This window comes from Brachycentrus maculatus, unplaced genomic scaffold (assembly GCF_059751285.1).
Source record: "Brachycentrus maculatus isolate JH-2025_06_01 unplaced genomic scaffold, ASM5975128v1 h1tg000469l, whole genome shotgun sequence".
NCBI lineage: Eukaryota > Metazoa > Arthropoda > Insecta > Trichoptera > Brachycentridae > Brachycentrus > Brachycentrus maculatus.
The window spans coordinates 426,508-714,865 of NW_028281216.1; the positions used below are offsets into that span (position 1 = coordinate 426,508).

Here is a 288,358-nt window from a genome sequence, read left to right on the forward strand (position 1 = left end):
AAGACAATACGTATTTTTTTACTCTTTACTTTAATATAGGGTCCGCCATCTAAAGTTTTTTTTTTTAACTAGTGCTTATTTCGTGAATGGTAACACTTAGCTCATGTCTGATTTGACAGATAATTAGTTTTATCCTTCCGCTGAGCGAATATGGTTGTGTATACGCTTGAACAACGCTGGGAAATATTGCGACATTACTTTGAAAATCATGGTAATGTTGCAGAATGTGTGCGAAAATTGCGTACGGTTTTTGGAAGAAGAGAAGCACCGTCAGCTCCGTATGTTCGTTATCTTGTGAAAAAAGTGAAAGAAACTGGCATCCTCATCGATAAACCAAAGCGTGAAAAGCCAAAAACAGTGCGTACACCCGAGAATATCGATGTTGTGGCAGAAAGTGTGCGTGAAGCGCCATCAACATCAATTCACCGTCGTTCTCAACAATTGAACATTTCGGAGACATCATTGAGACGAATTTTGCATAAAGACCTTGGTATGACGCCATACAAAGTCCAATTGGTTCAGGAGTTGAAGCCAACTGACCATCCAATGCGTTTTCGCTTCGCTGAGTGGGCCTGCGATCGACTTACAGAAGATGCCGATTTTGCCAAAAAAATCATCTTTTCGGATGAAGCTCATTTTGATCTTGGCGGGTATGTAAACAAGCAAAATTGTCGTATTTGGGGCACAGAAAACCCGCACGCATACATTGAAAAGCCGGTACACCCAAAACGAGTCACTGTTTGGTGCGGATTTTGGTCCAGAGGCATAATTGGGCCATTTTTCTTTGAAAATGAGCAAGGAGTGGCCGTTACAGTCAATGGCGATCGTTATCGGGCCATGTTGAACGGATTTTTGTTCACAAAAATTGAAGAGGAAGATATTGGCAACATTTGGTTTCAACAGGACGGCGCTACGTGCCACACAGCCGAAGCTACACTCGATGTTTTGCGCCCTGTTTTTGAAAAAAAAAAGTTATTTGGCGGACCCTTTAGATAAGATTTTTTTAATAATAAACATAATTAAATAACTATCTTACTCAAGTTCCTAATACAATAAAACTGTTGTGTACTTCATTCTTAAATTATTTAAATAATAAATAAAATAAAATATTGTTGTTTTGGAATTCATTTTGTGGTTAAGACACGATGAAATTGTAAATACAAGTGTTATTTTTTTACAATTTCATAAAAAGGTTTTGATCGAATATTCAAGTTACTGATTATTTTTAATTTTTGAGAATGTACGCGGGCACGAAAGAAAATTATGCAATTTGTACAGTATCTAGGTCCGAAGCTAACCAATGGCAGTGGCCTGCTTTGAATAATTACAGTCACAAATGGTAAACAATGAGGTTAACATAGTGAATGTGCATGCGGTGTGATTATATCACAGGTCGACTCTAATTAAACCGAAATTTTCATGACACCAATTATTCGTTATGCTCTGGTATACCCGTATCCTAACGATCCATCCTGGTGTCATTCAATTATCGCGTGCGTGCGAGATTTGTAATGAAATGCTTCAAATTCCAATGGTTTCAACTAATGAAATTTGATATTGAAACGGAATTTGCGAAAAAACGGATTTTACACGGACAAAATTAATCACATCGTTAAATCAATCACTTTTATTTCTGTGAATTCGCTTGGAAACTAAGTAATGATTAAAAATTTCAACGTGACACTTATTCGTGAATTTTGTAATGGGTTTGCAAACGTGAATTTATGGTTATTAGGATGATATAGGTTGATATATGTGCATTTTTAGATGATATTAGGATGATTTACGTGCATTTTTCGGTACAGGAAATCCTATTGTAACATGCTTAATAGGCTCCTAAAAATCATAGAATGTACGAAAAGTATTTAGGATCTGATATGTTATTAAAATCATTGAAAAAAATCTTTTACACAAATTCATTGTTATAAAAACAAGTTTTCAAAAAAAAATACAATATCCAATATAAAGAAAAACATAGAAAGTTTTTTAAAAAAAAAATTATCTTCATAAATAGAATAAAAATGATAAAATAAAACAACTTTGTTTTAACCACTTTTTATTGGTACATTTTTTCCAACCGGCTTCGACAAGAACCTTGTCATAATCAAGAACCTTGTCATAATCAAGGTTTAGGGTTCTTGTCAAAACCGGTTGGAAAAAGTGTACCAATAAAAAGTGGTTAAAACAAAATTGTTTTATTTTAAAAAGTTTATAAAATGTGCCACAAAGTATCTGCGAAAGATATTCAAGATAAAATTAAACTATTCGTTTGCTTAAAATCTTAAAATTCCCAGAGTTATTCACTGATTGATTTGAAATTTTGACACAATTTTGCATCCGAATACGTGCGTATTTTTAAGTGACTGGTGTTTTTACGCATGTCGGGTAATTTTTAATCACCGCAGTGGCATCGTTACCTGTTAAACGCAACAGTAATAAAAGCAATACTAAATATTGGTCATGGCTAACAGCTGTTGTCACTTAAGATTGTCATTTTTTTCGGTTGCATTGTTGTTTTATCATAAATTTAAAAAAATTTCATTGCTTTTTAAGTATTGCGAAATGAAACATATTATTTAGAAATACTTATGTGCTTTTTATCTACATTCTTTTACATTCAATCATACTAGCTATAGCAACGTGGAGACCGCATACAGCTAGTTGATAATAAAAATATAACTGGTTTACCCACACATTTTTTCATTGTTTAGTTTTCATTGGACGATGCAGTTGAGATTATTACAAAACAACGTTGTTTTGTCCTTTTTCTTACTTAAAAAAAAGAAATCCTTAAGGGATTGTGAATGTCTCAGCTTAATGTTAGAGCATCGGGAATCATAGATAAACCGATGGACCCACTATTTGCATCCGCGAGTTCATTTGTACGTCTAAAGGGACATTTTTCGTTCTATTGTATTATATTAAATTCGTTATGATTTTTAAAATTGTTTGAACGGTGGTTTTCACACCCTGTATGAAAGATTTAATTATATCTTGGGAAATGACGCGGCTGAAAATAATTTTCTGTCAAGTTTAATCCTACTTTCTCCAAATAATTAAGACTTCTATGGAACTAATTCCCAAATCACACTTACTCCGAGTACTTACTATGCCCTCAAAAATTAGGTAGGATATCAGTACATAAAATTTTATTTGGGGTGCTAGCATACCAAAATTTTAATGAAATGAAAATAATTGGTGAGTATAAACTGAGTATAAACTGGGAACGCCTGAAAAAGAACTTTTTTTACACTTTAGTAAAGAGAAGAGCTTATAGAACTAAAAGAAAACTGACAAATACAAAAACGATCACCAATTAAGTATTTTAATTTAACAGTTTGATTTTATATTACTTGCATACTGTAAACCTATATCAAGGAAAAACAGCATGGATATAATAATAAGTATAAAAAAAATTATATAAAAAAAAATTATTATTTCGCTAATTTACATTTCGTCTCAAAGGAGCTTTACATTTTACTAATTTACTATATCTTATGCATTGGACTTTAAACGAACTTTATTAAAGTTTAACATTTGATAATGCCAATTTAAAAATGATTAATTAATTACACTCCACAGTAAAAAGGAAAATAATATTGCTGAACGAAGAAAGTTTTGAATTAATAATTATATTCTTATTTTAATTATGTATACATATGTATCACTATGCATTATTTTTTGTGGTTTCTATTAATTTTTCAAGCGAAATAAAGTGTATAATAAATATATAAAAATATGGATTAAAAATGATCTTACCTCAAAACGGTAATACACTTGGTGTAAAAATTATATCACGTTTTTTTTACTGTGTATGATTGATTGTTTATAAAGCTTGTTTCCTGTCAATATTCCTAAACAGAATACATATTTTTTAAATATAGTCTCAAATTATGTTACTACCTCAAAACGATAAAAAATGTGGTTTTTAGATTATTTCTATATATTTTTATTGTGTGGAATTGACAGAGGAAATTTATAAAGAGTTTATAGTTTGTTTCCTGTTGATATTCCTAACAAAATAAAGAGTGATATAAATATTTTTAATATCATGGTCCCAAAATTATCTTAGTACAGTCTGTTCGCAATTATTTTACCTCTAGTTTTTTTTTAATGATTTATTTGGCAGTATAATAATTAAAAAAAAACTAGAGGTAAAATAATTGTGAACAGACTGTACCTCAAAATGATAAAAAAAACGTGGTCTAAATATAACAACACATTTTTCATGGTGTAAAATTGACAGTTTATAGAGATATAACTTTGTCGTGACGTTATGAAATACGCCTCCATGGGATTAACAAGGTAATTAGGTTATATCCCAAATAGGAAAACTGATGCAGAAACTTTTAATTCCCTTATTAACTTAACCAAAATGGTAAATTACTCACGTTATTTCCCGTACTTAGCCCCTTTGATTCATCATACATTAATACGGAATATTTTAATTAGCCACATAATTTAATTTAACAAGCTTCATACTGTCAAGATTCGTTAGAAGATAAAGCCCCTTATTTCTGAGCTACAATTCTGAAAATTTCTGTAGGTACCGTAGAATGGGGCTACTTGAACTTTGATGTGTAACTTGAGCCCAGTACAAAAAAAAAATTGAATCTGTATTTGGTCTACAATAATGAACTTATCGACATGATTCATTGTTTCCCTGACAAGTGACACTTATTGTCACGATACTTCGATCGATACCACGATCTAATTTTTTTTTTACTGGGTTCAAATAACACATCAAAGTTCAAGTAGCCTAGTTCTACGGTACGAAAATTTTACGAGTATTATGAAATGTATAAACTACCTAACCTAGTGATTCTTTAATAAAAACACATTTCTCAACTGAAATTTTAAAATTATTATTTTAAAATAAATTAAAACTATTTAAATAAAATGTTTTTCTTCTTTTTCTTTATTCATGCTTCATGTCCGAGAACATGGTTTTTATTTAACTAAATCGTTTGCTGTTTACTTTTTACAAAGAAGGATGATGAAGGATGGAAGGAAACTCAATGCAGTTGAAATACGATATCTCGATCTTTCAGATGTGCGGTAGAATGATGTATGATAGATGGAAAGGAAAGAATGCAAGACTGAGATAAGCATTAAAGGTAAAAAAAGTGTGTTGAGAATTGTTGCGCGAATGTGAATCGCGTAAGTGAAGAAATAACACTTAAGCAAATTTATGAGGCAAATGTAGTTGGTAACAGAAGCAGAAAAAGACAAAGAAATAATTGACATGATCGAATATTTCAAATACTTGAAGGTGGTCAGGACAGGAGTCGAAATAATCGGTATATATGCATGAATGTGGGAGAGGTGAACATTGTTTGCATAGACTAGCGTGAGGTTCTATTCTCTCTGCCTACCCTTGCGGGAAGCTGCATGGTTAGTTTGTAAGTACTTTTTACAATTTTTTAAACCCCTCATTGAGATGACGCGTGATGATGAGTCCCTCATAACCCACGAGTTTACATCAAAAAATATAAATGTAATTGACAGTAAAATATGAAAAAAGTGACCATAAAATAATATAATAAATAAGTTATTCGTAGTTGTTCGTTTTGTTTAATCTTTCACTGTTTATCATATCATGTATTTACTCAACTATACTAAATATCCCATAGTATAAATCTCAAAATTTTTATCACAGTGGGAAAATAAAAGTATTAATCTTTATGATGAAATAAATTTATTATCAATGTCACATATATAACCAGCAGGGCTGAGGTCCAAAGTAAATGGTCATATTGTAATGTGTATCATGTCTGTAGGCGTTCATATAAGTATATTACTTAGATATCACATTTGTTTTTGTTTAGAAAGGAAAAATAAAACATTGAATAGTTAACGTTACTATTCGGGACACACAGATGTAAAAACAACATTTTGAGTATATACAAATACTTGTACACAAAACTGGATTTCTTCTGTATAAAAATAATATATTTAAATTAAAAGCTGCATAAAAAATTTAAATCACGTTTTCAGGCGTTTACCAGTGTGTACAAAAGTCCGGTGAGGATCTTGCATGCATCCAAATAAAAGGATCTTTATTTTGTATTTCAAAACCATTGTTAACTTTGTGGAATGGCTCTTCTTATCATTCAACGTTCACTTTGTGTAATAACATCAAAAGCCACTAATCTAAATACATTTGACTTGATGGAATAATTATTCCGAAACCGGTACCTAGTCATGAGGTAGTGTTTATTAGTGGTATTTCACAAAGTGAACAATGAATGATAAGAATAGTGTCAAAAGGATCTTTGCTAAATAAAAGCTTTTTCAATCCAATACCGATGGTTCTTGTGGACTCGCATAATGTACAGTGTCATGAAAATAATGATATACCTCGGATTTCAAAAAAATTAAGAAGTGTGGTTGTCAATCACGGGTAGAATGGTGAAAGTCGCATGTCCGTAAAGTGATCGCTTAACCAGCCCATGGTTCTTCTTCTCCATTTTATTCCTTATTCTGAGGGTTGTGACCCTTGTGGAAGCAATGACTCTTCTCCAGTTACTCCAGTCCTTTGACTGCGCTACATGTAGCGCTCCAATCACCGAGATGCCTGCTGCAGCCTAATTTTGCCTAAATTTTGCTGCAGCCTATGATAAGCCCTGTAAATACCCAGACTTCCATATTCTTCTTCATCTATGTCGAGATGCTGAAAATATAGATGTACATAAAAACGGCCTGTAGATTTATTGCAGTTACTTTAAATTTATTAATTTGGCGTTTGATTTGTAGAACTCCATTTAAATTTATGTATGAATTGTCAAACATAGATTTCATGAGTATACTAATTTGTATTTTACCATTCCTTTTTGACATCTCATCAAAGATGAAGAAGAATATGGAAGTCTGGGCATTTACGGGTCTGACGACCGTCATAGGCTGGTTTAAGTGATCACTTTACATACGTGTAACATTCACCAATTCTACCCATTAGTATTTGGACACACTCAAAATGTTGTATTTTATTGTTAAAAAAACACAAAAAATTCTACTGTGACAGTTGTTTCGCCCAGTTATGGCATTTTCAAACGAATGTGAAAATTAAATGGACTGACGGTCCTTAAATAGCTATATAATTTTAGGTAGGCACTTGAGTTACAGTTTTAACATGTGCAGTTATAATTAACGGGAGTCAGTTATTGTTGTCAATATTGACAATATGTTTTTTTTTAAAAATAAAATACAAGTTAGTAGACTCGTAAAATCTGTGTTTGATTTAACAATTATATAAGTTACTTTTAATGTTGGTTTAATATTCCGATTCTGTAATTTTGTCATGAGCAGTTCTGTGAAATCCACCCTCGCGAAACCAATAGTATTGTAATAAAAGGCAGTGCTGGATTTAGGAAAAGCCTACCCTTGAACCGCCATGCTGCGCGTACTATTAAACTTATATTATCGTAATATTCTTAGAAAGCGAAACAGAGTTAACAAGAGACGCGTGGGGATGAAAATATTTAATAGGATAAACATTAAACCTACCCTTGCGAGTTTTCGGGGTGTTAGACTTATTTATTTAATCAAAAACGAATTTAAGAGACTGCAACGATAGAATTGTGAAAAAAATGTTTCAGAAACGTGTTTCGAATAAAAACTCTCGTATGTACCATAAATGTGAATACTGCTTTCAATAAAAATGGATTAATACAGTATATATGTTCACTATATGGAAAGGTAATTTAGATGGTATAGGCACATAGAACGCAGAGATTCTGATCATATTGTGAACCAAGCAATCACCATGGATCTCTTCGAAAGACATTTAGAGGAAGATCGAAGAATTCATAGATGCAGCAGAGGGGAAACGTAATTTGAAGGCGTGAAGAATGACGTTGCCCAAAATAGAAGGATCTACAACCTGAGGACGAGGGGAGCTGACACCAAAAGTCAACAAACACGATAAGAAGAATAAGAAGACAGTATATATGTTCACTTTGTCATAAAAATAATAAATACATACGTCATGAAGTGTATCCGTATTCACAAATTATATTAGTATTTGACCTTGTAATAAAAATAATTAAATATAAACATTAGGTCTGTCTAGACCCTCTGTATTCTACATCCTAATCCAGTTGAGATCATTATATTCAATTGTCAATTACTTCAGAACCATGTGTTAAAAACAATAAAAAAATAGCGAAAGCACATTTAAACAGGATGAAGTAAGGACTGGTATAATAAATTTTTGCACGGAGTTCTTGTTACTAGGGCAAATATAAAAAAAAAGTGAATAGAGATTATAATATATATTTTTGAATATTTATTATTAGTATTGATTTTTTCCTCTTAGGAAGCCCGTATGTTTATTTTTTGGACGGTATTATTTTTAATGGAGACAGCCGAAAAACTCAATAAACAAGAGTCAGAATAGGCCCCGGTGGGGCCCTGAATAACTTCAGCAGTTACTTGCGTCATGTTTTGGATTATGTCATATTATTTATGGTCACTTTATTATCAATAAGGGACTCATGCGGCGATTTAGTTTTTTTCTACTGTCAGTTAGCTTTCCTGAAAATGTAACCAGGGTAGTAGGAAGAACATACAATACATATATAGAATAACATAAATTGTATTTTATAGTTAACTGATCACAAAAAAATAATTTAAAAAAAGTGAAAAATCATTGTATGGATGAATTAAAAACGAAGATATTAGAAAGGAATATAAAGCTGAACGAACTATTAAAAATAATAAATAATTGAATATATTAAGAAGAGTTCTTAAACGTGGTATGGACATATGGAGCGAAAGGATAACAAAAGTACTAAGAAAATATATGTGGCGAATGTGAGTGGTGAAACAGAATAACGACGGCCAAAAAAAACTCGGCATCAGATCAATAAGAACCTAAAATCTGGTGGTGTTAAAAGTATGCCTGATCGGAGGGCATGTATGACTAGATGTATAGATGTGAAGGAGGCAAGGAGAGTGTGGCATTTCATCCTCTCTGCCTACCTCTGCAGTGAAAAGGCGTGAGTAGTACGGTGGTAGTAGTAGTAGTTGACTGAGTTAATAATAATAAAAAAATGTTTTAAATCGTTTTGGAATGAATCACATGTACATTTTATTATTAATATTGATTTGGCATTCACTTTGTGGTAACATCAATCCATTTTTAATTTAAGATTTATTTGGTAAATACCACTATTCCTTAAAATCTATTGTGACACGTGTTTCGGTGCTTTCCGCATCATTTTCACAATGTTGTGGAATGCATCGAAACACGTGTCACAATTAATTTTGAGAAAAAATAGTGTTTACCAAGTAAAACTTTAATTAAAAAAGTTTTAGTTCTAATTGCTATATACAATAATTTGAACAGAAAATAATATAAAATACAAATCGTTACGTTATGTATATTATATTTAAACGTGTAAAAAAATTATGCCATTCAATTTCGAAACACCTTTATATTAAATGGATAATTAAAAAAAGGTTAATAAAACATACTTCATTAAAAACATGCTTCTCCTCTTTTGGTTTTTTATGTTGCAATACAAATTACTAAAGTTTAAGTATCTGTATTGTTTTTTTTCTTCATTTCACACAAGAAACAAACGGAATAGCGAGAGAACAGTACTATATTTATTTCATTAATTGTTTAGCCACAGCAAAAATACGACATTAGTTAGCAAAGCAGTGGTAAGTAATTTAGTTTACAGTTTATTAGTTTTCAGAGTATTTCTTTATTTTCACAAGCGACGCGACGTTTTCATTCCTCACACGATGCTTGTTATTCAAAACACCACATCCGGCATCTATACTTATATTCCAAAGATCAAAAAAAGTTAAATTTTACACGCAAATATTATTTTTTTTAGCTGAAAATAGTTAAAAGCGCATTTTTGCATACTGCATTTTACAAATTTTGCTAAAATTGCAATAAAAGGTAATTATTTTGTTTCCTGGTGTACTTGATACTTTTTCGACTTTCTAAAGAACTCTGTTCTTTTTTATCATAAACTCATTTTAAAAAAAATAATTCATAAGTAATATGATAAAAAAACGTGAAAATGCGTTCCACATCGAGAAAGTTAGTGATCAAGAGACCTCATTTGTTTATCTTATCAAGATGTTTTAGCAATAAAATAGAATGTTTTAAAACTAGTTATTTAAAAACATATATTATTGTATTACAGCTACTACGCCTTTTGCTAGCAAAATTAAAATGGCATAATAATTAGTCAAATCGATTAAAAAAATTAAGGCCAATATGAGTATTAAATCAAATTTAATAAATAAAATAATGTTGATTCTCAAGCAGGTTTCTGATTGAAAAAAATGAGACTTAAGAACGGTGTAATAATGGGTATATGTTACTTTTTCGGATTAGGATGGTATTTGTTACTTTTTCTCGATTTATGTCAACTTTCAGCTCAATTTTATTATGTTGAATTATCAAATATATTTTGACCTAGAAATACGCAACATACAACTATTTTGTATTCCGATTGACGGGGTTTAACCTTAAATCATTGAATCCAAAAACTAGACAATTTAAAGATTATCTTTAGAACAAAAACCAAATTATCTTAACAATTAAATAACGACTTATTTTTAAGGAGGCATTTTTGATTCGATCGCCTATGATTATATATAAATTATTTAGATATATTCATAACAATATCTGAAAAGTGTTTGGATTTACGATTGAAGGCTACAAGAAATAAATAAATAATTATTTATTAACTAAAAAGCTGGTTGCTTCGCTTTGTCTAGAAGTCTCATTGATACAATGCCTCGGAGCATCTAGGAACCCGGACTCTATACTTCATTCTTAAATTCGGAATTATAGAACAACTCTCTCCAGTCTTGTTTTATTTTTTTCTCTATCACTTTGTGTTGAAGTCAATGTTATATTTATTTTATGTTCTAATAAACCTTAAGTTAAGTTTTATAATTTAAAAATTGTTTCCGTTTTGATTACACATTGAATAATTTTGATCTGAACGGGGAATCCTAGAATGTGTAATGTGTAATGAATTTAACAAAAATAAACTAAAATAAATCGGGGATTGAAATTTTTTTATCTTCGTCTTCTCTTTTTGCATTCTAAGTCTTATATATACGGTGTTAAATAAATATATATATATATATATATATATATATATATATATATATATATATATATATATATATATATATATATATATATATATATATATATATATATTTAAATATATATATTTATATATATATTATATATATATATATATATATATATATATATATATATATATATATATATATATATATATATATATATATATATATATATATATATAAAAGTATAGTAAATAATAACAAATAAAAATAATAAATTTAAAAATTTCATCAAAACACGTGTTATGAACGTATTTTGATGCATTCAATTTCTTTTTTCACCATTTCTTGTCTGTTTTTTTTTAAATTTTTTTTCTTGCCTCATTTCAAATCACGTTTCAAGAAATGCTGATATTTTCCAAGCAAAAGTAAAACAAAAAATGTCTTTAATTTGAAAATTTTGTATTTTTCCAGTCAGTTAAACAGTAGTCATTAAAACGAGGAGAGTTCTTTTGATGTAGTGGTTAATTATATTTATAAATTGAATGTCGTTGTCTGAATCGAGGACAAAATTCACAAAGAACGAGATTAGGCAAGAAATATAATCTTAAGATACTTCTCGCCTTGTTCAGAAGCCACTGAAATACTAGAAATTGATGACAAAGGGTGATGAAGTATTCCGGGAGGAGAAAAATGTGAAGTACGAATAATATTCTATCGGAGTAATTTGTATGAAGCTTGAAAAGATTGAAAAATTCCTTCAGGCTGAAAAATATTCGAAGAAGAGCCTTAATGAAGAATTCCCGCGATAATTGTAATAAAAAATCTATTACGTTTTACATACTCGTACAACACACGCTAAAATATTTTTTTTGTGAATCAGAAGCTAGAATTTGCTGAAAAATAGGTTTTCACAATATTTTTTTAAGTTCAAATATTTAAAAATGCATTCAAATGAATTTTTGTGATATATTAACATGTTTGTCAAAATATTATAAGGTATTCAAGTTGTTTTTGCAGTTTTTCTATAATAATAGGTATGGACTATGCACCATTCAATAATAATTTGTTTCTATGATTGCAAAGTGCTTAAAAGGATGCTTTAAACTAAAAAACTGTTTTCATCAGTTTATTTACCGGAGAAAATACATAAATATGTCGAAACATACTTTATCTATTGAATTTATCAGAATTTCAAATTCGATAATAAAAGCCAATTTTTTTTTTCAAAAAGTTACAGAATAACATGTTTTTAAACTTTATTATGTGAATGATTAAGATTTAAACTACCGTTGTTTTTTAATATGAACGATTATAACACAATAGTGTGTATAATTTTCTATAAACGGCAAAATATCAAGGTTAGTCACTCAATTTGACTGTTTTTTAGCAGTTTTTAATAATATTTAAAAACACATTGCTACATAAATTGAAAAATTGTAGCGGGTTATTTTTAAATTTTGCCATAAACATTTAAAAATAACCCACTTTTGAAATACAGATGATTAAATATTCTTATCTAATTTTGAAATAAAAGACACGCTTGTTTTCAAAAACCAAATATGAACAAATCATTTTATTTATTATTTCGGCATTAACTTTGTGGTATGGCATGTTACAATGATTAAAGAAAACACTTCGTTTTTTACCACTTGAGTACTCAAGTGGTAAAAAACGTGGTAAAGTGTTTTCTTTAATCATCATGAACAAATCAGATTATATTTCCAAAACATAATTTATAAAATTTACAAAATTTAAGATTTAAAGATTCTCTTTTTTGTTTTACTTTTTATAAACGTTTACCAACTTTGACATTTGAAAGCGATCAAACTATTCAAATGAATTTGAATACTAAGAAAGCTATTTGATATTTAGCATAGGATATTAACAATATATTAATAAATTAATGTTTTAATAAAAGAAACAAAAAAAACAATTTTTAGGATTTTAATGCAAATAAAATAATACAATATGAATAATAAACATAAAGATTTCCATATTCTTCTTCGTCTATGTTGACATGTCAACATAAAAATAACTCCCAAGTAGACAAACCCAGATTTGTATTGTATTATTTAGATAAATAGTTCGTCCGCCTCCGTATGGTCAGCACGCTCAGCTACCGTACTGGAGGTCCCGGGTTCGATACCTAGGAAGGGTCAAATAAATATAAGTGATTTTTTCACTTACATATTTATTTAATATTACTCTGGACTGGTACCTGAAGCGGAGAGCTGATCAAGGTGATCAACTTTCCTTCATGTGTTAACGATCAAGATAACACTTCGTTTATATGATACAGTGCCCTATGCACCATTGGTTGCGGATAAGGATTTAAAGAAGAAGAGATAAATACAATATATTGTAATGTAATACTTTCTTTTGGGAAAGTGAATCGTTTATTTATGAACTATGTTTATTTATGATCACGTATTTTCCTTCGTGAGTAAAAAATATATCATTGATTGAAGAGTGCGATTTTCAGAGGATACTATAGATTATACTTAGATTAAGAAATCATGGAACAAAACAAGGAAATTACTTGAGATTTCAAGTAATCTAATTTAACTTCACGACCAGAAGTCATTTTATATCTTACATTGGGCAATGGAAGGAAATTTGAACCTAATGACTTTTAGTTGGAAGGTGGATGGAGAAATTATCTTGATGGCCTTCAAACTTTTTAATACTATGATAATAGTCTATAATCCCAATATTTAGGGGAGAGTTTATTGTGGCATATCTTATATTTCTATGAAACATATATAATTCCCACTGAATGATTTATAGCCTCGTAATATATATATTCGAGTGTGTAGTGTGTATGGACACCATTATACATATCGCCCACTTCTTTCAAGAACGTCATAAATCAAAAAACTTGATTTCTCAGGAGAACATTTTTATATTTTAAAAATATAATACAATGTTTTAAAAATAAATATCAAGCCACTTATTTAATTTTTTTTCTGTGCAACAGACATTTGTCGGTAAAACCTAAACGTTTTTTCTCCATTTGAAAGATATTGAGTTTATCTAAAAAAAAATTAAACAATACCTTTTTTTCAAAACGCAAAAACAACACTTTCTGCCCTGTAGCGGGTAAATATTAAGTTTAAAATATGCTTCTTTTGCTGGGATATAGTACATTTTCTCGGCATTCTGAAAACATGCGCAACTAAAAATTGACGATTTTTGATTTATGACGTTCTTGAAAGGAGTGAGCGATATATGAAGCAATGTAAAAACGATATATATCAACAAAGTGAAAATGGATACTAAAAAAACATATTTTGAAATTAAAATGGTTCGAAACCGGTTGATGTTAAATGATACACTAAATATATAAGATGTATGAGGTTTTCCAAAAGTTTAAGTACAGTGAGTCTACAGTTATTTTTCCTCTAGTTTTTATGTTGGCTAACTAAATATAAATCAGAGGTAAAATAAATATGAAAATAAATAAAACAAATATGTATAAATACGTATAATGTAAAATGAATATGAATATAAATAAAATAATAATAGTAGTGTGGTAATCAATCATGGGTAGAATAGTGAATTTTACACATTAGGATAAAGTTGGTATTTACCAAGTAAAGTTTAAATATTATAAAGTGTTTACAGTATGAATTTATGTTTTTAAAAATATGTACATTTTTATGGAATATTTTAACTGATTCTGGGCATAAAAATTTCATTATTTTGTTTCATTATAACATTACTTGCAAAAAAGACTACAAATTAAATGCTTTTAATATTAAAGGTATTAATAATATAATATATTGCAATACAAATGACTTAAATACTTAAGTTTATGTATCTGTATTGTTTTTTTTTTCGTTTCATACAAGTAACAAACGGGATAGCGAGAAAACAGTACTATATTTATTTCTTTAATTGTTTAGCAATAGTAAAAATACGACACTAGTAAGCAAAGCAGTAGTAAAAAAACCATATCCGATCCCTAGGTGGAGCATATGGAGTCCACAAACTGTCTCCAGGCTTTTCTGTCGGCTGCCAGCTCATCCTCCCAAGTCAGATCCGCGTCTCGAAGTTCTGATGACAACTGCCGACGAATTCACGTCAGCAGTGAGTAATTTAGTTACAGTATATTAATTTTCAGAGTATTTCTTTGTTTTCACAAGTGAATAAAAAAATCAATTAAAAAGTAGAAAGTTTCATCGATTTTAAGTTTAAATAAATACATGTATACCCACTTACTATAAATTAAATGTATTTATACGAAATTCAACACAAACCTACCTTTGTGAATAAGATCTAATCAAACCTACCTATATTGTACAATACCTATAAAGAGGCCTTCTGAATATTGAAATCTTACTAATATACATATATATAATGCTTGAATAATTTTATCGAACGTGAAATGTATATTATTATTTTATGATGAAAACCGATACCTTTATTGAATAATTATGTATACCGATTTACTTCATTTGATATCCTAAAATCTATTAGATTTGAGTTCGATGTATTGCGACTTTATCCTGAGATTGAGATAAATTTTACTGTATTTAATCTAAAAAGCTCAGAAAAAGCTCCTTAAGTGCAAAAATCAAGAGGAAGTAAATATTGGTTCCCCTCACAAATACTTTTGTTTATTATAAAACGTATATTTTGCGTAACGTTCAACAGAACTAACGAAAATATTGTAATGTTTAATCAAAGTTATTCTATGTAACGTAGGCATATTAAAGCGTGGTTAAAATTCATTATATCTTTATTAATAAACAATACTATATTTGAGTTCTAACTTCACATAAAAAAGGTTGAAAGCAGAATGAATGCAGTTGAAAAACGATATCTCGACGAATGTGCGGCAAAATGATGTGCGATGATTAAACGGTGTGTAAAAAAATAATGCAAGGCTGAGATAATCCATTTTCGATAAAATAAAGAAAGGTGTATTAAGACAATTTAGACATGTTGAATGAATGAGTAAAGAAATAACGGTAAAAATTTGTAGCAAATGTAGTTGCAATAGAATCAAAGTAAGACCGTGGAAAACTTGGGATGATCAAATATTTCAAGAATAATTAGGGAAACACTAGAATCACACTACTCAAATTTTGACACGTTCTGTTATATGTGAGTTCTCCGCAGCATCTATGGTTGAGTTGAATAAGGTGTTGTATTAAGCAGATCCTCTTATTTTAAAATCAGGCAAGATTCTACCTGAATTATTTAATATACTAGGAGACTCCCGAAAACATATACGTATGTATGAGTTCCAAAAATTTAGTAGTGTGGTTGTCAATAATGGGTAGAATGGTGAATGTTCCATGCATGTAAAGTGGTCAAATAAACCCTATGACACGTCGTAAGTCCTGTAAATATAGGTCATTGGATCACCCTTTGACCTTTTTAGCAAACAACAAAAAAACAACGAAAAATGAATTATTATTAGGTTCCTAAACTATGATACCTTGTAGTTAATTAAGGATAAAGAAATCCCTGTGGATAGAGGTCACCCTCAGCGTAACTGAATTATCCAAAATTTTGCTGGAAGTGTCCTATGGTACCCGAGGGAACAATCCAGGGTTAATATTTTGACCCTTTTCCGGTAGAACATCGTATATGGCAATTTGAAGAGAACCGTTTTGGAACATTGTGAGAGTCGAGTGAAGTTTACTATTTTTTGATGACTTGCTTTGTAATGGAGATAGCAATAACATATGTTTTTAATCATAATAAAATAAACTTACCTCGTTCCGTTTTACACATAGCTTAAATGTTTCAAAACGATTTTCGTTAACCCTTTTCTGGCTTAATTGTGATATATTTTTTTGTGTTTTTTAAATGATTTGATTAATAATAGATTTTTAAAACGATGGGATAAATTGTTAAAGCTTAAAAAAGTATATTCATAAAATTATAGCACGTGAAATTTTGATTAAATTAATTTTTTAAGCATTTTTTGAACAAAAAAACCTAACGAAATGTTTATTATTAGATTAAAACCAATATTTTTAGCTTTTCCACTTTTTTATTTGACCAACGACCGGGTTTCGTCGTTACCGACATCATCAGACTGGTGATGTCGGTAACGACGAAACCCGGTCGCTGGTCAAATAAAAAAGTGGAAAAGCTAAAAATATTAGTTTTAATCTAATAATAAATTAAAAATGCAATTCCATCACGACGTGTCAGTGGATAATATAAATCTACTAACGAAATGTATTTCAATATTTTTATTCGAAAAAGGTAAATGATTGTAATTTATTAAGTAATTTATTAAGTTATTGATATTTACTTGAAAATAAAAATGTCAACAAATTGTTTACAAATAACAAAAATCGTTTAAACACAACAAAATATTCAAATATTGCATAAATAATAACAAGCCGTAATTCAAAATTATATAACAACATGGAAAAAATCTTCTTAACTGATATTTACTGTTTGTTCGGAAACAGATACTGTGTTGTAAAACGAAATGTATTATGTATTATATTCCGTATGGAGGTAGTAGAAAGAAAAGGGTTAAAATGGCAAATACGATGTTGTTCTTGGAAATGTGGATTTAATATAAGGGATCTCTTGGGTAATAGCAAGATTATTTGTGTATCATTATTTTTAACTGTACATGATTATGACCACTTGAATACAAAATGAAGTATGAAAATGATTGTAACATCTCAATAAATTCAACAACCATCAATTAAAAAAAAAAATAAAATAAAAAAAAAAAAAAATGTATTCACATGCAAGTATTTCGGCTCAACACAGGCCATGCCTAAAGAGCCGTAATACATGTAGTAAAAAAAAGTAGTATCTATGAAATAATGACATAAAATTAAAAAAAAAGGTTAGGTGAATTACCATCTATATATGTATATTACCACCTATTTAAAATTAAATTTTATAAAATTCAATCTTAAAAACACTATTTTATTCGTCTTTATGATTAATTGTTCATTTATTTATTGAAAAAGAGAAATATTTGGGTTTTTATTCTTTACACAACTATTTCAATTTTAAACTATTCTGTGAGCGTAGGTGGCTCATTATAAGAAATAGGTATTAAATTGTGGTAGAGTGGACTGGTAGAGAGTCCGCGACACCAACCACGGGACCACAACCCGACACAGAATTAAAAATTTTAATGGTACATGATTATGACCACTTGAATACCATATTAGTTTTTAAAATGATTGTAATACCTTAATCGATTTAATAACCTTCATGGAATGTTTGAATCATTACCACCTGTCGATTGAGTCCAACTCTCTCTCTCAATTGTTGTTTGTATATTAAAATTTTAAATGGTACACGATTATGATCACTGGAATACAATTGATTTAAAAAAAAATTATACCTCAATAGGTTCCACTACATTCAAGAAACGTTTGATATATCGCTCACTCCTTTCAACAACGTCATAAATCAAAAATCAATTTTCCGTTGTGCATGTTTTCGGAATGCCCAGAAAATGTACTATATCCCAGCAAAAGCGGCATATTTTTAATTTAATATTTACCCGCTACAGGGCAGAAGGTGTTGTTTTTGTATTTTGAAGAAAAGGTATTGTTTAATTATTTTTTAAAATAAACTAAATCATTTTCAAATGTAAAAAAAAAACCCTTCAGGTTTTACCTAAAAAGTGTGTTGCATAATAAAAAGTTCAATAAGTGGCTTGATATTTATTTTTAATACAATGTGTTATATTTTTATTTATTGTTTCGGCATTAACTTTGTGGTAAGACATATTATATATATGGTAAGACATGTTACATACTTTGTGGTAAAAGATATGTTCCACAGTAAAAAGTTCAATATGTGGCTTGATGTTTATTTTCAAGTTCACATTTCATTATATTCTTAAATTTTAAAAACGATCTCCTGAAAAAACTAGTTTTTTAATATATGCCGTTGTTAAAAAGAGTGAGCGATATGTATAATTACCTTATGAATATAGAGTATAACCTTCAAACAATGTTTTTTATTCTTCCTGATAAAATTAAATTTAATGAAATTCGGTTAAATAAGCAAAAAAGGATAAAATTTGGTATCAAACATGCAAAAATAAAATTAAGGACAATAATAATGCCTTTAATAGCGAATCGGTCGATTTTCGGTAAATCTCCATTAAAAAATTCAGCCATACAATTTTCTTGAGCTTAAATAACGAAATTTTTGTTGTGTTTTCTTTTTTTTTAAAGGTCAAAATCATACAAAAAACATAAAGTCTCGATCAACTGTCATAAAATTAGTTTGTTTATAAGTTCTGAAACATAATTTCTCTATACGAAAGTCAACAAAAAAAATCTAATATTGCTAGAAAAAAATGTAGCAAAATAGAAATATGAATTAAAAATGAAATAAGAAATGTACAACATTTATGTCACAAGTAAGTCTGTCACATTGAAAAACATATTTTTGAAACACAATTAGACTGCGATGGCAGCGCCATCTGTCAAACAAAATTTCAAAACACTGTGATACTTTACTTTGCTCATTTATCTTTTTCATTATTTTCGATTGTATTGCTTAATATACCTACTATGGTATTTGTACTACCTATTTTCATTGCTTCACAAGCATTTAAAAATGAAACGTATTTATTGAAGATCTGTTTCTATTTTTTCCTCCATTAAACCAGATTGAGCCACAGCAACACGTGGCCGGGTAAAGCTAGTGTTTGAATAATAATAAAACTATTTTATCACTCCTAACTTTTGCCAATGCAATTTAAATACTTATCTAAAAGGTGCATTAAGAAGACTACTAAAGTCCTAAAACGCTTAATTGCAAATCTATTCATAATCCAGCCATGAGCTACAGAATTTCTTTGATAACAAAGTGAGAATCTTAATCAAATCCAAAGGAAGTATTCTCTGTAATAATTAATGGACTTCGAGAGGGTAGGTAGAAGAAAAAGACTGTAGGTAGGAGCGGCTAGAGGTTTGAGGGTAATAGTGGGTAGTTTCTATTCTTTCGTGACCCGCATCGCAATGAGGGGAAAGAAAACTTTTTTAATTGTTTAAGCAATTAGCGAAACTACTGTATGCCGAGAGTACTTTTAAACGCTTTGTTGTTCTTTTTATGAGCTCTTTAATCTGTTACGACCGCACGTTGCGTTATACAATTATTAAAATGCATCTTTAAATTAATTACATTCTTTTTTGACACTTCAACATAGATGAAGAAGAATATGAAAGTCTGGGCATTTACTGGGCTTATGACCGCCATAGATTAGGTTGAGTAACCACTTTACACACGAGTAACATTCACTAATTCTACCCATGATTGACAATCGAACCTCACATACTATCATCTGCCTCCGCAGTGTAAAGGTCAGCACGCTCGGCCACCGTTCTGGAGGTCCCGGGTTCGATTCCCAAAGGGGGGTCAAATAAATATACATATATAAGTGATTTTTTTCACTCGAAATTTTTTTTAATTTACCCTGAAGCGGAGGGCTGATCACCTTTCCCTCGTGTTTTGACGATCAGGACAATACTGCGTTTATATGATGCAGTGCCCTATGCACCATTGTTGTTCAGATAAGGGTTTCAAGAAGAAGAACTATTATCACTACTGTTCACATTTTACTTTCCCGAACTACCTGTTATCATGTGTTATATCGATTATGACTATATATTTTGAGTGAAACTAACTAACAAGGAATAATGGGATGTGATGCAATTATAAAAAGGGTTCCGGGGAAGAATTTCCTGATAAAAGATGTTCTTCCCCTTTAGCCATATTTTTCCAAAGATTTTTCACACACAAACCTTTTAACAGGTTGCCAATAAATTTGATAAAGGTTTTACTCGCGAAATATAAAGAAAAACGATATTGAGAATAATATTTATATTTTAAAAATAAATTCATTGTTTTTTACCTTTTATAGTGGGGGTTGAACCACAGCGATGTTATTTTAATTTGATTTTAAATTATTTAAACTAGCGTATTTCCATTGATTGTTGTTTTTGGCATATAAAAAATAACGTGCATTGATTTAATGCCCTTTTTAAATTTAGACTTTTTGTCTCTTTTTACACTCATAAAAAGTATCTAAAAGGTTAAAATTAAGCACATCTACACACACACATACACGTATATGTATAAAGGTATATATCCATACATATACAAATATATATATATATATATATATATATATATATATATATATATATATATATATATATATATATATATATATATATATATATATATATATATATATATATATATATATATATATATATATAAAAGGAAAGGAAAAAGACTTGGCACGATCAGATCAATCAGAACCTAAAATCTGGCGGTGTCAAAAGTCTGCGTAATCGGAGGGCATGTATGACTAGATGTATGGATGTGAAGGAGGCTAGGAGTGTATGTCAGGACAGAAGAGTGTGGCGTTCCATCCTCTCTGCCTACCCCTGCGGGGAAACGGCGTGATGGTAGTAGTAGTAGTAGTAGTAGTATATATATATTTATATATACATATATATATATATATATATATATATATATATATATATATATATATATATATATATATATATATATATACATATATATATATATATATATATATATATATATATATATATGTATTTATTTGTATATATATGTATATACATATATATATATATATTTATATATATATATACATGTATATATATATATATATATAATATATATATATATATATATATATATATATATATATATATATATATATATATATATATATATATATATATATATATATATATATATGTTAACCTCACCGTGAATATTATTTGATTCTGTTTGAAGAAAGCCTTCCTCTTTGAAGTATTTTATAGAAACCAGTAAACAACTTTTTTGAAAATATTTATACCAACGGGGACATTTAAATATCTAATTAAGTACGAATAACGCCGCAAGACAAATATACTATTTCGATACCCAATGTAGAAGCATTAAAATAAACAAATATAATGTTTCAAATATTGTTTACATTTGTTACATTTACCAAAATAAAAAAAGAGTTCTGCAATAGTGCTGGATTAGATTTCCAATAATTTTAAATGAGAATATGATTTTATATAAAACATGGATTCAATATAAAAGAATTATCGAACATTTTATTATGAAAAAACTTAGTATTTATTTGCTCTGAATACTTTTATTTACTTTACAGGCATATGTAATATGATCGAATGTTTAAAAAAAACACCCTCATTCACATCACATCGTCGGGGGTTGATTTATTTATTTGCTTATTTGTTTTTTTAAACCCCGAGGTGGAGTATGCAAGATTCAAATGGTTTATCCGTTTTATAAAAAAAGAAGAAAAAACATATATTAGATAACATAACATAAATTCATTTTGTAAAAATTATCGAAAGGCACCCATAAAAAATGTTATACCATTGGAATTTAAATAGTAAAAAATAAGTCCGAATATTTGTTAAAGAATTTCGCTAGGTTTAAACTAAATAATATTTGTATACAAGTGACAATGTCAAAAGGTTTTCTCTGTAAACCGCCTTTACAGTATTGCGTGGTGGCTCCGTGTCAAAGCGGAAATGATGTCATACTGTGTGTCGGCAGCGGAAGTAACACGGTTTTGTTCCTTTTGTTGTCCCGTTTTCCCACCTTTTCTACAATCAACGTTCCCCACAAACGTTTCCAACAACAAAAACGACAAAAACTTCGCTGTTCTTTGACGACAACGGACGTGGGATTGATATAGTTGTATAGTGGGATGACGCGTCAGTGAGTTTCAAATGAATAGAGTGATGTCTAAATTGAAATGTTCATAATTAAAATAACAAATTTTAATTTTGAACTTTTCAATTTAAATGCTACTATTCGAAATAACCCATTCGTTTATAATCCTTCACAAAACAACGTTTTTTAAATTTTTTAAATGTGTTTTTTTTATTTTAAAAAAAATCACTTATATTAATATTCTTATATTTAACCATATCCACCCCCTATGTGGAACATTTGGTGTCCACAAACTGTATACAGGCTTTTCTGTATGCTCCCAGCTCCCTTGCATCCTCCGACAAATTGTCAACAGTGGTCGTCCTGGGCGGCGCGAACCTGATCTCGAAGCTAGTTATGTTTAAGTACATTGATGAACTCAAAAAGTGGTATTAAACGAGTGTTTTATTTTAATATTTAAATAATTATGTTACCGCATAAAGCAAATTCCAAAACTATGAATTACATGTACTTTTTCAGTTGTTTTTATTACGAGTATGTTAGAAAAACAAACCTTATATTTGTAAAAAAATATCCCGAACATATCCAAAAAATTACTCTAGTATTTGAAATTATTCAGGAATAGCTAAGGAAATTAAAAGTTAGCTTAACTGGGAACCACAAAATAATTTTACAAAGGGCTTCATCAAAGGGTAGAGAGTCAGACTTCTTGAAACTTTACGCGGAATTACTAATTTATGTTCCTACAAAAGGGACTTATTATTTTGATAAATGAACGGAGAACAAAGAACGATGTCTACGACAAACGCGAATTCACTAAATATAAGCATTCTAAATTATTTGCAATAATTGAATATTTATTTTAAATGAATATGTATGAACACACATATAAACAGTCTTTAGTAGGGTGATACTAAAGAGAATCAAGATTTCCAACGGGGTTTATATTAGTTTAAAAATTAAAAGCATGTTTAAAATCACAACTGGAGCATCAACAAAAAACATCAAAGAAGAACGTTTTAAAATGAAATAGGGTAGTAAAATAAATAATGAAGAATATGGAAGTCTGGGCACATACAGGGCTTACGACCGTCATAGGCTGGTTTAAGTGACTTTCATATTCTTCTTCATCTATGTTGAGATGTCAAAAAATAATAGGATAAATGACTCGTTTAATTGGAGATAATCCAGATTTGTGAACAAGTATTTGGACACACTCAAATGTTGTGAATAAAATTAAATAATAAAAATCACTTTTTTGAAATTTGAAAAAATATGTGGATATAATGCTTCATTTGCAGCAACCAACAAATGAAGCACGAAAGAAAAATCAAGTATATGTTTATTTTTTTGGAATAACCTAACGTCTAATATACCACTCCTTTTTCTAATGAATTTTATCTACGACTTATGCAACATCGCTTGTCATGTTCCCCAACCACAACTTTTAAAGTTTTTTACTCATTATTTTTAGTATGATCAATGTTTTCATGTAATTTTTCAGTGAAAAATTATAGTAACAACATTTTGAGTGTGTCCAAATACTTGTTCACAAAATCTGGATTATCTCCAATTACAGGAGTTATTTCATAATATTTTTTGACATCTCATCAAAGATGAAGAAGAATATGGAAGTCTGGGCATTTACGGGGCTGACGACCGTCATCGGCTGGTTTAAGTGCTCACTTTACACACGTGTAACATTCACCAATTCTACCCATTATTGACAACCACACTACTCAAATTCTTGGAAGTTCTATGTATATGAACCAATTTAAATTTAAGGTTTCTAAATTGGTTCATATATATAGAACTTCCAAGAATTTGAGTAGTGTGGTTGTCAATAATGGGTAGAATTGGTGAATGTTACACGTGTGTAAAGTGATCACTTAAACCAGCCGATGACGGTCGTCAGCCCCGTAAATGCCCAGACTTCCATATTCTTCTTCATCTTTGATGAGATGTCAAAAAATAAAAATTATAGTCATAAACACTTGCTGTATACGTTAATTATTCTATGTCCGTGATATTTACGAGTACAACCTTCTTCAGGGGTGCCAACTGTAGTGTTGCCAGATAAGTAAGGATGTGTTGGCACCGTCTCTACTCATGAAATCTCCTTGAGTTTCAAGATTCTCCTCATGCCATAGGCAGTATGCATTATTAAATCCCTAATCAAATCGACCGACTCGTAGATTTTTTGTGCAATTGAAAAAAATGAAATCATTTTGCTAACATTTTTTTAAAGCTTTTTTTTGGTAATGATTTTTTTACATTTAAGAGATAGTATTATAGTTATTATTTTTTAACGTGAAACATAGACTATAATATAAGCAATCTAGTTATAGGCTTATTTTAAATTTCATGATTTCTTTAAATACTTGTAACATATGATAATGTTCAAACAAAATAAGATTTTAAAACTCTTGAATTTATTGAGAAAAATGGTTTTTTGAAAAAGCATGAGAATACAAAATATGTACGTTTTATCTGTATTATGTAGAAAACAATATTTAAAACTAATGAAATTTTATACTATGAGTAACGGTTCAAAATACATACCAAAATATTATGTTGTGAGGAGTAGTAGGTAGGTACATACATCTCTTATATTGGATGATTTTTATTTTACAATATATTCTGAAATAATACGAGCGGGATAAACAAAGAAGTAAAAGTAACTAAAATAATCTTTCTTCCTAAAACTAAGTAAATTAAGTAAAGTGCTTCAACGTGGAGGTTATATTCTTACATTTAAAAGCAGCAAAATGCAAAATGAATGAATAGAAAAAAAAACAGTTAATATGGTGAATAAAAAACTACTACTTCTTTTATTTACTTATTAAGAGAATGTTAACATGAAAATTACAACGATGTAAAACAAGATGTAATGTCAAACAGCAGTTGTTTTCTATAAAAATTGACTTTTTTGAAAATTTATTAAAAAATGCGGACTTTGCTGCTTTTGAAATGTAAAGACATACGTGATACTAGCATTTGAGTATTACTGAAAACCCTGTAATGTAATGTAGGTGTGCATAATTTACCTGAAATCTGAGATTGTTATGTTCATTTGTATAATATATAGTATGTTTGTACATATGAATGATACATTGTACATATGAATAGAGATATCGAAATAAAGTGTTTGGCTTTAACTTTGTTGAATATAAGTAAGATTTAATTATAAAATTAAAACATCCAGTTATCAATGACCACATTAAAGTTAATTAATAGTTTCGTGAAGAACAGATGTTCTTAACAACATGTGATAATACAAACTTTATTCAATCTAACTTTGCATTTTCATCTGTTGATAAGAACATCTGTTGTTTTCGAAACAAGTCGTGTTTACAAACTTATGCTTAAAAGTGATTTTGTTTATTTAATTTTTATCTATAGTTTGTGTTTGTCAAAATGTGTGGAAATCCACAAAACATAATTTCCTAGTATTTTGCTTTGGGTTGTAAAATTCTTTGTTTTTCATATCCCTTTATTCTTTGGTTCCTCTTGGCGATTCCTCAGAATATTTTTGGCCTCCCAAAAATATAACAAAATGTATTATTTTGATTTCCATTGAGGGATAAACACGATACCCAAAAGCTTTTTGTAACAAAAGTCAACGGATCTTATTCCCACAAAATCACTAAACCTTATCAAAGGAATATAAGAAACCATTATCATAAAATAAATGGTCGTCTCGAAGAGATAAAACAATACCCGTTTGATAATTTTCTAATTAACATCTTTATATATATATATATATATATATATATATATATATATATATATATATATATATATATATATATATATATATATATATATATATATATATATATATATATATATATATATATATATATATATATATATATATATTTATATATATATGTATATATATATATATATATAAATAAATATATATATATATACATGTATTTATATATATATATATATATATATATATATATATATATATATATATATATATATATAATATATATATATATATATATATATATATATATATATATATATATATATATATATATATAAGTATATATATATATATACACACATTTTTTACCGATGAGCGTGATTCGTTTTTAATGCATCAACCACCCATCATTGGTATTATTGGTATTTTCTAACAACCAGATAAAACTTGGCACTCAAAACAGGTAGCTTTTAATAAATTGAGAGCTTTATACAGTAAATAGTTTTCCCGTTTTTTTAAAAACATATATGTAAATCCAAATAAAATTATAAATATTTATTCAAAATAGTATCACAGTTTTTTTAGAGTTATAACGTTAAAACATTTAATTAAATGTAAGAAACTACTATGTTTGTTACAAAGAGAGAAAAAGGAATGTTCTAAAAACGTATATTTATTCAAATACTTGTATGAGAATTTAAAAAATACACGAATTATTTCGCTGAAGCGTGTTTGCTCAGTAGCCTTTTTTCTTTAAAACGATAGCCATTCTAACTAGACAGAATCACTTTAAATTCAGATAATTGGCGAATTCTTCTGTATTTATATTGCATTCTTTGTAAAAAGAAAGTGTGGAAAAGTCTTCTTAAAAAATATTATTGAAAAACCAATTTCAGAGTTAACAAATTTTTCAGGAAATTGAAGAAAGAATTTGCAATCAACGTCACGTTGGATACTAATGAAAACTGGGATTGATGAAAGACTAAGGAGTAATAATTTAAATAAGTGAATTTATCTTTCAAATTACGTTTTTACGGGATCATAAATCTTTTCATAATTATGATTTTCTAACGCCTTAAGGCACTCGTTCACATTAGTGGCTTATCCAACTTACACGCGTATGTACGAGTTGGGGTATGCAATTCCAAGAGCTCTTGTTATTCCTGTTATTCCCTTTTTTCTTTTGAAATAACTGAAAAATTTATGGATGCTTATGTGTTTGAATATCATAAATTCAGTGTTTAGTGTTGTATACATGTTGGTACTACTTTTCTTAAGTTTAATTCATTTTTTTCATGTGAGGCTAAGTCTAAATTTAAGAGTTATATCATTGGGACGTTGAAGAATGAAGAGGGGGTATAAGCTGTCTTCCATTTTAATCCATAAATTTATTTATTATTTCTTATCAGTGAAAACATAGACAATTAGGTGCAGAGTTTAGACATTGTCGTATTGTTAATTTTAAGTTTAAAAATAATAAAACCCTTACCGCACCCCAATGGTGCATAGGGCACTGCTTCATATAAACGCAGTGTTATCTCGATAGATTACACATGAAGGAAAGGTGATCAGCCCTCCACTTCAGGTACCAGTCCAGTGTAATATTGAATAAATATTAGAGTGAAAAAATCACTTATATATTTATTAAACCCTCCTGGGAATCGAACCCGGGACCTCCAGAACGGTAGGTGAGCATGCTGACCATTACACTACGGAGCCGGACAAATTTTGGGTTTATTATCATTTATATTTTTACGAATTTCTATTGTTTTAAAATGTTTCAGTTTATGACTTCGTATTTATATTTTTTTAGAGTTTCTATGTTATTGTTATTTTAAGTATGGTCATTATCTTTTACGGTGTTTAAAAATATACGGTTGAATCGAAATACGTGTCACCATAGATTTTCAATAGATAAGAAAAACTTTAATTAAAAATGGATAGATATGACTACAAAGTGACTGCCGAATCAATGAATAAAGTCTTCAGTATTTTCGTATTTCATCTTCAGTTTTCGAAACTAGTCGTGTTTACATTAATAAACTCAAAAGTTGTCTTATTCGAGTATTTTATTTGCACTACTACAAGGTGTCATATACTGATGATCTGATAAAAACGTGAATGTACGTACATACTTGAAGATAGCATAATGGTTTAGAATAGTGAATACCTTTAGTAAATAGTGTCTGCTGAGTATTAACGAGCTGCAGCGAGAATACCAAAGGAAATATATAATAAGATCCACTTCGCTGTAGGCACTCTGAGAGCACTGCTCCAAACCATTAGAGAAATTAATTATCCATTACCAAGTGTCCTTTTGAGTAACAAGTTTAAAACACGCACCCATGTCTAAAAGAATTTGCGTTGATGAAAAAAATGGTTTAAATCTTAGAATAATCGTTATCAATTAATAAGATTTATTTTACAACATTTTGAATGTGTCCAAATACTTGTTCACAAAATCTGGATTATCTCCAATTACAGGAGTTATATTGATATTATTTTATGACATCTCATCAAAGATGATTTGTGGGGCTGACGGTCGTCAGCCCCGTAAATGCCCAGACTTCCATATTCTTCTTCATCTTTGATGAGATGTCAATAAATAATAAGACATCTTTAAAAAAATATTTCTTAATTAAAATATGTACTTTATATTAAAATTTCTTCTTTATATTAGTTAGACTCTGACGTTGTATTTGTCGACTCACAAAAAAATCTAAAATGTGTTGTATTTGGGGTATTGAAAATATGAATTGTCAATATGGTATTTTTTATCATTAAAAAGATACGGTCAACAAAGAAAAATATCTAGTTTGTAAAAGTAACATAATTTTTCCTAAAAAGAATGTTTTTCATCAGGTCAGTGATGTTACAACAGCAAAAATCATTGAGAAATTGCAATAATAACTTTCAAAAATATTTCATAAAAAAACTATGCGCAAGGATTTATAGCATATTTAGTTTTTATGTCTTAAAAGGATAATGAGTTGTATAGTTCATAATAAATAATAATAAAATGAATAAGGTTGATCTCTCAAAACAGTTGATTTGATGGTTGATGTATAACCATTTATTGTAGATGAGTTGCGAAAAACATATATTGAATTGAATGTCAAAAGTATTTTACAAAAAGTGTAACTTTCAAATGGGGTGAATAGAATTGATTTTAGAAAAAACAACTACTTCTATACTGTTTGATACTATTTCTGTGGGCCTAAGTGGATCATTATAAGAAATAGGTATCAAATTGTAGTAGAATGGGTTCGAACCCAGGCAGGTTCGACCTGGAAACTCTGACTCAAGAGTCCACGACACTACCCACGGGACCACAACCCGACACAAATTTTCGATTAAATAATAGTTTTGAGGCATGATATGATTAAATTATTTAAAAATCATTGAACCATTGTATGAAATTCCTAATTAAATTCCATTGTATTAAGTCCGCCTCCGTAGTATAATGGTCAGCATGCTCGGCAACCGATCCGGAGGTCCCGGGTTCGATTCCTGGGGGGGTCAAATAAATTTAAGTGATTTTTTTCACTCTAATATTTATTCAATATTACCCTGTCACCTATTACCATCCTTCATGTGTTTAAGATCAAGATAACACTGCGTTTATATGACGCAGTGCCCTATGCACCATTGGGGTGCGGATAAGGGTTATCTTGATTGGGTCAATTAAATTCCTAAACAAAATACATCAGTAAGTACTTCAACAAAACCAAAACCTTTCATAACCAAGGGGTTCTCAACCGTATTTGGATTGCATGTCTCTCGGCAGACCATGTAACTAAGTACTTATCCCAGGTTGAGAATCACAGACCTAACCTAACGTAACGTTTGTTTGATATAATTAAACGCATTGTATCTAGCAAAGGTTTATAAAATATGCCTTGTTCTTACTCTTTGTAGCACTTTCAATAGAATTCTCTAAATATTTGCCGAATCTGTTTGCCTCTAAACGGCGAGATTTATGCGCTGAAGCTTTTGTTGAAGAACAATGAAGAACTGCATTTATATTTTACGTCACAACCCCTTTTCAGGAAGTTTTATGCCAAATAAACATTGTTTATTGTGCGCGGAAGAGTTTTTCTGAAAGCATTTCAGTTTAGGATAACAATTTTTGGCAGTTACTTTGATTATTTACATTGCTAACTTGCCGGTTTACACACTTGCTATGCTTATTTACCAAGTTTGTTTACTTACATTTCCACCATAAGAATATTATACAGTGTAACGTACATTATGATGTAAGCGGGAAACTGATATGCTTTTCTACAATAAACTTACATATATTATGATATGCTCTGTCGGAAATGCTGAATCTGAAAGTCTATTAACAAAAATATTACTTATCTTATAAATGATTTATAAGAGAAAAATGATTCCAATTATGTGAAATAATTGATGATTTTGAGATTAAAACATTGTATCTTTGTATTACGCATTGCCTGCTCTATCGATTGATCTAAAAATACTGATTTTTATGTTTTATGTGGTTTTTTTATTATTTGAAATTTTTACATTTTTTTAAATAAAATTTCTATACATTTCTTCTAAATACAATCTTATGACTTTTATTGTGCTGAGCTTCTCCAAAATAGAAACTGAGCTGTTGTGCTTGGAGAGGGATCTTTTATCTTATTCTAGATATTAATAATAAACTATGAATATAATCGGTCACCTTCTGATATGAATCCTTAGCCGTACGCATGGATGGTGGTCGAACTTTTCACTTGTAAATTTTTAAAAGTGGGTATTTTTAGTACTGTTGTTGTATCAGCATACCTATTTTTATTACTATTTAGCTTTGATCAAAAGCGAAATTAATATGTAAAAGAATATTGAATTTTATAAGCACTTACCTTCTTTTTGTCGGTCTGTTTTGAGATATACTTCTCTTTATTTTGTTGAACTCTCAGATATCTCTAAATATATTGTTTTATAGAAATTTCCTTTAATATTTGAATTTTTTTAGGAATGTTAAAGTAATACAAAACATGTTTTGAATATTGAGTTTTGAATATTGAAAGCATTAACTTTGTCTATCATATTGATATATTATTTCGAGAAATAAAAATACTTTGTATTCTGATAATAATATAATACAAAACAGTTTACTGTTAAGATTATAAAAACCATAATGATAATAAATCATCATTTTCTGTTCTGTCATTTTCAATTCTTCAACCCATTTTGTATTGTTCCTTTGTACTATTTTGATTTCAACATGTACAAGATAAAATTAAAAAAAAATGTCATATTGGGATTTGGATAGAAAGCCATTTAAATAATTTGGTTGTTTTTTAAAACGCATAAAATATATTTTTCAAAAACATTTATTTAAAAAGGCATATTTATAACATAACATTATTTGCGGTCAAAAAAAGTAATAATAGTATTATCGTATCATATGTAAAACGTTTTAATTATATTATTACTCAACAATTTTCACTTAATTCCTTCCTGTACGCGTTGTTTAAGAGTTGTTGGTGAAGAGCAGTGGTTCTCAGCTGAAGGTTCCCGCAGTGAGGAACAGGGTAGACAGGATGATGAGGAGAGTTGGAGGACCACTGGTGCTGGATCCCTGTTGTAGCTCGGCTAGGCTCTCTTCTAGAACAAAGGTATGCTTTCAGATAACCGAACATGCCAATTAGAAATTATTCCTATCACAAGAGACTGTTCTAGTAAACATGAATCTTATGAAAAGAATGTCGGGTTGTGGTCCCGTGGTTAGTGTCGCGGACTCTTAAGTCAGAGTTTCTCGTTTCGAACCCGCTCTACCACAATTTGATACCTTTTTGTAATAATGAGCCGTTTAGGCTCACAGAAATAGTGTGAAATTGAAATATTTATGTAAATAATAAAAATACAAATATTTATCTTTTTTATAAAAAAAAGAAAAAGAAAAAAAAGATGAAAAGAAGAAAAATAACCATTTTTAATTAATGTTTTACTTAGTACATACCACTATTTCTTAAAATCCACTGTGACACGTGCTTCGATGCATTCCGCATCATTTTCAAACACCGTATGTGAAAATGATGCGGAATGCATCGAAACACGTGTCACAGTAGATTTTAAGAAATAGTGGTATTTGCTAAATAAAACATTAATTAAAAATGGATAGATTTTACCACAAAGTGACTGCCGAATCAATTAATGAAAAGAAAAATAACGTTAACTTGGAGGAAATGATCACAACATATTCCAATATTCTCAAGCTTATTATAAGATTGAAATATTTGAAATGTGGCGCTTTAGAAGAATTCTTATAATATTTTTTGAGGGAATTACAAACAATTTTTTAAGGACTATTGGATAATATATATAAGTTAAAGACACTATAAAGAAAAAAAAGGTAGAATATTTAGACTTTTTATGATAGGAGACAACTTTTTTGAAAGTGGCGTGGATTTGATTGTTTAGTTACATTTTTGCTAATTGAAACCTAGCGAGGTTTTACACTAATTGCAGACGTAATTAAGAGAACAAATTAGTACACGGCGATAAAATTCTAAGGGCCTACTCAAAGGGCAGACGGGCTTTCATTTATATTATTATAGTATTGGCTTATTTTTCTAAACTGGTAGTACGAAGATTTGGTAAGTTTATTTGTTTTCCAAGTTAATTGTTTTGACCTTTGCGTTGGATGGTCGTATAAAATATTTGTAGCGTCATTTCATAGCCACTGATAATACATTTCACTCTAGCTTGTAAATCTGCGTACAAAATATGTAAAACCAACGTATTGTTGGATACTGTTAATTCCGAAAACTAATCTACGTCAAGTATTTAAAATCCTTGCAAAAATTATTCGCACAAAACAACTTTACATTAGTTTTTATTTATTGCTATTTGATAAGACTCAGACGTTATACTCGAAAGATAAATGACATTTCTAAAATGTGTTAAAACTAACTAACTAACCATCACACCGCTTCCCCGCAAGGGTAGGCAGAGAGAATCGAACGCCACACCACTCTGTCTTTGCAAACATTCTTCGCCTCTTCTACATTCATGCATCTCCTCAACCATACCTGACCCAGACGCTTTCAAGTTTTTTGACATACCTGATCGTGCCAAGTTTTCTTCGGTCTTCCTCTGCTTCTTTTCCCAACTAAATTCGCCTCACAAATTTGTTTAACCGTTCTTTCCTCACTCATACGTTCCACGTGTCCAAACCATCTCAACACACCTTTCTTAATTTTAGTATTATAAAGCCCTGTTTTTACTTTTCCTTTATCAAAAATTCTTCTGAGAAATAATTTCTCCAACAACACCGTATTTGACTCATGTTTCTATTTAATTTAAATATGATTAATCTAAGATTTAAGCTAAATTATTTATTTATATTTAACCTTGAAATTTTCAACCAAAAAAACCCAGAATAACTCTGCACGAACTCGATTTTTCGATAAATTTCAATCTCAATTCAGTTACATTACTTACCGTCAATTCTTAATTTTAGATACCATGGAACGGGGCTACTTGAACTTTGATGTGTTACTTGATCCCAGTACATAAAAATATTTAGATCTTTATTTGGTCTACAATAATAAACGTATCGACATGATTTATTGTTTCCCTGACATGTGACACTTATATTTTATTTATTGTTTCGGCATTAACTTTGTGGTAAGACATGTTACAATGATTAAAGAAAACAATTCGTTTTTTACCACTTGAGTTTTATTATAGACTACATGTTTCAGAAGTTAAACTTCCATCATTCAGGTCTGTATAATAACTAAAATATAAAATATAAAATGAAACATGTAGTCTATAATAAAACTCAAGTGGTAAAAAACGAAGTGTTTTCTTTAATCAATGTGACACTTATTGTCACGATACGTTTATTATTGTAGACCAAATACGTATTTAAATCTCTTTTTTGTACTGGGCTCAAGTAATACATCAAAGTTCAAGTACCGTTCTACGGTACCTAAATTATTAAATTTTCAAATGCAATTTACTTATTATGGTTTATACATCACGTAGCTTTTTTGTTGTTGTTGATATCCGTTATAAATTATCTTAATATAACATTAATTTAATTTAATGTATGAAGGTCGTTCTCACAATGAAGTCGATACATATTTGGCAAAAGTCCAAAACCATTCAGTATTACGATAGGTTAAGAGTTGAACGGCAATTTTATTAGGCCGTTATTTAATACAGACTTCATTAAGTTCACATCATTGTAAATGAAATAAGGGCACTATAAAGATAAGAGACAATAAACTCTTAAGAGATCCTTATTGTGGTTTTACTTTAAGATAATAATATTGTACTTAAGTAACTTTCCTTGTAATAAAGTGAATAATGAGTTGTCGAGATACTAGTTTCGTTAAATAAGAGCTTTTATGGAATACGAATGTTTTTGACTACTAACATTACAAGCATTGCATACTAAGTTGGCAGATTTTTTGGAATTTTATGTGATATCTAGATACCACCTATTTACCACCGTTTATTGCGTTCTTACTTTGGCTCCAATTTTTAAAAGTTTTGGAACCAAGTTTTTAGGGGATGGTTTGATTCTTTATGTTTAAATAAACAGTAATTTCAATTAGATCATAATTAACTAGTATTTTCATTGACTGAATCGACAGTCAAAATATCTATCTATTTTTAATTCAAGCTTCACTTGGTTAATACCATTGCGTCGAATTATGAAAGAGTGGTACTTACTAAGTTAAAATTAAATAACATGATTTGATTAAAAATAGCATTTTATTTGTATCAAATTTAAACAAATAAAAAACACGAATTTTTACTTATTTAGGTTTGTGTGGATGAGTGAATTTGCTCTTAAATCGGCAAAATGTTAGATTAAACAGGGTAATGAAAAATAAAATGAAAACAGACATGGGAAACCAATTATTTTAGAGAATTCAGTCTGTTTTCAGCGAGTTCATTGGAGCTCAAACAATCGCTTACGATTTTCCGCTTTCCCCATATTCCCAATAACCTGTACGAGGGGTGAACATACATTTAACATGTGGTGGGGTGTTGGAACAAGATGCTTTTCATCACTAAGGAAGAGTGTGATTGTGACGTCGACGGCAAAGAAAAAGGAGAAAATCTTAGCCTTCAGTTTGGCCAAAAGTATTGAAGTTTCCATTATATGCCACGATGATTATATTCTTCACTTTCTTAAAGTTCATTGGTCCACAAATATTGTTAGGCTTTGAAAACGAGAATCTGATTAAGTTAAGTTCAAAGTGAAAGTACCAAATCAATGAAATTCAACGCTTTCAGTTCCCTTTATGGTGTTTTAATTTTTTAGTTAGATATAGTTAGTAATATAAATAAAAATGAACTGTTTATAAATATACATATATATATATATATATATATATATATATATATATATATATATATATATATATATATATATATATATATATATATATATATATATATATATGTATATACATAAATATATATAAATATATTTATATTATAAATCTAAATATATATATATATATAAATATATATATATATATATATATATATATATATATATATATATATATATATATATGTATATATATATATATATATATATATATATATATATATATATATATGTATATATATATATATATATATATATATATTTATATTTATATATATATATATATATATATATATATATATATATATATATATATATATATATATATATATATATATATATATATATATATATATATATATATATATATATATATATATATATATATATATATTTATATATATATATATATATATATATATATATATATATATATATATATATGTATATATATATATATATATATACAGTATCTACTCAATGAATTAGGGCCACGCAGAATTTCGCGCAATTTCTCAATTCAAACAGGAATAACTCAGAGAAAACCTTGAATAAAACAACATTGAATTTTATTTACACATGAACACTTTATTACGCTTAAATTATGCATATATATTCATATAAATATAGTTAGTATTTAGTATTTCCACCTTTGGCAGAAATAACTGCCTCAATTCTTTTTGGCATACTTAAAATGCACTGTTTTATCATGTTTTTTATTTCTTCGTCTTCTGACCGAATTTTTTGAATATTTTTTTTTAGACAGTCTACTGTCGGATTTGGAAATGAGTTTACCTTATTTTTTAACATGCTCCATACGTTTTCTATAGGATTAAGGTCCGGAAAATTTCCAGGCCAGGGGAGCAAAGGCAGATTTTTGTTAGACAAAAATTTTATTATTGATTTAGCCCGGTGGCAAGGTCCTGGCCCTGCATGAAGGTGTATGGACCTTCTGTTGGGTCGAGTGTATGGTAGAAGGGCAATAAAATTCGTTCGAAGACCTGCTTATAGGAATTTTGGTTCATTGTTCCTTCCACGAAAAACAACGGCCCAGGTAAATTGTTAATAATACATGACCATATCATTGTTGCAGGGGGGTGTTTGATAACTTTTACCACACAGGCCTCATTGTAACGTTCCATTGGTGTTCTCCTGACGAATCGACGGCTCTCTGTCACGGCTTCTAACCGGCACTCATCACTAAAGATGACCTGAAAAATAATGAAAATTTAAGTTTAATTCAAATATATAAGTTTATTTACTAAAATGATATGTTGAAAATTCAATTAAAATAAATACCTTTTTCCAATCATCTACCGAGTAATTTCGATGTAGCCTGGCCCATTTTAATCGATCCGCTTTCATTCGTGGTGTCAATTTTGGTACTTTTACAGGGCGCTTGCATTTCAGATTTACTTCGTAAAGACGTCGCCTCAGTGTTGATACCGATATATTTATACCCTCTTCTTCCAATTTTATTTTTAATGTTTTTGCTGATGCACTACGGTTTTCTAAGGCACTTTGAACGATTTTTCGATCAGTCCTCGGTGTTGTTTTTCTAATCCTACGACAGTTCTTTCGCCGATTGCTGGTGGCGGGTGACTGATTTTTTATTGATTTTGAAATTCTGTCCACTGTTTGACGAGAAACGTTTTCTTTTTTTGAAATTTCTCTATTAGATAGTATTTCTAATTTCAGTAGCACTATAACACTAGACTTTTTTTCCTCGGAAATGTCTTTACTTTTTCCCATTTTGTCCTTTTCAAAAAAAACACTTGTGTTTACAAAAAATTTTTATACTTTATTAACTGAAATTAAAAATTAAGTTTTTTTCACAAAACACGATAACTATATAACCTCTCTGAACAAAACAACAACCAGAACTCAAGAAACTTCACTAATAAATGAGATAAGACTATTTTTTGAACTTTCAATTATCTGTCTACCTGTGCTAATTAGAGACCTTTCTCAGAAAAAGGGTTTGAAATTTTGTAAAGGCTTTAATGATCCAGGTATATTTTACATATTATTGAAGGTAATATACATGATATTAGATATCAATAGAAAACTTAAAGTATTTATGTAAAATAAATATAATAATCCAAAAGATTTCAGAGTATTCAAAAAAATAATGGGTGGCCCTAATTCATTGAGTAGATACTGTATATATATATATATATATATTGTATATATATATATATATATATATATATATATATATATATATATATATATATATATATATATATATATATATATATATATATATATATAAATATATATATATACATATATACATATATATATATATATATATATATATATGTATATATATATATATATATATATATATATATATATATATATATATATATATATATATATATATATATATATATATATATATATATATATATATATATATATATATATATATATATATAATATATATTTATATATATATATATATATATATATATATATATATATATATATATATAAATATATATATATACATATATATTTATATATATATATATATATATATATATATATATATATATATATATATATATATATATATATAGTTATATATATATATATATATATATATATATATAAATATATATATATATATATATATATATATATATATATATATATATATATATATATATATATATATATAAATACTTAAAACTTAAAATAAAGCATTTCAATAATAAACAATAAAATATTTATTTATTATTAGAAGAAAAAGTTTATTTTTTAACTCACAATATTAATTATTAAGAAAAGGTAAAGGCAGTCTATATATATATATATATATATATATATATATATATATATATATATATATATATATATATATATATATATATATATATATATATATAAATATATATATATATATATATATATATATATATATATATATATATATATATATATATATATATATATATATATATATATAATATATATATATATATATATATATATATATAAATATATATATATATATACATATATATATACATATATATATATATATATATATATATATATATATATATATATATATATATATATATATATATATATATATATATATATATATATATATATATATATATATAAGCAGTACTCTAAATGCCATGCTGTAGGTGACACAGAAAGAAACGGGTCATATTTCTAGAGATCATCCCCATTCACTCATTATTTACTTTACACATACACTATCATTTTTAAGATATATTATAAGAATATGCTATAAATGCTTGTACATAACAGGCAACATATATATATAAATATATATATATATATATATATATATATATATATATATATATATATATATATATATATATATATATATATATATATATATATATATATATATATATATATATATATATATATATATATATATATATATATAAAATACTTAAAACTTAAAATAAAGCATTTCAATAATAAACAATAAAATATTTATTTATTATTAGAAGAAAAAGTTTATTTTTTAACTCACAATATTAATTATTAAGAAAAGGTAAAGGCAGTCTATATATATATATATATATATATATATATATATATATATATATATATATATATATAAATATATATATATATATTTATATATATATATATATATATATATATATATATATATAAATATATATATATATATTTATATATATATATATATATATATATATATAAATATATATATATATATATATATATATATATATATATATATATATATATATATATATATATATATATATATATATATATATATATATATATATATATATATATATATATATATATATATAAATATATATATATATACATATATATAGACATATATATATATATATATATATATATATATATATATATATATATATATATATATATATATATATATATATAAGCAGTACTCTAAATGCCATGCTGTAGGTGACACAGAAAGAAACGGGTCATATTTCTAGAGATCATCCCCATTCACTCATTATTTACTTTACACATACACTATCATTTTTAAGATATATTATAAGAATATGCTATAAATGCTTGTACATAACAGGCAAGGCTAATATTTTCTGTAATTAATAAAAAAAATAATGTCATTGATACATGTATGACAATAGATTTTATGAAATAGCGGTATTTAACTAGTAAAACTTAAATTGAAAATGGATAGATGTTACCACACTCTGACTGCCAAATCAATTTAAAAAAATTTTAAGCCTCCACTGTTTACGCGTGATTTTGATTTACGCATCTTATAAATATATAAAAAAAAAACAAATAATGACGTCAATGGTTTATAAAATTGTTCGAAATTGGATGTAGATAAAGTGAGAATGTTAAATACTACTTAAGACCTTACTCGTAATAAAATAATTTAGTAAGCGTCTGTTTGCACTGAGAACCAGCATAACGTGCTCACGCTAAAAAAAAATAAAAAATGTGAATTGGATATTTTTTGTTTCTAAGAATAAATATGGAAAAATATATTTGTTTCTGTTTACCTTTCAATCACTCTTTTTTTTCAAAACCACACATGTATTTCGAAGAAAAACTAATTTTTACAACACAAAACAGTGTTTCAGGAAAAAATTCAATCACGTCAAATGTTACCTGGGTTTAAAGAAAAAAAGTTGCGATTTATTGAATTCCGGGCCTAATGGCGCGTTCCTCTGTTCTGCTCAGAATGTAACGTAGATACCCCTCATGTGCTTAGCATAACAGCACATATTACACATCTCACGGATTCACAGAATCCGAATGTAACACTTGAGTAATGAGAACGCCGAGAGTAATGTACACTTACACCGTGTCGGATGAAATATATTTACCTCTTTCGTTTACTCCGCCTTAAGTTCTCCACCGCCCTTAGGGCGCTTGTGCACTGCACGGAATTTTACTGTCCGGCAGACGGTAAGCATGAAAAAACGGAAGATTGGCTTGGGCACTTGTCCGTCTTTTTCCGGATCAGTGCGCTTGATCGTTAAAACAACATTAAAAAAATATCAGGTGAATGTTGAAATTCAAATACTAGATAATTTGGTCAGGTTAGAAGTCAGAATAATAGGCGAATAATGTTAGGAGAGACATATTGGTGTGGCGTTCCATTTTTCCTGCCTAAAAGAGTTGTATTTTGATTTTGGTCATATTTTAGAAAAATGAGTATTATAATGTAAAATATGAAAATATAAATTATTTTGAAACCCTGATTTAAATATTTCTATTTAATTTCAGGTCATGATCAGTGGGTATGTATGAGGAGATGTATGAATGTGGAAAAAGAGAAGAATATTAGCAATTGCAGATTGCTGTAGCATTTTATTTTCTCTGTCTACTCCTGCAGAAAGCGGCGTGATAGTTAGTTAATGAGTTAGAAGTGGAGAAACTATGAATAAAAGTTCAGGGAGGTGGCGGTTAAAAGTGAAGTTGGAAACCTCCGTTTAGTTATTTATGGCCAACGATATCCCATACGTTTCACAATTTATTCAATCAATATCCCATCCGTTTCATATTTCACGCTATATTTAATTCAGTGAGTTGTGAATTGTTTATCACCAATCTAGTCCGGAAATGTCAAAATAAATTAGACTTGTTAATTCACATGGATCGATTTAAAAAAAACGTTTGACATGACTCTTAACCAGTGTTTCCCAACCTAATTTGTACCATGCCCCACTTTAACGAATCAGAAATCTACACCCGCCCCGTCATTTTTTTAACAAAGAAAAAAGTTAGTTACTTCAAATAAAAAATGCACATATGCAATAAATACTATTTATATTATTTTTTGACATCTCATCAAAAACCGGCCGATGACGGTCGTCAGCCCCGTAAATGCCCAGACTTCCATATTCTTCTTCATCTTTTGATGAGATGTCAAAAAATAACATGAAAATAACTCCTGTAATTGGAGATAATCCAGATTTTGTGAACAAGTATTTGGGCACACTCAAAATGTTGTAAATACTATTTAATTTTTATAAATAAATAATATGTATATTATGTTGTATTATTTTTTGACATCTCAACATGAAGAAGAATATGGAAGTCTTGGCATTTACAGGACTTACAACCGTCATAGGCTGCATAGGGGACAATGCGCAAATCGTTTATATTTGTAACATTGTTGTCGAAAAAAATGTTTTCGAAAAAAAAATATTGCAACTTTGACTTTTGGAGAACACGATGGCAGCACATTTACATTTTTTTATTTACACTATACCATATTATTTTTAGTGATAGATGTTTATACTAGCCCAAAGTTTAAAAAATGAGATTATAGTCCAGTGCTTCGCATGTGTGTGATTTACATTAGTTTATAAACTTATTTTTATTACTTTTATATATTTTTTTACAAAAATGTTAGTAAATAACCACTCACCGAGATTCTTAGGTCTACCGATTTCAAGACGTACCCGTCTCTTCGTCAGGACAATCACTACCACAGCATGCAAACAGCATGTGGTAGTGATTGTCCTAACGACAAAACGGATACGTGTTGAAACCGGTAGACATAAAAATCACGGTGGTTATGTACTAATATTACTAATTTTTTTGTAATCAAAATATAAATGTAAAGATGAGTTACCACTAAGTTAATTCCTTAATTATTAATAATATTGAGAATATTATTTTAATTATAATTCCTAGCCCCATGCAAAAATTAATAGTAAGAGTTTGAACAAAGTTCGTCAGTATTCAGAAGATTATTCCCATTTCGGTATCTTAAACCAAGCCCAAGGATCGCACTAATTGTCTTTCGAGTTGTAATGTAACGTAACATAAGTATATATTATTTGTTTATAAAAATTAAATAAAAATAGTAAATATTGCATGTGTGCATTTTTTAATATAAAATAAAAAAATAAAACTTTCGTGGAGATTTTTGAATCCTTTATGTGGAGCATGGTACAAATAACGTTGGGAAACACTGCTCTAAACCTTATTGTAACCATTCATACTATGATAACGTAAATAAACTAAAAATTCTGACGTCATTGCTTGAGTTTAATTGATAAATGCCAAATGTTCGAATATTCAATGAGCGTTGATATATATTTTTTTACCATAGAATGAACACAAAATTAAAAATCATGTTTCCAAGCATTTCTCAGTATGTAAAAATAATCCATGGTACGGATCTTGCATACATCCAAATTGAAGGGTCTCTGGTAAGTTAAAGGTTTCGAAATCCAACATAGATGGCTTATTGTGTACTTATGTACACTGTGTCCTGAGATTGATCATATGTCTAGGAGTTCAATCATGTGTAGAATGGTGAATGTTGCACATGTGCAATGTGGTCACTTAACTTGCCTTTGGCATGTCATAATCCCTGTAAAAACCCAGACTTCCATATTCTTCTTCATCTATGTTGAGATATCAACATCTACCGTACATCGTTTTACCACACATTCTATCAGATCGCATTTCGACTGCATTCAGTCTACTACAATCCTTCTTTTGCGACCTTCACTCTTTACTTTTACACATAAGGGTTGTATTGTATGTTACATTCCGGATAGAAAAAAATTGTTATATTAGTTACAATGGGTGAATATTTCGAAATTCCTCGGCAAAAACCTCTCAAATTCCGGAATGTGGCAGCCCTATCGGAACTGTGCCCTCGGGAATTGAAGAGAATCTTGAGTGTGCCTTCTGTGGGTGGTGGGTACCTACGGAGAGTTCTGTACATATTTCAATATTACCGTGTACCAAAGTCCTGCCATTGTTGGGAAACCCAATGCCATATGAAGATAGCTCTCCTATTCAGTAGGCCATCTACCAACTGACCAGTGCTTCCTGAAGAATTGCAAACATGTATAATGTCATTCTGCAGCGTTTGTAATATGATCTCTCCATAAGTAGTCCAATATATTCATTAATTGATTCGGCATTCGCTTTGTGGTAATATATTTCCATTTTTACTAAGGCCCAAAATACGATAAATCACAACTTAAATTTCTTTAAATCCAAGTACTTTTTGACGTAATTGTTTTTTCTTCTTAAAACACTGTTTAAGAAGAGGGAATATTTTTTTTTTAAATAAATATATGAATTCGATAAGATTGGAATTATAGTAGGCAAGGAGTAAAAAAAATTTATTAAATTTTTTCAATACATTAATTATTCTAAAAAAAATTGGGCGGAGTCATGTCTGGCCCCATCGCTCAATGAATTAAATATTTGGGAGTACTTCCTTAATATTTCACTTGGTAAATAACACAATTTCTTGAGGTCGGTTGTGACATGTGTTTCGATAAAATCAGAAATGTAATTTTATAAGGCTTATTTGAGTATTAGGTACATTACATATAAAAAATCTGGTCGAAGTATAAGTTGCACAAAAGTTAAAAATCAGGTTTTCAGGTTTTTCCCAACACGTAAAAAGTCCGGTCAGGGTCTCGCATATATCCCAATGAAGAGTCTCTGATAAATAACAGCTTTTTCAATTCAACATGGATGGCTCTAGTGAACTCACGTGAATAGTGTTATGAGATTAATTGTATACGTAGGAGTTCCACAAATCTGAGTAGTGTGGTTGTCAGTCATTGGTGGAATGGTGAATGTTACATATGTGTAAAGTAATTACTTAACCAGCCTATGATAGGTAATAAGCCTCACTCAACCTTTTATTTTCTTGTTTATAGAACTCATTGTGAACTTATACGTACTGTGTCATGCGATTTATAATATATCTTGGAGTTCTAAAAATTTGAGATGTCAATCATGGGTTGAATTTCTGTAAAGTGATCGCTCAACCAGCCTATGACAGACCATTAGCTCTATAAATACCCACACTTCCATATTCTTCTTTATCTATGTTGAGATGTCAAAAAATATACATACATTACATATTGTTTTAAAAATGTGATAAAAAAGTGGTATATTTGATTTTCAAGCAAATGCCCTAAAACATTTTTAATCGCGTTATATAATATTATATTTGGCATATCGCTCACTCCTTTCAAGAACGTCATAAATCAAAATACTTGATTTTTCAGGAGAACGTTTTTAAAGTTTAAAAATATAATACAATGTATGAGAAAAAAATATCAAGCCACTTATTGAACTTTTTACTGCGCAACAGATCTTTTTAGGTATAACCTGAAAGTTTTTTCTCCATTTGAAAAATATTTAGTATATTTAAAAAAATAATTAAACAATACCTTTTCTTCAAAATGCAAAAACAACACTTTCTGCCCTGTAGCGGGTAAATATTAAGTTAAAAATATGCCACTTTTGCTGGGATATAGTACATTTTTTGGGCATTCCGAAAACATGCACAACTGAAAATCGACGATTTTTGATTTATGACGTTCTTGAAAGGAGTGAGCGATATATGGTACAATGAAAACTTTGAAAACTGGTTGACGTAATACTGCTATCACAACGTACCAAAACACATGCCATGATTTCTATGTTATAAACATAGAGCACTGTATTGACCCTTACAGGACCTATATCACTGAAACCGATATGGACTTGTTTACTATTATTGATCATCTCTGAGTAGTTTAGTCAAATGATCCGAGACCTTTATTGTAATGTCAACACGTTGTCTTTAGGTAATATGCCCGATAATGTAGGGTACAACAGTATATAAGTACATAATGAAGATATTGATATCCACCGAATTGTACTGCCGCAATAAGGCACTATCAGTATAGAAAACCAATGAACGATTTATAATTGTATTTTCGTAACATTCAGAAGACATGAAAATGGTAATTACAGCTAAATTATTTTTAAAGAGTTCAAATTTTACACAAATGGTGGTTTAAAGCCCAGATCTCAAATTTGTCCAAGTATTCAAATAAAAAATCCATTCAGCCACGCTCAGGGCTTGTCGTGTGCTCACGCTTTTAAAACGTTTATTGTTTTTTTTGTATTTAAGAATATATTTGGAAAAAAACTTTAACAATATATTTTTTTAAACTCCTAACTTCCCAGAATCTCTTTTCTTTTCAAAATCGTATAATTATTTTAAAGAAAAATATAATTTTTTCATTACAAATAATGTTTTAAAAATAAACACTTACGTAAAATGTTGCCTGGATTTAGAGAAAATTAAGTTTCGATTTTGTTGATATTTGAGCACAGGTGAAAAAGTATTAAGCTGAGAATATATAAGTCTGGGTTTTTACAGGGTTTACGACTTGTCATTCGTCAAATAAATATTTATCTTTGAGATATGTATAAAAAATCTTAATAACAACCCCTACGTGGAAAAATCCAGTATGTATGAACAAAAAAATACACGTTCAGAATAATGTTAGAGACTGGAATATGGAAGTCTTCGAATGAACAGAACTAATGACCTGTCTTTGGTTACTTTAACTGATCACTTTATACACTGTATAACGTTTGCACAGATAACAAACTAGTTTGAGTACGGGATAAAATCCGATTGCCCTAGTCATTGCTACTTTTCTTTTTTTTTACCTTATTTTCCTCATTTATTTCCTTTCCAATATAACAGTTACGTAACCTATAAAGCAAGTTTGGTCCTATACTCGTATCAATATATCTGATGTGCAGGACTGATCACCCTCTTAGAAATACTGTTTTAACAAGGCTTTGATCTGATGCGGTGTTCTAAACACTAGGTACTTCGTATTGGAGCCAGAATAATATTAACCGTGAACAAGTCGTAAATCCTGTAAATAAATAAGTTTGACTTCTTGGTTTACTAGCGACAACACATAAAATGTTGTAGAAGATGTCCAATTCAAAGATTTTCCCTAACTAACAAACATATGTACACCAACGAAATAACCTAAATGATCACTTCTTTACACATTTATTACATTCTGTAACTAAGGTCACTATTTCTCTACACCCATGCACATACAAAGCAAAAAGCAATTCAAATGAAAAAAAATATTTTAAATAAATACCATCCTTGTATCTTAAAAACATGTTTTTTATCATAAATAAGTTTGCCACTAATTTCAAAACATTTTTAACGTTAGTATGTATTTTTTAATAAAAAATGAGCTTTAGTTATTATAACAACGTAATTAATTAACCGAAAAAATCTTTTGTAATCTCTAGTTTAACTGAATGACATCAACGCGTATAAATTGGATAAAGAAAACTTAGTAAGTCAAAATTGAAAGTCAAACGTGGTCAGGACAAGAGAAGGAATGTAAAAATCACATTGCCGAATCAATTAATGAAACCTTCACTTACACCGCCGATACCACCTTAATGCAGGTGAAAATATGTCACAAAATTGACATTTTGATAAGTCATTAAATCGAGAGCAAAACGAATTAAATTCGGAAAACAGAATTTTTAAAGTTGCATTATTAATGAAGTTTGAATTCGTAAATGCAACAGCATGGTCGATTTGAGATTTTTTATTTTTTGTTATTTCATGGGCTGCGACTGCAATAAAAGCTAATTCGATTTTGCAGTCATGCACTAAATAAAATTAACAAATTACCTTTTTTTACTGACATTTATTCGTGGAACTACAAATTATATAATAAAACAAAAAAATATAAAGCTTTTTCAATTTTTTATTTATTTGGCCAGTGACTGAGTTTTATCGTTACCAATAATAATTATAATAACACCGTCTAATGATATCAGCAACGATGAAAAACGGTCATTGGTCAAATAAAATAAACACGAGAAAAACAAAACTAAGCTTTTGTTTTGTAATAACACAGTTTTGTTAAGTAAATATTTAAGTATATTCAGCGGTTTTGTAATAACACAGTTTTGTTAAGTAAATATTTAAGTATATTCAGCGGAATTTATGTATATTAACCTGCTTAAGTCATATACTTACGTTTATATAGAAAAAACGTAATTATGTATCCGAAGTGTTAAATTTTAGTGGAATGAATATTCTTCCTTCTTCTTCAAACCCTCATTTGCACCCGATGGTACATAGGGCACCACATCATATAAACGCAGTGTTATCTTGATCGTTAATACATGAAGGAAGGTTATCAGCCCTCCACTTTGTGCCGGTCCAGGGTATTATTGAATAAATATTAGAGTTAATAAAATCACATATATTTATTTGACCCCCTCCTGGGAATTGAACCTAGGACCTCCAGTACGGTAGCCAGCGTGCTGATCATTACTCTACGGAGGCGGAGTGAAAAAAATACAAACCATAAATATGTGAATTCTCCGTTATATAATTTTAGAGTTAAACGATTCTTTAAAACTTTAGGAATTGCGCGGTTTTTGACGAATTCAGTATAATAAATCTAAAAAAACAAGATTCATTTAATAAATGGGGAGTTTTCAAAGACGAATGACGTCGAGCAAGTTGAAAGTAAAAGTTTTGTACACCCAGACAGTACCCGCCGACCAAACAAATTAGTGTAACTGAAATAATGGATGGCTCTGGGACTTTCATTTTTGTTGGGAACTTTAGCAAAGCTTGAGAGGTAAAACTTTAAATTGCCGATAATTAAAACGAGTCAACTCCAATCAAGTAGTCTGGAGTAACTGAAGGTTATTAATTAATAAGTGATGACTAAGGGGGGGCATTTATCTTACCTTAAATTAGAATTATAGGATATCTACTTACAGGTATATGGTACATAAGAGTAGATACATTTATAATTAAGGTAGTAGCTCGGATTTCAGGTCAAGCCTCTTCAAAGATAGTTAATATAAATAGCTTGATCGTATAAATCAGTGGTCTGCAACCTTTTCTCACCCACGATCCAGTAAATTTAGACCCTTCTCTTGGCATACTACTATGTACCAAGATGAGAAGGAACACTTCATTTATATAAAAGGTTCTCATCTCGGATCCATCGACTCAATTTTTAAGGTCAACTTACGGAAAACCGACTCATTGACAAATAAATAGTTGCATATTACAAATAACCGATATAAACTTGGAATGATCAGGTATGCCAAATACTTGAAAACGGTCAGGTCAGGAGTCGAAATAATCGGCGGGTATGTATGAGGAGATGCATGCATGTGGAAGAGGCAAAGACAGAGTGGTGTGGTATTCTATTCTCTCTTTCTACCCTTACAGGGAAGAGACGCGATGGTTAGTTAGTAAGTCATAAATTGTAGCATGTATATCTCAGCCTTACAGTTAAAATGCTACATATATTCTCGTACCATCTAATAAACGAATAAAAAAAAACTTGCCTTTTTATGTACCTCCCCAATTTTATGATTTCTGTATTATAAAATTTGAATTTTAGTGTCGCAAATTGTCAGAAAATATATTCAGAATTTAACAATGGCTTTTTGAATTTACTTAAATAATTTGATGACTTATTCATAAAAATGTGGAAGAAGATAAAAATTAAAATGACCCTGTAAAAATCTTTTCACATTTACCTAATAAAAAGTTATGAAGAATGGAATTATTTTTACGACCGTAAATATTTGAATTGAATCTTCAATGTGAATTTTAGTGTTTTTACCTAGCTGGGCTCTTGATTTCGATTGTTATATAATAAATGAGTTGGTTGATGTATTTTAATTTTTCTATTTTAAATTTATTTGGTAGATTCCACTTTTTATTCAAATCTTGAGTGTTTGATAATGTTACTGAATTTTTTTATTAATCAAAACACGTGTCACAATAGATTTTATGAAATAGCAGGATTCACTACGTAAAATTTTGATTAAAAATGTGTTGATCACAATTTGATTGCCAGATGAAGTATTGAAAAGGTTAATTAGTGGAAGATGACCATAAAAGTAGGTACTATGTATGAACATTTATTGTTTGACTGTTGAGTAGTCAATATAAATGTAAAATTCCAACCATATTTATGAAGAAAAAAAATAAACGCGTTTCGGAATTAGGACGTGAAATTTAATTAAAAATATATAATAGATAAAAATCAAAAACTCAAGAACCAAAAATTAAAAATTGAAAATAATCGTTAGAATTAGAAACCGGTGATTCGATCCTTACTCTTTCAAAGTGTGACTTAATTATTAAGTTCAAATGTAATGTTATGATTTCCTAAAAATAGAATATAATATGTATGGGACAGATATATTGTTAACTGTGTATTTTTACAAGCATTTTTTTGTTATTTGTAAACAACAACAAAAATACTAATTGAAAAAAGTTTCATTAAAATTTTACTTTTATAAACTTAGTATTAACGTTTCTAAACTCATTGATTATCTATACGAATAACTTTTAAGTCAAAAATGAAAGTGTATAGTAGATTTGAAAGTACACAATTAATTAACTTACAGACATCTAAAATTTAGTATGTGATATCATAGCCATTATCAACATTATTCCAAAATAAGAAACAAGTTCTTTAAATAAAATAGAAAATAGTAATCTCAACTACATTCGAATCGGTATTTGTTTTTCAAACGTTTAACAGTTTTCTGTGAATATTAAACATTGGCATATTTTGTAAAATATGCGCATAAAAGAAAAATTTGTTAAAGAATGTTAAAGCGATTGGTACAAATGTGCGATTATTTAATACTATATATGTATATAATAGTAAGCGAGGGCGCGCCATTCTAGCATAGAACCGCGACAAGATAGCTAGTGACAATTTCCCTAAATTAATCGTTGTTAATAACCGACGCGTCGCGACGCCAAGTGTGCATACTCGTATTTATTGTGTGCAGATATTCTCCACTTCCAATAAATTACACATCCACCACAAAAAAATTACAAAATTATTACGTATTACGTAAAAAAATTTTATTGCCGAAATGAAACGAGTTTTGTGGAGTTCAAGAATAGAAAATAGTTTTTCGCTTTCAATAAAGAAAAGGTCATACTCGTATAAAAGCGAAACAGAAAGGTCACCCATTCATCAAATCCATACATCCCCATGACTTGTGAATTCACAAAACGGTCTGTGATTGTGGCCAACTAACTACATAATGACATTTTCAACGATAAAATGTCATGTCATGCAAAAATCTCTATTTCCGCTTGTGGAAAGTAAAATTCAAGAACAAATTTGAGCATATTACTGACATTCAACGTCGACCATAGCTATACACAAAATATGGCTTATTCAAGGATTAACGAAGAAGTACAATAAACAATCAACTTAGATGTTTCATAATTCTTCATGTCAGTCAAAAATAAAATAATAAAAAATCTTCTTTGTATTTCAATTTTATTTCTTAAAAATATTGAATTTTTATTTTAAAGAACAAATTAATTTTATGATTATATTATTTCAAAAATGTGGTTTTATTAGAAATTAGCTATGTGGTATATTATCTCCATAATACATAATTTCAGATCAAAAAACAAAATTGATAAATTATAAAATTAAGAAGGTGTGTTGAGACGCTTTGAGCATGTGAATAGAATGAGTGAAGAGAGAATAGTAAAAAAAATATATGAGGTGATTGTAGTTGACAATAGAAGCTGAAGAAAGCCGAGGAAAGTTTGACATTACCAAGTGTTTCAAATACTTGAAAGTGGTTAGGTCAGGAGTCGGAATGATTGGCGGGTATGTATGAGAAGATGCTTGATTTAATTAATGTTTTTTATTGTATTTATACACTTTGTACATGTTTCTTATATTACATAAATAAAAAATGGAATGGGATTTCCTAAAAAATTCAAGCTACGTACTAAGTATATCCGTTATTTATTATTGTTGATAAGTAAGTATTTATTTAAATATTTAACTTAAAGATATATTGCAAAATATGGAAAATGACAAAATTCGTTAAAAAATTATCTAACCACAATCGCATAATTTTATGATCGCTCAACATTATAACATATAAAAAGGGTTCATTCTTTATTGTATTTGTACTATGGATTATGTTTTATGATACTATTCCCACAAAAGTAAAAGAAAAAAAAAGTGCAATATTTTAAATTCTGATGCAAATTTAAATGCTTTCACTTTGACCTCGTTATCTCCTTTGAGTAAAATTATTTGGCGCCATATTTTCTTCTAATATCCATCGGCGCAAACACAGTAAAACCAGGTTCCCGCTTGCAGGTAGCAAAGCGTAATAAGAACGATATCAGTTTTATACATGACTTCTTGCTCCACTATAATACGTGATTATCCTTTTTGCACGGTTAGCAACTATTTGTGGCAACATAATGCTCGTATTGTTTGCCCCTTTGCTAGGAATTTCTTAGCTGGCGAATTGCCAAACTGGTACATTACAAGCGTGTTATCTCTCAGGAATTAACCATCCTGTAACAGTTTTCCTTTTTATAACCGACCAGAGTACACATTTCACGTGGTACGTAAGGGATAGTTACGGGAATAGTAAATGCTGATATATATTTCACTGTATCTTTTCACTTATCTTTTAGGCCCTAGGTCCAGTTTTACAATGCGTCGTAAAATTCTCCCAACGATTATCTCCCCCCACTGAATTCCATAATAAAATGAGTCATTCTTTCAGCAGAACATAAATTAAACAAAATATAAAACCATCGCAAGCTATTCGCATAGCAGTAAAAAGTTAGATTAAAAAGTGAAGTCGAAGAAATAACTAAAACTAACTAACTAACTAACCATCACGCCGTTTCCCCGCAGGGGTAGGCAGAGAGAATAGAATGCCACACCACTCTGTCTTTGCAAACATTACATTACATACATACCCGCCGATTGTTACGACTTAAACCTAACCACTTTCAAGTATTTGGCATACCTGATCGTGCCATGTTTTTCTGGTCTTCCTCTGTTCCTTTTCCCAATTACATTTGCCTCATAAATTTGTTTCACCGTTCTTTCCTCATTTATTCGTCCAAACCATCTCAACACACCTTTCTTAATTTTAAGAAATAACTTTGATAATAAATTATATTCTTATAATTCAAATTCACTACATTTCAACTATTTTCAATTTCATAAGATAGCTAATAATGTCATACTTAAAAAAATAAGGATTTTTTGTTTCGTTTGAAATTTTGTAATTTTTGCCAACTCCATGGTTCACTTCCACACATTGGAGAATCCGGACTCCGTTGTGTACTGCCAGTTTAGCTTTCGGTGATTATTTGGTATATTCGGTTTTTATTTGCTATAACTGATTTCAGTGTATTATTTACTCCGTTCCCAGCATTCACTATCCTTTCTATATCTTTATCAATCTTTCCATTCCTAGAATACATGTAATAAAATACCTAGGTACCTACCTATACATTTTATTAAGTACTTACAAATAGTACCTACATAAAACAGTTCTACCACCAGATGTCGCATGCGTCGCACAGAATTAAACAAAAGAGATCCGATAGAAAAAATATAAGATTATTAACTGTCAGAATAAAATAGATAGATAGATAGATAGAAACATATTATAAAGATAAATTAAGAATAAACTTTAATTATAAACTTTAATTACAAAGCAACACATTGTTTATTTTATTATTATACACCCACTTTACATATTATTTACACCCAATTTATAAAGAAAAATATTACCACGTTATATACATACTTCCCAAATGTACGAAAAAATTAACCTGCTCCATAATTTCCCCATCAACCAATATTTCACACCCAGATCTCCAGATTAATCTGTTTCTAAAACCATAATTTTGGATATAATATAAACATTTGGGAAAATAAATTTGGTCGTACCATTCAAGAAATGTACCAGGACCGTATAAGTGGTACGTATATTACACAAAGTGAACTATAAATGATAAGGAGTGTTCAATTCATCTGCATTTAAAATGAATGGTTTTAAAAATTATTTAAAATTTTTTTGCGAAAAAGCACTTTTCCGTTGGCTGTAATTTATAATTATCTATATGATAAAAAAATTAATATAAAATAAATAAATTAATAAATATATAAATATGGTTAAATCGTGGTGAGTCCCATGGTGTCCCTTTTTTCACATAATTTGTCTTTAACTTGAGCTTTGATCTTTCCCTTTTCCTCTTTTCCTCACTCTCGTCCCTCTTCCAGATATTTTTATTAAATTAAAAATGTGAAATTCTGTAACTGGAATGGTACTTAAACCTGTTTTGTATTACTCGTTAATGTATATGAATTTATGTAACTGTTCTATAAAATTTCCAAAATAAATACCGAATGCAAAACCTCGGCAATGATTTCGCGGACCACACCGATATCTGGAGCATGTCATTTGCTAACTATAAATCAAGAATAATTACAATACTTTAGGCTGATGTATAATTCCTTGTCTAATACGTTTATCCTTATTTAATATAATTAAAAGAGATTATTATTTTTTTTTCAACAAGTATCACATGTATTATATTTATTTTATACAAATTGGTTACGGCCGTGAATAAGGAATTTAAAAAAATGAAACAATGAAATATATATATATGAATGAAAAAATAAATAAATATACAGTAGAACCTCAGTATTTGTCTGCTTTGGAATAAGTCCAACTTGGTTTACGTCATGTTTGGATGCGAAAAATTTTGCTTGGTATACGACCTTCATTTGGAATACGACTTGCGTGTGTACAAGAGCTTGTTAGTTAAAATGAGTTACAACACTGCGCGATACTCTTGTTCCTTTTGATGTGTATCACAATTGCTACCTACAGTGAACGACTCGCGCATTAACGGTGAATTTTACGTGATTTTGAAATTTTCCCTTAAATTTTTATTAAGTTCTTTAACCGTGAGTTCTAAGAAAATTAATATTAGGAGCCAAGTAACGGAGAAAATGGTAAGGATCACAAAATGGTAAGGTAAGAGATTGTTGAAAGTATGAAAGTGGCATACGTATCCGGGACTTGGCTGCAGAATACCATATGCCTAAAACGACGATTTCTACGATTGTGAAAAACAAAGACGTTTTTAAATCGGCTAATGTCACCACGTCAATGTATAATACGCTAAAAAATATGTTTTTTTTTCGTGGTAACGGATTAATCCATTTGCCTTTATTTCTGAAGGGAAAAATACGTTTGGTATATCGCTCACGCCTTTCAAGAACGTCATAAATAAAAGAACTTGATTTTTGAGGAGAACGTTTTTAAATTAAAAAATATAATACAATGTATTAAAAATAAACACCAAGTCACTTATTGAACTTATTAGTTAAAACCTCAAGGTTTTTTCTCCATTTGAAAAATATTTTGTATATTTAAAAAATAATAAAACAACACATTTTCTTCAAAATGCAAAAACAACTCTTTATGCCCTGTAGCGGGTAAATATTGAGTTAAAAATATGCCTCTTTTGCTGGGATAGAGTACATTTTCTGGGCATTCCGAAAACACACACAACTAAAAATTGACGATTTTTGATTTATGCCGTTCTTGAAAGGTGTGAGCGATATGTGAAAAATACATTACAAACACAGACCAATTGAATAAATAAATCTTACTTGAACTCATTTTGCAATTGGCAGGAATCGAACCCACGACGCCAGTTTCGCAGTCTAGCGTCTACCCAACACGCCACGGCATCTATTTCTGTTTTTTGGGTGTACATTGATGACTGTATCCTATTTGGTATAAGTCTGATGAACTGGAACGGATTTAGGACGTATACCGAGGTTCCACTATTTATGTAAATAAATAAATATTTTTTCGTACCATTTAAGACGTGTACCAGGACAGTATAAGCCCGCGCGGGTGGCAGGGCGCACGTATAGTTGCCCGCGTCGGCCGGGCCCAGCCTGCTGACCTTGAGCGTGCTCTCGGCGGAGCCGCGCCGCGCCGCCTCGGTGCGCACGCCCACGCCGCCGCGCGTGGCGTCGCGGTGCAGCGCGCGCGCGCCGTGCAGCCACCACACGCTGGCCAGCGGCGCGACCGCGCTCCCCCCGCCGCGCACCACGCAGCGCAGGTGCAGCGTGGAGCCGGCCTCGTAGTACTGCTCGCGCAGCGGCGCGCCCGCCTCGTCCACTATCGACACTTCCGGAGCTGGAAAAATTCTGATGTTTAACCGTTTGAACGCGTTAAGCAAAAAAAAGTCGATTTGAAAAATTCAAATTTTCCAAAAAAAAATAAATATCAGGAGAAATACAGGAGAAAGTGACCAAGTGCATTTTTTACAAAAACGTGATTATTGACTAATTGATATCTTACTAGCTTAATGTTACCCTGAAAAAATACCAAAACGATTTTAAATTGGAAGTATGATATATTAACTTACTAAAAATTAATAACTGCATTGATGTTTACTTTCTTGCCCAGCAAAAGAGACTTAACTGGCCCTTCTGAACATTTTACGTTTTGTTAGTTGGTCACTTTCTCCTGTACGACTACGATATCTATACACCGATATCTAGAACATGTTACATGCTAACTACAAATCAATAATAATTTCAATACTTTAGGCTGATGTATAATTCCTTGTCTAATATGTTTATCCTTATTTAATATATCGTAGAAAGGGGCTACTTGAACTTTGATGTGTTGCTTGAGCCCAGTACAAAAATAGATTAAATCTGTATTTGCCCAAAAAATGTACTGAGATAGTGCATTTTTTGGGCATTCCGAAAACATGCACAACTGAAAATTCACGATTTTTAATAAATGACGTTGTTGATAGGAGTGAGGGACATGGAAAGCATTGTTTTATTTTATTTGACATAGATTTAAACTAAATGTAGTTAGTATAAAAAGGTTTGTGGTCCATCATAGTGTCGAGTACTTCACCACAAACAAAACAAAAACGCTTCAATTTCCAGTTGTTCATTTAAAAGTTCTCTCAAGTTCCCATTAGGATTTAGAAAACTGACTCCTCGTACGCCTACTTTTGGTTCAAACGGAAAATGTTAAGTACACTCAATAATTTGTACGGTTTTTATCTCTCGATTTCGAGTAAGATCGGTGATTACTCCATGTAGATTATTAAAATTAATTTAAACATTATTTTGCAGAATTAGAAATCTCAATTAAAACAGTTTATTTAAGATATTTACGAAAAACACTTAAAACTCCATCAATACAATAATTTTTAATTCACATCATTTTGAGTATGTCACAACTTTGGGTTTTCTCCGCTTATGAGTTATTTTTATATTTTGACATCTCAGCAAAGATGAAGAAGAATATGGGAGTGTGGGTGTTTACAGGGCTTTTGACCTATCATTAGCTGGTAATGTGATCACTTTACACACGTGCAACATTCAGACCTTTTGGTTGACAACCACACTACTTCTACTAGAACTTCTATATTTATCAATAATAATCTCACGACACAGTACATAGATGGCTGTTGTGAACTTACATGTACCGTATCATATTATTTTCTATCTTATCTACTTGTCCGTATACATGCACGTATGTGTGTGTATGTGTATGTTTGTATTTGCATATGGAATGACTTAAAACATATATTTATTTATGATATATGTATATGATGAGAATTGTAATATACATTAAAATAAATATATGAATAAGAAATTAAATTGACCATAAATATTTTATATTAAAAGTATTACTTAATAAATACTACTATTTACTATGTAAAATTTAAATTAAAAATTGATAGATTTTACCACAAAGTGACTGCCGAATCAATTAACGAAATGATAATTTATACCTGTAAATATCATATCCGTGATAACTTTACTAGCCTTTGACAGATCATAAGCCCTGTAAATACCCAGACTTCCATGTTCTTCTCCATCTATGTTGAGAATTAAAAAAAAAAACATTTCAGAAATTCGGAGGATAATCCCAAAGTTGCTTCTAATACCCTCATATATTTTATGAGAAGTCACGAATTTTGTCGATGATTGATTGGTCGCTCGGATGTTTCTATAGAAATTTAAATTATGCTAAATCAGCGTGACAGACAATAAATAAATCATTGTCGATATCTCCGATAATGATATTCCTCCTCCACTATTACAAAAGGACCCGATGATTTTATTCCCACGATTAACAGAATGCAAATCGCCTACTTTGCTAAGCTTATTTTGTCATGTCTGTAATAATGACATTTCAGGAGATTATTGTTAGTCATACTAATAAAGGCGTCACGCACATACACTCAACCCTCGTTTTGATAATCGCCGGGGGTTGGTTCCCGACTAGAATTTGAGCCTTCTGAAATTTATTTCTACCTCCGGTGTCGGAAAATATTTATGAAAATTGGTAGCGATGCATGATAAATTATAAACGCTCTACAAATTTTACGGCAAGATAATGTAATTTTACGAAAAGCGGTTATTTCAACCCTTTTTTAAATATTGATTTTGTAGTTTAATAAATAAATTTAGATATGTGTTTTTGATGTATGGTGGTTCCTTTTAAGGCGGAGACTGACCGGAGCATTTCGTAGTAACGTAACATGTTACGATGCGGGCATTCAGGCAGTCAGTACACTGAGCCGAGCTGCTCGCCGCTCGATCCGAATGCTCCATCCGAAGTCAGATGCAATTTAAGGTTAGTACAGGATTGTCAATCTGTGGGAAATTCCCCAAACTGCGGGGAATTTTTGGGGATTAGCACTATATTTTTCTTCTTCATTTGGAGTATGCAGTAATTTATTAAAATCACAGAACCAAGAATTACGTCTTCGTCGTCCGTCTTTGCAATGTTGCAAAGATTTATTCAGATTTTGGGTTACTGATTCAGATTTTCAGATTTTTTGGTGTGACATATCGCTCACTCCTTTCAAGAACGTCATAAATCAAAAAACTTGATTTTTCAGGAGAACGTTTTTAAAGTTTAAAAATATAACACAATGTATTAAAAATAAATATGAAGCAACTTACTGAACTTTTTACTATGCAACAGATCTTTTTAGGTAAAACCTGAAGGTTTTTTCTCCATTTGAAAAATATTTATTATATTTTTAAAAAATTATTAAACAATACCTTTTCATCAAAATGCAAAAAGAACATTTTCTGCCCTGTAGCGGGTAAATATTAAGTTTAAAATATGCCTCTTTTGCTGGGATATAATACATTTTCCGGACATTCCGAAAACATGCCCAACTCAAAATTGACGATTTTTGATTTATGACATTCTTGAAAGGAGTGAGCGATATGGCAACACTGAGCACAAGGCCACTAGCGAGCACTGATCGCGTTCAGTCAGCAATGCCGTAACGTCATAACGTAACATTCTCGCCGCGAGCGATGTTACGATGTTTTGTTACGACGAAATGCTCCGGTCAGTCTCAGCCTTAATGTTTCACGACTTGCTAATATCAGAAAGAAGTAGAGGATCGTCTGTAGAGGTCTTCGCCAAGAAGTTAATATATGCCTCACGAATCTCAATTCCATCTGTACCTTCGTTGATTATTATTTTTACGTCTTTGAATTATAATTTAAACAAAGTTAATTAAGTTAATGTAAAAAAAATAATATACGTACGCGTATTTTTAATATATATTCTTACATCTTACTAGCTCCATCCTCACCTCATCCTCAGGCTGTAGGTCATTCTATAACGGATAATGTCACCTAGGCCATGCCTTCTTGGTCTTCACCTAGATGTTTTTCGAGGAAGACAGGTTTTTTGCGTCTTGTGTGCCTATTTATAATATATATATATATATATATATATATATATATATATATATATATATATATATATATATATATATATATATATATATATATATATATATATATATATATATATATATATATATATATATATATATATATATATATATATATATATATATATATATATATATATATATATATATATATATATATATATATATATATTTATATATATATATTTATATATATATATATATATATATATATATATTTATATATATATTTATATATATATATATATATATATATATATATATATATATATATATATATTTATATATTTATTTATATATATATATATATATATATATATATATATATATATATATATATATATATATATATATTTATATATATATATTTATATATATATATATATAAATATATATTATAAATAATTTCTAATTGGAATTAAAAACTTTCTGGATCACAGAGTGTGATGTAATGCGGATTATTAAATTCATTGAAAGTTAATGCAGTGTAAAATGTGGAACAAGTCATGATGTATGGAGTTCCACGAAAACCACCCTTAATTAAATCCGTTTCACTCAATTGGATAACTTCGAGGTGGTTTTAATAATCCTTGTGATAAAAATGGTAATCGGTCGCATGCATTTTGTAAATGAAAGACGGCGATTTCTGTGTAAACGAACAACTTTTTAAATGAAACATTATCAAATGCCATATACTTACTAAATAAATTGTGATCTTAATATTGTCGTTTTTCATCTTTAAAAACCAATTTATATTCAACTATAATGAAATTTACCAGAAAAAATCTTGATTTTCGCTATTTATAACATTGATTTCATTTGATGCATACAACGATATTTTACTTTTAAAAAACATTTGAAAATCATTATTAAAATAACTTACAGGTATATATTTGTAATTTATATAATTTGTTTTATGAAATGTTTTGTGATATATTTCAATAAATTATAAGAAAGCACTTCCCAGAAAAACAACACAGAGATCACCAATAACACGCTATTTTACAACTTACTTAAAACCACGAGATCAAACCACAAAAATTAATCACACACACCATGTTTGGTCCAAGGAACGTTAAATTTTACGCAATGAAGCTGTACAATTTTCTTCCATAACCAATAAAATCATTAATTTACGAAACTGTATATAAGAGAGTTATTAAAAATTGGATAATGGAGGTGGTTAGACATGTCATCTATGATAAGACTTTTTTAAAGTCGAATAATGGAATAATAAAACAAGTATTGTGAAATATGTCCTCGGCACGGGAAAACCTAGTGAAGATACAAAATGTTAATACGATTTGTTAATATATGTATGAAAAATAAATAAATAATAATTAATGAACTTATATGTTCCATTCCATCAAATAACAGTTAAATAAATCCCCCAGTTAAATAAAAAGTTTTTATTTAAATACTTTTGTGAAGAGCTTTTTTTAGATTTTTTTACCGAGTTTTGGGCTCATACATAGTTTGTATAACCCACATGTCTCTTAATTTATTATTTCCTTGAACCCATACACATTTCGTGTTAAAGCGCTTCAACATAATAATTTACATGTCTTTTAGAGTATTTTCCGCTGATGAAAGATTTTTCTAGACTCCAGAGTATAAAGCTTCTAAGAGGTATCGCACACGCGAACTTTTTGTTACGCGACAGTTTTATTCCCGAGAGGGTGGAAATGTAGTACATACACGAGTAGATGTAAGAGGGAATATCCTGTCAGCTCTGAGGTATAATTTATAGCTAGACACGATTTCGGTTCCTTTCATTGTCTAGCGTATTTTTTTTATATTTGAATATCCAAATGTCTCTTTTGCTTGTAGGTGAAAAAGTTTATCATTTTAATTTACTAACAGCTCCAATTATTTAATTGATTGATTTGACAGAAAGATTGTGGTAATATCTAACCATTTTTAGTTGAAATGTCTCTTAAATTATAAATAAAACACTTTTTACCACTTTTATTTTATTGTTATGGCTAGTTATGGAAGGTATAGATGCTTTCATCTACGGGTATGAATATCAACTAAAGCATTAATTAGTTTATATTTAAACCCGTACAAGGAAGCCAGTTGTAACAATATAATACTCAAGTGGTAAAAAAAGTGTTTTATTTATAATTTCATCATGTTTTACAACAAAGGGAATCCGAAACAATAAATAATACAATATTTTACTTGGTATATATATATATATTTATACATATATATATATTTGTCTAAAATACGGTGTTTGTAAATGATGCTGAATGTATCGAATCACGTGTGACAATAGATTTTTTTTATTTTTAAATTGTGCTATTTACCAAGTGAAAATTAAATGAAAAAAATCACTTCATAGAAAGTATAAAATGTTAAATTACAAAGTAAGTTTAAGGATTTTATTAAAAGTTTTAAAAAAAATCTTCTTTTAACCCTTATCCGTACTTCACCGCATTGATGCAGTATTATCTTGATCGTTACTTACAGGAAGACAAAGTAATCATTCAGGGTAACATTTAAAATCTTTCATATAACACAAGCTGTGCCTAGCCACGCGATGCTGTGGGTCTAATTTAATGGAAATATTTATGTTTAATTTAACAATACGTAGGTATACAATATTTTTATAGCCATTAAAAAAATACTAAAAAATTAACAATAATGAATTTTTAGTATCGAGTGTGTTGTTATTACTTTCAAAAGATAGCTCTGCCATTGCGTTTTTTAAAGGTATTTACATGCACATGTAAAACACCTATCGTAGGGGATTTAAGGTTTGGAACAAACGAACAATTTTTATTTGAATAGATAGATAAAAAACACGCGCGTATTAGAACGCAACGTTGTCTCGAAATTTCAAAAAAATCAGAGAATAACTTGAGAAAACTTAGGATTGAAGAATCCATTTTTTTTTCTTCTTTTTATTCATACAGATTATCCTGGAACAAGAGACTGATTAAAACACCTTCAGGTTATTTAATTGAAATTTCATTAATTTCAAAATATATTTTTTTTAAACATCCACAATCTTCGAAAAACTACTAGGTACAACTGTTTCGAGACATGTACGTTTTAAAGGAATACATTTTTTATATCATCTCTAATACATATATCATTATTTGTGTTCATCCTCCCTCGTATTTCATCCAGACAATAAATTATCGCACGAAAAGTTGAACGTGCGCGATAGCTCGAAGGTGACTCGCAAATTGCTTTCACTATGAAAAAGCGTTTAGCAAAATGCTCTGGAAACCCGCTCACTTAAGAATAAAAAATAAGAGAGACCGGATGATAAATATACCGATATTATATTATGGTATAAAGTATGACGAAGGTTGATTCCGGTTGACCAAATTTATTTTTTATGTCGGCTTCATGCACAAAATTACATCATCAGAATTAATTTTTCAAAATTAAAAAGTCATTTGAGACTTGACAGAATCCTGAAAAGAAATTTCCTTCTTCTAAAATTAGTCTCTGTCTTCTGAAATGAGTCATTTTTTTTTCGATAAAACATTTTTTATTCACCTCCATTATAGAGAAGAGAGGCTTATGGCGTCCCGTTATGGAGGTCCCGGGTTCGATTCCCAGGGTCAAAATATACTTAATTTTTCAATGTAATATTTATGTAATATTATGGTGGGCTAGTGTACCTGATGCGAAGGGCTAATCACCTTTCCTTCGTGAATTTTACGACCAAGATAACATTTCTTCTATCGATGCAGTGTTCTATGCACTATGCACTATGTTCTATTGGGTGCGAATATGAGTGAGAAGAAAAAAAATTAAGGTTGAGAACTTTTTCAGATTAGATTTTGATACAACTATTTTTACTCTTGTTAATTAAGTCTATAATTTCAAACTATAATAACATAGAAAAACGATATTTGATTTACATTATTTGTTTTTATATTGATTCATACAAATCTTTTTTAATTAAAGGAATAAAAAATAAAACGAAAAGATTCGATTTCATGATGTTATCAAAGAAATGGCTTCAATTTGGCAAATGTTGACCAAATAACATAAACGAACCATCAATGCATAGAAGATAGGGCAGAGAGGATGATATGTACGCTGTCAGATGACGCACACCACCTACTTTTAATATGAAAAATGTATTCAATATAAAAAAAATCTGATACCGTAAAATATGATTATGGTCTATGTAGATAAGGTTAAAAAATCCACCCAAAGATGGAAGATATGTGCTCTATTATTGAATTCAAAAGCAAGATTTGACAAATAAATAACAGTTAAACCATATTTGTATGTAATAAAATAAGAAATTCCAAATAAAAATTTCGGCACCTTTGGAAAAAAGTTCCAATTTTATACTTATCACAATTTTGTTAACTATTTACATATATTTTAAAGGCTCGTAACTATGAAGTTAAAAATAAATTAAAATTTCCTCCATTAATGCAAAATACGTGTTTTGTCACGATTTTTATTTATATTTTTAAAATAACTATTTGTTGTAATTTTTAAAATAAAAATAAAATGCAACACGTTTTAAATTGATCAAATAAATTATGTAATTTATTTGATAAATTTAAAACGTTTTGCGCAGGCAAGCTTATTGCATATTTTAAACTATAAGTGTGAAACCCGAGTGGTCAAAGTTTGTTTCTTTTAATTGAATAGTATTCGTATTGGATATTAACTACAAAAGGCCTAATTTAATAAGGCTTTCGTGATACAATGCGTTATTTTCTATTCGAGGGCAAACATGATAAAATTGTTCGGAAGCTTTTCTGAAACTTCCGGTCATCCCAACGAATAATCGCTTTAGAATTTAGGGGATTTAGTTTTTGTCGAGATATTACCAGAGGGATCTCTTTGCAACCCTGACAACAGTTAAACCTCCCTGTAAACGTGTATTCATTAATCTTCCCTTACCTTGCCCCACGAAAAACGAGCTTACGAGACCTTGACTAGTGGAAGAAACGTCGAGAGTACGTTGTTGAATGGTGCGATTCTCAAAGCTTTCCCTAAATGTTGTAAACTTAATACATAAAAAATATTTATATCTAACGTTGGCTTAGTTTAAATTAAACGATATCTAACGTTGGCTTAGTTTAAATTAAACGGGATTATTCGTCATTCAGTAAAACTAACGTAATTTTCCAATATTTTTTTTAACAATTTGTGGCGTAGCCGACAAATTATTATAAAACAACGATGATTTTAGTAAGAAACGCCCGACGCTACCCAACAGCAAATTTGTGGCATGTCGCATTCCCTTCTAATATTTTTTTTCGTGGAGCCAACTTTATCCCACTCAATTACGGTAAAAATTATAATGAAATATGCTTGGGCGTCCTATCATATATTTAACGGTTTTAAGCATCCTACATTTAAAAAAATGTGTTTTACTAAAATAAAATCCAGGTTGTTTTTATTGTTATTAATGAATCCTAATTTCTTCTTTTTTAGTCAAAATGATTTCAATATTTGATGGTGTTGGACGTTAAATTGAAATTTTATAGTGAAGAAGTTATGAAATATTCACGACAAAAAGTTTGTTTAAATATAAACAACAACAAAAATTAACAATATTTAAACTGTTTTCAGAGTAATTTAGAAACGGTTTTAAATCTGATTTATTGCTTTGGAGTGTTCATTACGTTTTGGCATTTAATTTTTCGATTGATGCCTTCTTCTTCTTCATCATATTTCTATTGATCCTGGGGATCTGTCTATGCCGCCGCCTGTTCCTGTTTTGAATATATGATTCTAATTATGTTCCCAACACTGTTATTTGTACTTAATTAAAATAAATTCAGTTATTTCATTTTATAACCCTAGATTTTGCTAATAGCGGTCTGTCCTTTAAAATTACCTGTGACCGGAAACAACCAATAATTTGATCTGGATTTGATTCCGGATAGCTCCCTGATAGTCGTATCGACGGCCATAACACAGATTGAAAACTGGGATCGAGTTTTTTGTATTGTAGACATTTGTAGCTTAGGGTCTAGGGCCAAGACATACATAAATGATTGCTCAAACGATTCGAAGCGGTTGTAGTGAAATAATGTACTAGAAAGTATGGTTTTTGGTACTCGTTTTTTTTAATTTTTTATTCGAGCATTAACTCCTTACTGGTAAAATTAAACACCAGTTAAGGGTCAATTATTTATTTAATCCCATTAACCACAAATTATTGTTGAGTTTGACTTATAATACTGACATTAAATTTGTATTTCTTAATTACTTATGATATAATGAACTTGGTTAAAAGTATTACTTCAATATTCTTCATGGTTTATTCTACAAATTTTCTACGCAAAGCAATCAATCTTCCCATCAATAGGAGTTTAAAACTTTTATTAAAATTCAATATAACTTTTTGTTTTTACCCGTAAAACTTAAATTTAAAGCCTTTAAATATAAATACAAAATATTGTAATTCTTTTATCTAACTACATCCTTAGAAGCATTAAACTAAAGGTATATTTCAACCACTTACATTGTAATTTTTATTTTTAAACTTTTTTATTGCAGCACATTTAAAAAAAAGCTTTGGTTCCCAATCAGCTATGGTATCGCCATTTTTTTAACTAAATAGTATTTAGTATAAATAGGTTTTGATTGAGCAAAATGCTGTTTGCTTCGAAATTACCCGACGTTATAATTACTAATAATTAAATGTACAGTGATTTTATAACAAGAGTTTGCATTAATTATGGACATTTTTTTAAAGCAAAACTTACATATTTTAAAAATCTATACTAGTTATAACTATTAAAATAAATATCGAATATATTCTATGCGTTACTGATAACTGTCAAAATAAATATCGATTTACCTATGTACTAGATATTTGAAATTTCAGTGAGATTTTATGAGAGAGCTTCGAAAATGTGATTTATTGAGTGGCATGGCAATGAGTGAGTAATGTTTGTACATATATCCAAAGGCAAAAAAAAACATTTATCATCTCTCAAATTAAATATTACGGGTGAAATTCCAGTGATCTTTCGTTTTCTACCATTAATATTGTTACCACAAATTCGGATGGCGAAAATATTTATTCGGGGGCATGAAGTTTTCATAAAACATTAATTATATACTATTTTGTTTATTGTTTCGGCATTAACTTTGTGGTAAGACATGTTACAATAATTAAAGAAAACACTTCGTTTTTTACCACTTGAGTTTTATTATAGACTACATGTTTCAGAAGTTAAACTTCCACCATTCAGGTCTGTATAATAACTGTAGTTATTATACAGACCTGAATGATGGAAGTTTAACTTCTGAAACATGTAGTCTATAATAAAACTCAAGTGGTAAAAAACGAAGTGTTTTCTTTAATCATTGTAATTATATACTAACTTGCAAAGTGAAAAAACATTCCATAAATAATAAAAAAATAGAGAACTATTCGTGTTTAAACAGGGCTCAATTCCTGGCGTAGTTTGGTTTTCATCATAATACATGTATTGCATTACATCTCCTTATAAATTAAATACTTTTGATGCCGTAACTTGCTGAGAATCGAACCTGTAACTCTCAACTTGGTAGCTAAACATGCTAATCATTACACTACCATGTTAAATAAGGGAGTAACATTCATTTTCATGTATTTGATATTCTTTCGAAATATGTATTTCATATCCATTTTTTTTAAGAGAAATATTTGTGTTTTATTATTTACACAACTATTTCAATTTCATACTATTTTTTTGGCCTAAGCGGCTCATTATTAGAAATAGGTATTAAATTGTGGTAGGAGTGAGTTCGAACCGAGAACTCTGACTTAAGAGTCGGCGCCACAAACCACAGACTACAACCCGACACCTTAGAAAGCCAGAAAAGAAGTTTTATATATTTTTAATTCATGGACTGTGTTTCGAGTTTGATCAATATATCTACAAGTTCCAATAATTTGAATAGTGAGGTTGTCAATCATGGGTAGAATTGGTGAATGTTGCACGTGTAAAGTGATTACTCAAACCAGCTTATGACGGTCGTAAGCCCTGTAAATGCCCAGAGTTACATTTTCTTCTTCATCTTTGTTGAGCTGTCAAAAACTAATCGTTTAACTAAATGGTTTATCTCATTTTATAACTAGGTTTACCATTTTGTGACGATGAAAACTATAATTTTAATACTTTTAAGATAAAATATGATGTAGGTACCTACTTATAGACATTTATTGAAATGGATTGATAAATTTTGTGAAAGATGATCAAATTACAGGTGTTACCTTGAGATTGTGATGTTATTATTTAATATTTGTACACACATTATGTACATGATGGATGAGTTGTTTATTTTAAATAATAAAATAACATTTTTCATCAGCGAAACCTAAACTGGCAGTACACAACGAAGTCCGATATTTTCGAACCAATAATATACTTAAAAAAGAGAAAACATAAATTATTGGTATGAAACCCCAGAAATATTGTTAACATCTAGATTGGTTCAACGGTTGATTCAGTTGTTCATAGAAAATATATAGGTACTACTGACAGTAACAATAATCAATGAATTAAGTTGAATTATTTTCTAGAATAAAATAACAACTTATTATAAAGTTTTTTCCACATGAATTTTATTTGACCAGCAACCGGGTTTTGTCGTAACCGACATCATAGGACTAGTGTGAGGCAAGACAAATTTCTATGTTTTTAAACAAATCATGGTTTTCAAGCCTGGTTGCTGGTCATATTAAATTCACGTGGAAAAAACTATTAAGTTAATATTTTTTCTATAAAATGCAGTTCCACCAAGAAATGTCAGTGCAAAACTTTAAAAAAATAAATTATTTTCTCTAGTTTTAATTATTTCAAAATAATAAAAACTGAGTTTATTCTTTTTTTATTATTTTATCATAAAGTGTAATATATTATAAACAAATTGGCTAGGGCCGTTAATAAACGAAAAATACTTATTTATAGCAAATAAAATGCTTAAGAACTCACCATCCACCCTCAAGTGGACCCTGATGACGCTGGGGGGATGAGTGGACAGCTGGCACTCGTACAGCCCCTCGTCGGACTTGTTGACTGCCGTCAGCTTCAGCCTCCAGTTCCCCGGATACCGGAACTGTACTGAGAACCTCCCATCGCCAGTGTACGTCTGGTCTCCGACTGTCAAGAGGAGAGGCGCTTCTCCAGTCTTGCGTCTCACCCACGATACCTGCGCAAGATTGTCTATAGCAGTGGCGGTCGGTGACTTTTTGTAGAAGGGATGCTAGACATCAAATGTTTATACTCGTACTTACTACGTACTAGATACCAAATATGCACATCTAGACGCCATCTCCATAAATCCATAAATCAATAATTTCAGATACAAAACATGATGGATTGATTTTTATTTATTTAAATAATAAAGTAAATCGCAGCAATATTCAATAACAATTTATTGTTTCGGCATTAACTTTGTGGTAAGACATGTTACAATTATTAAAGAAAACACTTTGTTTTTTACCACTTGAGTTTTTATTAAAGACTACATGTTTCAGAAGTTAAACTTCCATCATTCAGTTCTGTATAATGTCTGTATAATAATGTTATTATACAGACCTGAATGATGGAAGTTTAACTTCTGAAACATGTAGTCTTTAATAAAAACTCAAGTGGTAAAAAACAAAGTGTTTTCTTTAATAATTCAATAACAATTTGACTTCAGTATTCAAGCTCAAAAGCAGCAAACTGTCGAAGCAACGCGCGCACTAAGAACATTCCAATAAAGTATGTGATTCTGTTCGTTAAACATATTGGTATTAAAGACGTTTTTTGTATGTTGGATGCTGTCATTAATATTGTATACAGTTGATATGGATGTTGGCTTGCGGATCTCAGTGCGCATGCACGGAAAGAACTGTGCATGCAGTTTACACATCGCTTCCAGACCAAATATTGCTTGCGTACGTGCGTTTTACGCATTTCACAGTATTTGAGAATGTATGTGTATTTACACTCCCCCGCGATCTTAAAATCTTGTCCTTTGTTGTTTTTATAAGTTATATTACCAACAAACATAAACAATAAATAATAATAAGTCCCTCTACAAGCACAAGAGTTTAGTCTCTTTATTGGAGAGGACTGCGTTATTAATTTTAAAATTGCAAAAGTAGAAATGTCTAGAAAATGAATTAAAATTATTAAAAAAAATAACTTTAACCATATTAAATATGAAAATTTAAAAAAAAAAGTCTCTTCTACTCTGCGTATTTACGTGAACAATCCTTTTGAAGAATGAAATTTATTGAAAACACACTGACAAATTGTCTTATTGATGAGAACCTGAAAACGTGCTCAACATAACGACATGCATACTATTAGTAGAAGGCTTACAAAATACATTAAAGGTGTTTTTTAAACTGTCTGAGATTTGCAATGTTTTTTTTTAAGGAATAACCAGCAAAATTTCTACTTTTTTAGGCTTTTGTGCAGGTAGGATAGTAAGAAAAAGGAAAGTTAATATGAAAAATGCCCATACCAATCGAAAATATTTTTTTCTTGAATTTATTATGTTATTGGCGGAATTCGAACCCGCGACGCCAGTTTCGCAGTCGAGCGTCTACCCATCTACGCCACGGCGCCTGTGAAGCTTCAGTGATGTAATGTTTTTTACGAGTGAATAAAATGAACTATTTCATGAAGGCATTAATAAAACACATACTTGGGACTTTATTCGGATTTAGAAAACATTATTTTCGTGTAAATAACATTTTCATTAGAGAAGACTGAATATACGTTTACATTATTCATGACGGTTTGGGACAAACTGTTAAGCGTCTCAGTTCGTATAATATGCCACTTTCATTCTCACCAGCTCTTTAATATGACGCATACAGATTTCTATGTTTTCACATTGATTAAATTAATTTAAAATTATCTCAAAATGTTTGAATAAAAATAACTGGTTAAATTATAAGCCACATAAAAAATTAAAGAGTCTTTGCTAAATAAAAACTTTCTCAATCCAAATTCGAATCCAATATTGGGCTCTTGTGAAGTCGTTGTCATGAGTTCAATAATATATGTAGGAGTTCCAAAAATTTGACCAGTGTCAATCATGGGTAGAATGGTGAATGTTGTACGTGTGGAATGTGATCATTTATCCAGCCTTTGACAGGTCCTGTGAATATCCACATTTTTCTCTCGTATAACAAATATCAGACCTAATATCGCTGAAATTTATAAAAGCTGACAAGCTCAGGTGTGACATTAAATATTTTTTACTGCAAAAAGTTTCATTGGAGTGTTTATGATTTTTATGTATTTTTTTTAAAATTAATGTTATTTATAACTAGTATATAATAAAATAATAAGTTTTATTTCTAACAAAAGTTATCTTTGTATTTTTAGTTTACTTTTGGTGTACAGCAAATTTTCCTTGTAATCAAAAGTGCTTCTTTACTTCAAAAAGGTTCAGAACCAATGCTCTAGATCTGATATAAGGAAAATTACAACAAGAATATGTTCTCTGTTAAATTCAAATATTTGGAGTAAGTATATTAGCACTTTTAATCTAAATTTAATTCTGATAATATCTATTGTATTCTAGCCAGTGCCCTTTACTACATATAACCTAAAATACAATGTATACCCACACATAGGTCATGCCTTTGTGGGATCTTTTTTGTATTAATGTTTTTTTTGTACTTGTAATTATATTATATTGTGCAATGCAAAATAATTTTAAATGAAGAAGAAGAAAGAATAGACTGTATGGTATAAGGTGTCACACACATACCGTTTTATCTCTAAGCAAACTGACTCTGCAATCGAAGTGGGCCGTATGCCCGGCCTGCACAGTGACTGATGAGTTGTCCGCTGACGCGTCCTCAAAGTGTGGGCCGTGTCTCCTGTCGTGCTCGTGTTGCGGACGCGCGCGCAGCCAGGGCATCTGGTCCAGCTGCGAGTGCACACTTCCTGAATGTCCGCTTAAACTGTGCCCGCTATGACCGGAGCCACCACTATGACCGGAGCTACCACTATGACCGGAGCTACCACTATGAATGTGTCCACTTGAATGACCACTTCCACTATGACTATTCCCTGTATGTCCACTGCGGTTGTCGGAATGTCCGCCGTGCGAGTTTGAGTTTCCACTGTGCCTATGGGCGTTGGTGACCTCGGTTATAAAGTCTTCATCTCTCGTTTTTGATGGTCGTCCTCCGTGAGCAATTTTTTTGGTATTTTCGTCGAAAGTATTTGTGTTTTCATTCGCTTGTGGGACTTTGAATAATTTATTTAAGTCTACCGTCTGATTCCCGAGTTGTAAATATCGGGGTAACATGGTGGTTCCTTCGTACGCGAAAGGGTATTCTTCTGTCATAATGTTGTTTGGATCCTCCACGTCTTCTAAGAGTTCATCTGGATCTGCCTCAAGTGATGATGAGATGGCTTTCTCTGCAAACAAAATAAGAAAGTTATTATTTTTATTTCTTGATATCTCAAGATGAGGATGACTATGAAAGTCTAGGCATTTATAGGGCTTACGACCTATTATTGGGCCTGTCATTCAACCTGTATTTTTGCTTCGATAGAAATGAGACTACCACCACATGTAACTGCGTAGGCGACACCTAGTTTTGAATAATTAATATATTTACTAGTAGAAACGTTCACGAAATGTATTTCAGATTGTTACCGAATTATTTTAGTTACAGACGCCTGAAATATCATTTTAAATATTTGTTAAAATTATTTTTTAACTAAATCATTTTTATTAACTTTTAGTGGGTAATGTTTTCTGGCGACTTCACATATAAGGTTACAATATTTTTCTTCCTTTTTTCGACTCCTATTCAAACTAATAGAAATCTGTATAGTATCTATATAGAAGAATGGAATTTGGAATAGGAATCTATGGAAGAATACAGACTACAGAAGTGAAGGATATTATTGCTTTATGAAGAAGGGAATAGAGGAATGATGGTACATATATAGAAAAATTTAAAAAGTACCAACGGGCAGGAGACTTAAGGTTACATATCCGTACTTGTACAGTGTCTCATTGAGAATTTGAAAACAAGCCCTTTAAAAAAAAACATTAATTACTTAATTGAAAAACTTTTAGTATCTACAACATTTTGAGTGTGTCCAAATACTTGTTCACAAAATTTAAATTCGTTCATATGTATAGAATTTCCATGAATTTGATTAGTGTGGTTGTCAATAATGGGTAAAATTGGTGAATGTTACACGTGTGTAAAGTGATCACTTAAACCAGCCTATGACGGTCGTCAGCCCCGTAAATGCCCAGACTTCCATATTCTTCTTCATCTTCGATGAGATGTTAAAAAATAATACTTATAGTATCGTTTATTCGTTTGGAAGCCACAACAAACTCCATTCTTGAAATATTCCATATAACTAGCGCGCTTTCATAAGAACTTTCTATGAAAATATGAAAATGATTGTAATAAACTTTTAGGGTTTGATAGTGTTATGGAAGAGAAAGGTTTCTCGAGATACAGCATTAGATTATACCGTAGCAACATAATTTGCTCGTAAGTGGTGTTATTCTTTTTAAAACAGTTAGTTCAGCAATAGTTTGCTTGCATTCTCATTAGAACCTGCATATCCGAAGCCGCGAGTAGATGTATAATGGGTTTAATATGCATATGTAATGAATGGAATTCTTGCACGTTTTGCATTCCCTTAATTCATGAGAACTTAACTGCGAACCCGGGAAGGTAGAAAAGACTTCTTTTAGAAACTACGTAAGAAAACGTTAATTACAAAATGTTTAGTGTGTCAAAATACTTATTCACAAACCTGGATTATCTCCGCTTACTGTCCGTTCATATTTATTTTACCTCTCAATTATTTAAATTCATATTTATTTTATTTTATTTTATTTTTGTTCATATTTATTTTACTTTATACATATTTATACTATACATATTTACACTTTTTTATTTTATTAACGTTCATATTTATTTTACCTCTGATTTATATTTACAAAAAAAACATAACAACTAGAGGTATAAAATAACTGCATATTAAATAAATATTAATAAATAAATAAATAAATAAATATTAATAACTCTAATATTTATTTAAGCGCAGGACTAATCACCTTGCCTTCGTCGGTTAACGATTAAGATAACACTGCGTCAACACGATGCAGTGCCCAATGCACCATTGGGTGCGGATAAGGGTTAGAAGAAATATTCAAAAGATAAATCGACAAGTTGATTTTTTTTTTATTTAACAAACCCAAACCCTTTTTACACAGTATTTTCTTATGACTGTCTATAATTTAATACCAAAATAAAATATCTACTTGAATCATAAATTATTATCGGTTATATTGAGAGTCAGAGGTATATCAGTAGTAGTTTATTTTATTGTCTCCAAGTCATAAATAAATTATCTAGAATCTAGAACGGAACACGACTTTATGAGTTATCTAAAAATCGATAACATCCAAGTTTGACCTGCGAGAGTTCTTTAAACTATGCGTTGGGTTGAATATCATTTTATCTTGAATATTTTTTGCAGATACTTTGTGGCACATTTTATAAAACATGTCCATCCCTGAAGATAACAAGGTTCTTGGAGGTTGGAGAAAAGTACCAAAAATAAAAGTGGATAAACATAACTTTTTATACAAACTATAATATAGGTTCACTGTTATTAAATAAAGATAAAGAAGATACATTGAATCATTTTGGTGTTGTTAAATTAAATTGTTGCAATTGTCCAGCCTTTTACATGGGAAAAAGATCGCGTGAATTCAATATCAGAGTGAAAGAACATCTATGGTGTCTTAATGATAATAATTTTTCGGAATTCGCTAATCACCTTATATCTGAAGATCATAATTTTAATAAATTAACGGGTATAGAAATTTTACATGTAAATAAAACTGGTCTTTGTTTGGATAATCTAGAAAAATTAGAAATAAGTAAAGCAATCAATAAAGACTTACCCATTATAAGTAACCGACTAAATTTAACTTCGAGTCCACTTTTGAAATATTCCCAATGTGATTCATTTGTCGTCTTTCTCTCTTTCAAAAAAAAAACAATTTTTATACATATGTCAAATTGTAATAATTTTATTTTAATTTCAATAATGTTAATATAATAATTTTATTTTTATTTAAATAACCTAATGATATATATATCAAACCTCCAATAAAAGTTTTTTATTAGTAAATATGTATTTCATTTCAAAATTAAATATTAATTTTTAAGCTTTCTTATAAGTATATTTAATAAATGTCATACAAAAATATATAAATCAAATTTCATATTAATATCTTAACATAGATGAAAAATATGGAAGTCTGGGCATTTACAGGGCTTATGACCTGGTTTAAGTGATACTTTATACTCGTGTAACATTTACCATTCTACCCCTACTTAAATATTAAATGTTATATTTTTATGCTTCTATTACTTCATTGGTGACATTTTTTGTAGTTGATGAAACCTTCATGAATAACTTTTAAATAACTCTTAATTTAGATACACTAAAAAACTAGTGAATTTTAAACAAAATACTATTGTAGTTATTAACAAAACATTACCGAGAAAACTTTTCTTCATTCTTCGTCTAACCCTTATTTGTATTGAAATTGTCGCAATTTCATCTTGATCGTGATGCATAAAGGCAAAGTGATTCAATAGCAGTCCAGGATAACATTAAATAAATATTCTAGTTAAAAATTACTAATATTTATAATAGTTTGATCCCACTTGGGAATCGAAGCATTGTAGCTTAACGCGCTGACCATTACACCATGGGGGGTTATAAGATCACAAGACAGACCAAAATAATACCATCATGTAATCAAAATAACTCAAAATTGGAAAGGAGAATCGTTCTGGACCACAGAGTGTAACCTAATGCGGATAAACAAATCCATTTGAGGTTAATGCAGTGTGCTAATGTGGAACAAGTCCTTAATATGGAGTTCCACGAAAACCACCCTAATTAAGTTTCCATTCTATTGAGTAGCTTCAAGGAGATTATTAAAGGATCGATCTGTGTATTTCGAGTTGTTCCAAGAAAGTTTACATCTGTCTGCCTGTTACCCAGAATGAAATGTGTTCAACATCGCTGACACGCACGCCGGTTTCCTTACGTAAATTGCTAACTTATCAGTTTGCTTGATGTCAGGTAATATCTACTGATGTTGGCTCTACGATATATTCCGTTTATTTGATATGTAAATCTTGTTCATTTCATACAACACTAATTTGATATTATAACATGTTTATTCACAATAGGTAGCCATGTATTAAGATACATATTATTTTTTTGATATCTCTGCGTAGATGAAGAAGAATATGGAAGTCTTGGTATTTACGGGACTTACGACCGTGATAGGGTGGTTTAAGTGATCACTTTACACACGTGTAACATTAATCAATTCTACCCATGATTGACAACCATACAACTCAAATTCTTGGAAGTTCTATATGTATATTCCAATTTCGAAACATTATACTGGAATCACTTGAATTTTCACCAGACATACATATATTGGTAAGATGAAGAAGTTTTTTTACTGAGCAGAGATAATCCAGATTTGTGAACTAGTATTTGGACACACTCAAAATGTTGTAAATTAGTATACACATTTCCTGGAGAAGGTGTCTCAGAAATCACTTACATAAAGAAAAGGAAAAAGGTAAAATATTTAGCTGCAGTTTTCATAAATATGATAAAATAACAACTTTAAAGTTTTTTACACGCATACATTTTTTTACCAGTAACCGGGTTTCGTCGAAGGCCATGATTTAATTTAAAAATTCTGAAAACGAACTTTAATTGAGTGAATTCAAGTAGTATATCACTTACAATTTATTTATGGTAAGGGTTTCAAGTATGTTTTTATATAATTTAATTAAAGTTATAAATTTAATTATTGTTTTACTTCAGCGAATTTTTCCTGATTCTACCAAATAGGCTAAATTTATTATTTATATATTCTGTGATGTAGTAGCAAACGCGTTTATCCACCGTGTTGAGGGTGCTGGGTTCAATCCTCAGAAAGTAGAAATTATATACGGGAACACTAAAAAAAATAAATTAATATCACCCCAGACTGGTATCCCGAGCGTAAGGATAATTACATTGCCTTCATATAATTAACAGTAAAAAAACACTGCTTTAATACTATGCAGTACCTTTTGCACCATTATGTATGAAAGGTAAGAACAAGGGTAATTAATTAACTTTAAATAATATATGTTTTCTACAACTATGTAGTTGGATTCCATTTCATTATTTTATCATTAGACATAAAACACGAATATCATCAATCAACCTAATAACAGAAATTCAGGGAACAAAGAAAGCCGAATTACGTATTTTTATCGTATTCTTTTTAAATATGCTAGAGTGTGTTATTTTCAATATTTATTAAAATAATTTCTTTTAACAAAATATGAAATGACGTAAAAAAAATCAACAAATAAACCCAATTAGGTCAATTTGTCCGTATCCATAGTGAAGTAATTGTCACGTTTGGCTATCATGCTGGAGATACCGTGTTCGATTCACAAGGGGGTCAAAATAAAAAGGGCAAAATATAGATTCGTGGTTTTTGGATCCAATATTGTTATTCCAAAATTAAGAAATTTGTCAAAAAATTGACAGTATGTCTCTCAGTATGTAAAATAATTCGGTAAGGATTTTATATATATTTAAAAGGATGTACTTAATACAGCTCACTCAAATCCAGCATAGATACTGCCCGTGAACTCGTACATAATGTGACGAAGAAATCGTATCATAGTTTTCCAAAATTTGAGTAGTGTTGATACTTAAACCACTTAAACCAGACTATGACAGGTCACAAACCCAGTAAATACTTCAATTCTCCTTTTCATCTATGTTATAAGATATCAAAATGTAAAATTTACCCAGATTTATGAACAAGGATTTTGACACCCAAAATGTTGCATAAAATATTATCACCCAGCATTTGGCGCTTAAAGTAGCCATTCCTGTTTTCAAGTGTCATTAATTCAATTGTGACATCAAAGACGCCTAAGAATTGAAATTATGTGCGATCTTTACACCGTTCCATCTCCTCTTAAAGTTTATACCCTTATACAGGGTGATGCAGTTACGTCTTTTCTCAAATTTAAGGGTGGACAATGACGTCATACTGAACTTACATACACAGGTATTTTTTTTAATACTAAAACTCGAGTTAAATTTTTAAAATGAGAAAATAGAGAAAAACAACAAATATTATCAAACATCGGATGCGATGCTGATTTTAAATTAAAGACCTATGCCATTGAGACTTTGAAGAATTAAAAAAGAAGTAAGGGCTGTTTCATTCGTTCAATTAGTGGGACAATAGAAAAAATTGTTTTGCTGTAAATTATTTTTAATAAAACGATTAAATGGTACAAAAAAATATGATAAACTAAACATTTTTTTATTCTATTATCTTTTTCTTCTCATTTTTTGATATCTGATAAAGAATAATAAGGATATCTGGGTATTTACAAGGCTTAGAGGCTGTCATAGGCTGGTTGTGTGATCACTTTACGCATGTGCAACATTCACTATTCTCCTCATGATTGACAACCACATAACTCAAATATTTGTAACTCCCACATACTTATATGTAAAAATATCTCCGATAAGTGGAGAAAACCAAGATTTACGAACAAGTTGAGAAACACTCAAATGTTGTTAATATTTTTCTTATTTTCGTAGTAAAAAAATTAAAATTGACATTGACGAAAAGAAACACCAGGTTATTGTTGTAGAAGAAAATAATTACCTAGTTAAAGCAGTTTTTTTTTCTTCATAAATTTATATGTATTGTAGAACAATGTAAGAGTCAAAATCTCTTAAATAAAATTTTTTTTTTTTCATTAATTTATTTGGCAGTTACTTGTAAAGATTTGGCAGCAACAGTTGTGGTAAAATATATCCATTTTTAATTTGAGTTTTACTTGGTATATACCACTATTAAAAATCTCAATAGTAAGCAAAACTTAAATTGAAAATAAAATAAATTTGTTGACATTTACAATACGCAAGGTACTTTTTTCTGTATCTGTATCGGAGCATCGACGCATCTAAAAAATATCTCGTAAAAAAATAGAGATTTAAAATCTTATTGCGTTAAAGCTTTTTAGTTAATTTCTTGGCTTTGTTAAAAATTCGTAAAGAAGGTTTGGAATTCTCTTATTATATGATTGCTCTCAATACTATGAGAATCACTCTGTACACATCATTAGATATGTTAGGTTAGGTTTTATTATACGTACATACATACTTCACTTGTGCTTCAGCACTCAAGTAATCCAAAAACAAAATCAAGTGTTTGTAAGACGGAGCATTGTTTGAAAGTTTGAAGCACTGGCTCTGTACGCATCTTACATTCAATTTATTGTCAAGGGTAGTTCAAACTAACATAGGGTAAGGAACTAAACTTCTCCTATGTTAAAGGCTAAGGATACGCTAGTAGATCATAGCGATTTGATAATAATCCCTTTGTGCAATTGATCCTAATCCTACTATTATATTATACTGATCCTATACCTATATGTCCATTGGAAATAAACGTTTTCCAATTTAAATAAAGCATACTTTTTTTAATAGATATTTAGAGAAGACAAAATATATACTAAAGAATTGTCTTCTTCTTCTTCTTCTTTTTCTAGGACTTAGTCCTGTCATTCTCTGGTCCGCTCCAGGGATATGGAAGACCAGCGATCCTTCCATCGTTAAGGTGATCCGAACTCCAAAAACGTCTTCTTTCTCTTCCCCATCGCACAACATTTTCAACATCGCAGATTTTTCTTATTTTTGAGTTTCTAATTCTGTCGCGAAGTGTGAGGCCTGCAATGGGTCGTAGAGACTTCATTTCGGATGTCCTAAGAAGGATTTTTTGTTCTCAACATTGTAAGACCCCAAAATTTATAGCTGTTTGTGGTATTGTATCACTTGTTGTAATAACTTCCTTCCTTTTTTAACCCTTTATCCGCCTCCAAGGATGCATAGGACACTGCGGGCATCGACGCAGTGTTATGTTTAGTCCGATTTTAGTCCCGTGGTTAGCATTGCAGACTTTGATTCTTGGTTCGACCCCACTCTAGTACAGTTTGATTCCTATTTTGAAAAATGAGCAGCTTAGGACTAAAAATGAAATTTGAATATTTGGTTCTACAACTAAGCAACAGTAATTAATGTTTATTTTTTTTAAAATATGTAGATACAATTATGTGATTATATTTTCCTAAATAATGATAAAAATATAAAAATGAAAAAAAAAAATATGGGGCTCATCAGTGTGTTTCAACTACCACCAGTCCAGGATAATATTAAATAAATATTAAAATAAAATTAATTTGAGTTATTTTAACCCCCTCTAAGAATCGAAACAAAGCCTCCAGTAATGTAGTTAAATGCTTTAGCCGCTACTCTACAGCAGCGGAGTTTTATTTCTTAGTTAAAAATAATGTTTTAAACTTGGACACATACATTACGAAAACTCGTTTATTAAAATCTTGGGCTTTGTAAAACCTTTTAAATGTAATATTACACAAGAGAAAAAGAGACGTCCAAATAGGTAAAAAAAATGTTTGAAGTAAATAATTTCCGTACATATATTTTCAAAGAAGGATGAAAGTAAACTGAATGCAGTCGAAATGCGATCTGTGAGAAGAATGTGCGACAAAACGATGTATGATAGATGTGCGAATAGTGAAATAAGGAAGGAATGCAAAGCTGAGATAAGCATTATCGATAAAATTAAGAAAGGTGTGTTGAGATGGTTTGGACATGTAGAACGAATGAGTGAGGAAAGAACGGTAAAACAAATTTATGAGGCGAATGTAAGTGGAAAAAAGAGCAGAGGAAGACCGAGAAAAACATGGCACGATCAGGTATGCCAAATACTTGAAAGTGGTCAGGTTAGGAGTCGTAACAATCGGCGGGTATGTATGAGGAGATGCATGAACATGGAAGAGGCGAAGAATGTTTGCAAAGACAGAGTGGTGTGGCGTTCTATTCTCTCTGCCTACCCCTGCGGGGAAGCGGCGCGATGGTTAGTTAGTTAGTTAGTTTATATATTTTCAAAATAATATTAATGTACTTTTTTGATGCCTTATTATTTCATGTAAAAATTCCTGTAATAATGTGCTCAAGATTTTTCACCTTGTTTTGCCTCCTGATAAAATATTTCACACTCATGATAGCACTGAAATTTCATTGCCAAACCACCCCCACGTGAATATCCTACCACAACCCTGTTTGACTAAATGCCAATATGTACTTTTGCTTGCTACCATAAAGTGTGGTTAACCGAGCCATTTACAGTAAACGCTTTAGGCATTCACCTAATTATTACAATATCTTAGCTACCGTAATATTATCCACCACACACTCTCAAATTTAAAACCACACACTTTGAGAAGCACGTAGATTGATAAATATTTCCATAGAAATATTCCAAATATTTGTGCGAGATATTTTCTGGGCGCTGAAAATTTGTCACATTCCTTACAAGAAAACTGATTGATTTGATCACAAATTCTTATGGTATGCGCATGTGAGGAGAATAGATTCATCCAGACTACCCCACATTGCACTGTACGGCCAACTCCAAGGTAGACGACTCTCGTGCTGTCCACCAAAGAGATAAATTAACAGCAAGGAATCGACATCGCAGGAGGCTTATCTATCTTAAAAACATACCACAAGGCCTACACCAAGCAGAAGAGGAAGAAGAAGACAAATTAAAAAGAAATTTCTTATTATTGTTAATCTCGTCTTCGTCTGTAAAAAAGATGTACGTTTTTTGGGGAGATTAAGAGAAAAATATGTTTTTTTAGTCCAACGTGACGAACGCTTAATTTATTTAGAAAAGTTTTACAAATTATAAATTGTGAGGCGGAAATAGTAGGAAAGTATTCAAATTATAGGTAAACTTTGTTAAATTTCAACATAAAACGATGGTCGGGTTTATGGTTATACCAACTGCCCGGCACTAAGTAGATAAAATGGAAATTTATTCTCTCTTTAGAGTAGGTATGGAAAGGCCGTCCACGTGCGCCACGCAACCTTTCCCCTTTAAAGTCCAATAAAAAAATTCTTTGTCGTGGTTTTGAATCATGCAGGCAGAAATTTTTACTTTGAAATGAATTAAAATACTCGGGATTCCTCCCTCTAGAAAAATAACAAAAAAGATAACAAATGAAATATTAAAACCTCAATTTAATTTTAAACAACTTTAAATAATTATAGAAAAAACCAGAAAGGTTACATTTAAAAAAAATATGTTTTGAAAAACCGGCGTAAACGCTAGTATGAAATACCTTAAGAGACTCATACACATTAGGTTACGAGTAGGTACGGAATTCAACCCTAAGTGACTATACTGTCATATTCATTTTCCTGCCTACTGATCTCCCTTTATTTTCTTTCGTATGTAGATGTAATTATTTTCACCCTGAGCTTCTTCATTTATAATATCAGCATCTCTTCAATATATTCCACCCCTAGATCAAAAAATGTGGAGCCATTGATATTATTAACAATCAAGTAAGACCGCATAAATCTGGTGCGTAAGAATAATATAATAGGTGATTTATAATGATCATTTTCATGTGTTTTTTTTTTAACATAAAATAACTGAAAAAAGTTGAAAAAAATCGTAAGAAACTCGGTGGTAAAATGTATTTTAAAGAGTATTTTTTAAAAAAATTTCTTCAAAAATATACAATACAACTTATTAAAATAAGTCTTTTCAGTTTGTGCAAAAAAATATTGAAAATTAGCAATGTACACATTACATATATCAATTTTCACTCACCAAAAATATCAAACGAAACTCATATTCTTATTTAAAATGTGAAATTTGACCCAAGATCAAATATGTACTTACAATTTATGTCGAAGAATATATTTATGTATTAATACATATTGAAAATTATCAATGTACACATTACATCTATCAATTTTTACTCACCAAAAATATCAAACGAAACCCATATTCTTATTTGAAATGTGAAATTTGACCCAAGATCAAATATGTACTTAAAATTTATGTCGAAGAATATATTTATGTATTAATTTTAAATCAAACACAGATTTTTTGAGTATACTAAGTTGTATTTTATTGACAAAAAACACATAAAAAATTATATTTTCACAATTGTTTCGCCTTGTTAGGGCATTATCAAACGAATGTGAAGATCAAGTCAATAAATTCTTCCTTTCCCAGAAAATAAATATAAGGGTACATACCTACATCCCCCATTAGCTACTGTTGTCTCCCATAAATTATTGCTGCACGTGTTAAAACTGTCACTTAGAATTGTATAAGGACCGTAGTCCATTTGATCTTCACATTCGTTTGATAATGCCCTAACAAGGCGAAACAATTGTCACAATATAATTTTTTATGTGTTTTTTGTTAATAAAATACAACTTAGTAGACTCAAAAAATCTGTGTTTGATTTAAAATTAATACATAAATTAAAATGGAGTTCTACAAATTAAACGCCAAATCAATAAATATATCGAAGAATATAACTAAAATTATCAACGTATTTATTTCTATCGATTTTAATCACAGTTTATTTAATGAACATTTATTTTTTTCTCTTTTTTTTATTTTTGTGGTTTATATCATAACTTCTTTTAAAGAATATTAATGTATGCGGTTTCAAAATCGGACGTGATAAACGCGAAGATAAGATGCCTTCTTTATATTCCAACTCCAATATGTATGCAATTCTTTAGGTGGACAATTGGATTAGGATTTTCCTATTCGGGTCACACTTCTGAGGCGGAACATGATGTTAGAGTTCCATACGTGCCGTAAATAAAAGTGCATTTTGCTGCGGAGTCTTGTTTTTAAATTAAGTGTCTCCTTTTTCTGATTTTATGATTAAAACAGACACGTCTCGAAGAGCAATAATGAAAATATGTAGGTTTAAAACTGTGGAAATATTTTTGATAGAATTAAGAAATTGCATGCCTCTAGTGAGCTCTCAAATACCGTGTTAGAAATTTGATCAATATATCAAAAGTTTCAACAAACTATTAAAGAAAATACTTGTTTTTTTTACCAATTGAGTTTATTTTATGACGACTAGTTTCGAAAGCTAAGCTTCCATCTTCAGGTCTAAATGTAAACTGACAAATGAATGTCAAATGTCGAATGTCCAAAATAAACTGAAACAGTAAAAAAAAACGTGTTTTCTTTAATAATTTCATCATGTCTCACCACAAAGTAAATGCCGAGGCAATAAATAAAATAGAAGTTTCAATAATTTGAGTAGTGTGGTTGTCAATCATGCGTAGAATTGGCGAATGTTACGCATGTGTAAAGTGATCACTTAAATCAGTCTATGACGATCGTACGCCCTGTAAATGCCTTGACATCCATATTCTTCTTCATATTTGTTGAGATGTCAAAAGATAATGTGAAAATTAATCTTCTCATTGGAGATAATCCAGATTTGTGAACAAGTATTTGGACACACTGAAAATGTTGTGAATGAAGAAATTCTTATTGAAATAGTTCTGGCATATATTAGACATAGGTAAGAGAAGTTTAAAATAGTTTATAATGTAATCATTTCGAATATTCAGATTAATTAAATTTGAAATGTTGAAATGTTTAAAGATTAGGGTCGAAGTCGGTTCGGATTAATTAATGTGGGTGTATAATGGTACTCATACATTGAAAATAAGTAGCTTCAAAATGAATCGGTATTATTTATTGATTTGGCACCAATTTTGTGGAATAAAATGATGATTTTAAAATTAACATTAAATACTAGTGGTTTTGTATTTTCACCCGTTGATGAGAACATGTATAGTTCTCGAAACCAGTCATTTTTACATTAATAGTGGTATTTTACAATGTGTTAATTTTATTTCATTTGAATCATGTTGATAATGAAATGAAATAATATAAACTGTTTTGTAGATACTCTTTAATGCCTTTGAACCAGCCCAAGTTGTAAATAGCATTAGCTCTCTTTCTTGACTCTTATTTTTAATGACTTTTGAAACTAATTGTTAATATCAATTGTCAGGAAGTAAATGGTTCAGAATATTTTTGTGCGAATATTTCTGAAGTGTTTATATTCCTTTGGAATAGTCGGATAGTTTGTGCCCCAAAAATCCTTGTTCAGCTAAAAGATTAGCCTAACTCATCTATATTTGTATTCTGTCAAGATTAGTTTACAATGAAATAAATAAATTACGATTTTTTTCTTAAAAAGAATGCCTGCAGGTGATTAGGTGTGTTTTTTATATTTTAGATTTTATTTATTTTTATTTTATTTCATAAATTAACATTATTTCAAAGAATTACTACTTTTCTTCCCAATTAAAAATAAAATATATTATAATAGTTACGTTTTATTTGAAAGGTGTTTAAACTAAATGAGAGTTTTATTTTGTAAGAGTTTTTTTAAACCCTTGGAATAAATTGTTTAAATTTTATAACCTTCGTCTATCTTGTATTAAAAATTAATTTTATCGTAGGGTTATTCTACAATTATTGATTCAATTTATTTCAAAACAAATTGACGATATCCAATATAAAAAAGGTTCGTTTATGTCAACTTATAAATCCATAATGAATTTATTTTATTATTTTTGTGGTTTAAATATTTTATTCAATTTTAAAATAATGAAATATTTTAAAATGTTATCAATTTCAAAAAATTATACGGAGGAACGTTTATATTAAAATTATGATTAAGTATGTGTATAAAAAATCACATTTATCAAATAATATTTGAAAGGACAAATAAAGTAACGTCGTAATAGTTTTTAAGGAGGTCACATGAAATGTTTTTTATTTTCTCTTATGTCAAATCCATTATGATGGTGAAGTTGTTTTTAATGTGAATGAGCGGCGTTGTTATAAACTAGACGGTAAATTTATTCGAATTATCAAGGGATCTTAAAATGTTGATTTACATTCTGCAATCTGTATCAATTATTACACAAATTTTCTGAAATAACTCACTGCGCGCCGGTTCAGTTTAACAGATTTACGACTGTACTGCTCGGATAAACTAAAATCGTAAAACCAGCCTCGAGAGAATAAATCTGAGCAGTAAATCGAGGTTCTAAAGTTCCTCACATCAAACAAAAAATGTTGTTCCGATGAAAACAGAAGATGTGTGCACAACAATTTTATATTTTCACATAAATTTCACATTCTTTATAAAAAAATATATAATCTAGTTACCGTAAAACTAAATCTTGTTTCGTGCTAAAAAAATTTACGTCAACTTTTTGACGAAAACGTTTTTTTTTTACAATTTTATTTTGGTAAAGAAATAAAAACTAGTACTTTTTTAGATTTATTTTTTAATACGTGTACCATGAATCCTAAAGCATGTTACTGATTTGTCGTATGTTATACTACAGTATTTTATTTTTTTGTCAACCACCGTAGTGTAGTGGTAAACGCGTTTAGTTACCATGTTGGAGGTCCCGGGCTCGATTCCTAAGGGGGTCAAAATAAATATTAATGAGTTTTGCTAGCATGTTCTTTTAATTTTTGGTTGGTTGGAAGATATTGTTTTTAGCAATAAGCCAGCCAATGTGCATATTTCTTTTCTGTACATGAAGTTTTAAAAAAAAATCACCCTCGACTGGTAAAAAAATCGCAGGGCTGATCACCTTGACTTTATGCAATCACGATAAAGATACTACTGCGTCAATACGGTGCTCAACCCTGTGAACCATTATTTAAAACATCGTCATTTCTAGAATTAAGAGAATATTTTGTCTCCATTCAGGCAAGTCACTAATATTTTGAGTGTGTCCAAATCTTTGTTCACAAATCTGGGTTTTTTCCACAAAGGAGTTATTTATATTGACATCTTAACTTAGACAAAAAATAATATAGGTGTCTGGGTATTTACATAGCTTACGACCTGTCATAGGTTAGTCTAAATGACCACTTTATACACGTGTAATATTCACAATTTACAACAATGATGGTTATCAATCATAGGTATAAAAATATAGAAGAATCTCATTTGTGGTAAAAGAGTATGTGAAGAGAACGTACATTTGTGATTAGTTCCATTAAAGATGAGGTAAATATGTTCAAATATCGAAGTATCAAAACAAATATAATTAATCAACTATGGGTAGATTGGTGAATAGTTAGCACGCTCGGCTACCGTACTGGGGGTCCCAGGTTCAATTCTCAGCGGGGGTCAAATAAATATAAGTAATTTTTGTACTCTAAAATTTATTTAATATTACCCTGGACTGGTACCTGAAGCAAGGGGCTTATCACCTTTCCTTCATATGTTAATGATCAAGATAAAACTGCGTTTATATATAATGCAGAGCCCTATGTACCATCGGGTGTGGATAAGGGTTTAAAAAAATTAATCACTTAAACCAGTCAATGATAGGTCGTAAGCCCTTTAAAAGTTTTATTATTCGCAATTTAGATTACGAATCTTTGAATTACATTTTCTTTCCCCCAAAAAAAAACTTTTTCGCAAAATGAGCGATTTAATTTAGGCATTTCCCGAAGACTTTTCTTTCACGCAAAAGTTTTTCATCTTTCGAACGAATGAAATGATAAATTATCTGAGAGTGAATTTATATTGACTACCGAAACGGAGGCATTGATAAAGCAATATACGGTCGACTTCCATACAACATAGAGATGAATGGATGTAAGAAAACTTACTTGGAGAGAGTCTGACCACACATTCAGATTCAATGGCATTTCTGACTTTTTTCCATTAAACCAACCCTCTAGTCAATATGGACTTGAAGCAGATATATGAATTTTGCATAAAAATACAAAAAAAAAATTAACTTAGTAGACTAATACAGCAAATATTACAACAAAAACTTTGGTCATAAAAATAAATTAATCCATTTCAAACATGCTGATCTGCAGACAGATTTTTGATTTACAATATTTTAAATGTGTCCAAATCATTGATCATAAATCTCAATCGGTTGTGTCCAATTCTTTGTCCATAAAAACTTAGTAACCAAGTGGAGAAATTCAGATATGCGAATAAGGATTTGGACACAAAATGTTTTATTTTATGTTGTTTTTATTTTTATTTGTTCGGGAATTGTACAGCTTTACATTAAAAAATATATTTGAAAAAATAGTTACATCAACAATATTAAACATTACATTACATAAACAAAAATAGTTTCATTAATAATTCAACAATTCCACATTTATGTTATAATTACTATCAAAACATTAAAAATAATAAAACCCTTATCCGCACCCCAATGGTGCATAGGGCACTGCGTCATATAAACGCAGTGTTATCTTGATCGTTTACACATGAAGGAAAGGTGATCAGCCCTCCGCTTCAGGTACCAGTCCAGGGTAATATTGAATAAATATGACAGTGAAAAAATCACTGACATTTATTTTGCCCCACTTGGGAATACCCGGGACCTCCAGAACGGTAGCCGAGCGTGCTGACCATTACACTACGGAGGCGGACAAAAACATTAAAAGATAAAAAAAGAAGTGAAGAGTGGACTGTGTGAGAATCAGAATTTAATTGTTAAATTCTCACTCGTAGATAATCGAGTGGCTTGGAGGTTGATCGAAGGTTAAAAATACTTTGAGGTGGATTAAACATGAAATATGTGGGATGAAAGTAACAAAAATCCACAAAAATCCTTTTATTTTATATATTGCATTTTGCCTCAGAAATAACTTGAATAATTTAATCTAACACCAATTTAATGAAGCAAATTGCAATTCAATCATTGTTTACAACATTTTGAGTGTGTCCAAATACTTGTTCATTAATCCGGATTATGTCTTATTAAGAGTTATTTTATTCATTTATGACATCTCAACATATGTAGATAAAGAAAAATATGAAAGTCTGGGCATTTACGGGGCACCATAAGCTTGGTTTGTTATATAGGTAGCTAAGTATCAACCGTTTTGTCCGCCTCCGTAGTGTCACGGTCAGCAAGCTAGGCTACCATGCTGGAGGTCCCGGGTTCGATTCCCAAGAGGGTCAAAATAAATATTAATGATTTTTTAGTCTTATATTTATTTAATATGACCCTGGACTGGTACCTGAAGCGGAAGGCTGATCACCTTTCCTTCTTGTATTTAACGATGAAGATAACACTGCTTCTATATAATGCAGTGCCCTATGCACCATTGGGTGCGGATAAGGGTTAGAAGAAGTCTTTTATGGTCGCTATCCCTGCAAATGCCTAGACTTCCATATTCTTCTTTAAGTATGTTGGTGTGTCAAAAATGCAATTAGTGTATGATAATCTGACACGATGTCCTATAAGTGCGGCAAGGAGTAAAGAAATACATGTTCTCAACATACATCCTTCATATATGTATATTTAGATATGCAGAAAACATGCACTTTTTTACATTTTTTGGACAGCCATCTTATTTTTGGCTTGCTTTGCATCCGGCGGGAACGATTCCGGAACTTTTTGCCTTTTCCATCTCATATCGTTGCACCCGTACTAAATATTTCATTCGCCCGGTTGATCCAACTATGTAGATGGACCGGCTACAGCATGAATAATAAAGCAGTTAATTTTGGCGGTTTTATAAACGGCACGCTTCGACTAACCTCAAATTTTCAAAATTATTATTTCAGAGTTTAATCGCAAAGCATCCCGTGTTTTGAGCTTTCATTATCGGGGAGAATTTTCGGAGATGTTTACAATTAATTATGATTATGCGCGAGTAATGAAAAATACGCCGAGGTAAAAACATGTTTTTATTACGATCCCTTAGTTTGTGCCAAAATTTACATTAAACTACATTGGTCCGCGTTGTAAATTGCTAAATGGAGGAATGATATATTAAAAAAGGCTTTTTTGTTTTGATTTTGTGATGATCTTGTATATCTCTGGTATATTAATTTTGTCCGCCTCCGTAGTGTGATGGTCAGCACGCTCGGCTACCGTTCTGGAGGTCCCGGGTTCGATTCCCAAGGGGGGTAAAATAAAAGTGATTTTTTTCACTGTAATATTTATTCAATATTACCCTGGACTGGTACCTGAAGCGGAGGGCTGATCACCTTTCCTTCATGTGTAAACGATCAAGATAACACTGCGTTTACGTGCCGCAGTGCCCTATGCACCATTGGGTGCGGATAAGGGTTAAAAAATAACAATATAAATCTGGATGTACCCAAAATAGTCTCGGTTAATATTTCTGGTTTATTTAGAAAACTTTATATGTACCCATAAAGAGACTGAGTTCAATTCAATACAATTTATTTATTTATAATTAACATACACATTACAAACTTACAATTTAAAGCGTTTACATTAAAATACATTAAAATCGAAAATACGCAAGAATACTTTTGCTAAAGGTGTAGAAGAATTCCGCTTCGGAAAACTCCTTCAGACACATAGAACAGATCAATATCCAATGAGATATTTTTTAACATAGCGGTAGCTCTTCCTACAGGCATAACCATCGGCAGATTGGTCCTGTGTATAGAAATGTGAAACTATCTATGCCGACGCTGTCTTAGGTAACTATCGGGAACATACAGACCAATATGTTAATATGTCTGGTATATTAATATGAATCTAGATATATATATATATATATATATATATATATATATATATATATATATATATATATATATATATATATATATATATATATATATATATATATATATATATATATATATATATATATATATATATATATATATATATATATATATATATATATATATATATATATATATATATATATATATATATATATATATATAAATACATATATATATATATATATATATATATATATATATATATATATATATATATATATATATATATATATATATATATATATATACAGAGTTTCAGTTTATATGCCTGGTATATTTAGATAAGTCTGGATGTACCCACAGAGTTTCAGTTGATATGACTAGTACATTAAGATAAGTCTGGATGTGCTTCACTTAATATGTCTAGTATATAGTATTTTGATAAATCTGGTTGAACCCACAAAGAGTTGCTGTTAATATGTACATATATTTAGATAAATCTAGAAGTACCCACAAAGATTTTCAGTTAATATGTCTGGTATATTTAGATAAATCTGAACGTGCCCCTAGAGCCTTAGTCATATATCTGGCATACTTAGATAAATCTGAATGTACCCACAAACAGACTCAGTTATGAGATACCTCTTTCTTCTACATACATGTTTATCAACCTTGAATGCTAAAAAACTGTTAGCGACCGTCGGCAGAATCCTACGTTCCAATCGAAGTCCCAAATTCCGCTACCTAGCCTACATATATTCCAAGTCATTAAAAATGCCTCTATTAGGAGATCCGTGGTGTTTTATTACGTTTAATTTTTGTACTAACATTTCTTGGTGGACATATATTGAGAACATGTTAAAACTTGATCAATCCTGTGACAAATTTACAGGATATAGTTACTGGTATATTTCAAGGATTAAAAATTATAATTCTCAATTTTTTAGGGTCTTTAAAGACCCTTACTTAATTCGTAAAACGGGTCAAAACCGATCGATGGAAAATTTTTGGATGAATGTATATATTATGTATTTTCCACTCAACTATCAATTTGTGTGGTCAGCTTCTTCCTGTTTAATTTTGCATCAACGGTTTGGCAAATGAATTTCTTCCGGGATTAAAATTAACCCTGAAATCCGGCCGTCTAAAATACACTCTTTTAAAAAAAAAAGTTTCATACTTAAATTGCAGCATACATGTGATATTGTACATTACGAAAGTTGACTGTTTTAACTCAACTTAAATAAGAAACACTTCACTATTACTTAGAGTGGCAGTTCTTAATTTTTTTTAAGGCGGAACCCTTTTGAAACACGGAGCCCCAAAATTATAAGGAGCCATACATTTTATTTTATATTAATTATTTAATTTTATCATTCCAATAAAATAATACAAAAGTACACTGATAAAAAGTTAAATTTTTTTTAGATTCACCAATAAATTTATGTAACATGTGCATTTATATAATTTCACAAAGAATGTTTTGGAAATTAAATAATTTTGAATTAAACTGTAAAAGAAAAAATATATATTTTTTAACGTTTCTTATCTAAAATGTCATTTGTTGTATCGCCCAGTGACAGAGTAAATAAAAAATACAGTTTTAAAATTTCATTGTATTTTAAATAATCTACCAGTAAATATCACGTGAGCCTTAGAGGCTTGCACTTTTTACCTCAAAATTTGTAATAAATGTAAATAAATAAATAAATAAATAGTCAAGTGACCAATGACAATGCATTTTTTGTTTAATTTTGCACCGCTTTAAATTTGTTTGTATTTTGCAGCTGTCTAGTTTACAAGTGTCAAATATGATTGACGTACGACGCCATTTGCAAAAATTATGACATCATCCGAAAGAGTGATTAATTTTGCGCCACCCTGTATTTGTTTATTTGAAATTTATGAATCCCCGTACTCATGTCGTGTATCGAAAAAATGTGACTTGCTACGTTTTTGAAATACAGAGTTCATATATTATGGAACCGCACCTCCGATGTCTCCGGTTAAAGTGTTGAATTTACTGCGACTGCGACATATTATTTTATTTATTTTATTGTTCGAATATTTACCTGTTGTGATTTGCAGTATGGTGAGTAGCGTCACGGCAGAATATAAATTCAACACCCCCATCATGTCTGGGCCGGGGGTGCGGTGGCTAGAGGGTTGGAAGGGGGGGGCTGATGTCCTAGCTGGGAGACGAGGGCGGAATGAGAGGAATATGCCGCCCGCTGCTTAGCATCCTTAGATCCTGAAAAAAGATAAATAGATATGAAACAAGGATTTACCATGAAAATTCAATTTAAGAACACACACACGCTAGTAGTGTCAGACTGGAATAAAATTTAGCGAAAGCAAATACTCCTACATTATTTTTTGACATCTCATCAAAGATGAAGAAGAATATGTATAGAATACTTATATTTTACATATCAATATTTTTATTTATTTATTCGGGAATTGTACAACTTACATATATATATATATATATATATATATATATATATATATATATATATATATATATATATATATATATATATATATATATATATATATATATATATATATTGGGTTGATGCAAAAGTTTTGACCGTTTTTTACATATATTTTTTTTTAATTTTTTTTTCTTGTGTATTATTTATTTAATAAATTATATAATTTCCATCAGTTCTTATAACCTTCTCCCATCTTTCTATCAACTTATTAATACCAGTAGTATAAAACTCCTTGGATTTTAATGCGAAAAATGAAGTAAGGGATGTTTTTACCTGCTCTATTGAATAATTTTTTTCATCATTTAATTTTTTTTGCAGTGATCGGAATAAATAAAAATCAGAAAGAGCAAGATCTGGAGAATACAGTGGATGCTAGATAACATCCCAATTTAACTCATTTAGCTTGTGTTGGGTCATCATAGCCACATGTGGTCGCGCGTTGTCGTGATGAAACACTGCCACTTTTCTGTTTACCAATTCTGGTCTATCCTTTTGAAGGACCATGTTCAATTTGGATAATTGCTGACAATATCGTTCTACTGTACTTGTCTTATCGTGTTCCAAGAGTTCAAAATACACAATACCCTTATTATTCCACCAAACACAAAGTATAACTTTTTTTATGGATTTCGGCCTTCGAAGTTGTTAATGGGGCTAGTCCAGGTATAGTCCAATGTCTTTTTCTTGTCACGTTGTTGTACACGACCCATTTCTCATCTCCCGTCACCAAACGATGCAAAAAAGGTTCATGTTTTTCTCTCGCACTCAAAGCAACGCGCGTTGAAACACGATCCAATAAATTGGCAGCCGACAATTGATGAGGTATCCAAACGTCGTACCGCGAAACCATTTCCATACGCTTCAAATGTCTTAATGCGATTGTTTGGTTGACTCCCATCATTGACACAATCTCCCTGATGGTTAGACGTGGATTGGTGTCAATTATGACTTTTAATTCGTCGTCATCAGACTTCTATGGCCGCCTGGTACGTGGTTTATCAATGAGTGAAAAATCTCCAGATCGGAATTTTGCAAACCATCTTCGTACCTGTCGAACTTTGATGACATCTGCTCCATACACTTCACAAATGTTTTTGGTTGCCACACTCGCGGTATTGTCTTTACGGAATTCATAAAGTAATTTTGCATAATTCTGCACTTTATCGAACGACATTTTGAAAAAATACAAGGGGTTATTACTGTACTCTGGCCAGGCCAAAACTGAATAGAAAGTAGAGGGAAAGCATCATTTATACAATGGAATCATAAAAAAAGAAGATACTATTCATAATTTATGAAAAAAAAATTTTTTACCTGGGATCATAAAAAACGGTCATTACTTTTGCATCAACCCAATATATATATATATATATATATATATATATATATATATATATATATATATATATATATATATATATATATATATATATATATATATATATATATATGTATATATATATATATATATATATATATATATATATATATATATATATATATATATATATGTATATAAATATATATATAAATATATGTATATATATATATATATATATATATATATATATATATATATATATATATATATATATATACATATATATATATTTATATATATAAATATATAAATATATATATATATATATATATATATGTATATATATAAATATATATATATATATATATATATATATATATATATATATATATATATATATATATATATATATATATATATATATATATATATATATATATATATATATATATATATATATATATATATATATATATATATATATATATATATATATATATATATATATATATATATATATATATATATATATATATATATATATATATATATATATATATATATATATATATATATATATATATATATATATATATATATATATATATATATATATATGTAAATGCCACTTCCATATTCTTCTTCATTTTTGATGATATGTCAAAAAATAATATGAAGATAACTCCTGTAATTGGAGATAATCCAGATTTTGTGAACAAGTATTCGGACATACTCAAAATGATGTAAATACTCCTTTACTTTTAATAATTATGGTTTATTTAATACATTTATTTTACTGTTTTAAAATCATTACAGTAATTTTATCATTGAAAATGTGTCCACGTGTCTAGAAGCTTGATGCGCAACGTAAAAATCATTATTATAAGCAGACATAATAAACTCTACACTAATATGTTTAGAAAACAATATTCGCCTCTTCCACATTCGTGCATCTTTTAATTTATACCCGCCAATTATTCCAACTGTCGACCTTACCACTTAAAAATATTTAAAATACCACTATTTAATATAATAAATGAAATATTATGCCGAGTTTTCCTGAGTCTTACTTTGCTTCTGTCTACTACATTCACCCCAATAAATTCGTTTTACTTTTATTTTACCGGTTATTCGTTCCACGTACCCAAACCATCTCCACACACCTTTCTTAATTTTATCGATAATGCTTATCTCAGCCTTGCATTATTTCCTTATACTCGTAAAATACCATTTGAACATTTACCATACGTAGATATTCGCATTTCGATTGCATTCATTTCATTGGTAATTTGCTAACTCTATCCTTCACTTCCAAATATAAAGAGTTGGAACCACTTCTACGTTGCATACTACCATTTGAATTTTCGCTAATTTCTTCATTTTCTCAGAAAAAATATATAAAATCATGGTTTACAACCCCTGCTTCGTTGTGTTAATAATATAGAATTTTTAATTAAAGTTTTACTTGGTATTTACCACTATTTCTACAAATATATTGTGACACGTGTTTTGATGCATTTCATTTCGCATTATTTTCAAACATCGGATCACGAATTAAAATATAATTTATTAAATAGTGGTATTTACCAAGTAGAACGTCAATTAAAAAAAGATGTATAGATATATTACTACAAATTAACTACCGAATCAATTGATGAGAGCAAAGAATTTTGTTTAGCCTCCCACCGGTTTGACTATGTCGGTAGCGACGAAACCCGGTCGAATAAAATAAAAGTGGAAAAAACTTTTTAGTTGTTTTATTATATTAAATTAATTGTTTTGCCCTTAACCAGTTTAGTTTAAAGCACAAAGGAGGTACAAACAGCGCTTGTATAATATATTACACAATGGCGTTGTTTTTATCAAGCCACGTGTATTCAAATGGCATCTAACAACCACTTTTGTGTTGGGTAGCGAAGACAGCTGGCCATTTTGTAAAACGGTTTTGCAAATGGCGGTTGTGACGTAAGAGAGGATAGTTCATTATACAAATTACAGTGACGAGCTTTGTGAGCGTCTTTTGCTTTTAGTTAATATAGTTTATTATGAAAATAACATGACCAGTACCTAACATATAGCATCAGAATATTCATTTAGGAGTTCTTGGTATTAACTACATAAATAGGTATTAGTGTGGCATAGAGTTAGTGTATTGGTATAAGCTTCTCTGTTTATTCGTAAACATTAAAAGAATCAATTTTATACGTTTATGGTGGGGTAGATAGAGGGTTATTGAAAATAACTCATAATCTTTACACACACACACACACTTACATAAGTATTATTACTTTTTTTATGTTTTTTTATTTAATTATAAAATTTGAAGCACACAAAACATGCCTTTAGTATTCTGTGTTTTATACAAAACCTATTTAAAGACAATTACATAAATTCACATTACACACGCTCAAACCTTCATACATACACATATATGTACAAACACACGCAAAACACGTGTACTGTTAAGACATTTGAACATATTTTATAATGTGTTTTGAAAGATCGGTAAAAGAAAATTGGTTACTTCAATCTTCAAATACGCGTTTGGGATCAATTGTATCATTAGACTTGGGGAATGTTATAACCATTACAAACTACCCTATTTACAATTTATTATAAGTTATTGTAATTTCCTATTTGATATAACAGTATGATTCTTAAGTTCATACCTACATACTAAAGTCTTTCATCTTTTTATATTGTCGATTTTCTTTGTGAAAAGTCTAAGAAAAGTCTTAATAATAATAGGCTCTCTTAGATTAATATTTATATATAAGTAACCAATGCTTTATTTCGGTCTTCAAATGACCATCTTAAGATCTATTCAGATCTATAAACGACCCTCTGAAGGATAACATCTTTCAAGTAGCATCAAAGGAGAATTAGTGACAGTAAAGCCTTCGTTTCATGATCACTTAAATATCAATACAAAGGTTTACATACTATGGTCTATACAAACAAAGAAAAATAATTTCACTATGAAGAGGTATTTTTAGCTTTTTATAGATTCAAACCAAAGAAAGGAATATAAAGTAGTGATTTACGTTTGAAAAATCAGAGCTTCGCTGAACATTTATCAACTGTTTGGTTACATTTTTTTAAACTTACCGCTCTACAGTTTGTATTATGTTTTGTATTTTCACTTTTTTTCGAAATACAACTTGCCAATGTTTTATAGGAAACTTTATAGCTTTTCCAATATGAGATGAAATAATTCGGGTTATATTAGATTATATCTGAGATAAAAAAAAATAATTTAATTTTGATGACAATTTGAGAGGATCTTGTAAGATTACAATACTTGAATTACTATCAATAAATGATGGAATCTGTATTTTTGGTATAATCGCAGTTTTTATGCTACTAAAAAATGTTTAATTTTAAACAAAAATGATTGCAGATTTTTGTTGACAAGGGCGCAATTTGTTAACAAGGAATATAAAAATCTAAATATTTAGGGTTGACAACCTGTCGATGGCTGGTTTAATGTATTATTTTACACACTGCGTAATATTCACTATCTACCCACGGTTTACTCAAAATTCAAAAAGCTTGTATGCTTTAAAAGAAAATATACATCAAATTTCAAATCGGAACTAGGTGACATCTATGCTTGGTTAAAATTTAATAAAAAATATTCATTGATACATACGAGGTTCTTTCCGATATGTGGTATTTCACATTCTAATAAACTATTGATTTTTACAACAAAATTCTTAATACAATTTATTCGCGCAATATTTTCATACTTCATTTTATTCATAAAATGAAAATAAGTATTTGTAGCAACTTTATAACTCGGAATTATTTAAGTACGACTTAGCAAATAGAGATTCGGAGGCTGATTGTTTGTTTAACTTCCATCGCGAAACCAAATTCGGCACTGTCGGCAAATACCCCATAAAAGATATACGATTTCAAACGAATGTTCTTATAGCATAGCACAAAAAGTATTTGTGCGTAGGCATCTTCAATTGCGGTAGATAATGTAAATATCTTATTTAATATACCAGATACTTTGTTGCTCAAAAATTCAAATAATATAATATAACCCTACGTTGCAAAATGTTAGAGCATCCATCAGAAAACTTCATAATAGAGCTTGAATAAATATACCTGTCCATTATTGAACGAGACGGTTTGTATTTTTAGATTCAATTGGGGACTGAATTAAAACAAATCTTCTTTAAATCTTTATCCGCATCCCAATGGTGCATAGGGCACTGCATCGTATAAATGTAGTGTTTTTTAATCGTTAATACATAAATGAAAGGTGATCAGCCTTTTGTTTCAGGTACCAGTCAAGGGAGATGGTGAATAAATATTTGAGTGAAATAATCACGTGCATTTATTTGCCTCCCCTTCCCCCCCGCTGGGAATCGAACCTCTAAAACGGTAGCCGAGCATGCTGACCATTACACTTCGGAGCTGGACTAAAACAAATAGAAGCCAGATTCTTTATTTTTAAACCTATTTAAAAATTGGTATAATATTGTTTAATTTTCTAAATTGGTACGTCGTACTAAACGTAAATAGTGTAGTGAGATAAACATTGAAATCTATTTGTAAGAAGTGTTTCAAGTATCGATTTATGACATGGTATAAATATAGTATAAGAGTACTGTTCTAAGGATGCGAGTTCTGGCACCTTATCAAAGAGTGAAACACTGGAATGATTTGAAAATAGGTTTCTGGGGCGAATACTGGGTGTAAGATGTCAGAAATGAGGACGTGAAAAGTAGAAAGCATCATCCCTTATATCGGGAAGATATGTCTTTAAAAAGAGGAGAAGGACATGGTTGGGACACGTCCTATAAATGGGGCCTGAGAAAATTAACCCCTCAAGCTATTTATTGATTTGCCATTAATTAATATTATCAATGTGGTATTTTTAAACAAATAATTTTATGATTAATTTATGGTATTACTAACGAGCGTTGCTGTAGCTCAGACTGGTTGAATAGTAAAGAAAAAAAATATATTGCACACATTACTTATGTGTTTTGTTTTACAGTGCTTGTGAAGCAATGTAAAATTACGTATGCTCGTATAATCGTAAAATGAGTTTCATATTAAACACAAAATACTAATGGTTTGTTCACGTGGTTAAATAGTTTTCAAATAATAACAATAACGACAGCAAAAAAAAAATAAAAAAAATAAAATAAAAACAGTTTACTAAAAGTAAATTAAATATTATAAAGAGTTTTGGTCTTGCAATGTACCAAAAATAATATTCCGGAGTCTTATTTAAAATGTAATATAAAGATTGTGTATTTTTTTAATTCGCTCAACTGAGACGTGGGTAAGGGGCTTATAACTTAATTTTTCTTTTAAAGATAACTCACATACCGAGGCATTCGTTTGGCCTCTTCTGTGCCTTAATTTTGTCCTATTATGTTTTTTTCTTCGTTCTGCACCTGCTCAGAGGTAGAAGGAATCAAAATCTCTTTGAAATTAGAAACGTCAAAGGAGAATCACGTTAGTCGCCTTAATTTACTTCTCACTCGTGTAATCAAGGGGTGATATTTAAAATAAATATTCGTTAGGGGAGAGGGGATGAATTTTATAAATATACCTTACTCCATACCATACTCCTTTTAGCAGAACTTTAAGACCAAAAGCACAAAAAAATTGTATAAACTAAACGACAAGATTCAAAAGGATGATCACTTGAAACTCTTTTGAAACTTTTTTGACTCGATGCCTATAACTGGTTCTCTTTTTACGATAATAGTTAATATTGAACATATTTCTATGCGAATTAAAAAATATATACATATTTTTACCATTACATTGATGATACCTGTGGATTTTGATACATATATTTAGACGTTGAATGTTGGGAAATAAAATATTTTAAAATTAAATTTATGAAGTTATAAAGTTTCTTAAATGTTTTTTGGCAGATACTTTGTGGAAGTTTTATAAAACTTTATAAAAAAAACTAATACCTTGTTTATAACGACTTTTATTTTTGGTACTTTTATCCAACCGGTTTCGACAAGACCCTTGTTATCTTCAGGGATGGATATGAACTAAAAAGCCGTGGCAAAGGAGTGGGCATCTATCTACTACTTTATCCCCCCTACTCACCTAACTATTAATATTTCACAGTTATAAGCTGAGTACATATCCATCTCAGAAGATGACTAGATTCATGTTGAAACCGGTTGGAGAAAAGGATCAATAATTAAAATGCTTCAAAAGCACTGTAAAACAAAACACTTAAGTAATGTATGCCATATATTTTGTTTCTTTACTTTTTAAACAGTCTGAGCTACAGCAATGCGTGGCCAGCTATAGCTCGTTAGTAATACCATAAATTCATCATAATATTATTTGATTATACAAAAGTGTTTTAAAATACCACATTGATTAAGGAAACACTTGTTTTATACCACGTGAGTTTTATTAAAGACTACTAGTTTCGGAAGCCAAACTTCACAAGCACTGTAAAACAAAACACATAAGTAATGTGTGCAATATATTTTCTTTCTTTACTATTTAACCAGTCTGAGCTACTTTTACTTTATTAAAGACTACTAGTTTTGGAAGCCAAACTTCCATCGTCAGGTGTTAATAATAACTAAAATAATAATTATAAAATTGTTCTATTAATAAGGAGACGGGTAAGTTAGGGGGAGGGGGTTATTCAAGGGGCAGAGTTTGAAAACAAAGGAAAAATGGAAAGCAAAGGTAAAAATACCACATATTCAAAGTTTCAATCCATCATTTAGCGGGGTGCATTTCATTGAGAATATACATGTATGTGACTACAAAAAAAAACAATTCAACAATGTACTCGTTTTTCTACTTTTAACCTATTACAACCCTTTAGATAGGCTTAATATTATAAATATGATTAATTAGATATTTTATAATTGCAGGGCTGTCCTTTGCTCATAAAAGTAAAAGCTTAGGTTATGTCCCACAAACATTTATTTTGTATAACCCTGAAATATTTTCTAAAGCTGAAATTCCTGGGGTTTCAGTCACCTTTATTTCATTCTGTCTCTGTCCACGGAAGGGTTGTATTCATTCACTGGGGATGGTTGTCATTTCCATTTTGACAAATGCCGTAATTGGCGATTGTGTTTGTCGGGTTAGGACTCGAAATAATCGTCGGGTATGTTTGATAAGATGCATGAATGTGGAAGAGGCGAAGAATGTTTGCAAAGACAGAGTGGTGTGGCGTTCTATTCTCTCTGCTTACCCCTGCGGAAAGTGTTGTGATGGTTAGTTATAAAAATATATACAGGCACTGTAGCGTAGATGGAGAGACGCTTGACTGCGGAACTGACATCGCGGTTCGATTCTTGCCAATTGCAAAAATTGTAAGATTAAGTTTCAATTGGTCAGGGTGTTTGTATATTTTTTGCTTTTACTGTCCTATCTTCAGACAAGTCTCTTAAAGTAGAGGCTTCGTGGGCAATTCTTTCATATGTATGTATGGTACAATCTTTATTTATTTTAGTCAAATAAAGACAGTAAATCTTTAAGTAAGTTAAAATTTTCCTCTCAAATTTTTAAGATTCTTTACTTAACCTTGTGGGATAATGCTTTAAGTATTGTTTTTCAATCGAGGAGGAAATACAACAAAAATTGTCGTACCGTAATACGTTCATGCTCTTTATTCCAGTAAAACCAATAAAATTCCAGAAAACATCAAGAGTTTTACCATTAGCAGAAATGTCTCACAATCTGAAACTCTTAATCACACTGAAACTGATAATCTGTACTTGTGCCTACCTCCATTTCACTGAAAAAAAAAGTGTTTCTAAAGTACTATTATTCATTCTCCCTTAAGACCGCTTTTGATAGCACTATTTTTGTATTTTATGTCCTTTTTGCTCATAAAATATAGAAAACTTTTTGGGTAATGAGTTAAGCGATAACAATGATATAGTTTATTGTTATTATTAGTAAGTCAATTTAACATATTAGAAATCAATAGGTGTAATGTAATAAGTAAGTTTTTTTTCAGATTTATTGGAAATTGTTTCTATACAGTGGGACAGAATGTATTATATTTTCTTGGCCAGACATATCATTGATGGATATTTAGATGAACACACATTAAGCCGAATGGACGATGGTCCAAGTAAATTATTTATATTTGTTTATTTTTGCTTGTATTGGGGTTTATCTCAATATTTATACGGTTAGTTTTTGACAGTAACAGTGGGTTGAGATGAGATTAATTAATTTCTTTTGCGAAATCTTCGTTTGGTCAAATATCTGTCGACTTAATGTCTGGGAGCCATGTATTATAGTGTTCTTCATTTTATTTATTTTTTAGACATTTGTGATCATTACGCTTTAAAACTTTGATTTTATCAGTATGTATTTCAAACATTGAATAGACTTATTGAATATATTGAATATATTAGAATATATAATAGAATATATTGTTGATGAAACTAAGGAGGTAATATATTTTTTTTCACAAAAAGTTGTACAGCATTTATCCCAATACATTTTTTTTAAATAATATAATTTAATTAAAAATATTATTTTTTGACATCTTAAAATATATGAAGAAGAAAATGGAAGTCTGGGCATTAACAGGGCTTACGACCGTTATAGGCTTGATTAAGTGATCACTTTACACACAACATTCACTAATTCTACCCATGATTAATAACCACACAAGTCAATTTTTTTAAACTTCTAGATATATTGATCAAACTTGTAGAACAGTATGCGGAAGTTCACAACAGCTATCTATGGTGAGATGAGGAAATTTTTGCTAAGCAGAGACTCTTTCCATTTGTATGTGAGGTCTGAATCCTGTATTTCATTCACATACTTAAAAACATTTGAAAACACAATTTTCAATTTATTTTAGTATTTGGACATACTCAAAATGTTGTAATTTAAAATATGTTTATTTTTTACAATAAGCATTTTAAGTATATACAAATATTTATAGTAGCATACTGATTTACATGTAATACATATTTTAAATACTTTGGAATATCCCATATAAAACCGGTATACAAGCCTCCAATGATTATCAATATGGGGAATTAGTTTCATGTTGGCAACATTGTGTGGAGCGATTTGTTCATACCTACCTGCCGATAATACATAGTTACGTGGTTGCTTTATCCCGTTCGGCACAAATTTCATTGAATATACCCGCATTTAATGGCTCCAGTGTTTATGTTTTCGACTAAAAACATTCCAATGTGTGTGCTTTAACCGCATTGCGGATTTGATATTCGGAAGTAAAAAAAAGAAAATAATTACCAAACCAGATTCAGGCATTCTTCGTTCATACAGCCCTGCTATTTGCATGTCTTTGATCATTTCGTCCGATAAAAAGCTTTATTCTGCGGATAACGTATCCGAGATAATATTTAATAATTAAACATAAATATGAAATACAAATTTTGAAACATTACAATATCAGTGCTTGAATTTTTGTGAGTGAATTCAAAACGAAACTTATATTGTGAGCAAATTATGTATTCATTTACATTTCTCGCTCTAAAACTAGAATTGGAATATTTAGCATTTTTAACCGTTATGAATACAATTGCAGCTTATCAATAACCAATAAAGAATTAAACAAGTAAAGAGGTCGAACGGAATTTTCAAACACATAAAATACAAAACTGGTCTTCAAATGGTTACCTTTAATAATAATAATAATAAAATAATAAAACCCTTATCCGGACCCCAATGGTGCCTAGGGCACTGCTTCATATAAACGCAGTGTTATCTTGATCGTTTACATATGAAGGAAAGATGATCAGCCGTCCGCTTCAGGTACCAGTCCAGGGTAATAATGAATAAATATTACAGTGAAAAAATCACTCATATTTATTTGACCCCCCCTGAGAATCGAACCCGGGACCTCCTGAACGGTAGCCAAGCGTGCTGACCATTACACTACGGAGGCGGACAAAATCGGATCTTTAATAGGGTATATTTAATTTCTACACTTAGTATTAGACTTTATGTATAAAAATAAAATACTTGTAACAGATCATCATATAAATTAAATGCCTTTTATACATGTTTATCGAAAAAAGAACACCAACAAAAAATATTAAAATACAAAAAAATAACAAAAAACTCATATCACTCATAAGCACAAATAATAAGTTGGATAGACGCGCGACTGCGAAACTGGCGTCGCCAATTCGATTCCCGCCAATTGCAAAATAATTTCAAGAGAGGTTAAATATCAATTGGTCTGGGTGTTTGTGATGTATTTTTCACATTTACCTTCCCTATCCTTATTATCCTACCTGCAGACAAGTCTCTAATAGAGGCTTTACGGGTTATCCCTTTTTAAAAAACTGTTTAGTTTCTTGGAAAGAACAGCGTCACTTATGTAAAGATTGTTAAAAGCTGAAATATCTAGTAAATTAATTAAATTATAATAAATAAATAAATATCAAAAAGAATACTTTTGTGCTATCTCAAAGTGTCTTATAAATTTATTTTATTTTTATGTTTAAATTATCGTGTAATTCCACAAAATTAATGCCAAATCCATAAAAAAAATAGGGAACATATTTAGCTCTATCGGTAGATCAGCGGATGCAACTTTAAAAGGGCGAGGGTTCGTGTCCCAGGGAAGGAAATGACTTTTTCCGAAATATAATTATTTCATTTTGTTGTTATATTTGCCTTTATTAAAACAATTGCTGAACGTTAAATCTTTGGAATTATAAACTATTGTTTTTTTTTTAATTATATGTATTCCATAATTTTGATAGAATAGTATTTTTATCAGTACATAAACCACTCCAATGCACCAAAGTACATTGTTGAGAAATTTGTGAACATTTCTGATAATTTTATACCCCTTCGCTCTTCTCTGGAGAAATCACTTCTCATTTTTTCAGTAATTCTTTTTCCGTCCAAAGTGTCAGACTGTAGAATGAATTACCTCTTTACGTGAAAAATGCACCTACTTTGAATACTTTCAGGAAACACTTGAAACATTGTTATCTATCGTAAGAATCCAAAATACCCGTCATATATTTAATGCTTTACTTAATTTTACTCGCTCTCTCTTTCTTCCTATCATTAATTGTTATTTTGATCATACACATCTAAATATTTTCTTATCTTTCTATGTCTCACATCTGTCCACTAATTTCTAACAATTATATAAATTAAAAACGTTAGAAACGTTTAAAAGCTCCTAACAAGGGTCCAGACCAGCAGTGTACTTAGCTTTGAGAATAGGTGTCTGCGAATAATTTTGCGTGCGGTGGTTTGACTTTGTGTGGAATGAAGAGATAAGGCGTAGAACGCAGAAAATCTTGGTCACAACTGTCGCGAAGAAAAGGTGATTCTGGAGGCATTCGGAGTATTTTGTAAAAAAAAAGATGTTAAAAAAAGTAATGTACAATTCATTTATTAATTCAACGGAATTTAATCCACGTTTAAATTCTGTTAAACCTTAACATAAATATTTTTATTTTTGTGGTGATTTTTATCAGCATTAAGGTTAATATTTTCAAAAAACAATGCGTTTATTTTATGTTGAATTACAAAATTGTTTTATTTTTGATTTGTGTATCTGCCAAAAAATCTGTTAGCGAAAATCGTATTTTTAATATTTATCATGTTGAAACAGTGTTGCATGAAATCTATTTGGAAAACTCTGTGCATTAAATTATTCATATCAGTCAGTAAATTTTAATTCCCGACAAAAATACTTAAAGTCAACATTGCATTGATCCACGTATCTCAAACATCAGGACACACACACATATATATATATATGTATATATATATATATATATATATATATATATATATATATATATATATATATATATATATATATATATATATATATATATATATATATATATATATATATATATATATATAAATATATACATATGTATATATATATATATATATATATATATATATATATATATATATATATATATATATATATATATATATATATATATATACACACAGATATATTTATGTTTTTTGTAACTAAATTACTACTTTGTCATTAATTGATCCAGCAGTCAAATTGTGGTAGTATTCATCAATTTTGTATTTTACTTTTACTTGTTGAATACCACTATTTCTCAAAATCCATTAAAAAGTATTTTTATATATTCCGCATCATTTTCAAATATTGGAAATAACTCTTACCGAGTAAAAAATAAACTTAAAAATAGGTAAACATTACCGCAAAGTGACTGTCGAATGAGTTAATGAAATTAAAACATAGTTAATAAATATTGAAAGAAAAAAATAACTTTGATGTTTTCATGTTAATAGAAAATTTAATTGAACTTTGAACATCATTACATGTAATCTTGAAGCGGGTTGTTTTCAGATAAATTTGGTAAATTACTTAGCCCGTATTTTAAGGGCTGTTTACGTCAGGAAAATAATTAATCTAGTGAATTGGTCGGAATTATATTGAGGAAATCTCATTATGCTTTTCTTAAGAAATAAATCGTCGGCGAATAGGTGGGCTGAGATTTAAGGGAAAAATAGAATTTCTCAATCAGTCTTATCTAGACTCATTTTACGCCAATTGGAAGAGAAGAGAAATTCATTTAGATTAATTACACGCCAAAGATACTGTACTTAACAGCATTTAATCCATGAAAACGGTGACTTGATTAACGATAAAAAACTAATACTTTAAACATATTTGTTCTTTGCTATACTATAAATTATTATCTATATACTTGTAAGATATGTTCTAAGAAATAGTGGTATCTACCTATTTTTTAAAAATGTGTTTGGTAAAAGAAGCAGAGGAAGACCGAGGAAAACTTGGAATCATCACGTTTTTCAAATGCTTGTCGAAAGTCGTCAAGTCAGGAGTTATGTCAAGTCAGTATGTATGAGATTCATGAATATGAAACAGGCGAAGATTTTTTGCAAAGATACAAAGGTGTGGCGTTCTATTCTTTCTGCCTACCCCTGCGGGGAAGCGGTAATCTTTTTCTGCTTCTATTTTCAAGTACACCCACCACATATTTGTTTTACTGTTCACTCATTTGATTCACATGCCCAAACCATCTCAAAAAACCTTTATTAATTTTATCTATAAAGCTTATCTCAGTCTTACATTATTTCCTTTTATCACTATTTGAACATATGTTATATATCGTTTTGTCTCACATTCATCTGAGAAATTATATTTTCACTGCATTCAGTCTACTTTGATTCTTTTTTCGGTAACTCCTCGCTTCTCTTCCATATATTAGAGTTGGAACCACAACTCCGTTGCGTACTGCTAGTTTTTTAGCTTTTGCTGGTAGGGTTTTAGTCATACTACAAATATAACTTTAATGTAACTCATGTTTTTGTTAATTTTAAGTAAATCTACAGTTTATTTTTATAAACCTTTACTTTATCTTAATGTACAGGTATAATTTAAAAAAAAATATTACAGAAAAGGGATGAATAAACGGTTCATTGTACAGTAAATTATTAGAGAAGCTATTTCACAAGACGGGATATTATAATTTAGTATTAAAATAGACTAATTAATTAATAGCAAAGCTTAATCCGGATAACGATGCACATTTTTTACTTCATTAATCGTAGTAAGATATTAAACGGTGAGAGATATTGGTTAACAGTTGGAACCATCAACCATTTTGGATATTAATATTCAAAAACATATTATATTTTCGTCTTTTGATTTGACGTAAAGTTTGTGGAAAAACATGATGATTTGACATAAAACATAAAATTGAACACTTGTATAAACCACTTTTAAGATTATTAATGTGGACATGCCTTATTTTTAGACATCTCATCAAATATGAAAAACAATATGGAAGTCTGGGCATTTACGGGGCTGACGACCGTCATAGGCTGGTTTAAGTAATCATTTTACACACGTGTAAAATTCAACAATTCTACCCATTATTGACAACCATACTACTCAAATTCTTAGAAGTTCTATAAATATGAACCAATTTTGAAACATTATTCTTGAATCACTAAAACTGCACTAGAGACATCTATTGGTGAGATGAAAATAACTCCTGTATTTGGAGATAATCCAGATTTTGTGAACAAGTATTTGGACACACTCAAAATGTTGTGAACATGCCTTGTTTGTAGAACTATATATATTTTTTAATTACCAAAAACGTAGCATATTAATAATCGTATTGAGGTTAACAATGTGAGATATTGAGAACAGTTGGGATGATCATCCAAATTAGATAATAAATAAATATTTAAAATTATATTTTACTTTGTTTTATTTTTCAAATATTGATTTGGGGTTAACTTTGTGGAATAACATGATATTTTAAACAAAAAAATAACAATTGTACAAAACCACTTTTAAGTATGTTAATGAACACACCCTTTGTTATGAGAACATCTGCAATTATTTTTTAAAAAGATATAGAAAAACTATGTATATTATTAATCGAAGGAAGATATTAAACAATAAGAGATATTAATTACAGTCGGGATCATCAACCATTTTTGATACCGATATTTCAAAATAAATTTTATTATAACTGGTCAAATTAGAAGTATTGAAAAAAAGGTTATAAAATAAAAATAAAACTTTGTTTTAACCACTTTTTATTGGTATACTTTTTCCAACCGGTTTCAATAAGAAGCTTGTAATCATCAGGATTTATGTACTAATTCTAAAATATTGAAATACTCATAGTTAGGTTATAATAACCCTTTCCTTACGATATCAAAAACTTCCACGCACTCCGTACACCATATGAAAATGTGATTTAAAAACGAGAAATAAGTGGTTAAAACAAAGTTGTTTAATTTTATAAAGTTTATAAAATGTGCCACAATGTATCTGCAAAAAACATTCAAGAAATTGAAAAAAAGTATGAAATCATAGTTTAAGGCTTCTCCCTATATGTAAAATCATCCTTTAAATCTTGCATACATTTAAAAGTAAAAGGATCTCTGCCGAATAAAAAAAATACTCGAATCAACCATAGATACGGCCACGATCTCATACAAAAATGTCATTGCAAAATTGGTTTATGAAACACAAGATGATTTTATATGAGAAATCAGAAAATCCGTGAAGATGCCGCGTACGAATAAGTTCCTACAATGCGCAGACACAACTAAACTTAACAAAATGAGAAAAGCCGGGCAAGCACATGAACTTCGTCTACTTTGATGTGCGCTCAAAAATCAACATGCGACGGAAAAGTTAGGCAATGCTTGATAAAGTTTGTTCGTTGTTATGTTTGTGTTGATGAGAACATCTGAAGTTCTCGAAACAAGTGGTTTTTACATTTATAAACTTAAAAGTGGTATTATACAATTGTTTATGGATATATTTAAATCATCATGTTTTTTCACAAAGTAAACGAAAATCAATAATTGAAAAATATAACATAATAAATAATAAATTTTGACATCTATGCATAGACAAAGAAGAATACGGAACTATGGGTATTTACAGGGCTCACTACCAATCATTTTAAGTGATCACTTTATATACGTGTAACATTCACCATTCTACCCATGATTGACAACCATACAACAAGTTTTTTGGACTAATACATATTTTATAAATATCATGACGCTTTACGAGTATGTTTGAGTTCATGGAAGCCATCTACATTAGAAAGAGAAAGCTTTTATTTAGCAGACATTTTTATTTGGATGTATGCAAATGCTCTGTAACTACCCGGACTTTCATTTTCTTCTTCATCTATGTTGATGCCAAAAAAGTAAAAATTACTCTTAAATCGCTCACTCATTTCAAGAACGTCACATACAAAAAATCGTCAATTGTCAATTGTGCATGTTTTCGGAATGTACAAAAATTCTTAAAAATCTCCTAACAAAAGCGACATATTTTTAACTCAATATTTACCCGCTGCAGGGCAAATACTGTTATTTTTGCGTGTTGAAGAAAATGTATTGTTTAATTATTTCTTTAAATAAACTCAATATTTTTATAATGGAGAAAAAACATTCAGGTTTACCTAAAAAGATCTGTTGTACACTAAAAAGTTCAATAAGTGGCTTGATATTTATTTTTAAAACAATGTAATATATTTTTAAACTTTAAAAACTATCTCCTGAAAAATAAAGTTTTTTGATTTATGACGTTGTTGAAAGGAGTGAGCGAAATGTAAAATTTGTTTGGTTGGGAGATATTGTTTCTAACAATGAGCCCACCAATGTAATTATTTATTTTCTGTACTTGAAGTTTAAATAAATAAATAAATAAATGGAGAAACCCCAGATTCGTAAACTAGTATTTGGACACACACAACAGATGTTGTGAATAACTGCATATTTCATGCCGACATAAAAGTAGTTTAAACTACTTAGGCGATTGTAAGCTTTTTTCCAAACTTTCGAGTTAGTTTTGACAATACAAACGTTTATTCTATTGGGCATTATACTTTTTGAAATGTGTCGTATGTCTGGAGTAAGTAGCAGAAGTTTTAAACCTTTTTATTTGTCTTCTGGGCGTCCACTGCACAAGAGTTTACGTCCTTGTTTTAGTATTGTAGAGTGTAGAGTTCAAGAGTGTCGGTGTTTTGTTCGCGAACTCTAGTGGTATTGTTCACTTGCCTTTTAAGCTTGTTTTAAAAGGAGTGTTATTTAAATTGAGACATTTCTCAAGTCCCGCGTGTCATGCTTGCAACTATTTCAGATATTTTTATTTGCAGAATATTGGGTATGGAAAAATATAAATTTCAAAACACTCCCTATTATTCATCGTTCACTTTGTGTAATATGCAATACTTCTAAAAAAGACTTTTTCATTCCATCATCAGGTCAACCGTAGATTAAAATAAAATAGCTATGGTCTTCTTTTTATATAATGATAATGATGAATGATAATGAGAATGTTATATTACCATACCACAGAGTTAACAATGCGTTTAATAGACAAAATATGTATTTATTCATCTAAATGTAATTTTTTCAAACGAAATCTTGGTCAAAACTATAATGCATGGCAATGAAGCACGGAGTTGGCAAAAGAATACGTAAGTAGGCCGAGTGCAGCTAAAATACGATCTCTCAGACAAACGTGCGCCAAAATGATATATGATACATGTTCGGATAGTGATATTAGGAAACAATGTAAGGCTGGGGATAAGGATATCGATAAAATTTAGAGAGGTGTGTTGAGATATTTTGGACAAGTAAATCGAATGATAGAAGAAAGAACAGTAAAACACATTTTTGAGGGGAATGTATGTAGTTGGAAATAGAAGCAAAGGGAGACCGAGGAAAACTTGGCATAGTTAAGTACGAGGAGAGTCATGTATGAGGAGATGCATTAATGTGAAAGAGGCGAAAATTATTTCTCAGATTGGTGTTGCATTCTTTTTTCACTGCCTACCCCTGTGGGAAAGCTGCATAATGGTTATTTTAGGTTAAGATAAATAAAAAATAATAATAATAATAAAACCCTTATCCGCACCCCGATGGTGCATAGGGCACTGCTTCATATAAACGCAGTGTTATCTTGATCGTTTACACATGAAGGAAAGGTGATCAGCCCTCCGCTTCAGGTACCAGTCCAGGGTAATATTGCATAAATATTACAGTGAAAAAAATCACTTATAAAGATATCAAGATAAATTAACCGTTACTAAAAATATGTTTTACAGCAGTTGATAAGTGAACACGATAAATTCATTTAAACATTCAACACATTTACGGGGGACTGAAAAATATCGTCATAAAGTTTGCTACATTCCTTTTAGAGAGCTTTGTTACATATCCTGTTTATTACATTAGGATTTTTGATGGGTAATCTATCTTGGGACCACATGCACGCGTGTTTTAAAATCATTAAAGGTAAAAAATACGTATAAATAACAAGGCATCACGAAAGTTTTGCGCATCGCGTGTAGAAAAAAAAACCTTAAATATTTGCTCTTTCAACAGTTTTTTAACTAATGTAAAATGTTTTATTTATTGTTTCGGCATTAACTTTGTGGTAAGACATGTTACAATGATTAAAGAAAACACTTGTTTTTTTAAATTTAAAGATTAGAATTAAAGAACATCTTAGCGGTCTTGTTAGTAATTATTTTTCGGAATTTGCAAATCACATAATAGATACTAATCACTCATTTCACTCTCATAAATTAAAATTATTACACCTTGTTCCATATAAAGGCCAAATTATGAATTATCTTGAAAATTTAGAAATTCAAAAAAACCTAAATTCTAATAATAATTTATTAAATAATATATTGTTTCAAAATTCTTCACCTTTGCTTTCCATTTTTCCTTTGTTTTCAAACTCCGCCCCTTGATTAACCCCTTCCCCTTACTTTCCCTTTCCTTATTTATAGAGCAATTTATATTTTATATTTGAGTTATTATACAGACCTGAATGATGGAAGTTTAACTTCTGAAACATGTAGTCTATAATAAAACTCAAGTGGTAAAAAACAAGTGTTTTCTTTAATCAATGTAAAATGTTTTACAAATTACCTATAATATAAAAAATCAACATCAAATCTGTCTAAATTGTCGATTGGCACATTTTGTTTCATCGATATTAAGCAAGTTAACATTTTTTCTCAGCTTATTCGCATTCAGTGGTGCACTGGGCATTAGATTGTATGTAAGCAATGTTAACTAGTTTGTTTTTTTCGCGAATACGCGAAAAAGGTAACCAGCCCTGCGATTAAGGCACTAGTCTATAATAATATTAAATAAATATTTGAGTGAAAAAAAAATATTTTTACTTATCCTGGTAATCGAACTCGGGACCTCCAGCACGTAGGTAAACGTGCGGACCACTACATTGCGGAGTCAGGCAAGAAAAACATAAATATTTAAAAAAAAATACATTGTAAATTTTCAACATTTTGAGTATGTTCAAATACTTGTACACAAATCTGGGTTTCTCCACTTATCAGTTATTTTCGCATTTTTACATCTCAACACAGATGAAGAAGAACATGGAAATCTAGGTATTTGCTGGGCATATGACCTGGCATAGGCTGGTTAAGTGAAGCGACACAACCACACTTTTATGAAATTTGGTTTTTATTTCCTGTAACTGACATATGTACATAAATCACTCCAAAAGTTCCAAAAATGAGTAGTGTGGTGGTCATGGGGAGAAGAATTTTATTTGATGTAACTGATATAAGTACAATATATAAATAACTCCAAAAGTTCCAAAAAAAGAGTAGCGTGGTTGTCAATCATGGGTAGAAGAATTTAACTTGATGTAACTGATATAGTATAGTGTATAAATAACTCCAAAAAATGATTGTGGTTGACTTTCATCTATTTCTTATAATAAAATCATTAAAACTATTATATTTAGTAATTATTATGTACACAATTTTGAGTTTGTCCAAATACTTGTTCACAAAATCTGGATTATCTCCAATTATAGGAGTTATTTTCATATTATTTTTTGACATCTCATCAAAGAATAAAAAGGTTCTTTTCATCTCACCAATAGATGTCTCTAGTGAAGTTATAGTGATTCACGAACAAGGTCCCTAAATTGGTTCATAAATATAGATCTTCTAAGAATTTGAGTAGTGTGGTTGTCAATAATGGGTAGAATTGGTGAATGTGACACGTGTAAAGTGATCATTTAAACCAGCCTATGACGGTCGTCAGTCCGTAAATGCCCAGACTTTCATATTTTTCTTCATATTTGATGAGATGTCAAAAAAATAATATTTTATTTAGTACTTAATATCATATTATTACCTGTGCAGATATCGTTTGCATCTGCCCTCTGATCTGTGACAGTCCACAACTTGATTAGGTATAACATTAAATTTGTGCAAAGTTAGAGTACCTACGAGTACGTGGAGTTTCCAACTCCAGGATAGAGTATGTGTTATATTTTCCCAGGTATCCTACCTACTACAACTTCCTTTGCTCCTAATCCATACATGAACCAAAATCTGTGAAGATGAAAACTAATCACATGGGATTAATGACTCATTCCTATACTGAATTCTCTGGTAGAAACTAAACGTAGATTACTTTGTGTAGATCCTTCTAGAGGTGGTATTAGTTTTGACGTTATCAAAGGAATATAACTTTATATGGACATGATAATATAGTCATATCTGTATACATAGTTGCTTCATGGTTTTTCATTTCATAATTTTCTTTGTAAGATTTTTTTAAACTGAAACACTTGTAATAAACCACTTAATGATTTTTATTTTATTTCACACTACTAGTTTCGAAAACTAACAATATGTTAATTAATAATCTGCTTTCTTAATTAAAATTTTACTTGGTAAATACAGCTATTTGTTAAAATCTACTGTGACAGGTGTTTCGACGCATTCGGCACCATTTTCAAACACCGTTATTTTTTTTTAATGTTTTCCGCAGATACTTTGTGGCACATTTTATAATTTCTTTATAAAATTAATTTACTTACTTTTCACCGCTTTTTTATTAATAAATAAAGTGGTGAAAAGAAAGTTAATTAAACTTATAAAGACACCGTTATTTTGATTTAAATTTAACATTTAATAAACGGTGTTTGAAAATGACGCAGAATGCATCGAAACACGTGTCACAGTTGGTTCATATATTTAGAACTTCCAACAATTTGAGTAGTGTGGTTGTCAATAATGGGTAGAATTGGTGAATGTTACACGTATGTAAAGTGATCACTTAAACCAGCCTATGACGGTCGTCAGCCCCGTAAATGCCCAGACTTCTATATTCTTCTTCATCTTTGATGAGATGTCAAAATATAATATGAAAAATACTCCTATAATTAGAGATAATCCAGATTTGTGAACAAGTATTTGGACACACTCAAAATGTTGTAAATCTATATTAATAATGTAATTATACATTTTGAGGAAGCAAGCATCTATTTACTTCAATATGCCCTTAAGTGTATCGATTTAGCCAATCAATATAAATAATATATTTCAGAATTCACGCTATTCACAAGGAATACCTCTGTTTCCCTTTTTAAGAGGGTGAGATGTATCTAATAGCAAACAGCAGTCGAAGCTTAGCGCTTAAATCCTCGCAGAGGATGAAATATACGACAAACATTCTTCAAATTGAAGGGCTTTCCGCATGAGGCAAACACACACGTGAATGGCACGTGTCGGTGGCAGGTAAAAATGACTCCTGCCTAGCACAGCAAAGCTCCGCATCCATTAGCCTAATCAAAACTTCGCCTCGAGCAAAAAAACACGGCTCACCTGGCTTGTATTTCAGTTATAAATTATTTAAGGTTTAGGGCATGCCTTTATTTATGCTAAATTCTCAAGTAAACCTCTTGAAATCCGCCGAAAGGAGAAGCCTTAAGGTAAACACATTCCGTAAAAATGTATTATTTACTTACCTTGCACTAGATATTTAGCATGTATTAACAGAAGGCATTCCTTTCTAAACCGTATACGTTTTTCTGATGATAATGTAAGTATTTGATGAATATTGATTATCATATGATTAACACTCTTCTTCTAACATATATTCGCGTAGAAGCCTTAGAACAAAAACATGGAAACAACATTCCTTTAAAAATATATTATTTATATATCCTACTATTAACAAAAGGAATTCCTTTCTAAACCATAAACGCTTTTTTTAAAGATAAAGTAAATATTCTATTACTATTTACTAAAATATAAATAATATTCGTCTTTTTATACTAATTTGCGCAGAAGCCTCAAAGAAAAAACTAAAAAAACGGTGACATTCCTTAAAAAACATGTTGTTTCTCCTTATCAACAAAAGGAATTCCTTTTTAAACCGCATACTTTCTTTAAATATAACATTTTGAGTGTGTCCAAATACTTATTCACAAAATCTGGATTATCTCCAATTACAGGAGTTATTTTCATATTATTTTTTGACATCTCATCAAAGATGAAGAAGAATATGGAAGTCTGGGCATTTACGGGGCTGATGTTACACGTGTGTAAAATGATCACTTAAACCAGCCTATGACGGTCGTCAGCCCCGTAAATGCCCAGACTTCCATATTCTTCTTCATCTTTTTTTATATGTTGAAATATACATAGTTAATATTTTTCACTTATTCGCACCCAATGGTGCATAAGAAACTGCACTGTAGAAAATATATACGAATTTTTTTTTTAAATATATACGAAAAAATCATTTCGTAAAAAAAATATTCCCTCCAATTTCCTTTTTTTTTAAAAAAATCAAATATTTATTAAGTGGTATTTATATAGGCAAGTGCTAAAACTGATATTTTACCTTCAATTTGTCAAAAACTATTTACTATTGTGACACGAGTCACAATAGATTTAAAGAAAAAAAGGTATTAACCAAGTAAAACTTAAATTTAAAATTAATTTAATTTATCTGCCTAACTTTTGATTGATAGTGTATTTGAATTTCTTCCTGTTCTTTTATTTTACATGATTTCATTAATTTCCAAAAAAAAGTGATTGTCTCTTTTTTACCTACTTTTCCGGTTTAAAATTATTACAAGTAGCTAAATACCATAGTGTATTTATTTGTTAATTTTTCATCATATAAATTCCCGTGCCGAGGGCACATTTTACATTTTTTTTATAAAATCGGATATTGTATACCCACGCATAAGCTATGCCTATGTGCGATTTTTCATTTATGTTTTGAAGACATATAAATTAATCTACTTACCCGAAATGATAAAAAGCGAAACGTTAACAATTTTTTATAAATAAATAAATAAAATATTTTGTTACTAGCAAAACAGTGAATGTGCTCCAAATGCATTTTATGCAGTTAAAAATGATAAACAAAGTGCACTTTAATTCACTGCGTACTGTATAATATTTCTTCCATTTCCTACATGATAGCACCACGAACAAAGAGAATACAGTGTATTTAACTGAGTGACGCTGCATTATTTGATGAAGTACTGTAAAATTTGGCTGTTCGCTAATGCCACAAAAATAATGCAAATTATCTTTTGATTATTCAAATTTGGGAAATGTTTGACAGTTATAATTTAGTACTAATAACCCGACCGAAGTAACCCTTTAACCGTGGATTAATGTTTTGACATAATAAACGGTACACCTTAAAAATATATGTAAGACTCATTTTTTTAAATATTAATATTATTTATTGTTTCGGACACTGGACTAAATGATAACTACTGAATGACGAGTCCAACCCTACGGATAAGATGGCAATTTTAAATGTATCTCAACTTGATATAAAACATGTATCGTTCCTCCTTTTTTCTATGAAAGAAGATGGAAGTCATAAAAAAATATTCTCAAATATGTACTAACAAATTGATGAATTTATCAATGTGGATAATTAATTAGAGTGCATAATTTTTTACAATTTCAAATTGGTTAATGGGTTAAAATTAAGAAAATACAAAGCACACATTCTTATATGTTACATTTCATAATACTTGCAAAGCCGTGAAAATATTCGAATCCGTGAAACAATAATGCAATCGAAAACATTGAAAATGCTAAAAGTCAGCGTTTGTCAAGAAGCACGCTTATTTAATATTGTGTGCGTATGCTTTGGTAAACAGTTTAAAAGATGGCTTTGCCATAGCGGTTGAAATAGCTGTTAATCAGTTACAGGTACATAAAGACAATTGTCTTGACTTGGATTGACAAAATTTCATAGCAATCGGTGATGAACTTTAGGAGGTTTGAGGTTTTCGGCAAACAAATAATCACATTTTTATTTATATAAGGTATACAATAGCTATACTTTATAGGTATACGGGTATATTAGAGGAATAAAAAATACGGCTCGACTTTAAGTGAATTTCAAAATATCATATTTACAGCATAAAGTAAAATGTAGACATCCTCTTTGTGTCTTAAAAAGAAAGATTGTATGAAACAGTGTATTAAGAAAAAGACTGGGTTTTATAAATTTTTTTATATAGTATTAAACATTTACTTCTATAAAGTATACGTAACAATGATATTATACAACACGCACATACATACTGGAAAAATAAATATAGGGAATAAATCAAATAAAAAAATTCGTTGTTTTTTCATTGTCAGCTACTTTATAGGGGTATAGTTTTTTCAGGTCGAAATGGAGAGCCAATTATCAATCCCAGGAACTTACGAGTGGTAATAGTATAACATTTCGTACGTACCAAAAAGTTTCTAGAAACCGTACAATAAATCAATTTCAGGGCTCTAAATCATAGTGGCAAACACCAAATAATGCTACTTTTTACTTGTTGCTTTCTTGAACTAATGATAACTACTGTGTGACCAATCGAACTTGTGTATTTTCTAATGAGTAGGTTTAACTGGGGATCAAGTTTTGTTTCTAAATAGCTGAAATTATTAAAAATAATCACTTTAAAGTAAAAATAATACCATTTATTAAGTTTTATTTCAGTACACACCACTAGTTCCGAAAACAACGGTTGTTTTCATCGACAAATTATTGTTTCATGAAACTAGTCATGTGTAATGAAATAAAACTCAATGGTATTATCCAAGTGTTTACTTTTTTTGGAAACAACCAACATGTCATTCCACAAAGTTTTTTTTATTTTTTTATTTTATTTAATTTTTTTTACAAAAATACATTTTTGAAATACAAAATAGGTAAATATACAGAACATCTTATATATAACGTTTCTACCTCTCTAATAAAGTAGATACTTGTGTTTAGAGAGGGAGTTCGTTTCACATTTATTTTTATTTTTTTTATAAACTAAGTAAATTAAAACAAAGTAAATTAAAATTAAAAATAAAAAAATTAACAAGGTAAATTAAAAATTAAAAATAAACATTCTTTGGTATGGAGTCTAGGAAGGGGTGAGTCTTAAATATTTTTTAATTCTAGTTTGAAAAGTTTGATAATTTTTTATAGATTTTAAGTTTTCCGGAAGTTTATTAAAGTTTTTTTTACCTATGTACGTATAATGGTTTAACGCTGCTGTTGTTTTACATCTGTGCAAAATTAAATTATTAGAATATCTAGAGTTACTTGAATTTTGCAATTTTTTTGAAAGTTAATGCCGAATATATAAATAATAAAACTAAACATATCTATATACACACACGTACCTATTTAAATAAATAAATAAATATATATATATATATATATATATATATATATATATATATATATATATATATATATATATATATATATATATATATATATATATATATATATATATATATATATATATATATATATATATATATATATATATATATATATATATATATATATATATATATATATATATATATATATATATATATATATATATATATATATATATATATATATATATATATATATGTAATAAAATAACTAGGTACCTACCTATACATTTTATTAAGTACTTACAAATAGTACCTACATAAAACAGTTCTACCACCAGATGTCGCATGCGTCGCACAGAATTAAACAAAAGAGATCCGATAGAAAAAATATAATATTATTAACTGTCAGAATCAGATAGATATAAAAATTATTGTAAAGATTAATTAAGAATAAACCTTTATTGTCGTTTCTTTAATTACAAAGCAACACATTGTTTATTTTATTATTATACACCCACTTTACATATTATTTACACCCAATTTACCACGTTATATATATATATATATATATATATATATATATATATATATATATATATATATATATATATATATATATATATATATATATATATATATATATATATATATATATATATATATATATATATATAAATGTTGTCACTCAATGGAGATGGTTTTGACTGATTTATTAGATTCCACATTAAACATTGTTATATGTATTTGCAATGTATGTACAAAGTACATATCTAGCCATCGTATTTGTAATGTTCATTGTTACGACATGTCGCAAAACGAATGGTTATCCAATAATAAATGTGTCCCGGGTTCAACTTCGACGTTGTGTTTCATAATGTCCGAACCAGTTTTGAAGTCGATTTATGAAGCAAAAACATTAGCTTAGTTTTGAACAACACAGAGGAAGTTCATAAATCCTATAATTCCGTTTGTGCCAATATGCGCATCCATATGTTTTCATTTAAATTTATTGAAGTTCTGCAACGCTTCGATATGACAAAGTTATATTATATGGTAATGCATTCGTTGCTTATCCAATTATCTTGTTTAACCGATTATCTGTTGAACTCAAAATGAATGGAAAATTAATTTTGGGTTTTTCGTTATAAAGTATCGTTTGTAATTTATGTTATGTATATGTTGATTTATTTTTTATGTTTTTTTAATGTTCAAGTACTATCTACCCTATGATTGCAAACAGCTATATATGGTATCAAACGTTTTGATCAATATCACTAGTCTGTTTTTGGTTGGTCGGAAGATATTGCTTTTTGGCAATGAGCCCGCCAGTGTATTTATTTATTTTCTGTACCTATATGAAGTGTAAATTAATATATAGTATGTTTTCGCATGTATATCAATAATATTGTTTAAAAGGCCATGGTTTACTGTAGTCAAATTCATAAGAAAATAACGATGCAACAGTTTATGAATTTAACATAATTCATTAGTTTTGTTGTGGGTTTAATTCTTAGGGTAGAAAAACAATCGTCATTTATCAAAATAAAATTCCAGTAAATATCTTCATATCTTATGAAAATAATAGGAAAGTAGGGAGAGAGAATATAACACAACACCAATATGTCTTTCCAAACAATCTTCGCCTCTTCCATTCGTGCCTTTCCAAGTTTTTGAAACACTTAATCATGGCAAGTTTTTCTCGGTTATTCTCTGCTTCTATTTGACTGAATTAGTCCTGTGAATTTGTCTTCATGTCCATTATTCACTCATTCTATTCACATGCTTAAACCATCTAAACACGCCTTTCTCAAACATTTTCAACAGTGCTTATTTCAGCCGTACATTCTTTCATTATATTACCATTTGAACACCTTTCTTACATCGTTTTGTTCATATATCGCTTACTCCTTTCAACAACGTCATAAATCAAAAAAACTTGATTTTCAGTAGATCGTTTTTAAAGTTTCAAAATAAAATAAAATGTATTAAAAATAAATATCAAGCCACTTATTGAACTTTTTACTATGCAACAGATCTTTTTAAGTAAAATCTGAATGTCTTTTTTCCATTCGAAAAATACAAAGTGTATTTGAAAAAATAATTAAAAAATACCTTTTCTTCAAAATGTAAAAACAACACTTTCTGCCCTGTAGCGGGTAAATATTATGTTTAAAATATGCCGCTTTTGCTGGGATATAGTATATTTTATGGGCATTCCGAAAACATGCACAACTGAAAATTGACGATTTTTTAATATATATTGTTTTAGAAAGGAGCGAGCGATATGCTAAAAAGTATATGTATACGTATTACAAATACATAATTTAATGTAGTGCAGACTGTCCTGATATTTCATTCAAGGATTTCAAGTTTATTTTACACTGCCTACGGTATAATTATTTCTAAATTTGCGTTCTCTTATCTCATTATTTGTCTTACTATTTTGAGATCTTATGTGTCTTAGACCTATTGGAAAAGTTTTAAACTTAAAGTAATGTATTGTATAAAACCACGTCACTAACCAAACAACTTATCGGTAATTGCTTCAGAAAACGTGTATACACCCTGATTTACGAGAAGTAGGTCAAACCTTACAATTTTAATTATTCAGGTCTCAAACTCTAAACTCCATAAACCAAGTAATACCGAGCTATCGAATTTCTTCGATATTTATATTGTTATTCTCCATTCTTCCAATAAAACTATTCCTCTGAGTTCTATGGTTAGTTAATATCTAAAAACCATTTGAATATATTGATTTTATGCTTGGAGATAGATATTAAAGTATTCTCCTTCAAACCCTTATCCGCACCCCAATGGTGCACAGGGCACTGCATCATTTAAACCTTGTGTTATCTTGATAGTTAAGTAATTTATGATCGTTTACATATGAAGGAAAGGTGATCAGTCTTCCACTTCAGGTACCAATTCAGGGTGAAAAAATCAGTTATATTTATTTAACTCCTTCCTGGGAATCGAACCCTTGACCTTCAGAACGGTAGCCAACCGTGCTGACCATTACACTATGGGGGCGGACAAATATATATACATATCGGAAAATCGAGGAAGACTTAACAAGAGATTGTCCCATAGTTTATCCTTCCTGTTCCCAACACAGATAAAAAATTACCATGTTTTTTAGCTAGAAGAAACAAAAATATACTTAATAATTTATAAATCTTTTTCATAATGAGTAAGGTAAATAATAAATCCAACTTTCATCTTACTTTTTTTCTCTTCTCACACCATTCGATCATCTATCATACATCGTTTTATAATTTGACCAGATAATTTATTTACAACATTTTGGAAAAGTTCTGGCGTTTCTCATGTGTAATTATAATCCAGGATTCGGACCTCACATACTAATAAAAGAGTTTCTGCTTAATGCTAGATGATACCTAGTATAAACAAAAATCAATCGTATAAATTATTGCGATAGAAATACATATGGTACATACATAAAAGCTTTACAACAAAAATATAATACCTCACAAAGCTGGTAAAAAGCTGGTAATAAATCAAACATGAACCTAGTTTTATCAAATTATTTTATTGTACAAAGAATTTTATCGTTCTCATAAGGATAAAGTGTTTATAACAAAGTGTGAGGTTTTTAAATTATTATCACACCTATACAATACTGCCACTGGTAGCGTTCAGACGATGATTGATGTACCTGTGATTACAGCGATAAGTGTAATAGTTTGATAAAATTATTATTTTCAAAAAAATATGCCAAAATAACAATATGAAAACAACATCTCATTTAACCTTACACTAAAAAATTTACATAAAACTACATTTCGCTAGTCAAGCCTTCAATTAGCTCAATATAATATAACGTACAGTATAATAATGTTGTTTTTTTGCGACATTCAAGGGAACATGTAGCAGCAGAATTACTCTTTCACGTTCTCATTAAGCTCTACTTAACATTTATGAACTAAACGCTTTACTGAACTTTTATGTTTTCTCCAAAAAAATATTTTTAATAAACGCCTTTCTTGATATTGATATTCTTATACAACACGATTAAAATTATACTTACTATAAATTTGACCAGTTATTTTATGCAGTATATCTTCATAAATTGATTCGGCAGTCAATTTCTGGTAAAAAACATGAATTTTTAATTTAAGTTTTACTTGGTAAATACCACTCTTTTTTCAAATCTATTGTGACACGTGTTTCAATGCATTCCGCATCATTTTCAAACACCGTTTATGTAGCTAAGTATAAATTTTAGAGTTGTCCAAAAAATTCTAGAAAGAACCTTACATACATTTAATGAATGTCTTTGTTAAATTAAAAAATAAATTTACTTTACTCAACCATACATGGTGCCGAGAACTCATATGTGAAAGAAAGCGATATATAGGGGAAGACGGGGTTATATGCAACAAGGGTACATTGCAACGACCGATTTAAATCTTTCGCCGAAACTGTTTTTACTCTATTTTTCGATCTGTATGATAGAGAATGGTACGAAGCATATTTTGGTGTAATTCCGGTTTCTTATGTCAAATATAACAGAAGACATCAGACATCAGATAAAGTGTGTTTTTGACGGTACGGAGTATTTTTTCGTATAAAGGTAAATATTTTCTGTTTTTTATTATATTATTTTAATGGTTTGTGGTATTGATAACTTTACTTGAACATTGTAAAATTTAATGATTAACTGTAAATTCAATCAATCCTAGAGCCTACAATTTTTCAAATTTGAGCTGTATGGTTGTCAATCAGTGGTTGAATAGTGAATGATACACGTTTATAAAATGATCACCTAAATCAGCCTACGACGGGTCGTAAGACCTGTAAATACCCAGATTTCTATGTTTTTCCATGTCTATGTTGAGTTGTCGATATAAATTGATATATAATCATACATATAATATATATATATATATATATATATATTTATATATATACATATATATATATAAATATATAAATATATATATATATATATATATATATATATATATATATATATATATATATATATATATATATATATATATATATATATATATATATATATATATATATATATATATATATATATATATATATATATATATATATATATATATATATATATATATATATATATATATATATATATATATATATATATATATATATATATATATATATATATATATATATATATATATATATATATATATATATATATTTATATATATATATATATATATATATATATATATATATATATTTATATATATATATATATATATATATATATATATATATATATATTTATATATATATATATATATATATATATATATATATATATATATATATATATATGTATATATGTGTGTGTTTGTGTAAATTTATGTATATAATATATCACAAGTCTAGTTCTGTTGAAATAATTAGTTTTAGTTATTGTATGAAAATTAATTTAGTAAGGTCCCATAGCCTTTGGAATGATATGTTAATCAATACATTCGATTAACTTTCAAAAGTTTCACGAACTGTAATTCAAACTATAAAATCATTGAATTCCAATAAAAGGCAAATGCGAAATGAAATTAAATGAAAACCTGTTCAGTTTACCAAAAAATTTAATTAAGTCTGATATTTCGAAATCATTTTTGTATGAAATGTATTTTTCTGACTCTTAAAACATTGGGTTTCAATTAAATTTATTTAAAAATATGACTTTCCTCTTTATTGTTATAATTAATTGAACAAAAGTAGATGATAAAAAAAAATCTGGTAAAAATATCGCTCACTCCTTTCAACAACGTCATATTTCGAAAAACTTGATTTTTTAGGAGATCGTTTTTAATGTTTAAAAATATAATCAAATGTATTAAAAATAAATATCAAGCCACTTATTGAACTTTTTACTGTGCAACAGATCCTTTAAAGTAAAACGAGAATGTTTTTTCTCCATTTGAAAAATATTTAACATATTTAAAAAAATAATTAAACAATACCTTTGCCCTGTAGCGGGTAAATATTACATAAGTTAAAAATATGCAACTTTTGCTGGGATTTAATACATTTTCTGGGCATTCCGAAAACATGCACAACTGAAAATTGACGATTTTTGATGTATGAGGTTGTTGAAAGGAGCGAGCGATATGTGAAACCAATTATTATACGTCTTTTAGGATTCGTACATTTAAATGAATAATGAAAAATTAATCAGTTTGTTTAACAATAATTTTGAATTTACGTAAAATGAACATACAAGAAGATGTAAGCTCTGTTGAACCAGTATTTTAAATTATAATCCAAAAATAACAATTTCTTTGAAAACATGGAAATTACTTGCATTAAAAGCCTAGAAAATTCAATTTCGTTTACCACAAGTATATAAAAACGTTTTAATAATTATGGTCAACGATATTTTTTATTCAGTCGACTCACAAAGATAATGAATACGGTAAATTCATCGGTGGTAGAATATGAATATTAGTTTTAATCATGGATATATGCGTCCATTATTATGTTGATTATTGTAGTATCATGAATTTAATCAGTTTTGAATAAATAAAAGCATTTAAATGGTGTAGGTTTATTAATGACTTGTTGAAAGCATTTGAAACTTATCGATTATAGAGAACACATTCAGGATAATTATGTTGACAAGTGTATTGTTAATACATTCATACATCGCGGGTTCAAATTATAACAATTGCATAATAAATTTAACAATTTATGCATTGATTTTAAATCAAACACAGATTTTTTGAGTCTACTAAGTTGTATTTTATTAACAAAAACACATAAAAAATTATATTGTGACAATTGTTTCGCCTTGTTAGAGCATTATCAAACAAATGTGTTTTTCGAATGTTTTTGTTAATAAAATACAACTTAGTAGACTCAAAAAATCTGTGTTTGATTTAAAATTAATACATAAATTAAAATGGAGTTCTACAAATTAAACGCCAAATCAATAAATAAATTTAACAATATTTATTTATTGATTCGGCACTAACTGTTTGGAATGACATGTTGAATATTTTTAAAAATTAAACTCTTGTAATAAACTACTCAATGAGTTATATTTCTATTACACACGACTAGTTTCGAAAACTTAAAAATGTGAAAATTAAAATTTATGTTTTAATAATTTAATGATAATTCACATCTCAAAAAAATATCCTCATTTTATTATTATTTTATAAAAGATACTTTTCAATCGTGGGATACAAATTATCAATAATTATTTCTATAAAAACATTTATTTATTTCTCTCTTTTCTCTCTTTTCGTTCTCTTATCCGAACTCAGTGGTACATAGTTATTAAGTATTATATATATTTAAAATTAAATTATTTTAAATTTGTTGGGTAGACGACCGACTACGAACTGGCGTCACAGATTCGATTGCCGCCAATTGTAAAAAATATTAAAGAGATATTTATTTTTATTGATTGCCTCGATAGTCACTTTGTGGTAATATCTTTCAAATTTTACTTGGTAAAGAAATAGTGGTGTTCATTAAGTAATATTTATTTTAATTTTCAGGGTGTTTGTAATGTATTGTATAATATACCTTCCTTATCCTTACTTGTCTGCAGGTAGGATACCAGCAAACAAGCTTGTATTAAATAGAGAGTTTGCGGGTTATTCCTGCAAACTTAAAAATATAAAAAATGAATTAAAAATTAAATGAGTGTCAGAAATGAAGACACTAAGAAGCATATCAGGCAAGAGTGTTCGATATATAATAAGAAATGCCATTATCAGGGAAATATGCGAGATCGAAGATGTCGTTAGGTGGGGAAGGCAACGAAGGAGACAATGGTATGCGCATGTGAGGAGAATAGAACCATCCAGACTCCCCCACATCGCACTGTACGGCCAACCCATGGTAGACGACTTCCGGGCAGACCACCAAAGAGATGGGTCGATGGCTGGGAATCGACATCGCAGGAGGCTAGTCCCTCTTAAAAACAGGCCACAAGGCCTACAACAAGATGAAGAAGGAGAAGAAGAAGAAGAAGAAGAAGAAATAAAAAATTGAATATAAGATGTTTATTAATATTTCAACAGTCACAAACGATCGATTTTTATACGAAAATATTTTAGAAGTCTGAGCATCCCAGGATTTATGACTAGGGATTACTTTATGAACTATATCATGATATATCGTTCTAAGGGTGAAAATCCATGTCTGATAAAAAAAGTTAATAAATTCAAGCTTAGATAAGGTTTCTTTACATTTATTTTTGCTTACAAAATCGATACATATGTAGAAAACCCAAATGGAAATATATGTACAATACAAGTTTACAATTTTAATTTTAATTACTGAATATGTTACAAAATAATATGTGTGTATACTCTAAAAAATTCATTCCTTCGCCTCAAATGGATTTAGTTTAGAAAGTATTTGTTATAGTAATAAAAAAATTAACTATTCATATAACATTGATATTGACGTAAAAAAAATAATTCTCCTTCCTCGTTTAGAAATCTGGCTACATGGATAAAGAGATAGATAATTAATTGAAAAGTATACAACCAAACTATTGTACTAACTTTGATTCTTTAAATTTACTTTTTAATATATTAATTTGTAAAAAAAAATCATTCAGACATAATTTCTTTATCATATCTTCCTTTATCAACACTTAATTGTTTGCCATATACATATAAATCATTAATAACATTTTGTAAGGTGTAATTAATATTTTATTTAAAGTACCGTAATTAAATCATACGAGTTTGGAACTGGAAATAAGATTCAATAATGTGCAGTGAAAAAATCGGTAATAATTTTGACAATAACAGGAATCAAAGCTGGAAACTCGTGTACGTTAGTCTAACACAAAACCTACTACACAATGATAATAAATGATGGTTTATTTCAGTGTATGCAGAATAAAAACATTATTTTATCACATAAATTTCAATGATAATAAAATAAAAATCATTTTTTTAATAATAAAAAAAATACATTACTTACATTTGAATTCATCATGAAAAACATTTCAAGATTCACAATCACTCGAAAGTCAATTATTTACACTTAAATAATAAAACATAAAACACTTTTAAACAAAAATCAAACTTTGTTTAGAAAGTACCATAAAAATGTAATTTACGTTATTTCCCACGAAAAGTTTTGCCAAAATTGAATTATCTACCACTAGTCTAGTAATTAAAATCTAATCATGTGCTTATAGATATGAAAACTTGTCTTTAAAACTTTTTAACGGTATAGCGCGTATAATTCGTGTTGGGTAATAAAGCTCTGGGCTACGAAGCGCTGCGCCTCTACGAGGTGCCTACGCGACGGGTTACGAACGACTGCGAGACTGAGTTCTAGTACTGGTACAGTTATACAGATAACGGATCCAGCCTGAAAGGGGTCGAGACTTTTGCTGCCTGAAAATTTAGCCCGGTTTCGGAATAAGACTTGCTTGAAAATGAACTTAATTGACGTTGGATCACGGACGTCATTGATAGCATTCAACCGTAATTTTGTAATAAAAATATCATGCCAAATTAATTGCAGATGAAAGATATTAAATTTATTTTTATTACATTTATTCGTGTAATGAAACTAATTCTAAATAACCATCTGCAGTGGAAAAATAAAATAAATAAGATATACACGAAAAATCTTTTTTTTAAATACATTTGCATCCTTTTACTCTTATATTTCTTTTTTATATTTGCATATTTATTTTTTTTATTTTGGTTTTATGTATTTTTTTTTACTAAGTTATTTTTGAAGCATATTTAATGACATCAAAGATAAGATTTAATTTTTAAAAATGTAGATGTAATTTTTATTTTACTTAGTAGTTACAAATATTTCTTAAAATCTATTTTGTCACGTGTTTCGATCCATTTTGGATGTTTGATAAGTATGTCGATTATTAAACATCCGAAATAATAGATTTTAAGGAACAGTGGTATTTATTAATTGAAATTTTACAAGTATTACCACAAATTGACTACTGAATCAATTTATTAATCACTCTCTTTGTGTTATATCACTCACAAATAAAACTTAATAATTGGTTTCGGAATAACCATTGCATCATCAGGTCAAATGTAGACTGAAGCAGTGTTTTTAAATGGTATTACACAAAATGAACGATGAATGATAAGAAAAGGGTTATATTGCCATACCACAAAGTAAACAATGCTTTAAATAATGCTTTTGATCATGTTATTATTTTTAAGATTGTAAAAAGAAGAAACGTCTAGAGCATGAATTAAAATTATTAAAATAAAAACTTTTACAAATATATTTAAAAAAATTAATTCTTGTTTACAAAATATTTGAATTTGTAATTATTTTGAAGCGTGAGGAATAACAAAATTATTTTATCCAATAAAAATTAACATTTTCCCTTATTGAAATGCCTGTTTTAAAAAATGAGCACTTTATGAATTGAATCATAATGAGATTTTGTTTTGTTTTTCTCTCGGGTCTTATTTTACGAATGCCTTTAACATATTAAAGCAGATTCGGAGAAATTTATTCCTCTCATGATATTTCCTATATCTTAAGAGGTAAACAGTAATTTCTACGAACAATAAAACGTTTCTACCGTTAATGTTAACAAAATTTATTATTAATGTTATCTTTATCCATAGTACAGTGGCAAAAGGCTTGTTTGTTTACCTGCTAAAACTATATAAAAAAGAATGAAGATATAGCCTCCCAAATAAACATAGTGTTTAGTGATATAATAATAGTGAAAAATAAATTCTTTTGAAAATTTTAAAGGTGTAGAGATACCAAATTTTCGATTATCATAGTGTTGTCATAGTCCCGACTTCGATTTCCAGATGGGTCAAAATGAACATAAGCAATTTTCTCTCTCATGTTTATTTAAGGCCCAATTTACAACAAATCCCAACTTAAATTTCTTGAAAACCAGGAAACATTCGATGCAATTGAATTTTTTGCTTAAAACGCCGTCTTTATATTGAAAAAAATAGTTCTTCGAAAAACATATATGGTTTTGAAAATAAAAAAAACTAAAAACTAACTAACTAACCATCACGCCGCTTCCCCGCAGGGGTAGGCAGAGAGAATAGAGCGCCACACCACTCTGTCCTTGCAAACATTCTTCGCCTCTTCCACGTTCTTGAAAATAAAAGCGTTATTGAAAGGTGGGAGTTTTAAAAAATCAATATTTATTCGAAAAACAATCTAACTCCAATATATATTGTACGAAAAAATTGAGCGCGGAAAGACGTCTAGCCCCTAGCGCGGCCAAACGCGTTCTATGTAATTTGAACGTTCGAGATCTCAGCCTGAACTAGTTCAAAAAAACGCAGGAATCTTCACAATACTTGAATGCTTTGATACGAAGCACATTGGGTGCGGACAAAGGTTAGAAAAAGAAGAATACATAAGTTAGGACAAGGTGCAGGTTTTTTTAATTGTTTTATTTTATATTTTTTAGTGTTGTATTTTTTCAAGACATTTTTAGTAAGAAACATAAGTATTTTGGCTCAATACACTATCCAAAAAGTCAAAATATACACAAATACACACATATACTCATACACACATACGCACACACACACACATATTTTGCTCATTTATATTTTTTATAGGAATAACCAGAAAAGCTTCATTATAGAGGCGGCTTATCAGCTGATAGAATGGTGTTTTTAGAGAAAATAGATGCAAAAAAACATCACAAACAATCGGTCTAATTGAAAATAAATGTTTCTTGAATATGTTTTTATCCGCGTCGCCAGTTTAGCAGTCAAGCATTCACCCAATTGCGCCTCTCAATATATATATAGATATATATATATATATATATATATATATATATATATATATATATATATATATATATATATATATATATATATATATATATATATATATATATATATACATATATATATAAATATATATATATATATATATATATATATATATATATATATATATATATATATATATTTGTGTGTGTGTGTGTACAAAATATGTATATTTCTACCATTTTCAGCTGTTACACTGAGTAGGTCATTTAGAAGTTTGAGCATAGCCTATACATAAAGGCATTTGGCGGAATGTGTCCCAATTCAAAAGTCCGGCATTTTATCGTGTACTTTGTTTTCGGATCACGTTTCAAAGAAACCGTATAATAATTTGAATATCATATTTTCCAAACGTATTAATGCCGAGCGGCTAGTTCCTAAGTTGTAGCCCAAGCGATTCATAATTGTGCCAATCACGCGTTTACAGGATATTGATTTTTAATGGTAGAGTTAAAAAAAAAGAAAATACTCATAAATCAATCGTTTCCACTTTTTTATAAAGATGTTAATTTGTTACCACTCACCGAGGTTTTTGTTTCGAGATGACCAGTCTTTTCGTCAGGACAATCACTACACCAGCATGCAAACAGTACTACGTGTATTTGTAAATTAAAAGCATTGATAACTTTTTGGTATGGTAATAAAACACGTATATATGTCCGCCTCCGTAGTGTAATGGTCAGCACGTTCGGCTACCGTTCTGGAGGACCCGGGTTCGATTCCCAGGGGGGGTAAGAATAAATATGAGTGATTTTTTCACTATAATATTTATTCAATATTACCCTGGACTGGTATTTGAAGCGGAGGGCTGATCACCTTTCCTTCATGTGTAAACGATCAAGATAACACTGCGTTTATATGACGCAGTGCCCTATGCACCATTGGGGTGCGGATAAGGGTTTTATTATTATTTATAATAAAACACACCCTTTTAAAAAAAAATATATAAATGTCAAATCGTAATAATTTAATTTTAATTTTAATGATCTGATGATGGAATGATTTTCCGAAACCGATTGTCACAAATAAGTGTATAAAAAAGTGATATTACACAAAGTAAACAATAGAAGGTAAGGAGAGTTTTTGATTCTACTTGTCACTAAAGTAGCACTATTTACACACTTACAGTTATACAAAATGTTAATCACATGCGTTTTCGGTTGATCCGAGGACCAAATGCACTAAGAATTACAGAACAACATGCACTAAAGGTCGAGGTCTGACATGCACTAAGAATGTTGGCCAATTTTCTTTTCGTTTTATTTCCAAATGTGCATTTTCCAAATATACGTATTCACTTCACTTCTTCATTATCACCCGTTTCTCCACTGCTGGATGTAGGTCTCTTCTAACGACTTCCAAACTTCTCTATTTTGAGTTTATTCCCTTTATATGCCGTTAAAGATAAAATTTCTTTCTTTCTATAATAAAATATTTACAGTGATTTTATAACAAAATGATATGTTAATCACATATATTTTTAATTTAAATTTTACTTGGTAAATTCCGCTGTTTTTTAATTCGGAATGCACCGAAACACACATCACAATAGATTTTAAGAAATAGTGGTATTTTAAAAGTAGAATATAAATTACAACACATATTTATTTTGTGGTTTTCTATTGATGAGGTATCCAAACGTCGTACCGCGAAACCATTTCCATGCGCTTCAAATGTCTTAATACGGTTTTTTGGTTAACTCCCATCATTGACACAATCTCCCTGATGGTTAGACGTGGATTGGTGTCAATTATGACTTTTAACTTGTCGTCATCTGGCTTTAATGGCCGCCCGGTACGTGGTTTATCAATGAGTGAAAAATCTCCAGATCGGAATTTTGTAAACCATCTTCGTACCTGTCGAAGTTTGATGACATCTGCTCCATACACTTCACAAATGTTTTTGGTTGCCACACTCGCGGTATTGTCTTAACGGAATTCATAAAGTAAACAATGACGTAAATGCACTTTATCAAGCGACATTTTGAAAAAATACAAGGGGTTATTACTGTACTCTGGCTAGGCCAAAACTGAATAGAAAGTAGAGGGAAAGCATCCTTTATACAATGGAATCATAAAAAAAGAAGATACTATTCATAATTTATGAAAAAAAAAAAATTTACCTGGGATCATAAAAAACGGTCATAACTTTTGCATCAACCCAATATATTATAATTAAAATGTAGCTTTGTTTAAAAATCACCATTAATATTTTATTATAACTTAATTATAATGTCTACTAATGGTTTCGAAGCTAACCGCTTCTTTATCAAGACTGATTAATAGTATTAACCAGTCTTGGTAAAGAAGCGAATGCTTCCATGCATGCCCAGATCTGATACAAAAGCATCTAGGCTTTCTGACAGATATGCTATTGCAAAACATTTTTTTAAGTTTAATTCAGTTTCGAAATTGATAGAAAATGTGAAACAACATAAAGTTGCATCCCGATTTTACTGTGAATTTACATTTAAAAGCTTTCAATATACCTGTCACTGCCAATCTAAATAAATACAAATTTGTAAAACCAAATTTTCTGACTAACTGAACTAAATACTAATCCCTTTCACAATAAAATATTCATAGTGATTTTAAAACAAAGTAACATTTAAATAACACATTTATTTATTTAATTATATCCCTTACAAACTGGATATTTCAGTACATTAAGCCACAATAAAAATCGTGTTTCCTTATACGACGTCACATTTAACATAACATTGCGTTAATTTCGTTACACGTCGTTCAATACATGTATCATGTAAGGAGCTTATTATTCAGGCATCGTTCACTTGCGAATCATGACACGCATGTACGACGCGGGAGTAACATATTCAAGGCGGAAGGTGACAGGGTGACATGCGACACATCGCGGTGTCATTAGTGCGAGCTTTGGCTGTCGTTACTATAGACATTACCCTGACATAACTGCGGCATCACCTAACCCACGTGGAATTAGGAATCATACACGTACCATATGGTGCCGGATAAGAGATTAGACTAAAAACAGTGTCTTGAAAATTTTTGACAATTGCTTAATCCTAGGAGTATTAAGTAATAGGTGATAAATTTTATATTATACCGGTGGTACAAAATTGATCACTCTTTCAGAAGATGCTATAATCAAAGGAATGCTTGTTTGAAAATGCTGTAACTAAGCGAAACAATTGTTGCAAAATTAATTTTATGTGTATTTTTTAACAATGAAATACAACTTAGTAGAATAAAAAAATCAGTGTTTGATTTAACATTAAATACATAAAAGATGCTATAAATTTTGCAAATGGCTTCGTACGTCAATAATGTTTGACCCTTGTGAACTAGACAGCTGCAGTATACAAACAAATTTAAGATGGCGTAAAATTAAACATCCAATTTGGTTTATTATTAGATTAAAACCAATATTTTTAGCTTTTCCACTTTTTTATTTGACCAGCGACCGGGTTTCGCCGTTACCGACATCATCAGACTGGTTTAAAAATGCAATTCCAATTCCAAAAATGCAATTCCAATTCCATCACGAAGTGTCAGTGAATAATATAAATCATCCAATTTGGTTTTTAGTAAATTATTTCTTACAGAATTTTGCATATACAATTTCTAAAATGAAAGTTTTTTTTAAGAAAGGAATAACCTTCTTTTTAATACGATATTAATATACGAAATATGCATTTCCTGAGTACATTTAAATTAATATGATACGATCAATATCATTCATGATAAGGTAATTTTAATAGTTTTAGAAAAAGGTAATAAAATAAAACCTCTGGCCGATCCCATCACCTTTAACACATTTAATTAAATGAATAATGAATAAAATAAAACATTTTGACAGTTTAAAGTAAGGAAATTCGACATCAAAAATACCAACATACAATTCCCGATAATTATTATTAAAAATTGAAACACGCACGACAAAAAGAAATGGAAGAATATTTTATGAATGTGGTAGCTAATTTATAAGGAATTGTTGTTGCGTGCTTTAAGCGTTTGTAAATTTTCATTTAAGCCTTCAGAATGTCGATCCATCGGGAAAAAGTATATTTTATATAAACTCACATGAGACAAGTTCATACAAACTAATAACATTAAATTCCTTTTTGACAGGGGAATAAATTTATATTATTTTTTGACATCTCGTCTTAGATGAAGAAGAATATGGAAGTCTGGGCATTTACGGGGCTGACGACCGTCATAGGCTGGTTTAAGTGATCACTTTACACACGTGTAACATTCACCAATTCTACCCATTATTGACAACCACAGTACTCAAATTCTTGGAAGTTCTATATATATATGAACCAATTTAGAAACCTTGTTCTTGAATCACTAGAACTTCACTAGAGACATCTATTGGTGACATGAAAAGAAGCTTTTTATTGAGCAGAAACTCTTATATTAGTATGTGAGGTCCGAATCCTGGATTGTAATCACACACATGAGAAACGCCAGAAAATACCATTTTCATTTTTATTATTTAAGCTTATAATTTGACCAGATAATTTATTTAAAACATTTTGAGTGTGCCCAAATACTTGTTCACAAAATCTGGATTATCTCCAATCACAGGACTTATTTTCATGTTATTTTTTGACGTCTCATCAAAGATGAAGAAGAATATGGAAGTCAGCCCCGTAAATGCCCAGACTTCCATATTCTTCTTCATCTTTGATGAGATGTTAAAAAATAACTCCTGTAATTGGAGATAATCTAGATTTTGTGAACAAGTATTTGGACACACTCAAAATGTTGTAAATATTTAATATAAACTCACATGAGACAAGTTCATACAAACTAATAATATTAAATTCCATTTTGAAATTCACTACCAAAGTTTCTTACAAACAACTGTTATTACAACCATGAAAAACTAAAAAAATCCAACAATAATGCAAAACATGATTTGCTGATTTTATTTTTGCTCATTTTTATGTGAAAATAAAAATATTTTCTGATAAAAAACATTTTTTCTTTAAAAAATTGTGAAACTTTTTTCAATACCTTCAGCATGGATAGTGCAGCATGGATAGTCATTTTAAATTAAAAATTTACTTGGTAAATACCATACATTTAAAAAAAAATCTTTACAACGTATTTCGATACCTTCAGCATCATTATTTAACACCGTGCCGTTCCGTTATAGAAGAAACAGTGTTATCTTCATCGTTAAATACACAAAGGAAAGGTGATCAGCCTTGCGCTTCAGGTGCCAGTCCAGGGTGATATTAAATAAATATTAAACTAATGTTTATTTTGACCCTCTTGGTAATCGAATCTTGGCATGGTAGCCTAGCGCGCTAACCACTACACTATGGAATCGACGGATTAGAGGCGTTCTACTGTAATAATAAATATCTTTAATGATTAAACAAAGCGAGTTTCATGGAGAGGAATTAAACAATAATGTATTATTAATGATTCGTTTACTCTCTTCAGAAATGTGCTCGAGTCGATGGTAAAATCTTGATTGTTATATTATTCCCCGGCGTAGTGTAATTTATATCGATTTAATAGTTCGATAACAATTTTAAGCGCCGTTGAGGGGGCTTATAGGAACACCAGTAATTATGCTAATTAAAATCCCTAATTTGCGTCAGTACCTACTTCTAAGTATTTTGATGTATTTTAAATTGTTTACGTTCATAAATACCTTTATTACGGACGCACGCGTACACTCCAATCACAATCTAATGACTTCTTATGTTAATTCTCTTCGTATTCAAAACAGGAACTCCTAAATGATGGCTATTAAATATTTGCAAAATTCCGAATTCCATTTCCAGTAATTTTAAATGCTAAATAAAATTTTCGATATAACATAATTGTATTTTTAATTACATAAGTTATTGTTTATTTAAGACTTATTGTATCGTGTGTTTGCAAACAAATGTCTTCTTCTTCTTTTTGTCTAGTCTTTTTCTGTTCTCCACTACCGGATATAAGCCTCTTCCGTATCCTTCCATTTCCTTCGGTCGGTTGCTGTTTGCAGCTAGTTTCTACCCCCACAGCGAATATATCGTCGGACTACGTGTGTATGTGTATGCGTGTGTGTATATATGTGTGTATGTTTTAAATATTGATGTGAAGAATAAGTATTTAGATACATCGTTTTAAATGCTGAAAATTTTGTACAATATATTGTAAAGTACCCTTGAAATGATTTCTCAGGAAAGCAGCGGTGTATAAATTTTTCAATAAATAATTGAAGGGCTGTCGCTTTGAAGAAATATTTTCCAACCAATTAAAACAGTATGCATGGTCAAAATTTGAACCATTTTGTTGTTGAAATTATTACTTACAAATTAGACATGACAAAAAAACAGCTATTTAACAAACTACCACGCCCTTTATGCAGGGGTAGGCAGAGAGAATAGAATGCCACAACTTTGTCTTTGAAAACGTTATTCGCCTTTTCCACATTGTAACCACACGTTGAACACCGGAGTCGTCTTAAATAAAGATGAGGATTCATAGTCGGCTTTATGTATTTTGAAAACACGAAGAAATTCACTTATTTTTTTACAGATGTTTTTATCAGATACACTCGCAAATCTATCAAATGAAAACTAAAGTATGAAAGGAATCCAAGAACATTGCACACATACATCTTTAAAAAATTAATACAATATAGATGTTCAATAATGGCCAGAATGGTGAACATTACACAAGTCTATAAGAATGTGATTACGCAAGCCATCCAAATGCAAGGTCGTAAGCCCTGTGATAATCAGATTTCCATCTCTCTTTGTATAATAATAAATAAATGACAAACAATTGATGCTTCATTTTATCTTTTTAAAAAAGAAAAGATAGTTCGAAGTAAGAAACTAGAATAAAATAATAAGTCAAGATTGCCAGATGTATTAAAACGTTGTAGAGTTGAGTGCGTGTACGTTTAAATGGCTATATTTAATTTTTCAATTCTCAGGCATTTCTGAAGAATTTTTATGAAGAGTTTATTCACGGTCACCAAAACGGAATTTTTATACGGAAAATCGTTTTTATTAAGACCTATTACGTAACACATTTGAGTTCTGAAAAGGAAATTATGAAAATAAAATGTTTAACCAAAGAAGGGTTTAACCCTACTCAACTTTTGCGTAAAACAACCCCTGAAAAAATATATGCTGATTTTTTAAATTATATTTACAGTAGTAAATAAAGTTGGCTTCATCATATATAAAAAAATCTTTTCGCATTACAAATAAATATTTGTGTGAGTAACCAAACATGTTAATGATACAAGGAGTAGAATGATTGCTTTTTATGAGGGGAAATAAGTTACACGTATTATTGGCGATGATATATTACACGAAAATTTTGAGTGTGTCCAAATTATTATTCACTTATTTAAGATTTACTCTATTTATGAGTTATTTAAATAAAGATTATTTATTTTAGTTTGTTATAACAATGATGAAGAAAACACCGGAAATCTGGGTATTTTAATCATTAACTGCTTTAAGTGATCACTTTATACACTGCGTAATAATCATTTAGCATGAGATATTATTTAAAATCTTTATGAAAATAGCTCCTATATGGAGCGAATCCAGAAAATGTTGTTAAAAAAATTTAGCATACTTTAAAATATTGTGAATAAAAAACTGGTCAAAATAATAAGTTTAAGATAATAATAATAATAAAACCCTTATCCACACCCCAATGGTGCATAGGGCACTGCGTCATATAAACGCAGTGTTATCTTGATCGTTTACACATGAAGGAAAGGTGATCAGCCCATTTGCTTCAGGTACCAGTCCAGGGTAATATTGAATAAATGTGACAGTGAAAAAATCACTTATATTTATTTTACCTCCCTTGGAAATCGAACCCGGGACCTCCAGAAAGGTAGCCGAGCGAGCTGACCATTACACTACGGAGGCGGAATAAGTTTAAGATACACGTACAGAAAATGATATTTTAAGGTTTCTCCTTGTACGTACTCGTATAATACTTCGAAGAGAATCTAACATACACTTTATGATAGTTTCTGCTCGTAAAAAAATCAAGGCATAGATGTCGCCAACGAGGTTGCATACAGTAGATATATTCAATTAAAGCATAAATATATTTACTCACAAAAAACACGTTGAGTATTTATCAATCACGAGTTCTATGGTGAATGTTACACAGTACATAATGTGACCACTTAAACCATCGCATGATAGGTTGTTAGCTCTGCAAATGCACAGATATCCATATTCTTCTTAATCTAAGATGAGATATCAATTATTACACTGGCCAACAATTTACAACTTTTGTTTTGTAACTGGTATGAAAATACCTGATCTTTATGCACTTTGCAAAGCTGAATTCAAAAACAAAACCAAAAAAAATGTACCAGGTCAGATTTTTTAGCTATGGATATTTTTAATTCCGATATTAACTAAAGTTTGTCTTATTATTTATGTATGAATATGTAAAAACATATAATGCTATCGCATTCAATATTATTAAGTTGATATATTTCCACTATTACTCCATAATTATCAATATTTTTTTTAATCCCTTAGATCTTATACTAAAACATGTCTAGATACCAACCACTATTACGGTTTCAACGTATGGGGTCCATACAAATAAAAATATGACTGTGACATCCAAACTCGACGTGATACAAGCTTGTCACCATATAGACTTTGAATAAGAATGATTAACTTAGTCCAAATCAGTCATTAAAAATTCAGTTACAAAATCATTGTTGGCCAGTGTTATCAAAAAAAAACTTTGTTTAATTTATACAATTTAGAAAATTTAAGTAAAAACATTCAAATTGTCTTAACAAGTAGGTGAATGGCCTAGATATATTGTGTTTTAATAGAGATGTGTACAGTGTACATCCAACACCGTGAACACAAGTATTGCATAATTTGAGCTTTTATCACGAGGATGCATTCAGTGCACAGACTATCAGAACTTGTAGCCACACATGCGGCTTATTCGCTTATTCCGTATAAATGGATATGCAGTTATAAATCACCTTAATGCCTTAAAGTTTAACTTTGAGGCTGTTCCGGCCGCTTTAGCACGTCAGTGTCTGCGCGAAGCTTATAACCATTTTCTTCAGGCACTGAAAATGGATCAAAAAGGCAACCCTTAGATACTATCGATTATTTCCAACTTCGTGAAATATAGCGGAAGCGCCGTAACAGGAAACGTCGAATCCGTTCTTACATAATGAGTTTCAATAGAACGGAAAAATTGTATTCTAAAATTGTGATTTATGAGAACAAGCTAATAGCAAATGAATCCCAGAAACCATGTACTTACTCTGCCCTAGCGTGTTAATGTTTTTTTTTAATTTTTTTTTTTATTTATTCATGTTTGAATATAATTACAAATAGAATGACAAACTACTGAATTTTGTATTTTCTAAAACAAAGTCAGCTTAATTCACAAAGTGTTTAACTCTATTTCTCCAAAGCTTACTTTACATAGGAGATAATAATATAAAAAAATTCAATCAAATGGAATTTATCGATTTCAGATGTACACTATATTTCTATTTCAACATAAATAAAGTAGTAAATGTTGATTAATGCAAATTTTTAATCTTCTTAAGTTAATCACCGATTGTTTTCAATTTTTAAACGTGTTTTTACCTGTAACTAGAAAAATGATTTTTTTAAATATCTTTTGTGACCGCAATGCAGCGCCAGCGTGTTCCTTGATAGATGCTACAATATTAAACACCCACAAGTACTGCAAACATCTCTTTTTTGTGATACTTTATTTTTAAATAATTATTATTGAAATAGAAATGTAAGGTTATTTATCTCTTGAAAATAATTACAATATGCCTATCGGAACAAAGAATACTTCATTTTTGAGTTTTTTAAATATAAATTAGATATAGTATATGGGCATACTTGCCCATATACCATATAAGGAAAAAAACAGTTAAATTGAAAAAGTGATTAAAAAATAAATGTAACAACTTTTACATTATAAATTGTTATTCTAGAATCTAGAAATATTATCTTACTTCCTTGAAATTCCTCCCCTGGCGGAAAAACTATTTTCCAAATAAAACTTGCCGACATTATAACCTTTCGGTGTGTTGGTGCTCTTTTACAGGTTCTATTCTAATTACGTCACGATTCGCAACAAAGTATTCTTCCGGTGCATACTACAGGTGCTCCTTTAATATCCACCCTCAGTAGTCTAAGGGGTGGTTTAACGGATATTGATAGACATATTAAGGGTGACTGAGTGGAATATTACCGCTTGAATCTGACGTGGCTTAAGAAATTATGATCCCTAACAATCGATAATTTTAAATGTTCAAAAGAAAAACTTTTTTTTACAAAATCATTGTACGTAGATTTTTTATTTGTTTTTATTATTTTTAATTTAAGTTTTACTAAGTAATTACCACAAATCTATTGTGACACGTGTTTCGATGCATTTCGCATCATTTTCAAACACCGTATGTCTAAATTTTAGAGTTTTGTCCTTGGGACGCTGAAGGTTGAAGAGAAGGTAGGAGCTGTTTCTTATTTTAATAAATATATTATTTTATCATTTTATCAGTGGGAACATAGACAATATGAAAAGTATGACGTATAGACCAATCGTTCAAATGTGAAAGCGATTTTGTCTACCTTTTTTTATTGTAAAGAGAAATATTTGTGTTTTTATTATTTACACAAATATTTCAATTTCGTACAATTTCTGTGAGCCTAAGCGGCTCGTTATTAGAAATATGTAGGTATCAAATTGTGGTAGAGTGGGATCGAACCGAGAAATTCTGAGTGCGATACTAACCACGGGACCACAACCCGACACATTTTAAAAAAATAATCAATCTGAAATTCCGTATACTTTATATTAATGTATTTTTTTTTCTGTTTCGATTCCCAGGGGGGGTCAAATAAATAAAAGTGATTTTTTCACCTGAAGTGGAGGGCTGATCACCTTTCCTTCATGTGTAAACGATCAAGATAACACTGTGTCTATATGAAGCAGTGCCCTATGAACCATTGGGGTGCGGATAAAGGTTTTATTATTATTATACATGTATTTTCTGTTACATAAATAAATATATTTACCTTCATCGTTTGACAATCAATGGCGAACTAATAAGTATTCGATAATTTTCCGTTGTGGTTATATATTTGTCAACCATTATTATATTACATACAGAATTCAAAGTTTTATAAATCATTTTTTAAAGTACAAATTTTTCCGATTTTACAGATTTTCGCGATAAATACCTTTATACCTGTGAATTCTTATTTTTGCAATTACTATCATACTAACTTATTCACAATATTTCCAAGTGTCTAAATCTTTACTTAATTTTTTTTACAAAAATATTAATAATATTAGTATATAACCACTCACCGAGATTTTTATGTCTACCGGTTTCGAGACGTACCCGTCTCTTCGTCAGGACAATCACTACCACAGCATGCAAACAATACTACCCTTCTAGTGAATGGTAGTCCATAGCACTATTTGCACACTTAAACGTACGGGTACGTCTCGAAACCGGTAAACATAAAAATCTCGGTGAGTGGTTATATACTAATGTTATTAGCATTTTTGTAAAAAAATAAGGTTAAATAATAATATTACTAACATTTTTGTAAAAAGATATAAAAGTGAGTAACTTCGTTATCAAATATTTTTATATCCGAATGTTGAATTATTGAACTCAGACATTTTTATAAAAATTACAAAAAAATAAAAAGTTAGTTTTTATTTTCGGCATATTTACAAATTACTTTATTTCTTACTTCGAATCAATAACTCAATTCAAACAACTTGAATGGAGTCACTTATGATATGTTGATTGATAGCTGTGCTATTGACGTTCTACACCCCTACTTTGCATAGGGGAAACCACTTGAGTATATAAAAATGGGGTTTGAATTTCTATAACAATGAGTTCCATTGTTAAGTGAATGGTGTGGTATATTTTGTTCTGTAAATATATTTATTAGAGTATAAAAAAAAATTAGAAAAAAATTAAATATTTAAATATATTTTAAAGTATTTTATTTATTAAGTTTATATTAATATTTGAACATAAAAGAAGAAGGTAGTGTGGGTATACAAAACGTAAAATGTTCAGGAGGGCCATTTAAGTCACTTTTGCTTGGCAAGGAAATAAATATCAATGCAGTTAGTCATTTTTAACAAGTCAATATATTATACTTCCAGGTTTAAAATCCTTTAGTATATTTTAGGGCAATATTAAGCTAGTAAGATATCAAATAATCAATGATCACATTTTTGTAAAAAAAAGCAATTGGACACATTCTCATGTAGGACTACGATATGTTGTATCATTTTGGTAAGAAATAATAAAACATAAAATAATGCAAACAAAAAGTATAATTTTCTCAATCCAAAAGTTAATTTTTTTCGATATGCAGATTTATTGTTTTTCTAAATTGACCGCGTCGTTTTTCATTGTTCACACAAGGTAGCATTGTACCTGTCCCGCTGTACACTTTACAATACGAGATATAATACAAAACACGAATTCATCATTCCACCATTCTTTTCATTTTTCCAATCGTGCCTTCCGAGATCGTTGCTATCTTACAAGTGTTTTGAGTAAAATATTGCAATCGGTTAGAACTACAAAAACATATCGCTCACTCCTTTCAAGAACGTCATAAATAAAAAATCGTAAATTTTCAGTTGTGCATGTTTTCGGATTGGCCAGAAAATGTACTATATCCCAGTAAAAGCAGCATATTTTAACTTAATATTTATCCGCTACAGGGCAGAAAGTGTTGTTTTTGCATTTTGAAGAAATTGTATTGTTTACTTTTTTTTTAATATACTAAATATTTTTCAAATGGAGAAAGAACCTTCAGGTTTTACCTAAAAACATCTGCTGCACAGTACAAAGTTCAATAAGTGGCTTGATATTTATTTTTAATACATTGTATTATATTTTTTAACTTTAAAAACTTTCTCCTGTAATATCAAGTTTTTTGATTTATGACGTTCTTGAAAGGAGTGAGCGATATCTGTGCAGACATTACTTTGAGAAAATCATAAACTTAGTAACTTACCATGACGCAGGGGTAGGCAGAGAGAATAGAATGCCACACCGATCTATCTTTGCAAACAAACTGCACCTCTTCCATATTCATCCGACGCTACCATCGCTCAGGGAAGCGTCCTGCCCGACATCTTGGCCATGCTCCAGCCCAATAAAACCGAGAAGAAGGGGCAACAATAGGGCAGTTCCACTTTTCCCCCTCCAGACTCAGCGGATTGATGACGTTTTTATTTAATGTATATATTTTTTTATCGTTATCATTTTCACATTATAATCCATTCTGAATAAGCGCCCTTGAGGTAGTATTTTAGGAAAATGGCGCTATATAAATCATCCAAAATTATTTTTTATTATTATTATCTCCACATATGTACATACCCGCTAATTATTCCAACTACCATACTAACTTGACCCAATTATTTTAAATACTTGATTATATAAAGTTTTTCTGTTCTCCTATTTCCAACTCAAATTTCCACCCATTTTTACTATTCTTTCTTCACTTATTGGTTCTACATGCTTAAATCATCTCAACACACCTTTATTTTATCGATATCTCAGGCTTATACCCGAGACTTATTTCAGTCCTCCATTTTTATCTTATTTTACCATTCGAATATCAATCATACATCGTTTTAGCTGACATTTGTTTTAGATATTGCTATATATAACAATACTGGCTATTATCTTAATTATTTCTTAGTTTAGTCATCTTATTTATCTTCATATTTGAATAACTGAAGTCTCGGCTTCTGTTGAAGCGTCAAAAAATGTAAAAAAAATATAATATTTATTGATTCGGCATTAACTTTGTGGAATGACATGATTATTTTATTAAAATTTAACAGATTTATATTATCCACTGACACTTCGTGATGGAATTGCATTTTTAATATATTATTAGATTAAAACCAATATTTTTAGCTTTTCCACTTTATTTTTATTTGACCAGCGACCGGGTTTCGTCGTTACCGACATCATCTGTCTATCACCAGTCTGATCATCTGTCATCACCAGTCTGATGATGTCGGTAACGACGAAACCCGGTCGCTGGTCAAATAAAAATAAAGTGGAAAAGCTAAAAATATTGGTGTTAAACTAATAATATATTAAAATTTAACACTTGAATATGCCACTTTAATGAGTTTTATTTACAATAATTAAAGAAAACACTTCGTTTTTTACCACTTGAGTTTAATTATAGACTACATGTTTCAGAAGCTAAACTTCCATCATTCAGGTCTGTATAATAACTAAAATATAAAATATAAAATTGTTCTATAAATAAGGATAGGGAGTTTTATTTATATTTACGACTAGTTTCGAAAACGACAGATGTTTTCGTCTACTGGTACAAATTGAAACAATAAAAATAAATATAAACAATTTGTCAAAAATAAGTTAAAATGATCAACTCGAAGTGTTGTAAAAAACAGTTCTTCAGGTCTTATACAAGAAAAAAAAGAAGTATTTTTTTATTGTGAAATAGAATAACAAAAATAATTTGTTATTTTCGTTGGGTTCTGCAATTCGACTCCGCATGCAAGTCTTGGCGTCTCGTTTTCCAGGATGCCTTAGGATTTTTCGCAGAGAGAATTCTTTGGAAAAGAGCGCCTGGCACTCGGTCAAATGGTTTAATGCACCGAAATACATCACTTAATGCACCAAATGATGGATTCCACTGAAGGAGATAATTCACTGTTGCTGCTCCATTTTCTCACAAATGTGGATAAATAAATATTCATATTTTTTTTATATAATTTAAACAAATTGAATTTATTATACTCAATATTTGTCTCCTTATTGAAAAAGCTAGCGTGTTTGTATATCGTGTTTCATTTTTGAAAAGGTTTAAAGTTGATATTATCGATTTTAAACTCTAATATATGTTTAATATTATCGTGGACTAATATATCGCAGGACTGATGTCCTTGCCTTGACGCAATTAACGAACAAGATAACAAAGCATCGATACGATGAAGTGCCCTATACACTATCGAGATAAAAGATTGTGAATAAGATATTAAAAAAGACATAATTTTTAGCACTTGTCCCCATGTATACTGCTAAATATGTTTTTTTTAATAAAATAAAATTGAAGAGAAGCGTTTATTATGAAATTAGATAATTTCTGAACATTAACATATGTGTTTATGTGTGTATACATATATATTTAAATATATATATGTGTATATATATATATATATATATATATATATATATATATATATATATATATATATATAAATATATATATATATATAAATATATATATATATATATATATATATATATATATATATATATAAATATATATATAAATATGTATATATAGAAATATATATATATATATATATATATATATATATATATATATATATATATATATATATATATACATATATATATATATATATATATATATATATATATATATATATATATATATATATATATATATATATATATATATATATATATATATATATATATATATATATATATATATATATATATATATATATATATATATATATATATATATATATATATATATATAAATAAATAAATAAAACCCTTATCCGCACCCCAATGATGCATAGGGCACTGTGTCATATAAACGCAGTGTTATCTTGATCGTTTACACATGAAGGAAAGGTGATCAGGCCTCCGCTTCAGGTACCAGTCCATGGTATTATTGAATAAATATTACAGGGAATAAATAACTTATATTTATTTTACTCCCTTTGGGAATCGAACCCGGGACCTCCAGAACGGTAGCCGAGCGTGCTGACCATTACACTACGGAGGCGGACAAAATATATATACATATATTTATTTATATATATATATATATATATATATATATATATATATATATATATATATATATATATATATATATTATATATATATATATATATATACATTTATATTTAAATATACACATAAATCTTCTCATAATATATGGTTAGGACTTGACTAAACTTTTAATAATCCTTAACCATACAATTAACGTCACTTCTATGAAATATATTATTTTTTAGTCATATCTGTTCCCCACGTAAATAAAAAAGGATATGGCCCGATAAATATATGTTATATGAAATAAGATATACGGGCTTAAAATATTACCTAGACAGGTGTGTACAATATACACAACATATCTACCCTATACGCATACATATTCATATATCGTAAGGGTAGTCAGTCTCTACTTTAGTATTTATGAATGGAAGAGACTCCCTTGAATGATATATTGGAGTCGTAAAACATGAAATGTAAATTTATTTTTCCAATTCAATGCAGTCAGCATACAGGGTGAATTGGATTACAATTTCACTCATTTTTCGTGAAAATTTAAGACGCCAAGGTTTTTTTTTTATCAACAGTATTTACAATTATTTTTAAATTATGGGTCAGATAATCATCATTTTTTGAGAAAAACTTATTATTCTTATTCTTCATAACCTCATCAGCGCCCAGTGCACAGGGCACTGCATAAAATTGACCCAATATTAAGTAGATCGTTAACTATTTAAGGTTAATTTGCGAGTAAATGTGAGAGTAAAAAAAGTCAAACAAGGAAATTACAAAGACCTTAAAATTTCATTTGGAAAAAAACAGTTTTTATTGATTCGGCATTAACTTTGTTGAATGACATGTTGATTATTCAAAAATTAAACACTTTTATAATACCAGTTATTAAGTTTTATTTGACTACACATGAATACAATTGTAGTTTTCGAAACTAGTCGTGTGTAAGGAAATAAAATTCAATAAGTGGTATTATACGAGCCTTTGAGTAATAAAAAATAACATTTTATTTTTAAATAATGTAAAAAATAACTCCTTATTGGAGATAATTCAGATTTGTGAACAGATTTGGACGCACTCAAAATATTTTAAATAAATAAACTGGTCTAATTATAAACTAAAATCACATTAAAATTCAGGATTCGGACCTCACATACAAATTAAAGAGTTTCAGCTTAATAAAAAAAGCTTCCCTCATCCCACCATAAATGTATCTAGTGGAGTTGTAGTAAAGTCAAGCACTGTGTATTGAGTTTGATTAATATATCTAGAAGCTCCAAGAATTTGAGTAGTGTGGTTGTTAATCTTGGGTAGAATTGGTGAATATTACACTTTGTAAAGCGATCACTTAAATCAGCCTATGACGGTCGTAAGCCCCGTAAATGCCCAGACTTCCGTATTCTTCTTCATCTATGTTGACAAATCATTTAAAAAAAATAATATGTGTAATTATTGGCAGTGGCTCGTTATTCTACAGTTTACCCCATATGTGACATAACTGTCATTGAACTGAATAGTACTTTTGGCAGAATGTATGAAGCACTTTCCAAATGTGCTCGAAGTTTTGCATTGCTTCCAAAAGCTCGCATGCGTTGACCGAATAAAATACAAAAGTGGCGACATGTCCTCCGAACAGTTAGCCAATTACTCCAACAAACAATTAATGGCATTGACACACTTTTCCTCCATTTTCGTTCGTTTTGTAGGGCCGTAAGCACGCATTTCCGCGTACCAAATATTATTACTTCAGTAGGTTAACGTGAGTTTCAATAAACACGTTAATAATACTATTAAGGGAAGTCCAAACAATCAGTTCCAATACTTTTCTTAAACTAACTTTTTTTTAAAGTCACTCGTAAACGAGTGGAGGCTTAATAAAAGTAATAAAAAACTAAGTAACTTACTTACCATCTCGCCGCTTCCCCGCAGGGGTAATTGAAAGCTGTCCCACCGCATGCCCAGATCTGATACAGAAGCATCTAAGCTGCCTGACAGATCTGCTCTTGCAAAGCAATTTTTTTAAACTAAGTTGCGAAATTTATTGAATATGTGAAACAATATAAAATTGTATCCCGATTTTACTGTGAATTTACATTTAAAAGCTTTCAATATACCTGTCACTACCAATCTAAATAAATACAAGTTTGTAAATCCGTCACCAAATTTTCTAGAAGCACCCCGGTGTAGGCAGTGAAAGGGATTGGTATTTAGTTCAGTTAGTCAGCTACGAGTAGATCCGATTCCGACTTATTTTTCTTAAACTAAATAACTTTTTTTTAAATCACTCGTAAACGAGTGGAGGCTTCATACAAATAACAAAAAACTAAGTAACTTACTTACTATCACGCCACACAGAGAATAGAACGCCATTATAATTTGTTTTTGAAAAACATTCTTCTCCCCTTCCACATTCATGCATCTCCTCATTCATACCCGTCAATTATTCTGACCGCTATTTATTCAAATATTCAAAATATATAATTATGCCTAAGTTTCCTCAGTCTTCCTCCCAATTTCATTACCAAGCACATTCACCTTATATTTTTTCAGTGTGTTTTCTTTACTCATTCCATTCACATATCGTTCACTCCTTTCAAGAACGTCATAAATCAAAAAACTTGATTTTTCAGGGGAACGTTTTTAAAGTTTAAAAATATAATATAATGTACTTAAAATAAATATCAAGCCACTTATTGAGCTTTTTATTGTGCAACAGATCTTTTTAGGTAAAACCTTAAGTTTTTTTTCTCCATTTGAAAAATATTTAAATATTTAATATATCTTACATGAAGGCAAGGTGATCACTCTAGAGCTTCAGGAACCAGTCCAGGGTGATATTAAATCAATATTACAGTTTAAAATTACTAATATTAATTTTAACCCCCCCCCTGGGAATCGAACCCGGGACCTACAGCACGGTAGCTAAACACGCTGACCATTACACCACGGAGGCGGACTAAAAGAAGTCAAATATATACCCATAAGATATTAAAAAAGGAAATTTATGTAGGTTTTCCTTGCGAAATATCTCCATGTCAACCATATTTGATACTACAGGAACAGGAAGTCAGTACTCGTATGGTATATGTACCTACTGTGGACACTTTGTAACGTTTGTTAGTATAGTACAGCACAGTACTTCCGCCTACTCCAGTAAACATTTCTCTCCTGAAGATAAGTATTACAGTTGTGGAGTATTCAACGCAAATATAAAAAAAAATATTTTGATTTTGATTTTAATATTTAAACATTAGTACAGTAAACCCCCCCTATAACGTTGACTATTTCAACGTTTTACAACGTTTACTGTACTGATGTTTAATATCAATATTAAAAACGAAATAATACCTATGGTATCGCACTATTGGAGGGAACATTACCGGAAGTTCATGTTTTAAATTTGTATTTTTATTTAAAGTTATTCTATTCTCAATATTATTAATATTTAAAGCATTTACTTTGTGGTTAGTCATTTTTACTTATTTATTTTTTTACAAAAATGTTAATAAAATTAGTATATAACCACTCACCGAGATTTTTACGTCTACCGGTTTCGAGACGTACCTGTCTCTTCGTCAGGACAATCACTAACACAGCATGCAAACAATACTACCCTTCACCACCATAGCACCATTTACACACTCAAAACTACACAAAATGTCTAACACATGCGATTTTTGGTCGACCCGAAGACCAACATGCACTATAGTTTTCAATACAGACATGCGTTACGAGCCGAGGTTAAACGTACATTAAAATTAACGGACAGCTTTTATTAGGTAAATTAATATTAATGCAATGATGTGTAATATTAAAAGTATTAATACATTGCACAAACGACTGAAAATGCCGAAGGGTAGAAAGCTTTGAAGCTTTTTTCAGTAGCAGTCGATCGAACAAACATTGCTTCATGAAAAGGGGTCAATATAAAAAATAGTATTTGTTGCAAATTGTTGCTATAATAATGAAGTTCCATATTGGAGGATGAACGCTGACAATAAATATTATCATAATTTCAATCCCATATATTTCGAATCCCACATTGTTTGAAGGACGAACAGAAAAAAACAACGGTTTTTATAAGGTTCTCCATACATTGATTGAGGGTTGATTGGTGACCGTAAGAAAAATAAAACGTTTCTTATGCTCAAAGATCCATTTTCTTTCTTTCTTTATACAAACTATACACATAGATCTTATTGGAATATAATAAATATATCACATATATGGTATCACAATATTTCAGGCAAACGTACAAGAAAAACTTATCAAATATTTTTGCAATTGAAAATACGGCAGTACTTCTATGAAGTTTTTTGTATTTTCGGATAAACAGCATAAAATCACATACAAGAGTAGATTTCTTTAAATTACCTAACGTCCAAGTGACTCTAAAATCTAACTACGGCTTATGCAACACCACTTATCATGACCCTACTTAGGCTTCAACTTTTTAAGTTTTATACGCCTATGCCTAATCATGAGTGGATTTACTCTTTACGTTTAAAGGTACTATGATTTCATGTAATTTATTCATGTATATATTAGAGTGAAAATTCTAGGAAAAAACACTCACCAACAGTAGAACAATTAACCATATATGTAGTATAAATACGTACGTCCTACTTCTTAACCCTCTCTTTACCATTTTCACATTTTATTACACTCCCTTCCTGTTTCACTATTTGTAACTTCACTTAGCGTTTCCTTAAGTGAATGTGATAATTTAAACATCATTTTCAAAGTACTCCAGTTGCTTCGTGAAAATTATTCCAACTCACATACAATAGTATAAAAAAGTTGATAAAGATTTTACTATTCTATTTCGAAGAGTGGTTGACAAACATTTTAAAACTAACGAAGATTGATTTAATACGTTTGAAACTAACAATAAATAAAATACTACTAAAATCTATCTTTTACAAATTTTTATTACTTTACTCAGGATATTGTGAATTCTTAAAAATAAAAAAATAAATATGGAAACTATAGTAGGACCTAGAAGGTTCAAATCCTACTTAGGGATCACCCAAAATTGGGTGCTTTGCCAATAAATTTAAAAAAAAAATCCTACTTGTCAAAACTTCAAAATTCATATTTTTTTAATACAAGATGATTTACATGAAAAAGGTAATGAATTTAAATGTTTAAGTATTGTTTATAATATGAAAACAATTGTTTTGATATCTCAACATAGATGCAGAAGAATATGTTAGTCTGGTTTACAGGGCTTATGATCTCTCATAGGCTCGTTAAGTGATCACATTACACACGTGCAACATTTACCATTCTACCTATAATTGACAACCACACTACTCAAATTTTTGGAACTCCTAGATATGTAATCAATCTCATGACATAGTACATATGAGTTCACAACAGCCATCTATGTTTAATTGAGAAAGCTTTTATTTGGTCCTGGGATGCTTAGACTTCCACCTTCTTTCATGAAAAGGGAAGAATGATACATATTTCAAGTCAAGTTGAAACACCTTTAAAATGGATTTTATTTTGACCAGAACGTTTCTACATTTTTATTTTAATACAATGTATGGTGAAAGTTTTCATTAGATCCATGTATAAAGGCCAGTTTTTTAGTTGACGTGCATTCGTTTTACAACTTATTGCTTTTTTATTATGATTCTCTTTGTACTTTTACAATGTGGGTAATATGTATCTACATTTATTTGTGAAGAATTTTATGTGCGCCGACGTGAATGTATTGTACGAGAATTCAGAATAGGTGCTCTGCTTTGTCACCGTATATCAGTCCCCACTTTAACGGCTTGACTGTAAAAGGTAAAACTAATGTATCCCTACAGCGCTACGCCATACTCAATGCATAAATATACAGCTAAGCAAATGGAAGCAGAAAGTAAACCATTGTACGAGTGAGTAATTATACAAATGGAAAAAACAAAACATATTACAGGCATGAGTTCGTAATAATATTATGTCTTTAATTTCAATTGGGAATAAAAAAGGATGTACAGTAAAACTTCGATTTAATATAATTAAAATATAACTTTGTTTTAAAATCACTTTAAATATTTTACTATGACTCAATTATAGTGTCTACCGGTTTCGAATCTAACCGCTGCTATTTCAATACTGATTAATACTTTTTAATTAATCAGTCTTGAAAAAGAAGCGGTTAGCTTCGAAACCGGTAGATACTATAATTGAGTCATAGTAAAATATTTATAGTGATTTTAAAACAAAGTTATATTAGTTAGTTATTATTTATTTTAATTATTAGTTAGAAAATGGTTGACATCATAATTAAGTTATAATAAAATATGTAAAGTGATTTTAAAACAAACTATTATTTTAATTATAAAATGGAAAATCACAAAGTTATTGCTTCAAATATAAATTATATTCGATGTAATATACTAGACTAGACAGGGGGTGTACGTTAAAGCCCAATAGTCCGTTATATTAAAATAATTTAAAAATCAATCAAATACTTTTAAAAAAATATTAACTCTGTATTTAGATATAAATAGTCAAAACAAATCATAAATAAAATTATATTTATTGTCTTCGGACACTCATTGTGAATCGACGTCTCTATTTGATATCTACGAGCTCACTTTCGGTAATCCTGCTTTGAAAAAGGAATCAAGTTTTGTTTGCACTTTTGAAGTTTTGAGACATCATTTGTGATTATCATGACCACAAAAAATGTTAACATAAGGCAACAAAAAGAATTCAATCGCGTATAATATTAACAGGACGCTTTAAAAAATACATTAGATCGGATTTTTGTTCGTTATATCCGAAGTCAGTCAAATAGAGATCCGTTATATTGAGGTTTTGCTGTATTACAGTAAATATAAGTGCCATGTTATATTTTTTTAATGTCAGGAAAGCTTTATCTTACTATCGGTTGCGACAAAAAATACTTATACTTTTTTTTTAATGGATCATTGTACGATTTAGGAATACGATTCCAGGGATCTTGGGGGTTTTTCAAATTCGTAAATCCCGGAATTTGGTGTCTCTTATCTGAAGATTTCCGGGATAGGAAGAATAATTTTCAAACATGTATTTAATACTTTAAGTTCAATAAAAATTAAAAAATATAAAAATACAACAAGGATTCACATATAATGTAAATAAAACAACGAGTCGCATATGACCTATTAACCTAACATTTTTAGATACGTTTAGATTTTTAGATTACATTTTAGATTTACATAAATGACTAAAATTATATTTTTTCGCCTCCGTAGTGTAATGGTCAGCACGCTCGGGGTAGAATACGGGGGTAAAATAAATATAAGTGATTTTTTCACTGTAGTATTTATTCAATATTACCCTGGACTGGTACCTGAAGCGGAGGGCTGAACACCTTTCCTTCATGTGTAAACGATCAAGATACTGCGTTTGTATTACGCAGTGTCCTATGCACCTTGGGGTGCGGATAAGGGTTTTATTTTATTATTAAATAAAATTATGTTTCCAGAAATAAACTAGTATTAATACACTGATGTTGATTTTATATACTGCACAGTTTTTTTCTATTTTTATGTATTTTATTAATATTTTGCATTGATTATATGTAACACATGAAGAATAACATACATTCTTTACGCAATTAAAAATATATAATTATAAAACAGTTGTATAAGACCACATTTAGAGTTTTTTCATGTAAACACCAATAGTTTCGAAAACTACAAATGTTTTCATCAATATGTGAAAATAAAAACAAGTCATTCTCGAAACTAGTCATGTGTACATGAATAAATTCAATATGTGGTCTCATATTTCATATGTAAATTATGTTAATCCACAAAGGTAATGCAAAATCAATATGTAATATACTCTTTACATTGCGCAGCATATTCTTTTTATTGTTTTATTTTATTTATTATTATTATTATTAAATTGCTTTTTGAAATATCGTTTCCCATCCCAGGTTATGAAATTAATCGTAACATTTCAGAATTTTCAATTTATATGAATATAACATAAAGATTCTCAACACATAAAAATTCTTTATCCATAATTTATCCATCGAAACACGCATCACTATAGATTTAAAGATTTAATGGTATTTACTAAGTAAAACTTTAATTAAAAATGAAAAGATAAAATTTTATGTTTTTTTATCAACCTTTTACACGTGTAATGGTTATCAAATATATGATTCGCGAACTCTATCTTTTTGCTTTCGCATAATTTGTGTTCCCTGTTCCTTGTTTTAAATTTACGAGAAGTCAAACCAAAGTAAGAGCTTTCAAAGTCACATTTAAATTTACAGATTTCACTGTACTCTAAAACATCTTTATTTTGTGTTTTACCGATTTTAAATCAATTACATTTAGTATAGAAGCTTGGTCTAATAAAATCAGGAGTTACGGTTTGGATATGAAAAGTATTGTTAACTTTATGATATGGTAATATAACACTCTCCTTATCTTTCATCGTTCACTTTGTATAATACCACTTTAATTAAAGTGGTATTATACAAAGTGAATTGTATAAATTGGTATTATTAAAGATGAATGAAAAGGAGAGTGTTAAATCAGTTTTTTAAGTTCTGAAATTCCACAATTACAAATGAACTTAGGGTTGTATTCTCTAAACACAATGCTTCCTATACGAGGTTTAATAGCGGAATGGCTTTGTTTTACCCTGTTTCAAGTATTCACCCTTACTTTTTTTTAAATCTATCATTATCATCATCATCCTTTTATTATCCAAGTCTTTATAAGCTCCCTTAAGGTAGTATTTGGTGAAAGTGTCGCTGTATAAATTATCCAATTTTTTTTTATTATCACTAACTGTCTTTCTATCGCTGTCTTCCAGAATGTTTCTGTCTTAAAGCACTTCTGTTGATGAAGAACTAAAGGGAGTTTTCCCACTGCAGCTCCGAGTCGTTGTTTAGATCGACTGCTTATGAAGCAAAATTAGTCTTTCTGTACCGTGAAACGATACAATAAGAACAAAAAATACATTTGTTTTAGTTTTAATACTAGCTTTACCCGGCTACTAGTTGCTGCGGCTCAATCTAGTTAAAAGGAAAATAAATAAAATTTATATTTCTGATATATTAGTTTGATATTTCACAATGTTTGTGAAGCAAAAAAAATATTAAGAACATGTATAATAATGCAATTGAAAACATAAAACAAACAAAATGCAAAGTTACAGTACCTTATAGGAATCACGCTGTACGCTATAAGCAATGTTTAATAATACGTGTGTTCTTATTATATTAACAGATGGCGCTGACATTATTGTGAAAATCTGTTTTTACATGACTCAGGTAAAAACACCTAAATGACGTATTAATAAACACGGGCGTATTCGAATGCGACGTTGTGTCAAAATTTCAGAGCAATCGGTGAAATTATTAAGGATTTTTTAAATTTTGAAGAAACAAAGATATACATTTTTATTTATATAAATTTATACCACATAATGCAATTTGTTTCGTTATAATCACATTTTAAAAAATCACTTACACAAATTCTAAAAACCCATGTATATCTTAAATATCATATTATGGGAAACGAACAACTCTCATTATTTTGTAGATCAACCTAGCATCGAATCAGGGTACTTCAAGTAATGTATGGCAGAAATATAATATTTAACATATCATCACTTTTTTTTTTACATATTCGTTGAATTTAAAAAAAAACATTTAAACATGTACGTGGTCACTAAATTCCATCGTTTAAAAGATATCGAGTATTTTCGTTTTTGTATTTGTTTTTTAACAGTTATATTTGAATCAGTTAAAACATAAATCAAACGTTTTTATAAACATGAAAAAAAAGACAAAATAAAACTTTGTAAAATTTACGTGACATCCATTTTAAGCGACGGTTAGTCAGGAGAGAGGCGATATATCATCCTATACTACAAAGCTGACAAGAGCATGCATGCTTCTTGTGGCGATTAAATATTAAATATTTTTTACCTTAATGGGGAAACTGAAATATGAAAGTACGTTTACTTTTTCATATACCTGTAACATTTAAAGTGAATAACTACCATGAACTATTATTTAATAAAATAAACTATATAATTTTTGTCAAGTAATTGCTTTAACTTCTTTCATACATTCACATTAATATTGGAAGTATACATTGTATCTTACTTGGTATTATGATGGAAAAATAAATGTAAACAAATTATTTATTAACAGTAATAATTTGTATAATTTATATATTTACAGAATTAAAATTGTATTAAAAAATACATATACTAATTGCGCCCACTTACATCATGCAATTGTCTTAATATTGCAAGAATGCATTTTTCAAGCTCGGTATTAAACTGCAAATGTAAGATTGAAGAATATTATGTATTAATTGCTCTAACTTAATTCATGCATTCACATTAATATTGCAAGTATGCGTGTATCTAGCTTGTTATTAATTTTTTTCAAACTTAAATATTAGTGAATTAAAAAGAACACGTACCAATTGCTTTAACTTATTTCATGCATTCGCATTAATATTGCAAGTATCCATGTATATGGCTTGGTATTTACGATTAGAAATGTCATTTTAAGTGAATAAAAAAGAGCGTGTTCCAATTGTTTTACTTGCTTTATGCATTTCCATTAATATTGCAAGTATGCATGTATCTAGGTCAGTATTAATTATTGCAAATTTTAGATTAAAAAAGAGCAGATACAAATTGCTTTAACTAACTTCATGCATTCGTATTAATATTGCAAGAAATCATGTATCTAGCTTGGTACTAATGATTGAAGTGTAAAAACTAGTGAATAAAAAGGGCATATATCGATTGATACAACATGTTTCATGCATTCGCATTAAAATTTGCATATACCTAGAGTGATTGCACACATAAATATGAGTGAATCAAAAGTAAGAGTTTGTGGTAATGGTTATACTTGATATTTGATTGATTATTTCGGGTTGTGGTCCGGTGATTAGTGTCGCGGACTCATAGGTCAGAGTTTCTTGGTTTGAACCCACTCTACCACAATTTTACCTATTTCTAACCAACGAGTCGCTTAGGCTCACAGAAATATTACGAAATTTAAATATTTGTGTTCATAATAAAAACACAAATATTCGTCTTTTTTTATATAAAATTAAAAATAATTATACTTGGATCTTTTAAAACTGATAGGTTTTTGTTTTTTACTAAATAGTATATGGGCTTTGTGCTTTAATTCCTTTTAAAACTGTTGTGTGGTAAGATGGTGGAAAATTATCGGTACAGGATTCATAGTTTTTTTTACTTTGGTTTATTCTATAAATAAGTGACTAGGTAGCTCTAAAGGAGTGACCGCTTTCAAGGAGAGACTAATGTAGAATGCCGCTAGCCAGACTATGCGGGTATATATATACGATTACGGAATGTTGTCGCCACTGTGTCACTAGCATGCCCAAACTCCTTATAAATACAATATTTGATATTTTGGTTTTTGAAAATCAACTATAGTTTGTGTCCATATAATTGCGATACAATTTGTTGTATAAGATATCTTCCTATTTCGTGATCACCCTCCCGAGTATCCCTCCACTTGCCTGAACCTAGTTCTTGGCAGTGCCTTGTTCGGCGTGGGAAGGGAGCATGTGGACAAAACGTAAAAACATGGAAATGTTTCCTGTGCCACCGTACTACTAAACAGGGATACAAATCCATGCATAATGGCCTCTAGTGAAGGGTTGGTGGTGGTGGCGGGGGTGGGGGCGGTGGGTGGATACGGCTCGCACCCTTTCTTCAATCACGAGGTTCATCCTTCGCTATTTATTTATACCACAGGCTATAAATTTGTCATTGTGTTTACAATGGTGGATAAGTATTATTCGTTTCAAAGAATCCATTACCGAAAGAATATAAGCTGGAAAATAAGGACGTGCGTTAACAAAAGCTGCTGCGCTGATTTATAAATAAATATACACACACATATATATATATATATATATATATATATATATATATATATATATATATATATATATATATATATATATATATATATATATATATATATATATATATATATATATATATATATATATACATACACACGTATATAAAAATATATTCTTCTAATTTTTCTAACCCTTACTATCCCGATGATATACAGGGCACTGCATCATATAAACGCAGTGTTATCTTGATCGTTAACACATGAAGGAAAGGTGATCAGCCCTCTGCTTCAGGTACCAGTCCAGGATAATATTGAATGTAAAAAATCACATGTATTTATTTGACATCATATATTTACTATATATTTTTTTTAAATGCCAAGACTTCCATATTCTTCTTCATCTTTGATGAGATATTAAATAATAATATGAAAATAACTCCTGTAATTGGAGATAATCCAGATTTTGTGAACAAGTATTTGGACACACTCAAAATGTTGTGAATATTTATTATCACTTGTCGTGTCACAAACACGTAGTAAGAAGAAAATTTAATACTAATTCTGGAGTAAATATTTCATTGTAACATGCATAATTCATGATGCCCTTTTAAAAATTTGTCTGGAATAAAACGTCTGAGTCATCGTTGATTTAAGTAGTTATGTTCAAATAAGATATTCATATAAACATATTTGTATCTCGGCAGAACGTGAACAAAAGGAATATTGATTTTTAGAAATAATAAATTATATTTATTTCTAATGCGATTTATTTTAATTTAATTTAATTAATATAACACGGGTACCATTCTCATTGATAAGTCAGCAGTTATCGGAAAACTATTCTTTACATTTTCACGAGACTTTACATACTCCATTAGTTTTATTTTCAGTAATTTTCCGATTCCCACGTAGAAATAAAACGGAATTCCTAAGTGCTGGGGCGAACCTTATACCGTAAATGGTCTGCCAGACATTTCCGGTTTATGCCTTTCTTCTAACCTCGATATCGGGTTGATAATCCAGAATCAATGATTTAATCCTCATTGACTTTCTCTTACGTAATTTTTCAGTTCCACGAACATTAGCTGAAGGGAATATTTAAACGCTTTAAATTCTTAACTAACTATTTATTTTTGTTTTATTTGTTTGGGAATTGTACAGCTTTACATTTTTAAAAAAACATTAACAATAAACATAACATTATAATTTTTTGACATCTCATCAATGATGAAGAAGAATATTCTATTGAAGTCTGTTGGTGAAATGAAAAGAAATGTCTCTAGTGAAGTTCTAGTGATTTAAGAACAATGTTTCAAAATTGGTTCATATATAAAGAACTTCCAAGAATTCGAGTAGTGTGGTTGTCAATAATGGGTAGAATTGGTGAATTTTACACGTGTGATCAGTTAAACCAGCCTATGACGGTCGTCAGCCCCGTCAATGCTCAGACTTCCATATTCTTCTCTTATCTTTGATGAGATGTCAAAAAATAATATAAAAATAGTAACATTAACAATAATAATGCCAATTAAACAATTCCATATTTATATTATAATTACTGTTGAAACATTAAGAGATAAAAAAAGAGTGGAAGTGGGAGTGGGAGTGTGTGTGTGTGTGTGTGTGTCAGTGTGTTTGTGTGTGTGCGTGTGTGTGTGCGTGTGTGTGTGCGTGTGTGTGTGTGTGTGTGTGTGTATGAGGGTGGTAGTTAAAGGGTAAGGGTATGGTATAAAATGGAGTATGCAGGAGTTAACTAACCATCACGCCGCTCCTCCGCAGAGGTAGGTAGAGAAAATAGAACGCCAGACTAATCTGTCTTTGCTAACAATCTTCGCGATTTCCACATATATGAATCTCCTCATACAAATCCACCGATTATTTCGACCTGTATTTCGATTTATTATCTTGACCTGACAACTTTCAAGTATTTAACATACTTGATCATTCCACGTTTTCCTTGATTTTCCTCTGCTCCTATTCGTAACTTAATTCATCTCGTAAATTTGTTTAATGTCCATTATTTACTCATTCTGTTTACAAACCTAAACCATCTGAACACACTTTTCTTAATTTTATCGACAATGCTTATGTCAGCCTTGCATTCTTCCTTTATATCACCATTCTGACTAGTATATCTAAATAATCTATTCTACAATGTTTCTCGCACATTCGTCTGCCAGAGAACGCATTTTGATGGAATTTTAAAAAAATCTTGGTAAATTCCACTTTTGTTTCGATGCATTATTATGAAACATCGTGTTTGATAATGATTTCGATAAACATACGGTATTAATAATGAAGCGGAATGCGTTGAAACACGTATCACGATAGATTTTCAGAGATAGTGATATTTACCAAGTAAAGTTTTAATTAAAAATGGATAGACGTTAATACAAAGTGATTGATACGTCAATCAATGTATTTAAAAATCCAATCCTTTAATAGCTCACTCTAGCTACGATTATCATTTCAGTCAACAGTCATACAAAAAAAAAGATCAGTTGTGCTAATTATAATGGTAAGGTTTAATTGAAAAATAGTATAACTAAAGTAAAATAATTGTGTCGTTTGTTAGATTTTAATTTAAATTATATTATTTTTTGACATCTCATCAAAGATGAAGAAGAATATGTATCTTCCTTAACATAAATCTTTGAAAATATATCGCCCACTCCTTTCAAGAACGTCATAAATGAAAAATCGACAATTTTCAGTTGTGCATGTTTTCGGAATGCCCAGAAAATGTACTATATCCCAGCAAAAGAAGCATATTTTAAACTTAATATTTACCCTCTACAGGGCAGAAAGTGTTGTTTTTGCATTTTGAGAAAAATGTATTGTTTAATTATTTTTTTAAATATACTAAATATTTTTCAAATGCAGAAAAAATCTTCAGGTGTTACCTAAAAAGATCCGTCGCACAGTAAAAAGTTTATTAAGTGGCTTGATATTTATTTTTAATACATTGTATTCTATTTTTAAACTTTAAAAACGTTCTACTAAAAAATCAAGTTTTTTTATTTGTGACGTTCTTGAAAGGAGTGAGCGATATGTCAAACAACATTTTTTTAAATATTTTTTTTTTACATGAGAAATTTTAAAAAACATGTGATAAAAAAATGGTTATTTTATCATAAATTAAGCACAATCACATTAAGTGTAAGTCCATCTCCTAGCACAAATGCTATGTTTTTTTTTTTCGGCAGAGGCACAGGGTAACTAGTATAAGATATTATATTATGGATACTTTAAGTAGAAATTTCAAGTTGATAAATAAATATATATTTTTTTGTTTACAACATTTTGAGAGTGTCCAAAAACTTGTTCACAAATCTGGATTATCTCCAATTATAGGAGTTAGTTTTCATTTTATTTTTTTGACATCTCATCAAAGATGAAGAAGAATATGGAATCACTTGAACTTCACGAGAGACATCTATTAGTGAGATGAACAGAAGCTTTTTATTGAGCAGAAACTCTTAATTATATGTGAGTTCCGAATCCTGGATTATAAGTTAGTGATTCAACAAAAATGTTTAAAAATTGATTCATATAAATATATAGAACTTCCAAGAATTTGAGTAGTGCGGTTGTCAACAATGGGTAGAATTGGTGAATGTTACATATATGTAAAGTGACTATGACGGTCGTCAGTCCCGTAAATGCCCAGACTTTCATATTATCTTCATCGTTGATGAGATGTCAAAAAATAAAATAATATTTTTTAAACAATATAAAACAAATAAATATATATTTAACCAAAAATGGTGCTCCCTGAAGATGAATATTCGGTATACAGCATTAATTCCTCGAATGTCCAAAGTTTCCCAATTTATTTTTCGTCGAGAACGTTCTTCCGTCGAACAAAATCTTCCCAATGCTCTTTGAAAACATTCGCGAGGAATCGAGACACAGCGTAGACTTGCGCTAAACTTGGCTTACATTATTGGACAGTTTTTATCATCGCTTTGTACCGAGACGATGGTATTTAATTTCCGACGAAACTTCTTCTTGGCTATCGTAAATGAAATCTACGTACGGAAATAAAACAAAAGCAGGCCTTTGAATATCCAGATATATTAAGTTTATATTTGTCAATGGATATGAATACTCACAAGACAAATTGAAATAAAATGTATCCTTGGTGTACTTGCGCCTCTAGAGGTTCATGCTATAGGTTCCGATTTCTAGTCGGGAAAAAATAAATAAAATAAAAATAATTTACATGATATTTACTTGACCGCCTTTGTCCACCTCCGTAGTGGTCAGCACACTCGGCTACCGTACTGGAGGTCCCGGGTTCGATTCCCGGGGGGGGAGTCAAATAAATATAAATGATTTTTTCACTTTATTATTTATTCAATATTACCCTGGACTGGTACCCGAAGCGGAGGGCTGTCACCTATCTACAGGTAGGATAGTTAGAAAAGGGAAGGTAGATGTAAAAATATATTAAAAACACCCAGACCAATTGAAAATAAATATTTCTTGAATTTATTTTGCAATGGCTGGAATCGAACCCGCAACGCCAGTGTTTAAACGTTAAATATATAATACTTGTATATTTAACGTTTAACCATTTTCAATTATTCTTATGTAATGAAATCATTGCGAAATTAAAACAACAACATTTTTTGATATCCTCATAACACTCACTCCTTTCAACAACGTCATATATTAAAAATCGTCAATTTTCAGTTGTGCGTGTTTTCGAAATGCCCAGAAATGTACTAGATCCCAGCAAAAGCGGCACATTTTTTACTTAATGTTTACACGCTACAGGGCAGAAAGTGATTTTTTTGCATTTTGAAGAAAGTGTATTGTTTAAATTTTTTTTAGATAAACTGAATATTTTTCAGATGGAGAAAAAACATTCAGGTTTTACCGACAAATATCTGTTTCACAAAAAAATTCAATAATTTGCTTGATATTTATTTTTTATACATTGTATTATATTTTTAAACTTGAAAAACGATCTCCTGAAAAATCAAGTTTTTTGATTTATGACGTTGTTGAAAAGAGTGAGCGATATGATATTACAGCTTTTCCCCTATTTCACATGGCTTTTAATGATACCTGAAAATAACTGATGAATATTATATTTACCCTACTTTTTTCAGTATTTTTACTTTCATTCTCTAGCTTCATGAGGTGTATCAAAAATAAATTAAATCGCTGAAAATATTAATCCTGTTTTGGTTTAAATAAATGAATTAAAAAACAACAAAAGTTTAAATCAAACAATAAGTACATATTTGAAAAAATGGGCAGCCCTTAAAATGATGAGCTTTCACAGAGAATTAACTGAGAGAGAAGTTGGCAACACCTGGCACTCGAAAAACTGGAAACTTTTTAGGGAAAATACAAGTCGAAGGGTCTGTCGGTTTAGGAGATACCAACATTATTATAATGTACACGTTATTTTAACGAAGAGACCGTTTAAAATAATCACCCAATAGAGAAAGTTTTGAAAAACAAATACACGTTTGATAATATAAATAACGTTTCAACAGGAACGAGAAGAGCTTAAACGTATTTAAGTAGTGTATTTCAACAAAATACACTAAAAACACATATTAAAACCTATTCTCACCTTATCAATGTATAAATTAATCGTTCGTAAGCTTTTAGTGCGTTTAAAAACAACTTTCATTGAAAATTATTTATTTTTTGAAATTTATTTATCTAGCGTATTTTAGACGTTTTCATATACTCGTCAGAAAAATCGGCAAGTATGTGTGAGTATGCACGAATGTCGAAGATGCGAAGATTATTTGCAAACACAGATTGGTGTGGCGTTCTATTCTCTCCACCTACTTCTGTGTGATGGTAACTTAGTTTTTTTTTACCCTCACAAACTTGTTACCCTTTTTATACCCTTACAAACTTGTTTGCATCTCCAGCGATAAATTTGACAATTTAAAAAACCAATCATTTGAGCGATGTCAACGTCGATTGTGACATGTGTTTCTTTACGCACTTTATGCACTCTACAATTCATCATTATCTAACCCCGTCTTTAATAATGATGAAGTACGCATCGAAACGTGTAAGGAAAAGTAGTATTTACCAAGTAATATACTGACAGACTTCCAAAATCTTTCATAAAAAAGGGAAGAATGATACATGTTTCATACCAAGTTGAGACACCTTAAAAAATTATATTTCATAGGATTTCATTTCCGTAGGATGAATAATCCAGCGTCCGATATAATAAATAATATTTACAACATTTTGAGTGTGTCCAAATACTTGTTCACAAAATCTGGATTATCTCCAATCACAGGAGTTATTTTCATATTATTTTTTGACATCTCATCAAAGATGAAGAAGATTATGGAAGCCTGGGCATTTACGGGGCTGACGACCGTCATAGGCTGGTTTATCTCACCAATAGATGTCTCTAGTAAAGTTCTAGTGATTGAAGAATAATGTTTCAAAATTGGTTCATATATATATATATAGAACTTCCAAGAATTTGAGTAGTGTGGTTGTCAATAATGGGTAGAATGAGTGAATGTTACACGTGTGTAAATAAATCACTTAAACCAACCTATGACGGTTGTCAGCCCCGTAAATGCCCAGACTTCCATATTCTTCTTTATCTTTGATGAGATGTCAATAAATAAATAATATTAATATTGTTAAACTTCAACATTTTAATTTGGTAAGAATCTTTTTCTTTAAATCTTTTGTGACACGAATTACATTAAAAATGGATGTATATTACCACAAAATGACTGCCAAATCAATCAATGAATATTTCGCATTATGTGAGACAACCTTAATTACCTTTACTTTTTCTTAAAATCTTTTGTGAAACAAATTAAATTAAAAATGGATTATACTACCACAAAATGACTGCTGAATCAATTAATGAATATTCCTCATTTATGTGAGAAAATTCTAATTTCCTTCAATAAAGCTGCCTTTCGACAAAGCTTTGAAATCCAGATCAGTTAAGTAAATCAAACGTGGTTCCAGTTCTTCCACTTGACACTAATCCCAAATTGGTTTCCGGTTGTGAGGTTCTCTATACAGCCGCGTATTGTGCGAAATAAGGGTGATGGACCTTAAAAGGACTGCCGCAGAAAACCAGCTCAACCCTAAGGAGTCTAATATAAATGCAAATTATTTACCGCTTTCTCAAATGACTTTTCACCACGACCTTTCGCTAATATAGAAGTACAATAATAGAGAAAAAAGGGGTTCTTATTAAATGTTTACACAAAAATAATACATAAAATATTGTAAATAAATCAACTAGTCAAATTATAAGCTAAAATAAAATTGAATATGCTGTTTTCAAGCGTTTCTCAAGTATGAGAATATATTATTTTTTGACATGTCATCAAAGATGAAGAAGAATATGGAAGTCTGGGTATTTACGGGGCTGACGACCGTCATAGGCTGACAAAAAATAATATGAAACTAACTTCTGTAATTGGAGACAATCCAGATTTTGTGAACATGTATTTATTTATACACACTCAAAATGTTGTATGTGAATATAATCCAGGATTCGGACCTCACATGCAAATGAAAGAGTCTCTGCTAAATAAAAGCTTTACTACGATAGACGTCTCTACTGAATTTGAGCATACTGTGTTACGAGTTTGATCAATATATTATATCTAGAAGTTTCAAGAATTTAAGTAGTGTGGTCTAAACCAGCGTATGATGGTCGTAAGCCCTGTAAATGCCCAGACTTCCATATTCTTATTCATCTATGTTAAGATGTCAAAAAAAAATATTTAAAGAATTATCCATTTAGTACGTATTATATTGTAATTGTTCATACCAATAAATAACCACTCAGCACAAACTGTTTTACCACCACTTTTCTACCGCATTTAGCCCGCTTTGTATTTTCCCAGCCATTTCTTACTTCGATGTCATTTTTCTAAGTTATTGTGGGTTATATCATAACGTTATAGATCGCAAGTTGCGTCTACTTGGAGCATTTCAGCGTAAAAATTTCAGCGAGTAATACGAGATATATTAAAATATTAAATTATGCAAATACGTCACGTGTCTTCAAAACTCAACCGATATTATGAAAGCAATAGAAAGTTTGTCTCGTCTTCGGAAGTATCGATTTCATGTATAACGTGATCAGAATTTATTGATATTTTGCATAGTCAAACAATTTAAAAGCACGCTGAGTATCTATACCAAAGTATAAAAATAAGACCAAAAAACTTTTAAAATAAATACAGTGGAAATCGTAGAAGGGGGCTCAAAATATTTATTCTTCTTAAAAGACTTTTATTTAAATTTAAATATCACTACATATGGTATTTCATAAAATCTATTGTGGCACGTGTTTCAAATACCGTATGTAAAGCTTAGTCTAAATTTTAGAGTTGTCTCCTTGGGACGTTGAAGGTTGAAGAGGGGGTATTTATAAAGATTTTTTATCAACGAGAACATGAACAATACGAGGGAGGCTGAAGTCATGTAAAATTGTTAAATATGGTTCAATTACTATTTTTATATATTTATGAATATCTATTGTACACTTATTAATAATATATTTTCATTTGTCTACGTTATTGTTGTTATGTGTGTGATTGTTATTACAATAGAATTAAAGAAATATTGGTATTTACCAAGTAAAACTAAAATTAAAAATTAAAAGATATTATTACAAGGTGACTCACGAATCAATTAATGAAATAAATGACTTTTTTCTTAAGAGAAACAAACAATTTTCATTTATTTTATTGTATTGAAAGGATTAAAAAATATATAATATTACGGTTAACAACAGCAACAAATGTAAAACAAAACATTAAAATATATACATTAAACAAGCCAATTATAGTTAACTACAGAAACATAAAAAATAGTACAATATATTCAGTGTAGATCTAGCAAATAAACACGTTTTTATGAGAGAAAATGTGTGTAAGAGGGTGTGTGTGTGTGATGTTGATTCCAGTAGGAACATACATACAATGCAGAATAGCATTGTTTTTAATGATCCTGAGTGGACAATATGCTCACCATTCGACTTTTCAATACAAATTTTCCGCAATCGAAAATGTCAACTAGGCTAAGACTATGAGTTGTACTCACAGGCCATACGAAACATAGGTGAACTCCGCACATAATTTGTTCGAAGGACAGGTACTCTGATAATATTTTACAATAGTTTCAATACAACATCACTTTGAATATTTACAACAACAAAAAACGAATTGCAGATAACTCTTTTATTTATTACTTAAACCCAGGGTTTTTTATATTTAACGTGGTAGAACGGCGTTCTGACACCCTTTTCACGAATATATATTTTTTTTAATTATCAAAATCACTTGGACGAAACAATGTTTGCGCTCACGTGAATAAAATCTTTTTTTTTGGCAAAGCACCAAAATTTGAGCGATACATTATTTATTTTATTTATTGTTTCGGCATTAACTTTGTGGTAAGACATGTTACAATGATTAAAGAAAAGACTTGTTTTTTACCACATGAGTTTTATTATAGACTACATGTTTCAGAAGTTAAACTTCCATCATTCAGGTCTATATAATAACTGACATTAATATATGTTACATATATGTTATTATACAGACCTGAATGATGGAAGTTTAACTTCTGAAACATGTAGTCTATAATAAAACTCAAGTGGTAAAAAACAAGTGTTTTCTTTAATCATTGATACATTATTTATGTAATTCATCGAAATGATGTTTAAATGATATTTGAAAATACGAATATTTGAGTTCCATTACCTTTTTTGTTTGAAAAAGACCTGGTTATACCACATATTTCTAAATTAAATACGCAAAAAAATTCTGTAATGCATAATAATATTTTTTATTTGCATAGTATATTAACATAGATAATGGCGTACATTTTACATGCACATTTTTTTTTTGTTTATATTTTAATGTAGTCGTTTGTGTCAAACCTCTTAAATTTGAATTATTATAAACATTTTTTTATTAGTACCTACCTTTTTAAAAGTCCTGCACGCCACTGGATATTTGCAGGTAGAATCATTTCAATATTACTACTAAAAATCGTTATTTATTTATCATAAAAGTTTTATCCTCCTAAATACCTCAGACGTATTGTATGATTCTTCGTGCGTCCATAAAGGCTTAATACTCTTCTCGAATCAGGGGCTGTATACCCTAAGCTCCCAGACACACGCAGTTCTCTGTCAATCGCCAATAATATTATTTAATTTTATGTTTAAATGATATTTGAAAATACGAATATTTGAGTTCCATTACCTTTTTTGTTTGAAAAAGACCTGGTTATACCACATATTTCTAAATTAAATACGCAAAAAAATTCTGTAATGCATAATAATATTTTTTATTTGCATAGTATATTAACATAGATAATGGCGTACATTTTACATGCACATTTTTTATATGTTTATATTTGAATGTAGTCGTTTGTGTCAAACCTCTTAAATATGAATTATTATAAACATTTTTTACTAGTACCTACCTTTTTAAAAGTCCTGCACGCCACTGGATATTTGCAGGTAGAATCATTTCAATATGATTCTTCGTGCATCCATAAAGGCTTAATACTCTTCTCGAATCAGGGGCTGTAAACCCTTAGTTCCCAGACACACGCAGTTCTCTGTCAATCGCCAATAATATTATTTAATTTGCATGGCAAGCTATACGAAAATGTGTACAATAAAAATACCTCCATATTCTTCAACTGAAATACGAACATTTCATAGCATTCAATTGCCCTATTTCCTGCCAAAAATACTTTACAACTCCTTCATTTACATTTTATTTTATTTTATTTTTTATTTTTATTTTATTTTTATTTTATGTGAAAACATTTTAATTGTTGTAAATTGCATCTTTTCGTTTTAAGCATTGGTTATATGTGTAATATTATCAGTATTCGAAAAAGAAAAACACGAGACGCAAACCGATAATGACGTCATTTAAATTTTTAACCTATCCCCACTCTCTGATTGGCCGATATGGGTCAGAAGGGAAGTTCCGTAAAAATAGCGGAAATTGAAATACAACGCTGTTTTTAAGCATTTTTTAGCAGGGTTTTCAAGTAAATAAATATTTTTGACAATAGAACCCACAATTAGAATTCCGATAGAGTATTTATTTTAAAATCTTTTAAAATTGGATCTGGCGGATTTTGAAAGTAGGCGACACATGTCTTCTACTCTTCTTCTAACCCTTTATCAGTACCAAATGGTGCATAAGGCATTTTTTAAAGATGGGAATTGCATTTATTATTTACCTTGCTTATTATGTACAAGGTTCATAGATCATTTAGTGGATTTTTGTTTCTTCTAAGTAATTCAATATGTTTTATTTGAATCTGTGTTGGGAACAGACATAAGGCACTGCATCGCATCAAAACAGTGTTAAATTGCCAGGCGTCGTGGCGTAGTAGGGTAGACGCTCGACTGCAAAACTGGCGTTGCGGGTTCGATTCCCATCAATTGCAAAATGAATTCAAGTAATATTCATTTTCGTCAATCTTACATGAAGAACTAAATCATTAATAACATGAAAGCAAGGTGATCGCTTCTGCGTTTCAAAGACCAGTCCAGGGTAATATTAAATTAATGTTACAATAGAATGATAAATCACTAATATTTATTTTCTCCCCCCCCTCTGGGAATCGATCCTGGGACCTCAAGCAAGGTAGAAAAACACGCTCACCACGGAGGCGCTCGTTTTGTTGATATAACACTAGTAGTTTGTTCGCATCCGTGATGTTATGGTTAGCATGTTTAGCTACCGTACTGGAGGTCCCGGGTTCGATTCCCAGGAGGGAGATAATAAATATTTGTAATTTTACATTCTAATATTTATTTATATTACCCTGGACTGGTCCCTGAACCGCAGGAGGGAACACCTTGCCTTCATGTAACTAATGATCTAGATAACACTGCGTCAATACGATGCAGTGCCATATGCACCATCGGGTGCGGATAAGGATTAAAGAAGTTTTACATTAAATAATACATATTTTAAAAGCACAGGAAAAAAGGCTATAATAAAAAAAATCCTCTAGTGGAATAATTCCGATATTAAGTAGCTTATTTAAATAACTGGAATTGCTATCTTCTATCTTTAAAGTGCTAGATATTCCCACAATCCATATAAACCTAATATCTGACTGGACCAGATCTCGAAATAGCGAATCCCGCCAAAAATAATATCGGCATAGCAATGAGTTTCTGGGTTTTTGGCATGACGCTTGGATTTGGACCAAAAACTCTTTCATTTTCAATATGTATTTATTATCATGGGTTCGAATCGTGTTTAAATATAAAATGAATAAGAAAAGAAGCAGAAAAATTAGCAAAAAAATAAGTGTACTAAAATAAGTGTAATACTTTTTTTTTCAATCTAACATTTTGGTATTTTTTTAAGTAAAATATTAAATGTAAAAGTCTAAGTTTCCGTTTATTTAAAATATTACATAAGTAATTTATCGAAAAGTTTTAACACACTGATTGTTTATAAAAAACATAAATTTATTATTGTTTAACAATTCATAATTCACAAAATATTTTTTTAAATCTTTAAACCGTAAAACCGATTTGTTAGTCGTTTTTTTTAACACTTTCTTACCGCAATGGCGGCGCCATCTATTGAACGTAACAGTAAGACGTGCAAACTAAAACATTGCTAATGGCGGATAGTGTGTTTCTTGACAACTGCTGTAACTTAGCATTCTCAATGTTTTCGATTGTATTGATGTTACTTTTGTGATCCTGTGGTTAGTGTCACGGACTCTTGATCCAGAGTTTCTTGGTTCGAACCCATTCTACCACAATTTGATACCTATTTCTAATAATGACCCGCTTAGGCTCACAGAAATAGTATGAAATTGAAGCATTTCGTAAATAATAAAAATACAAATATTTCTCTTAAAATCAAACACATATATTTTTTTTATAATTCTCATTGCTTCACGCATTGTGAAATTTATACACATTAGAAATGTGTGCGTTATATTTTCTTTCTTTTTCATTTAACTAGATTAAGCCACGTCAACGCGTAGCCAAGTACAGTTAGTTTGCAATAAAACATACTTTGTCACAACTTTATACGAATACGTGTATGTTTTTGTATAAATCTTTGGTACGTTAAAAAAATTGAAAATTACCTAATTTTACCTCCATGGCAGCGCCACCTGTTAAAATAGACAGCAACATATGTCAAACAACACATGCTCATGGCGGCTGATGTTACATTTTTAATATTTTCATTAATTCACTGTTGTTTCATAAATTTGATTTTTGGTAATTTCATTACCACAAAGGATTGCATAGTCAAACACATTAGATACAACATTTTTTAGTGTGTCCAAATACTTGTTCACAAATCTGGATTATCTCAGTTTTGTATTCTTTGCTTGATTTACCATTCGAACGTATATCATACATACATCATTTTGCCGATTGAATTTCGAGAATCTACGAAAATATGAGAATATACGGATACAATGATTAAAGAAAACACTTAGGTCTGTATAATAACTATTATACAGACCTGAACGATGGAAGTTTAACTTCTGAAACATTTAGTCTATAATAAAACTCAAGTGGTAAAAAACAAGTGTTTTCTTTAATCATTGTAACATGTCTTACTACAGAGTTAATGCCGAAACAATAAATAGAATATACGGATGTTTTATTTTATTTTTATTTTTGATGGATATCATTTATTGTACATGTATTTTATTTTATTTTATTTTCCATGACAAATATTCAATAGGATTAGCATATTTTGCAAGGAATTGACATAAAACTGGTTTAAAGTTTATGGTAATCGGCAGTCCATGCATGAACAAACGCCTAGTTCAAACGTTTTATGAGTTTCTATCTTGGAAATAAACATTCTCCATTACACGACATTGACACTAAAACTCTGTATTCAGTGAGTCTATGCTATAAGATGGAGCTGCAATGCATTGCTGAAGTATGTTTTATTGCAAACTAGGTGTATCGGGCGACGCATCGCTGAGGCTCACTTTGGTTACATGGAAAACAAATCAAATAGAAAGCACACATTGCCTTCGATGCCTCGTAAATGCCCAGATTTCCATATTCTTCTTCATCTTTGATGAGATGTCAAAAAATCATTTGAAAAATTACTCCTATAATTGGAGATAATCCAAATTTGTTAACAAGTATTTGAACACACTCAAAATGTTGTAAATTTTGTGGTTAGTCATTTTTACTTCTATGTCTACCGGTTTCGAGACGTGCTCATCACTTCATCAGGACTCTGTAGTCCATGTCAGACCTCTGCTTTCGAGCCGAGGCATGTTTATTCTGCAACCCCTAGTGCATGTTGGTCCTCGGGTCGACCAAAATCACATGTGATAAACATTTTGTGTAGTTGTAAGTGTGTGAATAGTGCTATGGTGGTGTGTAGTATTGTTTGCATGCTATTATAGTGATTGTCCTGACGAAGAAAGGGGTACGTCTCGAAACCGGTAGACATAAAAATCTCGGTGAGTGGCTAAATACTAATATTACTAACATTTTTGTAAAAATATAAAAGTGGATTGAACTGAATTGAATCAAAATTAATTCTCCTTGGCATTCATCGTTCACTTTGTGTAATACCACTTCAAAAATAATTTATACATTAATTCATATGAAAAAATATTTTTATACGAAATCAATTTCAAACATTAGACAAAACCCATATCAATGAATGTTTGAAATACTCCGGTAAAACGAGTTTTGTAGCGGTTTGATGATTGCTTGTTTACAAATCTCACGTCTTCCAATACAAGGTTGTCTTTTAGTAAAAATTCATCTATGTCGGGAATGTCTTCCGCTTCACCTAAAACAGCTGGTAATAGTAATAAAGCTGTGAATAGTCCATACGGCATAAACTTCTTCAAATGCTCTTTGAATATCCGTCTCGGGTAGTGGTCTTCTATGTCGCATTTCATGTAGTGTAAGCTCTTGGCTAAACTCTTGTAATAGTGGTCCATCAGGGAGTCGAAGTGATCTCTCCTCGTTTCGTAATCAGTGCTGGAGAAGATCATGTACACTATGTCCGTGATTGGAGAAGCATGACGAGTCACTTGCCAATCAACCAGGATCACATCTATTGGCTCGTTGTCCTAAAATTAAAGGAAATACCTGTTATCATTGACATAAAAGGGAAAACGAGAATATTAAGCTGATTCCGATTAAGAGGAAATATAATCTTCTCCGCGCAAGGACGTGATACGCTTTTCGTCTAGACTCTCGAGTCTAAACCATAGGTTGGCTAGGGAGACATTTTGCGTGATACTAGAGGCCTTAGGTTATAAAATAGACGACTGAAAAGTGGACAATATGTTTGTATTCTTGCCCTCTCTGTAAGAGGATATTCTGGCAATTTTGTCTGTTGAATTGGCCAAATATTTTAGCAGGGGGTGCTAGACCAAAAAAGTTTGAGAACTTGTGGTCTAGACCTTTCTTCTATCGAAAATTAATGCAGAGAATACATTAAAATGTACCCATCGGAAAATTAACTGTCACGCAGAAAGATCATGTGTGCTCTCAAGAGGTTTTTGAGAATTTCACAGATCATTATATTTATTAAAAAAATGGGATAATTATTATAAAGGCGAGTGGTATAGGCATTTAGATATTTTCCTCTAAAACTAAAAAAGATAATGGATTTTTGTTTCTCTTTTAGATAATTTTTTTTTATTAGCAAAGCTTGTACCAATATAATTTTACTATACCACATATCGCTCACTCCTTTCAAGAACATCATAAATCAAAAATCGTCAATTTTCAGTTGTGCACGTTTTCGGAATGCCCAGAAAATGTACTATATCCCAGCAAAACAGGGATATTTTTAACTTAATATTTACCCGCTACAGGAAAGAAAGTGTTGTTTTTGCATTTTGAAAAAAATGTATTGTTTAATTATTTTTTTAAGCGTACTAAATATTTTTCAAATGGAGAAAAAACCTTCAGGTTTTACCTAAGAAGATCTGTTGCACAGTAAAAAGTTCAATAAGTGGCTTGATATTTATTTTTAATACATTGTATAATATTTTTAAACTTTAAAAACGTTCTCCTGAAAAATCAAGTTTTTTTTATTTATGACGTTCTTGAAAGGAGTGAGTGATATGTAAATATATATTATTGTTAAGAAATAGTCGTATGTTCACATGTTCATTGTTCAAGTCCCAAAAGAAATTACTAAATGTTTACACACATATATATATATATATATATATATATATATATATATATATATATATATATATATATATATATATATATATATATATATATATATATATATATATATATATATATATATGTATATATATATATATATACATACATATATATATATATATATATATATATATATATATATATATATATATATATATATATATATATATATATATATATATATATATATATATATATATATATATATATATATATATATATATATATATATATATATATATATATATATATTGTATATTGTTTGAACTGTGTAAGAAATACACAAATAAAAATAATTCTGGTTAACACGCAACGCCGTACCTGATAATATTGTAATCGACCTCATTTCGATCATTAGATTATGATAAATAAAATAAAAATAGATAATTATCAATCATAAGTTTGATACTATATTGTTGATAATAGTAAAATTCCAGGTTTACCTTATATCGAAATAACATGTTGTTGTTCCAGTAATCCCCATGACACAGTACAGAGTATGGTTTTGCAGACTCCGGGTCGACGTAAAAATCTATTTTACTCATGGTGTCGGCTGTGAATTTGGCTAGTTTATCTGCCCAGACCGGGTCATCCCATACAGCCAAAGCCCTTTCCTGAGCTATGCCAAAGTATTCTGAGAATGCTCCGTAACCCCCAATTCCTCCGACGTGATTCGTTAGTTCTTGAAACTGATCCGGTTCCGTTTTTTTCAAAACAAATGACAATGCGTGAAAACTGGCCATGTTTCTTAGAACTAATTTCAGATGCTGAATATCTAATGCTTCCCGTCTGTTGGTCATTTTGAAGTCTTTGAGATGTAGGTCTTCTAAGATCAGGTATTCTTTTAATTTTTCCGAACTGGCTTCGTAGCATTTGACCGGTGTAAACTTTTCCGAATCGGGAATTCCGAAGGAATCTTGTAACATGCTCAATTTTGGAAACACCTCCTTATATGCGTAGACTTCCGTGTAATAGACTATGTCTAAAGGAAACTTTTCTCTCATTATTTCAGATATCGGAGGGACCTTTACAATCAAGCTCAGTTGCGATTCTTTTCCATCATTTTTCACTCCATTTACTTTGATTCTGCAAAGCATCCCAAGAAAGTTTTCTCCTTTATCAGACGCAGATGTAGCACTCACTGTGAACTTTTGAAGCCCTTCGCGCTGTATGACGTCGTTTAAGGCAATTTTCATATGCCCGGTATTGAGAAACTCCATTATTTCGTCGTTATTCATAATGGTACTTCCCGTTAGCGGCGAAAACAAGAATGTGATTTGAATATGCCTAAATATTTTTTATAACTTTTATCACTTTGCCTACCTTGAGTGTGTTTATGGAATTTTGTTTATGCAGGCTGTACGGCGCTTATAATCTTAGCACTAAGATACTGAGTAACTCACAACGGAACAGCACGGGACTAACTGACAAACCAATCTGTTTTTCACACCGGTATTATGCGGAGTTGACTGCAATCGTCATTTGAATTTGACATACTTACGCTGCGTTTCGTTTCTTTTCGTCAATCAATCAATATATTTACATGTCCGATTTTTTGATGTTAATGTTATCGAAAAAAAATAATTTTTACGATATTTTGAATAAATCTTTTTATATACCATTAATAGAAAACTGATTAAAAAATATGCATCAAGTCTTTTCTAGAACCAATACAATTAGGAATGAATCTGTGAAAAGGGATTTCAGATTTATTACTTTACAAAAAAAAATCAAAAGATGGTGATGGGAACTGGCATGTGGATAATTCTTAATATGACATTTAATAGCACTTTTGACTAACCAACATATTTCGAAATTATTTATTTATTTAACTAATAATTTTTATGATTCGTATTACATTTCTCCATGAAACTATAATTTATTATATATAATAAAATTACAACTATATAGTTTTTTCAAACTTATTTTAAGTGACCAGTGATCGGGTTTTGTCGTTACCGACATCATCAAACTGGTGGCAGGCTAGACAAATGTTATATACGCAACAAGGCAGAGGTTGAAACCCATGATTTTATGTAATTGTTCTGAACAAATTAATTTAAACTCATAATAGTCATGTCGATATATTATTTTAGAATAATTTGATAAAATTGAGTCTTAGTAATTCATTTTCGTACAATAATAGCGAAATGTGTGGCCATATTTCGTAGCAGAATACTATTTGAGATATTCTTTAAACTTCTAATTTTGAATTATCACTTTGTTCTTGCAAATGAGTGGAGGCTTATATAAATGGTATAATCATTTTAAAATACTATTTGAGAAATATGCTGTAAAATTCTAAATTTGAATTATCACTCTGTTCTTGAAAATGAGTGGAGGCTTATATAAATAGATACAATCATTTCACAATACTATTTGAGAAATATGTTTTAAAATTCTAAATTTGAATTATCACTTTGTTCTTGAAAATGAGAGGAGGCTTATATAAATAGATACAATCATTTCACAATACTATTTGAGAAATATGTTTTAAAATTCTAAATTTGAATTATCACTCTGTTCTTGAAAACGAGTGGAGGCTTATATAAATAGATACAATCATTTCACAATACTATTTGAGAAATATGTTTTAAAATTCTAAATTTGAATTATCACTTTGTTCTTGAAAATGAGTGGAGGCTTATATAAATAGATACAATCATTTCACAATACTATTTGAGAAATATGTTTTAAAATTCTAAATTTGAATTATCACTCTGTTCTTGAAAACGAGTGGAGGCTTATATAAATAGATACAATCATTTCACAATACTATTTGAGAAATATGTTTTAAAATTCTAAATTTGAATTATCACTTTGTTCTTGCAAATGAGTGGAGGCTTATATAAATGGATACAATCATTTCTAAATACTATTTGTGAAATTCGCCTTAAAACTCTAAATTTGAATTATCGCGTTTTTCTCATAAATGAGTGAAGCTTTTTAAATGGTTACAATCATTCCAAAATACTATTAGAGATATAAATTTTCATATTGTTATGGCAATTATTTTTTGACATCTCATCAAAGATGAAGAAGAATATGGAAGTCTGGGCATTTACGGGGCTGACGACCGTCATAGGCTGGTTTAAGTGATCACTTTACACACGTGTAACATTCACCAATTCTACCCATTATTGACAACCACACTACTCAAATTCTTGGAATTTCTTTATATTTGAACCAATTTAGAAACCTTGTTCTTGAATCACTAGAACTTCACTAGAGACATCTATTGGTGAGATGTAAAGAAATTTGTTATGGCAAACTTCACTAGAGACATCTATTGGTGAGATGTAAAGAAATTTGTTATGGCAAATTAGCGAAATTTTATCAATGCATTAAATTTATCAAATATTGGCCTAAATTTATCGATAATGATGTATGAAGTGTAATTTATTACTCTTATCATCCATAATATGAAATAATAAAAAAATTGATGATCGAAAATAATAATAATTTTTTGATAAGAATGATGGGCCACATTTTGACAGTCATCGTGAAAGTGTTCATTTTAATTTAATTTATCTGATTTACTGATTAAAACAATCGATCAAAAATCCGACTTCACGATTATAGAATGTCAAGCTTTGTTTATACATATTTATAGAATTGAAAATGAAAATAATATGTTGCTAAATTTCGCATTTCTTTCGGTAAATTATCCGAATTCTCTTTCAATCTAGAAAATTATATCTACTCATTATGTTTCAAAATCATTTTGACTATTTAGCCCACACGGCATTACGATCCATATACATAATTATATATATATGTATATATATATATATATATATATATATATATATATATATATATATATATATATATATATATATATATATATATATATATATATATATATATATATATATTTATGTACATATATATATATATATATATATATATATATATATATATATATATATATATATATATATATATATATATATATATGTATGTGTGTGTGTGTGTGTATGCGTGTATGAGTTTACATATTTGTATTTAAATAGAACTAAAATTCACTGGTCGAATAAAATATGAATATTTGGAAAAAACTATGTATGTAGTTGTTATTTTATTATATATTATAAATGCAGTTACACCAAGCCATGTCTGTACAAAACTTCAATCTAATAAATACATTCTCATTATTTATACATTTAAAATGTGGAATTATCGTACAATAATAAAAACGTTTTTAAGTGGTCACTTTGTAGCACACAAATGAAATTTTTCCATAGTAAATATAACTATTTACAAAAATCTATTGTCAAGCGTTTCCATACATTGAATATGTATGGAATATGTTTGTACAGTGTGTCGGGTTATGGTCCCGTGGTTAGTGTCGCGTTAGAGTTTCTCGGTTCGAGCCCACTCTACCACAGTTTGATACCTATTTCTAATAATGAGCTGCTTAGGCTCACATAAATAGTATGAATTTGAAGTAATTTTGTAAATAATAAAAACATAAGCTAAAAAGTGGTATTTACCATGTAAAAAAATATTTATTTGTATATTATTACTAATGCGTAAAGGCAACTATCCGTAACTCAAGTTGCGGCTGTTTGGCATAATATGGCTCAGAGCATTCTTATAATTGGCTACAATCAAAGATTTGCTCTATCCCTTTTCTTTACTGAGATATTCATTATCCAAGTAGCCGCAAAATTGTATAAATTTGATACATATATAATGTATTGGCGAAAAGCATCATTTTAAGTTTACTATAAACGCGTTTATTCAAAACTACTATTTTTAACTTGCAGCTATTTGCCTTTGCACATTAGATTAGCTATATTAGTTACTTATATCATATTCATATCCATAAATGTCTGGAACACGCCTGTCAAACGGATTTTAAAACGGCTCGAAGAGTCTTTATTGACGAATTCCACATCACTCAGAGTCAATTCATTCGGATCTTTCGAGAACATGGCATCCATGTCGGGAATGTCTTCCGCTTCTCCCAATACTATCGGTAGCAGCATAAATCCCATGAAAAGTCCGTAGGGCAGGTACGTTTTCAACTGCTGTTCGAAGATCGCCTTCGGATAGACCTCCTCCACGTCACAGTCCATGTAGCTCAGGTTCCTGGAGAGACTCTCGTGGTAGAAGTCCATCAGGTATTGGAAGTGCTCCTTCCTGGTCTCGTAATCCGACCCTGCGAAGATCATGTAGGCTATGTCGGTAACTGGTGATGAATGACGACACACCTGCCAATCTAACAGCATCGCGTCAACTGGTTCATCGTTCTGCGAATAAATAAATTATCCAAATTATGTATGTAAAAAGAACTCCAATACATTTATCTATCATTTTTGAACACCTGCGTAAGACGTAAATTTACTCCTGTGGATAAAACGTTGAGATGCAAGTGTCACGCTACATCCATTTTGTTTAATTATATACATACAAATATATATATATATATATATATATATATATATATATATATATATATATATATATATATATATATATATATATATATATATATATATATATATATATATATATATATATATATCTTCAAACCCTTATCCGCACCCCAATGGTGCATAGGGCACTGCATCATATAAACGCAGTGTTATCTTGATCGTAAACACATAAAGGAAAGGTGATCAGCCCTCCGCTTCAGGTACCAGTCCAGGGTAATGATGAATAAATATAACAGTGAAAAAATCAATTTAATTTAATTACCCCCCCTGGGAATCGAACCCGGGACCTCCAGAACGGTAGCCAAGTATGCTGACCATTACACTACGGAGGCGGTATATATATATATATATATATATATATATATATATATATATATATATATATATATATATATATATATATATATATATATATATATATATAAATAAAATATATATATATATATATATATATATATATATATATATATATATATACATATATATATATGTAAATATTTAGGTATATTATTTTATGATATTTATTTTCTTACCTCGAACCGAAACAGTAAATTGTTATTCCAAAAGTCTCCATGGCAAATTACGGTATAAGGTTTTATAGAGTCTATCTTCAAATACGACTCTAGCATTTCCATCGTATTTTCTGTGAATTTTGCAACCCGCTCCTTCATAATAGGGTCATCCACCACTGACAATCCCCTCTGCTTGGCCAAATCAACGAATGTCGCAATCGTAGCGAAGTCTTTGAAACCGCCAACATGCTTCGTGTACTCTTCGAACCTCTCGGGATTTTGCTTCTTCGCCGTGAACGACAGGGCGTGGAAGCTTGCCATGCGTTGAAGAACCACCTTCAAATGCTTGAGGCTCAGTGCCTGTCTTCTGTTGGCCATCCTGTAACCCTTGGCGCGCATGTCATCGAGGACGAGATACTCCTTTAAGGTTTCTGATTTAGCCGCGTAACATTTGATGAATTTAAACTTTTCCGATTCGGGCATCTTGAACTTGTCCTGGATGGCGCACAGTTCTGGAAGCGCTACGTTGTACATGTAAACCTCCGTTTTGTACACTTCATCAACGGGAAACTTTTCTCTCACTATCTCCAGTTGAGGAGGAATTTTAAGTATAATGCTAAGTTCTCCTTTTTCGCCGTCATTTTTGACACCTTTAATCTGTATTCTGTATAGAAATCCGATGTAGTTCTCTCCCGCGGGAATGGCTGGCGTGATATCCATCGTGAAATTCTTAAACTGTTCTTTTCTTATTAAATCGTGAACAAGATCCTTGAAGAAATCATTTGGTAACTCGATATTATCCACAGTTGCCATGATGACAATCAAAACAAAATTTAGGAAATGTTTACGTTACACAAAGGCGTGTCCACACTATCGCAGATTCATAAAATCAAACAGTTACACAACGAACGTGCGAACAGCTGCAGGCAAAGACTTGAGACGTACTGAAGCACAAATATTATCGTATGAATGCTAAATACGGATCAGCTAGAACATTAGAGCTCGTTCAAGCTATACCCCCTCTTTGTTTCTACCGGTAATTTGCCTAGAGTACCTACCTGGAGTATCTACCCTAGGATACGTAATTAAGAACGTCAAAAATTAAAAATCGCCAATTTTCAGTTGTGCATGTTTTCGGAATGCCCAGAAAATGTACTATATCCCAGCAAAAGCGGAATATTTTTAACTTAATATTTACCCGCTACAGGGCAGAAAGTGTTGTTTTTGCATTTTGAAGAAAAGGTATTGTTTAATTATTTTTTTAAATTTACTAAATATTTTTCAAATGGAGAAACAACCTTCAGGTTTTACCTAAAAAGATCTGTTGAATAGTAAAAAGTTCTATAAGTGGCTTGATATTTATTTTTAATATTTTGTATTATATTTTTAAACTTTAAAAACGTTCTCCTGATAAATTAAGTTTTTTGTTTTATGACGTTCTTGAAAGGAGTGAGCGATGTGTGTTCTGCGATTGGCCGTTAAATATTTTTGCGGGAATTACAACCGTAATTTTATTGAAAAGTTTGAAATTTTTCTCAAGAGTTTAAAAATATTTGATCAATTTACCCTCCATGGGTATCGTTATAATTTATATGCAAGCACAAAATTGAACACCGTGGAAAAATAGTTTTTTTTTAATTTTCACTGTACTACACGTTTAAATAATTCAATTCGAGTCTTCTTTAGACGGTTCTTTAATGCTTAAATGTATTAATAGGGGTAGTGCTATATTATAAATATTCTAGAATTGATAAATTTAATTTTAATAGATTTATATTATCCACTGACACTTCGTGATGGAATTGCATTTTTAATTTATTATTAGATTAAAACCAATATTCTTAGCTTTTCCACTTTTTTATTTGACCAGCGACCGGGTTTCGTCGTTACCGACATCATCAGCCCAGTCTGATGATGTCGGTAACGACGAAACCCGGTCGCTGGTCAAATAAAAAAGTGGAAAAGCTAAAAATATTGGTTTTAATCTAATAATAAATTTAATTTAATTTTCTTTAATTATTCTGGAATTTTATGTGTTTAAATTGTAGTGAGGTTATTTATTTAATTTTTCAATTGAAAATTTCGAGTTTATCTTTTCAAGAAACGAAGATTGTACTAAGCCTGATCAGTTGAATGGTTGATCTGAACGAATCTTTCGTACACTACTCAAATAACTTTATTCTACTTCATTGGCGACATCTATGGTTGAGATAAGTAAGGTTTTATAAGCAGAAACCTTCATGAAATCTATATAAGATTTTTCCCTAATTATTTTACATTCTAGGAGACGTCTGAAAAAATCCTTTTCAATTTTTATTAAAATTATTTTTACACCAGTTTGCGTTAGAATGGTGAATATTACAGTGTAAAAAGTAATCACTTTCACCAGCCAATGACAGATCTTAATTCCTGTAAATGCCATATTATTTTTCATCTACGTTGTAATGTCAATAATAATAATTGTAACTTGATATGAATTGCTCCTAAGTGGGGCAAATCTAAAATTTTTCAAAATTTGGACGCACTAAAAATATTGTAAATAATAATTATTTACTTGATTAACATAATGTTCTATCTCTAATTATTAATTCTATTAAATAAATTATTTATTTTTTCATCAGAAATGACTTTTCCTTTAATTTTATTATAGTGTAAAATGATGTGAATATAGATATATTTCAAATATATAATTTTTCAAATATTTTTTGTCATTAAAAAAGAACAAAAATTGGTATTTTCGTTTGCATGATACTTAAATTTCCTAATAACAATAAATTTTAGACGTTTTTTTCATGTTTTTTTTTAAATATCATTATATTTTTTATCCGTCAGACAATTTCGGAAATATTTTTATTTCATTATACAAACACTTACTAGATAAGATATTATTCACTTGGTGAATAATAACTTATCTGTTAGATAATGTATTATTTGCCTGGTCATCGCCTTTATTTCATCCGATAAGATAATGTACTCGTAATATGCTACTTTTAGTAAACATAATACGGACATAAATAATACTGATAATACAGGTGGCGCAAAATTGATCACTCTATCAGAATCTGTGATAAATTTTGTAAATGGCGTTGTACGTCAATAAAATTTAATTTTTGTAAACTAAGACAGCTGCAGTATACTATATATTTTAAAAATATTTTTTTATTAATTTATTTCATAGATAGATAATTTTTTTTACTATATGTATTACGGCTCTTTAGGCATGGCCTGTGTTGAGCCGAAATACTTACAAGTTTATCCAATTTTTTTTTTTTAGATTATATACATTACATACAATATATTGAATAACAATCTACAGTATAAAGGTTTTACAATAAAATAATTACACCTAGACTTTAATTAATTCACATTCTACCTTGTCCCTTCCAACGAGAAGCAACTATCGACGGACACTGTTCTTTAAGACATGATTACTACTGGAATTACTAGTATATTTAGTATACTAGTATATTTTTCTTTAAGGTCTTTTTTAAAATTAGCTTTGGAAAACGTATCTAAAACGTGAATTTTACTCTTGCGAGTATGTTCATGAACAACATTTTGAGTGTGTCCAAATACTTGTTCACAAAATCTGGATTATCTCCAATTACAGGAGTTATTTTCATATTATTTTTAACATCTCATCAAAGATGAAGAAGAATATGGAAGTCTGGGCATTTACGTAAATGCCCAGACTTCCATATTCTTCTTCATCTTTGATGAGATGTTAAAAATAATATGAAAATAACTCCTGTAATTGGAGATAATCCAGATTTTGTGAACAAGTATTTGGACACACTCAAAATGTTGTAAATAAATTATCTGGTCAAATTATAAGCTTAATAATAAAATGAAAATGGTATTTTCTGGCGTTTCTCATGTGTGTGATTATAATCCAGGATTTGGACCTCACATACTATAAGAGTTTCTGCTTAATAAAAAGCTTCTTTACATCTCACCAATAGATGTCTCTAGTGAAGTTCTAGTGATTCAAGAACAAGGTTTCTAAATTGGTTCATATATATAGAACTTCCAAGAATTTGAGTAGTGTGTTTGTCAATAATGGGTAGAATTGGTGAATGTTACACGTGTGTACTTAAACCAGCCTATGACGGTCGTCTGCCCCGTAAATGCCCAGACTTCCATATTCTTCTTCATCTTTGATGAGATGTTAAAAATAATATGTTCATGAACATCAAATTGTTTAATAAAATTAAACACTTGAATATACCACTCTAATGAGTTTTATTTATATATACGACTAGTTTCGAAAACATGCAGATGTTTTAATCTTCTGTTACGAATTAAAACAACAATTTAATTTTAATAAAATTATTTCACGTTTAAGATAGATTTAACAGATGCTCCATTTTATATTTAACTAGCTAATATTGAAATTTTGGTCAACAAAGTAGAATAGCTAAACAGAATTGTTTACTGATATCCTGGTAGTGTGGTGTTAGATCTATTATAAGATTCTAACACAAATATTTATTTTACATCCGTCGAATTCAAAGTTTCGCTCGGCTTAACTTGGTGACCTTGAATCTGGAGCCAAAGTCGAACAAAAGATTGTTACTTGCATAATTTCTATTTTATTATTTGCACATATCGCTCACTTCTTTCAAGTCTTCCTTTAATACTGATGTTATCAAAATATATTTTTTTATTTTTTTTATTTATTTCTTAAGTTAGCTTATATTAAAACTAATATAAACTATTATATACATTTACATCGTCTTTATATATTTACATTTCCTTACAGTAACTTAGACATTTATTTTTAAATTCTTTCAGACATTTTTCATTCTTCATACATTCAGGCATCTCATCATACATTTTTAAACCCTTATACATCAAGCAATTTTGCGACTCAGCTATTTTCAATAATGGTAGTCTTATTTTATACTTTTGTCTAGTAGCATATTCATGACAATTTTTGTTTAAGACAACTTTATCCTTAAAATATTTTGGTAATTTATCGTGAAAAAAATTATGTATAAATATCAACATATTAAATTTAAGTCTTCTTCTTACAGATAACCATTTTAGTTCATCTCTCATTTTTTTTACATTGCTATATTTATTTTTCTTAAGAACTATTCTCATCGCTTTATTTTGTATAATTTCTAGTTTATTTAAATTTCCTTCGTTTGCTAAAAATAATATTGTTGTTAATAATGCAAAAATATATAATATCATAATAAAGTTTATTTAATATCTTCTAAATCTACACTTTTTTTCAGACGGCACACCAACTAATCACCACGGTCACCAGTGTGCCGCGGCACATTATTTGCGAAACAATGCCATACATCATCGATTAAAAGACACTTTAAATATTGTTAGTCTCAGTCATAAATTAATCTATCTAAACGTAAAATCCAGTCGGTAAGGCTGCCGCAAAGCTCACCTTAAAGCTATCTGGAGTGATAAATGCTCCTTACCTGAGTATTAAATAATCTACCCCTAGATGATAATGTACTCACCCTTATAATGCCAGATCTGGAAATTATACCCTCTCCGAAATGAGCAAACATTCTCGTGAGATTTATTCAATAATTTACTTAATAACAAAATACATATTTTAAAATATTTCGCCAAGGTTTTTAATATGCGTTTTTCATTTTTATGATATAGTGACTAATACAGTGATGGGATGAATCGAATTAACCGCCCTACACAAACGAACGTACGTGATACGCGTGGTTTTTCTTTACCATTCCGCGCTAACCCGTATGACCTCTGCGCACGAGAAAAAATATTTGTTCCAAAAATATTTAATGCGTACCGGATACACTGACAAATTTTCATCAGGTTTTATACCTGACAATATTTTGTGACGACAAACGTTGTGATTTTTTTTGCTTATTTATAAAAAAATATGCCTGAAAATAACCCTAGAGTAGGGTGGTAAAAAAATTCAATTGGATCACTAATTTAAATTATCGACTGTCTCATATTTAATTGCTGACAAATTGCTGCCAATGATTCCAATTTTATTATTTAATGATTTGACATTAACCTTGTGGAATAACATGATGTTTTTAAAATTTAAAATAAAATGCACTTATTCTTAACTACTTTTTTAAGTTTATTTATCTTAACACGACTAGTTTCGAGAACTGGCGATGTTCTCATTAACAGGTGAAAATACAAACTGTTTGTTGCAGTATTTTATTGATGAGAGCGTGTTGATGATGGAATGGTTATTCCGAAACCGTAAAGTACAGTTTTTAAGTGGTATTACACTAAGTGAACAATGAATTAAAAGGAAAGTGTTATATTACCATACCATAAAGTTAACAATGATTTTAATATATTTAAAAAATGGTTTACTATGTGAATGAAACGCTTTTCTTGTATCCAATTAAAATGGCAAAAGAAATTCATTTTATTTTAAGCTAACAACTTCATCATTTTAATGTGCTGAACGTGATTACGTAAGCGTTTTTTTCTCTAAATTGAAAAGTTACTGCCGTTTTCAATTATAAAGAATCTATTCATACAAAATTCCGGTGACGCGACGTTACTTGAATCTTGAATACGATGCAGGTTTATTTAACGGAAAACCGAATGTTTTGTTCGTAATTTCCAGTAAAAGCTGTAGCCATATAAATTTGAATTGAATTTTGAATATAAATTAAGATTTTCAAAAAGTTTTGTTACTATAAGAAGATAAAATGCAGTTCTACCAAGAAATGTCAGTACAAAACTGAAACTTAATTATCTTTTTTCCTCTTAAACATTGTTACATAATATTTTTTCATTCATTGATTCGGCAGTCATTTTGTGGTAAAACCTATCCATTTTTAATTATAATTTAACTTGGAAATACCACTATTTATTAAACCAAATAGGGGTATTTACTAAGTAAAATTTTAATCAAAAATAATGTAAGTAAATGTAATTTACTTACATTTAGAAACATGGCAACTTTTTCAAGCCCTAAATATAATATTCGTCTTTCTGGTGCTTTTTTCTGGGGTTTTTAAAATAAATTATCATTAATCAAAAGTACAGGACTGCTTAGCCTTATTTCACGAGACATTAATCTTAACCGCCACTGTCTTTTTTGGGTAAATAAAGCCTTCGCGGACTGAGTAAGTCAACGCGCCAGGATTACTTGGGAGATTCAAATACACCGTAAATCCTTTCATGGTGGAATATTTTATCTGTATTTGTTGGTTTATTTTTTCAATCTTACTGCAGATAAAATGAAATAGCTTGCCATTATCCTCGTAATCTGGATTTTGAATGATAATACAATATTATGGGCGTTTTCTCGTATAGTAATTTATTTTATTTTTTTCTCAAAATCCTAATATACGGTCTTAATGCGAAATAAATATTATTTTGATTTTTTTAAATAAATCATTTCTGTTAATTTCTTAATTCATTCTATTTATAATTGAATTCCGCCACGCGTTACTGTGCTCAATCTATTTAAATAGAAACGAAAGAATGAGATGAGATATTTAATTTCACACTGCTATTACTCGTATTATGGAGATACAATATTTTAGCAGTTGTCAATAAGAAGCACCAAAAAATTATACTTTTTTCAAAAATTATACTTTTTTGTCATAGGTTAACAATAAAATCACGCGTGTTTGAATGCAATGTGATGTCGAAATTCCAAAGCAATCGATGACTTATTTCACAAATGAAAAATGTGTATATATATATATATATATATATATATATATATATATATATAATATAATTTAACAAAATGTATATAGCGTGACACTTCGGATGCCCAAACTTAAAACACAGTAAAGAACATTTTTTTGTAGTACGTTTTTTTTGCATTTTTGGATTAAGTAGAATCTACTTAATCCAAAAATGCAAAAAAACGTGGTTAAAAAAAAGTCCCTTACTGTGTTTTGAGTTTGGACAGCCGACTTGCTTCTCAATGTTTTACCCACAGGAAAAAATGTATTAAGTAGGTGTTAAAAAATAATAGATAAAAGTGTTTTAGAAAAATACTGTTTTCGTAAAATAAATGCACGAGTATCTTGTTGGATATGCCAAAAGGAAAATTGATGAAAATTTTATCCCTACATATCACCATCTCTATGGACATTTCCAATCGAGCGGTGTGAAGGTTCTGTAAAGGAAAATGAAGGGTTGTCGGGTGCATTGAGACCGTACCGCATTAGATGTATGCCTTTTACAGTGATAATAAAAGATATTATATTCAAACATATTACGTGTAAAGGGTTTTTCCAGGGTCTCTCAAATATTTCAATAAAATAATAATTAGATTTTTTGTAACCCTTATCCGCACCCCAATGGTGCATAGGGCACTGCGTTATATAAACGCAGTGTTATCTTGATCGTTTACACATGAAGGAAAGGTGATCAGCCCTTCGCTTCAGGTACCAGTCCAGAGTAATATTAAATATGTGTAACAGTGAAAAAATCACTTATATTTATTTTACCCCCCTTGGGAATCGAACCCGGGACCTCCAGAACGGTAGTTGATCGTGCTGACCATTACTCTACGGAGGCGGACAAATAAGAAATTAGAATATGTTATTCTGTATATCAAAGGGATTTTGTAATACCGGTGTAAGGGTTGGGTTTTTGGGTTCATCGCGTGATCCGCATTCAACTTTAATGAAATTCATAAATTATTAAATCATATAATATTCGTTATAAGTATGTATGTGTAATTTTTTTAAGAAATTGTAATATTATAGGTGTCTCAACATTATTTGAAACATCTATCATTATTTTTATACGAAAGAAGATGACAGGCTTTGCGATCTGGCATTTGGCTGGCTTAACCGATCACATTATACACTCATGAAACGTCACATTATACATATTGCATTATTTTTTGGAACCTGTATATATACGCAATGGTCTTGGGTACCTTTCACTTGCGGGTAGAATTTTCAATAGATTTGGAAGTATGGCTTATCGTGACGCCATTGGTTGATAAATTTGTGAAGTTATAGCTTCACAAATTTCTCAACCGATTTGACCGTAGTTGAGATTCATTCCGAATTAGATCACATATATTTTTAGGAGACAGAGCCTTAAATAACATACGCCGTCCCTTTGATATAATCGCCAAGTTGGCAAGCCTGCGCGGCGCTCTGTCATATTCTGTGCGCGCGATGTGTACTCAAGTTTTCAGACAAGATTTTCAGTACTACTTTGAATATTAATTACTACATTATATAAATGTATAATATTTTTTCAAATTGTATTTTTTTTAAATACAATAAAATGCCCAATTTGATTTGTTAAATGTCCAATTTAGTTTTAAAACGTCCAATTTGAAATGAAAACACTGTATTACAACGGAATGTGTCTATGATTAAAGCTTAGATAAATTTCGTAACAGATTGACGATTGAGGAGCGGACGCGACATCCAAAGATCCCAGGTTCGAGTCCCAGAGTAGGCAGATATTTTTTCTGCAATACAATTGTTTCATATCAATGTTATAATTTTCTTTATTGAATTTATCTCAAAATTTAGTCCATCTTTACACCGGTACATTTTTGTGAAATGGGAGCGTTGCACCACGTTTTAACGGTTGAAATCCTTTTTCCTGAGCCACCCTGTGACGTCACCGTCCCTTGAAGGGATCAGCTGAACACGTAAACCCTTTTTTGCGTCAAATGGAGCGTTAACGACGATAACTATACTACCCTGTCATCAGAATATCGTTTACTGATATCGCCATTATAATAATCTCGCATTAGTATGGACGGAAGCCAAGAAATATGGTCTATGATTATTAATGGGAATCAGGTGACCAATTTCGTCTTTGAAATACAGTAAAACCTCGATATAACGGACTAATTAGGGGGAGGGGTTGTCCATTGGAGCCGAAAGTTCATCATAACCGCTAAAAAAATTTCACATGCAATTTTCACACTCGACTTCAACATGTAATAATATTAACAGGACGTTTTAATTTTTTTACATTTACAACCGGATTTCTTGTCCGTTATATTATATAAAGTTTTTTTTTTAAAGGAATAACCCGCAAAGCGTCTATTTTAGACGCTTGTCTGCAGGTAAGATAGTAAGGATAGGGAAGGTAAATGTGAAAAATACATCACAAACACCCGGACCAATTGTAAATAAATATTTATTGAATTCGTTTTGCAATTTGCGGGAATCGAACCCGCGACACCAGTTTCGCAGCCGAGCGTCTACACAACTACGCCACAGCGCCTGCTTAAATAGAGGTCCGTTATATAAACGTTTTACTGTATTACTTTTTCTAGTGAGGAATATGTTTGAATGTATTTTCATCACCTTTTGGGAAAAAAATCGGTTTAATTTTAGTCATCCTTGAAAAAAAACTAGTCTAGTCTAGAAGACAGTTTTATTATTGAATACATATATTTTTTAATTTATTTATTGATGATTGACAATTTTTATTTATTTAATAGACATGTTTTTTATTATTTTTTGACATCTCATCAAAGATGAAGAAGAATATGGAAGTCTGGGCATTTACGGGGCTGACGACCGTCATAGGCTGGTTAAAGTGATCACTTTACACACGTGTAACATTCACCAATTCTACCCATTATTAACAACCACACTACTCAAATTCTTGGAAGTTCTGTATATATGAACCAATTTAGAAACCTTGTTCTTGAATCACTAGAACTTCACTAGAGACATCTATCGGTGAGATGTAAAGAAGCTTTTTACTAAGCAGAAACTCTTATATTAGTATGTGAGGTCCGAATCCTGGATTATAATCACACACATGAGAAACGCCAGAAAATACCATTTTCATTTTTATTATTTAAGCTTATAATTTGACCTGACAATTTATTTACAACATTTTGAGTGTGTCTAAATACTTGTTCACAAAATCTGGATTATCTCCAGTTACAGGAGTTATTTTCATATTATTTTTTGACATCTCATCAAAGATGAAGAAGAATAACTGTAATTGGAGATAATCCAGATTTTGTGAACAAGTATTTGGACACACTCAAAATGTTGTAAATGTTATTTATTCATGATTTTGTTTTGTCTGGTTAATTTTTAAAGCATTTTGAGTGTGTCCAAATACTTGTTCACAAATCTGGGTTTTCTCCACTGAGGAATTATTTATTAAATATTTTTTCGTCATCTCAACATAAGTGAGCGTCTCATCTATGCGCATCTCATCTCAACACATATAGCATTATAAGATTAATGATTTATGTAGGAGTTCCAAAAATTTAGCAGTGTGGCTGTCAATCATGGGTAGAAAGGTGAATGTTTCTCGTGTGTCAAGTGATCACTTAACCAGCCTATGACAGCCATAAGCTCTGTAAATACCCTTCTACCTCCATGTTCTTCTTTTTTCTATGAAGCATGTACATGCATGTACATACGTACAACGTATATATGTTGTGTGCACTGTAATCTGCTCTAGTTGTAGTGTGCATGTTATTTAAAAAATAAATAAATATTAATTATTTATTTCTTCTTCCATAAAGCAATTACGCCCTTCACACATATTCAGCAAATATATTTAACTGCATGATCCAAAATCTGGCGCAGAGGACTGATCACTGTACCTTTATGTAATCAACAATCAAGTTTACACTACGATCCAGTACCTTATGCACCACTCAACTGCGGATAGGGGCCAGAAGAATTATCAAAAAAACAATTCTATCAAATGAATATTGAATACCCCATGGTAGACGACTCCCGGGCAGACCACCAAAGAGATGGATCGATAGCTGGGAATCGACATCGCAGGAGCTAATCCCTTTTAAAAACAGGCCACAAGGCTTACAACAAGATGAAGAAGAAGAAGAAGAAGAATATTGAATAATGTAAAAATAATTGAAATAAAATACATAAAACAAAATATGGGGGATACATGAAAAGAAAGACAAAATGTGTAATTAATTTATTAACTAATATTACTACCTAAACATTCGAAAGATGATAAAATTAAGGGTAATATGTTGTCTCCCACTTCTTCTTACTCTTGGGGTTTTCCCTCAAGACCTTAGGAATGTATTGCGGTTGATGATCATCCAATCTTTTAGCCATGGGATTTTGATGCAATTCGAAAGGTCTCCTCCTCGGCTCCACGGGTCTCGTGTTAAACTTAATTTTATAAATCCACTCCCAATGGTAGATCTCGTACATCAACCGATGGCGTGGTCTATTAGCGACTAAATGCTTATAATACTTTTCGAGCCATAATCGTTTTTCTTCATGTTCAATATCTGCAATAACCTTGACCTTTTCTCCTAGATACGGTTTCATGACTGTGTCTTTCCTTTCCTTCGGAACATTAATATAAAACTGAATCAACATTTTGAGTACGTCATCATTGAAACCGATTACCTTTCCCTCACTATCGACGCTCTCAAATAGTTTAAGAGGCTCGGTTCCGTAACAAATATTTCTCAGCTTGTTGGTTTGATAATTATCACCGTGTATGAGGGTCGTATTCATTTGGTAGGAATAGAAGGACCATAGACGACCGTTGGAAATAATTGTTTGCGTTGTTAGGGGATAAGTTAAGTCGTTGTATGTTGAAAATCCTTGGTAGCACGCCTGTGCCATTAGCCAACCGAAGCTTGTCATCAACCCTTGAGAATCGAGTGCTTCCAAATTATCATCTTCACCATATGTCCTGTCCTTCATATATCCCCGAGAATGGTAGGACAACAAGCCAAATTCGTGAGTGTCTCCTGCCCAAAATCCTGAAAAAAATATTAAACATTTCATTAATCATGTTTTAACCGTTTAACTGCTGAAATGTTTTCTTTAAAGTATGCTAAAATTGTTGAAAACTTGTTTGCAATAATAGTTCATTCTAAATTAAGTGGATTGAAGGATTAAAAAAAAGGTTTTTAAAAAATTAAAATGATTTTGCATTTTTAGGCGGTAATTTGGCACCGAAAACTTCGGTATATTGATGTTTTTCAAAATATACTAGAGTCAATATATTGTTTCTCAGCAGTCAAACAGTTAAGCATTTTTAATCTAAATTAAACATTGCAAATACCACAATTTCTTAAAATCAATTGTGACACGTGTCTCAATGCATTCCGCATAATTATCAAACAAATTATGTAAGATGCTGTCAGAAATATTGATATTTACCAAGTAAAAGTCAAATAATAAAAAAGGGTAAATATTAATTACTGCAAAGTGTCTGCTGAATAAAAAAATTCAATTATATTTTAAGCATTTTATGAACTCTATATTTTAAACAATTTCAGATAAAGTAGGAAACTGATAATAATGGACTCTAGTTTTATGATTTTGCAGTTACGAAGTTGAAAATATATATTACGAAAAGTGATGAAAATATTGAGATAAATAACTGAGTCATTAATGTTTACTACTATTCGTGACACAACCAGTGACAAGAATGATGTGAAGCTTTATATCATTTCATATTAAGATATCTTAGTAATGTTCCGGTTAAGAAAATATAACATAATCAAAGCGTAGAAAAGACTGGATATAATAAAAATGAACAAATACCAGGTATATTAGTTCCATGACAATGTTCGAAGAAGAAACCTTGAACACGAGGATCTAGTTGAAATAGAGGCACTTCTAGACTTTGGTTATCAGCTTCACTGTAAGGAACTAGCGGCTCCAATGGAAATTCACTTCTTAATGCCAAAACAGGACTCCCTACAAACAAAAGTAGAAACAATTTAACAGACATTTTAAACACTGCAAAACAAATATGTGAGTCGTTTGTGAACAACTGGATCTAAATATCTATTTAAATACACATAGTGATCAGATCCCAATTTTCAAGAAGGATGTTGAAAAATGATGTTCTTGTTCAAGAATGATGATTCGTTCACCAGTTAATGATTCGCTGATTTATGAGTTCATTGATTCAGATTTAAAAAAATTTGGAGGGAATGACTAAAAAGGGTAACAAAAAAGAAAGATTTCGTAGTAGTGAAATATGTAATGATACTAAGTCGAGATATATATTTTTTTAAACATTTATTTGTTAACTATATACTGTATGTACAAACATAAAAATACATATACTATAGATATTCATTTAAAAAATTATAAACATAATAAACATTTTTTTTCAGAGACTCACCAAGCCACCTGGAGTGTCTTGTCAGTGGAGTTTTTTTTACATGCATTTTTTTAACTGTTTTTATCTATTTTAACCTAATATACACACAAAAAAAGGGAAAAAAAATAATTAAAAACTATTTTACAATTTTTATAGAATTATCTCTTGATCATTTACCCATTCCTTTATTTTGCCTTTGTTCCATTATTTTTTTGGCCTCTTACTTCCGTCGGCAACAAATAAAAAATATTTGGAACGATATATTGAAGTGTTCTTTTACTCCCATATTTATTGTTAATTCTTAACCTGTTAACCGGGCGGTCTGCTGTCCAATTACGCAACTTGTAACGGGCGCGAATACTAATTCACTCCGTGTCTTAAATTCATGTCAAGACATGTATGGATGACTAATACCTTTGTTGTTCGAAATATATACGCCCATATAATATAATAAACATATATTTAATAATATAATATAATAAACATATATTTCAAGGACGTATTAGATGTCCTTCCCGTACCCGATATTGTTTGTGTTGGATGTATTTATGCGTCCCGCCCGGTTAAGAGGTTAAGACTATCAAAAACCTTTGTTGTGGGTAAATCGTGTATCATGGCGATATCAATTTATAATTACCAATATATCGCACTGGGCGGTCGCAAGGCTTGTATGGAAATGTACCCCATGGAATCTTAGTGCCTATATGGAGTTTTCCCTTTTCTTCTTGGAAACCACCAACAAACCAGAATGCCTCATGTCTCGGCTCTTTGTCAAACTGCAAAACATACTTCAGTTAATCACTTCATGCTTCTGATATGTTCGCAGATGGTGCGTGTGTCGTATCGCGCCAACCCAAGCACTGCTCGCGTGTTTCCACTTGTTTGCTTTACATAAACAACATGATAAACAACCAAACTGAGCTGGCCAATTGCCACTTGACGCTTTTCATTGGAATTCATTGGAAATTCATCGACAAATGACCAAATTTTATAAAAAAAAAAATAATAAAATAATTATTATACTTAAGACTTGTTTTATATTTTTTTACATTGGGTTATTTTTTTAACATTTTTTATTTCATCCGTTTTTTTTTGAACTTGACATTTTTTAAATTATGTAAACTCTAAATAAATTTAAAAAATAATAACCTTATATTTTTATTTCTAATTTTGTAAAAAAAAAACAGAGCATAAAGTGGTTAAGATTCATGAAAAAAACATTTAAACATAGCAAACTTTGTATAAAACATTTTTAAACTATGTATTACACTTAAAAATCTCATACATATTCAAATATCATATCGCTCATTCCTTTCAAGAATGTCATAAATCAAAAATCGTCAATTTTCAGTTGTGCATGTTTTCGGAATGCCCAGAAAATGTACTAAATCCCAGCAAAAGACATATTTTTAGCTTAATATTTACCCGCTACAGGGCAGAAAGTGTTGTTTTTGCATTTTGAAGAAAAAAATTTTTTTTTTTTGAATATACTAAATATTTTTCAAATAGAGAAAAAAACCTTCAGGTTTTACCTAAAAAGATCTGATGCACAGTAAAAAGTTCATTAAGTGGCTTGATATTTATTTTTAATTCTATGTATTATATTTTTACACTTTAAAAACTTTTTTGATTTATGACGTTCTTGAAAGGAGTGAGCGATATATGAGCTGTTTTCGGTAACCAGTCCAACAGGGTAAACAATGGATTTTTGTAGAGACGAACAATTAAATTTAAAAATCTAATAAAAAAAATCTTTTTGGAATAATTCATGACATAATTCGGTTTTTGGATTTGATCATTTAAAGCTTTTCACTACAATCAGTGCACAAATTAGGTTACATATTGCATATTTTTAGTCAATAACTAACTAACCATCATGCTGCTTCCCCGCAGGGTTTGCAGGTGGCATTCTATTCTCTCTGGCTTCCGCGCATAGAGATAGAACGCCACACCACTCTGTTTTTGCAAACATTCTTCGCCTCTTCCACGTTCATGCATATCCTCATATATACCTGCCGCTTACTTCGACTCTTAACCTGACCTTTAGTTCTTAATATATTAGACAATTTTAAACTAAAAACTTAAGCTGTAAGTTATAGACAATATACGAGTATGTATAGTGAATATATTTTTGTTTTTGTATAATATATCGTGGATACTGGCAAAAAACGTTAACTCTATACTAAATTATAATTTTAATTGAAATTTATGGAATAAAATAATAACTTATTTTTTTATAAATTTTAGGTTTAGAAAAGTTTAATAAAAATTGAAAATGATGTTTGAAGGTTGAGAATTGAGAATGGACCAAAAAGTCGGTGCTACAAACAAGGGAATTATACCTGAGAATCCATTAAATGCGGTACGTTTGGTGCCAAATGATTTGTGAGAATTCTATTAATTTGGAAAAGCACCGATTTGGCCATCATGTCATCTTCTTGTCGAGCATCACTTGCGTCTTTTGTAAGTTCAAATCTTCTCCTGAAAATATATATTGATATAAAAATTCATTGGAATAATAATAACAATTACAGTGGAATTTGTTAATTGTGATCACTTTGGGATTATTAATTTAAATTTGATAATAATGACTGTCTGATAATATAACTGAAAATGGCAGCCTGGGAGTGCGTTTGGGACTCGTAGGGTCCGCATTTAACAGTATGAAGGCCGTCTGGAGATCGGATTATTACTCAGTGAAGACCAAATGCAGCCTATACAATGCTTTTTTTTTAAATTACCTAACGTCCAAGTGACTCTGAAATCTAGCTACGGCTTATGCAACACCGCTTATCATGACCCTACTCAGGCTTCAACTTTTTAAGTTTCATAGCCTATGCCTACTCGGGAGTGGATTTATTATTTATGTTTAAAGTTACTATAATTTCATGTAATTCATGAGTGAAAATTCTATACAATGCCTGCATTGCTCCTATATACGGCTGTGAAACATGGCACCTTACAAGGGCCCAGAGCAGCCGTGTACTTAGCATCGAGAATAGGTGTCTGCGAAGAATTTTAGACGTGCAGTGGTATGGCTTTGTGAGGAATGAAGAGATAAAGCGTAGGACGCAGCAAATTCAGGTCACAACTGTTGTCAAGAAAAGGCGATTCAGTTGGCTAGGCCATGTACTTTGCATGCCTCTCGAGAGCTGCCATCAAGCATGTCTCTTTTACAAGGTATCAGGTTTGCGCCGCTCAGGACGACCACTACTGACAATTCGTCGGCAGTTATCGCCTGAACTTCGGGATGTGGGCCTGACTTGGGAGGATGCAAAGGAGCTGGCGGCCGACAGGAAAGCCTGGAGACAGTTTGTGGACTGCGGATGCTCCACATATGGAGCGGATATAGTAAAATAAGAAGAAAAGTCTGATAATATTAAACAGAAAATTAAATAAAATGCATTTTTTACCTGCCCAAGAATGTTATGTTCAATAGTGCGCAGTTATCATTAGTGTTTTCTGAAAGTGTTTTTTTTTCTAAATTGGGTATAAATTTTTTTTTGTATAAGTATAAAAAAATCTCAGTAAGAGTATACATAAACAAATATTTACATAATATTCCCGTTGAGTTTTATAAAATTTTGCATTTCCACTCATAATTCAACTGTTTCTACTAATACTGATAATGCTGAAAAAACATACTGCCAATAGAAAATGTCCAATCTGTATGAGTTTCAAAGAACGTAATTAACCCGAATTTCTAATAATCTGTGACGGCACAACTTTAATACTAACCTCAAACCCTGGTATTCAAACCGGATGGCGTCTTCGATTTCAGACCTTAATTGTTTAGCCATATAACTAGCGGCACTATCGTAGGACAAATAAAAATCTGGAAGAGAGTTGTTTTTAATGAAATGTGTCCTAGTACAGTGTTGTATGAAAGGCAATGACTGGAGCGGTATGCTATGTTCTTTCAGTGAAACCGACTTCCAACCATAATATCTAGGCATGTTAATTTTGAATATTTTCTCTTCTACGGTATTTAAAGCCTTAATTTCTTCATGATAAGCGGCTAGTTTTCGTTTTTTCTCCGCTTCCTTTGAAATATCATATATCTCAGGGTAAATTGGTTCACTTGTATATTCTTCATTATTTCGAATTTCGGTACTTATGTTTCTCAAATAACACGGTATTCTTAGGTTTATAACATGCTTGAGTCGTGTAACCGACATTATTTCATACGAGAAAGGCCACACAATAACAAACTTGCACGAATATCGAATTCCACCAAATACGATCTTATTTTAGGTTATTTTCGGTCTCCAATCAGAATTATTTGACATAATAAACTATAATAGACAAGATACTTTTTAGCATTTGTCTATGGTATATCTTTTTATTGATATTAATAATTATTATTTTTGACCCCAGAAAAATCATCTAAATAAATATAATCATTATTATTAGTATGGAGTAGATACTTACTTATTTTTATTTATTTATTAATTTATCAACCTTTTTGGCTGGTGATTTCCTATTTAATTTCTAACAAAAATTCCGGACACGGTAAACTTACTGCTTGGAAAATTATGACCGCATCGCTAGTCGCAGACGTAAAATGTGTGTTTGTCAAAATATTTTTTTTTCAATCTAATGGAATCCAAAAAATGTAGCAATGAATCTCGAAAATCACAGAATACCATTAATATCCAGTCCTGATAATTGGGCAAGGAATAAATTAAATAAGTGGGTTTTTACATTTATTGTAAGCCAAAGGTTTTTTTTTAATAAAAAAGTAATATTTGATTTTTTATTGTTCACAAAAATACTTCAATTTCATATTATTTCTGTGAGCATAAGCGGCTCATCACTAAAAATAGGTATCAAAATGTGTTAGAGTGGGTTCGAACCGAGAAACTATGATTCAAAAGTCCGTGACACTAACCACGGGACCACAACCTGACATAAATTTTTCATTCTAAAATAGGGCTCAAATAAATATTAGTGATATTAAAAAACATCTTTGAACTCAACTTTCAATACATTTTGAATCGGCGTTCTTTATTTGAATCTTTTTATTGTTCTTATTTTATTTTTAAAAAGTTGACAATAACACCATATAACATATACAAAGCGCATATTTGCACTTTTCACTATAAATGAAATGTTAACACTAAGTGAGTAAGTACTTTTTTTAATGATAATTTTCTTAGATTCTTCATATTGGTAGCATGTACAATGTGCAACAACTTTCCAAAATGGCAGTTGTTTTATGTTGGCGGCAGTGCGCGGCTGATGTAATCGTTCGCCAGGTCCCTCATGTTTGGTTTATAACCTTTAAATAAATTAATAAGTTGATTTTGAGTGGTGCAATCATGGATGAAGATCAAATGTTTGATCACACTAAGAAGAAGAAAAAGAAGAAGACCGCCTTCGATTTAGATTCCGCCCTCGCTGGGGAATCTGTCGGTTCGGCCGCCAAAGAATCGTCAAAAAATGTGTCTCGGGAAGCCGACGTGGACCCAGTCGATGATGACAATCTGGATTTAGATACTTTTGGTAAAACAAAGAAAAAGAAAAAGAAACCATTCTTCAATCTAGACGAATTAGAAGGCGCACTTCCTGAAGCTAAAGAAGAAAAGCCTCTCATCGAAGAAGCGGAACATCCGGAAGAAGAAATCGATGATGATCTTGATTTAGATATTGACTTTTCCAAGACGAAAAAGAAAAAAAAGAAGAAGAATTTGGACGACTTTATAGCTGAAGACGAGCAAAGCAAATCTGATAATAAAGAAAATATCGACGATACAAGTAATACGTGGGCAGGTTCAGACAGAGATTACACATATGATGAACTGCTGGACAGAGTATTCGACATCATGCGAGAAAAGAACCCATCCATGGTCTCCGGGAAGAAGCAAAAGTTCGTCATGAGGCCTCCGCAAGTAGTGCGTATTGGAACGAAGAAAACTTCATTCGCCAACTTTACAGAAATATGCAAAACGTTGCACAGACAGCCGAAACATTTACTCGACTTCCTCCTCGCCGAGTTGGGTACAAGTGGCTCCGTGGACGGTAACAGCCAGCTTATTATTAAGGGAAGGTTCCAACAGAAACAAATAGAAAATGTCCTGCGTCGTTATATTAAAGAATATGTGACCTGTCACACCTGCAGATCTCCCGATACTATCCTGCAGAAGGATACTCGGTTATTCTTCCTCCAGTGCGAGACGTGCGGATCTCGGTGTTCAGTGGCGAGTATCAAGTCTGGTTTCCAAGCCGTCACGGGGAAGAGAGCGGCCATTCGAGCCAAGACAGCCTAAACTCTGTTTCAAACGCGAGTTTCTTACAAGTTTTAAAGGAAAGGGATATTCTTCTGCGAGTGTTTCATCACATAAAACAAACATTCAATTGTATATCAGTGTTTTAATTGGCTATCAACAACTAACATATGGCGGTGAAACCTTTTCTATTCCAAGTAGTTTTCTGCAGTTACGATATAATTTTCTTACATTAATTGTATGTTATCTGTTAGATCTACATTATAAATTATTTTATATTGATTCTCAATTGTTCCACATAAACTGAAAAAATATTGTTGGTACATTACGATGTAGGTATACACTTTTGTTTTATATTTGAAATATTTAAAACATGTATTTCCAATTTTACACAACATTATACATTAAACAACTTATAAGTTATTTTTATTTAATTAATTAAATATATATGGTGATATCGCATAAGAAATGTCGATCAAAAGTACTATCACCTGTCAATAAATTGATTGAATAAATTTTTAACTGAAATTTTTATCTTTCATTTATTTGCTTTATACATTTCTTCTATAATATTTACTTTCTTGTTTAAGAGTTCTGACTTCTTAGGTTGCCGTCAAAATGTGTATTGTAGTTTGATTTAATATAGATGTTTGAGATATTTAAAAAAAACAGCAATATAATTTAAACTACATGTTGAAAATAAAACGCAAAAAGGGCTTATGCGATGCGAGGTATAAATTGAATAAAATATTTCTTTCCTCTGTTCATCAATTCATAAATCCATCCAAAATTTCAATCGTTCTAACCCATTAAGGAGTAATTTTTTATCTAATTCACTTTTGTGTAATGCTCTACTCAGTGTATTTTTTTTTTCAAAACCAGACATGACTTTTTGCCAATATATACTTTAGGTACTTTAAGGTTTAAAAATGTTCAGAATTGTGTCTAAAACTGTTTCGCTTACATCCTTCAATATTTACTTAATGTTGTAAATTGTGGCGAATACAAATAACATTGGTGTTACTATTATGGTATTTATTTGTAGATATGGCTAATGGGTATTTATTATTTTTATCACAATTATATGTTATCACTGCTGACAATTCATTGGCAGTTCTTATCAAAGCTATGGAATGCGGGGCTGACTTTGAAGAACGCAAAGAAGTTTACAGCTGACAGAAGAACCTGGTGGCAGTTTATGGACTGTATACCTTTTGCCCTCCACACACCGCACCTGAGAACCAAAATCTCTTAAGGTGGGGACTGACCGGAGCATTTCGTCGTAATGTAACGTCGTTCGCGGTGAGCATCCGACTTCGGATGGAGCACTTGGAACGCTGTACTGACTATACGATTGTTCGCATTGTAACGTATTACGTTACGACAAAATGACTCCGGTCAGTCCCCACCTTTAGGTGTTGCCCACACATTGTCATAAGTATAAGTGTGCTACAGGTATGGCCACACGGCCTCATGCCTAGGGGGTCTTCCACTAAATTCAAGTAACTATCTCCCCTCCATTGCTGGCATAGTTTGATTGAGTCCAAAAAAATTCCAAAAACAGATTTAAAAAATTCAGGTAAAATCCCCCCCTTGATGAAATTTTTTCGAATGCTGAAAACCCAAATGAAAAACCTGAGTAGTCAGTGATTTTTTTGTTGCCTTTGAAAAAATTATTTTACCTGGTATTATTCCTTTAGCTAAGGACAAGGTCTAGCTACTTTAGAAATCCTCACTTGAGTAAGTACAAGTTTTCAGATTTAAAGTAAATACATAGTTAAAACACATGTTTGATAGTTAAAATTGTATTTTAAAGCAAATATCGCACTAGCCATATGCTTTTCAGTAGTTCTCTTAGGATTAAAGTATGAATAATACAGTACTCGGACAAATCTCTGAAATTATTTATTTTTGCAATTGGCAGAAATTGATCATGCGACACCAGTTTTGCGATTTGAGTATAAACGAATACATCATTTTTGTTATGGATTTATTTATTTATTATTAGTATAAAATAAATATTTATAGAGGATGACAAAAAGTATACTAAACAGAAAAAAAAAAATTATGCTGGCATAGTTGCAGATTGTTCGATTTTCTGAATTTCCACGACTAAATATAAAAAGCTCAGATTAAATGCAATCCCTCAGACGAATGTGCGGCAAAACAATGTTTAAAAGATGTTCGAATGGTGAAATAAGGAAAGAATGCAAGGCTGAGATAAGCATTATCGATAAAATTAAGAAAGGTATGTTGAGATGATTTAGACATGTGGAACGTATGAGTGAGGAAAGAACAGTCAAATAAATTTATGAGGCAAATGTAGTTGGAAAAAGAAGCAGAGGAAGACCTAGGAAAACTTGACACAATGAGGTATGTCAAATACTTAAAAGCGGCCGAGTCAATAGTCGAAATTATCGTCGGGTATGCATGAATGTGGAAGAGGCGAATAATGTTTGCAATAACATAGTTGTGTGGCATTCTATTCTCTCTGCCTACCCTACGTGAACCGATGTGATGGTGAGTTACATAGTTATGTCCCCGTATGTATTAAAAAACATCAATAGATATCTATAAGAAAATATAAATCAGTACCTACGTGTAATGCATAAATATTACATGGAAAAAAATCATAGACAAACCTATATTTTCTATGGTATCATTCAATGATATGTCAGTTTTTGGTTTTGTAGTGATCGGCATTTCTCGTGTTTCTTGTCGGCAGTTTTTATTATAATAATAACACTTTACCAAGCTAAAAATGGTAAGTGATAAATAATATTTAATTATTTAATCGAGTTTGTCATTTGAATGAAAGAGAAACAATATATTTATGAAATTTTTAAGAAGTTTATTACTTGGACATTTGATTTCCCCTATTAATTTAACATCATCAAATGCTTCTTCTTTTCAGTCGATTTTGGCATACAATGGTGGTGCTATTGTGGCGATGAAGGGAAAAGACTGTGTCGCTATAGCCTGCGACAAACGATATGGTATTCAAGCTCAAACGGTAGCTTTAGATTTCCAAAAAGTATTTGAAATGGGCTCTCACTTATTCATTGGTCTTCCCGGCTTGGCAACAGATACCCAAACTGTCTACCAACGGCTAAGATTTAGGTAAAAATTTACTTATAATTATGTGAAGGCTTAAAAATACCGAAAAGCATCACACCATGTATTTTACTATCTAAAAAAATACATCTAAAATGTTACCATATTTTTTAAATTCGATCAGAAAATTAATGTGCAGTTTTTTAATGCTCCACAGATTGAATCTTTACGAGTTGAAGGAGAACAGACGTATGACGCCCAAAACATTCTGCTCTATGGTATCCAACCTCCTGTATGAGAAGAGATTTGGACCATACTTTGTGGAACCTGTTATTGCTGGACTGGACCCAGTAACTTTTGAGCCGTACGTGTGTAATATGGATCTGGTAAGCACTTGAAAAATTAAATTGTATCAATATTTACCCCAAGCGAGGTGTTTCATTATAAAACAACGAAAGATCTCTCAACCTGTCAAGGAGTAGGACACAATATTATGTCTGACCGCTCAAACTTTCCGTACAGATGTATTAACCTGTTAGAATTTGACACTTGGATATGACTAAGTTTTAGACATATCCAGAATGTAGAAAGAAAATATCGCTCCTAAAGCTACATTTCATTGCATAGATGTCGCCAGTAGTTTGAAATATAGAATGAATGTAACTCGAGGAAACTTATGTCTTAGTAATTTGATGGCTTCTAAAAGGAATGCTTATTTTAGCTACAAATAAAAAAATTAAATTTATTTATTAAATTCAAATGATATTGTATGTATGCATGTATCAGTAAAAAAATACATGTTTATACATTTTTCTTTATTTAGATTATCGGGATTTGACGATTATCTGAACTATCCTCATTAGTTTCAATTATTGAGGTTCTAATGCACCATCAACAAAAACTTTTGATTGTGAGAAAAACAAAAACAAAAATCAAACATTTAGCTATTCCAATACTACAAAAACTGGGAAATAAACATATTTATACAATTATTGCATTAAAATGTATTTAAAATTTATAGCTTTGTAAGGGGAATTATTCTTACTAGTTTTAATGAGGTTCTAATGCGCCATCAACAAAAAACTTTTGATTGTGAGAAAAACAAAAACAAAAATTTAGCTATTGTAATACTACAAAAACTGGGAAGTAAAAATATTGATACAATTATTGCATTAAAATGTATTTAAAATTTATAGCCTTGTAAGGGTGAAGAGATACTCATTATATTTCAAACGGTGTTAGTAGCTTTTATTTTCTCTTTGAGAGGCAATTAGACAACCTTTGCTTTTTGTGACTTTTCAATGGAAGCAGACATAGTGGCGGCATAAAATAAAATAGTGAATCATTAAAGCAATTTTTTTTCTAGATTGGATGTCCCAACGAACCTGAAGATTTTGTTGTAGCTGGAACCTGCTCAGAACAGTTGTATGGAATGTGTGAAGCACTCTGGGAACCAAACCTTTCACCAGATGATCTTTTTGAGACAATTTCACAGGTATAAAATGATTTCTAGTCGTTGCTCTAAAACAGGCCTGGCCAATCCAAATAGCATCCCGGGCCACATCGATGACTTAAAATTTTCCCAAGGGCTGTATACAGACATTATAATTTTTTTATAACAACGAATTTCATACTTATTGATTTTTTGTAAGTACATATTATAAATAATTTGAATGCGGAGGTAATCAGAATCATGGTAAATGTGAAGAAAGTAAACATTACGACGACCAGAAGTGAGTAGAAAACATACAATGAACCAAGAAAAAATGTATTGGTATAGTAATAAACATTTTGAAAATTTTTAACAATCAATATTATTAATTAGGACACATAAATCCTAATTAATAAAATTTTTATTTTAATAAAAACCAATTTATAAATGACCACTCAGTTTGAGAGTTGAGTTTCTCTTCGCTTACTTAATTTTTCTAAATCTATTTCAATAGTTGAAGTTGCACACTGGTTTTCGAGATTTTTTGAGATTGCGTTAAATTGGCAATGCTTAAGAGCGTGCGAACGGATATTGTTTATTTTTATAACAACATGCATGACTTGACTCATGAATACTTGAGGGCATAAATTTTGTTGATACATCAAACCGTGTATCACAAATATATCACTGGTTTAAAAATATATTCTTCATACATGGCCGCGGGCCGCACGTAAGGGCGTCGCGGGTTGGCCACTCGTGCTCTAGAATTTGATAATATAATTTAAAGTCATATACTTACATAGTCAAATATTGTTATTCAACCTTTTATATGCATGTACAAAAGTAACTAAAGTTTGTACAAATACAGGTATGCTTCCCCGGGTGACCTAGCCACTGCTGCTATTTTCTTCTTGTATATAGTAAAATCCTTCACTTACATCATTTGTACCCCATTATAAATATATTCCACTCCAAGAATCTAGGGCACAAGACTGATCCACCATCACCTATTACCTACCTGAGTACTTTTGATTACCCTACCTTCATATATTAAATAATGAGGTCAACGCCTAGCCATTCCGATGCAGTATCCTGTATACCACTTGGGAGCTAAGATATTTGAAGTGTAGGACTGATTGTCTTGCCTTTGTGAGATTAATGATCAATTTTATATCGCACCCTATGCACTATTAAGGTGCAGATAAAGATCAGAAGGGTGATGAAGGATGACACATCTTATAAAATTAAGTATCTCTTCTCTACTGACAAAGATAGGATATAGAGATTTGATAGTATGTACATACTCATACACAGGTAGCGATTTGTGTCCATATTAACTAGTACATTGAAAGTTTTTGTCTTAATTTTGTTTTAGGCTTTGGTGAATGCGTTTGACCGCGATGCGATTTCTGGTTGGGGAGCAGTGGTCCATGTGATTGAAAAGGATAAGATAACAACAAAATCTCTCAAAACAAGAATGGATTAATTTAGGAATTATTATGTATTAATTTTACACTTTATCGAGAAATTATTTCGTATTCATTGTCTTGCTGGTATTTTAATAAAGATTTTTCTAATTATAAAGCTTTTTACTATCCCTAATACACAATAAAACTATAATATTTTAAATCGAATGAATAACCTTTCCCGTCAAAGTATTGTTTTGGTAAATAACATTTTTTAGTAATCTGCTTTAAAAAATAACAATTATATGGGATAATAATCACAAACCTAGTTTTAGCTATTATCCCACTCAAAAAACATGGATTTCAAAGTTACCTTTAACTTAGAAATCCATCTTTTGAGTTTCCCAATAAAAATAAAAATTTATCGTCTATGTGTGTTAAATATAACGCACAACAATTTAGTTTTTCTTTTTTTGCATATTTTTCATTTGGGAGTCACCCAGTGAAAGGATGTTTTTTTAATATTAAAAAGTACAAATACTGATTTATCAAATCACACAATCTTATTTTTCAATTTCCCAAAAAGGCTTTCTTAACACATTGTTATCTGGCGGTTTTTTCATCAACACCGACACTAATTATGCTCAGATGCCACCCGACCCTCAGTATACTATGTAATCACAAGTAACCGCAAACCCCATTCCAATCTGTACAATGTTTTTTGGCGTCTCATGCTCTACAAAAAGTAAGCAAATGGAATGCTTATAAGCGTCACCCGCTCTCTACCAACAGTAAGTAAAGTAACGTAAAGACGCTTTTGAGCGTTTCCTGCAAATAATGGGTTAAGAGAATAACCTAATTGTTATAATTACACAGCAATATAAAGGTTTTAAAAATATTAAACAAAAATATTGGATTTCAAAGATTTATTTGTATTTGGCTGAAGCCCGCCTACCTTATATGGAATATTTTTCTTATGATAATAACATTTAATGTTTATTCTTTTATATTATACCATTCTGAACATCTGGGTTCCAGTTATTTTTTGGCAAATTGACAAAGTTTATAATGTATTGCAGATTTGATGAGAAGGCAAGGTTTTCAGTAAAGATTATTGAAGGAAAGAGGTGTAAAGAAAAGTGTTTAGATTCCAGTCCTTCAGAATGGCACAGTTCATACAATATTATATTGTTTCGACTCCAAGCAAAGTAAGCTGGTACGACACAGTAGTTAACAAATCCCATCATTCCAAGTCCATACACAGAACACTGACTTTCACTAATATCTAACTAGCAAGTTTAATGAAAACAATATATGTATATAGTAATTGGCAAACATCAAGGAGACAATCTGGCCAAAACAATGGCACTTCTATTTACAAACAAGGAGAAAGGCAACTGTAATTCATTATATAATATCTCATTGTTTCGTACAACTATTTATTTAAAGTACAAATATTTGGCGATAAACATTAGTACGTGTCGTTAAGTGGTAAAAATTATACCACCTTTATTCGGTATATCATTTCACAACAGAATACAAATATTGGTTAGATGACAAAGATCTATAAGGGTACAACTTTTATATTTGTCAAATACCGCTGAAATCTGGTACTTCTGACTCTTAACTCCAGTCATATGTTTTGAAGCCAGGTTTTTTTTTTAGTTCTACGTGAGAAAACATGTAGTTTTTTATATTTTGTGTTATATAACCCTTGTCTAATAAGGTTTTTTCAAAATGCCAATACGATTCCACAGTTAATCTTTTTATGCTGTAATCTTTTCGTGTATCAGCACGCGCACATCTGCGCATGAAGGTGCCATTTCACCTTATTCTGAGTTTTGCTTCAATAATCATTTTCTTTTTACTACACCCCAAATGGATGGAATTTCATCCAATGTTTCAGCCACACAGTGTCGGACGATGAATGTAACAAATAAAAAAATACCATTGAACATTGGTATTTTCGACACATTCAATATCAAATCGTCAATGTGTCAAATATATAATCAGAGGAATAGGTAAAAGAATATAGAGGTTTTAATGTATAATGTTTTGATCTATGGAGATCAAATAATGATTATGGTAGTATATGTACCGGTACACACAATTGCACAAATCAATATAAAAAGTGAGCCCGCAATATTTTAATATTTATTAAGATTCCATTAAATAAACCAAAAGGTTTTATTTTATGTTTAGTGTCTTTCTCGCCCATAAATGTTGTCTACGAAAGTTCCGATCTATTCATTAATCCTGTTTAATCATACACAGTATACGGTAGGTCTTTTATTTTTACGTCAAAACAAGTCTCACTTTTTAAACACGGCCTGCGCAATTTCAGGTAATGCGGTTTAAGACCTTTATAACATAAGATAATGTACATTACATGTTTTTATTATATTTATTATTTATCAATTAATTATTAGAATGTGTAAAGTTTTATTTTATTAAATCTAGAAATTTTCCATATGACGCATGACATAATATGTTTTAAAATCTCATCCCAAATTCGTCATATTATGACGAATTTGGGATGAGATTTTAAAACAGTTCAGTGTTTTACAAACTGCAAGCGACATTGAAATCGCTTTGATGTTCCATAGTTTTTGACAAAACATTAAATACACAATATACATTACTAAAATATCATCTTGCCAATATGAAAAACGTATTGTGAATTGAAAAAATTTAGGCTCGTGATCCGAAAACTTGACACCGACGGATCAACATTTAAAAATTACAAATTCACAGTACAAAAGACTAGAGGAATAGCAAATTAATAATGCCTAACATAATATGGTTATTTTATAAAATTACACACTATATAATCCTTAAATTATGTTAATGAAAGATTCAATGAAGTTTGGGATCAACTATTTTACAATAAACATGTCGTTTATTTTTAACACAATAAAAAATCTACAGTTTATATTTTTAACTTTTAAAGTTTTGAAATAGATGACAAACTCAAGTTGCTTAACAAAGATAGAGTAATAAAGTTAATTATGAATCAAAGATTTTTTTAAATTTACTTTTGTGTCATTCTTTACAGCTTACAACTGGCCTTCTTGAGTCACCCGAACTATAAAGTTCATTATTAATACGTAACATTTTTTTTTTACATTTTCTAATTTTTATGCTAAACATTGACCAATCAAGAATGAGAGGAAACGAGAACAATTTACCCTTCTTTTATGATAGCAACATTTTAAATTTCATTCATTTAGGTACTTCCAACAATATTATTCGATGCATTAACTCAAGCTCTTAATGCTATCTTTCAAAAAATTTAATGCCCAAAAATATCATTGGGCAAGCAACTAACATCTTTTGTTGTTTGTATCTGTGTTGATTAAAATTTAGATATGACTCCAACAATAAGCAATTAATCACCTAAAAAACTATACACATTTATAAATTGTACATATTTTAAAATTATGTTAAAGGAGCGAAAACTTGGCTTTTGATTTAGAAAACCAGATACAAGTTGAATTTTGAGATTCTGCTTGATTAGTGTTCTCTACCTGAGAATTTTATGCATTCCCCGTAAAATTTAAATATTTATGACGTAATTAATTCTTGTTTCTCTCAACACATTTTTAAAATGCCATTTAACATTCATAAAATGTGATGAAAAAGAAATTTTATGACTAAGTATTAGATAAAAATATAGGAAAGCTAACAAAATATTTAAAAAAAACTTATAATTATGATTCTTATAAGTTATCTTAAAACCTATGAACTCAGATTGAGTAATACAAAAATACTAAATAATACATTTCTGACATATTGGCCTGAATTTTGAAGTGGTTTTTTATATTCTCATATAAGACATTTGAAAAGAATATGGTATTATTATGTTATACATTAACAGAATGTACTTTTGCTTCGTGTATTTATCAGTTTATGTGATTGAATCTTTAGAAAGGATTAATAGATAATGAAATCAAAAAATTTTACAAAAATCTGAGTAGAAAATCAGAGATAAATTTTCCCAAACTTTTATATTCGATACAATAAAGTTATTGGAAGAAGTGGAGAGATTTCCAATGTGTGCAGAAATATTTAGTATACAATAATAATCACATGTACAAGTAAAAACTACATCCAGGCGTGAAATATGACAACAGCCCGAGTTATTAAAAGATCGTATAGAAATAAATCACAGAATATTTGCCACTAATGTTACTTTCTGTCTGATCAAAAACTGATCGTTTCAACAGCCATTAATGACGCGAACATTATTATTTGTCAATTCTCTGATTTACCATATTATTTGTCAATTCTCTGATTTACTGAGAGGTCTATTCATATAATATTTTGATTCATTTACAGTTACAAAATAGTTTTTTCAGGATTGAGTTAATAACATTTATATATTTATAATAATATTCAAAGAGGCGTAATATATAAAGACGTGCTAATGTTAATTGTTCAGCTTTAAATGGAGTTACATTGTCAGAACAGCGGGTGTACGAAATGACAGTAATTAATTAACACTCTCGATAGCTTTTGTCATAAATTCTATAAACCTTTTACCATATTGATCAGGATCACAAGTGGATATGCCGTCGACATTGCTTCCATACTTCACAGTTTTTGCTGCTTTGGCGGCCTGTGAATACAAAACAATTTTACATTTACAGTACATTTGTAATATACGGAATAAAGAAAATAAACATAGCAGGACCTCTATAACCTGAACCCTAGCTAATCTAAAAAAACTTAGAAATCCAAACGCCCACCCATCCTTCCCGTGCTTCTTAAAAATGGAAATGATGATGAAATAATAAGTCAAGTAACACAATAATGTGATGGCAAAAGTGAAGAAATGTTTGACGCTGAAGCGGTAGCAAGTATTTCCCATTCAAGCGCAGTGTCTGCCTTGAACATGCCTAAAATGGGCTGACTAAGTGGATATTCCTGAAGATGCGAAGATGAGAAAATGCTTTTACATATATTGCAAGACAAAGTATTTTACTTGTCATTGAATAAATCTCAACCAACTAAAATATTTGATTTCTATGTTTTGATTTTTAGATTTTGATGTTTTATTTGATAAAAATACCCTACTGATTCTCTGTACTGTGATCCGAACGCTCCACTAGTCCGAACAGAGAGTAAATTTTCGGCGTTCGGATTATAGGGGTCCTGCTGTATGTACTCAATTTTTTACCTGTTTTTTCACGCCATAATGTGTCAATACATCAATGATCGCTACAAAATAGATTTCTTTCCTCACAGCCCCTGTGAACATAAAAAACAGCACATAATATAAATGAATACTAAAAAAATTCATAGTATAATACAGATACAAAATTGTAACAGGCAACCAACATGTACACGGAATTAGGATCATTAACTTTTGATGTTCAATATCTTCAGTTGTTTTATAAATGTAACAAAGTGTTAAGTACCTTCTTGGCTGGGTATTGCGTAAATGTCCATCTCGGGAATGATCCCATCATACTGCAGTGACGACTCCCTCATCAGGCCGCGGGGGCTGTCCGGGGGGGTATTCCAGCCTCCCCTGAAAAATATTCTGCACCATGTTAACATCTACATTTTTTTTATTTAATTTTTGTTTTAGCATTCACCATGTGAAATGATGTTTCTGCCAGTTTCTTTTTATTTACAAACAAAATAATAAAAGAAAATAATAATAACAATCAATAAAAAAATTCATAGTTTAAATGCGTTTAACTTTATCATTTTTCAAATTATGACCGCAATTCTAGAATTACGTTCAGAAACAAGGGTGGATACTTGGGTGGGGAGTTGGATTCCTGTCTGTGTTAAGCTATTTAGAAATGTCTGATATAGTTGAATATATAATTGAAACAAGTTTGCAAATTCTCTAATTGTAAACAATATAAGAATGTGTAAATACTTCTTTTTGAAACATTTTGAGTGTGTCCAAATCTTGTCCACAAATCAAGATTATCTAAGCTTAAGAGTTATTTTTGATAACTCAAAATAGATGAATAAGAATATAGAAGTGTGGGCATTTACAGGGCTTACGACCTTTGTAGGCTTGGTTAAGTAATCACTTAACCCTTAAGCTCTGTAAATGTCCAGACTTCCATATTCTTTTTCATCTATGTTGAGATGTCAAAAATGTATACACTTTTGTCAGTATGTATATAAAACATTTATATACTATCTCTATGGTTGTATTCATAAATAAAACTAGTGTTTCTTAGACAATTTACTTTTGTCAGTATGTATATAAAACATTTAAATACTATGTCTATGGTTGTGTTTATAAATAAAACTAGTGTTTCTTAGACAATTTACTTTTGTCAGTATGTATATAAAACATTTAAATACTTTCTCTATGGTTGTGTTCATAAATAAAACTAGTGTTTCTTAGACAATTTACATATTAATATAATTAAATAAAACTAGCGTTTCTTAGACAATTTGCATATATACACATATATATTTGGAAATGGGCATGCGGGAAAGCCAGTACAGATGAAATTTACTCCTGTTTGGGTCCATTCCGGAAGGTGGTCAACATTCTGACATCACAATAAGCGGTTGTCTAAAAGTATGTACATGCATACGGCTCATTACCAAGATCTGCATGATACAGTAAATGCACTTTGAAATTTGTTTTATATCTATGGGGCAAAATAGGCTATTCGCAATGTTTTTAGTGGACCACAATCGAAAAAAAAGGGAAATATCTGGATCTATAGAAACACCAGTTTGATATTGCATGGAATATGAACACATACCTATTATTCAAATGATTCACTAAAGTACACATTATAAAGTAGGTGTTGAAACATGATATAGAGATCAACCAGCATATAACTACAATAGACCAACCCATTAAAACAGAAAAATAACTAAAATTGTAAAAATTCTTTATAACACATACAATAGGGTCTTTTATAGAATTAAAAAGAGTAGATATTAGCCTATTTTTTAAGAGGTAAAGGTATGTTGGTACCACTACACAGGTTACTTTATATAATTCCAAAAAAAAAAAAATAATTGTTTCTTTGTCCCCTATCTGTACCTGGATGATACATTTAGTGTGAGTATGTCCAATTTTTGAAAAAGGTAGATTAAATTGGAAACAGAATGCGCAATGAGGTATGCAGTTGAGAAAAATTTATGAAGCAATGGGACATAAAGATCTATCAGATTTAGTGGTGTCTTATTTAGAAAATATGACAAGAGGAATAAGACAAATGAGCTATGTGACAAATCTTGATTGATATAAGATGAATTGATTGTATTTATTGTATTGTTTTTAGGGATCAACCTTATTCATTATTATTAACTATACACATTTACTAAAATTTTTAAGACAATTAAACTAAATATGCAATAAAGCCTTGTACATAATAGGCAAGGAGAATTTTCTAATGCAACTAATATATATTATTTTTTAAAAACCCCTGGATGATACATAGGGGCTGGATCAAATCGAAACAGTGTCAACTTGATTATTAATTATATGAAGGCAAGGTGATCAGTCCTGTGTTGGGTACATTTTAAACATTGTTCCCACTTTGCGAAAAGACCGTACTGCATGTTAGGTTACCTATCAGCATGCCTGTTATCGAGTCCCCCCTCCGAGTCGTCTCCGCTGTCCAGCCCATTATTGTCCGAGTCGGCGGATTCACCCTGAGCGATTCGGTTGAGGTTCTCGACTTCGGCACGGGCACAATCGTGGATGCCCAGCAGCAGGGAATAATCCATCAGGTGTAATTTGGTGAGAAACTGTAATCAGCAAGGTTCATTCATTACTTGAGGCAAATTCAACTAGTCAACCAAGAAAAATCATATCTTTGTGCAACTGGATTTGGATCCATCGGTGCATTGCCATGATAGTAATGTTAGTATTGACTCAAAGACAGAATTTTCAACTCAGTGGATGAAACACAAAAGAAATGAGTAATATAAAAGTATTGAAGTAGTATTTGGAGAAAATGGCGCTTTTTAAATAATCTAATATTATTATGTAAAAAAAATAACTAACTAACCATTACGCCACTTTTTAGGTGTAGGCAGAGAGAATTGAAAGCCACACCACTCTATTTCTGTCTGTAAACATTCTTCGCCTTTTATACATTCGTTATTTATATGCTTTATATGCTTTACCTGATTTCAGTTCACCATTCACTCTAAAAATCATTATCAATCTTTCAATCCCTAGAAAGTATACTTCCCAAATATACGAAATCATCTAACGAACTAACTAACCATCACGCCGCTTCTCCGCAGGGGTAGGCAGAGAGAATCGAACGCCACACCACTCTGTCTTTGCAAGCATTCTTTGCCTCTTCTACATTCATGCATCTCCTCATACATAACCGACGATTATTACGACTCCTGACCCGGCCGCTTTCAAGTATTTGACATACCTGATTGTGCCAAGTTTTCCTCGGTCTTCCTCTGCTTCTTTTTCCAACTACATTCGCATCATAAATTTGTTTAACCGTTCTTTCTTCACTCATACGCTCCACATGTCCAAACCATCTCAACACACCTTTCTTAATTTTATCGATAATGCTTATCTCAGCCTTACATTCTTTCCTTATTTCATCATTCGAACATCTATCAAACATCGTTTTGCCACACATTCGTCTGAGGGATCGCATTTCATCTACCTTTTCCATAATTTTATCATCGTAAAATTTAAATGATTTTATCTTACATCGACATCAGCGGACAAGGTCTCCAGAAGTTTCTCCTTAGCAGACTCTCCCATGTCCACTTTGACCCCCTGCTTGATAAAATCATTATCTTTCAGCGTTGGAAGGTCTTTCTCCAATTCTTTTTCTGATGCTTCACGGTCAACAGTGGACCCTTTCAAGTCAAATTTCCTGAAATAAATATCATAAGGATACAAAAAGGGCATCTAGAGTTAGGGTAGACATTCTCTGTAATACAATTTTAAGGTTTTGTACCAAAGTTTAGTAACACAAGGTGTATTGGATTATTATAAAGACACTCCATAAACATAGGAATAAATATCATTTAATTTTTCATCAAACCCTTATCCGCACCCGATGGTGTATAGGGCACTGCATCATATAAACACAGTGTTGTCTCGATCATTATCACATGAAGAAAAGGTGGTCAGCCCTCCACTTCAAGTACTGTCCAGTGTAATATTGAATACATATTTTAGTGAAAAAATCACTTATAGTTACTTGACCGCCCCCCCCCCCTGGGAATCGAACCTGGGACCTCCAGTACGGTAGCCGAGCGTGCCGACCATTACACTACGGAGGCGGACTATATAAATATCATAAATATCAGTGTTAAAAAAAAATTGAGGATAAAATAAGATAAGAAGCTGGTGTATTAAACACATACCTGTGAATAGTCAGGTGGTTGGAGAACACGTTCCTCATAGCAACCAAATAATGTTCGATGTTATCGACCGTTATCCTGTATAATCCCAGATATTGTGGGAGAAGAGTTTTGCCGTGTCTCTCAACAATATACTGGAATGAAAAAATATAATAAATTAATATTTTTTTATAATATATTCCAGGATTCGGACCTCGTATAAAAATGAAGGAGTCTCTGCTTAATAAAGGCTTTCCTCATCCAACCATGGATGTCTCTAGTGAACTCGCACATACTGTGTTACGATTTTTAACAATATATCTGGAAGTTTCAAGAATTTGAGGGATGTGGTTGTCAATCATAAGTAGAATTGGTGAATGTTGCATGTGTGTAAAGTGATCGCTTAAACGAGCCTATGACGGTCGTAAGCCCTGTAAATGACCAGACTTCCATATCTTCTTCATCGTCACAAATAATGTACAAAAATTAAATTAGACAATAATATAAAAATGGTTTGGGATAAAAAAATACATTATAACAAAAACAAAAAGAGTTCTGAGAGAAAATTTCCAGTATAAAAACATGTTTTGGAACATGAATGGAACCCAGGGCCTCCAACATGGTAGCTAAGTATGCTAATCATTACACTACCGGAGTGCTATAATAGGGCCGCAATATATTGAGAAGAATGTAAATGCTTCAATACACAGCGAGTGTTTTTTTCTCATGAATTACATGAAATTATAGTAACTTTAAACATAAAGAGTAAATCCACTCACGAGTAGGCATAGGGTATGAAACTTATAAAGTTGAAGCCTGAGTAGGGACATGATAAACGGTATTGCATAAGCCGTAGCTAGATTTCAGAGTCACTTGGACGTTAGGTAATTAAAAAATAAAATGCTTCAATACACATGTACTTACGGGATGATAATGCTTCAAGAATGAATGCATACGTTCCACTTCCTCAGAAGTCAGGGTTTTGATGATGAAAAGACGGTCATAACTTTGGTAGAATTTTGCTCCGGATTTTCCAGAGCCTGTGGAATCCTCAGGAATAGGTTGAGATCTTGAAGAATAAAAAAGAAATTGAAAACTATTGTATTTGAATTAGAGATGTACAGCTTCTCAGAGAAGAAAAACTTATAATTACATTAGATTTTTTGTTCAAATAATCTCAAGCGTAAAATATATCCCTTCTATTGTAAGAATGAGTTATTACCCATTTTAAGATACATTTCTATAAAAATAAATAAGAATAAAAAAAAACAAGTTTTACAGGTTTTGCTGATTCTTTAACAATGCTGCTTTACAGATAAAATAAAACTGATATTGTAAAAGGAAAGTAAATTATTACTGTGTGCTAATAGTAAGCAGGTGTACATGTGTGTGTTAATAAGTAATGTGAGAATTAATAAATAGACATGAAGGTTATAAAACAGTACATCTTATTCGGAAGAACATTCATAATTAATTGTGGGATAGCAGACATTGGAATAAAAAAAAAAAACTGAGAGCCAAAATGTCTCACACTAGGAATATTAAGCGGTTCTTAAATTATATAGCAAACACTCATGAGTAAAAATTTGGTTGTCATATTTGCTGTGAGTCAAATAAACAGTTTTTTTTGTGAGTATAGAGTAGAAACAAAATTAACATGTGGCCACCACATGCATAGATTCAAAATGTTTCCACCCGAACACTCGTATGTACATGATTATTAGATAGAGCACAATGTAAAAAAATAACATCATACAAATAGTTTGTAAAAAAAATACATGAATTAGGTGAAGTCATTATTGTGTCATGGAGATTTTGCGTATGCATAAAGATAAGTATAAAATATTATCTATATTTTTTTTATGATTCACCACGTCCCAATGAAGGTATTAAATGGTGGTTGCAAGAATCAAGGGGAAATTGCAGGTACGCACCCACATGCACCTAACCTGACCTTAGCCGTTTGATTGACAAGCCTCGCCTGACAAAAGAGGTTGCATCGGAGAAAATGTTGTCATGCGGGCTGTGGTATTCTTTCGACCCATTCCTCGGAAGGCCCATTACTGCCGGAGAGGTTTGTGTGCGCTTAATTTGTCTCGCTGTCTTTTGTTGGCGCGGAAACAAATAATTGGCAGGGTTTGCAAACCTGATATACATAGGTGCAATCAGATAATTTAGCTATAATATTTTTTTTACATAAATGATCGATGTTCTTAATTGATTATATTTTGACTAATGTTTGTCAATTATTTGTTACCTTGTCATAGATTCCTTGTAATCTTGATCGTCAATGCCGAATCTCTCCCTTAAATTCCGGAATACAAGCGGACAGTATTCTTTGATTTTGAAATGAGACGGCATATTTTCCCTGTAAAAAATAAATAAATTGCAATACAACGGGATTCCTCAAACTTTTCCTATGATTAAACACTTCACAAAACTTGAAATTTTTACAGGACACCTTGTTTATTCAATAGGGTAGGAAATATATATATAGATATTTTTTTTATTTTTACCTAATTAATATTTGATATTTACACAATGCCGCATAGTTATAACATCTTTTGTTTACTATTTTGAACACAAATTTTCTGAATAATCATTATTTTTTTATAGCAATAACAGATGAAGTCGCAAACCATTACAGTACATTACAATGTGTTGGGTACTGAATTATCACAAACTGTGCATTATCAAAGGTGCAGAGATGTGTGCTCTCCGTGAGCAATGAGTAAAATAAAAAAAAGAAGTGAATGAAATTAGTCAAAGAAGTAAAACATGGATGAACTGCAATTTTACTTACGCAACTATTACTAATTATCTTAACCCTTTAAACAACATTTACTTTTATTTTACAGCTAAAACTAGCTTTTGATTAAATAACAATTATACATGCTACAGGAGTCTCACACCAAAGGGGTCCAAAGGGTTAACAACAATTTTTTTTATATACCATGTCGTTTAATGAAACAAAGTCGGTTTCTGCAAACTTGCACACATAATAAAACTTGTCATATGAAATAAAGTGATTCAACACAAATAAATCTCCATCTTATTAATTATCTCATGGTGAAACGGGAGCTTTAGCTTTAATATGCTTGGAATAAGTTTAGCTTAAGATGAAGTGTAACAAAAAATGAACATACTTATTGAAAAGATGATTGTCGACTTTGAGTTTGGAATAAGCCCTGAAATCGTCTGGCAGTAACATCACAGGTATTGTTACATGACTCAGCTCGTTAATCTGAAAAAGAAAATACCCCAGTTAGAAAACGAAGAGTAATAAAGCAACATTTGTTTTTATATATTTAAAAAAATAAATATATTTATCAATAAATCTAGTTTTCCGATATACCATCCCCCATGCTGTGTCTCTATTAGAGGTCAAATAAAGCCAAAGCCTTATACTCGTAAATGTAAAATTTAGGGCATTTGTTCTTGTGTTTTTGTCTACCTTTTCGAAAATTAAATTATAATATTGTAGTAAATTTTATTCCTTAATTTAAATCATTTACATTTTTTGCTGGTGATCATCTTATGGTTATTTCTTTAATAAACGAAAATTATTACTTTTGTGTAAGGAACAACAGGATAAGGGAAATATGCGAGATCAAAGATGTTGTTAGGTGGGGAAGGCAACGAAGTAGACAATGATATGCGCATGTGAGGAGAATGAAGCCATCCAGACTTCCTCCCATTGCACTATATGGCCAGCCCCAAGGGAGACAATTCCCGGACAGACCACCAATGAGATGGATTGACAGCTGGGAATCGACAACGCAGGATGCTAATCCCCCTTAAAAACACGCCACAAGGCCTACACCAAGCAGAAGAAGAAGAGTAACTAACACAGATTTTAAAATATCAAAACCATAATACACATAGTGTTGTATAAAATTCCTTATACGACACAATGTATTTAATATATATGGATAGAACATATGGTTTAGTGCCAAAACATTATGTCACTATGGGTAGATGAAACAATCAGCCAAGATGGAATCCAAGAAGAATCAGGAACTACAATAATATTAGGAGTAGTTTCAATAATATTTAAAACAAATAATATATAATATTTGTCATTTTCTTGGAATCTCTTATTATGACTGATTAACAAGTGTGATCCTCTTATATTCACATAACTACCGGGCTAAGTATACAAATATTTCATATGCTTCCAAGGAAAATAAATCATTGTAGATATTAGAGCCCCTTCATAGCTATGACAAGAATATTATCAAATTTGGAAATCTTTTTTTTTTTATCATTTGAGATGTAATATTCCAGTGAACACTTTGATCAAATAAATATATCGTTCTACGAAAATGTCACAAGACTTTTATGACTTGTATATTGTATGTATACGAATACATAGTCGGTGTAAATATTAACTAAGTAAATATGTACATATTTAGTAGCGGTTATAAAAAAACCTCTGAGAATATCGTAAGGGGATATGAAAATTGTGTTTGAAATGAACACAAAAGAAACAGTAACATATGTTAATAAAAATAAATAAAAACGTTTGGAAAAATATTATTTATATAACTAACATAACACACTCTTTCCTTGGTCTTCCTGTTCTAAGAACCATATTCCATATTTTACTTAAATTTGAGAAGATGCAAAGGAAGATGTTTGGAAAAATTCCACCACATTACTGCAAATTATAATTTTTAATAATCAAATTTATTAGTTTGGTCAACTCATTAAAGAGTAATTTTATAAAAAATAATTGTCATTTCTTTATTTTAAGCTCATTTTTTGTCCGCCTCCGTAGTGTAATGGTCAGCACGCTCGGCTACCGTTCTGGAGGTCCCGGGTTCGATTCCCAGGGGGGGTCAAATAAATATAAGTGATTTTTTCACTGTAATATTTATCCAATATTACCCTGGACTGGTACCTAAAGCGGAGGGCTGATCACCTTTCCTTTGTGTGTAAACGATCAAGATAACACTGCGTTTATATAAAGCAGTGCCCTATGCACCATTGGGGTGCGGATAAGGGTTTTATTTATTTATTTACTATTTTAAGCTGTTTTAAATTCAAACCAAACGGAAAAGACAAATAATGGAAAATTAAAATTAAAAAATCAGCTTCTAAATTTGATGGCATCCATTTATTACAGTATTCAAGAATATTTAAAAAAAATAGAATACATTAATGATATGAAAAAAAATAATGAATAGGATTACAATAATTAGTTTGGAGATCATAACCTTGAGGTCTAAATCAACATATAGGTATGTAATTTATTTGAGAATAATGTCAATTTATTTAATCTAATTTTGGAAGGGAGCCAATATCGGGTACCAAAGAATGCTAATGAGCTTGTATTTATATTACGATGCTTGCAAGTAATTTTATCAGTTGTCCTAGACAAACGTGATTTGACTTAGTAATACATTGAGAGCACAATAAATAATGCAAAAATGTACAATTGTTTTAGAATAGAATGCAATGCATCGCTCAGTTAGTCTGTTTAACTTAACGAGGAAAATTGAGAACCGTCCGACTTGTCAAATTACATGATTATCTTTAAATTCTGTCACTGATTAATATTTAAAACTTTCAACCGCACATAACCACAACATCTTCATCTAACCCTTATCTGCACCCAATGGTGCATAGGACACTGCATCGTATTGAGGCAGTGTTATCTTGAGCATTGAAGACATGAAGGCAAGATGATCACTCCTGCACTTCAGGGACCAGTCAAGAATATTTGAGTGTAAAATCACAAATATTTATTTTAACCACAAATCGAACCCGGGACCTCCAGCACAGTAGTTAAACATGCTAACTATTACACCAAGGAGGTGGCCAAAGAAAAAAAAAACAAAACATAAGCACACTACTCTTATTTTAGTTGATTTTTTAAAACAAATTTTTATAGCCATAATTGCATAAAATCCATAATTTTTCATTGTCTGCCTAGCTATGTGTTAACTTGTAACGACATCAAGATTTATCACAATTTTAATAAAAAATTGTCATAAGTAACATATTTTTTCTACATAACTCTTCTAATCTCTCAATGGCAAAATAAGTCCACAGGATTTATTTCTAAATTTAAAAAAGTAATTTTTTAATTGTTGTAGAAATGTAAACATTGAGTAAATTTTGTATAAAATGGTCACCATTACATTCCAAGCTCTTCCACATTCCAGGCTCGATTTACAACAATGAATTAGGAATTTCAGACAAAAATTTAATGTTCAATAATTTGCACTGGTCCAATGTTCGCATTTAGTACCTGTTTTAGTGGTGATGTCACTAACTCAAGAAACATGATATTGTAAAAAAAAAGAACCCAGCCTTAAAATATATATTGACCAGTATTTTAAATAAAAGTAAACAAAGAGCATTTACATTTTTTAAATATAATTACTTTGTCTAACTCTATAGTGTAGTCTAGCTATTACGCATGTTGTTCTGCATTCAACTTACTAGAGGGTCAACATAAATACAAGTGATTTTTTCCACCCTAATATTTAACGTTTGTTCAATATCACATATTAAAATGTTAACAATTTTTGAGGATAAGTGAATTCTTATCATACATCTTATGGTATGTCACAATTCCCAGAGAGGAATGATATATTGAACAATCAAACTGATATCGCTCACTCCTTTCAACAGCGTCATATATCAAAAAACTTGATTTTTCAGGTTTTAATTAAAGTTTAAAAATATAATACAATGTTTTAAAAATAAATATCAACCCACTTATTGAACTTTTTACTGTGCAACAGATCTTTTTAGGTAAAACCTGAATGTTTCTTCTCCATTTGAAAAATATTTAGTATACTTAAAAAAATAATTAAACAATACCTTTTCTGCAAAATGCAAAAACAACACTTTCTGCCCTGTAGCAGGTAAATATTAAGTTGAAAATACGGCGCTTTTACTGGGATATAGTACATTTTCAGGGCATTCCAAAAACATGCACCACTGAAAAATGTCGATTTTTGATATATGATGTTGTTGAAAGGAGTGAGCGATATATAATAAAATTGATTCCCTAATGCTAAAATTAATCTAATGTTAAGCATGAAATAAACAAATTGAATTTAATTCATTTATTGTACAAAAATTTATTATATTGGTGGGGTTATTGCTACAAGACTCAGAACAACCTAATAGAGATGGGTAATGCCGAAGAAGTCACGAGAAAGAGGAATGAAATAAGTATTTTGGAGGACGGTTATTGATTCTATGGACAGGTAGTAAGTTTCCTGCGATTCCGGAAGATTATATGCATCTTTCTGGGAGAGAGGTAGTTCATTCTATAGTCTAGCAGCTTGTACAGAAAAGGGAATTCTGAAGAATAATGTTGTGTGGCGGGAATGTGAAGTGTTCTCTCCCAAAAAGAAACAGGTTTTTTCATCCTTTTCGTATCCAATGGTGCATAGTCTACTACAACGTATATTATCTTGATTATCAAATACATGAAGGAAAAGTGAACAGCGCTACGCTTCAGGTATCAGTCCAAGGTAATATGAAATAAATATTAGAGTGAAAGACAACTTGACTCCCCTGGGAATCGAACCCGGGACCTTCGGCATGGTAGCCAAATGAGCTGACCAATAGTACACTACAAAGGCGGTTGTGAACCATTAGACTGTGAATTTACCATCCATAGTATAGTAAATATATTATGCAAAATCTTTGAACATAAAATTTCTTTAAAAAAAATGTAAATACACATTCAATGATTATTAAGGCATGAATATTTCAGATAAAAAACCTAACAAAGAAAGAGACATAGGTTATTTTTCAGTTAACACATTGTTGTCGGGTGCTTTTTTCACCAACCCCGACAATAATTATACTCAGACCCTTAGTATGCTAATCACAAGTAACTAAAAACCAAATTCCGATCCGTAAAATGTTTTTTGGCATTGTTCACGTTCTACCAAAAGTAAGCAAATATAATGCTTATAAGCATTTCTCACTCTCTACCAACAGTAAGTAAAAGATGCTTTTAAGCATTTCCCATTAAAGTGTTAATGCAACTGCCAAAAATAGTGCCCATTCAAGGCACTGCTGAGGTTATCTATTTAACTGAAATTTACATCTTCTGCTCCGGAAGATAAATTGGAGAACTAGTGGTGTTAGATAAAAAATCTTAATATTTTTCTAATTAATCAATTATATTATTCATTTCATTTTAACATCAAGAGTAGTGAATAAATGTGCATGTGTATACTGATCCTGTTCACCTATGTCAATAAAGATAAATAGTTATATCTTATCATTCTATAAATATATATATTTACTGATATAATTATAATATATTATATTAATTAATATATTATAATATATAATTTCACATTCATGCAATGCAAAAAAGCAATCTTATCACGGAAAGAAAAGAAATGTAAGAAGAGTTTATTTTCACCTGATCTAAATAAAATTATGAATTTAAAAATAAGTAATTTACAAAAAAAAAGATAAATATTTGTGTTTTTATTATTTATACCAATATTTCAATTTCATACTATTTCTGAGAGCCAAAGCGGCTCATTATTAGAAATAGGTATCAAATTGTGGTAGAGTGGGTTCGAACCCAGAAACTCTGACTTAAGAGTCCGCGACACTAACGAAGACCACAACCACTATATTAATACTTAAAGTTACCAAAAAGGAACCTGGGATGACCATAATTGATATTTGAGACACTGTATTCTATATATTTTCAAATTTCTACACTCATCTCATAGTCTAGGATATCGCTCACTCCTTTCAACGTCATAAATAAAAAAATTATCAATTTTCAGTTATGCATGTTTTCGGAATGCCCTGAAAATGTACTATATCCCAGCAAAAGCGGCATATTTTTTACTTAATATTTACCCGCTGCAGGGCAGAAAGTGTTGTTTTTTCATTTTGAAGAAAAGGTATTGTTCAATTATTTTTTTAAATAAACTAAATATTTTTCAAATGGAGAAAAAACCTTCAGGTTTTACCTAAAAAGATTTGTTGCACAGTAAAAGGTTCAATAAGTGGCTTTACATTTATTTTTAAAACATTGTATTATATTTTTAAACTTTAAAAATGATCTCCTGAAAAATCAAGTTTTTTGATATTTAACGTTGTTGAAAGGAGTGAGCGACATATTATTTTTCATAAACTGTGGTTATATCCGGTGAAGGAATTGAGAAATTAAAAAGGTAGAAAAAATAATAAAGATACAAAGAATCAGTTTTAATCCACATAAATACATGTTGATACATTGTTGTCAGGCGTTTTTTTCATCAACCCGACCTTCAAATTAGAGTCGTTTACTAATCACAAGTAACCGCAGACCCAATTCCGATCTGTACAATGTTTTTTGGTGTCTCTTACGTCCTACCAAAAGTAAGCAAATAGAATGCTTATTAGCGTCTCCTGCTCTCAACTATCAGTATGTAAAAGACGCTTTTAAGAGTTTCCTGCAAACAATGTGTTAAAGATCTAAATATGGCATTTCAATTTGAATTAAATACTTACATGTATTTAAGTTAAACGAAACGCAAAAAAAGATTTGTTTTTTTTTTGTTCATTAGTTCTTTGCTTTGTGACTAGAGAGTAATGTAACAAAAATACTAGTCATTATATATTTGACTTGGTACATTCAGATTGGGTCACCAGTGAAACCCGATAAAAAGTTCCGTAGACTACTTGGGTCACTTGTGGAGGTGCTTAGAGCTCATTTAAAAAATATTGCATTTTAGCATAATGAATAATGGAGCCGTATGAAGAGTTGTGTTGGGCACCGTGAAATAACCTACCACAGACAAGGGAATATAAATTATCAGGGAGGGTAGGTCACGGGTGCCATCATTACAATATGTATAGACTGATAATTAATCAAAATTAGAACTAACTAACTAACCATCACGCCGCTTCCCCGCAGGGGTAGGCATAGAGAATAGAACGCCACACCACTCTGTCCTTGCAAACATTCTTCGCCTCTTCCACGTTCATGCATCTCCTCATACATACCCGCCGACTGTTACGGCTCCTAACCTGACCACTTTCAAGTATTTGGCATACCTGATCACGCCATGTTTTTCTGTCTTCCTCTGCTCATTACATTCGCCTCATAAATTTGTTTTACCATTCTTTCCTCCCTCATTCGTTCTACATGTCCAAACCATCTCAACACATCTTTCTTAATTTTATCGATAATGCTTATCTCAGCTTTGCATCCCTTCCTTATTTCACTATTCCAACATATAGCATACATCGTTTTGTCACACATTCTTCTGAGAGATCGCATTTCGACTGCATTCAGTCTACTTTCATCCTTCTTTTGCCAACTCCATGTTTCACTTCCATACATTAGAGTTGGAACCAGGACTTCGTTGTGCACTGCCAGTTTAGCTTCCGCTGATAGGTTTTTATTTGCTATAACTGATTTCAGTGCACCATTCACTTTGTTTCCAGCATTCACTCTCCTTTCTGTGTCTTTATCAATCTTTCTATGTCTTTATCGATTTATAATCAAAATTATAAATCGACTATTAATCCAATACCAGATACAGTTGACAGGTATACTAACAAATTTAATGACTGTCAACTGTCTTGTGTTGTCTTTTATTACAGCGGATACAAAGTGCGGAATAATTTTTTGAATTAATATATTATTGATTTGTGCAGTACGGTTTAAATTTGAGTTAATCCGTTATAATTTAAATAATCAATTAAATACGGGGAAGGTGATCAGTCTTACTAACCAGTCCAGAACAATACATTAAATGATTGTACTGGATACATACCAGTGAAAACGTTTATTTAGGAAAGTAAGGTAAATACGTTACAAAAAAATCAATCGCGGATATTGTTTTTAGAAAAGTCTAGTCAAATTTAAGGTGTGTAAGAAATTAAATGGACAGAAACGTAATACGTAATTAAAATTGACATCATTGGAATGCTGAAAGTTATTTTAACTTATCGAACGAACATGGAAGCCATTATTTTGTTAAAAAGACGTTATTTTCTGCAAATAATTAATTGCAGCAACATTAAAAGCTAGTAATTCCTAAATTGAGTATAGAAAATCTATTTTAAACATTTTAAGGGTGCTGATCAATTCGAAAGAAACTCACCGTATGATTGACACCCCACATGAAAACAGATAGAAGGGGCTCATTTGCTCGGAAAAGCTTCACCTTCTGATGTTTAACACGAAAGTGCTTCTTTTTCAATTTACTTAAACCACTGGATGGGACCGACATTTTGAATTTGTTTAAACTACAACTTTTCGATTAATGGCGTATCTATAACGTTTACTTCCGTAATAGAAATTAAGACATTTTTAACATAAACAATACCACAACAACAATTACGCGTTACAACTGCGGAGAATGGAAAAAATCTATTGCGATTCACCCGTCCGGCAAAAGTACTTCGTTTTTTGACAACAAGAAACGTTCGGGCGTAGAAGGAAAAACAAGTATGATTAGTGACTATATAATAACTCTACACAATAATATGTGTGCATACAATTTTCAATTCATTTGTATTGTATTTTGTGGTCATTAAAGGCTATTTTTATAAAACGCTATTAGTTTCTTTAATGCTTAGATCAATGTTGATAAATGCTCAATATTTTATATTAATAAGGTAAATTCTTTAAAAAAATATCAGGTAAATTTATTCAAAGAAAACTTTTCCTTTTTCAAAAAATATTTAAATATTTGCATGATTGAATATTGTGTTCAGAGAGGAGAAACTATTCTAGTCACATGTGTGTTCAGGGCTACCATTAGAATAATAACGTTTGTTCCGATATGGAGATGGAAATAAAAACAAATTATGACAGGAAAATTTGCCATTATCGAATATTTCAAATATTCGAAGAGACGATGAATTTTTGTAAAGACAGAGTGGTCGCCTCTGCCCAAACCTGCGGAAAGTAGCGTGATATTAAGTAAATTAGTAAATACATTTATGTCGTATTGTTGTTTTCTTATGCAAGTTCAGTTTCTCAACCCAATTCTATAAAATTTTTGTGATCAAAAAGTTTTTCAGACAGGTTTTTTTTTTATTAGATAGGTATGTATTAATAAATTTTCAACTAAAGGCGTAACTCTGTTTTTTTTAAACACACCTACCTATTTTATAATATATTTTAATACAAGGACTAGCAAAGCCTCAGTATAGCAAAGCTAGTAAACGATAAAAAAAGTTGGAAAGCGTAAGTACTTACATCAAAATAAATATCGTATTTTATGAATTGAAAAAATTAAATAAAAGTCTTCTTTTATTTAGTTACTGAAATTCTAATATGTTTATATGCGTACGTAGGTACAAAAATGTTTTGAATGATGATGGTTTACTGTAAGACTATTCAAATATATCAATTTATGAATAAATGTGTTCATGTAAAAAAAAGCGATTGATAAAGATGACATTGTTTTTTTTCTCAAAAATATTGCATGTTTCCAACAAATGTGTGGAAAATCTCTGGGGTACCTACTTGGTAAAAAAAAAGATGGAAACACCTGGAAATTTTTTGACAGTTTGCTTCAGTTTTCTCGACAGTATGTTTTCCTTTTTCGTGTCAATCTATATTCTTCTACGATTTCCTTTATAATAAAATTTATCAATAAAAGTGGAAATGAAAAGACCGATTTAAAGGTTTTATATATTCCTGTTTTATTTTAATTGTTTATACTCAATACCTTAATTTGTTTTATCGAATTATTCAGGTGTATGTTATCCTTATCGCTGCGCATGAGAATGAACTTTGCCTATGTGGTATAGTTGCCTTGCCGATATTTCTAGAACTCGAAACCCGGCTTTTGCGAGTTCTTGTAAAAATGACCAGCTTGACGCCGATTATTTATTGGGCGCAAACAGCTGATGTTATTACTCTTAAAATTGATTTAAAAGATGTCAAAGATCATATTTCCGAAACACTGGAAGATGAATTTCGTTTTTCGGCTAAAGGAGTAGGGGCTCATGGACTTAGAGATTATGCTTTTAATTTGAAGCTGTATTCGCAAGTCGATTTTGTAAGTATATAAATACATATATTTTATATATATATATTGTTTCACTTTATTGCAGTTAATAAGTCTAATTAATGATCGATTACACTATCTTTTGCAAGACTGATCTTTTGATACTTTTATCAACGTGATATGCAATTTTTTTGGGATATATAGACAGTTTCTTGTATGTAAACTACTGAATTTATAGATAAAACAATTCTCCACTTGATTTAGTAGAAGCAGTATTAAAATCGTTTTGACCAATTAGGGATTTATATTTTTTACTTATTAAACTAACATTATTTGTTTATGTGTTTTATTTTCTAGGACTCAAATGTTCCATCTTGTAAAGTGTTTGATTCTAAAGTTGAAGTGCTATTGAAAAAAGCTAAACCTGCATGGTGGCCCAGACTTATTGCTCAACCTCAAAAACCAGGGTGGCTGAAGGTAATATTCATATAATATTGTACATACGGGTTTCAAAATATTCATACAAATAACATCAAGTTGCTAAATAACATTTTTTGTTGTAATGTCGATTGATATGGTTGCAGCGTGCTGAAAATGTGCTTTGTGATAATATCAGCTGTAACCATAAATGTTATATGAGTTGATTACATTTTTTTGGTGTTGTGGGTATCTTTACAAGCGTTTTTCCAAAATTTAAGTGCGAAACGTTCAGTTGATTAGTTTTAACCCTTTCCACTCTGACTATTTTTTCTCATAACTGATCAGCTACTCTGTTCAAAAAAATGCGATGTTTTTCTACCATTCAAATAAATATTTTGGTTCCCTAATTTTGGGACACTCTGTCTGGCAATTTTTTGACCATGTTAATTAAGATTAACTGTATTTATCTGAAATATTTTTTGGTAGAATATACTTGGGTGATAGAGAAATCAGCGATTAAACTTATACCTGCGACTGGCCAGACATTGTGGCCACAGAGCTACCTACTAGAATCATACGGGCCAGAATGTCTGGCCTACAGAGTGGTAAGAGTTAATACTAGCTTAAATAAAACATGGTGGACTATTAAAAAAATAAGGTAAATTATATAATTACAAAACAACTTTATAGTTTTTTTTTACATAAATTTATGTGGAAACCATATAGGTTTTCCCACTTTTTTGGATGGTGTTAATGCCACCCAAAGTTTTAATAATAAGTGTAATTGTACAGCGACTTCTTACATGTCTGCTACTCAACAACAAAATGAGCTGTTCAATGTACAAAATGCAGGATTAAAGATGAGCACTGCCTTCAACATTGGTTGCTACAAGAAAATTGCTTGGGAAATTAAGTCGACAATGTTTTATTCAAACTGCTGTCGAAATTAAACTGTTTTACATTTGGTGCATATTTTATGGAAAAGATCTTATGAAGAATATACCACTATGTGCTATAAAAAAACATGATTTCTTTAAACTGTCAAATCAATTAATATAATCAATATTTGAACCACTAACTTTGTGATTTTGCATTAAAAAATAAATTTGTTATTAAAACTTATCAACATAAATTTAAGTTATCAATAATAAAGGTTGATTTTTTTTGTTAAATGATATAGTATATATTTTAAATTAATCTTGAGAAAGAAGCTGTTTGCTTTGAAACTGGTCAACATTATAATTAAGTTAAAATAAGATGCATAGTGATTTCATTACAAAGCTGTCTTTCAAACAAATAAATTAAACTTACTTAGAATTGTATGCCTAATGGGTAAGTAACTTTTTTACAGATTGATTTTGATAGATGGAAGTCTGAAGAAGGAGATAGTGACGAAGAACGAAGAGACATAATGAATGATTATCCAGGCATGTATGACAAATTACACAAAGAAGAAATGGGTTACAGAAAAGGTAATAGAGATGGAAAAACAAATATTATATTATATATTCTCATATTGATTAAATATATGCTGCATGTTATTATAAGTATTCATAGTCTAACATATAATATACCATTTATTAGCATCCAATATCACCAATATAAGATAACTTTATTACTAATCAACAACAAAAAACATTATGGACTTGAGTGAAAATCTCATACAAAATAATTGTAGGTTTTACTCGTATATACACTTCTTCTGGTCTTTCTAATTGCTGGGGGTTAGCTCTCATACTGAAATATCTTATATAACGGTCCCTCTTTAATCACTTACATATCACTCACTCCTTTCAAGAACGTCATAAATAAAAAATTGTCAATTTTGAGTTTTGCATGTTTTCGGAATGCCTAGAAAATGTACTATATCCCAGCAAAAGCGGCATATTTTAAACTTAATATTTACCCGCTACAGGGCAGAAAATGTTACTTTTGCATTTTGAAGAAAAGGTATTGTTTAATTATTTTTTAAAATATTTTTCAAATAGAGAAAAAACATTCAGGTTTTACTTAAAAAGATCTGTTGCACAGTAAAATAAGTGGCTTGATATTTATTTTTAAAACATTGTGTTTTATTTTTAAACTTTAAAAACATTCTCCTGAAAAATCAAGTTTTTTGATTTATGACGTTCTTGAAAGGAGTGAGCGATATGTTGCAATGTCAAGACTTATCTCTTCCTATATCTCAGCTGCCCCTTTCTCTAAAATTATTTCCTGAATAAGTTGCAACTGGTCAAATCTATATACACTCCTTCCGGTGTCCTTCAAATTGCTGGGGGTTAGCTCTCATACTGGAATATCTTGTATAACGGTCCTTCTTTATCCCGATTTACTCACATATGTTGCAATGTTAAGATTTCTCTCTTCCTATATCTCAGCTGCCCCACTTTCTCTAAAATTATTTCCTGAATAAGTTGCAACTGGTCAAATCCTACGGTGTGTCTCAGGTACTTAACTTTCCTTTGCTCGATTGAGGTCAGTGATTGTCAAGTTTTAAGACTACCACTTAATTCTATATTCAGTCTGTCCGAGATAAACATCCTGCTTTAGAGCCACATTTCTATGACTTCTATTATTTTTGTTTCCTCTAGCGGTGGCTTGTCCAATTTTCAAAAGGTTGTTTGTAAACGGGTATGTGATCTAAGTGCCTTAGTTTACTAACCAACCAACTAACCATCAAGCCGCTTCCCGCAGGGGTTGGCAGAGAAAATAGAACGCCACACCATTCTGTCTTTGCAAACATTCCTCGCCTCTTCCACGTTCATGCATCCTTACTTTAGTGCCTTAGTTAATGGTGCTTTTCACCTTTCCTCTTCTTAATTAACAACTTTTCCCTTTCCTTTCCATTCCAATCGAGTTAAACCACATCAATCCAATGTGGTGTTCTATACACCATTAGGTGTGGATAGAGGATAGAAGAATTTAAAAGGTTTAACATTGTGTGTGATAATAATTACCCTTTATATAACTTTTAATTAGAAAATGCTATGAATTTTATGTTTAAATATATTTTTCAGAAGATATAAAGAAGGTTTACTTAATCTTCTACAACATGTTCCAGTTTGTTGGTTTTATGTATGTTCTTTCCGTAATGGGAGTTCGCTACTCTAAGTTCGGATTTGAATCAATGGCGAGTACTTATGAACATGTTGGAAGTGCAATGAAATTTTTACTATTGCTGCAATTCTTGGAAGTTATGCATCCATTATTTGGCTACACAAAGGTCAGTTTAAAATGACAACAATTTTCAATAAAATCACCAATCTTTGATTTTATATTTTATGTCCTTTAAATCCATTTTAAAATCATGAGCATTTTTTTGCAGGGCGGTGTCATCCAGCCTTTTATTCAAGTAACTGGGAGAGCTTTAATTTTATTTGGCATGATTGAAGCTGAACCTCGAATGCAGATTAAACCAGTTGTGTTTTATCTGTTTCTTGTCTGGAGTACCGTAGAGGTTGTGAGGTAAAAAAAATGCAACTCTTATTTTAAGATAACATATAAAAATATATAGTTTAGGGATCTCTTTCCTGGCAGCAGCAATAGCAAGCAGCAAATGCACGCATTTATGAACGAGTTGCATGGTTTGTTAGATGAAATACCAAAATTTGTTAAATGAAGCTGGACTGAATAATACCCAAAGACAATGCAACATTTACTTATATTGACTGCTGCGACTATGTAGACTGCCCCTAGAGTGTTTTGGCCATACTGCCTTAACTGTCGGCCTAGTTATCGCCGCAAATAAGTCAGTTCAACAATAAGTTATGCTAATTTGTAAATAAAAAGGTCTAAGTTTTGTACTGACGTTTCTTGGTTGAACTGTATTTTATATAATACAATAAAATAACAACTATGTATATAGTTTTTTCCACATAAATTTTATATGACCAGCGACCGGGTTTCGTTGTAATCGACATCACCAGTCTGATGATGTTGGTTACGACGAATCCTAGTCGCTGGTCATGTAAAATTTATGTGGTAAAAACTACAAAGTTGGTATTTTATTATATAATAAACAGGTCAGCTGCTCGTCATTATCACTGTCACTTAAGGCGTTGCTGATAACAATTGATATAACTTTATATGATTAAAAAATCCTATTCTTACATTTAATACGTTGACTGCCAGTGTCAGCAAATGCCAATCGAAACAATGCATTTCAATTGTGTCTTGTCAGCAACCAAAGGCTGACACTTAGTCCGTTGTATTGACTTTATGTGACAGTATGAGCTACAAATTGTTATTTTTCCAGTGTCCGACGAGACGCAATTGAAATGCCTTGTGTCGGCCACTGGTGGCTGACAATGTGTTCAGTGTAAACTTTTCATAAAAAATTTCATTCTTTTTGTTTTCAGGTATCCTTTTTACATATCTCAGCTATACAAGAAAGACTTCTATGCCCTAACATGGCTGAGGTATACAATCTGGATTCCTCTTTACCCGCTGGGAGTATTGTGTGAAGGGACTGTTATGCTGCGTAATATTCCATATTTTGAAGAGACAAAGAAATTCACAGTTTCCTTACCGAATAGCTGGAACTTTGCCTTCCATGCGCCCACTTTCATGAGGATTTACTTGCTGCTCTTCTTGGTGCCTGGCTTGTACGCCATGATGCGGCACATGTACCGCGCTCGCAACTTCAAGTTGGCTTTGTACAGGAAACATATAAAAAAATCCGACTGACTAGAGGTTTCCTTCTTTGAAATAAAGTGGGATAGCTATCTATTGTACTCCTTATGCGTTCTATTGGGAATACCTATGATTCTCACGCATATTTTTAATTAATGGCAAAATGAACACTTTTTACCTTGAATTTTGTAACAATCCCATGCTGCTGTAGATTTGTAATAATACAATACCGCATATTGTATTAGATGTAGTGTTTAAAATAAAACATTGAGGAATCATTCTATCCCATTCAAGAATCTGGTATGGAATACGATGGATTTCTTTTTAGCTTTTTATAGGCTAACTGAAACACAATGCTTTCGGCTAACTTAGTCACCCTTTTATGGTGTTCTCTTCCCTCGACACCCACCACCTTTGAAAATTGACCTAAAAATGATGTTGAGAAAACAGACACTTTCATTCTCTTAGCTATTCCAATTTTATAGAATATATTGGAAATCTATTTCAAAATAATTTACATTATAGCTCTTTGACTTTTAGAGTATTTAGTTTTAGAAAATAATGTTGCACGATGAACAAAGAATAAAAGTACAAACCTTTTTGTCAAAAAGAAATATATTGATTTGTATTTTTTTAAATGATTTTATATTGAATAACTTAGTATTTTTATTTTATTATACATACATGCATTGTTGTGTATTCTAAATTTATAATCAAAATTACATTCCATTGATTGAAATGTACTGGGAAAAAATTACATAATTAACATGTTCCATAATACTCTTATTTATTTTTATTTATTCAGGTTTGTTATATATTTTTTTATTGAATTTTTTCATATATTTGATGAATATTGTTTATGTAATAGTGCCATGTTAGTATACTGAATTGAGTCCATATTGTCTTGATTTAAGAACATAAATAACTACTTATTACTTTTATAATTACGGATAATATATGCATTTTAATGCATAGTAATAATTCTAGGTGTTTTGTATAAGTATAAGTTAAATGTTGTGTAAAATATTTGGATTAAATAAATGAACAAATGATTACTATTCACCATCGTTTGAGATACGACACCACAAACTTGCGAAAAGTGTAATATTACTATAAAAAGTGAAAAGTTTTTGTTTACCATAATTTAAAATGTGCCTTTTTATCGACTACTCAGAGAGCATGGACGAATCTTATCCATCAAACAAAATTAGTACCCAAGGAGTATGGATGATAATGTTGCGTTCACACTTAAAATTCAAAGGCTGTTAATTTATTTTTAAAAAAATCAAATCCATATCTCTGGACTTCACTGTGGTTTCTGGAAGTTTTTGTACAATTATCTATTATCCTGCCTCCACAGCTCAAATTTAAATACTTATTGGTTTTGACAGTACCAACTGTTAAAAAAATTCTTAATCCACAGTTTTATCACATTTTCATTTTCACTGCCTCCGTAGTGTAATCGTCATTACGCTCGGCTACCCTACTGGAGGTCTCGGGTTTGATTCCCAGAGGGGGATCAAATAAAAATAAGTGATTTTTTACTCTTTACACTCTAATATTTATTCAATATTACCCTAGACTGGTACCTCAAGCGGAGGGCTGATTGTCTTTCCTTCATGTGTTAACGATCAAGATAATACTGCGTTTATATGATGCAGTGCCCTATGCACCATCGGGTGCGGATAAGGGTTCAATGTTGTATATAGAAGAAATGCCGTAGGACATCAATTAAACTGACATGTGAATAAAAACAGATTTCTTTTTACTAAAATGATGAATGGTGGGTTTGAACCCTAACTGGAAAGAAAATGCGCTTATTTTAAACATAATTTATTCAGATGCTTTAAATATATTCACAAGATTGTACAGTTTGGCAAGCATTAACAAACTGCATTACATTTTTCTAATAACATGAATCTGATGAGCCTCCGCTTTCCATCTTGTAAAATGAAGGAGAAAACTATTTATGTCCAGAACTTCATCTCCACACGGTGTTTAATGGTTTTTTCATCAGCATGTGCGTAGAACTCATAGAAATATGGGTCAAAGAATGTATCCTTTGGCAGTGTTCGGTAAATCGGCTCGCCATACCATGTTCCGACCTGGAATACAATACGATTGTAATATTAACATATTTAAAAAAAATATATTTTAACTATCCTATGCCTGCAAAAGTATCACATATACACGGTAAAACAATAAGTTTCATGCAAATATCGCAATCCGTAATGCTAGTGTTTCGAATAAAAATATTTTGTTACTCTTTCAAGGATTTTTCAGAGAAGAATAATTTTTTCACAGTACTGAAAATATTAAAAATCTTTTCTGTAAAATGTCCATTTTTTGCCTTGCGTTCTTTCCTTATTTCACCATTCGAACATCTATCATACATCATTTTGTCGCGTATCCGTCTAAAATATCGTATTTTGACTGCATTCAGTCTACTTTCATCCTTCTTTTGCCATCTCCATGCTTCTCCTCCATACATTAGATTGGTACCGGGACTCCATTGTATACTGCCAGTTTATCTTTCGTTATTAATGTTTATTTATTTTCCGTCTCCGTAGTGCAATGGTCAGCATACGCTCCGTAGTGCAACGCTCCGCTACCGTTCTGGAGGTCCCGGGTTCGATTCCCAGGGGGGGGGGGGAGTCAAATAAATATAAGTGATTTTTTCACTCTAATATTTATTCAATATTACCCTGGACTGGTACCTGAAGCGGAGGGCTGATCACCTTTCCTTCATGTGTAAACGATCAAGATAACACTGCGTTTATATGATGCAGTGCCTTATGCACCATTGGGGTGAGGATAAGGGTTTATTATTATTATTAAAATGTCCATTTATAATAAGATAACATATTTTTTAAAAACCTAGAGTGAGAAGGTTAAACAAATTTTAAACTTTGTTGTAAGACAAAATTTTTGATAGATTTAATTTTGTTTTAATAGCTCAAGCTGACTATATTTTGAAACAATAGAAACTCATAAAAATATTAATAATAATAAACCCACAATTAGAAATATGACAATGACTAAAGCCTCCACTCCTATTGTCCATGTTTCCACTGATAAAAATTAATAAATAAAATTAAGAAATAGCCCCTACCCCCTCTTCATCCATCAACGTCCCAACGATAACTCTAAAATTTAGAATTAATCAAAGAAAAAAAAAACACGTTTGTTTTCGTCACTTATCAAAACGTTCCCCATTTTTATTATAGTTTGTCAGCTACACCAGATTTACAAAAACGGCAGTTGAAGCCATTTTTTACTGTGGTGTGATGTGCTGAAGATGTATGGACCCAATCATCTTGCAAACAGATATGATTGATGTCTAAACAGATCAAAATGCTGTTGAATGTCGATAGAAACACATTTAATGTTACACTAATAAAATAAACATTATATATAATATAATACATTACCTCCCATCCTTCGACATCTTTCATTAGTTCTTGTTCCTCTTCTCTGTTTTTAATTAGCTGTTTCATAAAAGCTCTGTCTCGTTCGGCTAAAAGCATGGGTACGATTGCCATTTTGGAAGATCTCATTTCGATTCGTTCTTGATTTATCCTGCGGTAGTTCATTACGTACAGAGCAGTGGCTCCAGCAGTCATGCCAATAAACCCAGCAATCATAGCCCAACCTACGAAAAATGCAATTACATCAGTACATGGTATTATCGCATTGTTAGGTACAAATTAAAACACCGCTGAAAATTCGAAAACAATTATTGTTGATCATTTTGAGTTATATAATGAATCAGATATTTGATGTTTTATAATTTATTAATTACCTCCGGCATAAGTTTTCGCCGGTACTCTGGCATATGGGATAGGTTTATATCCCCCAGGAGGAGGTAAATCCTGCTTTCTCACGAGTTGAGCCATATTTTATTACAATTTTGTTTAACTTTGCCTTCACAATAATTTATTTGGCAGTCCGACCGACCATAGATATTTTCTATGGCTTTCCGCAATATGTCAAAAAATTATAGGGTTGCTATTATTGAAAATACTTTTAGGTAGGATTTTGACTATAATTCTTTTCTTTGTTGTATACGAAATCAACGGGAGAAGTAATTTGTGGAAAATTCAGTCTTACTTGAGGTTTAAAAAAATATATTGAATTGATTATACAACTCGCGATTCAATTTTGGATATATTTTTTCAACATCAATATCCTGTATATCCATTTTGAAAATCAAATATTCTCTTTTATTAAAATGGAATATATACCTACATGTAAAAAAAAAAAGATTGAGAGTTTTGTATTGATACGAATGTTTTTTTATTTCGATTCACATAAAACATTGCCATGAAAGCATTGCTATGAAAGATTTTTCTAAAAGGGGTTAAAAAAATAGTTTTATTGTTGTTACTAAATAAAAACAAAGATTTTTTGGGTTATAAATATTTTCGTTTCGGAAAGAAGTCGTGGGTTTTGGATTTGGTTTGTATGGACGTCTGTCTGCCAAAAGGGTAATATGGAGCGATGTTAAAAATAATAAAATCATATTTAAAACAAAAACAATAGTGAGGTACAATTAATTGATGCATTTTAAATTATTTACTTTTACATCCTACTTATTTTGTATGTACCAGCACAAATCTCACTCTAGTATCTAAGTTACACAATAAACAAAACAATCAATCGGTTTCCAAAACAACTTTGGTCTAATATTATTTGTCAAAAGCTTGACTATCGTTTAATTAAATACATTTTGAGAGAAAATTTGATTTTCAATATGGATATGGAGGATATTGATGTTGAAAAAATATGTCCGAAATTTAATCGCGAGTTGTATAATCAATTCAATATTTTTATAAAACCTCAAGCAAGACTGAATTTTCCAAAAAATACTTCTCCCGTTGATTTTGTATACAACAAAGAAAAGAATTATAGCCACAGTGAAGTGTTCGACGACGGATTTGTTGAATCAGCTTCAAGTGAGACGAAGTTGAAATACAAAATTCCCAATAGTTCATTAATTAAAGATAAAGACGGTAAGAAAAAATGTACTGAAAAATCATTTAACTTTTTCCACATATTTTTAAAATATTTTTTTTAGCCTTTATGAGGTATTACACTTGCGTAAAATATGCCAAGTCATTCATTGAACGCTTGTAATTAATTTCCTATTTACGACGTCACATCGTTGGTATTATTTTAGGAATCCGGAAGCAAATGATGGAGAAGTTTTTATGGAAGCAAATGGCTAGAGAAGTGATTGATGAACTTATTGACACAAATGAAGTAGAAAATTACTGTTCGGAGTATGAGTCTAACTATTACAAAGATAATTTTTCCCCGACTGACTTAGATCGAGTGCAAAATAAGGAAGTGAGTACCCTCTAAAATACGGTTTTGTTCCTATTCCATTAAAATTATAAAAAGGCATTTTGTTTATTTCATAACAAAAGATTTTTCGCTGCTAGGTAATAAAGTGATGTTGCAATTGAAACGTGTTCAGAAACAACTTAATTCCATCAGAAGAGAGTGATAGTGTGTGAGAAAAGCAGAGCATTCCAATATAGAAACAAAATCTAGGAAGTATGGTGATTATCTGTCCGCAATCAATGTATTATTTTGCTTTAAGGTATACTTTAGTAGTATCCAAGTTACACAAGTTATGATGTACAACTTCGTATAAGTATAGTATGCACAATTGTGAGCGCCCTAACCATTTTGGTTATTCTCCTTTTCCCACCTATTAATTCTCTTCCATTTCATCTCTTACATCGCAGTTATGTCTCTCACTTGAGCTTCTTCAGTTGCGTCATCTGTATTCCATCCCATCAAGTATGATCCTCTTCTAGATTCAACAATCCGGAGGCTGATCACCTTTTTTTTCGTAAAATGAATGGTCACATTAACGCTGTGTCGATTTCATACGGTACCCTTTTAACTGTCTTAAAGATTAAAGATGAAGAAAGAAGAAAATAAAGTACATCAGTTATCGGAGGGGACGTTATAGGAAAATAATGTTTAAAAAAATTATTTCAATGTTAAATGACTCATTTAAGAAATTTCCGCTAGTTAAAATATAATTTAAAAAAACATTTACTCCTTGTAATTTTTTTTATAAGATAATGTGGTACCTATGTCAACGTTGTAGGGGGGTTTGCTGTATACGTTTACTAATTCGATTTCTTAATTTGGATTTTGAACTGGGGCTCTCAAACGCGCGAAACTTTTTTTTCCGAATTTAAAAATCCCGATTTCCGAAATGGAATTGAGAAAACAAACGTGTGGTGTGGGCGCTGCAACTGCGAATACAAAAAAATGTAGGTTTTCTTTCTACCTACTCAGCTCAGGTAATGTTTTTCCTCAGAGATACTTCTCTCATTTGGCACACCACACAAACCTAATAAATACAATGTAAAATAATATTAATGATGGTTACAATACTATTATAAAAAATACAAAAAGGTGAATTGGTGTTGCCATCTACATAAATCCATTTTTGTTGCTTTTTGGATTTCTCGATTCAATTATTTTTTTTCAGGCATATTAATGTATTGGTACTTTTCAGGATCATATAAAATATCCAGTTTATGGTACTGCCTCCAATGCATTAACCATTTATTCGTTTGGAAAACATAATGAGGTACGTTCACTATTAACAAATACAATATACGAAAATTTCTTTTGAAATGGAGATAAAAGGATTTGATGATAAATTTATTCTTAAATTAAATTCTGTTTTTCAGAAAAATATTCTTCACCCTTTCAAAAGAACTTCAAATCTAACAAAGCCGCTATCTGAAAGAATGGTCTCGGAATGGAACTGAGATTCAATAAATCAAAATACATAACAGATTCTTCTTTTTTTTAGTATCAATTAAAATTCGATCACAAATTGATAAAAAAATCTATGTGATTATTTTTGTCAACACAGATAAAAATTTCATGAATTAGATTGTACTTTAACTCTGGATTTTAATTTTTAATTAAAGTTTTACTCGGTAAATACCATTAAATTTTGTCCGCCTCCGCAGTGTCATGGTCAGCACGCTCGGAGATCCCGGGGTCGATTCCCAGGGGGTTAAATAAATGCAAGTGATTTTTTATTCCAACATTTATTCAATATTACCCTGGAATGGTACCTGAAGAGGAAGGTTGATCAGCTATCCTTCATAGGTTAACGATCAAGATAACACTGTGTTTATAAGATGCAGTGGCCTAAGCAAAACTTTAGTTTAAAATGGAGAGATATTACTACAAAGTGACTGTCGAATAAATTTATGAAAAAATCTGGATTTATATCCTGAATGCGATATATCAAGATATATTAGATATTTCTTTTCTATTTTTCTGTGTGTATGCATAGATTTCCATATTCATTTTGTATAAAGTGATGCTTGAAATAAATTGAGACATCTTTTGAAAATGTTTTTGATTTTAAAATAGTTCAAATCTAAATCAAACCGTAAAATAATGATTTCAGTAATGTCGCAGAAGTATCCTGAAATATTTTTCAGGTTCGTAAAAGGTTTGTTCATTGGCTATTTTAGTTTGACGTTTAAACGCCAGGTGCAGGTACTGGTATTACAAATCATTGTAAAAGACATGTTTCTAGTTGAGTAATTGTTTGTGCAATATTAGCAGATTATTGGTAATACAAGCAATCGTTTAAAAAGTATTGCACAAAAATTTAATTATTACGCTCGTATTATCTCTGACGATCTTAATAAATAAACGCTTCCCTTGAAACATTACTGTCTATTTTAAGAAAACTAAATAAATACTAATGAACCATCACGCCGCTTCCCATTAGGGGTAGACAAAGAGAAAATAACACCATACCAATCTGTCTTTGCGAAAAATCTTCGCCTTTTCCATATTCATGCATCTCCTCATACATTCACTCCAATTATTCTGACTCTTAAGCTGACCAATTTTAAGTGTTTGAAATACTGGATCATGCCAATTTTCAAATCAATCGGTGAATAAATTTAAGGGTCTAAAGATTTTGAACAAAGAAACGTTAAAGTTTTCATTTATATAGAATATATATTGACAATATGTAATGAAAGTTTGTTCCTTTTCACTTCTTTTCTGTTTATGAAGTTTAAATAAATAAATAATTAAAAATATGGTAATGAAGTACGTACGGAGTATCAAAATCTATGTCGCAGCATAATTATAGAATTATATTTTATTTATTGTTTCGGCATCAACTTTGTAGTAAGACATGTTACAATGATTAAAGAAAACACTTGTTTTATACCACTTGAGCTTTATTAAAGACTACTAGTTTTGGAACATTTATTATTCAGGCCTGAATGATGGAAGTTTAGCTTCAAAAACTAGTAAAACTCAAGTGGTATAAAACAATTGTTTTCTTTAATCTTTATACAATTATACATACGTATTAACGTAAATAACCAAGGAATCTGAAAGTCCCCGTTTAAAAGTAATTGTATTTATTTACTGTATGGTAACTAAGCTCTATGGCGAAGAAGTAAGGCTCTCTGTCGATATTGATTGGTAATCGAGCCGCAGCGACTCAGTCATGTCTGAGTACGGCTCCGATGTATGGGCGTTATTTACGCCTGAGAAGGCCCAAAAGTAATATATTATCGTGTCGGTCAGCCTTTGTGTTCATTTATGCACGATTGGGTTAACAGAGTACAAAACATACACAACAATGGAAGGGCCACTGCTCATATTAATATGCGGATGGTGATTTTAAAAATAATAAAAAGTAGCCCAGTGCCGAAAAGCGATTTTTGTTTTTACAGAAAATAGACAAATTAGCGAAAGAGTATCCTTTTACTGACATTTCTTGGTGGAACTGCATTTTATATAATAAACAAAATAAACACAATGGAAGGGCCACTGCTCATATTAATATGCGGATGGTGATTTTAAAAATAATAAAAAGTAGCCCAGTGCCGAAAAGAGATTTTTGTTTTTACAGAAAATGGACAAATTAGCGAAAGAGTATTCTTTTACTGACATTTTTTGGTGGAACTGAATTTTATATAATAAACAAAATAAATACAATGGAAGGACCACTGCTCATATTAATATGCGGATGGTGATTTTAAAAATAATAAAAAGTAGCCCAGTGCCGAAAAGAGATTTTTGTTTTTACAGAAAATAGGCAATTTAGCGAAAGAGTATCCTTTTAAGTTTTATACTGACATTTCTTGGTGGAACTGAATTTTATATAATAAACAAAATAAACACAATGGAAGGGCCACTGCTCATATTAATATGCGGATGGTGATTTTAAAAATAATAAAAAGTAGCCCAGTGCCGAAAAGAGATTTTTGTTTTTACAGAAAATAGACAAATTAGCGAAAGAGTATCCTTTTAAGTTTTATAGTGACATTTCTTGGTGGAACTGAATTTTATATAATAAACAAAATAAACACAATGGAAGGGCCACTGCTCATATTAATATGAGGATGGTGGTTAAAAAATATTTTTTATAGGAAATAGAAAAATTGGACAAAAAAGTATATTTTTAAAGTTTTGTACTGAAGTTTCTTGGTGGAACTGCACTTTTCATAATAAAATAACAACTGTTTAGTTTTTTGACCGACTGTTTTCAACCAACATCATCGAACTGATGATATCGCTTACGACGAAACCCAATCGAATAAAATTTATGTGGAAAAAACTACATATTTAGTATTTTGTATATTAAAAGCATTTTAAACTTTGTGGTAAAGTAATAAAATACTCTCCTTATCATTCATCACTCACTTTGTGTAATACAACATTAATAAATACTAATTCGTGACAACCGGTTTCGGAACAATCATTTCCTCATCGGGTCATTAAAATTAAATTATTACGGTTTGTCATTTACACAAAAATAAAATTTTGAACGAGAGAAAGAGTATCTTATAAGTTTTGTACTGACATTTCTTGGTAGAACTGCATTTCATATAATATTGTAAAATAACAACTAAATATATGGTTTTTTCCACATAAATTTTATTTGACCAGCGACCGAGTTTCGTCATCATCATCAGATATGATGATGATAATGACAGACATCCGAGACCTTATAAGCGCCCTTGTGGTAGTATTTTACGAAAAATTGCTATGTAAATCATCCCAATCATTATTGTTATTTTTACGCGAAGGAATTGTTATAAAGTTATTGAAATATTTAATTTTTCCAAAAACAAATTTTTTAAATGAAAATGATGTACGAGTAAGAGCATCACTGTCATGAAAACAAAGAGAATATTTTGAATCTTTTTTGTAAGTATGTAAAATGTATTCAACTTTGATATTCCTCTTGAGTGAAAATAATCCACTAAAATATATTGCTGATAAAAATGCTTCCTGTTATATGTTACGAAATTGGGAATAAAGTATATTTTCGTGAGGGATTTATTTACAAAAGAATTTTTAAAATCTTTATTTGTAAATATGTAGAATGTGTTAAATTTCAATAATGTGTTAAATTTCTTGAGTGAAAAAAGTCCACTAAAATAAATTGCTAACACGAATGCTTCTTGTGACATGTTACAAAATGTGGTATAAAGTTTATTTTCGAAAGATAATTTTTTTTACAAAGAAATTTACAAAGAGAACCTTTAAAATCTTTATATTTAAATATGTAGAATGTGTTAAATTTCTATATTTCTCTCGGGTGAAAATAGTTCACTAAAATATATTGCTGACACGAATGCTTCTTGTTACATGTTACAAAATGGGGGATAAAGTATATTTTCGGAGTTTTTCATCCGATATTGTGTATTATTCAGTAGCGTATTTATGAGGCAAAGTTAGAACTAATGTTCGCTAGCCCCAACTGTCCGTAGTTTCAATTCCATTTCGCCAAGTTATTTTTGTCTGATTGAAATGCAACTGAACTAAAGTTCGTATTGTAACTTGCGACTTGGTCATCAGAAATTAGTTTCTGTTGAAGTTTATACTTATTATTGATTTATTTCCATGCAAATGATAGCCATTCATAAAAAAAACATTAAAATTATACCGTCCAAACAATAAATAAATTAAAAGACGTCACTTTTTAATAATTTTTGATAATAGATTTCTGATATTTATTTATTTGGCATTAATTTTGTGGGAAAATATGACGATTTTAATACTGTTGATGTTTTGACTTAATTCATTTTAGTTATTGATTTATTTCCATACATATGATAGCTATTCATAAATAAAACATATAAATAAACCGCCCAAGAAAGCAAATAAATTAAAAGTCGTCATAGTCTACTTTTAATTAATTTTTGATAATAGATTTCCGATATTTATTGATTCGGCATTAACTTTGTGGGAAAAGATGATGATTTATATATAAAAATTAAACACTTGTACTAGACCACATTTGAGTTTAATAATATGTTAACATTGATAAACTTAATAGTGGTCTTATATAAATGTTTGGTTATAAAATTGATTTAAAAATAATCGACAAAAAATATTTATTTTTCGAATTTCAATAATTTAGTACACCAGAAAATAGATATGGTTATATTTTTTGATTAATTTGTAAATTCATCTCCTCGAAAATAAGAGCACCATACATTATAAGCATCCACATAAGTTACAAGTAATGAAATAATTTTGTATTTTCTTATTACGAAAATAAATCAAAAGGTTAGTCAAAAATAAAAAGTTTGCATATCGCGAATTGTGAATGATTGAATTGAATTAAACATAATGTCATAGAAGATTTTTATTAACTCGGGCAGTATAAAAAACGGCGAATTAAGGGTGTATGCAAATAGTAAAAAAATACTATGAAATAATTGAGAGGTATAAATAGAATGCAATTGAAACGTATGGACAACACCACAGAGGCAATAAAAAGCAACCCTCAAGCTAATTTAGGGGATTGAATTCTCGCTTTTAGTTTTTTCGGACAATACCTGTTATTTATTTATTTTTATAGATATTTTTCGGGTTACATCGCATTAAGGTATATTTTCTACTGCCACCGTTGGTACAGGGAAATATTAATACAAAGAATAACCCAAAAAATATGACTGATCGTGAAAATTTGCGTTCATATGTAACTGATAATTTTAATTAAAAATCGATTTATTTTTTAACCCTTGAGTATTATATTTTAACGACTAGATTTGAAGCTTTAAATACTTCTATCTACGGGTTTGAATATAAATTCAAACTTCAAACTTCTTATCCATATATGGAAGCATGCGTAGCTTCCGAAACTAATCGTTAAAATATTATACTGAAATGGTAAAAACAAAGAAAAAAAATAATACAATTTTCATCTCTAACTACAAAGTAAGTGTCAAAACAATAAATAATAAAACTAATAATAAGTGTTAACCTTCAATTTATATATTAGCCAGTATCAAAATATAACGCTATATAGATCTCAAATCTTCAGTAAGGTAAAAAATTAAATGTCAGTTTATGGGAGCTTTAAGCTTGCTATGAAAAACGTGGCTACTGATTAGTTTTCTTATTTTCGTTTTTATCCTCGTCAGATTCGCTTTGTCCATCTTGGGTGGAAACGTTTGGGTTGATAGAATCCTGACAACATTTTTTGATATGAGAGGTATTTTTATTACGTTCAGAATCGTTTACTTCATGTTGAGGGAAATTATTTTCAGAGGTACCAGTTCCGTAAATAATATTATTAATACCCGTTGCTTTAACATCTTGACAACATTTATATGATTTATTTTCTTCTTCTCGACAGTAATTATATATTTTATTTTTTGCCGGATCAAGAGATTCGGTCTTTTTAATATCTTGACAAAATAAACTTATTAAAGGTTTTTCATCTGCTTCATGAATTGTCTCTAGAGTTTTGGATTCGTTAGTGACCAAAGATTCATTATTATTTTCGATTGAAGTATCATAATTGTTTATTTCGTTTTTGTCAGCCTTGTCAGTTTGGAAATCACTATTTGATGTTTCTTCCTCATTCAGGATTAAGGCATTCGATTTGATACTTTTAAAACCTTTGCAAGAGCAAAGTGTCGTGTTTTTGACATCGTCATTCTTGGATTGGCATTTACATTTTGAATAGGTTATATTTTGTATTTTTGCGCACTTACACCTAGACTTTCTAACTAAATTTATTTCATTTTCTTCCTTTCCTTCTTGTAATATATTTTCGATACTGACTTGAATGTCTTTGTCAACTAGTGTTTTCGGTAGTATTATCGGCTCTATTTCAGGTTCTGGCTCCATTTCAGATTCTAGTTCCACTGTTGGTTCTGATTCTACTGTTGCTATTAGTTCTGGTTCAGACACTGTTAATTTCAGATCACTTTCAACAATCTTTTCTTCACACAAATTTGCTTTATTTCTTTCATTTCTTATTGTTCTATTTTTTTCTTTAATTTTTTCAGTAACTTTTTTCAGTCGATACATATCTTCTCTTTCCTAAAAAATGCGATGCGTGAATTATAATTTCAATTCAGGTGTAAAAAAAGGAAAATTTGTAAAAGCATTTTTTTAAGGGTTGCTCGTAAATAAATGAAAAAAATAAACATATTTTAAAGGAAATCTAAAGAATATATTTCCTGTTTTTTAACAGAAATAGCCAAAATAATATGTTTTAACAGTAATAGGAAGTTACATAAGAATGAGAGCTATAAAATCATGTATCTGATAAATCGCAATGTGTGTTTTTCGCACATTTTATAAACTTTATAAAATAAAACTACTTTGTTTTTAACCACTTTTTATTGGTGCTTTTCTCCAACCAGTTTCGACAACAACCATGTCATCATCAGGGTTAAACATGCACATGTTTAACTCGGATGATGACAAGGTTCTTGTCGAAACCGGTAGGAGAAAAGTACTAAAAAAAGTGGTTAAAAAAGTATATTTATTTTATAAAACGTAATATGTATTGTACTGCACCCTGGTATAGCGAGGCGCAGACGTAGAAACGTGAAAATGTTGTGTTTAGAGGCTCTGTTACGTAAACATTACACTGATGATTCAATTTCACAAAAATAACCTTACCATATCATCTAATTGATCTTTTATATAGGCAATTGTGTTGTTTATTCGCGGAACAGTTACGTGTTCTATAACCATAGATTTCCTGAAACAAATAAAGCTAGCATTAAAAAAAACTGTCTAACACTAGATTTTTCACTCTGCAATACAATGGTTGGATGATATAACAATATCTTTAGAGATGTCTTATCGTACAAAACATTCATCTCATAAAAAAATCGTATAAAAACGATAAATGCATTATAAATTCAGTTGAGACACCTTATATATATATAAATATATATATATATATATATATATATATATATATATATATATATATATATATATATAAATATATATATATATATATATATATATAAATATATATATATATATATATATATATATATATATATATATATATATATATATATATATATATATATATATATATATATATATATATATATATATATATATATATATATATATATATATATATATATATATATATATATTATATATATATATATATATATATATATATATATATATATATATATATATATATTTTTTTTTTATTTTTATTTTTTTTTATACTCAATGGCAGCGTCATCTGTTGAAGGTAAAAGAAATATACGTTATATTAAAAATTGCTCAGGGCGGACAGTGTGGTTCTTGAGAGTTGCTGTCATTAAGCATTTCAATTTGAAATTGCATAGTGGTTCCATAGATTTTAAATATATTTAATGCTTTGCAAGCATTGTGAAATTACACATACATGTATAAAGATGTACATTTTCTATCTTTTCCATTTAATTAGACTGAGCCACAGCAACGCGTGGCCGGGTAATAAATATTTTCAATTCAAATTCAATTTATTTATTTTATACATATACATTACAATAAAAAAAAACCGTATACTTTGAAATACATACAAAAATCGAAAATATACAAGAACTATTGCTAAAGGCGTAGAAGAATCCCACTTTGGAAAATTCCTTCAGGCACATGAAACAGATCAATATCCAATGAGATATTGTTCAACATGGCGGTAGCTCTTCCTACAGGCATAACTATCGGCAGCTTGGCCATGATGCACCATTGGGTGAGAATATGGATCAAAAGATGTCCATAAAATGAAAAAAAGACATTCTTCTTCTTCTTCTTTTTAATGGCTTTTCACCCATCTTGGGTGTTATAGCCAGTGTCGAGTTATTAAAAAAGGGACATTCACAATAGTTTGATTCACCTCATTGTCGACACTCTGGCTTCGTACAGGCTATAGATGACGTTTCTCAGCGTGGCTTGGTGTATCAGTATTTGGATCGCTTGGGAGAACAGCTTCTTGGCTCCAGCCAGCTGATGTCCTCCAGTCGCCAGTCCGCCGAGAGGCCAAGCCTTGGGACCAGCATCCAATATGGCCTCATACACAGACGAGTTGGCCAGCGACCGCTCGATTCTGGTGCGCACTTTCACTTCGGCTTCCTTATGAACAGGAAAAATGAAAACGGATAAATGGATTTTTATAGGTATATCTATTTTTATAGGGACTTGGATATATCCAAATAAAATTTCGGTAAATCTGGAACCGTTGGTTGACAACACCTGAACATATTATGAACCAGGCAATCCCTATGGATCTTCATGGGAAACGGTGTGATGGTAGTAGTAGTAGTAGTAGGAAAAACTATATTGTTGTTGTTTCATAAATACCCTGATATGATTGCAGTTGTTTGTTTTCGGAATGCCCAAAAAATGTACTATATCCCAGCAAAAGCGGCATATTTTTAACGTAATATCTACCCGCTTAAGGCAGAAGGTATTGTTTTTGCATTTTGAAGAAAAGGTATTGTTTAATTATTTTTTTAAATATACTAAATATTCTTCAAATGAATAAAAACCCTTCAGGTTTTACCTAAAAAGATCTGTTGCACAGTAAAAAGTTCAAAAAGTGGCTTGATATTTATTTTTAATACATTGTATAATATTTTTGTGCTCCGCATGCCTTCCGAGAGCCTTAATCAAGCTTGCCTCTTTTACAAGGCATCAGGTTCGCGCCGCCCAGGACGACCACTGCTGACAATTCGTCGGCAGTTCTCGTCAGACATTCGGGACGCGGATCTGACTTGGGAGGATGCAAGGGAGCTGGCAGCCGACAGAAAAGCCTGGAGATAGTTTGTGGACTCCATATGCTCCACCTAGGGAGCGGATATGGTTTAATTATTTTTTTATAAATATTTTTATATTTTAAAAACGTTCTCTTGAAAAATCAAGTTTTTATTTTATTTATGACGTTCTTGAAAGGAGTGAGTGAAATGTCTACTCACATCTTCCACGCACTCTTCAACAAGCGCTGAGAAGTTGCCGTTGGAATATTTGGCCGCAGCAAGCTCTATGAAAGCTTCCCTCATCACCTTGGTCATGAGTTCTGTGTTGGCGACCAGGTCGGAGGCGTGCGCCCTCAGGAGATGATCAAACACTCGCGCCTTCCTCTTCAATAGCTTGGCTGCAGTTTTGGCGTTGTTCATCCTCTGTTTCATCTCGTACACTTTCGCCATCGACGGAGCCACGTTTTCGCATCTGTTTTCCATTTTCTTTGTATCATTCGAGAACTTTGACAAAAATTTAACCTTCAAACGAATGCGAAACGGTTATTGTACTGCTTAAACAATTTAATTTACACTAGACATGTCAAATTTAGAAATGTCAGATTTAAAATACGGGGTACGTACGTTCTATTTTATTGTAGAAATAAACACAATAACAGATATTATCTTTGACGCGCTTTAGTTTCTTAGAAATTTATTAAAAACAAACCAACTACCAATCTGCCTCCCGCAGGAGTAGCCAGAGAGAATAGAATGCCACACCACTCTATCTTTGCAAATATTCTTCGCCTCTTCCACATTTTTCCATATCTTCTTACATACCCGCCGATTATTCCGATTTTCGACATGACTACTTTCAAGTATTTGTCATACTTGAACGTGCCAAGTTTTCTTTCAGTCTTCTTTTGTTATTTTTTCCAACTACATTTGACTCAAAAATTTGTTTTACCATTTATTCTTCACTCATCCGTTCAAACCATCTCAATACTTCTTTTAATTCTCAGACTTTCATTTTAATTCTCAGACTTTCATCTTCTTTTGTTTAAAAACGATATATCCCTCGTCTCAAGTTGAGACACCTATTATATATAGTATCTAAATTTCTATTGTAATATTATTCCAATTTTTCAAGTGATTTTATTTTTAATGAATTAGCTTTCTAATTAATAATAAAACACAGAATGGGGACAGTTTTTTTTCCAAATTTTTAACAGTTAATGAAATAGATTGTAACTTAGATAAAAACACAAATGCTTTAAGCTGAAGTCTTTATTTTGTATACAGAAAACCTATTTCAATATTATTGTTCCGTTCGTAATATCACAAAAAAACATCATGGTATAACTCATAAGCCATTTAATATATTTTCTACATCACCTGATATGTTCAGTAATATAAACAAAAAATAAAACGATGGAATTTCAATAAGCTCACAATCGAAAAAATCCATATTTAATTAAAAATATAAATAAAGAAAAAATGTTGTTTGTCTTTTAAAGCTTAATACGAAATAAATAATGTGTCAAATATCATAGAAATTCAAATATTTGAATATTAATTTAATTATTTTTCAAAGAAAATGAATTATATATTTTTTTCGCTTCTAGAATTGAAAATAAAAAAATTTCAACGTAAAGCTGTAATTTCTGCTGTAAGAGTATTTATTTGAATTAAATTACAATTCTTTTGAAGTCTATGAATTTCTTTCCAGGGACAACAGTATTAAATATTACAAAAAAGACCAGTAATTAGGTTTGATAATAAATAATGAACATCATTTTATGAGATCGTTATTGAAATGTTGTATCATACCATTCAAATGATTACTGTTGAACTCCAATTTCGGTATTAAAAATAATTGAGTACAATTATGGACTTAAATAAATTCAGGTCAGTAATTGCTAAATTCATTTTTAGTGTAATGTCCTCCCACTCTCCTCAATTCTTAGATCCTTGAGATTCATTTGATTATTATATAAAATTAGTTCCACCAAGAAATGTCAGTATAAAACTAAAATCTTATAAAATTGTGTATAAATGAGGGAAAGAAAAATATGAATGATTTGATTCCAACATATAAAGACAGAAATATCAATCTGCAAAAATGAGCATATTGTGCATCCTGCGCGTTCATTTATCATCGTTGCGAAAGTGCATTTAATCTGCCAAGTTGAAAATTTACGTCAAAATGTGAATAACTACTACTGAAGTATGAAGATAAAGAGGAGGGAAATTTGTTTAACTGGGGAAATTCTCCAGAGGTCGTCCTCAGGTCGGATATACAATTAAAACTAGTTTAAACTAGCTGCATAACTGTAATGTAACTAAGCACTTTGCACCACACTTATCCAGTTAACTTTTTCAGTCCTGGTGCAAATTTAAAGCGAACCAACTCCCTTAACGAAAAACTTCATACAATATGGAGTATCCACGTACTTCTAAACAACCAATCCACATGGGACTTGGATGAACAACAAGACGTTTAGAAAAATAAAACGAAAAAGGGTGATTTAATTCTTTTTAATGTTAATATCGGTAAAGTCAAATACAGTGAAAAATATATTTTGTGCAAAAAAGCCTTATTTTTTTTTTAAATGTAAGTAATATTACCATTTTCATTATTTATTACCAGTATATAACCATCTTTGTAAATAAATATAAAAATAAAAAAGATTAATCACAAAATTGAGAATCTTTTTTAAACATTGCTCGATGAAAAATTAATATAAAAGATTTTGTGGAAAAAACATTATAATTGTTGTTATATTATATCATACAAACTTAAATTATCTATACTTTTTTATTATTATTTATTCTAACAGAGTAAGCTATAAACGGTGTTCAAAAGGGTAGTTGGGCTACGATGGAGTATGCTTCTATAAAATGTCGTAATTTACTTTGTTGCAATAATGTTAGCAATACCACTACCAAGTCTAACTGTCCAGCGTCCCCGAGAGGTCTTCTAGGCATCACGAACCTTGGGTAATATGACCACTGATATAAGTGTCATGGCAGATAGAGAGAGGGCCAATGGCGATTCTCTATAAAACTGGACACATCCAGCTAAGGGAATCTACATAACCCCGACAGATCTTCAAATCTTCCAGAAAAGGCAAGGGAAAACTATCTTGAACATATCTCCCCAGGACATCACTATGAAGAGAGATCTGCCCAAGACAAGGACAAGTACTCTCAAGTGATGGTCGACGTCAGAGGGACATGACACGAACAGAAGAAATAGGAGCTATAATCCTTACGAATTCTAAACTGAACGCTGCCACTGTAAGCTCAAATTCCAAATCTATAAAAATTACAACTAACGTACGAAAGGAATTCAATAATCTTTCGAATGTAAAGGTATGTTCAATAATGAGCTGAGTGGTAAAAATGATACTAATTAACCATTCAGAAGTGGAATGCGTTTCGAATAACCTTTTTTTCCATACTAGGAGACTCCTGAAAATATCGTTTCCAATTATTTTTAAACTTATATTTTAACTACTCATTAAGTCACAATATTTTGATTATTTTTTTATGATCTATGTTAAGTTATCAATATAAATAACTCCCAAGTGAAGACAAATTTACGATTTGTTCAAAAAGATTTGGATACACTCAAAATATTGTGAAAAAAAGTTTTATATAGTAACTTGACACATAAGCGCATGATATATTTTTTTTAGTAATATTACGACCAAAATAAAACAGTTTGTTGGAACTTAAGGTGTTATATCTCTGAGGGAATATTAATTATTGTGAGTGGTGGATACTTAACTGCATTTTTATGAACTCTCGGTGTTATCATTTTGGAAATAAAAGTACGATATAATTTTAAACTGGAAACTATGCAATACAGTTTTCAAGACTCGAGAAAACTATGCCACATAAAAGCGTTTAATTTATCACGACCAAGCACTTGCTAAATTGCAATTACTTGCAAACTTGACGTAAATGAAAAATTAATATTTATATTTTTAAGAATCTAACTATATTATTCTGCAAACATAACTTCACCTGAAAATACAAATAAAAGCAAAGCCATTATTAACTAAAAAACTAACTAACCAACCATCACGCTACTTCCCCGCAGGGGTAGGCAGAGTGAATACAACGCCACACCAATATGTCTTTGCACACAATCTTTGCCTCTACAACATTCAAACATCTCCTCATACATACACGCCGATTATTCCGATTCCTGACCTGAACACTTTCAAGTAATTGAAGAGAATGGAACCATCCAGACTCCCCCATATCGCACTCTAAGGCCCACCCAATGGTAGACGACTCCCGGGCAGACCACCAAAGAGATGGATCGACAGCTGGGAATCGACATCGCAGGAGGCTAATCCCTCTTGAAAACAGGCCACAAGGCCTACACCAAGAAGAAGAAGAAGAAGAATTTCTTGATAATGACAAGTTTTCCTCTGCTACTATTTATAATTTCATTCACCTCATAAATTTATTTTACCATTCTTTTCTCACTCATTCGTTCCACATGTCCAAAATATCTTTACACACCTTTCCTATTTTTTTCGATAATGCTTATCAGCCTTGCAATATTTTCTTATTTCACTATCCAACATCTATGCATCATAAAACGTTTTGCCGCACATTCGTTTGAAATATTTCATTTCGACTGCATTCAGATTACTTTCATCTTTTTATTTGCCGACTTCATGCTTCATTTCTATACGTTAGGATTGGTACCAGGACTCCGTTGGGTACTGGCAATTAAGCTTTAACTCTTAGGCTTTTATTTTTCTTTGTATCATCAGTGTACCATTCTCTTTGTTCCCAGCATTCACTCTATATTCTAAATCTTAACTTTAAGAGATTATTCAAGTTTTAATACTTTTATATTATAAATTTCTTGTGATATAGGAAGTTTTTATATTTTCTCAACAACAAAAAAATCAGTTATATCATATATTTTTAATTACGCAGTATTTTGGCCTTTATTTGATGAAATTAATAAATTTGAATTAAATTATTTTTATGAAAAGATATTTTGTATCAGTAATTGAGTAAAAAAACATTTTTTCTTAAATTACTGAATATTTCAAAAATGTTTTCATCGTACCTTTCTTTTATACTATCAGGTATTTATTCGTTTGTTTTTTTAAATAACTGGTCTTATTTCCTGTCGAAAATCTACGAAAGTCTTGAATTCTTCAGATTCTTAATTTTAATTTGAATAATGAGCAAAGTTGCGTAAAAATAATTTGGTTTTGCTAAAATAAGTTAACGTATTTGCATCGAAAGCTTTCAGGTTTAGAAGAGACTCCATTAGCGAGTTTTCAGAATGGAAACACTCTCATTCAGGTGAGCACGTGTGAATGTGAAAAGGACACGTGCAACAAATTGAATTTGTGCATTTCCAAATAAATTCGATGCAGGTACAAAACGTAGCTATTCGTGATAAGAAATTGGTTTTGATTATATTATTAAAATGTAATGTTATGTACAACTTCAGAATGGTTTAAAATGCGGAAATTATGCATGAAAGCCAGCATTAAACAATTAAAATAAATTAGAAGAAAATTATACGAGTGAATGAAAATTGTGCGTGCAGCACCATTTTGAAATCTCAACATAGATGAAGAAGAATATGGAACTTATTTATTTTTTACAAAAATATTAATAATATTAGTATATAACCACTCACCGAGATTTTTATGTCTACCTTGAGACGTACCCGTCTCTTCATCAGGACAATCACTACCACAGCATGCAAACAATACTACCCTTCACTACCATAGCACTATTAACACACTTAACACTACACAAAATGTTTAACACGTGCGATTTTTGGTCGTCACGAAGACCAACATGAACTAAAAATGACTAACCACAAAGTAAATGCTTTAAATATAAATAAAATTGTGAATATAAGAATATGGAAGTCTGGATATATACTTGCCTTATGACGAATCATAGACTGTTTAAGTGATCATTTTACACAGTGCAATATTCACCTTTCTACCAACGATTTTACGTTTGCAAAATTATGATCACTTATCCAGCCTATGACAGGTTACATTCCCCGTAAACACACTGACTTCCATATTCTTCTTCATCTATGTTGAGATTAACTTAAAAGTAAATAAAATTTAAAAAATAATAATAATAACTATGTTATAAAATATTTAATACGTTAGAATATTATAAAAGAACATTATTTGTAAACGTTACAATAGTTTACAATATATGTTCTTTTATAAAAAAATTGCTGAACGTATGCACGATAAACAACTATGACTAATTAAAATAAACGAAGATAAATAAAGTGCATAAATGAAAAGTGCAAGAAAATATTTAAAAAAACATGAGAATTGTTTAAATTTCTGAACGTATACATTATAGCCAATTAAAATAAATGAAAATAAATAAAACATAAAAATGAAAAATCAAATAAAGTTTAAAAAAATGAGAGAATGTTCTTTGATACAATATAATTTTTTGAAATGCAGAACTTATGCATGACAGCCAAGATAACTAATTCAAATAAATGACAAGGAAATGGAAACATTTTACGACTTTTAACTAAAAAATAAACAACATGCAAATAGGTAAATTGAGAATTAGGCATGATGAAATGTAGAGAAAACAATCATAGATCGGATGCGGTATTCCTGCGGAGCAAGCTTGTTAGGATGACCAAAATAAATAAAGATGAATGGCCCAAGGGAGAAACCTTGTCAGGGTAGACTTTTCGTGATGTCAGAGGCGTTACCCGAATAACAAGTTGTAGAAAAGAAATAATGCGTAAAAATAAAAATTCTAAGAAAATATTTTAAAAATAAAAAATATTATTCGCATACAATAGAACTGTTTAAAATGCTAGGCACGATAACCAACTATAACTAATCAAAATAAACGGAAAGAAATAAAACGTATAAATGAAAAGTCCTAGAGAGTAGTTAAAAAATACAAAAGATGCTTTTTCCAAAATCAAGTTTTTTTAATCCTTGTTTCTTCCCGAGCAAAAACGAAAAATAATACAAAAACTCGATAAAGTTCTCTCTTCAGGGGAAAGAGGGATTTGACTTTCAAATAAACTCTTGTTATCAAGCTCATTATTATGTATTTATTCATTACGTTTGCCAAAAAACCGAGAAAAACTTAATTTAATTAACAGAATTCGAGATTGATTTCGATAACAAACAGTATAAAGCGATAAAATCGTTCACTGAACGGAAGGGAGCCGCAAATCGACAGATTCTCAGTAAACCGAATTTGAATATTAAAATAATCACTGATTACTTAATAATTCGGTTTCTTGATTTTTTCCTCTCTTTTTATGAAACGTATTGAAGGTTTATCCGTAAGATGAATGGCATCGATACTATGCTAACTCGATTGTCAATTATAAAAAAGCAGGAAGATCCAAAAATAAATGCTGGCAATGCAAGGCAATAGTAAATGCGTGTCACAACATTTTGACTATGTTCAAATACCTGTTTCAAAAGCTGGATTTCTTCACTAAGGAGTTAATTTACATTTTTAACATCTCAACATAGATGAAGAAGAATATAAATGTCAGGATATCAATGCTTATATCCGTCATGACCGGTTAAGTGATCACTTTACACACGTGTAACATTCAACATTCTACCCATGATTGATAACCACACAAATCAAATTTAGGGTTTACAATCACACTTTACAATTATATATGGCTGTTGTGAACTCAATCATGGAACGTCATGGCATTGATAATATACATATGTATGGCTTCCAAAATTTGAGTAGTGTGATTGTCAACCATTGGTAGTATGGTGAATGGTAAGCTCTATTACTATACGGATTTCCATATTCTTCTTCATCTTTGTTGAGATGTTAAAAATAAAAATGCGTGTATTTAACGATCGAATTAACGCCGCGTAGTTACGAAAATGTTCATTAAGATCAGAACTAAGTTATCCGGCTCCGTAGTGTAGTGGTCCGTTTGTCTACCTGGCTAAAATTCCCAAGGGATTAAAAAAAAATATAAAGTGATCACTCAAGCCAGCCAAATGCCAGGTCAGAATCCTTTATTTGTAGTTCAGTATTCAAGTAACATACGAGTACATGAATTTTTGTTTTGGGGGTGTACTTACATAAAATGGATAATTATTTTCCCTGCGTGAACAGTACGTCAAATCATTTTACTCTCTTGCAGACGTTTTTCATTCATTGAATTATATTGAATTAAGTAATATCATCCAACAATCAATGACAGTGTAAATATTGAATAAACGGATTTTTCAAATGAAAATTTTGTATTTCTTTTAAGATGCTCTCTCTCTCTCTCGCTTTATTTTCTCTTATTTTCTTTTCTCTGTCTTTCACACTCAATTTCTCTTATTCTTCATTTTTAAAGTATGTTTATTTTACATTTAAAAGAATAATATTAAATCAAGTAACATTCAAATACATGAATTTTTGTTTTTTTACTTACATAAAATGGAGAATTACTTTCGCTCACAGATCGGTACGTTAAGTCTTTTCAATCACTTGCAGCCGTTTTTCATTCAACGTGTGAAATGTTTTGACTCGGAAAATAATTAGATTTCTTGTAATGTGACTCTGGTATTTTGAGCTTTTTGTACGTAAAATTGGCGTCGCTTGACTTATTATCGCGTTCGACACTGAATAGAGCTTTTGGACCGATCACCGAATATATTTTTCGAAACACAGCTTCGGATGGCGAATTTCCCGGGCCATACAATGCAAAGCATAAACGCCTTACATTCCGTATGAATGTGCCAATAAATTCATGTATCCCGGTATAAAGAAATAATTCAGAACGAACGTACGTGATCCGCTTACAAATTTTGACTCTAATAAGAAGCCCGAGCTACTGAAATGAGTTTATCGGTATTAAATTTATATTTTCGTATAAAAGCTGTATTTCCGATTACGTTTTCTTTCTAAACGAGTATTTAAGAACAAACACACAAACTTATAAAGAAAATAAACGTACTTCAACTTTATAGAGAGTAAAGTCGAAATACGATAAATCGTTTTAAATGAGTAAAATAAATATAATTTAAAATCCATCTACATTTTTTTTTCGTAAAATGATTAAGTTCTAACTATACCCGGTTACTATACGCGTAACCGTGGCTCAATCAAGTTAAATAGAAAAGAAAGAAGAGAGAAATAACACATTTCAAAAATGTTTTATTTTATGAAGTGAAATTATAGGGGTATAGAATATTCAAGCTTGTAGGTATAGAATATTTGAGTAGCTATCAAGAAGTACTCTGTCCGCCATTAGCAATGTTTATTATTGCGAGTATTGGTGTAACGTTCAACACATAGCTCTGCCATCGCGTTAAAAAGGTTGTTATAATAACACAGAATCACATCAAACAAAATCATCACATACCTTTTATTATCAAAAGAACTTTGATTATTATGCAATAAGGAAGTACAACACGCTTCCATTATCTATAAAGTCATTAAAAAAGGAAATTTTATTAAATATAAAAGATCTATTATTAATGGTTTATGGAAGTGGTTAGATCTGAAAAAGATAGCATCGGCCATGCTGTCGTTCATTGCATGAACAATTTTCTTACATTATAATTTTAAACGATTTATTAAATATGTGTCCTCGGAAGGAAAGGAAAAACTCGGTGACGGCACATACCATATGTAATTGCATTATTTAATTTCTTTATTATAATGCGTGTGATAAAATAAATAAATAAAGTTAGTGGATAGATGTGTTACATACCCGATATGTATGCAGAGGCGTGCTTTTTATATAGGCAGAAAAGCAGTGCCTACCCTGGATTTTTTTTGGGGTCAAGGGATCTTGCATCCCTTATGTCACTGCGACCATATTAGGTCTATTGTGACCTTCCTCTGTATTACAACTCACTGCCAAGACTTATGTGAGTCATGTAACTCACGACCTGTCTTGGCGGTAGAAGCTTCACCTTCTCAGAGTCCAGTAGAGGTCCTCCAAGGATGTGAATTCGTTTGTGAGTGCGTCACAATTGTAGAGAATGTGGATTGCCGTTTCGTTATCCTCCATACAAAATCTGCATTCAGTGAAATTTTTGTCACATGTTTCCTCAGTCTGCAGTGTCCGGATTACTCGTGTTCCATATAGAAACACGACCAGTGCCAACTATGCCTTATCCTTACCCAACCCTACTTGCTACCCTGATTTAAAAAATCTGTGCACGCCACTGTACGTTTGTATGTACAAATATTTATGTAACTCTGTTTGGTGAACAAATACATATATATTTTCTCTAAACGTAATATAAATATGGTTTGTGAGATTATGGTTTGCAAAAAAAGTGGTTTTGTTTTGTCAAAAGAAAACAAAGCATTATCGCTTCAACTATTCCGTTAGGTCACGTTTTATTCGTGAAATGGTGGTCGGGATTTCGGTTTATTTTTAAGTTCATCGTACAACATGCTTTGAGCAATGGAAGTATGACTAAGTCTCATAGATACAGGATGTTTATATTCTGAGAGAAATATTATTTGTTTGAATAAAGAATTTCGTAATAATAATACATATATCTTCTTCTTCTAACCATCATCCGTACCCGATGGTGCATAGGGCACTGCATCATATAAACGCTGTGTTATCTTGATCGTTAACACATGAAGGAAAGGTGATCAGCCCTCCGCTTCAGGCAGCTCAAGGGTAATATTGAATACACACCAGAGTGAAAAAAATACTTATATTTATTTGACTTCCCATAGGAATCGAACCCGGGACCACTAGTACGGTAGTCGAGTGTGCTGATTATTACACTACGGAGGCGGATTACATATATACAGAATACATAATATGACTCCAGAGCATCTAAAAGTTCTGTGTATTTCAGATGAATTATCGGTTCATTGATTGGCTACAACAACTGCTACAGGTAAAGTGATCTTACCAGCGCACTTAATTTGGCGAGCGTGCCTTTGCTGTTGCGGGACCGATGGCCAAGAATGCTCTTTTACCAGTATTAAAAAACTAAAAACGCATTTGTTTTCTAAATCATTTCCACTACCTCTTTTTCCCTAAATTCAGTCACAGTGAGGTGCCCTGGAGGTAGTTTTCTACTAAAATAATGCCTTTTAAACTATCCAATTTTTAAAATATTTTTTAATTATTATTATACCTATCTTTATTTTTAAAATAAACCACTAGTCAATGGGACAGTGCACTGTTTTTTAGTTTGTTTCTATTGTAATATCAATGACAACAACGTCTTAAATATTTATTTCACTCTAAAAAACTTTTTTAATATTAGAGCCATAAGAATGGATGTAGTCCCTAATATATATCAAGTCTCTTAAAACCCCCTCTAGTTATTACCCCACTCACCTCTACCAATACCTAAAAAAAAATTTGCCCGTTAGTTATTGTGAACACCTGTCGATGAAAACATCTGTAGTTTTCGAAAATAGTTCCGTAAAATCAAATAAAACTTAATCAGTGGTCTATGGTAATACAGTCATCCGCAAAGTGTGTGTCGCGGCACACCAACTTATCATTACAGTACACCAGTGTAGTGTAATGATTATTTGGTGTGCCCCGGAAAAAAGTCTAGTTTTTTGAAAATAACATCCTTATAAACAATTGCTCCAAATTTTGATCGCCTACGCTCAGTTAAACAAGCTCACATTTCGCATTAAACATAATACTTTATGTTATATATGTATGTTTTCGTTTTATATTAATTTTTCTTATAAATCAATATTAAATCAACTTTGTTTTTTCTTTGGTGTACCTCAAAATTTTTTTGATTTGGCAGGTGTACCTTGAACAAAAAAAGTTTGTGGAAAACTGGTCTAATACATGTGTTGAATTTTCTAAAACTAGCTGGTTTCTATCAAAATATATTATGAGTCATTTTGTATAACGGTAGAATTTTCTTCTCAACATTTAAACGACAGCGTCAGTCCTCAGAGAACTTTGTTATGATAATGTTGTCATAAAGTGGAAGAATTTAATGTTATGCATCTTTAAATTGGAGTTTACACCTGAGCGATGCCGAGGTAATAGAAACAGGATAGAGTAAACTCAGTGCCGGATCAACCCTTCAGCAAAGTGAGTGCGTAGGGCAGTAAGCGAAGGGAAAGCGGCCTACAAATTTCTCATTTTTTTAATTAAGTTTCTAAACTACTTCAGTATATAGATTATTTAAACAATGATTTTTAAAAATTTACAAAAAATAACTAAGTTATGTGTGTAATGTGATCTATTTTGTATCTATTTTATTTATTGTTTCGGCATTAACTTTGTGGTAAGACATGTTACAATAATTAAAGAAACCACTTGTTTTTTACCACTTGAGTTTTATTATAGACTACATGTTTCAGAAGTTAAACTTACATCATTCAGGTCTGTATAGTATTTATTATACAGACCTGAATGATGGAAGTTTAACTTCTGAAACATGTAGTCTATAATAAAACTCAAGTGGTAAAAAACAAGTGTTTTCTTTAATCATTGTATTTTGTATCTACATCAAAATAAATTATTGATTATATAACAATAATATTTGTTTGTTACATAATATAAATATTATATAACAAACTAAAAGTAACCAACCATCGAATCGCTTCTCTGCAGATGTAGGTATAGAGAATAGAACGCCGTGCTACTCTGTCTTGGTAAACATTCTTCACCTCTCCCAAATTTATGCATTTTCTCATACATATCCGATGATTATTTTGACTCCTGGCCTGATCGCTTTAAAGTGCTAATTATTAAATTATAACTATTAAGTAATATTTATCACTTTATTATTATAATTTAAATACTAAATCGATTTTGACATCTAAACAAAGATGAAAAAGAAAATGGAAGGCTGGGCATTTACAGAGTTAATGATCCGTTATTGGCTGGTTAGGTGATCACTTTTCTCACGTGTAATGTGATCCATGATACTAAAATTTTTGGAACTCCTACATACATCATTATCTCATAACGCGTTATATTTGAGATCACTGGAGCCATCTATGATTAGTTGGGGAAAGCTTTTACTTAGCAGAGACCCCTTTATTTAGATATATGCAAGATCCTAACCAGATTATTTTACATATTGGGAGACACCCGAAAACATGATATTCCATTTTTAAGATAATTAATAATTTGACAAGATTATTTAATTCACAATATTTTTGGTATGTCCAAACCCAGATAAGTGAATCGACCGACCCGAATTTGGAAACACCTAAAAATATTGCGACTTAATAAAATATTTGTATATATATAAATGCTCATGCGTTAATTATGTATGTATATTATTTAATGATTCAGAATTACCTTAAAGGAATAAAATGTTTAGTCGCCCATTCACCTGAGTGATCACACTTCGACTTCATTCAGTTGACTATATTTATTTCATTAATTGATTCGGCAGTCACTTTGTGGTAAAATCTATCCATTTTTAATTAATGTTTTACTTAGTAAAAACACTATTTCTTAAAATCTACTGTGACACGTGTTTCAATGCATTTCGCATCATTTTCAAACACAATTTTAAGAAATAGTGGTATTTACCAATTAAAACATTAATTTAAAAAATCTATATTTATCCCTATTTTCCAAACTCCACGCTAAACTTCGATATATTAGGGTTGAAACCAAAGACTTTAAAGAAGGTATGCTTCTAGTTGAGATGGTTTTTGGTTTTTTTTATGCCACAACCGATTTCTGTGCGACATTTACTCTGCTCCCAGTATTCACTCTCTTTTCTATATCTTTATCAATCTTTCCATATAAGGGTCTAATCCAGCCTCGAGTAGACCAAGTAAGCAGTGGAAATAATAATTTAACTCATGTTAGCATTTCGTCCGTGTATTCAGCTCGGAGTGTGTTTATATTACAAAATATTCCCAGTTCGTAGGAAGAAATTGCTTTTCATCGATAAACCAATAACAATTTGCATACAAACTTTTAATGAATTTTCTTCAATCCATACTAGATTTACGACGAAAACTATAGTAAAATTAAGAGATTTTTTCGTCTGCTTCCGTAGTGTAATGGTCAGCACGCTCGGCTACCGTTCTGGAGGTCCCGGGTTCGATTCCCAGGGGAGTTCAAATAAATATTTGTGATTTTTTCACTGTAATATTTATTCAATATTACCCTGGACTGGTTCCTGAGGCGGAGGGCTGATCACCTTTCCTTCATGTGTAAACGATCAAGATAACACTGCGTTATATGACGCAGTGCCCTATGCACCATTGGGGTGAGGATAAGGGTTTTATTATTATTATTAAAATTAAGAGAACTTACTCTATCAATTATGTTCACAACATTTTGAGTGTGTCCAAATACTTGTTCACAAATCTATGTTTTCTACACTTATGAGATAATTTTACATTTAAAAAATACTTATTCAAGTTTAGATATCTCAACATAAATGAAAAAGAATATGAAAGTCCAGTTATTTACAAGTCTTATGATCTATCATAGGCTAGTTAAGTGATCACTTTATACGCGTGCAACATTCACCATTCTACGCATGATTGACAAACATACTACCAAAATGTTTGGAATTCCTAGATATGTGATCAATCTCATGATACAGTTCATATAGGTTCACAACAGCCATCTATGTTGGATTGAAATAGCTTTTAATAAGAACAGACCATTTTATTTCGGTGTATACAAGATCAGAATTTCTTGTTCTTCAGAATTATTGCATGCACCATGGAAAGATGGGAAATAAAATGTAAATAAAATTATAAATATTTCGATATATTTTGGGAAGCAATCCGTTATTTTTTTTAGTTTTTTATGTGTGTTAATATATATATGTATATATATTTATATATATATGTATATATATATATATATATATATATATATATATATATATATATATATACATATATATATATATATATATATATATATATATATATATATATATATATATATATATATATATATATATATATATATATATATATATATTTATATATATATAATTTTCTTAGTTTAGGCATAAGCGTGTGCTGTATAATTTAAGAATTTATTACGTTTGAGTTTCTTAGAATTTTGAATAGAATAAGGGTAGTTTCCCGAGCTTTTAAAAGGCTGAGCAGCTGGGAGAACGACGAAACAAATGCCTCCAGCAAAATGTTATACCAAGCATAAACTGCAATAAAACTGTGACGGTAATATAATGTCAGAAACAGCTGAAATGTCAGAACATTCTCAGCAACGTGTTGCAAAAATATATGGAAAATGTTAAGAAGCCAACTCCAAGTCATCATATTCAAGGAAATATTGAAATGAGTATTACAAAGAGATAAGTGGACCGTTCTTATTACAATCTACTTCATAATAAAAATGGCTTGGCGTTGTTCTGAGATATATCAGGTTACTAACCAAGAGCTTTGTCTTTTACTCAGTTGAAAATTATCTTAACATTAAAAAATCTTAAATGGAAATTAAGTTTTTATTTATTTATGTTTTACTTGGTACATAAATACCACTTTTCCTAAAAAAAAATTGTGATACTTGATTTAAGGTATTCCGTATCATTTTTAAACATGGTGTTTAATAATGATAGATTTTAAGAAATAGAGGTATTAATAATAATAAATAATAAAACCCTTATCCGCACCCCAATGGTGCATAGGGCACTGCGTCATATCAACGCAGTGTTATCTTGATCGTTTACATATGAACGGAAGGAAAGGTGATCAGCCCTCCGCTTCAGGTACCAGTCCAGGGTAATATTGAATAAATATTACAGTGAAAAAAATCACTAATATTTATTTAACCCCCCTTGGGAATCGAACCCGGGACATCCAGAACGGTAGCCGAGAGTGCTGACCATTACACTACGGAGGCGGACAATAGTGGTATTAACCAAGTAAAACCTAATTTTAAAATGGATAGATATTACCACAATATGACTGACAAATCAATTTATTAAATGTATTATTTTTTTAATTTGATTGAAACGGTAAGATATTTATAGAATTTTAAATGTTAAAAACAATCAAAATACATTTAATAAACTCAATTCTTATTCCATTATCCATACTCAATTGTACATGTGCCACTGAATCGTATAACAACAGTGTTATCTTGGTCTTTAATTATATTGAAGCAAGGGAACCATTCCTGTGCTTCATGTGCCAGTAAGCGGTGATAATAAATAAATATAAATATGAATAAAAACACTTGTATTTATTTAGAGCCCCTCTCCTAAAATCGAACCCGGGACTTCTAGCATGGTAGTCAAATGCTCAATTAACAACACTACGAAGGCGAACAAAGATACAATACGATTGCAAGATATGTGTTTCTCGCAACTAGTTGTGGATAAAATAAACACATTTGTTTAAAATTGAATACATTAATATTTAAATGTTTCAAAATAATTTATATTATTATTGATTTGTAACATAATATCCATGCCATACCAAAAGATGTTCAATGTATTAAAAACCAAAAATTATAATGAATACATTTTATGGAAACGTACATAGTACCACATGATCCAAATCACATACCTCTTTTGGTCCAAAAAACTTTTATTATTGTACAATAAAGTTGTACTACCTGTGAATAATAAATAAACCCTGATGATGATAAGGTTCTTTTCGAAACTGGTAGGTTAAAGTGTACTTATAATAAAAAAGTGGTTAAAACAAAGTTGTTTAATTTTATAAAGTTTGTACTACCTGATTCAATTATCCATGAAGTTATTAAATAAATTAAGTAAAAAACAGCTTTTCAAAAATGGTTAATAAAGCTGGGTAGATTTGAAAAAGGTCGCATCACCAGTCATGTCATATTTGATTGCACAAATAATTTTCATATAATTTCATAACTACAAGTACTTATTGTAAAATGTGGCATTAGCACGGAAAACCCCAGTCAGGGCACATTATTTTAAATTATTTTGTGTAATTATGCGGATGTTAAAATAAATAAAGGTTATGTTAATCAGGTAGTACATAGTATGATTTATTTTTATCAATATGGGAGGAAAACATTTGATATTGGCAGAGTACAGATAAAATTTACACAACATGTTTTCATCGCCATTTTCTAATGGAACACAGATCGCCACAAAGGTGTTTCTGATGCTGTCGCAATTCCAACGTTCCTTTAAAATTCGGATCGTCCTTTGGTTCATTGTTAGACCAAGACGAGATGAGTCCTCTGATAGGATATCCGACGGCGCAAAGCAGGAAGTCCAATTATCCCTTGTGGAAAAAGAGGAAATAACCACGAAAAGGAATTTCCGTCCACCCAACATATCATCTGCCGCGAAGCCTTTGTAAAAATCAATTTGGACGAGGCAAAATAAAAATAGCACCATTGCTTGCGACTTTTGGGGAAGAATTTAGAATTATTGCAACCTTCATATTCCGAATTTATTGAGCTTATTATATCCGCAGATAGTTGGCGAAACGAAATTGTTTATATTCTAAGAGGATAAAAATAAAAAAAACTACCCTCTCTCCTATCTATTATATACGTAATGTAAGCTTCGTATATTTCTTTTGAAATCTTAACATAGATGAAGAAGAATATGGAAATCTGGGCATTTACGGGACATACGACCGTCATAGGGTTTGTTAAGTGATGACTTTACATACGTGTTAACATTCACCAATTCTACCCATTATTGACAGCCACGCTATTCAAATTATTGAAATTCCATATATATATATTGTTTGAATTCGAAACAAAGTGCTTGAATTCACTTGAATTTCACTATAGATATCTACGGTGAGATGAAAGAAGTTTTTTATTGAACAGAAACACTTTTATTTGTCACCATAAAGTTAAACTGACCACACATAATATTTGAACATTCTTTGTCTGAGCTTCAGATTTATATTTATATTTTTATTTATACACAGATAAGATTTTTTATTTTATTAAAAGCTATACGAGCTGCTTCTATTTCTTATATTATAAGTAATATTAATAATGGGAAATTATTCTTATAATTTAACTGCAGACAGTTGGTAGAATTCCATATTGAATTGTTGGGTAATATATCCAAAATCAAACACGGTTATTAGATTGAATTCTACTTTTATTTACACATATATATGATAATATGTAACGTGTTTCGTCTTATTAAGACATTATCAAACACTGCAGTGTTTGGTAATGTCTTAATAAGACGAAACGCGTTACATATTATTATATATGTATGTATATGTAAATAAAAGTAGAATTCAATCCAATAACCGTGTTTAATTTTGGATATGTTATCCAACAATCCAACAATCCAAACAATGATAATATGTGACGTGTTTCGTCTTATTAAGACATTATCAAACACTGCAGTGTTTGATAATGTCTTAATAAGACGAAACACGTCACATATTATTATATATGTATGCATATGTAAATAAAAGTAGAATTCAATCCAATAACCGGGTTTAATTTTGGATATTTTACCCAACAATTTAACTGGGTTTAAAGTTAAAGTTAAACTAAGTTTAAAGTTAAATTGATTATATCCATGATCTCGGTATTGTCCTTCCAAGTTTGTAAGGACAACATATGAACATGCCTACATACCTGTGCACAGATAATAGCCTAGAAGACAGCCCGGTACAGGCTTGCTTAGTTATTAGAACATGCGAAGGGTCCTTTGTCTTTGAGATCCTTTCCCCAAAGCCATATATTGTGTAAGGTCTGATCATTAACCCTGAATAGGGGAGCAACCAATATTCAAGAAGGAATAACCGCTAAGATAGGAATACAAATGGCGGGATTATTCTAGCGGTTGAGGCCAAATCTCCATTTCCATACAGGAAGAGTAAATGGAATCACTAGGTTAAGATTCTAATAATGATTTCTTTATCGCGCCGGCATTCGATTTGAATATTTAATTCCAGATCGCAATCGCCCAAAGTAGTATCTAACGGAGGCACTCCTATTAAATTGTCCTTTAACACACAATAGGCTCGAAATCAGTCAATTAATCCTTTTCACAATTGTTTTGAAACTACTATCATTATTTTTATTGATATCTCGTCGTAAATGAAGGAGTAAAAATAAGTTTCGACAGTTGCAGGGATAACGCCCTGATTTATGTGATTTTTATCACTTTATATATTATGTAACATTCACCATTCTACCAATGATTGACACCAGCACTAATCTAATTTTGGTATACATATTTATCAGAGTAATGCATATATCGCTCACTCCTTTCAACAACGTCATATATCAAAAATCGTCGATTTTCAGTTGTGCATGTTTCCGGAATGCCCAGAAAATGTACAATATCCCAGCAATAGTGGCATATTTTTAATTTATTATTTACCCGCTACAGGGCAGAAAGTGTTGTTTTTGCATTTTGAAGAAAAGGTGTTGTTTAATTGTTTTTTTTTAAAATTGTTATAAATATTTTTCAAAAGCAGAAAAACTCTTCAGGTTTAACCTAAAATGATCTGTTGCACAGTAAAAAGTTTAATAAGTGGCTTGATATTTATTTTTAATACATTTTATTATATTCTTAACCTTAAAAAACGATCTCCTGAAAAATCAAGATTTTTTTATTTGTGACGTTTTTGAAAGGAGTGAGCGATATATGTTTCAATTGTTTATTTTTTTCTGTTATTTTATAAAAATTGATTTTCTTGACATTTCTACTTACAATCATAAAATAAATAACGCAGTTCTCTCCAATAAAGAGACTGAGCTCTCGTGCTTGAAGAATACTGGGATTGACACTCATAATTTATTGTTTATGTTTGTTGGTAACGCAATTAATTTTTACTACAGTATTTTTATTGTGTGTTTTTTTTCTTAGATAAACATGCATATACTTCATTTAATTTATTTTTAAGCATTTTAATGTCTTAAATTCATTCACCTCTTCCATATTCATAATTCATGCACCTCCTCATATATATACCCGCTGATTATTTCTACTCCTGACCTGACTACTTTTAAGTATTTGAAATACTTAATCATGTCAAATTTTCCACGGTCTTCGCCTGCTTTTATTACCAACCACATTCGACTCATAAATATGTTTAACTTTCCTTTCTTCACTCATTCGATTCACATGCCTAAATCATCTCAACATACCTTAATTTCATCGATAATGTTTATCTCAGCATTGCATTCTTTCCTTATATCACCATTCGAACATCTATCATATTTAGTCATAAGGGCTTATTAAAGATATAAAAATAATACTGTTTTGACATCTCAAAATACATGTAAAAGTTGTAGATATGGCAGTATGGGAATCTGGAGATTTATAGAACTAACGACGTGTAATTAAATACTCACACAAATCATTTACACAATATTGTTTAAAGTACTTACTATTAGAATGTATAATGAGATGCCAGAACGTATGAATAACGGAATAAAGCTGAGAGAATTTTAAACGAAATGTTACAATGAATGTAAGAGCTTTATATTATTTAAGGATATAAATGTTAATTAAGTGTAAAGCGAAGTTATAATACAGTAAACCTCGATATAATGGACCCCTATTTAACGAACTTCAGATAAAACGGTCGAAAACTGGTGAAATGTAAAAAAGGCATACAACATTTTGAGTGTGTCCAAATACTTGTTCGCAAAATCTGGATTATCTCCAATTACAGAATATCAAAACTTTATAACAATTCTCTTAAGGGTTGTATACGAATATTTGAACACGCCCAAATTTATATGTCATTAATAGGAAATACCATGTACATATCGCTTACTCCTTTCAACAACGTCAAATATAAAAATAATATAAAAAAGGCATTTTGATACGAGTATTTTACATACCTAAATTCAAACAATTTTTAACGGCCATGACAATTACGAATTATTTCTCAAAACTTGAAAAGTGCAAATAAAACTTGATTCCTTCTACAAAGCAATATAATTTTGTGTTTTGTATTATTCATTTGTATCTAAATATAGTGTTCATTTTCCAAACAATTTTTTTTGATTTATTTTATACCTATTTTTAAATATCGGCTTTAACGGGCGCCCCCTTCCCCCAATTAGTCAGTTATATCGAGGTTTTACTGTATTGAAATATAGGATACATACAATTTACGTCATACTAGCTTAAGAAATTGAAAAGAAAAGACTTCCATGTTTCCATCTTCATCAAATTTCCATCTATGTTGGGATATAAATCAAAACTTTATAACAATTCCCTTAAGGGTTTTATACGAATATTTGAAAATGTTAAATATTCAATCAATTGAATCAATTTATAAATGTCATTAATAGGAAATACCATGTACATATCGCTTACTCCTTTCAACAACGTCAAATATAAAAAAAACTTAATTTTTCAGGAAACCGTTTTAAAAGTTAAAGAATATAATGAAAAAAAAAAACTAACTAACTAACCATCACGCCGCTTCCCCGCAGGGGTAGGCAGAGAGAATAGAGCGCCACACCATTCTGTCCTTGCAAACATTCTTCGCCTCTTCCACGTTCATGCATCTCCTCATACAAACCCGCCGATTGTTACGACTCCTAACCTGACCACTTTCAAGTATTTGGCATACCTGATCGTGCCATGTTTTTCTCGGTCTTCCTCTGCTTCTTTTCCCACAGTAAAAAAAAATATTTTTTGTTGCACAGTAAAAAATTCAATAATTGCCTTGATATTTATTTTTAATATATTTCATTATATACTCAGATAAGCTATGGAAGGTGTTATCTGAGTATATAATGAAATATATTAAAAATAAATATCAAGGCAATTATTGAATTTTTTACTGTGCAACACACCTTTTTAGGTAAAACCTGAAGGTTTTTTCTCCATTTCAAAGATATTTAGGATATATAAAAAAATACGTTTTCTTCAAAATGCAAAAACAACACTTTCTGCCCTGTAGCAGGTTATTATTAAGAGAAAATATGCCGCTTTTGCTGGGATATAGTACATTTTCTGGGCATTCCGCAAACATGCATAACTTAAAATGACGACTTTTGATATATGACGTTATTGAAAGGAGTGAGCGATATGTGGATTGAAAACTAGGACAAATGAATTGATAAATTGATTTGACAGTCACATTGTGGTAAAATCTATTAATTTTATTTTTTGGTGAATACAACTTTTTCTTAAAATCTATTGTGACACGTGTTTTTATCGATGCATTATTTTCATACGGTGTTTGAAAATGTTAAGGAATGCATAAAAACGCGTGTCACATTTGAAAAAAAAGAAATACTGAAATAAACCATGTATTTTTGCTCCAAAAATATTTAATTTGCTGCCCGAAACCATTAAGATTTCCAGGAGTGATCAGGTCTTTAAGAACAGTGTCCGTCGATGGTTGCTTAACATTGGAAAGGACAAGGGACAAGTCCAGGTGTAATTATCACATTGAAAAACCTTAAACTATAAATTATTTTTGTTTCTCCTGTATGTTATGTTTATAATCTAATCATTAAAAAAAATATATTAAAAAAAAAATATATATATATATATATATATATATATATATATATAAATTTTGTATTACCATGTTAGTATTCGGCTCAACACAGGCCATGCCTAAAGAGCCGTAATACGTATAATAAATGTGTATATGAAGTGAATATGTATATTGAATGTATCTATGTATTATGAAAATATATAAATTTAAAAAAAAAGTTTAAATTAAAAACAAATGAATTGATTTGTCGAATCTGGGGTAGAAAAAGATAAAAGCATTGTCTGAATAAATATTTACAATGTAACCATCTCAAGAAATTGAGCAAAAGAAGAGGTAATTCGATTTTTTGTGTGTTGATTTAAAGTCCGTTAAAAATATTTTTGATAATTCAAGTCTCAAATTGAAAGCAAAAATACAATATTGATTTTAAAACATATAAGTTTAAACTAGAATTTTAACATTCAGATGAAAAGCTTTATTTAAATAGCCTTTGTTTGACTTTCTGGTTAAGTCAGGTTTACTTTTCTACTCTTTCTGTTAGCCTTTTGAATTCTTTTGTTGATTTATTTTTCCTACTGATTGTTTTTATAAACAAGTGAAATTCCTTTTATTTACAATAATCGCTTAGCACAAAACTAAGAAATGAAAGTAAAATAAAATTATTGCTCCCATAAATTATTGCTGCACGTGTAAAAACTGTCACTTAGAATTGTATAGCTACATAAGGACCGTAGTCCATTTGATCTTCACATTCGTTTGGTAATGCCTTAAAAAGGAGAAACAATTGTCACAACATAATTTTTATGTGTTTTTGTTAATAAAATACAACTCAGTAGACTCAAAAAATCTGTGTTTGATTTAAAATTAATACAAAAATTAAAATGAAGTTCTACAAATTAAACGCCAAATCAATATTAAATAAAATTATTAGGCGAATGTGGATGGTGATTGAAGCAGAGAAAGATGGAGGACAACTTGGCATTATCAAGTATTTCAAGTACTTGAATGTAGTTAGGTCAGAAGTCGGAATAATTGGCGGGTAAGTATGGGGAGATACATAAATTTGGAAGATGAATAAATTATTTTTAATTATTTGTAAAGACAGATTAGTTTCGCGTTATATTCTTTCTGTCTACACCTGCGGACAAGCGGTGCAATGGTGAGTTAGTTAGCTTAATGCATCCAAGCTGAATACGCGGTAGGCGCGTATTATCAACATCTCGTAAGTGCGCAATACGCGCCTACCATTTACTTCATAAACGGTATTTACGACGATACAATTAATTAGTGTCGCTTGCTATATACATATATGTATATTAGACCTCAGCATGACAACCGAACGCATTTTAATATTAACTGTGATCAGCAATGACCAGCATATGACAGGTCATAAGCCCTGTAAATGTCCAGTTCATATTCTTCTTCATTTATCTTGAGATGTGAAAAAATGTAAAAATAACTCATTAGTAAATAAAACTCAAATTTATGACAATATTTGGACACACTCTAGGTGTTCCAAAATGTGTCAGGTTATGGTCCCGTGGTTAGTGTCGCCGACTCTTAAGTCAGAATTTCTCGGTTCGAACCCACTCTACCACAATTTGTTACCTATTTGTAATAATGAGCCGCTTAGGCTAACAGAAATAGTATGAAATTGAAATATAATATACCATATAGTTTGTAAATAATAAAAACAAAAATATTTCTCATAAAAAACCAAAAAATGTACATATGCACAATATTTTATCTGTTTGTGTTTCAAATAATGGCATTATTGACATAAGACGATTGAAATATTTCTGAAATTGGCATCTAAAGTTGTTCGATTTTCCTTAATGGAATAAACGATTAACGAAAAGCAAAAAAGCTACACACACTAAACAAAGGAACAAATAACAAGCTACTTGTTTGGACTGAGCCAGTGATTTATAGTTCAACTTATAAGAAAATTTCAAGTATCTCCTTTCTCCCTTTCTCGGCTCACTTTTCTCTCTCTTTCTTTGTGCCTGCGAGGAAAGTTTTTAACAAACCGAAAAAATATTACTGTTCTTGAAATTAGGGAAACGTAAATTGTAACTTTTCGTAGAAGTGTGCTGCAATGCAGTAAGAAAAATAATAAGAAACAATTATGCTCCCGCGAACATGCTTCAAAGCTTAATTACGCTTTTATGTTTAAAACTAAACTGATAATTTTGGTCGATTTGAAAGAAAAAAAAGGATCATGTAAAATCATTCATAACTGTAGTCATATGTTGCGAGGAAGTTTTATTATTGATTGTTTCTTGAATGTTTTTCGCAGATACTTTGTGGCACATTTTATAAGCTTTATAAAATTAAACAACTTTGTTTTAACCACTTTTATTATTAGTACACTTTAACCTACCGGTTTCAACAAGAACCTTGTCATCATCAGGGTTAATTTAATTCTAAAACATTAAAATACTCATGGTTAATTAAATTCCCTTACCAAAAAATTCCACACACTCCGTACACCATATAAAAATATGATTTGATTTAAAAATATGATTTAAAAACTCCTAAATGTTTAAATCAAAATTTAATCATAGTTTTTAAATCATATTTTCATATGGTGTACGTTTTTGGTAAGAGAATGTAATTAACTATGAGTATTTTAATGTTTTAGAATTTAATAAACCCTGATGACGACAAGGTTCTTGTCGAAACAGGTTGGTTGAAGTGTACTATTAATACAAAAGTGGTTAAAACAAAGTTGTATAATTTTATAAAGTTTATTATTAATTGCTTTGGCATTAACATTGGGGAAAAATATGAAGAATCAAATATAAAAATTACACTTTTAAAAGTCCTTTTTTAAGTATATTAATGTGTACACGACTAGCTTCGAGAACTACAGATGTTCTCATCAATAGGTGAAAATACAAATTGATTTATTTTTTACATATTACTGAGAACATTTTTAATTCTCAAAACAAGCCATGTTTAATAATTCATAAAAGCAAAAGCGGTAATATTTTTAATCAAGGCACAAATACAAAACCTACGAGTATATTTTTAGTAACTGATGTGTATTTTATGTACAAAGTGAGCTTGGCATTTCAAACAGCCAATGTTAGGATGTAAACACTGTCAAAACGTAGAGATATCAATAAAAATTACTAAAAGTGGCGACAAAACCAAGAATTTGTTGACAAAACTTTGAACACGCTCCTTGAAGAACCATGAACAAGGTTTACGTAGTTTTTTTTTATTATTATTTGATTATGTAATGTTCCTAATTCATTAATTCTTTCAACATGGTATTTTACTTAAAAAAACATATTGAAACTTCTTTTTATGTTCGCTGAAAAATAAACCAAAATATTAAATATGATTTTTGTTCAGTAAATGAGTAACACACTAAGAAAATTTATATTAGAAAAGGAATTTCCTCGAACGAAGGGTTGATAAAAATATATAGTTCTCCTGAAGGGTACTAGCCACGTCCTTCGTTCGCATCCCTAAACACGAATCCAATATGTCTTTAATTAACCCTGTATTTATTTATATACTCATAAAGCCTCAACGTTGAAACTTTCTTTTTCTTTTTCCACAGTTAGGGGTCAATTCCCCACCACGACTGAAATAAATCTTCCCCCTCGACTTCAATACGGGAAAAAAGTAATTTATTCTCCGCAAACACACAGGTAAGTGATATACTGTTTTCGGGACATTATATATTATTACTAGCTACAAACAAAAATACATTTAAAAAATACCTGAGAAAATAATACGAAATTCGTCGTTCCAACTACATTAGCAACCTGGTGGCCAATATTTCCTATTAGTGATCCAAGCACCAAATATGGCTGAAATAGAACTTTTAATTAATTCGTTATATGTTGAGTGTCTTAATTAATAAGAAACTGATTCTGGATTTTGCTGCACTAAGAAAATAATATCAAGATGTAGACGATGTATATATATATATACATATATATATATATATATATATATATATATATATATATATATATATATATATATATATATATATATATATATATATATATATATATATATATATATATATATATATATATATATATATATATATATATATATATATATATATATATATATGTGTATATATATATATATATATATGTGTATATATATATATATATATATATATATATATATATATATATATATATATATATATATATATATATAATTTATTATTAGATTAAAACCAATATTTTTAGCTTTTCCACTTTTTTATTTGACCTGCGACCGGGTTTCGTCGTTACCGACATCATCAGACATCAGACCAGTCTGATGATGTCGGTAACGATGAAACCCGGTCGCTGGTCAAATAAAAAAGTGGAAAAGCTAAAAATATTGGTTTTAATCTAATAATAAATTAAAAATGCAATTCCATCACGAAGTGTCAGTGGATAATATAAATATATATATATATATATATATATATATATATATATATATATATATATATATATATAAATATATTATTTATTGATTCGGCATTAACTTTGTGGAATGACATGATTATTTTATTAAAAATTAAACACTTGAATATTCCACTTAATTGAGTTTTATTTTTATTTAAGACTAGTTTCGAAAACGACAATTGTTTTCATCTTCTGGTACAAATTAAAACTAAGGAATAAAAGTATATTTAGGTGTATATATAGGTTAACAAATATAGGTTGGGGGGTTAAGGAATAACATTTTTTGTGAAAGGAAACATTGATAATAATGGTAACGTATTTTGAAACAGGATATTATTAATTATTGTTTTATATGAATTGAAATTTTTATGTATTTCTAAATTTTCTAAATTATTCATGACTTGACCTTTATTTGTAACAGAGTGTAATAATTTAAGTGTATGAGAGTCAAATGAGTGGTTAGTTTCCATGATATGATTTGCAAATTCTGAAAAATAATTACTTGTTAGTCCACGACGATATTCTCTAATTCTAATTCTTAGACATAAATATACATAAAACTGGGTTTAATTTAAATTTATACGTACCAAAATACTTATTTTAGCTACATGCATGTGATTTATTTCAGTTTAAAATGTATATTATAAGTATTTGAACCACTAACTTTGTGATCCTTTAATTTGCAGCTTAATATGTATTTTTAAATGAAATTACCATTTAAAAAATAGCGTTGTCATTTACAATATGATTTTGTTACAGGTGTGAGTTATAAAATATATGTGGTACCATTGTTATGTATTATGTTGACTTTTTTAGGTATAACAACTCCTAAATTACATTTATTGATGTTAATTTTTTGTTGATGATACATTTAAAATTTTGCTTTGACTTCCAACTAATAATATTGATTTTGCGTTTTAATAAATACTAAATGACCTGAAAATTTGGAAAGTATTATAGGAACGCATGAAACTTTCGTATAAAACTGAATTACATTTATGATCGTAACATTAATATCTGAAATTTATGATGACGTAATAATATATGACTTGATGTGGTACGGGCATGGATAACCACAAAATCTACTTACACTATACCCGTTTCTATAATTCAGCGCTTCAATTTTGCTACATATGTATGTTTGAAGCCCAAGAAATGACTTGAATAATGATTAGTCGTAGAACTTCAAATATGTATATAACATCTACCTGATACAGTAAGATAATGTTCTCATAGAATATGAGTCTACGTAATTTACCTGCTCATAGAATATGTGATCCTGATACAGTAAATTTTATTTATTTATTTTATTTATTTATTTATTTTCACAATACATAGATACATTCAATATACATATTCATTTCATATACACATTTATTATACGTATTACGGCTCTTTAGGCATGGCCTGTGTTGAGCCGAATACTAACATGGTAATACAAAATTTATATATATATTTTTTTAAAATTTTTAATATTTTTTTTTAATGATTAGATTATAAACATAACATACAGGAGATACAAAAATAATTTTTAGTTTAAGGTTTTCCAATGTGATAATTACACCTGGACTTTAATCAATTTACTTTCTACCTTGTCCCTTCCAATGTTAAGCAACCATCGACGGACACTGTTCTTAAAGACCTGATCACTCCTGGAAATCTTAATGGTTAAATATACGTACTTATGGAAAATGGTCTTACGTACATAGACCATGTGAGCCTTATTATTGTTAAAAACGTTAACTCTATAATCCCTGTTATTTGAAGCTTTTAGCCTGAATAAAACACTCGCTTTTAAACTTGAATTTATTCGTAACACCACATAAATATGACATTTCAAATAACGTTATAATACTGCATCATTAAGTCATAATTGCATATTTTCGAGATAACGTTTTTTGCCAGTGCACCCACGATAAACATAAGTCTTAATCAAACAATAAAATAAAATTAAACATTTGGAATGAGAAATATTTTCCCTGCATTATTTAATTCCTGAGTAACCATATTTATTTTCACGTCTCGAAATAAATGTTATACATTTGCTACAAAATAAATGAAAGCCATCTTGTTCTTGGGATTGCTGTGTTGTTATACGCTTTACTTAAGCAAACACAAAGAAACAATACACATGTGATGTTGTATGTAAGAATCGTTTACAACGTACTATCACTAAACACACTCTTGTGTTACAAAGCCTAAGGGTTTGTTCAAGTACGGGCTGGAAGTTGTCTGAGTTAATCACTTAAGGAATAGACTAGAACGTCTTCGTCTAAATAAGGGCCCTTTGACGACATTTCTCTTTATAAATATCTAAACATTTTCACCAATTGAAAATCGGCCTTAAAATGCGGTCGGAAAATCTAAATATAGGACACATAGATATTTCCTCTAACCTTTATCCGCACCCAATGGTGCATAGGGCACTATATCGTATTGACGCAGTGTTATATTGATCGTTGCTTATTATTTTTTGACATCTCATTAAAGATGAAAAAAATATAGATGTCTGGGCTTTTACGGGGCTGACGACCGTCATAGGCTGGTTTAAGTGATCAATTTACACACGTGATCAACATATGAACACAACACAACTTCACACATATGAACCAATTTAGAAACCTTGTTCATGAATCACTAGAACTTCACTAGAGACATCTACTGGTGAGATGAATTTGAGTAGTGTGGTTGTCAATAATGGGTAGAATTGGTGAATGGTACACGTGTGTAAAGTGAGCACTCAAACCAGCCTATGACAGTCGTCAGCCCCGCAAATGCCCAGACTTCCATAATCTTCTTAATCTTTGATGAGATTTCAAAAAATAATATGAAAATAACTCCTATAATTGGAGATAATCTAGATTTGTTAACAAGTATTTGGACACACTCAAAATGTTGTAGATCGTTACATACATGAAGGCAAGGTGATCAAGTTGCGTTTCAGGTAGCAGTCCAGGGTAATATTAGATAAATATTAGAGTGTAAAATCAGTAATATTCACTTTCACCCCCCTTGGGAATTGAACCCGGGACCTCCAAAACGGTACCTAAACATGCTAACCATTACACTACGGAGTGATCACCTTGCCCTCATGTAAACCATCAAGATAACACTGCGTCAATACGATGCAGTGCCATTTGCACTATTAGGTGCGGGTAAGGTTAGATTATAAAAAAATTAAAATAAATATTGCGTTTTGGATGTACTGAAAGTGGTCGGGTCAGGAGTTGGCATAAACAGCGGGTACCTAGGGGATGTAGAATGAGGAAAAGGTGAAGATAATTTGGAAAACTATATTGGTGTGGCTTTCTATTTTCTCTACTTACCCCTGCGAGGAATGGGAGTGTTGGTTGGTTAATGAGTTAGTTAGTTATTATTATTGTTTGAATCTTGAAAAATGACAGAATTTATTACGAGATATCTGTGGCTAGAATTCTTCTCGAAGTAAAAGGTTAAATAAATGCCTGTGGCATGTACATGCGTAAACAAATCAAATTAATAGTAATTTTATCTTTGCAAATATTCAGCAAGGCGTTCGTAATGTTCGGTAGTTTATCTGATCTGACCGCATTCTTAAAACTCAAGATTTGTTAGTTTGCTGATAAGCCGGTATATGTACCATATAGTCGTATTTTAGTACAAAGTTTGGCATACTAAACTTACGCGTGTAATACCTTATATTTGACAAGGGTTGCTCCAGGCTACCCCCAACGTATTCAATTATTACAAATAGTTTATGTGAAGCATTATATTAACCGACGTCTCGGGCTTCAAGGGAGATGAAGAAAGATTAGATGCGAGAGACGTATACTTTAAAAAGTTTACCCAATTTAGCGTGCAAAAAAGATACACGAAAAATCTTTGAAGTGAAATATCAAAGATTATATAAATCTTTGAATCTGACCTTACCTAACCTAACCTTCGCTAAAGGAAAAATGTTTAAATTTTAATACTAACTAACTAACCATCACGCTACATCTAGGTGTAGGCAAAGAGAATATAACGCCACACCGTTCTGTCTTTAAAAACAATCTTCGCCTATTTTACATTCATGCATCTCCTCATACAAACCCGCTGATTATTCTGAGTCTATCATAATTACCAGATTAAATATTTAAAACGATAAATAATTTTTAATGACTCCTTTCAATGACTACACTTTACATTATTTGTCATGTTTGATTACGTCAAGTTTTTCCCTGTCTTCATCTGATCCTATTTTTTATAGTCTAAATGTAAGTACTACATTCACTTCATAAACTTGTTTTACTGTTCTTTCTTCCATCATTCGTTCCACATGACAAAACCATCTCAAAACACCTTAATTTTTATTGATAATGCGGCTCAAACTTCCATCTTCTTTCGTATGGAAACGATATATATAAATAAAATTTATTATATTATTATATATATGTTAAAGGCGTAAGCCGCTTAATAAATAAATAAAAAAATAATAATAAGTACCATGTAAAAATAAACACTGAGCGTAAGTCCCTCTCCAAGCATAAGATTAGTTTTTTGAGAGGAACAGCGCAACTAGTATTAAGAGTTTTTTTGACATCTCATCAAAGATGAAGAAGAATATGAATATACAAAAAATAATTTGAAAAATAACTCCTATAATTGGAGATAATTAAGATTTGTGATGAAGTATTTGGACACACTCAAAATGTTGTAAATAGTTTTCTGACAGTTTATTCATCGATCTTTACGACTCGAAGAAAGGTAAACGTAATATACATTTCCGTACAGAAATGTACATAGTATAATAGCCAACCCCAGATCAAAGGGCTCGTAAGGCTGAGTTTTCCGTGTTTTCCGTAAATACAAACAAATCGTACCTCGGTCTAGGCGAGGTAAGCACGAGAAATCGGCATGTGTTTCAACAAAAATGGGTGAAAAATATCGAGGTATTTGAATGCGGGTCCCCCTAGACCAGTGTTCCGCAAAGTGTGTGCCGCGGCACACTGGTGTACCGTGGTGATTAGTTTGTGTGTCGCGGAAAAAGTTTAGTTTTGTGAAGATAACTTACTTAAAAATAGCTGAAAGCTATACGAGAGAGGCGCTTTGTTGCGTAAAAAGCTTGCGAATCGGATTTCACGACTCTGACTGCTATTAAATAAAAAAAAAGGGAAGGCAAGGACGATCAACGAAGAGGTGAGAGCAACCTTATCAATAATTGCTCCAAATTTGTATCGCCTGTGCTCATTTAACATTTAACATCATATCGGCTGTCCAAACTTAAAACACAGTACCTAAGGGACATTTTTTTTGAAGTACGTTTTTTTTGCATTTTTGGACTAAGTAGAATCTACTCAGTCTAAAAATGCAAAAAAACGTGCCACTAAAAATGTCCCTTACTGTGTTTTGAGTTAGGACAGCCGATATGTTTAGGATTATATTATTTTAAAAATAAATCAGTTTTAAATAAACTTTGTTTTTTTTGGTGTACCTACCTGTAAAATTTCTTGATTTGGCAGGTGTACCTTGAACAGAAAAAGTTTGCGGAACACTGCCCTAGACCTCAGTGTCGGCAGAAAGGGCTCGCAGATTTGTTTATCTCGCAGATAAATATTTGCAGAAAACAAATACATCCAGAACTATCGGAGGCAAGCTGGGTACTGTAAACATCTTCCCCTTTCACCCACTTAAACATTTCCCTAGGAGCATATTTATTTTCATTGTTTCAAAGAAATATCCATGCACTGGACGCTGTTCGATTGTTTACCCCGTTTTCTGAAGCAGCGCCAGCGGACTCAACTATTCAACACCCTGAACTTATTATTTGTTTACTTATAGTTTGTTTTCTTGCTCAAACTGTGTATTTTACATTTCAGGGAGTTATATCAAAGTACTATGTTCCCTAATTAACGAACGGAATATGTAAATCATATTTCGCAAATACGGTAATGTATTTTATGATTTTAATACACTAATCTCATGTTTGAACGTAAACAAATCGTAATATGACGGTCGTCAGCCCCGTAAATGCACAGACTTCCGTATTCTTCTTCATCTTTGATGAGATATCAAAAAATAAAATGAAAATAACTCCTGTAATTGGAGATAATCCAGATTTTGTGTAAAAGTATTTGGAAACACTCAAAATGTTGTAAATAAACAAATCGGTGTACTTAGTAAACATTAGTATTATTATAACACTCTCCTTATCATTCATCGTTCACTTTGTGTACTTTAATACTACTAAAAAACACTTCTTCATGACAACTGGTTTCAGAATACCCATTCAATCATCAGGTCTACATTTGACCTGATAATGGAATGGTTATTTAATAATTAATAAGTAATGTTTTTAAGTGGTATAAGACAATGTCAACGACGAATGATAAGGAGAGTGTTATATTACCATACCATAAAGTTAACATCTGTTCTGGTGTGGAGACCTAGGAACCAGAGGCCTCAAGAACGTCCACCGATGAGATGGGTGGACGTCATCAGGAAGTTTGCTGGAAGATAGTGGATGGGGACGGCGCAGGATCGGGAGGAGTGGAGGCGGAAGGGGGAGGCCTATGTCCAGCAGTAGACCTCAACGGGCTGATATGATGAAAGTTAACATTGCTTTTAATATGCAAATATATTTATTGAAAGGGTTGTTTGAAGAAAAATAGGGATACAGTATTTGTAGGGCTTACGATCCGTCATAGGTTAGTTTAAGGGATCACTTTATTTAAATATTATATTCACCATTCTACCCATGAAAGACAGACACACTACTAAATTTAACCAGCCTATGACGGGTCACAAGTCCTATAAATACCTAGATTATCATCTATGTTGAGAAGCCAAATGTAAAAGTGGAAAACCTAGATCTATGAACAAGGATTTAGACACACTCAACATATTGTCTTAAACGTGTGTTTGATTATTTTATTTAAATTCAATTCAGTGTACTGTACTACATTGGAAAATGGAAAAGAAACGATTATTATATTTACAACATTATGAGTGTGTCCAAATACTTATCCAATACGATAATCTGGATTATCTCCAATTGTATGAGTTATTTTTCATATTATTTTAACAAAGATGAAGTAGAATATGAATGTTTTAGCATTTACGGGACTTACGACCGTCATAGGCTGGTTTAAGTGATGCCTTGACGTGTAACATAATATGTTGATTATAATCCAGGATACGGACCTCAAATAAAAATGAAAAGTGTTTCTGCTCAATAAAAAGCTTCTTGCATCTCTCCAATAGATGTCTCTAGCGAAATTCTAGTGATTCAAGCACTATGTTTCGAAATTATTTATTTGAGTAGTGTGGTTGTCAATCATGGGTAGAACTAGTGAATGTTACATGTGTGTAAAGTGATCACTTAAACCAGCCTATGATGGTCGTAAGCCCCGTTAATGCCCAGACTTTCATATCCTTCTTCATCTTTGTTGAGATGTCAAAAAATAATTATTTTATTTCATAGCGTTGATATTTTTTTTCACAATTTTTCTGAAAAAGTTGTGGATAACCTGTAATATTTTTTTTTTATTAAAGTAGAAATTAGCTTCTGATTGGATACTACTGGTTTTGATAGCAGCGGTTTTTAATACTGAAGTGAAAGTTTTAAACCACGTTTGCTAACTGAAACTTATAATGGTTCGTCGAAGCCGAGTGTTCAAAGAAATACAAATAAAATAAAATACACATGAAGAAGTTTCAAACGAACCACAATTGGCATATTTCCAGAAATACTCTAAAATCGTGCAATATATACTCGTTACCACATAGTCAGATACAGTAAGACCTCGATATAATGGACCTCTATGTAAAAATGAGGTATTCAGTGGTAAGATCATATCACAACGATCTAATAATATTGATTGACATTTCATTATATAATGAAGTTCAACTATATTAAACGCATTATCCTATTCTAGAAAATTGATAGTAAATAAATAAAATGCTAACTTCAAAAGTGCAAAAAAACCTTTTTCAAAACAGGATCACCGAAAGCAAGCGCGTCTATATCAAACAGCAACGTCACTTCACGACAAGTGTTCGAAGAAAATAAATATAATTCTTTTTAGTTTATTCACATCTAATTACAATGTTCAAATTTAAAAGTTTTTTGTTTTATTTTAATGATTTATTTATCTGCCTTCGTAGTATAATGGTAAGCGTGTTTAGATACCGTGCTGGAGGCTTCGAGGTCAATTCACAGGGGGGTGGAATATAAACATTATGGAAATTTACACTCTTATATTTATTCAATATTACCCTGGACCTTTCCCTGGAGCGTAGGAGCGATCACCTTGCCTTCGTAACGATTAATATAACACTGCGTCAAAACGATACAGTGCCCTATGCAGCATTGGGAGCGGTTAAGGGTTACAAGGATTTATTTTAAACCGATTATTTTTTATAAACGGATTTTCGGTTTTAACGGACAGTTAGTCCGTTATATCAAGGTTTTACTGTAATATAACCGAAGGTATTTGAAATTCACGATAGATTTCGAAGATAAATTCAAAAGTACCTGTAAAATGAAATGGAAACAGCTTTTTGTTTCAGAATAAAAGTCTTGTAACTAAACTTGAAGCAAGCGTAGCCATGAGATCTACACCGAGAACAACAATAAAAGTGACATTTACTGCTAAACTTTAGTATGGAATGAAGATTACCGTACATTATTGTAGTTTTACTTACTGAATACGATTCGTAAGAAAAGTATTGCAATTTAAAAACAAGACATATTTTACATTTTTGACATCTCGGCTGCAGAATCTACTTACCATAGTCCGAAAATGCAAAAAAACGTTTTAAAAAAATGTCTCTTACTGTGTTTTAAGTTTGGATAGCCGATCTTAAAATATCGCTCACTCCTTTCAACAACGTCACATATAAAAAAATCGTCAATTTTCAGTTGTGCATGTTTTCAGAATTCCCAGAAAATGTACTTTATTCCAGTAAGAGCGGCATATTTTTAACTTAATATCTACCCGCTACGGGGCAGAAGAGTGTTGTTTTTGCATTTTGAAGAAAAGGTATTGTTTAATTATTTTTTTAAATATACTATATATTTTCGAAATGGAGAAAAAACATTCAGGTTTTACCTAAAAAGATCTGTTGCAGAGTAAAAAGTACAATAAGTAGCTTTATATTTATTTTTAATTCAATTCATTATATTTTATATAAAACTTTAAAAACGATCTCCTGAAAAATCAAGTTTTTTTATATATGACGTTGTTGAAAGGAGTGAGCGATATGAAGAAGAATATGGAAGTCTTGGTATTTACAGGGCTTAAGATCTATCAAACGTTGGTTAAGTTGGTTAGTGATCATTTTCTAACCCTTATCCGCTCTCAGTGGTGGATAGGGCACTGCATTGTATTGACGCAGTGCTATCTTGATCGTTATTTACACGGAGGCAATGTGATTATTCTTGCACTTTAGGGACCAGTCCAAGGTAATATTAAATAAATATTAGATTGTAAAATCACTAATAGCTGTTTTCAGCCCCTACATGGAATCGAACCGGGATCTCCAGAATGATAGCTAAACACGCTATCATTGAACCAAGGAGGCGGATAAGTGATGTAAAAAATGTTAAAATATGAGAACAAGTATTTGGACACACTCAAAATGTGATAAATTATTATTATTGCTATGTGCTTTTAAACGTACACAATGTGTTAAAGCTTAAATATGAACCCCAATTCATTATCAGGCACTGATGAAGTTCAAAATGAACTTCAAAATAATAAATTGCAAAGTGTTTACCCACCTCCTCCAGTCCCAGCGCAGCGTGCCTGTATCCTTTTTAATATTTATTTATTTATTCCGGTCATTAGGAGTAATCTAAATGAACCCTCATCCCCTCGCTGCCAAGAAATGTGGGTATTTTGTAGTACAAACAAAATTACAATTTATGTTTTTGAAAATTCCTTGCTAACTTTGCCACTGAACAAATGGTGGCTGTGTTTGGATCTGCACCGTTTAATTTGTTACGGTTTATATTTTAATACTCTCAACGATTACTGAAATTATATTGCAATATCATATTTAAATAAAAGCTTATCAGCGAAACCTTAGCTGGCAGTATACGTACTTTCAACAAGGTCATAAATAAAAAATAAAAAAGATTTTTCAGGAGATCGTTTTTAAAGTTTTATATAAAGTATAATGAATTGTATTAAAAATAAATATAAAGCCACTTATTGAACTTATTACTTTGCAACAGATCTTTTTAGGTAAAACCTGAACGTTTTTTCTCCATTTGAAAGATATTTAGGATATATCAAAATATAATTTAACAATACCTTTTCTTCAAAATGCAAAAACAACATTTTCCGCCCTGTAGCGGGTAAGTATTAAATTAAAAATATGCCGCTTTTGCTGAGATATAGTACATTTTCTGGGCATTCCGAAAACATATAAAAGTTTGACTAATTTTGAAACATTATTCTTGAATCACTAGAACTTCACTAGACAAGTATTTGGACATACTAATAATGTTGTAAATAAATTATCTGGTCAAATTATAAGCTTAAATAATAAAAACGAAAATGATATTTCCTGGCGTTTCTCATGTGTGTGATTATAATCCAGGATTCGAACCCCACAAAATTATAAATGAGTTAAAAAAAGTAAATGCCCAGTCTTCCACATTCTTCTTAATCTTTGATCAGATGTCAAAAAAATAATATGAGTCTTCAACATTTGAGTATATAATATAAAGATATTTCATTTGTGAATTAATTGTCCCTTTGCAAAATCATGCGTAGAATATTTATTTTAAAATTAATAAATACATATGAAAATAACTCCTGTTATTGGAGATAATCCAGATTTTGTGAACAAGTATTTGGACACACTCAAAATGTTGTAAATAAATTATCTGGTCAAATAAATAAATAGCTTAAATAATAAAAATGAAAATGGCATTTTCTGGCGTTTCTCAAGTGTGTGATTGAAATCCAGGATTTGGACCTCACATACTAATATAAGAGTTTCAGCTTAATAAAAAGCTTCTTTACATCTCACCAATAGATGTCTCTAGTGAAGTTCTAGTGATTCAAGAACAAGGTTTCTAAATTGGTTCATATATATACATAGAACTTCCAAGAATTTGAGTAGTGTGGTGGTCAATAATGGGTAGAATTGGTGAATGATACACGTGTGTAAAGTGATCACTTATACCAGCCTATGACGGTCGTCAGCCCCGTAAATGCCCAGACTTCCATATTCTTCTTCATCTTTGATGAGATGTCAAAAATAATATAATAAATACGATTTGAGCTCCAATTTAAATTTTCTACCCGAGGGTTAATTTATTTTTTATCTAAATTTATGAAAAACATTTAAATAGGGTTCTCTCAGCATTTGAAGCAATAGATTTTAATGGAGCTGTATCAGTTTCACCCCGCAGGATGTAATCAAAGCCTGAAATAAGAGAAAGCCTTTTTAGATTTAATATCGTTTCAAACGAATGAACATTTCAACAAGGGTACAGGTAACGGGTGTTTCAGCTAAGTGACAACAGACTTGTTTCGTATGGAAATACAAAAATCTCCATGAAAGCGATTTACAGCCATTGGAATATACTTTTACGGGATCATTAGTTATTCGATACGTGTTGGTCTTTTTGTAACGTATCGCTAAAATATTTCGTGAAAGTATTATCAAAGCAGCCACGTTCTTGAAGCA

General features: G+C 30.4%; 10 protein-coding genes across 17 annotated transcripts; 4 read left to right on the forward strand and 6 right to left on the reverse strand.

Annotated features, from left to right (window-relative positions):
* Positions 1 to 31,873: 31,873 nt before the first annotated feature.
* LOC148302268 (uncharacterized) lies at positions 31,874 to 127,944 on the reverse strand. Its single transcript, XM_088271888.1, has 6 exons — positions 127,597 to 127,944; positions 91,900 to 92,078; positions 71,041 to 71,699; positions 68,256 to 68,472; positions 55,401 to 55,727; positions 31,874 to 32,101 (listed from the first exon to the last, which is right to left on the reverse strand). The coding sequence occupies exons 2-6, from the start codon at positions 91,961 to 91,963 to the stop codon at positions 32,001 to 32,003; spliced, it is 1,368 nt and encodes a 455-aa protein (XP_088128014.1). The 5' UTR covers positions 91,964 to 92,078; positions 127,597 to 127,944; the 3' UTR covers positions 31,874 to 32,000.
* A 44,747-nt stretch (positions 127,945 to 172,691) lies between these two features.
* Positions 172,692 to 181,269, reverse strand: LOC148302269 (uncharacterized). The gene is made up of 4 exons (XM_088271893.1): positions 180,363 to 181,269; positions 179,204 to 179,643; positions 174,829 to 175,672; positions 172,692 to 173,265 (listed from the first exon to the last, which is right to left on the reverse strand). The coding sequence occupies exons 1-4, from the start codon at positions 181,152 to 181,154 to the stop codon at positions 172,825 to 172,827; spliced, it is 2,517 nt and encodes an 838-aa protein (XP_088128019.1). The 5' UTR covers positions 181,155 to 181,269; the 3' UTR covers positions 172,692 to 172,824.
* A 10,949-nt stretch (positions 181,270 to 192,218) lies between these two features.
* On the reverse strand, positions 192,219 to 198,686 carry mRpS30 (mitochondrial ribosomal protein S30). Its single transcript, XM_088271875.1, has 5 exons — positions 198,138 to 198,686; positions 196,742 to 196,880; positions 195,037 to 195,175; positions 193,832 to 193,987; positions 192,219 to 193,041 (listed from the first exon to the last, which is right to left on the reverse strand). Exons 1-5 carry the CDS (start codon positions 198,575 to 198,577, stop codon positions 192,278 to 192,280), a joined length of 1,638 nt encoding a protein of 545 aa, XP_088128001.1. The 5' UTR covers positions 198,578 to 198,686; the 3' UTR covers positions 192,219 to 192,277.
* Positions 198,687 to 199,612: 926 nt separating this feature from the next.
* Positions 199,613 to 201,154, forward strand: eIF2beta (eukaryotic translation initiation factor 2 subunit beta). Its single transcript, XM_088271863.1, has one exon. It carries the CDS (start codon positions 199,721 to 199,723, stop codon positions 200,666 to 200,668), a length of 948 nt encoding a protein of 315 aa, XP_088127989.1. The 5' UTR covers positions 199,613 to 199,720; the 3' UTR covers positions 200,669 to 201,154.
* A 2,148-nt stretch (positions 201,155 to 203,302) lies between these two features.
* Positions 203,303 to 206,696, forward strand: Prosbeta3 (proteasome subunit beta type-3). The gene is made up of 5 exons (XM_088271850.1): positions 203,303 to 203,390; positions 203,541 to 203,746; positions 203,898 to 204,066; positions 205,047 to 205,175; positions 206,488 to 206,696. The coding sequence occupies exons 1-5, from the start codon at positions 203,388 to 203,390 to the stop codon at positions 206,596 to 206,598; spliced, it is 618 nt and encodes a 205-aa protein (XP_088127976.1). The 5' UTR covers positions 203,303 to 203,387; the 3' UTR covers positions 206,599 to 206,696.
* A 733-nt stretch (positions 206,697 to 207,429) lies between these two features.
* Positions 207,430 to 227,251, reverse strand: PIP4K (phosphatidylinositol 5-phosphate 4-kinase). 8 transcript variants are annotated; one of them, XM_088271897.1, is made up of 11 exons: positions 226,936 to 227,251; positions 218,986 to 219,083; positions 218,097 to 218,207; positions 217,794 to 217,985; positions 216,764 to 216,908; positions 215,864 to 215,994; positions 215,199 to 215,367; positions 214,095 to 214,261; positions 211,939 to 212,051; positions 211,698 to 211,768; positions 207,430 to 211,136 (listed from the first exon to the last, which is right to left on the reverse strand). In XM_088271897.1, exons 1-11 carry the CDS (start codon positions 227,062 to 227,064, stop codon positions 211,011 to 211,013), a joined length of 1,452 nt encoding a protein of 483 aa, XP_088128023.1. In that variant the 5' UTR covers positions 227,065 to 227,251; the 3' UTR covers positions 207,430 to 211,010. The 8 variants fall into 8 exon arrangements, with proteins under 8 accessions (XP_088128023.1, XP_088128022.1, XP_088128021.1 ...); XM_088271896.1 differs by having other exon boundaries at positions 211,939 to 212,063; XM_088271895.1 differs by having other exon boundaries at positions 214,083 to 214,261.
* Positions 227,252 to 228,346: 1,095 nt separating this feature from the next.
* Hacd2 (3-hydroxyacyl-CoA dehydratase 2) lies at positions 228,347 to 234,907 on the forward strand. The gene is made up of 6 exons (XM_088271876.1): positions 228,347 to 228,846; positions 229,153 to 229,272; positions 230,567 to 230,687; positions 232,233 to 232,438; positions 232,541 to 232,680; positions 233,574 to 234,907. The coding sequence occupies exons 1-6, from the start codon at positions 228,652 to 228,654 to the stop codon at positions 233,899 to 233,901; spliced, it is 1,110 nt and encodes a 369-aa protein (XP_088128002.1). The 5' UTR covers positions 228,347 to 228,651; the 3' UTR covers positions 233,902 to 234,907.
* A 757-nt stretch (positions 234,908 to 235,664) lies between these two features.
* Positions 235,665 to 237,811, reverse strand: ND-B16.6 (NADH dehydrogenase (ubiquinone) B16.6 subunit). The gene is made up of 3 exons (XM_088271877.1): positions 237,650 to 237,811; positions 237,279 to 237,499; positions 235,665 to 235,952 (listed from the first exon to the last, which is right to left on the reverse strand). Exons 1-3 carry the CDS (start codon positions 237,741 to 237,743, stop codon positions 235,815 to 235,817), a joined length of 453 nt encoding a protein of 150 aa, XP_088128003.1. The 5' UTR covers positions 237,744 to 237,811; the 3' UTR covers positions 235,665 to 235,814.
* A 690-nt stretch (positions 237,812 to 238,501) lies between these two features.
* LOC148302276 (uncharacterized) lies at positions 238,502 to 241,246 on the forward strand. The gene is made up of 4 exons (XM_088271866.1): positions 238,502 to 238,859; positions 239,027 to 239,196; positions 240,389 to 240,463; positions 240,567 to 241,246. Exons 1-4 carry the CDS (start codon positions 238,601 to 238,603, stop codon positions 240,645 to 240,647), a joined length of 585 nt encoding a protein of 194 aa, XP_088127992.1. The 5' UTR covers positions 238,502 to 238,600; the 3' UTR covers positions 240,648 to 241,246.
* Positions 241,247 to 246,095: 4,849 nt separating this feature from the next.
* Positions 246,096 to 250,448, reverse strand: LOC148302277 (uncharacterized). Its single transcript, XM_088271883.1, has 4 exons — positions 250,113 to 250,448; positions 249,035 to 249,270; positions 247,804 to 247,885; positions 246,096 to 247,215 (listed from the first exon to the last, which is right to left on the reverse strand). The coding sequence occupies exons 1-4, from the start codon at positions 250,374 to 250,376 to the stop codon at positions 246,268 to 246,270; spliced, it is 1,530 nt and encodes a 509-aa protein (XP_088128009.1). The 5' UTR covers positions 250,377 to 250,448; the 3' UTR covers positions 246,096 to 246,267.
* Between the last annotated feature and the right edge of the window lie 37,910 nt (positions 250,449 to 288,358).

What these genes read in the sequence shown, in the direction of transcription:
- LOC148302268 (XM_088271888.1), bottom strand. Translation starts at nt 91,963, where the DNA reads ATGATGGGGGTGTTGAATTTATATTCTGCCGTGACGCTACTCACCATA. An exon ending in GTTTGCTTAGAGATAAAACG is followed by an intron (nt 68,473 to 71,040) that starts GTATGTGTGTGA and finishes AATCTTGCGCAG; the next exon opens with GTATCGTGGGTGAGACGCAA. An exon ending in CCTGGTACACGTCTTAAATG is followed by an intron (nt 32,102 to 55,400) that starts GTACGAAAAAAT and finishes TTGTTCTAGAAG; the next exon opens with AGAGCCTAGCCGAGCTACAA.
- Hacd2 (XM_088271876.1), top strand. Translation starts at nt 228,652, where the DNA reads ATGACCAGCTTGACGCCGATTATTTATTGGGCGCAAACAGCTGATGTT. An exon ending in TGTATTCGCAAGTCGATTTT is followed by an intron (nt 228,847 to 229,152) that starts GTAAGTATATAA and finishes TTTATTTTCTAG; the next exon opens with GACTCAAATGTTCCATCTTG. An exon ending in AGTACCGTAGAGGTTGTGAG is followed by an intron (nt 232,681 to 233,573) that starts GTAAAAAAAATG and finishes TTTTGTTTTCAG; the next exon opens with GTATCCTTTTTACATATCTC.
- PIP4K (XM_088271894.1), bottom strand. Translation starts at nt 227,064, where the DNA reads ATGTCGGTCCCATCCAGTGGTTTAAGTAAATTGAAAAAGAAGCACTTT. An exon ending in GACAATCATCTTTTCAATAA is followed by an intron (nt 218,208 to 218,985) that starts GTATGTTCATTT and finishes TATTTTTTACAG; the next exon opens with GGAAAATATGCCGTCTCATT. An exon ending in CGCAATACCCAGCCAAGAAG is followed by an intron (nt 211,769 to 211,938) that starts GTACTTAACACT and finishes TTATGTTCACAG; the next exon opens with GGGCTGTGAGGAAAGAAATC.
- eIF2beta (XM_088271863.1), top strand. Translation starts at nt 199,721, where the DNA reads ATGGATGAAGATCAAATGTTTGATCACACTAAGAAGAAGAAAAAGAAG.
- LOC148302277 (XM_088271883.1), bottom strand. Translation starts at nt 250,376, where the DNA reads ATGGAAAACAGATGCGAAAACGTGGCTCCGTCGATGGCGAAAGTGTAC. An exon ending in TTGAAGAGTGCGTGGAAGAT is followed by an intron (nt 249,271 to 250,112) that starts GTGAGTAGACAT and finishes CCTGTTCATAAG; the next exon opens with GAAGCCGAAGTGAAAGTGCG. An exon ending in GCCAGAGTGTCGACAATGAG is followed by an intron (nt 247,886 to 249,034) that starts GTGAATCAAACT and finishes TATTTGTTTCAG; the next exon opens with GAAATCTATGGTTATAGAAC.
- LOC148302276 (XM_088271866.1), top strand. Translation starts at nt 238,601, where the DNA reads ATGGATATGGAGGATATTGATGTTGAAAAAATATGTCCGAAATTTAAT. An exon ending in ATTAATTAAAGATAAAGACG is followed by an intron (nt 238,860 to 239,026) that starts GTAAGAAAAAAT and finishes GTATTATTTTAG; the next exon opens with GAATCCGGAAGCAAATGATG. An exon ending in CGTTTGGAAAACATAATGAG is followed by an intron (nt 240,464 to 240,566) that starts GTACGTTCACTA and finishes TCTGTTTTTCAG; the next exon opens with AAAAATATTCTTCACCCTTT.
- Prosbeta3 (XM_088271850.1), top strand. An exon ending in ACGTGTGTAATATGGATCTG is followed by an intron (nt 204,067 to 205,046) that starts GTAAGCACTTGA and finishes TTTTTTTTCTAG; the next exon opens with ATTGGATGTCCCAACGAACC. An exon ending in TTTTTGAGACAATTTCACAG is followed by an intron (nt 205,176 to 206,487) that starts GTATAAAATGAT and finishes ATTTTGTTTTAG; the next exon opens with GCTTTGGTGAATGCGTTTGA.
- LOC148302269 (XM_088271893.1), bottom strand. Translation starts at nt 181,154, where the DNA reads ATGGCAACTGTGGATAATATCGAGTTACCAAATGATTTCTTCAAGGAT. An exon ending in ACATTTATGGATATGAATAT is followed by an intron (nt 175,673 to 179,203) that starts GATATAAGTAAC and finishes AAAAATATTTAG; the next exon opens with GCATATTCAAATCACATTCT. An exon ending in ACATGTTATTTCGATATAAG is followed by an intron (nt 173,266 to 174,828) that starts GTAAACCTGGAA and finishes CTTTAATTTTAG; the next exon opens with GACAACGAGCCAATAGATGT.
- mRpS30 (XM_088271875.1), bottom strand. Translation starts at nt 198,577, where the DNA reads ATGTCGGTTACACGACTCAAGCATGTTATAAACCTAAGAATACCGTGT. An exon ending in TTTGAATACCAGGGTTTGAG is followed by an intron (nt 196,881 to 198,137) that starts GTTAGTATTAAA and finishes ATATATTTTCAG; the next exon opens with GAGAAGATTTGAACTTACAA. An exon ending in CGCATTTAATGGATTCTCAG is followed by an intron (nt 195,176 to 196,741) that starts GTATAATTCCCT and finishes TATGTTTTGCAG; the next exon opens with TTTGACAAAGAGCCGAGACA.
- ND-B16.6 (XM_088271877.1), bottom strand. Translation starts at nt 237,743, where the DNA reads ATGGCTCAACTCGTGAGAAAGCAGGATTTACCTCCTCCTGGGGGATAT. An exon ending in GGCGAAAACTTATGCCGGAG is followed by an intron (nt 237,500 to 237,649) that starts GTAATTAATAAA and finishes CATTTTTCGTAG; the next exon opens with GTTGGGCTATGATTGCTGGG. An exon ending in AAGATGTCGAAGGATGGGAG is followed by an intron (nt 235,953 to 237,278) that starts GTAATGTATTAT and finishes ATTGTATTCCAG; the next exon opens with GTCGGAACATGGTATGGCGA.